Source organism: Scyliorhinus canicula, chromosome 19 (assembly GCF_902713615.1).
Source record: "Scyliorhinus canicula chromosome 19, sScyCan1.1, whole genome shotgun sequence".
NCBI lineage: Eukaryota > Metazoa > Chordata > Chondrichthyes > Carcharhiniformes > Scyliorhinidae > Scyliorhinus > Scyliorhinus canicula.
In genome coordinates this window covers 65,965,865-66,254,222 of record NC_052164.1, presented here as the reverse complement: position 1 = coordinate 66,254,222, position 288,358 = coordinate 65,965,865, and the positions used below count along the sequence as shown (strand labels likewise).

Below are 288,358 nucleotides of genomic sequence, written 5' to 3'. Positions count from 1 at the left end.
CTGTGCATCACAAGGATGGTTGTGTTGGCCAATCAATGGCTGGAATGTGGGGGAAAGTCATGTAATGACTGTAGCCATCTAAGATGGACACTGGGCTACAAAATGGAGAACTGCTAAGGCTGCAGGGAAAAACAGTCTTAGTGAGGACAAGCAGCTTGCAGAAGACTGTTTTGCATTCTGCACGTACAGAAACCAGTTTCTGGCCAGGTGCAGAGTTTCAGCCAAGGGTGCAAATGGGAAACAGATCTGCATAGTAATGAGGTGATCCAGATCCAGACCCCGGACAATAGAAACATTTAAGTATCAATGGATACTTTTCCTTAGACGCCCAGACAGAATGGCGCCACAGCAACCAAACACAAAGAGCCGTAGGGACCGCCCCACCCATCGAGGACCGACCATCAGATTGGGGAGTTTGAAAGATATCGATTGGGAAAGACCCAATCGATACCTGGCAGGTGAAAGAACCCGCCCCAAGGGGGCACGGACTCCTAGGACCTATAAGAGTAGGTCCCGCACATGGTTCGGTCTGTTTTGCTCCGGCCCAGATCTGCTGTTGCTTCCAGACGCCAGACCAGACTTGTTACATCGCATCCTGACTCCAGTTTCATCACCGGCCGTTGAGCCGTAACGGTAAGTGCCAACACAACGATCGCCACGTGATCCAGACCTTGCTAGATCTTGACAATTTTCGAATCAGAAAGTTGCAGACCAAGAACGGGATGAAGGCCTTGTTCCCTGACCTTGCCTGTTCCTGTCTAGATAAGTATTTAGTTGTTTAGTATTAGAAGTAAGTTAGTCTCTTTAGCGTATGCATGTGTATTTATTATATTTGTTATAATAAACACCAATCGTTTGGACTTACTAATCGGTGTACGGATTTATTACTTTGAACCTGATCTTGATATACTTGTGACGGTGTCTCAATACGGCACCTGGCGACTCCGAGCATAATTACACATACAGAGCCATAGTAGTGTTAAGCACATGGCCTTTAAATGGAGGCGTGTTAATCACACTCCAGTAAAACGAGCAACATGACACCTTTAGGATTACATTCAATCACAGTTGGCAACCCTCTACTGTTGCCATGGGAGCTTGGAGCAGGTACTGTTGTGCAGTGGGCCATGTTCCTGCTTCTGAGGCAGGAGCTCTGGGTTTGAGGCCAACTCCAGGACTTGCTGCCGCTGGTTCAGAATATGTCAAACATGTTGAGTATCAACCTGCAAATCTTTCCGACACAAGCCAGGGGCACAAGTTAAGATGGAGAGAGACTGCTGGTCAGCCACGTTTGATGCAGAGTGTGGTGCCCCTCAAACTATGAGCATCTCGTTTCAGGCTAACGATTTCATAGAATCATAGAATCCCTACAGTGCAGAAGGAGGACATTCGGCCCATCGGGTCTGCGCCAATCCTCTGAAAGAGCACCCACCAAGGCCCACGTCCCCACCCTATCTCCGTAACCTGACCTAACCTTTGGACAATTAAGGCAATTTAGCACGGCCAATCCACCTAACCTCCACATATTTGGACTGTGGGAGGAAACCAGAGCACCCGGAGGAAACCCACACAGACAAGGGGAGAACATGCAAACTCCACACAGTCACCCAAGGTCGGAATTGAACCTGGAACTCTGGCGCTGTGAGGCAGCAGTGCTAACCAATGTACCACCGTGCTGCCCATTTGCTCCAGGAAAAGCGAGCCAAGGAAAACAGATAGTCCTGTCTGCACTTTCTGCCTCTTATCTTGAATCTACGTTCCCCTGGTTCTAGAATTCTCCACCAAAGGAAACAATTTCACCCTGTCCATCCTATCACTTCCCTTCATGGAAGCATCATGTAAGCATGTAAGATGTAAGCATCTTCCTCATGTGTCTCTGGAGGTGGAAAGCCCAAATCTATGGTAGCTGAGGGTAGGATTTGTTACCAGAAACACGAGAGGTTGTGAGTTCAAATACAACCAGAAAGATTGGGATAAATAAATTCAATAAATCTGGAAACGTGTGGGTCGGCATCAGAGACAGTGGCCAAGAAAGTTTGAAGCATGTTGTCCAAACCCAACTGGTTCATTAATGTGTTTTCAGGGAAGGGAAGCTGCCACTTGGCCTGCATGTAACTCTAGTCGTACAATATGTGGTTAACTTCGAGTGCGTTTAACTAGGGGCAAGCAGTGATTGCTGGCTTGTGAGTACAATCCACATGATTAAACTCACTTATTCCCATTTTTCTCACCTCAGAAACCATTTTGGATCGGGATAGGAAAACCTCCGAAATCAAGACCAGGCCTCGAGAAGCTTAATAGCAAGAAATGCTTTTATTTTTAAATTTAGTCAAAGCTGGAATATCTTCATTGCTGCAGCACTGTTACTCAATGTCAATAATAATGAAATCCTAAACAATACTTCTTTCAACCATATTTAAATGGCTTTTCCAAGAAAGCTGTTAATTGAATAATCCTTTCTCACAAGTACAATGTTAATAGAAGTTTAACAGAAAACAAAACAAAGTATTGAATTACTATCAAAATGGACTTGATCATTCAAGGGTGTGTGCTCCACAGGAGTCTTTAATGAGCCAACGGCTGCCGTCGCCAGGTCTGAGCTAATATGAAGTAAAAAATGATAATGTTGTTGAACGGTAACCCAAGATAGGCCCCCTGCCAATCCCCTTTCCCTCCCAGCCTCTGGCACCACCTTGACCCCAGACAGAAATCATAACGCACGCAGAGTCGGCTCGCGTACACACAGCCAACCCGGGTACACACAGAGCCAGCTTGGGTACACGCAGAGCCAGCTCGGGTACACTCAGAGCCAGCTCAGGTACACGCAGAGCCAGCTCGGGTACACTCAGAGCCAACTCGGGTACTCACAGAGCCAGCTCGGGTACACACAGAGCCAACTCGCGTATTCACAGAGCCAGCTCAGGTACACACAGAGACAACTCTGGTACTCACAGATCCAGCTCGGGTACACACAGAGCCAACTCGCGTACACACAGAGCCAGCTCGAGCACACACAGAGCCAGTTCAGGTACACACAGAGCAAACTCGCGTACACACAGAGCCAGCTTGAGTACACACAGAGCCAGTTCAGGTACACACAGAGCCAGTTCAGGTACACACAGAGCAAACTCGCGTACACACAGAGCCAGCTCAGGTACACAGAGCCAGCTCAGGTACACACAGAGCCAGCTCAGGTACACAGAGCCAGCTCAGGTACACACAGAGCCAGCTCAGGTACACACAGAGCCAACTCGGGTACACTCAGAGCCAACTTGAGTACACACAGAGCCAGCTCGGGTACACACAGAGCCAGCTCAGGTACACACAGAGCCAACTCGCGTACACACAGAGCCAACTCGGGTACACTCAGAGCCAGCACGGGTACACACAGAGCCAGCTTGGGTACACACAGAGCCAGCTTGGGTACACACAGAGCCAGCTTGGGTACACACAGAGCCAACTCGGGTACACTCAGAGCCAGCACGGGTACACTCAGAGCCAGCTTGGGTACACACAGAGGTAGCTCGGGTACACACAGAGCCAGCTCAGGTACACTCAGAGCCAGCACGGGTACACTCAGAGCCAGCTTGGGTACACACAGAGCCAGCTCAGGTACACAGAGCCAGCTCGGGTACACACAGAGCCAGCTCAGGTACACAGAGCCAGCTCGGGTACACACAGAGCCAGCTCAGGTACACTCAGAGCCAGCTTGGGTACACACAGAGCCAGCTCAGGTACACACTGCCAGCTCGGGTACACACAGAGCCAGCTTGGGTACACACAGAGCCAGCTCAGGTACACACTGCCAGCTCGGGTACACACAGAGCCAGCTCAGGTACACACAGCCAGCTTGGGTACACACAGAGCCAGCTCAGGTACACACTGCCAGCTCAGGTACACACAGCCAGCTTGGGTACACACAGAGCCAGCTCAGGTACACACTGCCAGCTCGGGTACACACAGAGCCAGCTTGGGTACACACAGAGCCAGCTCAGGTACACACTGCCAGCTCGGGTACACACAGAGCCAGCTCAGGTACACACTGCCAGCTCGGGTACACACAGAGCCAGCTCAGGTACACACTGCCAGCTCAGGTACACACTGCCAGCTCAGGTACACACAGCCAGCTCAGGTACACACTGCCAGCTCGGGTACACACAGAGCCAGCTCAGGTACACACAGAGCCAGCTCAGGTACACAGAGAGCCAACTCGCGTACACACAGTGCCAGCTCGGGTACACACAGAGCCAACTCGGGTACGAACACACATACACGTGCACATGCACACACATGCACCACACATACACATACCACACATACATGTAACATACATACATACACGTACGTACACATATACACATACAGGCACACTCTGTAACACGCACTCCAAATGCAAACTTTCTCAAACTGTCATTCCAAAACACCAAGGTATTTCTAATATATCTTTAATGAAAAATTTGAAGTATTAAATAAATGGCAGCTGTTGGCCTTTATGGGAAACATGTTTTGAAAAAGATTGCAGCCTTCAAAACAATTTTGGAAGCTAATTAGGGCTCTTCTCAAAACACTCCAAGTATCATCCCATGGAGACACCTTCCTGTTTCCCAATAAAGTGACAGGAATTATTGGCACAGTGTTACCTTCCTTCCTGTGCTATTTTTCAGGCAGACATTAACTTTTGCTTTCTAACCTCTCCACCTGTTAACACAGGCCAGTGCTCCCTTCCTGGAACAGGGCGATCACCCGGAATCCATTCAACACTTCACCCTCACCCAACACAGCCAATGACAGATTATCGTGGCTTCCCCGCCGCGTGTTTCTCAGCGGAGGGAGTCGGTCCGCCGTTAGCCGGTGGTGGGATGTCCTGGTCCCGCTGCTTTCGATGGGATTTTCGATTGAATCCTATTGATCGGTGCACCATCGTTGGGACGGGAAGATTCCGCTGGTGTGAACAGCTGGAAGATCAATATAAATACAAGTTGTTCTTTTTTTTTAAGCGCTATTTTCAACATGTGTGAGGGAATCAGTGTGACATGGGCATTCTGTTCCTCAAAAGGTGTTCAGGAAAAGCCAGGTGAGTGGAAACTCCATCTAGTTATGTCCCACAATGCAGGCTGTTGGCCTTTTAGACAATCTATTAGGGGCAGACATCTACATCAATGAGAGTGAGGAACTGGCAAATGTGAAAAAGCAATGGGCCTAGATCTTCCAGTCAGTGTTAGAGAGAGGCTCCGCCCACTGTTAACTCAAACTTCCCACTCACCATTTTACACTGGAGTCTTTGCAGCGTGTGCCCTGGCTCCAGCAGGGATCCAATGACAAACACAGTTGGGAACACAAGTCCTGAGTGTAATTCCAGCCAAGCCCCTTCAGGTCTCTCCTCAGTTCATTAACCTGCACTGTTTTTATTTGCACCTGTCAGCCTCACCATTGCACAAGTGCAGAATTACCCCGTCACTGGCAATACTCACTCTCATTACGACCCGCGACAATATTTATTTCGCCATCCAACCCCATCAATGCCCAGCCCCTCTCACCCCCTCGCTCCTCACTCTCCCCTCCCACCTGGAACCAGGCTGACCCTATGGACATCAGCCAAACGGGAATCAGGGATCTTTTAAGCCTGTGGGAGACGGTGAATGTTGTCTGGGGGGTGAGTATTGTCAGTGGGAGTGAGCATTGTCGGAGGAGGTGAGTGTTAGTGGAGGGGGTGAGTATTGTTTGGGGGGGATGAATATTGTCTGGGGGGGTGAGTATTGTCTGGGGGGTGCGTATTGTCAGCGGGAGTGAGTATTGTCGGAGGAGGTGAGTATTAGTAGAGGGGGTGAGTATTGTTTGTGGGGGATGAATATTGTCTGGGGGGTGAGTATTGTCTAGGAGGGTGAGTATTGTTAGAGGGGGTGAATATTGTGGGAGGTGGTGCGTATTGTCTGGGGGGGTGAGTATTGTCTGGATGGGTGAGTACTTTTTTTGGGGGGGCAGTAGTATTGTCTGGGGATGGGCATTGTGGGAAGAGGTGAGTATTATCGGAGGGAGGGAGTATTATGGGAGAGGGTAAGCATTGTTGGTGGGGGTGAATATTGCCTGGGCGGTGGGGGGGGGGGGGGGGGGGGGGGGGGGGGGGGGGGGGGGGGGGGGGGTTGGGTGGTGTCGGTGAGTATTGTCTGAGGGGATGAGTATTGTGAGAGAAGATGAGCATTGTGGGAGAGGGTGAATATTGTGAGAAGGGGTGAGAATTATCTGGTGTGTTAGTAATATCTGGTGTGAGTATTGTGGAGGGGGTGAGTAATATCTTGGCGGTGAGTATTGTTGGAGTGTGAGTAATGCCTGGGGGGGGGGTGAGTATTGTTGGAGGAGGTGAGTATTGTGGTAGGCGGTGAGTATTATCTGGGTGGGTGAGTGGTGTCTGAGGCAGGTGTGTATTGTCTGAGGGGATGAGTATTGTGAGAGAAGATGAGCATCGTGGGAGAGGGTGAGTATTGTCAGAGCGGATGAGCATTGTTGGAGGGTGAGTATTGTGGAAGGGGGTGATTATTGTGAGAAGGGTGAGAATTGTCTGGGGGGTGAGTAATGTCTGGGAGGGGGTGAGTAGTGTTGGAGGGGTTGAGTAATATCTTGGGGTGAGTATTGTCGGAGGGAGTGAGTAATGTCTGGGGGGTGAATATTGTTGGAGGGGGTGAGTATTGTCTGAGGGGATGAGTATTGTCTGGCAGGTAAGTATTGTTGGAGGGGCTGAGTATTGTCGGAGGCACTGAGTATTGTCTGGGAGAATGACTATTGTTGGAAGGGGTGAGTATTGTCTGAGGGGATGAGTATCGTTTGGGTGCGGTGAATATTTTCTGGGTGGGTGAATATAGTTTGGGGGCAGTGAGAATTGTCCAGGAGGAGAGTATTGTCTGGGGGGGGGGGGGGGGGGAGCATTGTCTGTGGGGGGGAGGGGGGGGCATTGTCTGGGGGTGGATGAGTGTTGTCTGGGTGGGTGAGTATTGTCTGGGGGTGGGTGAGTATTGTCTAGGGGGTGGGTGAGTATTGTCTGGGGTGTGGGTGAGTATTGTCTGGGGGTGAGGGTGTTGTTTTGGGGGGCTGTGTGTCGTCTGGGTGTGGTCAAGTATTGTCTGGGTTAGTGAGTGTTGTCTGGCGGGGGGTGCGTATTGTCTGGGGGGATGAGTGTCGTCTGGTTGGGGGGTGAGTATTGTCTGGGTTGGTCAGTGTTGTTCTGGCAGGGGTGCGAATATTGTCTGGTTGGGGGGGTGAGTATTGTCTGGGGGGTGAGTGTTGCGTAGGGTGGATGAGCTGTGGGAAGTGGCGGGGTGGTTGGAGTGATTTAACACTCCAGATCGTTTACTCAGAATTACATCCTGAGCAGACATCATACCCATAGGAAAAACCTAAAATAAATTGCTGTAAAAACCAGCATCTGTGTGGATGTGTCCATCTGACCCCGCTCTCATACAGAATCGGGCAACAATCTGAGCAGCGCAAAAGCAGCAAGCAGAAGTTTAAACTTCCCATATACGTATTGCACATGTGTGCTCATTGGGATTTCCTCAAGGTCCTGGGTCACATCAGCAGCTTAAAATTCCACCACTCGCCAGGTCAGAAGATTCAGGCCAATGACAAATTATGAGCTTGAAGGGTCTCCGAATTCGATGTCCACTGATAATGAATCCAGTTCAAAGCTCTGGCAAACATCACTCTGCTCCTGGCTCCTGTCTGAATTGTGGTAACAATAGATCAGGTTTATTCCTTGGACTCTCAAGCACACAATTGCACGTTGCCAGTCCTGTTCAATCACAGTTCACATTTGCTGCTGGAGGTCAGACTCAGCCTGAGGGGCACTAATTTCATTTGAGTATGCTTCTTCTTCCTTCCTTTTTCTTTAACCCTCTTTCCTGCGTTGCCCAGCCCTGCTCCCCCTGGCCTGTTATATTCTGCTGCACTACCAATTAGAAAAATCATCTCCTTTCCCTCCAGGAATTGCTAAAGCCATCGAGGTTGAACCTCTGCTGGAATCAAAGTCCACAGAAACTTACCACCCCCCCCCCCCCCCCCCCCCCCCCCCCCCCCCCCCCCCCCCCCCCCGCCCACCTTGTGAAAGAAAGGGACTAACAACACTAGGAAAGAGGGTGTGCATCGAGGGGGAGGAATCAAGTCTCACTCAGGCTCTTTTTAGGTGTGTAACATGGGACTCAATGGCAGCCCAACAAATGCTTGAAGGGTGCCAGACGCCATATTGTTTGAGGGGATTTCTTTCCTTTTTTAAAAATAAATTTAGAGTACCCAATTATTTTTTTTTTCCAATTAAGGGGCAATTTAGCGTGACCAATCCAGCTAACCTGCACATCTTTTGGGTTGTGGGGGTGAAACCCACGCAGACATGGGGAGAATGTGCAAACTCCACACGGGCAGTGACCCAGCACTGGGATTCGAACCCGGGTCCTCAGCGCCATAGTTCCAGTGCTAACCATTACGCTTGCGGGGATTTCTTAAGCGTCCCTTCCAGTTGCCCAGAATTGACATTAGGTCCTTCAGTATATTATATATAATCTAATTAACAAGACCTCCTCGCTGGTATTATACAAGATGCACTGCAGGAACTCACCAAGGCTCCTTCGCAGAACCTCCCAAACACTTGACCATCTAGATGGACAAGGTCAGCAGACACACGGGAACACCACCACCTGCAAGTTCCCCTCAAAGTCACACCCCACCCTGATTTGGAAATACATCTTCGTTCGTTCATTGTCGCTGGGTCAAAATCTGGAACTCCTTCCCTAACTGCACTGTGGGTTGACCTACACCACATGGACCGTGGTGGTTTAAGCGGGCAACTCACCACCACCTTCCCAAGGACAATTATGGATGAGCAACAAGTGATAGCCTAGCCAGTGCCGCCTACAACATAAAGGGATTAAAAAAGACTCAAGGACATACTCAAAGCTGAGCTGCAGCATGTTAAAAATCAACCTTGTACATGTCTGTTAACAATCACATTTTGACTCAACTAAATACATTTTGTAACTTCTTGTTTTCAATGACCATCTGTTTGTGCTTACTGGAGGGGCAGAAGTGGGAGCGGAGTGGGGAAGAGTAACTTAAACATCCAAACAATGCTCTGTTTGAATAGATGAGCAACACAACAGGGGGAAGAAAGTGTGTAGTATCATAGTTGAGGTCCTTTTAAATGGGAAGAATCAACTTAAGAGTTGGTCCATGAACCCTGGGGATACAGGCCTTGTATAGTGGAGGTAGTATAAATGCAATTGTATCATTCAGTTTAATATTATATTGGCCTGGCCGTAATGTAATCATTTTGTGTGTGAGTGTGGTGTTCAAGAGCAGTGGAGAGCCCAGTATTCTTGAACTCTATCAGTAACCACTCTTCGAAGGGCAGGAAACCAGCTGGAAGACATACGAGGAACCTCAGAGGCCATGTGAAAGTACCTCTGGCCCTTCTCACTCTGTATTTGGATGTGTTCTGCCCCAGCATTATTAATACCGTCAGAATCGAGAATCCCATTCCTATCACAAACCCAGTCACCACTCCCTCCTCCCCCTCTCCCCTTGTTAATGAGCCATGAAGGAACAAATACAGTTTAAAAGCTTCCTCTTAAGATAGGCATTGACCTAAGGGTCAGCAGAGACGGACTGTGTCCAATTCCATTCACGGTCTGTCCCACAACCTAATGCTCAAGACAGCGCAGAAAAAAACCTCAACACTCCCTCCCTGCGAAACATTGCTTATTTTGAGAGCCGAATATGTAACTCAAACTAAATCTTAATTCCCTGATAAAACATTTTTGCTTTCCTGCTAACCTCAATAGGTGAAATACAGTCTCCCTTTTAAGGAGTGCTCAATGGTGGGTGGACTCTGGGCCACTTGTACCCTCTCAGGAGTGTCTGTACAGAAAGTTTTACCTCAGTTCTTTAAATAAAGCCACCGTTCATCTTCATACTTCACCACCTCCTTATGTTTAACAAGGTGAAATCAGTAGGAATTCATTTGGGCCTTCAGCGCTCTGCTCAACCCGGAGCCTGTCGCTCTTTGAGTGTTAACTACCCAGAGGATGCCACCTCCTTAGGGGAGCTGGAAGCTGCCTCATTAAGTTTGAGTTTGAGGCATCACTCCTCCGACAGGAAGAATTCACTGCAGGAAACTCACTCCCTAGACATGGATTGTGAGTGAGGCAGACAAATTCTTATAAAACCCCATTGGGAGGAAGAGTCTCACTCACTGAGTGTATGGATTCTTTCAAGATGCAACTGCAAAGGTCAACATTGCCCACTCACTGCACTCCCCATTTTTATATTTCGGGGAAGCTGATTTTCCTTGATTTTTTAAAAAGGATTTTTGTTTTAAATGATTGTTGATGATATTATTGAACACAGTAAGAAGTCTTACAACATCAGGTTAAAGCCCAACAGGTTTGTTTCAAACACTAGCTTTTGGAGCGCAGCTCCTTCCTCAGGTTCCTCAGGGGCAGTGCTCCGAAAGCTAGTGTTTGAAACAAACCTGTTGGACTTTAACCTGGTGTTGTAAGACTTCTTACTGTGCTCACCCCAGTCCAACGCCGGCATCTCCATATCATGGATATTATTGAAGGAGTTGACTCATCATAGAATTTACAGTGCAGAAGGAGGCTATTCGGCCCATCGAGTCTGCACCGGCTCTTGGAAAGAGCACCCTACCCAAGGTCAACATCTCCACCCTATCCCCATAACCCAGTAACCCCACCCAACACTAAGGGCAATTTATCATGGCCAATCCACCTAACCTGCACATCTTTGGACTGTGGGAGGAAACCGGAGCACCCGGAGGAAACCCATGCACACACGGGGAGGGTGTGCAGACTCCGCACAGACAGTGACCCAAGCCGGAATCGAACCTGGGACCCTGGAGCTGTGAAGCAATTATGCTATCCACAATGCTACCGTGGAGGAGTTATTCAGATAATGTGACTTGTTGGATTGAAATTACAGTAATAAATGTGTTACAGACTATGGGGCGGGATTCTCTGACCTCCCCCCCCCCCCCCCCCCCCGGTGTGTCTCTCAGTGGAAGGAGGCAGCCTGCCATTGGTTGGCGGCAGCATTTGCTGGTCCCGCCCCTGTCAGTGGGATTCCCCATTGAATCCACCCCATGGTCCTGGGAAACACATAGCGGGGCTGAGCCATTGACGGGACAATGAGATCCCACCAGCGTGCACTGCCAGACGATCTCGCCCCATATATCTATTTTTCTTTTAAAATATTTTTATTCTCCTTCTTCACATTTTCTCCCAAATTTGAACTCACCAACAACAAACAATAATCAGTAACAAATTATAATGTCAATCCCCATATCAACAACAACAATCCCATCTTCCCACCAAACCCCAAACAGTAGCCCGCATGTTAACATAAACAAATAACAAAAAGGAATCAGGAATCACCCATAATCACCATTAACACAGACAGTCCCCCTCCCCCAACCCTCCCAACTCCCCCCCCCCCCCACTAATGTTCGATGTTATCCAATTCTTGAAATTGCACTATGAATAACACCCACGAATTGTAGAACCCCTCCATCCTTCATCTCAGTTCAAACTTAACCTTTTCAAGAGTCAAGAATTCCAACAGGACCCCCGCCACGCCAGGGCACAGGGTGGAGAGGGTGATCTCCATCCCAACAGGGTCCGCCTTCGGGTGATCAATGAGGCGAAGGCTACAACATCTGCCTCCGCACCCGTTTCCAACCCCGGCTGGTCCGACACCCCGAATATGGCCTCCCGAGGGCCCGGGTCCAGTTTCATGTGCACCACTTTGAGATTACACTAAAAACCTCCTTCCAGTTATCCTCCAGCTTTGGACAGAACCAAAACATATGAATGTGGTTTGCAGGGCCGCCCCCACAACGTTCACACACATGTTCTACTCCTTCAAAGAGCCGGCTCATCCTCGCCCTTGTGAGGTGTGCTCTGTATACCACCTTCAGCTGTATCAGCCCCAACCTCGCGCACAAGGCATTCAGTCTCCAGTGCAGCTCACTCCAGACCCCCTCCTCCATACCCTCTCCCAACTCTTCCTCCCACTTTGCTTTGATCCCTTCCAGTGGTGCCTTCTCCTCTTACAAAATAGCCCCGTAAACTGCCGACACGACCCCCTTCTCCAGTCCCGCTGTCGTCAGCACATCCTCCAGCAATGTGGAGGCCGGCTCAACCGAGAAGCTCTGTATCTCCTTCCTGGCAAAATCTATATATTGATGTTAATTCAGCTCCTTCACACAGTGGATCAGTTGATTGGCAGGGTGCCCAACAAATGTCAGTGTAAAAGTTGGTGATAAGCCCATTGGTGCTTCACCGGCTCCCCCCCACAGAAATTTAACGGCCTTTAGGCTTCTAATTGGCTTTACGTGGGCCTCCCACCCCCACCTCAGACAGCTGCTAGCCATTTGAAGTAATGACCACCACTGGGACTGCAGAAAATTCCTGGAGAAGAGGAGCCATGGATCCCAGAAGAGGAGACGTCTGGGATCTCGCCTGGGCTAAATTGTCAAGCCCAAGCAAGCGGAGTAGGTGGGATGCTGGGATTGACAGGGCAGTGGGGGTGGGGGTGAGGCCGGTGGTGGTGGAAGTGAAACTAAAGGGCAGGTGAAATACCTTTGGTGGAGGGTCACCTCCTTGGGCACGGGGAGTCCATCCAGCAGACCCCAACCCCGAACACCCGCTCAACCAAACTGCCCACAAGGCCCATCAAGTTTCATTGGGTGGCCTGGACGCTTGGCGGGTGATTCTCCCAAAACGTGACTAAGTTCAGAATTTTACTAAGCCCAGAATGCTCCGGCCATTTGCAGGTGGTGGGATTCTCTGCAGGCAGTGAGTTTGCTGGCATCATGGGTGGCTACAATGGGAATTCCCTTTGACAGTGACGGTAGCAGAGAATCCTGCCACAAGCGGATGGCATGCTGCCCACGCCACCGGGAAACAAGCTTCTGGGAGGCCGGAGAATCCCATCTTACATTTTTCTGTTGGAGTAGAATTGCTCCTGGTCTGTGCTGGTGCTAGGAGCAGCATCCAGGAGCGATTCCCTCCCCGCCATGTAAATTTATGCATGGCAGGGAGCTCGGCAGATTCTGTCGGATTTTACCAACCCTCGCAATGGAAGTCCTGCCCCCCCCCCCTGCACCCCGCTGTCAAGTAAGGCCATCCCACTCGCACCACCACGGGAATTATAGCGTTACCCCCAACAGTACGTACGCATGAGGATGACCCGACCTCCCCCACTCCGAACCACCATCAGACACCCCCCCATCAGAGACCCCCATCAGAACAACCCTCAGGGTCCCAACTAAGACTCTCATCAGAGACCCCCATCAGAAACCCCCATGTCGGAGACCTCCATCAGAGACTTCCATCAGAGATCCCCATCAGAGACCCCATATCGGAGACCCCCATCAGAGACCCCCATCAGAAACACCCATGTCGGAGACCTCCATCAGAGACTTCCATCAGAGACCCCCATCAGAGACCCCATATCGGAGACCCCCATCAGAGACCCCCTTCAGAGACCCCCATCAGAGACCCCCATCAGAGACCCCATATCACAGGCCCCCATATCGGAGAACCCCATATCAGAGACCCCCACCAGAGACTTCCATCAGAGACTTCCATCAGAGACCCCCCATATTAGAGACCTCCCATATTAGAGACCTCCCATATCAGAGACACCCCATATCAGAGACACCCCATATCAGAGACCCCCATATCAGAGACCCCCCATATCAGAGACCCCTCATATCAGATTCCCCCCATATCAGATACCCATTGGACACTCCCATCGGATCCCCAATCAGAGATCCCAGATCAGAGACCCCCATCTGAGACTTCCTTATCAGAGACTCCCATATCAGAAACCTCTCTTATCAGATACACCCATCAGGCACTCCCATCAGATCCCATCAGATACCCTATATCATAGATGCCTTGCCATCAGAGACGCCCCACCAGAGATCCTTCCAACAAAGATCGCCCATCAGAGATTCCCCCCATCAGTGAACCTGGCCTGGAAGCTAAAGAACAGTCTGAGCTGAAACAGTGAAACATCAATGTTTTTCACTGACCAGACCCTTACAGCTGCTGCCCCAGATAGAAGTGTTGAAACCAGCAGCTGTTACAGGTGTCTTAGTCTTCGTAGAAAGACAATGCACATCACAAGGCTTTAACCCTCCTCAGATCGGCTGTAATTGGCAGGATAATAGCTTCCAGATAGCCGAGTATCTGGATTGTTTTTTAAAATCTCCCTTCACGCTTGAATGCATCTCAAGTACCCTGCTTTGAAGCTACTACAATAGACGCGATCTTCCAGCAACGCTGACCCAGAAAAGCATCTCGTTGCAGTGCAATGTGGCCAATGAAAGCTGGGAGACACTGCTCCCGGGATCCACCTGGCTCGCAACACCTCGCGAGATTCAACGCAATCTCGCAAGACGCTGCAAGGAGAATCCCACCCACAATGGGCGGGATCACTTTTTGGCAACTCTGCATGTTAGAGCGAGGTCACTAGCCTTAATCTAATGTGCAGATTTTCAAGGTCCCTGAGGCGTTGGGATTCAATCCCTTCACCTTGGGGACCTCAGGTGAGCGTCGTTTTATGCTGGTCTCCACAAACAGGAACCAGACGGAACAGCACTTGTGGGGGATCGGAGGCCCTCAGCTGCAAGCCCAAGGGCAGGGTGGTGCCCTAGAGTGCTGGTGCCATCTGGGTACCCTGGCAGTGCCAGACTGGCATCCTGGCAGTGCCACCTGGGTGCCATTCTAGCACTGCCAAGATGCCACGGTGGTGCTGGCAGGGGCACTGCCAAGGTGCCATGCTGATATTTTTGGCACGGGTGCGAACGGGCCAGGGTTGCCCACCATGGGTGTTTTTGGGGGGGGGGGGCTGCCAGGGCACCCTCCCATGTTGCGTTTGGGCTGGAGGGAGGTCAGGTTTTTTTTTGTGGGCCTCGGAGATCGGGATGCCATTTAAAAATTCCCATTGCAATCCATCTACACTTGGTGGGAATTCTCCACTGCTCACCGCCAGTAGCGGAGTCAATATATGGCAGAGAATCCTGCGTTTGGGGAAAAAAACCCAGGATGAATGGCATTTGCGATGTGTCCCTCACCAGTTGCGATGAGACCCTGGTCGGAGTCTCTGATATGGCAATCTCAGGCGGGGTTCTCTGGTGGGGAGGGTCTGGTTGGTATCTCTGGTGGGGAGGGTCTGGTTGGTATCTCTGGTAGAGGGATCTCATGGGGAGGATGCAAATGGGTCAATATGACCCAGTTGCAACAGGATGAACAGCAGATCCTCCACACCTCCATGATGCTCTGGCCCTCTGGGACAGGTTTCGCGCAGGCATTGGTTGGTGCTAGTATTTGCCAGTGTAGGCCTGACACAGTTGACCTCGTGGTAGGCCACAGGGGTCAAGTCTATTGGAGGGGCCCTTCCCCCCAACAATGCCAATCCTGACCATCCCATCCCCCACATCCGCCCATCAGACCCCCCCTACGAGACCCCCACCAGTGGTGCCAACCAGACCCTCCCCACCAGAGGCCCCCACCAGAGACACCCATATCAGAGACCCTCACCAGAACTGTACCCCGACATGATCCTTTTTCCAAGCAACTGTACCCCAACATGATCCGGTGCCTACGCAACTGTACCCCAACATGATCCGGTGCCTATGGAACTGTACCCCAACATGATCCGGTGCCTATGGAACTGTACCCCAACATGATCCGGTGCCTATGGAACTGTACCCCAACATGATCCGGTGCCTATGGAACTGTACCCCAACATGATCTAGTGCTCATGGAACTGTACCCCAACATAATCCAGTGCCTATGGTATTGAACCCCAACATGATCCAGTCTTCTTGGAACTCTACCCAACATGATCCATTTCCCATGGAACTGTACCCCAACATGATCCGGTGCCTATGGAACTGTACCCCAACATGACCCCATGCTCATGGAACTGTACCCCAACATGATTCAGTGCTCATGGACCTGTACCCAAACATGATTCAGTGCTCATGGAACTGTACCCCAACATGATACAGTGCTCATGGAACTGTACCCCAACATGATTCAGTGCCTATGGAACTGTACCCCAACATGACCCCATGCTCATGGAACTGTACCCCAACATGACCCCATGCTCATGGAACTGTACCCCAACATGATTCAGTGCTCATGGACCTGTACCCAAACATGATTCAGTGCTCATGGAACTGTACCCCAACATGATACAGTGCTCATGGAACTGTACCCCAACATGATCCAGTTCCTATGGAACTGTACCCCAACATGATCCAGTTCCTATGGAACTGTACCCCAACATGATACAGTGCTCATGGAACTGTACCCCAACATGACCCCATGCTCATGGAACTGTACCCCAACATGACCCCATGCTCATGGAACTGTAGCCCAACATGATTCAGTGCTCATGGAACTGTACCCCAACATGATCTGGTGCCTATGGAACTGTACCCCAACATGATTCAGTCCTCATGGAACTGTACCCCAACATGATTTAGTCCTCATGGAACTGTACCCCAACATGATTCAGTGCTCATGGAACTGTACCCCAACATGATCTGGTGCCTATGGAACTGTACCCCAATATGATTCAGTCCTCATGGAACTGTACCCCAACATGATCCAGGCCCCATGGAACTGTACCCCAACATGATTCAGTGCTCGTGGAACTGTTCCCCAACATGATCCGGTGCCTATGGAACTGTACCCCAACATGACCCCATGCTTATGGAACTGTACCCCAACATGATTCAGTGCCCAAGAAAGTACCCCAACATGAACCAGTGCTCATGGAACTGTACCCCAACATGATCTGGTGCCTATGGAACTGCACCCATACATGATTCAGTGCTCATGGAACTGTACCCCAACATGATCTGGTGCCTATGGAACTGTACCCCAACATGATTCAGTCCTCATGGAACTGTACCCCAACATGATCTGGTGCCTATGGAACTGTACCCCAACATGATTCAGTCCTCATGGAACTGTACCCCAACATGATCCAGACCCCATGGAACTGTACCCCAACAAGATCCAGACCCCATGGAACAGTACCCCAACTTGATTCAGTGCTCATGGAACTGTTCCCCAACATGATCTGGTGCCTATGGAACTGTACCCCAACATGATTCAGTCCTCATGGAACTGTACCCCAACATGATTCAGTCCTCATGGAACTGTACCCCAACATGATTCAGTCCTCATGGAACTGTACCCCCAACATGGTCCAGTCCCCATGGAACTATACCCCAACATGATCCGGTGCCTATGGAACTGTACCCCAACATGATCCGGTGCATATGGAACTGTACCCCAACATGACCCCATGCTCATGGAACTGTACCCCAACATGATACAGTGCCCAAGAAAGTACCCCAACATGAACCAGTGCTCATGGAACTGTACCCCAACATGATTCAGTGCTCATGGAACTGTACCCCAACATTATTCAGTCCTCATGGAACTGTACCCCAACATGATTCAGTCCTCATGGAACTGTACCCCAACATGATTCAGTGCTCATGGAACTGTACCCCAACATGATTCAGTGATCATGGAACTGTACCCCAACATGATTCAGTGCTCATGGAACTGTACCCCAACATGATCCAGGCCCCATGGAACTGTACCCCAACATGATTCAGTCCTCATGGAACTGTACCGCAACATGATCCGGTGCTCATGGAACTGTACCCCAACATGATCCAGGCCCCATGGAACTGTACCCCAACATGATTCAGTCCTCATGGAACTGTACCCCAATATGATTCAGTCCTCATGGAACTGTACCCCAACATGATCCAGGCCCCATGGAACTGTACCCCAACATGATTCAGTGCTCATGGAACTGTTCCCCAACATGATCCGGTGCCTATGGAACTGTACCCCAACATGATCCGGTGCCTATGGAACTGTACCCCAACATGACCCCATGCTCATGGAACTGTACCCCAACATGATACAGTGCCCAAGAAAGTACCCCAACATGAACCAGTGCTCATGGATCTGTACCCCAACATGATTCAGTACTCATGGAACTGTACCCCAACATGATCCAGGCCCCATGGAACTGTACCCCAACATGATTCAGTCTTCATGGAACTGTACCCCAACATGATCCGGTGCTCATGGAACTGTACCCCAACATGATTCAGTGCTCATGGAACTGTACCCCAACATGATCTGGTGCTTATGGAACTGTACCCCAACATGATTCAGTCCTCATGGAACTGTACCCCAACATGATTCAGTCCTCATGGAACTGTACCCCAACATGATCCAGTCCCCATGGAACTGTACCCCAACATGATCCGGTGCCTATGGAACTGTACCCCAACATGATCCGGTGCCTATGGAACTGTACCCCAACATGACCCCATGCTCATGGAACTGGACCCCAACATGATACAGTGCCCAAGAAAGTACCCCAACATGAACCAGTGCTCATGGAACTGTACCCCAACATGATTCAGTGCTCATGGAACTGTACCCCAACATGATTCAGTGCTCATGGAACTGTACCCCAACATGATTCAGTGCTCATGGAACTGTACCCCAACATGATCTAGGCCCCATGGAACTGTACCCCAACATGATTCAGTCTTCATGGAACTGTACCCCAACATGATTCAGTGCTCATGGAACTGTACCCCAACATGATCTAGGCCCCATGGAACTGTACCCCAACATGATTCAGTGATCATGGAACTGTACCCCAACATGATTCAGTGCTCATGGAACTGTACCCCAACATGATCTAGGCCCCATGGAACTGTACCCCAACATGATTCAGTCCTCATGGAACTGTACCCCAACATGATTCAGTGCTCATGGAACTGTACCCCAACATGATCCGGTGCTCATGGAACTGTACCCCAACATGATCCAGGCCCCATGGAACTGTACCCCAACATGATTCAGTGCTCATGGAACTGTACCCCAACAGACAAGAAACATCTTGTCTATTAAAGCCTTCAGTTCAGACTACAACTTCGCTTCTGTGGTCAATTGATAGTCCATCAATTTAATAGACAAGTTTTAAAGGATGGAGCTCCGCATCGAGCCGGAGTGTCTACAACTCTGCCCCCACGCGGCAAACGCAGCAGCAACCTTTAAGCACTGGTTATCATGTTTCAACAGCTACCTCATCACGGCAGACAGCACACCCACAAGGGAGCAGAAACTACAGATCTTGCCCTCGAGAGTGGGCCCGGACATCTACATGCTCATCGAGGACGCTACAGATTACGATTCCGCAGTGGAACTACTCAAAGGACATTATATCTGCCCAGTAAACCAAGTCTACGCCCAGGCACCTACTGGCAAAGAGACGGCAGAGCCCTGGTGAGTCACCAGACGAATTCTATTGTGCATTCCTCGTGCTAGGGAGAAACTGCAGCTGCCTACAAGTTTCGGCTAACGAACATACCGAACTATTGATCTGGGACGCTTTTGTTGCGGGTATGGAGTCCCAGCAAATCCGCCAGAGACTGCTCGAAAAAGACAGTCTGGGCTTCAAGGAGGCACGAGCCCTCACCGAGTCACTGGATGTGGCCTCCCGGAATGCCCGCGACCGTGCGGTGGCCCCCTGGGCAGCATGGAATCCCCCCCCCCAGCGGACTCGGAATCGCCCCCGGCAAATCTGCCCGGCCCGTTCGGCAATGTGTAAGGGCTGCAGCAAGAAGGGCCATTTCATGGTGGTCTGCCAGGCCTGGGCGGTCGTTGCGGTTCCGGGCGGCGAGTGCGGATCGCCGCTCCAACCCTCTCCGCGGGCCCAGAGCGGCCCACAAACATCACCACCTTCCTCCCCCAGCGGCACGTGAGGCCCCCGGGCGCCGCCATCTTGCTCTGCTGACGCCACGTGCGGGGGATGGGCACTGCCATTTTGTCCACCCCCAGCCATGTGCGACTAGTGGGCGCCGCCATCTTGGATCGGCCCCAAGGACCCGAGCACGGGTGACTACACACCACCCGAAGACAATTCCGAACTTCTGCCACGTTTGGTATCGGTGACCTTGGACCAGTCGCGACCCTGCACCCTCTCCACAGCAACGACAATAGTATTCATCAACGGGCACAAGACGTCCTGTCTACTCAACTCTGGGAGCACGGAGAGCTTTATACACCCTGACACGGTAAGGCGCTGTTCCCTTTGTGTCCACCCGGTCAATCAAAAAATCGCCCTAGCTTCTGGCTCCCATTCAGTTGCAATCAAAGGGTATTGTGTAGCGAACCTCACGGTCCAAGGGAGGGAGTTCAAGAACTACAGGCTCTACGTCCTCCCCTACCTCTGCGCAGACACTCTCCTCGGGTTAGATTTCCAGTGCAATCTCCAAAGTCTAACTTTCAAATTCGGCTGCCCTATACCTCCCCTCACTGTCTGCAGCCTTGCAACCCTCAAGGTCGATCCCCCCTCCCTGTCTGAAAACCTCACCCCGGATTGTAAACCCGTCGCCACTAGGAGCAGATGGTACAGTGCCCAGGACCGGACATTCATCAGGTCCGAGGTCCAGCGGCTCCTGAAGGAAGGGGTCATCGAGGCTAGCAACAGCGCCTGGAGAGCCCAAGTAGTGGTGGTAAAGACCGGGGTGAAGAATAGGATGGTCATAGACTACAGTCAGACCATCAACAGGTTTACGCAGCTGGATGCGTACCCGCTCCCCAGCATATCCGACCTGGTAAACAGGATCGAGCAATACAAGGTCTTCTCCACGGTGGACCTCAAGTCCGCCTACCACCAGCTCCCCATCCGCACAAGTGATCGCAAGTACACTGCCTTTGAGGCGGATGGGCGGCTCTACCACTTTTTAAGGGTTCCTTTCGTTATCACTAATGGGGTCTCGGCCTTCCAGCGAGAGATGGACCGAATGGTTGACCGATACGGTTTACGGGCAATATTCCCGTATCTCGATAATGTCACCATCTGCGGCCACGGCCAGCAGGACCACGACACCAACCTCCGAAAATTCCTCCAGACCGCGAAAATTCTTAACCTAACGTTTAACAAGGATAAATGCGTGTTTAGCACCGACCGCCTAGCCATCCTCGGCTACGTAGTGCGAAATGGAGTGATAGGCCCCAACCCTGAATGCATGCGCCCCCTTGTGGAGTTCCCCCTCTCCCACTGTTCCAAGGCCCTGAAGCGCTGTTTCGGGTCCTTCTCTTACTACGCTCAGTGGGTCCCCAAATACGCCAACATAGGCCATCCTCTCATCCAAACTACTACTTTCCCCATGTCGACGGAGGCCCGCCAGGCCTTCAGCCGCATCAAAGCAGGCATTACAAAGGCCACGATGCGCGCCATCGACAAATCCCTCCCCTTCCAAGTCGAGAGTGACGCGTCTGACGTAGCTCTGGCAGCCACCCTCAACCAAGCGGGCAGACCCGTGGCCTTCTTCTCACAAACCCTCCACGCTTCTGAAATCCGCCACTCCTCGGTCGAGAAGGAAGCTCAGGCCATAGTAGAAGCTGTGCGACATTGGAGGCACTATCTGACCGGCAGGAGGTTTACCCTCCTCACAGACCAACGGTCGGTAGCTTTCATGTTCGACAATGCACAGCGGGGCAAGATAAAGAACGATAATATCTTGCGGTGGAGAATCGAATTATCCACCTATAACTACGAGATCCTGTATCGTCCCGGGAAGCTAAATGAGCCTCCCGATGCCCTGTCCCGCGGCACATGTTCCAACACACAAGTGGACTGCCTCTGAGCCCTTCACGAGGACCTTTGCCACCCAGGGGTCACATGTTTCTTCTATTTCATAAAGACCCGCAACCTGCCCTATTCCATCGAGGAGGTCAGGACGGTCACTAGGGACTGCTACATCTGCGCGGAGTGCAAGCCGCACTTCTACCGTCCGGAGAAAGCGCATCTGATAAAGGCTTCACACCCTTTGAACGCCTCAGCATGGACTTCAAAGGTCCCCCCCCCTCTACCAACCACAACACGTACTTCCTCAATGTGATTGCCGAGTACTCCCGCTTCCCGTTCGCCAACCCCTGCCCCGACATGACCACAACCACCATCATCAAAGCCCTCCACAGTATTTCTTCCCTGTTCGGATTCCTCGCTTACATACACAGTGATAGGGGGTCCTCCTTTATGAGTGACGAACTGCGTCAATTCCTGCTTAGCAAAGGCATTGCCTCGAGCAGGACGACCAGTTACAACCCCCGGGGTAACGGACAGGTCGAGAGGGAGAACGGTACGGTCTGGAAGACCGTCCTGCTGGCCCTACGGTCCAGGAATCTCCCAGTCCCCCGCTGGCAGGAGGTCCTCCCAGACGCCCTCCACTCCATCCGGTCTCTGCTCTGCACTGCAACTAACCAAACGCCTCATGAACGTCTCCTTGTATTCCCTAGGAAGTCCTCCTCAGGGACCTCGCTCCCGGCCTGGCTGGCAGTCCCCGGAAACACGTGCGGGCTCACAAGTCGGACCCGTTGGTCGAGAGGGTCCAGTTACTCCACGCTAACACCCAGTACGCATACGTGGAGTACCCCGACGGCCGACAAGACACGGTCTCCCTACGGGACCTGGTGCCCGCCGGATCCTCACCCTCGCCACCAGCCCCACCCTCCCCCCCCCCACCGGCGCACCTCACTGTTGCCCCCTGCCCTGGACAACCGTTTTTTCAGCAGGCCCTGCCTGGACCCCCTCGCCTACCGCAGCACTCTACAGACACCTGCTTCACTGGCCAGTCAATCCCCCCACCAGCGCTAGCGAGAAGTCTGGATGCCCCCTCCCTGGGTCAGCCACCCTCACCAGTGCTATCTAGGGGTGTTGAAGCCGCTGCGGGGAATGGATCCACACTCCCGGAGTCACAGACGCCTGCACCTCCACCGACATCTCCGCCGAAGCTCCGTCGATCACAAAAGACGACCAAGGCCCCCGACCGTCTGATTGTTTCACTATGAACTGTATATAGACTTTTTTAATGTGCCATGTACATGGCAAATTGTGTAATTGTGAAACTGTGTTATGTTTTGTAAATAGTTATGGGCCAGTGGGCAGACGCAGTATGAAAGTCCCGCAGTACCTCAACAGTCATACTACCAGTATGCTATTCAACTTGGACAGACCACCAGTTATGGTCGGGCGACCAAGTCGTCACCCCGGTTCTGTACCAGTTCTCATGGGACTGTACCCCAACATGGACCAGTGACCAGGAAACTACCCCAAAGCGTATCAGTGCACAGGGAACTGTACCTCAACATGAACCCCAGGCAGGGGAATATAAGGGCGAAGGCTAGTGAGTGTAACTTGCCAGAAAAGTGTAAATTTACAGAGCCGGGTGCTGCTGGAGAGGATCAGGTACAGCCGGATTTCTAAAGCAAGTTACTTGATCAGGGCCATACACAGAGGAGAGCATCAAACCTGCTCCTCGATTCCTTTCAGAATAAGTTGACAGCAATGTTTTCCCTATCCGCCTCCGGAGCTCGAGGATCGATGACATGTCTCAGTGTTATCTTATCATGAATTGACACCGTCAAAATCCTCCTCGGGTGGGAGGGGGTGGGGACGGTGATTAAGAGGAGGATGCACATCTTTTGTTCTCACCATGTGGGAGCCCATCAATCATTCACCTGACAAGTGTCTCAGTGCCCAGCAAGGGAATCATCCATTTCTCCCTGTGTCTCCCACGTCTCCACTGTAACTTGAAGACTCTAAACTAACAGTTTAATTCCCATCAGTATCAACAGCAATCAGGTGAATCCCGAGCCCTGTAACTACAGCAGCATTACCAAGGACAAGCATGGCCTCGGGGGCTGTTTCCCATTGAAGAATTCCCTCCACGCAAATTCCTGACGACAAACTTTTCTCAGGTGTCGGCACAGCTGCTGGCAAATTCCTTCAGGGATGGTGTGTCGGGGGATGGGGGAAAGAATCCATCAAGTCCCAAATTAGCCTTACCATTGTTCCACTGCCGCACAAGACGGTTCTCGTGTGAGGCTCAATGTCTGCACTCAGGAAGCTATGTCACAGGAAGCCGCCATTCCATTAACCCCTTCAGCAGAATCTCTAAGGCAGGCCGGCCTTCCAGATTGAAGAAGGAGCAAAGCCGAGCAGCATTCCAATCCCCTGTTGACGGATCACAGGGCCGCCAGCTGCTGAACCTCTTCACCAGTGAAGAGATGTCTGGATTTATTCAAATGTTTTGGTTAAGACGTAGTGCGAGGTGACCATCCCCTTTAAATCATGCGGGGGTTTTCCAAAAGAGAGGCTTGAATTTATATGGCGTTATTCCCGACCTCCAGATGTCTTGAGCGCTGTGCAGCAAATGAAGTGTTGTCACTCTTGTAGTGCCAGAAACCCAGCAGCCAATTTGTGCACAGCCAGCTCCCTGTGGCCATTGTCCCTTTAATGGCCACACAGCAGAGTAAGGGTCACCTGGCTTGGGTGACCAACTGCAACTCCAGAGTGGATAATCACCCCAGGAGGTAGGGTTCTTTCAGTCTGGAGACATATAGGGAGTTAGGTGCAGCTGTGAGGCTGTTGTTTTCTTATTAATAAACACATTTTGTATTCACAAATGAAGTCTGTGCAAGTGCATCATTACATTCCCACAAACTGCAATGTGTGTTATGTTTCTTAAAAGAATGCTAGAAGTCGTTCAGCAGTTGAAGGATGGTTTATTGTGCTCCACAATAAATTACTTCGTTAGCTTTTACTTACAGAATGGCACTTGTAAAGATACTGCTTTTCTATGCTCTGCAACTAGGCCTAACCACTTGCAGTCCTGAGCTCAACTTCCGTCCTGTCCTGCTCCCCTGCCTCTCCAGCCAAAGTGAGCGAGGGCGGGCCTTCGGCGTCACTCTTATATGTCCCCGTGCTGCCCTCTGGTGGTACTTCCATTTCCCATCAGCCCCTTCTGTACACACTCAGGCGAGGATCACTACAATGTGGTAATGACTTGATAATATCTGTTTTTTCCATAGAATCCCTACAGTACAGATGGAGGTCATTTGGCCCTTGGAAAGCGCACACCTTAAGACCACACCTCCACCGTATCACCATAATCCAGTAACCCCACCTAACCTTTTGGGATACTAATTTTTCATGGCCAGTTCACCTAATCTGCACATCTTTGGACTGTGGAGGAAACTGGAGCACCCAGAGGAAACACACGCAGACACGGGGAGAAAGTGCAAACTCGGGCAGCACGGTGGCGCAGTGGTTAGCATTGCTGCCTCACGGCGCCGAGGTCCCAGGTTCGATCCTGGCCCTGGGTCACTGTCCGTGTGGAGTTTGCACATTCTCCCCGTGTTTGCGTGGGTTTCGCCCCCACAACCCAAAAGATGTGCAGGGTAGATGGATTGGCCACGCTAAATTGCCCTTAATTGGAAAAAATGAATTGGGTACTCCAAATTTATATAAAAAAAAGAAAGCGCAAACTCCACACAGACAGTCATCCAGGGCCGGAATTGAACCTGGTCCCTGGAGCTAGATGCGGCCTCAGTTTGACATCACATTTGAAAGACTGCACCTCCAACAGTGTAGCCCTCCCTCAGTATTCAACTGTCAGTTTTGATTTGTGTACTAAAGCCCTTGATTGAGACTCGAATCCAGAACCTTGTGACTCAGAGGCAACAGTGCTACCACCTAGGCCACAAGTGACACCACATAGTGGCGGATAGCCATCCTGCTCCTGAACACTTTCTATCCCCCAGTCACACTCCCCAGGGGTTGAAGTCCAGCTGCAGAGATTTAGGCATCAGGCAGATCCCCCCCCCCCCCGCCCCCCCCCCCCCCCCCCCCCCGCCCCAGTCCTGTACGAAGGGAGTGCTCCTCTTAATGGTTTCTTGCCCGTTAGTTGTGTCGCTCTCTGGCTGGATGAGATTTCTCTTACTCTATGAGTGAATTGGAGATAGTCAAGCATTACATTTTTCTTTAAATTATTTATTTGCACGCTATAACCGGAATTCTCCGGCCTTGCCCGTGGCTGGGATACTCCGGAATTCTCCAGCCTCACTCATGGCTGGGAAACAGGGACTAGGCACCATGCTGCCGAGGGTGAGAGAGCAGGTAAGCCAAGTTTTTTAAAAATGTTTTAAATTGAACCGCTTGCTAGGGCGTAGCTGCCCATGGTCGGGGGCGTAGCGGGGAGCAACTTGGTGACAGGTTTGTGGATGAGGGGTGTCCACCTTGGGCTCGGAGTGGCCGGCCATGGACTGCCATTGCTGCAGTGTGTGTTTTAAATGCACCCATTTTGTACAAGGCAGCTCACCCAGGCCACCCCTGGGGAAACCTTCAGACCTCAGCTGACCGGGATGGTGTAGCCACTGTAGCCACCTAAGATGGACACTGAACTAAACAAAATGGAGAATCGCTAAGACTGCAGGGAAAAACAGTTTAGCCAAGGCAGCAGCCTGCAAACACTCATTAGCATTTTGCAAGCAGCAAAACTAGTTTCTGGCCAGGTGGAAGATCTCAAACCAAAGGTGATAATGGCAGAACGTTTTACATACTAATGAGGCAGTCCAGATCTAGGCACACACAATGGCAACATTTGGGTTTGAATAAGATACTTTAAATGGACGTCCAGACAGAGCGGCACCAGAAGTATCCACTATAGAAACCGCCCCCGCCATCAAGAGAGACCCTCACATTGGAGGAATTCATAAGATATCGATTGGGAGCGATCCAATCGATACCTGAAGGTAAAGCCCGCCCAGGAAAAGGCAAGGACATTGGGGACCCCTATAAAAGTAGACCCCCACACATGGTCCTGTCTGTTGTTTCGTGCTCCGGCTTTGACCAAGAACTCCGAATTGTATCCTGACTCCAGCCGTTGAGCACCAGCCGCCGAACCGTAAGTGCCAATACGACGCTCGCTACGCGAACCAAGCCCGCTAGACCCCCAGTGACCAGCACGCTTTCTGAAGGTTGCAGACCAAGACCGGGACGAAGGCCTCGCTCCCTGACCTTGCCTGTTCCTGTTTAGTTAAGTATTCTGATTGCTTAGTTTAGTCATAGCTTAGTCCCTTAGTGTGTGCATGCGTATTTATTATAATTGTATAATAAATATTGATTGTTTGGAACTTACTAATCGGTGTATCGTTTTATTACTTTGAACCTGACCTTGGAATATTTGTGAGGTGTCTATACGGCATCTGGCGACTCCTGAGCTGAAAAATACATACACAGAGCCTAGTAGTGTTAAGCACACGGCCTTTAACGGAGGCAAGTTAATACACTCCAATAAACGCGTTTTACACCCATAGCAAAACGTGCAACAATGGGCATGGTCAAGCTCAATCAGTGACCCACCAGGTGCTGCCACTCCTCTGTGCTCTCATCAGAAGTGCAGCCCCATTGCAGGGGAGCAGGGGAATCGTAAATCTCACCCCAAACAAAGGACACTTGCACCATGGCCCTTGTCACCCTCCCTGACACTCTACCCACCTTAAGGCAGAGGCCTCACCAGTGACACTATCAGCTAGCCCATCCCTCAGGAACATGAGCTGCCCACTGCGCCCCTGCTCCCATCCATCTTGCCCCTCATCAGGTTGTCACAACCTGTGTGTCACACCCAGGACACACAGTACACTGCAGCCAGCATCCCAGCAGACACGTCTTTCACTGCCTGACCCCCATCTGTAGGAGCTGCCCACACACAAGCCTCTAAGCATGGAGGGGATTGGTGGTACACCGTGACCCTCTCCACCGCACAATCAGGTGCCACTCTGCTGACGAGATAATATTAGGTTCACCCAGTGAAGACACCCACAGTAGACCCCAATAGGGAGACAGCACAGGGGCCGCAGAGCCAAAAGCAGCCACCAGTTCCCCTGTTGACAGGGATGGGTGGTGAGGATAGAGGCTCCCCATATCACCGGCCCGGTGCCACTCACTGATGGATCCAGGGGTACAGTGCGGATTGGACCATATCGGGGGGAACATCTGAGGGGCGGGGGTGGGTTTGTGGGGGACATGTACAGGGTCGAGCTGAAGTGCAATCCAGGGTCACCATGTAGCCTGTTGGATCTAGAAGGGCAAAGGAATACTCATCTTGCTAATAGGTCTTCACTTTTCCCTCCCCTGCAGAGGATTAATCTTGGGAGTATAGCCAAGAATACTCACCATCTATCTGGCACAGCTTCCATTACAGATGCATGGAGGCTGGAGTCCAAGGGCCGGCTTAGGGAGGACCCTGCACAAGAGGAGCCTCCCCCAGAAGAGCAGGGGCCAGCAGATGATGCTGGAGAGCCGGCTGTCCAAAAGGCTAAGGAGGAGGTGCGAAGGAGGCGCCGCATCAGGCCACCTGTATACCGGCAGCACATGTCCTTCGAGGACCTACCGGACCAGATGTGCCGTCAAAGACTCCGGCTAACCACAGAGACCATCTGTGCCAGATGATGCGCACCTGGCACCGGGTGGGTTTTTTGTCTTTGGGTCTTTCCAAGGGCCGAGCAGGGACCTGTCTGCGATCTTGCACACATCCGCACACAGGTCCATCGGTGCTGTGACAGATGCCCTATACACCCGGGCAGCGGACTATATCAACTACAATCTGGACCAAGCCCACCAGGATGCCTGGGCAGCAGGATTTGCTGCCATCATTGGCATGTCCCTGGCCCAAGGGGTGATCGATGGTTTGCATGTCTGCCTACAAGCACAGGCTTATCAATGGGTGCCCTTCATCAATCGGGAGGGCTTCTACTCCCTGAATGTGCAATTGGTGTGTGACCACCAGCTGCACATCATGCACGTCTGCGCCCGACGCCTGGGCAGCGCGCACAAAGCAACTCATTTCTGCTCAGCAAGCTTCCAGAAGCAGTTATGTCATAATCAGCAGATAAATAGTTTACCAATGCTGGTCTTCAAGGTCCACAACTAAGGGATGGCTACTAGGCTCAAGTGTGAGTCGCAATGAAGCAAATTTCCCTAAACATAATCTCAACCAATACCAGCTAATCTGGACCAGATTTGAAGGTAAAACCTGACATCTTGTTCCACCGTATGGCTCAGTATCACACAGGGTAGTGCCCATGACTACTGAGCTATTCATTGTTTTTCCTCTTCACACTGTATCGGAAAGAATTGGATCAATGGTAACTGGCAAACGGTCCGAGAGTAAATGCAAATGGAACAAGCTTGGAGTTGTTTACAGTTAAAAAGTAATGTATGTGTACCTTACACGGTCAGGGGTGGCGGTGTGAAAATATTAAACAATGAATGATCCATCTTTAAGCTTATAATGGAGTCGGAAGGTTTATGACTTCTTGAATAAAATACGTAAATTGTTCTTCGATAAATATAATGTAGTTCCTGGATAAATATAAGTTGAAAGCCAATTGTAAACAAGAACAAGGTCAGCAATTCCAGGAGTGGTGTGAGTGTGTGGGGTGGTGAGGGGCAGGGGGTGGTGTCATCAAGCTCCATTAGAAATATAAATTATTGGAGAATCATAGTGTTGTGTTGGAGGAAAAATTAATTAATTTGCAGTTCCATTTGAACCATCCCAAAGCATGCCACTTTGTCAAAGAGGTGGGCTGTGGGGGTTAGAAGGCTTTGTTATTCAAATTATCTAGGTGGTCCCTCCCAGATGGCCATTGCAGTTTTGGTTAACGTGCAGGCTGCTGATCATTAAGTTAGGAGAGACTCCCACCATTTTTAAATGTTGGCCAGGCTTGCGCCAAAAGCAGAAAAAGTACTAACCTCATTGTTCACTATGCAGAATTGTCGGTGAGGCTCAAGCTCAGTTTGAAATTCATGAGGGGGAGAAGGAGGTTGGAAGATTTACCTAGCTTGGAGCAAGAGGAAGAAATCTACTATAACCCTTATTGTGAAAAGCAGCAGTTAGCTTGGGGAATGCAGTGACATAAAGGTTTGAGCTGAAAAGTCCACAGTCATGAGGTTTTGAAGAGAATTTGGAGGGCTGCAAATCAAAATCTATGGAGGATTCACATGATATACCTCAGATAATAGTTTGGGTAATTAACTAAGGATAATTAAAGTTAATTCCGGAGAACTGTGGCATACCTTTGGGTTGGTCCAAGGTAAAGTGAATGAACCTTCAAAATTATTTGACTCGTGGTGGTGGTGGTTGGGGTTTGGGGCAGGGGGAGGGAGGTGGTGGGAGTATGGCTTTGTATCAGGTCTTGCCTGATCATGCTTGCGGAGTTAGGAGTTATATTGCTGCAAGTTGTTGTTGTGGTTTGACTGGATCTGAAGCCGGTAGAATTCCTCACTTATCACAGGCTCTGGGAGCTGAATTTTGATGCTTGTTTCCAAACATTCTCTTCAAATTAGTTTTCAAAGGTCAAACTAGAGTATGAAAAATACTCCATAGTCATGCCAGGACCACATGTGGTTTGAGTGTCCACAGGGTACTAAATGGGGACATGTGATGAAGAATTGGAATATCTTGAGAATGTTTTTTTGGTAAATAAAAAAATGCTCTTGTCCTTATTTTGTTACGATGATGGAGAAATAATCATGGAATTATACGCAGAAAGACCTGAGTTTCATATTTTAAAATGGACGCAAATCCCAAAGATGGGTGGGAACGTACAGTTAGCCACTGACAGGAATGGCTGCAGGAGACAAGGTAGATGTAAAACCTTGCAAAGGTTGATTACCATCTCCGGTAAAGATAAAAGAATATAACAACTATCTCATCTCAAAGACCCTGGACTGAATTCTCCATTTCTGCGGCTAAGTGCCGATGCCGGCGTGGGACCCATGGTGTTTCACGACCAGCAAATCGGTAGGAACCCCTCACCGATTCAGGTACTGGTGAGGGGCAAGCACTGGCGCCGTGTGAAACGCCCGCGAACCGCGCAAAAAATCACCGGAGGATGGCCGGGTCTGGCCTGCAGACGTGCACGACTGACGACCTGCATCGGTTGGGCTGTACAACATAGCGCTGGCCATGTGCGTAACTGTGAGCGTAACCTAACCCACAAACCACGACCCTGCAGCCCAACCCCTGGCCACCCCCCGCAGTGTGTTGTTAAACATGAAGGCAACCGACCTTTGGTCAGTGAGGAGAGTGAATTTCCTGCCAGCCAGGTAATGCCTCCAATGCTGCACAGCTTCAACGATGGCTTGGGCCTCTTTTTCGACGGAGGAGTGCCGAATTTTGGAGTCATGGAGGGTGCGGGAAAAGAATGCCACGGGCCTGCCTGCCTGGTTGAGGGTGGCGGCCAGAGCGACGTCTGATGCATCGCTCTCGACTTGGAAGGGGAGCGTCTCGTCGACCACGTGGCCTTGGCGATATCGGCCTTGATACGGTTGAAGGCCGTCAGTAGGAAACCGGTGGAGTGGATGAGTGGGCGGACCTTGTCCGCATAGTTAGGGACCCACTGGGCGCAGTACCCCAGGCATCGTTTGAGGGCCTTGGGGCAGTGAGGAAGGGGGAGTTCCATGAGGGGGCGCATGCGATCGAGTCGGGCCCTAGAACTCCGTTCTGAACCACATAGCCGAGGATGGCTAATCGGTTCGTGCTGAACACACACTTCTCCTTGTTGTAAGTTAGGTTGAGGAGTTTGGCAGTGTGGAGAAATTTGGAAAGGTTGGCATCGTGGTCCTGCTGGTCATGGCCGCAGATGGTGACGTTGTCCAGGTACGGGAAAGTGGCCCGCAGTCCGTACCGGTCAACCATTCGGTCGATCTCCCATTGGAAGACCTAGACCCCATTGGTGACCCCAAAGGGAACCCTAAGGAAATGGTAAAGGCGGCCGTCTGGTTCAAACGCAGTGTATGGGCGGTCCGCCTTACGGATGGGGAACTGGTGGTCGGCAAATTTCAGGTCCACTGTTGAAAAGACCCGGTACTGTGCAATCTGATTGACCATATCAGATATGCGTGGGAGGAGGTCCGCGTCGAGCTGCGTGTACCGATTGATGGTCTGACTGTAGTCAACAACCATCCTGCTTTTCTCCCCAGTTTTCACCACTACCACTTGGGCTCTCCAGGGGGTGTTGCTGGCCTCGATGATACCTTCCCACAGCAGCCGCTGGACCTCAGACCTGATGAAGGTCCTGTCCTGGGCGCTGCACCGTCTGCTCCTGGTGGCGACGGGTTTGTAATCCTGGGTGAGGTTTGCAAACAGGGAAGGTGGGTCGACCTTAAGGGTCGTGAGTTTTCCAAACAGTAAGGGGTGGTAGGGACCCGCCAAATTTCAGGGTTAGGCTCTGGAGGTTGTACTGGAAGTCCAGGCCGAGTATTTTGGCAGCGCAGAGGTTGGGGAGGACGTAGAGCTGGAAGCCGCTGAACTCTACTCCCTGGGTGGTGATGCAGTACCCCCGGATCGCCACGGAGTTGGATCCGGAGGCCAGGGAGATTCTTTGGTTAACGGGGTGTACCGCGAGGGAGCAGCGCCTTATCGTATCGGTGTGAATGAAGCTCTCAGTGCTCCCGGAGTCCAGAAGGCAGGATATCTCGTGCCCGTCGACCTTCACCTTTCTCGACGCAGACGCGAGATTGTGTGGTCGAGACTGGTCGATCGTGACGGAGGCGATACGCGGCTGGTGATCGGCGGTTGCAGGCGATGAGCGGCCCGATGAGGTATCTGACGGGCAGGGATCCTGAGGTGGGGAAGATGGCGGCACCACGGGCCGCACGTGCCCTGGGGCAGGCAAGGTGGCGGCGCCCATTGGTTGTGAGGCAAGCAAGATGGCGGCGCCACGGGCCGCACGTGGTCTGAGGAGAGGAAGATGGCGGCACCCACTGGCCGCACATGGAGGGTTCAGGGACAATAGCGGCAATTGAGCGGGCCTGGCACACTGCAGCGAAATGTCCTTTCGTGCCACAGGCCTTGCAGAGCGCGCTCCGCATGCCGGGCAGCGCTGCCGGGGGTGTTTTGTCTGTCTGCAGAAGTAGCACTTGGGTTCCCCGGGGTTGGTTGGCTGCCGCCCAGCGCAGGCATAGGGTTGACTGGGGCGGTCACTGATGGGGTCCACGATGGGGTGGCCGCTGGCGGGATCCGCGATGCACAGTGGGGGTGGGCCGTGCGGTCGGGGGGCATAAGCCTGTACGTTGCGTGAGGTGACTGTGAGCGACAGCGCTAGTTTCTTGGTCGCCGCGAGGTCAAGCGTGGCCCCTTCTAAAAGGCGCTGGCAGATGTAGTTCAACCCTATGCCCGTAACGAGTGCGTCTCATTAGCAGGTTCGAATGTTCAGCGGCCGAAATGGCCTAGTAATCACAGTCTCTCACCAGGGCAAGCAGCGCACGCCAGAAATCTTCCACAGACTCACCGGGAAGTTGGTGCTGCATGGACAGGAGGTGCCTGGCGTAGATCTTGTTGGTCTGCTGAGGGTAGTTCTCCTTCCGTAGCGCCATGGCCTCTACGTAGGTAGGTGCGTCCCGGACGAGGGAAAGACATCGGAACTCAGCCGCGAATCTGGAGCTTCTGTGCTTCTGAGATTGGGTCTGTCGCAGACCCGATGTACGCTTCAAAGCAAGTTGGCCAATGTGCAAAGTCCTTTTTGGCGTTGCCTGCTTGAGGATGCAGCTGCAGGCAATCCGGCTTGATGCGGAGTTCCATCTTTGAAAAATCTCTGTGTAATAAATTGATGCACTATCAATTACGACGAGACGAGAGTAGAGAGTAATTGAGGCTTTATTACAGAGATGTGTAGCCTCCTACAGCTGCTGGCGAAATGGCTGCTGTACGGAGAGCACACACATTTATACTCCGCCTACTGGGCGGAGCCAGCAGGCAGGGATCTACCCCCATACCTGTAGTACAGGGACCTTACCGTAATACCAGTATATACAATATAATACAACAGTGGTGACTACCACAGTCTGTATGTATGTGCTGTGAGAAACAGCAGCTGGAGGTTTTGCCATCCTGAAGGTGATACAGTAACTGAGGCAGGGCCCTTGCTAAATGGTCAGCTTTTGCAGGAACAGTTAAAACTCTCTGGCAGTGAAATTGCATGCAGAAAGATTGCAGTTGGAAAAAAATAACTGATGTCTCTCTCCCAAACCACAGAACGTCTGAACCAAAGAATCAACTATTCACCAGCAGGAGTCACCGAGACTGGAATGAACCTGGATCAGTCGGAATGCTCAGCACCTACTGCTAACCACGTTACAACTTATCATATTTACTTACCATTGGACTCGATTCTTACTTTTAATCCGTATGAGTGTAGATGCATGTATTTTACCATTTCTTCTGGCCTTTTTAATAGTTAATAAACTTATTGAATCTTAACTTAAGAAAGACTGGTTAACTTGGATCCTTTTTAAACATAACTGTTGTTTCTGAAAAAGGCAGCCAAGGGAATGGGAACCTTGTCAGATTAAACCCTTCGTTGCTGTCTGGAGATGGTGGGTTGAATGAAGACCCAGAGCCAACCATCCTTCCCCACCCGGGTTTGGGACAATTAGGGGGTACACCAGCCAGGCGATGATATATCGGGGGGTCTCACCCGGATCAACAACTTTTGGGGAAACTCACTTGGTGGTGGTCATAACAACTTAGAGCCTTTCACAAACTCACGACATCCCATATCACTTCCCAACCAATGAAATGAACTCACTGCTGGAGGAAAGGACTTCAGTGAATTTGCACACAGCAGGGCCTCATGTACAGCAAAGGAATAAATGATCAGATAATCCCTTTTATTGGGGAAAAAAAAACACAAAATGTTGGAAACTTGCAGCAGGTCTGACAGCGTCCGTGGAGAGAGAAACGATGGAGGTAACGTTTCGAGTCCATATGAATCTTCTTCAGAGCTGAAGAGAGGTAGACATGTGAGAATCAAAGAATCATAGAATTTACAGTGCCATTCGGCCCATCGAGTCTGCACTAGCCCTTGGAAAGAAAACCCAACTGAGCCCACCCAACCTTTTTTTGGACACTAAGGACAGTTTAGTGTGGCCAATCCACCTAACCTGCACATCTTTGGATTGTGGGAGGAATCCGGAGCACCCGGAGGAAACCCACGCAGTCACGGGGAGAACGTGCAGACTCCGTACAGATAGTGACCCAGCGGGGAATTGAACCTCGGACTCTGGAGCTGTGAAGCAACTGTGCTAACCACATTGCTACCGGCTTTATGCTGTTGAGGAAGGCGGGGGCGGGGGGGGGGGGGGGGGGGGGGGGGGGTGGTTGTGGTTGTGGTCAGTTGGAACAAAAGTAACGATCAGGGATAGGTTGGAGGGCAGGAGAGATGAAATAACAAAGATGCCAGGGAACAAAAAGCAAAGGGGATGTTAACGGTTGTAGTAAAGATACAAAGCATCAGTCCTGAGTAGGTATTAAAGCAGAAAAAAGTCCGGTCAGTCTGAAGAGAAAAACAAGATACAGTCTGACAATAGCCAGAAGAAAATTTCAAAATGGAAGATACAGTTCATGGTTTTAAATTGGTGAACTTAATATGGAGTTGAGAAGATTGTAAGGGCGCAATTAGAATCTGATGTTGTTAATCTTAATTCACCACTTTACTTTCATATTTCTTCCTTGGTCTACTACTATATTCCAGTAAAACCCAACACATCTTCCAATTAAGCATTTTACATCTTTCTGGACTCAACAATGAGTTTAACAACTTTGTTCTCTATTTAGATTTTTTTTTGCCAAGTGCTGGCCTGCATCTTGTTTTTCCTTTCAGACTGAACTGACCGATATTCTGCTATTAACACCTACTCTTTACTATTTACTATTTACTTCAACCATTTCCTTTTCTTTTATTTCCGTGACATCTTTGTTAACTAATCTCCCCTGTCCTCTAACCTATCTCTGATATTCTCTTTTATTCCAACTGACCCTCCTCCCTTTCTCAACAGCACAAAACCCATCGCATGTCCACATTCCTTTGGTTCCAAAGAATAGTCATAATGGACTCAAAACATTGGGCTGGATTGTCCGGTCCGCCAGCCACATTTTCCTGGGCGGCATGTCCTCACCGGCAGCGAGGCTCTCTGTTCCCGCCACCTTCCAATGGGATTTCCCATTGTGGCCATCCCACGCCGCCGGGAAACCCATGGCCGTGAGTGTGCTGCCGACACAATGAAGAACCCTGTGCTGCCGGTGGGGAATCCAGCCCATTGATTATGTTTTCTCTCCAAGGTGCGGCCAAACCTGTTAGGCAGGACAGTCCAGCTCTTCCCATTGGTGAGATCTTTTGGTCCCGCTGAAGATTACCCCCTCCCTTGCCGGATCCCTGGCGGCGTGGCAGTTGAATCATGCGATAGCCGACGGGACTGGAGATCCTCTGGCGGCCAATGGCTTGCTGTATCTGACACGACAACATCTGCCGTGCGGGGGTGGGGGTGGGTGATGCCAAAGCTGTTGGGTTTTCCGGCACTTTCTGTTTATATTTCAGATCCAGCATTTTGTTTTTATCTGTTTTGCTGATTTCGCTCGAGGCATAAATATGGGCCAGAACCGCACTGCCCCCCTCTGAAATTATGCAATGAGACAGCAACCTGAGAGGGCAGATGGTGCCTTAGTTTAACACTGAGGCATCTGGCAGTGCAGCATTCCCTCAGTAAATGCCGGAATGTCATCCTGAACGATGTACTCAGAGTGTCTGGAGTGGAGTTTGAACTTTCAGGCATAGAGGCAAATGTGCTACCACTGACAGCATTTATTCATTTTCTTTTACATTTTTAATTACATTTATTCAATGCTGAAAACATCAGGAATATTGTGCGCATTCTGATGTACCACACAATCACCCTTCACCAATATCCAACAACAGGAAACAGTCAGGACTAACTCATAAACAACCTCACCACCATCCCGTAAGTTTGCCTCATCATTCCTCCACCACTTGTTACATCTAAATCAAAAATGTTGTTTTCCTCCCATGGTAAACATTAAATACTTTTTAAAAAACTGATCAAAAAATACTATTCTTAAATTCCTTTCTAAATAAGTAATCCACGGAGCCTTATAAAACTCCTTTAACTCATTATTCAAATAGCTTTAAACACTGCCAAGAGCCAGATGGGTTCCTGAGAGAGACGTGCATCTGAGTCACTGGGTTAAGTGCCCTGGCCACCACAATCTCCTGTAGTAGAGTTGATGTTTTTCGAATGTTGGAGAGGAACTAAATCGTCTAAAGGATTTATTTCTGTGTTTTTGCTTCCCGCAGGAGATTACATGGTTGTTTAGGTTTGTGTTGAGTGGAGTGGAGAGGTTTTGCAATCGGGGAGCTTGGCATAGAACATAAAAGGCAACCATGCTAACCACTTGCACCACCGTGCTGACCTTCAGATAGGCACTTCTGGGGTCGTGAAAAAGACTCCAGGATGGTGTGTTGCCTTCCTGGTGTCAGGGTCCGGGATATCACATGAATGGCTGCAGGCCTGAAGGGGAAGTGTAATAAGGCAGAGGTCATGGTACATGTTGGTACCAAAGACATAGGCAGAAAGAATTGCATCAAGAATTCAGGATGAGTACAGGAGTAGGAGAATAGCACAGATTAATGCGTGACTTGAGATGTGGTGCAGAAAATGAAATGAAAATCGCTGATTGTCACAAGTAGGCTTCAAATTAAGTTACTATGTAAAGCCCCTAGTCGCCACATTCCGGCGCCTGTTCGTGGAGGCTGGTACGGGAATTGAACCCGCGCTGCTGACCTGCCTTGGTCCGCTTTAAAAGCCAGCTCTTCAGCCCCGGCTGCTGTGGGAGGCGAGGGAGGAGACTGCCGGGTCTCTGACCCAAATTTCTATTTCCTCTCTGGCCGCAGGGGAGGTGCTAGAGGACTGGAGAACAGCTAATCTGGTCCCACTACTTAATAAAGGTTGTAGAGACAAGCCAGGGAATTACAGACCAGTGAGTCAGTGGTTTGGAAACTACTGGAGAAGATTCTGAAGGAGAGAATCTATCTCCACTTGGAAAGACAAGGTTTGATCAGAGATAGTCAGCATGGCTTTGTCAGAGGGAGGTCATGCCTAACAAATTTGATTGAATTTTTTGAGCACATGACCAGGTGTGTAGATGAGGACCATGGACTATTCTCCAAATTCAGTTGCATTCTTGGACACACTCTTCTCCATCAAGGATGGTCAACTCAGCACTTTGCTTTACCGCAAGCCCATAGATGACCTCACGATGCTCCACTTCTCCAGCTTTCACCCGAAACACATTAAAGAAGCCATCCCCTATGGACAAGCCCTCCGTATACAGAGGATCTGCTCAGACGAGGAGGAGCGTAACAGACACCTACAGATGCTGAAAGATGCCCTCGTACAAACGGGATATGGCGCTCGACTCATCGATCGACAGTTCCAATGCGCCACAGCAAAAAACCGCACCGACCTCCTCAGAAGACAAACACGGGACACAACTGACAGAGTACCCTTCGTCGTCCAGTACTTTCCTGGGGCGGAGAAACTACGACATCTTCTTCGCAGCCTTCAACACATCATCAATGAAGATGAACATCTTGCCAAGGTCATCCCCACACCCCCACTACTGGCCTTCAAACAACCGCGCAACCTCAAACAAACCATTGTTTGCAGCAAATTACCCAGCCTGCAGAACAGCGACCACGACACCACACAACCCTGCCAGGGCAATCTCTGCAAGACATGCCAGATCATCGACTTGGATGATTACCACCATTACACGTGGAAACACCACCCACCATGTTCGCGGCTCATACTCGTGCGACTCGACCCATGTAGTCTACCTCATACGCTGCAGGAAAGGATGTCCCGAAGCGTGGTACATTGGCGAGACCATGCAGACACTGCGACAACGAATGAACGGGCATCGTGCGACAATCACCAGGCATGAATGTTCCCTTCCAGTCGGGGAACACTTCAGCAGTCAAGGGCATTCAGCCTCTGATCTCCGGGTAAGCGTTCTCCAAGGCGGTCTTCAGGACACGCGACAACGCAGAATTGCCGAGCAAAAACTTATAGCTAAGTTCCGCACGCATGAGTGCGGCCTCAACCGGGATCTTGGATTCATGTTGCATTGTATTCAACCCCCACCATCTGGCCTGGACTTACAAAATCCTACCAACTGTCCTGGCTTGAGACAATTCACACCTCTTTAACCTGGGATTATCCCTCTCTCTGGATCTGCAATTATTTGATTACCCGCAAATGCTCGCATTCCAAGCATTGTCCGGCATCTCTGACTTTGTCTATATAAATGTTTCTGGAACATACCTCTCCATTCACCTGAGGAAGGAGCTGTGCTCCGAAAGCTTGTGTTTGAAACAAACCTGTTGGACCTTAACCTGGGGGGGGAATTCTCCCCTACCCGGCGGGGCGGGGGGTCCCGGCGTAGTGGAGTGGCGCCAACCACTCTGGCGTCGGGCCCTCACATTGAGGGCTAGGCCCGTGCCGGAGCAGTTGGCACCACACCGACTGGCGCCCAAACCGGCTCCAGGGGCCTTTGATGCCCGCCGGCCGGTGTTGGGGCTGGCCGAAAGGCATTCGCCGGTTCGCGCATGCACCGGTGCGTCAGCTGCCGCTGACGTCACCACTGGCGCATGTGCACTGGGGGATTCTCTTCCGCCTCCGTCATGGTGGAGGCCGTGGCGGCGGCGGAAGAAAAAGAGTGCCCCCACGGCACTGGCCCGCCCGCCGATCGGTGGGCCCCGATCGCGGGCCTGGCCACCGTGGGGGCACCCCCCGAGGTCCGATCGCCCAGCGCCCCCCCAGGGCCCGGGGGCCCGCTCGCGCCGCCGATCCCGCCACCACCAGATGTGGTTCAAACCACGGCGGCGGGAGAAGCCTCCTAGCGGCGGGACTTCGGCCCATTGCGGGCCGGAGAATCACTGCGGGGGGCTCGCCGATCGGCGGGTGGTGTTTCCCGCCCCCGCCAATTCCTGCGGGGGGTCGGAGAATTTCGCCCGTGGTGTTGTAAGACTTCTTAATGTATATAAATAACATAGATGACTATGTGGGGGGTAAGATCAGTAAATTTGCGGATGACACAAAGATTGGCCAAGTGGTTAACAGTGAGGTTGAGTGTCTTGGGTTATAGACAAGATGGTCAAATGGGCGGATAAGTGGCAGATGGAATTTAACCCTGAAAAGTGTGAGGTGATATACTTTGGAAGGAGTAATTTAACAAGGAAGTATACTATGAAAGGTCTGACACTGGGAAGGTCCGAAGAACCAGAGATCTCTGAAGGCAGAAGGGCAGGTTAATAGGGTGGTGAAAATGGCATTATGGGGCATATGCTTTTATCAATCGGAGCATTGATTACAAAAGCAGGGAGGTCATGATGGAGTTGTATAGAACTTTGGTGAGGCCACAGCTGGAGTACTGTGTGCAATTCTGGTTGCCACATTATAGGAAGGATGTGATTGCACTGGAGCGGGTGCAGAGAAGATTCACCAGAATGTCACCTGAGATGGAACATTTAAGTTATAAAGAGCGGTTAGATAGGCTTGGAGCACAGAAGACTGAGGGGTGACCTGATTGAGGTGTACAAGATTATGAGGGGCATAGACAGGCTGGATAGGGAGCAGCTGTTCCCCTTAGTTGAAGGGTCAGTTATGAAGGAACACAAGTTCAAAGTGAGGGGTGGGAGTGTGGTAGTCACCACTAGCAGTATTATATGTATTACGGTAAGACACATATAGTAGAGGTACATGGGTAAATCCCTGCTTACCGGCTCCGCCCAGTAGGTGGTGTATAAATGTGTGTGCTCGCCAGTGCTGCAGCCATTCTGGTTCCAGCTACAGGAGGCACAACATCTTTGCTCAATAAAGCCGGGATTATTCACTACTCTTGTCTTTGTGGTAATTGATAGTGCATCAGGGAAGTTTAGGGGGAATTTAAGGAAAACCTTTTTTTTACCCAGAGAGTGGTGACAATCTGGAATGCACTGCCTGGGAGGGTGGTAGAGGCGGGATGCCTCACATCCTTTAAAAAGTACCTGGATGAGTACTTGGCACGTCATAACATTCAAGGCTATGGGCCAAGTGCTGGCAAGTGGGATTAGGTGGACAACTCAGGGCATTTAATGCCTCGGTGCAGACTTGATGGGCCAAAGGGCCTCTTCCGCACTGTGGTATTCTGTGATTCTGTGATTCTCATTTTAGCCCTAAACGATCAGCCCCTAAACCTGATACTGTGGCCTTGTGTTCCAGATTCCTCGACCAAGGGATGCAATCTCTCAGTGTCTATCCTACTGAGCCCTTTCAGAACCATGTGTGCTCCAGTGAAATGTTGAATCAACTGATTTTTTAAATGTATCTTCGTATTGGCAGGGCCATTCTGATTGGCATAAATCAAATGTTGCTGGCTAATTGCAGATCGCGATTCCTAATTCCAAACCCAGACCCACCAATGGGAGGAAGTTCAGGGTAAACTTTACCCAAAGTGACCCTCCCGAACCCTGAAGAAAGAACCAGTTATCCACACAGGGTAAGCAGACCGGGCATATTGAGGACGAGAGCCGCCATACAAGGAAGCCATGAGCAAGCACGGCTTTGGGGCCATTCCAGTAATGTTGGAGTCCAAACAATAACTCTGTTTCTCTATCCGCAGATGCTGCCAGACTTGCGGAATATTTCCAGCATTTTGTGTTTTTAATGCTGCCTGTCTGGAGCGCAGCTTTGAAATATTTCCCTCTCTGCAACATTTCAGTCAGTGCTTCCAGGACCAGGAAAAACGTGGCCAGCACACATTCCCAAGTAACACATACCACCTACTGGTACCTCCTATTATAACAGTGCAAAGCGACCTGCAAATCTTCAAAACTGAAGGCATGTATCAAGAGTATCAAAGAATCTTTACAGAGCAGAAGGAGGCCATTCGGACCATCGAATCTGCACTGGTTCTCTGCAAGTGCGTTCTACCTAATCCCACTCCCCTGCCTTATCCCCGTCACATTGCACATTCTCTCTTCTCAGATAGAAACCTATTTCCCTTTTGAATACCTCGATCGAACCTGCCTCCACCTCCCTCTCAGGAAGTTGGGTCCAGACTCCAACATCCTCTGGGTGAAAGCATTTTCCTCATCATTTTCCCTCCTTTTGCCCATTATTTTGAATCTGCGCCCTCGCGTGGAACCCTCCTCCTCAAATGAATGATTCACATCTCATCCACAAGGGTTCTCAAAGCTTCTCTCCACCTCTTCACTTCCCCCTTATTCAGACGTTGTTCCCTCGGCTCCGAATCAGAGGGTGGCGAGTTCAAGTCTTACTCTGTAGACTTGAGTATGTAACCTAGGCTGACGCTTTAGTGCAGTACCGTGGGAGTGCTGCAATATTGAATGTGCTATTTTCTAGATGAAATATTAAATCGACACCCTGTCTGTCTGGTGGATATAAACAGTCCCACAATTTGAAGATGGGCAGCAGAGTTTCCCTGACATTCACAGTTAATCCCTGAACTAACATCATTCAAGAAATCGTCTGGTTTTCTCACTGGGTTTGTGGGAGCTTGCTCAATAAATAGACTGCTGCATTTCCGACAATACAGCAATGATCACAAAAACAACAATTTGTATTTATATCGGGCCCTTAATGTAATAACAGCACTTTACAAGGAATGTTAAGAACTAAAGCTTAACACTGAGTTATACAAGGGAATATTTGACCAGACAACCAAACACTTGGTTAGAAGAGTGCAAATGTTGGTTGTAAAGTGCTCTGAGACATCCAGTGATTGTGGAAGGTGCTATACAAATGCAACATCTGTCGTTCTTTTGGTGCTGGGCTATGTTTTCTAGCTGTGGGCACCATTTGTAATGCTGAAAGTATTACAAACAGCCTAATCCACCACAGGGGCATCACACTCAGCCCAAAGCTGTTGCCATGTGACATATAACAGGAGGAGCCAAGCCTGATTTCTTCCCCTGCTCTAAACAGAGTTTGATTCTGTAGGTCCTCCTGTCCTGTATGCACCCACCAACAATCCCCCTCCCCCTCGAAACCCTACAGTACAGAAGGAGCCCATTTGGCCCATCATATCTGCACCTACACTCTGAAAGGGGCTGTTTAGCACAGGGCTAAATCGCTGGCTTTGAAAGCAGACCAAGCAGGCCAGCAGCACGGTTCAATTCCCGTAACAGCCTCCCCGAACAGGCTCCGGAATGTGGCGACTAGGGGCTTTTCACAGTAACTTCATTGAAGCCTACTTGTGACAATAAGCGATTTTCATTTTTTCATTTTATTTACCATGGCCCAATCACCCACCCTATCCTCTTGACTCCACTTAACCTTTTGGACACTAAGGGGCAATTTATCATGGCCAATCCACCTAACCTACACATGTTTGCACTGTGGGAAGAAAATGGAGCACCCGGAGGAAACCCAGGAAGACATGGGGGGAATGTGTAAACTCCACACAGTCACCCGAGGTCAGAATCTAATCTGCGTCCCTGGTGCTGTGAGGCAGCTGTGCTAACCACTGTGCCAACGTGCCGCCCTTGGATGAAGCTTCTGATGAACTGCAGGAGTTAAAGGCAACCTAGCCTTTTGATTTAGAATGTGGTGAGTTCAAGTTAAACTCCGAAGACTTAAGCACAAAATCCAGGCTGACACTCCAGTGCGGCACTGAGAGAGCGCGGCATAATCAGAGACATCGCCATTCTGATGTGCCATTAAAACTGAGGCCTCATCTGCCCCCTCAAGTAGAGATCACACTGTAGTGATGAAGAGCAGAGGGGTCTTCCCAGTAACCTGTCCAAAATTGATCCCTCAAACAACATCATAAATCCTGGTCAGTATACCATCATTATTCTCTCAGATGCAGCCTGACCTGCTGAGTATTTCCAACATCTTTTGTTTTTATTACTATTTATTTGTTGTGCACTAATTGGCTGCCACATCTTCTTATTCTTACAAAAAATACTTCAATGCTTTTTGGGAACTCAAGAGATGAGAAGGAAAGAAAAGACTTGCTATTATATAGCATTTTTCACCGCCACTGCACATCTCAGACTGCTTTGCAGCCAAAGAAGTACTTTTTCAAGAGTAGTTGCTGTAGGAAATAGAGCAGCCAATGTACAAACAGCAAACTGCATTGGAGTCAGGAAAACAAAGCAGTTAGCACTGCTGCCTCACAGCGCTAGGAACCTGGGCTCAATTTAGGCTTGGGTGACTGTACGGAGTCTGCATGTTCTCCCCGTGTCTGCATGGGTTTCCTCCCGGTGCTCCCATTTCCTCTCATTGTCCAAAGATGTGCAGTTTAGGTGGGGTTGTGGGGGTAGGAAGGGGGAGAGAGAGTGGGCCTGGATATGCAATTCTATCACAGGGTCCATGTTGGGATTCTATGGATTCCAAGCACTCCCGCAATGTGATAATGACCAGGTAATCTGTTTGTTGTGATGCTGATTGAGACCAGGCCTGGGCACCAGGGATAACTCCCCTGTTCCTCTTCAAAATAGAGCCATGGGATCTTTTACATCCACCCGGGCAGTCAGCTGGGGTCTTCGCTTTAGCATCTCCTCTGAAAAACAGCACCACTGAGTGCAGCTCTCGTTCAGTACCGCACTGGAGATTCAGTCTCGATTTTAGTGTTCGTGTCAGAAGTGGGCCTTGAACCTAGAACCTTGTGATTCAGAAGTAAGTGTGCTACCAACTGAGCCACCAAGGTTTATTGAAGCCGACACCAGTAATACTATTGCCACATTGTTGTGTGCGCAAGACAATGAACACGATTCTCCTGTACACACTCGAGAAGAGGCGGCAATCACCAACTTTAAAAGATGTGACTGTAAGGCTTGCTGGCTCATAGCATGGACGCTGAAGGGTCCCAGCTCCCTTCCCCAAGGAATACCATAAGCTTTGATGCCCAGTGTCACGGAGCTCAGAATCCCAACTGCCACGGGACTGTTGCAAAGGCAGATTTCACCTGCTTCTTACCCCTCCCCCGACTGGTGAAAGAGATTACACGGCGTACGGCGAAGAGAACTGATTATCAGACCCGGCTCTCAGGTGTACATTCATCAGACGTCTGGGAATGTGCAGAGGGATTTCTGGACATGATGCTCTGAGGAGCCATCTTTCTGCCCAGCCACAAAAAAACAGCATTGGAGTCAGGGAAATAAATTCCTGACCACAGGGGATATATTAAGAGTGTGACTGGCAAACATATGTTAGCACTCTGCAGTGACCTTCCCCTGGTTAAACCTTCTCTTCTGAAGATATTACAATAATGTTTCTGTGAGAGGAGACAGTGCTTCAGTCACACAAAGGCCTGTCTCAAAGGCAAACGCTTTGATCAGTGCTACCGACTCCGGCTTCACCTCCATTAGAGATAAGGAGACACATTGTCTAAGCGCGCATTCCTTTGCTTCTTGTCCAAACGCTGTATTCCTTCAGAGATAAATTACCAGTAAGGGCGCGGAATCTCAGATCAATGAATTTCACTTTATTACCCAGATGGAAATTCACATAGAAAACCATTTCGGGTAACATGGCTCGTTTTGTTCAAAGCAAAGCGACACACAAGTGAATAACAGCATTCCCCTATCTTGGAGATTGAATTTTGATTGAAGGTACATTAAAGCAACTGTTTCAATGCGTTAAAATAATCAGTCACTGAGTCCCACCCTGAGGACATATCCACGTATCAAGCTCTGATTCAATGTTCTTATAGAAAAGGACTGAGCAAGTGTAAGAATCAGTTTGTCCTGAGAGACTGGAGCCTTCCCATCCCCTTAGCCACAGAATCCCGACAGTGCGGAAGGAGGCCATTCGGCCCATCGAGTTTGCACCGACCCTCTGAAAGAGCACCCTACATAGGCCCACTCCCCCATCCAATCCCCGCAACCCCACCCAACCTGCACATCTGAAATTAAGTTACTGTGAAAAGCCCCTAGTTGCCACATTCGGGCGCCTGTTCGGGGAGGCTGGTACGGGAACAGCTTTGGACATCCAGGGGTAATTTAGCATGGCCAGTCCACCTAACCTGCACATTTTTGGACACTAAAGGGCAATTTTAGCATGGTCAATCCACCAAATCTGTACAGCTTTGGACTGTGGAAGGAAATCAGAGCACCGGAGGAAACCTGCGTAGGCGCAGGGAGAACATGCAAACTCCACACAGACAGCCACCCAAGGTCAGAATTGAGCCTGGGTCCTGGCGCTGTGAGGCAGCAGTGCTAACTATTGTGCCACCTCTGCACATCACTACAATTACACAGCAAGCTGCACATTCATTTTAAGTTGGGAAGAAAAATAAACTATTCTAATGAGGCAGGTGATCAAATCCGAGTCACTCAAGTTCATCGAATCAAAGAATTGCACAGCACACAAGGAAGCCCCCCAGCCCCTCTATCTTGTTCCTGTTCGTTGAAAGAGCTGTTGAATTAGTCCCATGTCCCCCCCCCCTTTCACTTTAGCCCCTAAATTACCTCGAGATTTTATTGGTTGGATGCAGAGAAACCATTTCCTCCGCTTAGGAAATCCACAACTAGGAGCCACACTCTTAAAATTAGAGCTCGGTTGTTTGGGAGCGATATCAGGACGCGCATCTTCACACGAATGGTGGCGCAAATCTGGAACTCTTGCCAAAAGGTGTTTCGAAAGGCCATGGTTAAAGTTGGGGACTGAAAGAGTGATACAATTTTATTAGGTAGAGATATCAGGGGACATCGATCAAAGGCATTTAAATGGAGTCGATGTCCAATCAAAATCTAAATGAATGGTGGCTCAAGCTTGAGAGATTGAATGCTGGATGATGAACTCTCACGGAGAAAATTAATGGGCACTTTGGCACAATTAGGGTGGGGGGCAGGTAAGGGAGCTGACGGTTTGAACACAAACTGGAGCAGAGCGGGTACTGCGCGGGCACAGAATTTACAGATTTGAATGACAGCAAAAACAGCATCCTGGATGTCTGCCACCGGGCCATGGGACAATGAACTCCATTACGAGACAGCCGTGTAAAACAGAGATGGTTGTTTATCCTGACCAATTGGTCTCCTCTTGTTCCCAAAAGATGCACAGCAAAGTATGTTTTTGTGTCGCTTGCATCTATGATGAAATGGGGAAATTCTCCCTGTAACTGCCAGAAATGATGGAGTAACGTCATAGAGTCATGGAGGTCGACAGCACAGAAAAGGCCCTTTGGCCATCGCCTCTGCGTTGATCAAAAACAACCACCTAAGTATTTTCTTCTTCTTTCCAATTAAGGGGCAATTTAGCATGGCCAATCCACCTACCCTGCAGACACGGGGAGAATGTGCAAACTCCACATGGACAGTAACCCAGAGCCGGGATCAAACCGTGGGGCAGCAGTGCTAACTACTGCGCCACCGTGCTGCCCTACCACCAAAGTATTCTAATCCCATTTTCCAGCACTTGGACCTGTGAAAAAGTGTGCGGAGATCCATAAATCCTATCACGTTGGCCAAACCGGATTGGAAATTGCAGGCTCTAAGTATGCAATTTGACTTTTAAAATTTAGAACATAGAACATAGAACAGTACAGCACAGAACAGGCCCTTCGGCCCTCAATGTTGTGCCGAGCCATGATCACCCTACTCAAACCCACGTATCCACCCTATACCCGTAACCCAACAACCCCCCCCTTAACCTTACTTTTTTAGGACACTATGGGCAATTTAGCATGGCCAATCCACCTAACCCGCACATCTTTGTGACTGTGGGAGGAAACCGGAGCACCCGGAGGAAACCCACGCACACAGGGGGAGGACGTGCAGACTCCACACAGACAGTGACCCAGCCGGGAATCGAACCTGGGACCCTGGAGCTGTGAAGCATTTATGCTAACCACCATGCTACCCTGCTGCCCCACTGGTCAGTCCTCTCCGAACCAGTTAGGGTGGTGACCGGAATGTGTCAGTCCAGGACCCAGTAATAGAAAGCTCCCGCTTGCACAGGGAGCTCAGGCGGATTGGTTTTTCACTTATGGGATGTGGGCATCTCGGGCTAGGACAACATTTATTGCTTTAGTGAACCACTGCAGTCCATGTGCTGTTGGTACATCCATAGTGCTGTTACAAAGAAAGTTCCCCAAATTTGGCCCAGTGACAGTAAAGGAATGGCGACATTTTTCCAAGTCAGGATGGTGGCTTGGTGGGGAACCTGAAGGCGATGGTGTTCCCTCGTGTCTGCTGCCCTTGTCCTTCTAGGTGGTAAATTCGAGGAGTTGGAAGGTGCTGTCGAAGGAGCCTTGGTGAGTTGCTGCAGTGCATCTTGTAGATGGTACGCACGGCTGTCACTGTTTGTTGGTGGTGGAGGCAGTGAATATTTGTGGAAAGGCTGCCAATGAAATGGACTGATTGTCCTGGATGGTATCAAATTAGTTGAGTGTTGTTGAAGCTGCACTCATCCAGGCAAGTAGAGAGCATTCCATCATGGCAACTTGGGCTGAGGAATGGAGAGGAGAGCGTGGAGCACACCAGCAGTATTTTGTTATCAATCACCTCTGGACTTAGAACATTACACAAGAGCGCACGGTGGCACAGTGTTTGGTGTGGTAATCTTTGTGTTGCTAAATTCAGGATGGTTGGCGTAGTGTTCACAAAGACTACAAAATAGCTTTAACTTGAACAAAACTATAAATTTATTAACACTACTAATTTGGATTCGACACGTACTGCTAAATTATACAGTTGATAATTAACTCACCTACAATTAATCTCTACACTATTATAAACTATGAGCTGCTCTCACTCACACTATCTTTCCTTCAGTCTGTACTCCAGCTAATTCCTTTACTTCTCTCCCTCCAAGGCTTAGCATCAATGTTTTATATACTTGTAATTCTGCCCCCCTCTGGTGGCTGATCGAGACATTTCATTAACCCTTGCAGTTCTTACATTTATGATAATACCACAGTTTTCACTGCTGACACACAGCACCTGGGACCTGGGTTCAATTCCGGACTTGGGTCACTGCCTGTGTGGAGTTTGCACTTTCTCCCCATGTTTTGCCGGGTGCTCCGGTTTCCTTCCACAGTCCAAAGATGTGCAGGTTTGATGGATTGGCCGTGCTAAATTGACCCTTAGTGTCCAAAGGTTAGGTGAGGTTACGGGGGAGTGGACCTAGGTAGGGTGCTCTTTTGGAGAGTCGGTGCAGACTTGATGGGCCAAATGGCCTCCTTCTGCACTGTAGGGATTCTATGATTCTATTCTATGAAGAGAATCCTGAGGACTTTACACCAATGGTCGAGCACCAGTTTAAAGCTTTAAATCATTTTTGCAGAAAGTGTTAGCTTTCCCAATGATTTTCACATCTGTTTCTTCACCGTTTGGTGTGGGCTTGAGCACATAAACATATGAATTAGGAGCCTGCACCACCATCCATTAAGATCATGGCTGATCTGATTATGGCTTCCACTTCACGATCTGCCTAAGCCCTCCGCGCTGTCGATAATTTTGAACTTCCTCATTAGTCAAGAATCTACCTACTGCTTTTTAAAATATTCATTGCCCCTTACCCCCAGCGAAAGGTTTTGTTACACCCTTTCCCCACAATCATTTCTCACAAAGCATCGGTCTTTCCAATGGGAATTCACCTACCCTATTTTTATTGGGAGACTGGGAACCAGAGGAAGTGTGCCAACCTGGTCAGCATCCACATGCCACTATCACTTCTATCACTGTGGTAGATGCCAACCTATGTACATTTGTCAGAGTGCCAATGCCTCTGGGAAGTTTCGCCTTTCCGAGGAAGCCAGCCATAGGTCTAATTTTCAGATTGTGTTTCCTTGTTCTAGATTCCTCAGCACAGGAATATATAGTTCCTGAGGGTCAACTCTATCGGATCCCATTATCATTTCAATTAGATTGCCCCTCACACAGCCCATCTCAAGGGAATAGGAACTATGGGCGGGATTTTCCGGTCCTGCAGCCCCACCCAAAGTCAATGAACATTTAGCTGGTCCATCAGATTTTCCATCCTGCGGACAACAATTCCCATGGCAGTTGGGACCAGAACATTTAGGCCTAGGTTTATGCACCTGAACTTGCATCGTTCTGGTTCAAACCTGCCACGAAAGGATTTGAGCACATAACCTTGGCTGACACATTAGTGCAATACCGGGGGAGTGTTCACTCTCTAAGGTGCTATCGTTAACAGGAAATATTTAATTTTTTAAAAAATATTTTATTCTCCATTTTCACATTTTCCTTCAAAATTTACATCCTCCCCCAACAAGCAGTAAACAGTAACAAATACAAAGTCAACCCTTAACATCAACAACGATCCCATCCTCCCACCACCCCAACCAACGGCCCACCTGTCCATATTGGCATCAAATAAAACAAACCCTCCCAGGGTGGAAAAAAAGCAAAGGCGAAAACGAAAAAGGAGCCCGGAATCGCCCTTGGTCACCATTAACCTATAGAGTCCCCCCCCCACCCCCACCCCCCGACACTCAATGCCATCCGAAAGAGTACCGTAAATTACACCCAAGAGTTGTAAACCCCCCCCCCCCCAACTCCTCCCCTCCACTTCCACTTGTAAAACTCCTCCCCCCAACCTCGGTTCCTTTCCCACAATTTTCCAAGCCGGCTAGACTCATCGGACCCTGTTCTGCCAGGCTCAGATGGCTGCAGCCCCTCCCCCACCTCACCCTCGTTCACTGGCCAGCTTAAACCGGCCAGCGTGGAGGCCCCCGCCCGGGTCTCCTTCCCCCTTGCCCGGCCCCAGGAAAACCCAGAAGTCCCCTTTAGCACACAAACCCCGCATACACACCCACACCCCAAAGAACCCTCATTATGACTGAAAGTCCCATTTCTTTCCTTGTCCAAATATACACAACGTTGGCTCCTGTAGCCCATACACCAGCACACAGAGAAACAAAAAAGAAAAAATACAGTCATGAGGCTACATCGGTACATGATTAATTCTGCCACAGTCCTTCTGCCTTTGCAAAGTCCTCCACTGCTTCCGCCATCCCAAAATAAAAGTTCTTGAACTTGTAGGTCACCCTCAGCTTCGCTGGATATACAATGCCCCACTGCACCTTGCTAATGTACAGTGCCCTCTTCACCCGGCTGAAGGCAGCCCACCTTCTCGTTAGCTCCACCGTAAAGTCCTGGTATACACGTAAACCAGCTCCAGCCCACTGCACCACCCCCTTCTGCTTGGCTCAGCACAGGACCTTCCCCTTCACACTGTAACTACGGAAGCACAGAGTCACTACCCTTGGCGGCTCACCCGCCTTTGGTACAGGCCTCCACGACCGATGAGCCCGATCCAGTTCATATCGGGAGGGATCCTCCCCCTCTCCCAATAGCTTCGCCAACATCATGGCAAAATACTCCGTCGGCCTCGGTCCTTCCACTCCTTCGGGAAGCCCTACAATCCTCAAATTCTGTCGTCTGGATCTGTTTTCAGGTCTTCCATCTTGCTTCACAGATCCTTTTTGATCTCCATCACCTTCCGCATCTCCTTCCCCATCGAGGTAATTTGATCACTGTGCTGCAATAATGTCTCTTCTACTTCCTTCAGCGCCTCACCTTGCTCCCGCACCTCCGCCACTGCGTTCGCCTCCGCCGTCCTCACCGGGGTAATCGCCTCCTCCACCAGTGCTTTCAAAACCTCCCTCATCTCCTTCCTCATTGCCTCCATGTGTTTTGTGAACTGCCTTTCGAATTCCACGGCCATCACCTTAGTTATTTCTTCAGCCGTAAGCAATGCGGCCTCCCCTGGTGCTCCAGCCTCCATTTTCTTTACCGACCCCGCAGTGACCTTTCCTCTCCCCGACGGACTTTCAGCTGTTTTCACGGCCGTTTTTTTTACTGATCCTCGACATTTCCCTTCCCTGTGTTTTCTCCTGACTTTTACTGCCTTCACTGCCCCTAGGACTGGGCGTTAACCCCCGACAATGCCGTTCCCGAACGGGAGCCCTCTAACGTGGGGCTGCCACCCGCCCGCCGTCACGGATGTCGGAAATATTTAATTAAAACACCATTTGTGTTTTAAACAAATGGTGTTTTAATTAAGGTCACGGGTGGAGGTCACGTGGCCCTTTAAGGGACGGGCTTTGAGGTCCACGTGACCAGCTCAGGACCAATTAAGCAGGAGCACGTGAATCCTGGCCAATAGGGAGAGAGCACAGGGCCCTGGGAGAAGGGGCTTGGGCAGTGTGGACCCTGGAGCTGGAGAGTCAAGACCTATCCAGCATTGTTCTATGCCTGTATATAGCTGCATTTTCCTATTGTTAAGCCCCCTTTATTGTTACTGGGAGTTTCCAATGTGTTGTGTCGAGCCACCACCGGAGTTATCTCTGGTGTCCTGGCCAATATTTATCCCTTAGCCGACGGCATTCATATAGATTATCTGATCATTATCGCATTCCTGTTTATGGGAGTTTGTTCAGTGCGTGTTGGCTGCCATGTTTCTTGCATTATAACAGTGGTTACACTTCACAAATACAATCGGTTGGGAGACGTTTTGGGAGACTGAGGTTGTGAAAGGTGGTGCGTGAATTCAAAGCCTTTCTTGCTCCTTTGACAATCAATGGCGACATACCAGGACACTGAAATTTAACCCAGTGACAGACTTCCAATGGTTCAAAAAGTTAGAGACACTGACCATTTTCCCCTCTGCTCAATCTGACAATGGACATCAACAGGAAGGGATTTGACTCTCGGTGTGAAGTTTATCTACTATGTTATGCAAGTAAGCACTCGTTTTTTAAAATAATTAAATTTAGAGTACCCAATTCATTTTTGTTCCAATTAAGGGCAATTTAGTGTGGCCATTCCACCTAACCTGCACATCTTTGGGTTGTGGGGATGAGACCCACGCAGACACGGAGAGAATGTGCAGACTCCACACGGACAGTGACCTGGGGCTGGGATCGAATACAGGTCCTCAGCGCTGTGAGGCAGCAGTGCTAACCACTGTGCAACCGTGTTGCACAATGAATGCTCATTTTTAAGGAGCTGCAATGACAGCTTCAATTTAAGGCAACCCCCCCTGGGCCTGCACTGATTGCCCCAGGAAGGCAAATCACAGGGTGGCTCCATGGAGACCTCCTACAGTCATGGTTCAGGATACCTGTGTGCGATCGCAGTACAGCACCTGGGCAAAGGCAGACGAAGTCCATTCAATCATTCACATGTTCAAGGCACGTTTCAAGCAATCAAGAGAAGAGAAATTGTACAAACACTGTTGGGTTTTTGCTGGCATGTTGAGCAATTCAAAATGACAGGAGCGTAAAATCGACAGTGGATTTAAAAAAAATTATTTCATGGGATGTGGCATCGCAGTCTGTGCCAGCATTTATTGCCAATCCCCGATTGACCTTGAGGGAGCATTTAAGACTCAACCACATTGCTGTGGGTCTGGAGTTAGGCAGCAGATTTCCTTCCCTAAAGGACATTAGTGAACCAGATGGGTTCTTACAACAATCAACAATGGTTTCATGGTCATCATTGGACTTTTAAATCCAGATTTTTATTCTGCTATGGTGGGATTCGAACCCGGGTTCCCAAAATGTTACACTTGGTCTCTGGAATATTAAACCAGTGACAATGCCAATTGCCACTGCCTCTCCTTATTAAAGTGACCCTTCAGTTACAAGATGTCTTTGTTACATCTCATTGCTTATTCACTGAGTTAGGAAGAAAGCTGGAGCCAGTCTTTCCTCAGTTTATTTACAAAATCCAGAGAACACAGCCACCTACTCCCCTTTCCTCTGCCCCCCGCCCCAGCACACGTAGGCACCTGTTCTTATATATAGTTAAGAATAACGCCCTATCCTTTCCACAATTAGTAACAGCTGCTCTCACAACTGGAGCAGACCCTTCATTGTGACAGGACTGCAACACTAACAGTCTCCACTCATGTTCACAGCTCAGGAACCTGGGTCTCTGACAACTTCCATTTACTTTTGCTCTCTGAAGATCCATCCAGGCTAAAGCAATCAATCATGTGGAACATAGAAAGTTACCAGACCAGCAGAATCAAATACAGATCAATTAAAACATTGGACACCGCACATACAGCAATGACAGGCAGCAAATGATTACTCGGCTCATCAAGTGTACTTTATATTGAGGATACTTGGAACACCATGGGGCAATCTACCGGCACCCTCGTGCCCAAACGAGGGCGTGACGCCGGCGGTAAATGTCAGGAGAGGCCTCTTCCTGGATTTAGCCGGCTCGCCACGCCTTGTGAGATCTAACGGGATCTCATGAGACGACGCGATCTGGATCCCATTGTGGGCGGGATCAGCTTTTGGCAAACCTGCATATTAACAGGAGTAGCAAGTCTCATTCTAATATGCAGCTTGACGGGTATATCCGAGGTGTTGGGATCTAGCCGCTTTGCCACAGAGACCTTAGGCAAGCGCTGTTCAGTACTGGTCCTCACAAAAGGGGAACCAGGGGGAACAACACTGGGGAGAGTGTCTGCCAGGAGATTGGAGGCCACTGGGTAGTTGGACTCCAGATAAGGTGGCACGCTGGCACTGCTGGTGCCACGTGAACACCTTGGCACTGCCAGACTGGCAGGGTGCAAGGTGGGCAATGCCAAGGTGCCAGGCTGGCAGTGTGCCTGCGCCGGGGATCAGGCCTGAGGGTACCTTGCCTGCGTGAGCTGGAGTGTGCGGTGGCCCCAAGGAGCCACTTATAGGTGAGTTGGAGGTCGCGTTGGGAAAATCATTTGAGAGATCAGAGCGGTGTTTAAAAATGTCAGCCTGATTTCTCCCTCACTGAGGAGTTCTGCTAACTGGAGTTCCTCAGTGCAAGAATTGGGACAGAGGTGCAGCACTCGACATGGGATTCTATAGCAATTCAGTTAGATTACATCCCATGTTTAGACGCTTCATACTCAAGCTTCCCCCACCCAGCTACACCATCGCAGACATATAGGGGTGAATTCCCCACCACCCGTAGCGGGGTTCCTGATCCGGCGGAGAATCCAGCATAGGGCTAAAAGCTGCGCCGATCCCATTCTGATGCTCCAGTCCCCCACCGGTGGTGGCAGCAAACTGCACACCCCGCACCAGCAGGAGGGTGTAAATGGGTCATTTGAACCCATTTGCATCCAATTAACAGACTGGAAGCTCGATTTTCCTCACCCCCATGATGCTCCAGACCTCTCGGCTAGAATTCGCATAGGTGTGGATTGGTGAAAGTATTTTCAAGCATGGACTTGACCCAGTGGACCCCATGATAGGTCAAGTGGGTAAGTATATGCATTGGTGCCCCCCCCCCAAGTCCATCAAAGGGTCTCCCTCCCCCACTTTGCAAATCCTGTCCATCCCACCCCCCAGCACCCCATCATACCCACATCAGACCCCCAACAGAGACCCCTCATCAGACCCCAGCAGAGACTCCCCCATCAGGATAAACATATAGCAATGATTGATAGGCCCTCAACAGATACCAAGCACTTACCTTGTAGGTGATTATAAACATTGTGTGTTGCTTTCCAGCAGGATACTTGGGATGCATTCAAGTGTGAAGAGAAATAAAATAAACGACCCAGACACCTGGCCGTCTAGAGCCTACTAAAAGCTAATTCTCTTTGAAAGTAAATAAAAGCCTCACAGATCAAAGGGTCTGAGGGGGTTTAAAGCTTTGTGATGTGTTTCAGCTTCTATGAAATAACAGCTGCTGCTTTCAACACTTCTGTCTGAGGCAGCAGGTGTCAGGGTCTGGTAAGTGAAAAAACAGCGATTTTTCACTGTTTCTGCCTGGACTGCTCTTTAGCTTCCAGGCAGGCATGACTGATGGAAGTGGGGTGGGATCTGATGTGGGGGCCGCTGATGGGGGGGTCTCTGAAATAAGGATATTTGATATGGGGGGTCTCTGAAATGGAGCTCTCTGATATGAGTGTCTCAAAAGGCGGGGGTCTGATGGGGTAGATCTGATGGGGAGTCTGATTGAGGGTCTTTGTTGGTGGTCTGAAGGGGGATCAATGGGGAGGGTCGGGTCACCTCCATGCATGTGTACCTAGGAGGGTGTAATGTTTTCTGTATGTACGGATGGTGAGGTCTTTGTAGTTAAAGTGATCAGCGAACTTATAGCTTTGTAAATGAACAAAACTGTTTATTAATTAACTAAATCACCGAAGGGTTTCTATGATGTGAGATTGCAGTTGGATATTACGGCTAAGTTCAAACAACAGTGGTTAACTCTTATTAACAACTGTTGCCTCAGGAGCTGCTCGATATGCGACTGTACTCTGTGCTTGCTGTCCAGATTCTGTCTCTGTGTCCTGTCCAGGCGATTACCTCCTATCTCCATGTGGCCTGTCTTCCAGTGACCTACTCCTGGTACCACGCCACCTGTGGTCGGATGCTAGAATCGCAGTCTATGTATACGGCACCTATCTTTGCTTACAGTTCGGTTATTAAATTATACATATCATTAGAGACGGGCTGACCCGTAATTCCCTTGGTGTTGGAAAGGAGGATACCCCTACTTGTCAGATGGTGGGAGGCAGGATTTGCATTGTGGGAGGGAGGGGGGCCAGCCGCTAAACCTCAGGATCGGACTGCTCACTCAAAATGGGAGCTCAATTCCGGATTCTGACAGAATCCCGCGAGCTCCCCATCATGTATGAATTGGCATGGGAAATGAGAGGGAATCGCTCCTGGGTGCCGCTCCTACCCCCAGCACAGACCAGGAGCAGTTCTACTCCAGTGAGATAACTTAACTCCCAAACGGAGAATCCAGCCCCAAATGACTTGAGAGAGGCAAAGGAAACAGAAAAAAAAATTCAGTGAGAGAAAGGGAAACAAAGAAACTGGGAAACCTTCCTCACCACCTGCTAATCCAACACACATAAACCTGTGCATTAACTGTTAAATCGCAACACTGACTGAATGAAACAATACCCAAGGCCCAATATATGGTGGAGGGATCTCATGCACTATTGTTCAGGCACAGGATTGTTACCCTTCACTCCAGCTTGTGTTTCTGCTTCCATTTTCCTTGGCAGTGTTTGGGGAGGACTGTGCTCCATTTCCTTGTAATGGTGCAGATGAAGAAGGGATGGAACCGATCAGCAAGTGTTCCTCATTACAAATAACAATCACTCTTTCATTTTTATAAACTTGATGCCTTTCATTGTTGATCTCTTGAAAAAAAAAGACAGCTTTATTTCTTCTTTAGTGTTGTTGGAGCAAAACTCTTCACTTACCTGGATGAGTGCAATCCGACAGCACTCAAGAAGCTCGACACCATCCAAGTCAAAACAGCCCGCTTGACTGGCATCCCATCCACCATCCTACTGCGCACAGAAACAGCAGTGTGTACCATTAATACAACAGTGTGTACCATTAATACAACAGTGTGTACCATTAATACAAGAGTGTGTACGTTAATACAACAGTGTGTACCATTAATACAACAGTGTGTACCATTAATACAACAGTGTGTACCATTAATGCAACAGTGTGTACCATTTATGAGATGTGCTGTAGCCAAGTGAGCAGGAACCGCAGAGATAAATGTAAAATAGAGGGTGGGATTTTCCAGCAGATCCCACCAAAGGGAGCTGGTGGTAGGCGGATTTGAGGTCGACAGTGGAGAATACACGATATTGAGCTATTCGATTGACCATCTCTGCTATGCAGGGAAGGGGGTACGCATCGAGCAGCGTGAAGCAGTTTATGGTCTGGCTGTAGTTCATGGCCATCCGTTTCTTTTCCCCGGACCGTACTACCACCACTTGTGCTCTCCAGGGGCTGTTGCTAGCCTCGATGACCCCCTCTTCCAGTAAACGCTGGACCTCTGACTGGATAAAAGTCGTATCTTGGGCACGGTACCGCCGGCTCCTGGTGGCGACGGGCTTACAGTCGGGGGTGAGGTTCGCGAATAGTGAGGGGGGTGCAACTTTCAGTGTTGCAAGGCTGCATAGTGTGAGAGGGAGGCAAGGGTCCGCCGAACTTCAGGGTCAGGCTTCGGCGGCTGCATTGGAAATCCAGACCGAGCAGCAGGGGGGGCGCAGAGGTGAGGGAGGATATAGAGCTTGAAACGAGCGTAATCGGCGCCCTGGATCGCGAGATCTGCAATACAAAAGCCCTTGATTTGGACTGAGTGGGACCCGGAAGCGAGGGCTATGGTTTGGGAAGCGGGATAGGTGCGCAAGGAGCAGTGCCTTACTGTTTCTGAGTGGATAAGGCTCTCCGTGCTCCCGGAGTCAAAGCGGCAGGGAGTGTCGCGCCCGTTGATCTGGACCTGCATCATGGAATACTGCAGGTACTTTGGTCGCGATTGGTCGAGGGTGATCGCTCCCAGTTGTGGGTAGTCCGAGTCCTCAGCTGAGTCGGATTCACAAAATGGCCGTCGCCGTCGGTCGCACGTGTCGGGTCCAGAAGATGGCTGCCGCCAAGTTGGCCGCCCCCATGACTCGCACGAGGCCAATGACGCGTCAGAAAGGGGCATGTCCGGCCAGTGCGCAGCCGCGTTGCGGGGCCTGTGGGCCAGTGAGCTTGATTTTCGGGCCTGGTGATCTTTTTGTTTCTGGGTCTTGGGTCTGGCCAGGCAGACCCTCGCGAAATGCCCCTTCTTTCTGCAGTCGCTGCAGATGGCAGAGCGGGCTGGGCAGCGTTGACGTGGATGCTGGCCCTGCCCACAGAAATAGCACGGTGTGCCCCCCGGTCTGGGGGGGGTCGCCACGCGGTGCAGGCCCGTAACGTGGCCGAGTCTGGGGAAGTCCGAGGGGAGCTCGCAGGGTCCGCGGGGTAAATGCCTAGGTTGTGGCGGGCCACTTCCAGTGAGGTGTCCTGAAGGTCTTTAGCTCCATTTTCGAGGAGTCGCTGCCTGATATAGGTCGAACAGATGCCGGACACGAACGTGTCTCAGATGTGCAGGTTCATGTGGACTTCCCCCGTCACATCCTGATGGTTGCTGTTCCTGGCGAGTGTGGTAAGCTTTTCCACGTCCTCGTCTAGCGTTTCCCCTGAGCGCTGCCGGCAGGTAGCGAGCAGGTGCCGTGCATGTACCTCATTTATGGGTTTGGCAAAACGCTTTCGCAGGATCTCGATCGCCTCGTCGTAAGTGGTCGCCTTCTCCATCATGGTGGAGATTCTATGGCTCACCCGGGCGTGGAGTAGGCGCAGAGTGCGAGGCCCTAGGACAGGAGTTTCCGAGGATTCCACATAGGCCTCGAAGCAGCGGAGCCAGTACTTAAACATTTCTTTGGCCTCTGGTGTCCGCACTTCCAGGTTGAACTTTTCTGGCTTGAGACCGGCGTCTATCCTAACGTAATCTGCTTATTAAATTGTTGTACCCTCAATAGCGACACGAGAGTGTGGAATGGTAAATGAAGGCTTTAATAATCAGAGAACTAGCCAGTTACCGAGATGTGTGCTTACTGAGTGCCGCCTACAGGGCATCACCTTATATACGGCTCCCTGGTGGGCGGTGCCGGAGGCGGAGTCCCCCAGGGTTCCAAACCCGGTCTTAAAGGGGCATCACCTACATGGTGTTAAGGGTACAGTAACCATTCATCACACCAAGTGAGCAGGAAACGCAGAGATAAATGTAAAATAGAGGTTGGGATTTTCCAGCACATCCCACCGAAGGTGACCCCCCCCACAGCGGGTTCCCCGGCAGTGGGATGAACGAGCCGTGCAAAATGCCCTAGACATCAGCGGGACCGGAAGATCTCGTCAGCGGCCGAAGGCCTGCCAGCTCTGCCGCCGGAAAACACACCGGCTCAGATATGAGATTTTGGACTGGCCACCCAAACCTCTGCCATTCTCCAGGTAGTGTGAATGGATGGCCAGAGCCGGCCCTGTCTGTGGTGTAGGTGTCAGGCCTATTGACGGTCTCCCCTCCCTGACTCTGCAGTTTGCAGCAATGGCAGGGATCTTTGAGCAAATATTTCTGTGGCTACCCGGCATTCACCGGCGACGCTGCTTAATGCCAAAACACTCCAATGAGAATTTAGACTTTGGATTGTTATAGTGTCCAGACTCTTCTGTTGCAAAAAACAGGACAAGAGATTTCCAGTCAGAATTCTTTCTCCAGACCTGTGACAGTCCACGGAAAATAAAGATCGAGACTTCTTGCACTGATGGCTAGAGACACTACCTTGCTGACAGAGAGATAGGCCCATTCTCTTTCATCTAAAGAAGTGCTGACTGACTCAAACAGTAACGTATTAAATAAGTCATTTATTCCTCTTTATTCACAAATCTGTCAACAATGTGCTATCGATATGAAACATGCGACAAGGCGAGGCTGTGCCATGGACATTAAAGAACTTCTACAGCCTCATACACGTCTCATATACCTTTATACTCAACACGTTCAGAGTTATTGTTGTATTCGCCAATTGAAGTTTTGACATTGCTTAACCCTTGCGGCACTGAAACTGAAATATTTTTGCACCATGTGAGGCTGGAGTTCTGATTGTTAGCCCCACCTTGAGGTAACCGCATGCAGTGCTGCACAACAGCCTCAGATTCCACAGCCGGATTGTCCCAGCCCTTCTCGCAGGCGGGATCTTCCGGTCCTGCTGATGTGAACTCCACAATTTCTATTCATACAACAGGGCAGCACGGTAGCATGGCGGTTAGCATAAATGCTTCACAGCTCCAGGGTCCCAGGTTCGATTCCCGGCTGGGTCACTGTCTGTGCGGAGTCTGCACGTCCTCCCCGTGTGTGCGTGGGTTTCCTCCGGGTGCTCCGGTTTCCTCCCACAGTCCAAAGATGTGCGGGTTAGGTGGATTGGCCATGCTAAATTGCCCGTAGTGTCCTAAAAAGTAAGGTTAAGGGGGGGGGGGTTGTTGGTTTACGGGTATAGGGTGGATACGTGCGTTTGAGTAGGGTGATCATGGCTCGGCACAACATTGAGAGCCGGAGGGCCTGTTCTGTGCTGTACTGTCCTATTCTAACACCCTGGTCTGGTGCGCAGTCAATTCAAGCCCCAATCGTCCCGGAGTCACAACACAAGTGAATTCACCAATAATTCTTATAGAAATTCCCAAAGTCTTTGAACCTTAACTGCCAAATTAATACAGTCACAAGGTTTGTAAGCAGAAACACAATTACTGTTTATTTATAATAAGACTGACATCGAAATATGCAGTAAACACAACTGGATAATGGCAAATTAACCTACTACCCCCATCTACCCACGCACACAAGGCAGACAGAGAGGGAGGGGTAGAAATAATAAGGATGAAGGTCAAAAGATAAGTCTTTGCTTCAAACGGTGTTTCCTTTGTACACTTTCCTCACAGCACGCTGGGTGATCTAAGCCTCTCGTTTACAGTTATTAATGGTCTTCTTTACAGGGCCATTCATTCAGTACTCACAAGCAGCAGGTTTTCATCTGGAAAGATTCTTTAGTTTTTATTAAACTGGGCCTTCGGCTCGAAGTTCACACTCAGGCCTATTTATTTCTTGAGACCCTATATCTCACGTCAAATTCTGCTTCCAGCTTGTGGTTCGACTTCAGGCCTCTGCGGTCTCTAGAGAACGGCGCTGTGACTTGCTGGAAAGAGTGTCAGCCCTCACATTGGCCTTATGGAGAGGATGGGTGAAATCTTTCCGGAGAGAATTAATTAGAACCCTCTATCCAAGCTGCAGAATCAAAAGTGAAACCAGGCTGGAACTTTGTGACTCTGAGAACATTCCAGTGGGATTAGATCCAATCACCACCTGTTACCCGGCAGAGCACAGCCTTTTGGCCCAAGTCATTGGCCACCGGCCAAATCAATCACATCGAGTCATCGCTGACAGTGGCTTATCGGTAATCACCAGTCTTAAGACAGCACAGGCTTCTGGATCCTGCTGTTTTAATTAAAGGCACAAGCTGTTTACAGGCTGCTTTGTTTTAAAGTCACGGGTCCATTAAACATCCATAGATCAAAAATGTAACGGCAAAAATAAAAGAAAGGGAAAATAATAGAATAGACAGAAACAAACAGGGAGGACTCTTACAATAGTAATAGTTTCAGGCAGAATAAAATCTTTGCCCCCCACATCAACATGTCCTTTCTGCATTGCTTAATGGCCCTGAATCCCATTTGTTGACAAGAACCTGCCTAGTTCTTCCTGCATTTCAACATCTTTACCATCGCTTCAGTGAAGATGTTCCTCCTGTGTTGCCTATTTTATTTTGCTGTCCTCTGTCATTCTGATTGCTTTACAGAATATTTTAAGTTTCTGCTCTCTGGTTACTGACTCACCTCTCACTGGAATCGATCTCTCCTCATCTGTTACCTTCTGAACCTGCTTTGCTCCAAGCTGCTCTGGCCTCTCCTGATAACTGATGTCCCTCTTACCAGGTATCATTTAAGTAAATCTCCTCCGCACTCTCTCTCTCTCTGAGCTTCTTGACATCCTACCTATGGTGGGCTACTGGACACAATAGTCCAGCTCAGTATTGCTCAAACTGGTGGCCTTTTTTCATTCATTCATGGGAAGTGGGTGATGCTGGCCAGGACCATTATTTATTTCCCATCCCTAATTGCACTTACGAAGATGGGAGTGAGTTGCCTTCCTGAACTGCCACAGTCCTTGTTGTGGTAGGTGTGCCCACATTGCTGTTGGGGAGGGAGTTCCAGGATTTTGACACAGCGACAGTGAAGGAACGGTGATATATTTCCAAGTTTGAATAGTGTGTGGCTTGGAGGGAAATGTGCAGCTGGTGGTGTTCCCATGAACCGTCTGCCTTTGTCCCTCTAGGTGATAGAGGTTGAGTTTTGAAAGCTGCTGTCAAAGGAAGCTTTATACACTGCTGCAGTGCTCCTTGTAAATGGTACACACTGCTGCCAGTGTGCACCAGCGATGGAGTGTTGAGGGCGGTAGATGGAGCGGCAATCAAGTATTCTGCTTTGCCCAGGATGGTACAGGGTGTTGTTGGGGCTGCACTCATCCAGGCAAGTGGAGAGAATTCCATCACATTCCCACCTTGTACCTTGTAGATGGTAGAAAGGTAGATTTATGATAAATAAGGGGATCAGGGGTTATGGGAAGAGAATGGGATGAGAAAATTATCAGCCATGATTGAATGGGGGAGCGGACTCGATGGGCCGAGTGGCCTAATTCTGCTCCTATGTCTTATGGTCTTAGCATACCAGCTACTCATCACAGAATTATCAGACTCTGACTTACATTTCTAACTATTTGGGCAGGATTCTGAGGACTGAAGTTAGGGTTCGCTGACCCAGGATCCTCAAACCCTCCAAGCCACCCCCACCCTTACCATGACTGTCCCACCTTCTATCAGAGTGCCATCCAGCAAGCCACCTGTGCTGCCAAACCTCGCTTGGCACACTCACTTCTGGCCAGATCAGAAACCCCTAGACCCCAGCCTCTGCCAGAAACATTAGAGAGCTTGTGTTCGGCTGTCCTCTGCTGATCCACACACTTTACCATTCAGCCGCGAGAGGGTCCTCAGTGGTGAAACCCTGCTCGTTAATGTTTGGTTCTAGCAAGCTCCCTCTTAAGTGCTGATGTTCCAAAAGTACCGACATCTTGTTCAGGCATCAAAGGTTCACGACATCCAGTCCACCAATAATCCTCTCAGACAGGTTCCTTTGAGGACGCACTTGAGAGTTCAGGAGCGTGAAGTGCACTCCCATCCAACACAGTTAAGACCTCCTTTGAAATAGCCTTCACCTGTGAAGCTGGAGGCTGCTCACAGTCAAAGAAGGTGAAGTTTACTTTAGAGTCATAGAGTAATGACTCATGCAGCACATAAAGGACCCTTCGGTGCACCGCGTCTGTGTCGGTCAAAAAATAAGCACCTTACTCCCATTTTCCAGCACTTGGTCCATAGCCTTGTCTGCCCTGGGGTCACAAGTGCACATCTGAATACTTCTTAAATGTTATGAGGGTCTCTGCCTCCACCACCCTTTCAGGCAGTGAATTCCAAACTCCAACCATCCTCTGGGTAATATATTTTTCCTCACATCTCCTCTAAACCTCCTGCCCCTTATCTTAAATCCATGCCCCCTGGTAAATCTCCTCTGCACCCTTTCCAGTGAAATCACATCCCTCCTGTCATGTGGATTCCAGAACTGCACAATACTCTAGCTGTGGCCTAACCAATGTTTTATACAGTCCCAGCATAACCTCCCTACTCTTAAACTCTATGGCCCGGCAAATAAAGGCAAGTATACAATATGCTTTCTTAAGCACTGTATCCTCCTGCTCTGCTACCTTAAAGGACTAGTGTACATGCACACCAAGATCCCTCTGATCCTCAGTACTTCCCAGGGTCCTGCCGCTTAGCATGTGTTCCCTTGCCTTGTTTGTCCTGCCCAAATGCATCACCATGAGAGAAGCAACAATAGGGCTTCGTCCTGGAAGTATTTGGTGGGACAGAGAGGCTGTAGTTGTGGTTGCCCCTGTTTCCACAATATACGATGGCTTGAATGCCTCAGAGATGCAAAGCCTCTCACCTCCCCAACCCATCCAGCCCCCGAACAACCCCTGGCCCATTTAGCCCCCCGCCCCCCACTCCGAGCACGGGGATAGCAGCTCCAGGGCGCTTACGTTGCATGCCAGTAAAATGAAAGGGCTACTCACCTCCTAACTTCACCTCAGTGCCAGGTTCCTGTTTTGAAACAGGAGTACTAAACGATGCCCGTGTGATTTCTCATTGGGGAGTCAGGTCATTTCCTGGAGGCCACTACATTCGACTTCAATCTTGCTAACGAGATTGAAAAGAATGTAAATTATGCTCAATGACCTTCACGCCATTTTGGGGCGAGATCTGGAACTCTCCATTGGGGCTGGGCCGGGTCAATTGCCTGGCACGAATCTCGATTTGGTCCTCTCCCACAATTCACCCATTGCGCCCAGATTGGCACCGGGCACGACGCAGAACAAAGGTTGCCCCTCAGATCTCGCTGCACACAGACTTGCTTCAGCACACAATGAGTTTTAAATGGAACTGAACATTGTGCAATTATCAGAGAGCATCCCCACTTGTGATCATGATGGAGGGAAGGTCATTGATGAAGCAGCTGAAGATGGTTGAGGATAGGATACTACCCCGAGGAACTCTTGCAGTGATGTCCAGGAGCTCAGATGATTAACCTCCAACAAACACAACCATCCTCCTTTCTGCCAGGAATGGCTCCAACAAGTGGAGAGATTTCCCCCTGATTCCCATTGACTCCAGTTTTGTTACGGCTCCTTGATGCCAGACTCGGACAAATGCTGCCTTGATGTCAAGGGCAGTTACTCTCACCTCACCTTTTGAATTCCTTTTTTAAATTTAGAGTACCTAATTATTTTTTTCCAATTAAGGGGCAATTTAGCATGGCCAACCCACTTAACCTGTACATCGTTGGGTTATGGGGGTGAGACCCACACAGACACAGGGAAAATGTTCAAACTCCACACAGACAGTGACCCGGGCAGGGATCGAACCAGGGTCCTCAACGCCGTAGCCAGTAGTGCTAACCACTGCACCACAAAGCTGCCCCTCACATCTTGAATTCAGCTCTTTTGTTCATGTTTGAACTGAGGCTACAATGAGGTCATGAGCCGAGTGACCCTGGCAGAACCCAATCTGAGCGTCAGTGAGCAGGTTATTGCTGAGTAAGTGCCCCTTAATAGTGCTGTAGACAATTTTCAGCACTTTCTGATGACTGAGAGTAGACTGATAGGGCCGTAATTGACGGAGTTGGATTTGTTCTATTTCTTGTGTATCTGACATTCCTGGGCAATTTTCCAAATTGCTCAGTAGATACCAGTGTTATAGCTGTATTGAAACATCTTGTCTTGGGACGCGGCAAGTTCGGGAGCATAAGTCTTCAGTACCATGGCCTTTGGTGTATCCAGTGTATTTCTTGATAACATGTCGAGTGAATTGAATAAGCTGAAAACTGACCTTTGGAGTATATGTCCTTCAGGACATGGACAACTTGGTCAGTAGTGCTGCTACTGAGACACCTTTTGTGCTCGACATTGGAATTCCTCATCCTGTACCCTCACCATCCTCAGTGATTCTTCCATCAGGCTTTCATAGTGGAGGAGCACTGACTCATCAGCTGAGGGAGGCAGTAGGTGATAACGTGTCAGAGGTTTCCATGCCTGTATTTGACCCAATGCTGTGAGGTGTCATTGAGGACTCCCAAGGTCACTTCCTCCCAACTTTATATCACTCTGCTTTCAGCACTTCTGGGTCTGTCCTTCTGGTGTACATGACATATCCAGAGATGATGATGGAGGAGTCTGGAATATTGGTTGTGTGGTATGATTACATGAGTATAACAATGGCAGGTTGTTATTTCACAGACCTTCTAATTTTGACACAAGTCCCCAGATGTTAGTGAGGAGGATTTTTCGGGGGTGGCTGAGTACCTTTGTCAATATACGGTGCCGAGGCCAATACTGGTTTTATTCTTACTAGACTTTCCATTAGTGGGTTGGTACAGCTGACTGGCTGGCGAGGCAATTTCAGAGGACAGTAAAGAGTCAGCTGCATCGCTGCGGGCCTGGAGTCACGTGTAGGCCAGACTTGGTAAAGGTGGGAGATTTAATTCTGTGGGGCTTGCCCCCTTTATGGGGCGATCTACCGAAAGGGGTCACGTTGCCCGGGTAACCAATCAGGGACCGGGGGTGGAGTGGGGTGGGGAATCACCCTAGCAAGTGCAGTTTTCTGAATCAGTTCGATTCTGGAAGCTGATCCACAGCCTCGAGGCTGCAAGCCTGTGCATTGTAATTATATATTTAAAAAAAAATTTTTTTTTTTTTTAATTTTAGATTACCCAATTATTTTTTCCAATTAAGGGGCAATTTAGCGTGGCCAATCCACCTACTCTGCACATTTTTGGGTTGTGGGGGCAAAACCCACGCAAACACGGGGAGAATGTGCAAACTCCACACGGACAGTGACCCAGAGCCGGGATCGAACCTGGGACCTCAGCACCGTGAGGCGGTTGTGCTAACCACTAGGCCACCGTGCTGCCCTTTAATTATATATAAATAAATGTTGCAGTTATTATTAACCCAACTGGTGAAAAAGAAATAATGCACCTTCCCTGAAGGATGTCAGCGAACAAGGTGTTTTTTTTACAACAATCCGGTAGTTTTGTGGATACCATTATTGAGGCTAGTTTTGTATTCTGGAATTAGTCAATTAGGTGAATTCACGCTAGCTGCTGCACTGGAATTTGAACCCATGTCTCTTGAACATTAGTCCAGGCTTCTAGGTTCCCAGTCCAGCCACATCAGCACTACGCGACTATTCCATCAAATCTTTGAGGGGACCATGAGTAAGTGAATGAGGGGTAACTGGAGGCAGGGTTGGTGTGAGCCAAGAGGAGGGAGTGGAGTGGGGCCACCACGTGTGCAGCAGAGAGGGGCTGATGTCTTATGTGGGAGGGGAGTGCATCTGGAAGAACATTAACAGCAGCATGGAGATCCACCAGGTTGACCCACAGCTGCCAATAGAGTCCAGCCTTGCTCAAGGGAAGGTAACTTTTAAATAATAGAGTTGGAGCATCCATCTCATTGATGGCTGTCAGTCAGGACCTGTTTTTGGCATTTATTTAAAAAATTTGTCATTCATGGGATGTGGGCTTCACTGGCTGTGCCAGCATTCATTGCCCATTCCTAATTGCCCTTGAACTGAATGACTTGCTAGCCCATTTGAGAGTCAACCGCACTGTAGTCACATGTAAGCTAGACCTGGTGAGGATAGCAGATTTTGTTCCCTATAGAACATTAGTAAACCAGATGGGTTTTTTATGACAATCGTCAGTGGTTTCATGGTCATCACTAGACTTCTAATTCTAGATTTCTTATTGGATTCAAATTTCACCATCTACCATAGAGGGATTCGAACCCAGTTCCCCATCACATTACCCTGAGTTACTAGTCCAGTGACAATACCACTGTGCCATCACCTCCCCTTTGCAGACAGCACTTTCATATTATGGGGTGTATCACAATTCACTCAGGGAGCCCGGGTTGCTGTGGCAACATGTACATTTATAAGCATGTTAGAGTCAGGAGGTATGGATAGTGATGGTAAAGTCTCCAGCTTCCCTTTCATAGAACATAGAAAATACCCCATCACCTTTACTAGGGCAATTAGGGATGGGTAATAAATGCTGACCTAGGAAGTGTTGCCCACACTCTGTGAAAGAATAAAGCTTGGCTAACCACGAATCTCTCCCACTCTTACTGCCCACCATTGGCATGGCATGGGTTAAAGGGATTTGCAGGTTGATACACAACCTGTTTGGCCACATAATGGCCATCGAGTCCTGGGGTGGGGCTCAAACCCTGAGCTCCTGGCTCTGAAGCAGGGATGTTACCCATTGTGCCACAAGACCGACCCCACACTCCCCACCCATGAGTATTATCTAACATTGTAATTTAGATGGGAATTTTGTGATTAGAAATCTATTTGTAAAGGTCTTTGAATCATTAAAGTTTGACAACCTTTGGTTTAGCTGAAGCCTAACCAGTCAATTTTAAAGATTTAGCATAACCTCTTTCCATCGGAATGAGCAATAACACAGGTTTTGCCCATTTCATTGATGCAGTGATGGCACCGATGGGACGATGATCTCTGGGGATTTTTCTCCTTGTTCTCTCGCCCCAGAATTAGAAACTTAAAGCTGGGAATTATCAGTCAATTACATTGACATGTATAACTGGAAAAGTGCTGGCTCTGAACATGAAAGAGCTCATTCAAAACATTTAATCAGCGTAAAATCCAAAGTGACAGGTTTTTGAAAGGTAGGTCATGCAAGGATTTTTCTAAATTCATTTGAGGTCATGACACACTTGGGACATTTTCTGGAACTTGACTTTCATCAAATCTTCCTGAAGGTCCCTGGGCAGAGTGGCATGTCTGACGGGAACCTCTCCTGGGATCAGAAATGGAATGGTAAATTGGATTAATTGGTGAAATGGGAAGCAGGGGATAAATAATAGGTCTAATTGGGAAATGAGGGACAGTGATAACTCAGAATCACGGTGTGGTTAATGGAAAAATGTGTTGGATGTATTTATGTTTGAATGTCTCGATGACCTGCTCGTGAAGAGAATTAATGGAGAAAACTGGGATGGAGACGAGTAAATATGGAATGCATTGCCAGAAAGAATTGTGCAAGCAGATTATAGAATCTCTACAGTGCAGAAGGAGGCCATTCAGCCCATCACGCCTGCACCAACCCTCTGAAAAGCACCCTACCTAAACCCACTACCCCGCCCCATCCCCGTAACTCCATGATCCCACCTAACCTTTGGGCATTAAGGGACAATTGATCATAGGCAAACAACCTGCACATCTTTGGACTGTGGGAGGAAACCGGAGCACCCGGAGGAAACCCACGTACACACGGGGAGGATGTGCAAACTCCACACAGGCAGCCACCCGAGGCCGGAATTGAACCTGGTGTCCGAGCACTGTAAGGCAGCAATGCTAGCCACTATGCCACCCCTTCAACAGTAAATTTTAAGAGGGGATTAGTTATCTACTTGAAAAGGGAAAAAAATAAATTGCAGGGTTCAGGAGAATGAGCAGGGGAGTAGAAATAATTGGATAGCTCTTTCAAAGAGCCAGCACAGCTGTGGTGGGCCGAATGATCTCTTTCTGTTCTGGGTGACTCTATGAATGCTGGCAAAGGCCATGACAGAGAAGGATACACCTGCCGGTTGAAATTGCTGCAACAATTAGATTGTGCTTGATCAGCAGAATAGACTGGTAAGGGTCAGGGGGAAGGGGGCCTGATTGTGGGGGGGGGGGGGGGGGTCAGGGAATGGAATGGGGGATGGGTCAGGGGGAATTAGGTGGGGGGAGGGTTAGGGGGAAGGTGGGATGGGGGAAGGGTCAAGGAAAGGGGGTTGGCGGGAAGGATTGGCAGAAGGAAGTGGAAACAATGATATAGAGGAGATTGTCCCTCAACACAGTCGCTGACATGCGCGGAGGATTGGCTCCAAGAAGACGGTCAGCTTGGTTGCACACCTAAAGGCCCAATTAAGAGCACCCTTGGGCAGGCTGCTGGCTCAAAAGAGGCGGCCTCCCTGCAGAAGCCCAGGGGAGGCAGAGATGCCATTTCCTGAAAAAGGGGCCACGGACAGGGAAGGACCCCTCTACCCCCTTGCCCCCAACCATCCTTCGCCGTGTCGTCAATGATCTCCCCAGAAGAAATTCCCTTCCACCCACAACCCCCCTGATTTTTGCGGGTTTTATTTACTTATCTGTCTATGTTCCTGAGATCTCCTGCCTGCCTCAGCAGCAACTATCTCTCACGGTGGGGTTGCTGAGGCTTCAGAGCTGCCCACCTTCCGGTGGAGCCAATTAGGAGGCCGTATGTGATAAAATGGTCGAACCTGTACTGCTGCGGGTGCCATTTTCGGCACCGATGTTGGGGCCCCAAACCCCACAGTAAAATTCAGTCTGTATACAAGTGAAAGGCTCAGTGTTAACTAGCAAGAGAGAGATGAGATTGGGTTTTGTCTAAATACTGAGCGAAAGCTCAAACAAGGAGTTGGAACTGTCGAGCAAGTAGAAAAATGCGGGGGATGATGAGGGTGCCCAATATCTGACAATAAACAGATGTTACTTCTCATCTCTAATAACAGTCACCGGCACAGACACAATGAGCCAAATGTTCTCCATCTGTGGTGTAATTGCTGTGATCCCATGATTTGTACATCTTAACTGTGATCAAGTTTCTATCTCTTGCCAGTTTCAAGTGAGGGCGTGTTTAGTGCAATAAGTGAGATTGTTCGAATTGTGCCTTCCATCGCAAGCTTCTCACAAGTGGTCATACCAAAACACAACATGTGGCAACATTTGTAAAACATGTATTATTCAATTTTTCAACTTGGCAGCACAGCCTAAAAATTGGTCATGTTTTTCAGGCACTGCTGGGACCAATAAGGGCCTCATTTAGTGGACCACAAACCAGTGCACCTTTCAGGCTTCAAGTGTACTGGCCACCATATTGTGTAAGGACAACCTTGAAGTGCCTTTTGCCACACTCAAAGCAGCCATTAGGCCAGTACCTTTCTCAAATAAGAGGACTCCAGCTTATTTGAGGTTCCCCAGTCGATTGTCGGTCCCTTGACAGCTGATGTCATCCCAACTGCGCACAAGGAAAACCCGGCCTTGCGATGGCCTGCCAACCAAGAAGATAAATAGGAATCCTAGAAGAGAAGGCTTGCGGAGAGTATCTGGGCAGCCTTCCATTCAGTGCAGGAAAAACGCCCTGTGGCCCCACACACATACAAAATGGGCACGTCAGAGTTTCTGGGCCCATATGTTTTCTTTTCATTATTGTCTGTATTTCCAAGTATTTTGAAGAGAAGAAAATTTAGTTATGAGGATTAATGATGCAGCTGAGAACTGATTTTCATTGCTGGGCATTCCACCTACACTCTATCAATGTACTTAGGAACAATAGAGTTGGGGAGACATGGTGGCGCAGTGGTTGGCACTGCTGACTTCAGCACTGAGGACCCGGGTTCAATTCTGGCCCCAGATCACCTCTCCCCATGTCTGAGTGCATTTCACCCCCAAAAGCCAAAGATGTGCAGGTTAGTGAATTGACCACGCTAAACTGCCTCTTAATTGGGAAAAAAGCTAATTGGGTACTCTAAATTTTTTTAAAAAGGAATAATAAAGTACCTCTCAAATAGTTTAGTTAACCAACTGAAAACAGTGCATCAAGAATAAATGGTGGCATAGTAGTATTTTCACTGGATTCATACTCCAGAGACCCAGGGTAATGCTCTGGGGACCTGGGTTCAAATCCCACCACGGCAGGTAGTGGCATTTCAATTCATAAAAATCTGAAATTAAAATTGAAAACCCCCCCTGCCCTTTAGGGAAGGAAACCTGGTCCAGCAAACCATTCAGCTCGAGGACCTTTGGGGATGGCCACCAAATAACCTTGGCAAAAGATGCCCACATCCCAAGAATGAAAGCAAATCTGCTGCCCTCGGACTTTGAGGCCATGGGGTGGAAGGTCCCATTCACAAACGTTCAGGATATTTATCAGGATTGTTTTCTCAAATGGTAGAGCAGACTCAAGGGGTCAAATGGCCTAATCCTGCTCCATTAACACTGATTCTGCAGTCTCAAAATATATCAAAATACATTTTAAGAGCATGGGGTTCATCTGAACATGCTTGCTTCCTCCCATGGCCCTCAGCTCCAGTGTTGCTGATGTTGGACTCATTCTGCTGCAGCTCCTGACTCCTGATTTTCATTGAAACGTAGGCGACAAATTAACCCTCATTCGACGTAAAATCACAATGGAATCTACATGTGGGAGTCAGCTGAACAACAACTTCTCACTGACGTTGAGCAGGGCATCAGTCAATAAGGTCGGAGTGGGAAAGACCAGTCAGCACCATTATGTGCTGCAGATGGCTTCCTCACTGCTCCAACCACCAAATTTCCTCATGAGGATCCTACCCTGAACGCGCCTCATTTACATACCCAAGAACGGCGGCATGGCCAGCCAGCAATGGGGGAACACCAAAGAGAAGAGTCGGGCGACAGTGATGAGGATGAAGGATTAGCTTGAATTTTCCAGTCCCACCATGGTTGGACCCGCTGCGGGAGATTCGGTGGCCCAGCCCAAAGTCCATCCACATTTGACGGGACCGTACGTTCCCAACAGCGGGCAGGGCCTGAAAGTCCCACCATTTCTATGCTGACTCTGTGCTGAGTACCACTTGGTAAAAGGTACCTCTATGGACCAGTGGGGTTCTGCTTTGGGTGGCCGAAGATCGTAAATTGTGTTTGAAAGGTGAGGCTTGAGTGAACAAGGTGATCCAGGGGAATGGAATCTCGGAAGGCGCGACTGAAACCCTGTGAGGTGGGTCATTATTGAAGCCATCCGAGTGGGAGCGACCTTTGAAGAGAATTCTTTGGTGAGATCTTTGGATGTTGAGATTGGAAACTCTTGTGAGAAAGACAAATTTTCTGTGAAATTGTTTGGCTCACAATGTGACAAACGTCTGGGTGGGTTGTTGAGAAACCCATGGAATCTGCTTTGGTCACATCTGTCACATTTGCCAACTATTGGTGATTTCGACCACAGTTCACCTGTTAATTCACGTGTACCTCATACTTATACTGAATGTTAGAGGACCAAATAGACCTTGTGGCTTTATTCATATAGTAAGTGTCTTGAATCTCAAACTTCATCTACTTTAAACAAAACATTATTGATCCCAAACCAGACATCCCCCCACATGATTGAATCATAAAACAAGCAGAATCCATCCAGTATCTCAATGGAGGCTTCGGGCCGATATTTGTGATTTTATTTCAGTGTTGTCTCGGGTAGGAAAGGCAGAGGGCAGCCCTACAGCTACCTCACCAGCTTTTCCCACTAGACTTTCAAGCACTTTGGGAAAAGAATGGAAGGGCTGTCTCATGATGCCATGTTGGTGGGGCGGGCTTTAAGTGAGCCCACACCCCACCAGCAATCTTGGCCCCTGACAAGTGGCACCCCGACTAAAAAAAATAAAATAAAGAAAAAGGATCCCCCCGCCAACCCCCCCCCCCCCCCCCCCCCCCCCCCCATCCCCATTGAAACGGAAAGCCCTCCATCGACATGGTACCGCCTCCTGCCCCCTGGGAAACCCCACCCACCCCAAACTCCCCAACGGAAGTTTTGTTTTAAAATTTAGTGTACCCAATTCATTTTTTTCCAATTAAGGGGCAATTTAGCATGTTCAATCCACCTACCTTGCACATCTTTGGGTTGTGGGGGCGAAACCCAGGCAAACACGGGGAGAATGTGCAAACGCTACATGGACAGTGACCCAGAGCCCGGATCGAATCTGGGACCTTGGTGCCGTGAGGCAGCATGGCTAACCCACTGCGCCACCGTGCTTCCCTCCCCCAACGGATGTTGACCCTGGCACTGCCTGGGCACTGCTCCCTGGCACTGCCCCCAGGGCATGGCCCACTTCCCTCCGGGGACTGTACTTACCTGTGCACCCCCAGTGCAGACCGCTTGCCAGGTCCCTGTGGTTCCGGACCTGTTGCAAACCCCATAGGCGTGACATCACGCTGATGGGGAGAATTCCTTATGTGGGGGGATAATGCAGCAGGGATGCCCGCTAATGATATCTAAATGTATAGGAATGGTTCCTGACCTTTCATGGGAGGATGCACATTATGTCATTGATAGGGTCTGTGGACAATGTCGGTGGAAAGCCTACCGGCATAAAAGACGTTTGGAGACTCCCATTCGATTCTCCACGTTCCCCCCCCCCCCCCCCCCACCCCCCGCCCCTTCCCTCTTTCACCCCCTGCTGAAAACGGGGGCAGAAACTCCCCTCCTTTAGACTTTTTCCAAGCAAGCTCAGCTTGCGGTCACATAGGCTCCAGCTGATACCGGATAAGCTGCAGATCCCTCTGCTGATAGGGGCTTGCAGAGTGTCACAGCAGACGAGCAATCTGTCCTTGAATACATTGCCAGGACTGTGACCACCCTGGGGGAGTGGCAATGCCTCTGATGAGCACAAATCTGTTCTCCAAGGTTTCTGCCACGTCTTTCTCCCAGATGTGGTCATGTTGGCTTCTAATCCCCTTGGCCGACAGCATGACAGGGAGAATGAGCAGACGTGATGCACAAGCTGCTCAAAGAGAGAGAGAGACAGGGGAAAAGATGTGTTACGGTTCACTTAGGGGTCTGATTTGTATTTAATTCTTTGATAGGGATTGGACGTCTTTGGCTGGGTCAGCATTTCTTTTGCCCATCCCTTAATTGGTGGTGAGCAACCTTGAGCCACTGCAGTCTATGAAGGTACACACAGGGTGCTCTTGGAAGGGGAGTTCTTGGATTTTGACCCAGCGACAGTGCAGGAACAGCGATATTTATCTAAGTTAGGATGGTGAATGGCTTGGAGGGGAACTTGCAGATGGTGGTGTTCCCATGTGTCTGCTGCCTTTGTCCTTCCAGATGGTAGAGGTGGTAGGTTTGGAGGGCACATCAAAAGAATGTTGACTGTTGCTGTGGCAACACACACTTTTCCATTCACGTTGTAGTCTCGAGTTATGGTCGAGGATCCAACTTTCGTTCTGTCATATGGTTGACCAGGAATCTCTCTAGTTCTTACTTCCTGCCATCGTAGGCAGGATTTGTAGATTGATAATCAACCTGTTTGGCCACGTTATGAACGCATCTTTCTTGACCATCAAGTGCTGGACAGGGACTTGAACCCGGAGCTTCTGGCACAGAGGCAGGGGTGCTGCTCATTGTACCACAGGACCTCCCAGAAGGGCTGGTAGCAGGAGACAAATAATGCACTGACAAGTTGGACTGAAGTCTTACCCAATTTATTTTAGTGGTAATTAGTCGGCAAAAGCGTTGACAAAAGCAACATTACTGAGATGAGTTGTCAGCGTGGCAATAATAAAAATATTGTGTTATTCTGATCTGAGAGTGAAGAGTCAGGGAAAATCTGATGTGTAATTAATATCTGATGCTCATGTCTGAAGACCACACTGAGAGTCAAATGGCTGCAATAAATAAATGGAGAAGATTTTCCAAGTGAGAGTTCCTGCCGTAGGGCTTTGTCCATGGAATCATTTAACAGAAATACACAGCTCAACAAGTTCAACTACAAGTTAAATTTATTCTTCCCAATGGAGAATCATGTTGGTGTTTGCTCGCTGTGTTTAAATTTCCATTACACTCTCCCATTGCAACAAACCCGGTTGTAGAACCTCCAACCGTGAATACCGATTCCTTGATTTCACTGTATCTGACCCCTAGGTTCTTATTCGGTGGTACCACATGTCCATATTCTTTCATTCCTGTGCTGGCGTTTCTGTGATCCATTGATGACCAGAGTGGAACAGAGCCTTTGTATACATTATAAATAAAGATTTGCATTTATATAGTACCTTTCATAACCTCAGGGCACCCCAAAGTACTTTGGAGCCAATGACGGCACGGTAGTACAGTGCTTAGCACTGCTGCTTCACAGCGCCAGGGCCCCAGGTTCGATTCCCGGCTTGGGTCACTGTCTGTGCGGAGTCTGCACTTTCTCCCTGTGTCTGCGTGGGTTTCCTCCAGATGGTCCGGTTTCCTCCCACACGTCCCGAAAGACATGCAGGTAATTTGGGCATTGTGAATTCTCCCTCTGTGTACCCGAACAGGCGCCAGAATGTGGCGACTCGGGGCTTTTCACAGTAACCTCATTGCAGTGTTAATGTAAGCCTGCTTGTGACGATAAAAGATCATTTTTTTTTAAAAAGTACTCCTGAAATGTAATCACTACTCTATTGTAGGAAAACATGGGCGGCATGGTGGCACAGTGGTTAGCACTGCTGCCTCACAGTGCCGAGGACCTGGGGTCGGTCCTGGCCTTGGGTCACTGTCCTTGTTGAGTTTGCACTTTCTCCTCATGTCTGCATGGGTCTCACCCCCACAGCCCAAAGATTTGTAGGCGAGGTGGATTGGCCATGCTTGATTGGAAAAAGTAATAATTCAGTACTCTGAATTTATTTTTTAAAATAATGTTGGAAAACATTGCAGCCAATTAATGGACAGCAAGGTCCCACAAACGGCAATGAGGTCATGACCAGGAAATTTGTTTTTGTTGGTTGTGGGATAAATATTGGCCAGGACATGGGACATAACTCCCCTGCCCTTCATCAAAATACTGCCATGACATCTTTCACATTCACCCAAGTAGCTTGACCAAGTTGGCAGTCGGGATCTCGGTTGAACAATTTATCCAAGAGATGGTAACTCTGACAGTGCAGCACTCCCCTAGCACGGCACTGGAACATCAGCCTAGATTAAGTCCCTGGAGTAGGACTTGAACCCACAGCCTTCAGTGTCAGAGTCATGAGTGTGATTACTAAGCCATGGCTGGCACATCTAACGGTGAGGAATGTGTGGCAGGCATGGATAGTGACTAACGATTTATCCTGAGATGCAGTAATTCAGAAGTCGCTTCACCAACAGCAAGTACCTTGGCTTGTGGAGCTTCCAAGGAAGTTTCTAATAATACGGTTAATAATAATCGCTTATTGTCACAAGTAGGCTTCAATGAAGTTACTGTGAAAAGCCCCTAGTCGCCACATTCCGGCGCCTGTTCGGGGAGGCCGGTACGGGAATTGAACCGTGCTGCTGGCCTTGCTCTGCATTACAAGCCAGCTGTTTAGCCCACTGTGCAAAACCAGCAAATGAGGAATTCGGAAATCTTATTGGTGTCATCGGGACTGATATTCTTTGGAAATTGGAGTGTAAGTGTCCAGTATCACTCATGGACAGATTTTTAATCAGTAAGGGAATGAAGGGTTATGGCGATAAGGTGCAACAGTGGAGTTGAGGATGATCGCATCAGATCGGTCATGATCCCATTGAATGGCAGAGCAGACTTGATGGGCCAAAGGGTTTACTTCTGCTCTTACATCTGGTCTTGTGGTTTTATGGTTTGCCAAAGCACAGAAAGTGCACTGTTGTTGGCAGATGTGTGAATGGCACGGCTCCAACACCATCCTTCATACTGCCAGGCCTACCTGCTGCTCTCGCTCTGTTTGGATAACCGGCTCATTTCTCCGAATTACCGAGATTGGGGAATTCCCACTGGAAAACCCAGTAAAATGGTTTATTCTCAGCATATGAACATCAGCAGAGCCAGAACTTCTAACCCATTCCCACAGGAGGCGATAGTGGGGCATTGCCATGTGATAGTTTAGTGCAACTGAATGGATTGCTCGGTCACTTTAGCAGAAATTAGGGTCAACCACATGGGACTGGAGTCACATATAGGCCAGATGAGGCAAGGAGACACATCCCTTCCACAAACAACATTAGTAAACTGGTTTGGTTTTGTACAATTCAACATCAACCTGGTCACTTCAAGCTGATTTTGAAATCTTGAGGACTGAGGATTGTCAGAGGATACAGCAGGGCATAGAAAGGTTGGAGACTTGGGCAGAGAAATGGCAAATGGAGTTTAATCTAGACAAGTGTGAGGTAATGCATTTTGGTAGGTCTAACATAGAGGGAAATATACAGTTAATTGCAAAACTCTTAGGAATATAGAACGCCAGTGAGATCTGGCTGTGCAGGTCCACAGATCTTTGAAAGTGGCAACACAAATGGACAAGGTAGTCAAGAAAGTATACGGAACGCTTGCCTTCCGTGGGGCATCGAGTATAAAAACTGGCAAGTCATGCTACAGTTGTATAGAACCTTGGTAAGGCCGCACTTGAGTACTGTGCACAATTCTGGTCGCCACACTACCAGAAGGATGTGGAGGCTTTGGAGAGGGTGCAAAGGACTTTTACCAGGATGTTGCCTGGTCTGGAAGGTGTTAGCTATGCGGAGAGGTTGAATAGGCTCAGACTGTTTTCATTAGAACGATGGGGGTTGAGGAGCAACCTGATAGAGTCCTACTAGATTGAGAGGCATGGGTAAAGTGGATGGGCAGGCACTCTTTCCCAGGGTGGAGAGGTCAGCCACCAGGGAGCATAGGTTTAAGGTCCATGGGGCAAAGTTTGGAGGAGATGTGCGAGGCAGGTTTTTTACACAGAGGGTAGTGAGTGCCTGGAACGCATTGCCAGGGAAGATTGTGGAAGAGAGACATTAACGGCTTTCAAAAGGCATCTTCACAGATATATGGATTGGATAGGTATAGAGGGATGTGACTCAAGAATGTGCTGAGGTTTTTGGCCAACGTTAGTATCATGACCAGTACAGGCTTGGAGGGCCGAAGGGCCTGTTCCCCTGCTGTATTGTTCTTTGTTCTTTGATGAGAAGACAAGAAATAGGTGGAGAGGTCGGCCATTGAGCCCCTCCGGCCTATTCCACCATTCAATAAGATTATGACTGACCTTACTGTGGCCTTAACTCCACTTTTCTGTCTGCCCCCGTCACTCTTGACTTGTCAATCAAAACCCCTTCTCGCTCAGCCTTGAACATATTCAATGACCCAGCCCCCACCAACTTCACCGGGAGGTAAAGAATTCAAAAGATTAACAACCCTTTGACAAGGAATACCTCCTCATCTCTGTCTCAATTGGGAGACTCCTTATTTTAAAATTGTGCCCCTCCAAGTTTTTGATTCCTCCAGGGGGGGAACAACCCTAATTTTCCTGTGAAGTGCAGAAGCTGCCAATAAAGGTACGGGGATGGGGGGTGGGGGGGGGGGGGGGGGGGGGGGGGGGGCTGTGTGTGATAAAAATGACAACGATTGATACAAAGGCTCATGGAGGCCTTCATTTCAGCAGACAAGGAAATCATTGTGGGTGCAGCAGCCTAGCAGCCTGTTGGAAAACTCACAGAAGGAAAGAGCGAGATGGAGGTAGGTGTAAGGATGGCAGGCGACAGAGAGGATGCAGATGCTAGTGCACATCTGGCAACAAATTTACACCCAGTGAGATTCATATAACTTCCCCTCGCCCAGTCCATTGAAGTACACATTAATGCAATGGTTTCCTGATGTCAGTCAGCGTGTGAACAAAAACTATTGAGCTTGACGGGTGTTCTTTTAATCTTTTCAAAACAAACGAGGGGAATACCGATCGTCATTACTTTATCGAACTTCCAGTGCTGCCTGCCTGAAGTACTCCTGTCGGCTCCTCAGGCTCCATCTCCGATTCTCAGGTGCTGGTTAACTCGCTGGCTGCACCATCACCTTGGTCAGCACCGGCGGATGGTGATTCGATGGTGGCTGTGGTGGTAAAGGCCTCCTCGGCAGAAGTGCCTGGACTGGTCTCTGCAAGATTGAACGCAGCCATTGAGAACACGCCCTGCCATCTTCATGAAAGTTACACTGATCTTCCCCCCCAACACATGAGGCACCAACTGAGTTCCTCGGCCAAGTTTAATTCAAACTATCAGCGTAGAGTGGCACAGGGGGCGGGATTCTCCAATCCCGCGGCAGAGTGTCCATGCTGTCGGAAACGCCGTCGCGTGAATGGGCTGCTCATAGTACTAATTCTGGCCCCTCGATGTGCCACCGAGAAACACACGGCTGGGACACAGGAGAATCCTGCCCTGTTTTTGTTTTCCATTTTCTCTGAATATTTCTCTTTACCAGATAGAAAAATATCGAAAGTGGGGGGGGAAAATGTGGTTTAGCTGAGAGGCAACCATCATCCAATCGGGTAACGAGTCTGGGGTCATGAGACCTGAAGAGAACAAAGGCGGTAACAGAAAGATCTATCCAATACCTTCTGCCTGTTCCCTGCCATCCCCAATGTCTTCAGCCTCAGCAGGGGCAGTAACATCAGCATCCTCCGGATAGTTAATCTGCTCCTGGGATTCACTGGGTGGTCTATGGAGAAGAAAATGATACGTTATGAGGATTAAGACCACCTCAGTTCAATTTTTACCACGTCTCAACTCAGTGACAAATCCATAAGAAGCTGTGGAACAATAAAGGCCATTCAGCCCAACTAGTCAACTCCTTTAATGGGGACCATCTATACTGTTGTTTCTCCCCCACACCTAATGGTGCACAAGGCAGACTTTAATCTGTTCCCATAGCAAATATTGTTTTCCTGGAACAGGTCATTAGTCCGTCACCAGAGGCTTATAGCACGAGGAGCATTATAAACTATCAATTACCACAAAGACGAGAGTAGTGAATAATCGAGGCTTTATTGAGCAAAGATGTTGTGCCTCCTGTAGCTGGAACCAGAACGGGAGCAGCACCGGCGAGCACACACATTTATACGCCACCTACTGGGCGGAGCCAGCAGGCAGGGATTTACCCATGTACCTCTGGTATATGAGTCTTACCGTAATACATCTAATTCAGTTAGTGGCGACGACCACATTCACCCCCTGAGTCCGGCGGGGGTGGTGGAAATATTTTACAAGTTCAGTCTGTCGGGGGCCTTGATCCTCCGCTGTGATCACCTCAGTCCTGGTAGTGATGTGGGCGCGACTTGGTCACCTGTGACTCTGGGAGTGTGTTGTCCTCATCTTCGTCACACCTGAGTGGAACCAATGGGAGGATGGATCCTCCTGGGGCGGGGGCTGCGGTGAGATGCGCTGGGGGGAGTGTGAGTGGTGCTGGGTTGAATGGGGCAACCGGGCGGGGGGGGGGGGGTGTCAAGGGCCTTGGGTGGGGACCCAGCAGGTGCCAGGTCCCAGAGGGAGACTGTGTCCTGGCGCCCGTCGGGGTGTGCCATGTAGGCGTATTGCGGGTTCGCGTGCAGGAGGTGGACTCTTTCGACCAAAGAGTCCGATATATGGGTCCGCACATGCTTGTAAAGGAGGACGGGTCCAGGAACTGTCAGCCATGTTGGGAGCGAGACCCCGGAGGTGGACTTCCTGGGGAAGGCAAAGAGACGTTCATGGGGGGTTTCATTAGTCGCGGTGCAGAGGAGCGATCGGATGGAGTGGTGCGCGTCGGGGAAGACATCCTGCCAGCTGGAGACTGGGAGATTTTTAGACCGCAGGGCCAGCAGGACGGCCTTCCAGCCCATCCCTTTCTCCTTCTCCACCTGCCCATTTCTCAGGGGTTGTAGCTGGTTGCCCTGCTCGAGGCGATACCCCTGCTGAGCAGGAACTGACGCAGCTCATCGCTCATAAAGGAGGATCCCCGATCGCTTAACACGTAAGTGGGGAAACCGAACAGGGCGAAGATACTGTGGAGTGCTTTAATGACCGTGGCAGAAGTCATATCGGGGCATAGGATGGCGAAGGGGAATCTGGAGTATTCATCGAGCACGTTCAGAAAGTACGTGTTGTGGTCGGTGGAGGGGAGGGGCCCTTTGAAGTCCATGCTGAGGCGTTCAAAGGGGTGGGAGGCCTTCACCAGGTGCGCTCGATCTGACCGGTAGAAGTGCGGTTTGTACTCCGCGCAGACCTGGCAGTCTCTGGTGATGGCCCTGACCTCCACAATGGAGTAGGGCAGGTTGCGGGCCTTGATGAAGTGGAAGAACCGGGTGACCACCGGGTGACAGAGGCCATCGTGCAGAGCCCGGAGTCGGTCCACTTGTGCGCTGGCACATGTACCACGGGATAGGGCATCGGGGGGTCGCTGAGTTTCCCGGGGCAATACAAAATCTCGTAATTATAGGTGGAGAGCTCGCTCCTCCACCTCAAGATCTTATCGTTTTTGATCTTGCCCCGCTGTGTATCATTGAACATGAAGGCAACTGACTGTTGGTCAGTGAGGAGAGTGAATCTCCTGACGACCAGGTAATCCCTCCAATGCTGCACAGCTTCCACAATGGCTTGGGCCTCCTTTTCGACAAAGGAGTGCCGAATTTCAGAGGCATGTAGGGTGCGGGAAAAGGCCACGGGCCTGCCTGCCTGGCTGAGGGTGACGGCCAAAGTTACGTCCGATGCATCGCTCTCGACCTGAAAGGGGGGGGACTCATTGACCGCGTGCATCGTGGCCTTGGCAATGTCCGCCTTGATGCGGTTGAAGGCCTGGCAGGCCTCAGCCGTAAGGGGAAAAACAGTGGACTGAATGAGTGGGCGGGCCTTGTCTGCATAGTTAGGGACCCACTGGGTGTAATAGGAGAAGAACCCCAGGCATCGTTTCAGGACCTTGGGGCAGTTGGGGAGGGGGAGTTACGTGTGGAGGTGCATGCGGTTAGGGTCGGGCCCTAGAACTCCATTTTCCACAACATAGCCAAGGATGGCTAAGCCGTTGGTGCAGAACATGCATTTCTCCTTATTGTACGTGAGATTAAGGAGTTTGGTGGTGTGGAGAAATTTTACGAGGATAGCGTCGTGGTCCTGTTGGTCATGGCCGCATATGGTGATGTTGTCTATGTACGGGAAGATGGCCCGCAGTCCGTACCGGCCAACCATTCGGTCCATCGTTCTTTGGAAGATCGAGACCCCATTAGTGACGCCGAAGGGAACCCTAAGGAAGTGATAGAGGTGGCCATCTGCTTCGAACACAGTGTATTAGCGGTCCTCCAGGCGGATGGGGAGCTGGTGGTCGGCGGACTTCGGCTCCACTGTGGAAAAGACCCGGTACTGTGCAATCTGATTGACCATGTCAGATATGCGTGGGAGGCGGTACGCATCGAGCTGCGTGTACTGGTTGATGGTCTGACTGTAGTCAATGACCATCCTGTGCTTCTCCCCAGTCTTTACTACTACCACTTGGGCTCTCCAGGGGCTATTGCTGGCCTCAATGATGCCTTCCCGCAGAAGCTGCTGGACCTCCGACCTGATGAAGGTCCTGTCCTGGGCACTGTACCGTCTGCTCCTGGTGGTGACGGGTTTGCAATCCTGGGTGAGGTTTGCAAACAAGGAATGTGGATCGACCTTAAGGGTCGTGAGGCTGCATGCGGTGAGGTGGGGTAGGGGTCCACCGAATTTTAAAGTTAAGCTTTGAGGTGGCACTGGAAGTCCAGGCCGAGTAACAGGGCAGAGCAGAGGTGGGGGAGGATGTAGAGCCGGAAGTTCCTGAATTCTACGCCTTGGACGGTGAGGGTCGCGATGCAGTACCCCCAGATTTCCACAGAATGGGATCCGGAGGCCAGGGAGATTCTCTGGGTAACGGGGTGTACCGCGAGGCAGCAGCGCCTTACCGTCGTGGGGTGGATGAAGCTTTCCATGTTCCCGGACTCGAAAAGGCAGGACGTCTTGTGCCAATCGATTTTCACTGTTGTCGTTGCAGTTGCAAGGCTGTGGGGCCGGGACTGGTCCAGGGTGATCGAGGTGAGCTGCGGCCGATGCTGGGAGCCCCGGGCTGGTCAGCGGTGGTGGCAGGCGACGAGCAGCCAAATGAGCTTCCTGACGAGCAGGGGTCCTGAGGCACCGTCCCAAATGGCGCCAAAGATGACGGCGCCCACAGGTCGGACATGGCAGGCAGCATTAAAGATGACGGCACCCATGGGCCGCACGTGGCCTGCGGAGAAGGAGATGGTGGCGCCCACGGGCCGCACATGGCTTGGGATGAGGAAAATGGCGGCCCCCTGGGTCGCACGTGGGATGTGTAGGAATTCTGGGCCTAGAAGCAGCGGCGACTGACCGGGCCTGGCACACAGCAGCAAAGTGTCCCTCCTTTCCGCATCCATTGCAGGTTGTGCTCCGTGCTGGGCAGCGCTGCCGGGACTGTTTGTTCTGCCCACAGAAGTAGCATTTGGGCTCCCCGGGGTTGGCTGGCTGCCGTGCAGCGCCAGCTTTCGGTGGGCTGGGTTCGGTAGCTGGTGGGGACCACAATGCCCATGAGGGTGCTGTGCGGTCAGGGGTGTACGACTGGACGTTACGGGAGGCCACTGTTAACGAATTGGCGAGCTGCCTGGTTCCCGCAAGATCAAGCGTACCCCCTTCCAAAAGACGATGACGGACGTAAGCCGACCCCATGCCCGTAACAAAGGCGTCTCTGATTAAAACTTCTGTGTGCTGGACTGCCGAAACTGCCTGGCAGTCATAGTTCCTCCCCAGGATGTGTAGGGCATTCCAGAAATCATCTAGGGACTCACCTGGGAGTTGCTGTCTTGTGGACACGAGGTGCCTGGCGTATAGTTTGTTGACTGGCTGAATGTAATGTCCTTTCAGGAGCTCCATTGCTTCAGAGTGAGTGGGCGCATCCCGGAATGAGAGGAAAAATGTCAGGGCTCACCCGTGAATAAAGGACCTGGAGCTTCTGTGCGTCCAATGGTTCCTCAGCGGATGTTTGGAGGTATCTTTCGAAGCAGGCTAGCCAGTGGTCAAAAGTGGACGTAGCATTGGCTGCTTGAGGGCTCAGCCATAGGCGATCAGGCTTGATGCGAAGTTCCATCGTTTTGAAAATCTTTGCTCAATAAATTGATGCACTCTCAATTACTACAAAGACGAGAGTAGTGAATAATCGAGGCTTAATTGAGCAAAGATGTTGTGCCTCCTGTAGCTGGAATCAGAATGGCTGCAGCACCGGCGAGCACCCACATTTATACGCCGCCTACTGGGCGGAGCCAGCAGGCAGGGATTTACCCATGTACCTGTAGTATATGAGTCTTACCGTACTACATCTAATACAGTTAGTGGTGACTACCACAGAGCGCCACTCTGGATCAAGCATGGCTGACCAGGAATATTTCCTACTCTTACGAACTGCCATTGGTAACTGTTGGAAGGATTTTGCAGGTTGACACTCAAGCTGTTTAGCCGCGTTACAAACACATCTTCCTTGGCCATCAAGTTCTGGGGATGGGACTCGAATTCAGAGCTTCTGGCTCAGAGGCGGGGATGTTACATTAAAGTAGATAAGACCCCAGGGGCTGATGGGATCTACCCCAGAATTCACTGGGGGAGGCAAGGGAGGAAATTGCTGCGGCCGTGACAGTAATCATTGTATTCTCATTGGCTGCAGGTGAAGTTCCAGAGGACTAGAGAGCAGCCAATGTTGTTCCATTGTTTAAGAAGGGATAATCCAGGAAATTATAGGTCGGTGTGCCTAACGTCAGTGGTTGGGAAATTATTGGAAAAGGTTCTTAGAGATACGTTTTACTCATATTTGAAAACAAATGGACTTATTAGTGATGGACAGCATGGTTTTGTGAAGGGGAGGTCATGCCTCACTAATTTGATTGAGTTTTTTGAGGAAGTGACAAAGATTTTTTTTTAAATTTAGAGTACCCAATTTGTTTTTTCCAATTAAGGGGCAATTTAGATTGGCCAATCCACCTACCCTGCACATCTTTGGGTTGTGGGGGTGAAACCGACACGAACACGGGGAGAATGTGCAAACTCCACACGGACAGAGCCGGGATCGAACCTGGGACCTCAGCGCCGTGAGGCAGCAGTGCCGCCCACTGTGCCACCATGCTGCCTGAAGTGACAAAGATAATAGATGAAGGAAAAGCAGTAGATGTTGTACACATGGACTTCAGTAAAGTCTTTGACAAGGTATCTCATGGTAGAATGTTACAAAAGGTGAAGTCACATGGGATCAGAGGAGAGCTGGCAAGTCGGATACAGAACTGACTTGTGCACAGAAGACAGGGGGTGGCAGTAGAAGGGTGCTTTTCTGAATAGAAGGCTGTGACTAGCCGCATTCCACAGGGATCAGTTCTGGGGCCTTTGTGGTCCGTGGTGTATATAAATGATTTGGAAGAAAATGTAGCTGGTCTGATTAGTAAATTCGCAGATGACACAAAGATTGGTGGAGTTGCGGATAGTGAAGAGGATTGTCAGAGGGTACAGCAGGCTATAAACTGGTTGGAGTCTTGGCCGGAGAAATGGCAGATGGAGTGTAATCCGGACAAGTGTGAGGTAATGCACTTTGGAAGGTCCAATGCATGTCGGAATTACACAATAAATGGTAGAACTCTTGGGAGTACTGACAGGCAGAGAGATCTGGGCGTGCGTGTCCACCAATCACTGAAAGTGGCAACGCATGTGGATAAGGTGGTCAAAAAGGCATACGGCATGCTGGCCTTCATTGGTCGGGGCATTGAATATAAAAATTGGCAAGTCATGTTGCAGCTGTACAGGACCTTAGTTAGGACTCTTTTGGAATATTTTGTACAAATCTGGTTGCCGCACTACCAGAAGGATGTGGATGCTTTGGAGAGGGTACAGGAGCGGTTTACTAAGCTGTCGCCTGATATGGAGGCATTAGCTATGAGGAGAAGTTAGATAAAGTGGGTCTGTTCTCATGGAATTACAGAGATCGAGAGGCGACCTGATAGAGATCTCCGAGATTGAGTGGCATGGACAGAGTGGATAGTCAGATGCTCTTTCCTCGGGTAGGAGAGTCAAGTACTAGGGGACCTAGGTTTAAAGTGCGTGGGGAAAAGCTTAGAACAGATGAGCAAGGCAAGTGTTTTGCACAGAGGGTGGTAAATATATGGAACGCGCTGCCTGGAGAGGTGGTGGGAGTAGGTACGATAGCGGCATTTAAGGGACATCCAGACAAATATATGAATAGGGTGGGAATGGAAGGATACGGACTCTGTAAGTGCAGACAGTTTTAGTTTAGGCAGGTACCATGGTCGGCGCAGGCTTGGAGGGCCGAAGGGCCTGTTCCTGTGCTGTATTGTTCTTTGTTCTTTACCCGTTGTGCCACAAACCCTCCTGAACATCCATATCACGTATTAAAACTCTTACATCTGTGTAACCTTTTCCTCTATAACTTTCAATGTCCATAGTTATGATGGCAATTGCCTTGTGTTAGGCACATCCTGTAAGTATTATACTCAAATTGCTTTACTGGTAAGATGCCTATTGTTATGGACTATTAAGCAATATATGGGCAAATTTGTTGTATTAATTGTATTATTATTTTATTGGTTAGAACCATCTGTTGGCACTGAGCACCAATTTCGCACCCACAAAGTGCTTCGAAAACGTAAGTATTTCACCAGAATATTGTCAAACTGTTAAATTAGGTTCTCGTGTTGTATAAAATTGGTTTGTAGTCTCTTGAGTTCAGAAGGGTTGAGATGTTTACAATGACATTGGGACTTGATGGGAGAGATCATGAGAAACTAGTTTAGCGGCTGGGGAATCGAGAACAAGGAGGCAAAATCTTACAATACGACTCAGGAGTGCAATGTGGAGACATCTTGGGCTGGATTCTCCAGTTCCCCCCCTGGCCACTTGTTTATCGGTGGCCCACCATTCGCTGGCGGCAGGATTTCCACTCCTGCCCCTTACCAATGGGATTTCCCTCCCCGCCGAAAAACCTGCGGGCGGGGGCGCTCTTCCAGAAGGAACAGAGAATCCCAACGGCCGGATACTTCCCACCCTTTTCACACAAAGGTCGGTGGAATTCTGGAACTGTCTCCCCAGAGGCTCTCGGTGCTGGGGAAACAATTGAAATTCTCAAGACATCAGGAGTGAAACCGTTAGGAAATCAACTCTCAGGGACAACTGAAAGGGATGAACAATTTATTCTCCAAACCTCTGGAAACTATCCATGTTCACATTAGACGTTAAGCAGTACTTACCGCTGAAGCAGCAGGTCATGCAGCCCTAGGGAAGAAGGATAGTTGGTCATTATAACACATCCATCTCTCAACATTAGCCATAATCTGTTTAAATGCAACACTATAGTTTCACAGCAATATTTCAGCAAACATTTTTCCTTTGAAACCCAGTGTGATTTATGTCATCACATTTCAAGTTATCATTCCTTGCTTATTCAGGAATTCACGAGAGCGAATGTGACTCTTTCCCTTTTGATTGATTCTCACTCTATGCTCCAGGTAACACAGGAGGGTTGCCACCCGCCAGGATTGGCCTGGAGTCTCCAGGAACTGAATATCAATCTCCAGGACATTGCTGTGTGCGACCCTGGAGAAAAAGCATCAGGCCATTAAAAATGATTGTTTTTTAAAAAGTGTTCCTTCATCGGATAAAAAAAAGTATTGAATGTAGCAGGTTGGGAGGGGGGGGGGGAGGCTGTTTGGCTGCCAGAGAAGCATCGTCCAATTGGATAATGAGTCTTTTTAATTTCCGATTTGTACAGGTAGGCCGTATGTCACAAGGATGGATATGAGTTACCTGTGGGAGGTGTTGCGGAGGTTTGGGTTTGGTGAGGGGTTCATTAGCTGGGTGAGGTTGCTGTACAGCTCCCCGGTGGCGAGTATGGTGACGAATGGGAGGAGGTCAGAGGACTTTCGGCTTTCCAGAGGGACGACGCAGGGGTGCCCCTTGTCTCCCCTGCTCTTCGCGTTAGCCATTGAGCCCCTGGCCATGGCGCTGAGGGACTCAAAGGGTTGGAGGGGGGTTGTGCGGGGGGGGGGGGGGGGGGGGGGGGGGGGGGGGGAGGAGCACCGGTTGTCGCTGTATGCAGATGATCTGCTGCTGTATGTCGCGGACCCGGCTGAGGGGATGCCAGAGGTGCTGAGGATACTTGAGGAGTTTGGGGATTTTTCGGGATATAAGCTAAATGTGGGGAAAAGCGAGCTGTTTGTCCTGCACCCGGGGGGTCAGGAGAGGGAGATAGGGGAGTTGAGGAGTGACGCATGGAAGAGGCTGGAGGTGGCATCCTGTGCGGGTACGAGTCTGGAGGCCTTGGTGACGGCCCCACTTCCACTCCCCCCAGCAAAGTACTCCACGAGTCCGGTGGTGGTTCAGTCCCTCAAAGTTTGGGGACAGTGGAGGCGGCATAGGGGGGAAGTGAAGGCCTCAGTTTGGGCCCCGATACAGGGGCAATCACCATTTTGCGCCAGCGAGAACGGGTGGGGGATTTGGGAGTTGGCACAGGGCAGGCATCAGACAGTTTGGGGGCCTCTTCTTGGATGGGAAGTTCGCGACTCTGGAGGAGCTGGTGGGGAAGTGGAACCTCCCCCGGGGACGCTTTTAGGTATATGCAGGTCAGGGACTTTGTTAAGAGGCAGGTGGAGGAGTTTCCGCGGCTGCCGCCAAGGGGGGTGCAGGACAGGGTGCTTTCAGGGATGTGGGATGGGGAGGGGAAGATCTCGGCTATTTACCAACTGATGCAGGAGGAGGAGGAGGCCTCAGTAGATGAGCTCAAAGCTAAATGGGAGGAAGAGCTAAGGGAAGAGATTGAGGATGGGACGTGGTCGGACGCCCTGGAAAGGGTGAATTCTTCCTCCTCTTGCGCACGGCTCAGCCTAATTCAGCTGAAGGTGCTGCACAGGGCTCACATGACGGGGGCAAGGATGAGTCAGTTTTTCGGAGGGGAAGACAGGTGTGGGAGGTGTTCGGGTTGCCCGGCAAACCACACCCATATGTTTTGGGCATGTCCGGCTCTGGAGGGGTTTTGGAAGGGGGTGACGGGGATTTTGTCAGAGGTGGTTGGGTCTAGGGTCAGGCCGAGCTGGGGGCTCGCGATCTTTGGGGTAGCTTCGGAGCCGGGAGTGCAGGAGGCGAGAGAGGGCGACATTCTGGCCTTTGCGTCTCTAGTAGCCCGGCGCAGAATTCTGTTACAGTGCAGGGATACGCGGCCCCCGAGTTCGGAGACCTGGGTCAACGACATGGCTGGGTTCATCAGGTTGGAGAGGATGAAATTTACCCTGAGGGGGTCGGTACAGGGGTTCTTTCGGCGGTGGCAGCCATTTCTCGATTTCCTAGCGAAGGGGTAGAGAGTGGTCGGTCTCTGCAGCAACCGGGGTTGGGGGGGGGGGGGGGGGGGGGGCAGGGGGGATGGGTTTGGTGATGGTCGGAGGGTGTGTTTTTGCGGCGGTGGGTTTGTTATGTTATTTTCTTCTTTCTTGAATTACTATTTGTTATTATTTCTTTTGGGGGGGGAGAGTTCTTTTCTTGTTCTGTTTTGGCGTGGAAACACGCCTTGTTTGTTTTAAATTGCGGGGAGCAAATTTGTTATTGTTATTGTTATTAAAAAACTTGAATAAAAATTATTTTAAAAACAAGGATGGATGTGTTGGCCGATCAATGGATGGAGCGCGAGGGGCAAGTCATGTAACAAAACCTCCAGGAGTACATTTAATTATATTTGGCAACCTGTAACAGGCCTCGTAACAGATACTTTCCCTGCAATCTGAACTTCTCAACTTTGCTTGATAACCACGTTTATTGGGCTTTTTGGGGTGCAGTGATTGCCAGTTATGTCTGTAAACTAACTGACCTGACCTGAGTACCTCACGCTGCGAGATGTTTTGGCAGAGGCGGAGCCATAGTGGTATTGTCACTGGACTAGTAAACCAGAGAGCGAGAGTTGTATTCTCTGTCCCGGTTCGCCCAGAATGTGTTCCCCGATGGGATGGAGAATCGGGCATGGGGGCAAAATTGGGATCAGGGCCGGCGCCGACCCAAACGCCATGCTCCAACACCCCGTTGGCGGCGTGAACAGGTTCCACGCCGCATGCCAGCGGGAGCTTGGAAATAAATCATAATGACCCATTTGCTTCTATTTTGCGGACCCACCGCCCTCCCGTGATTCTCCGGTCCCCGTGGCTGGGAAGCACATGGTTCGCTTGTGATCTCTACAACCGTGGCCCTGTCATGGTGGGCCTCGCCCCCTTGGCCCACCACGAGATCCAGCACGCCAGGGCCACAATGGTAGACCCCATTCAAGTCCATCCTTCCCCCCACACCGCAAATCAGGCCCAAACCCACCACCCACATCGCACAGCAGACCCCAACCCCCAGATTGCCTGGGTGCACCCATCACCCCCAAGTATGGGGGTGGCCTGACCCACCCCCCCCTTGGGACCCCTGTAATAGGGTTACTCACGCGGGAATCCTGGTGATAGGGAGACCCCCCCCCCCCCCCCACAGGGACCCCTGTGATAAGGAAACTCTCCACAGGAGCCCTTGTAATAGGGAGACTCACATGGTGGCGCCGGAGTTGAGAGCCACCAGGCTAGCTGCTTTGAGCTAGTCAACGGGAGCGAGGTGGGGAGGGGGGCGGGTTGTATACAGCCAGTATATGGCAGGGGTCAGATTACAAGGGGTTGTTGCTGGGGGGGGGGGGGGGGGATGATCTGCTGACAAGGGAGGGAACTGAACCAGGTTACAGGGAAGGGGTTGGGGGGGGGGGAAGCTGCCAAGAGGCGGACATGGGGAGGCCCCGCACATGGGCAGGGGGTGGGCCCAAGAAGGGGGATGGCTGATCAGCGTGGGGGGGGGGGGGCAGAGTGCCCTCCAACCAGGCTGATAACCTGGAATGTTAGAGGATTAAACGGGCCGGTCAAGAGTACACGTGTGTTCGCGCACTTATGGGCTCTGAAGGTGGATGTAATGTTGCTGCAGGAGATGCATTTGAAAGTGGCGGACCAGATTAGATTACGAAAGGGCCGGGTTAGCCAGGTCTTCCATTCGGGGCTTGACGCTAAGGCCAGAGGGGTCGCGATCATGATTAACAAACGGGTTAAATTTGAGGCGGACAGCACAGTTGCGGATGGGGGTGGTAGATTTCTCATGGTCCGGGGGAAGCTTGAGGGGGTGAAGGTGGTCCTAGTGAATGTTTACGCTCCAAATTGGGATGATGTAGATTTCATCAAAAGGCTGCTGGGGAAAATTCCCGACTTGGATTCGCACAAGTTGATTACGGGTGGGGACTTTAATACAGTCCTCGACCCCAACCTGGACCGGTCGTGCTCCAGAACGGGCAGGGTCACGGCAATGACAAGAGAATTGGAAGGGTTCAGGGAACAAATGGGGGGGGGGGTAGACCCCTGGAGAATCAACCGGCTGACGGGCAAGGAGTTCTCGTTCTATTCACATGTTCACAAGGTTTATTCTCGTATTGACTTCTTTATTATGAGTAGGGACTTTTTAGAGGGGGTGAGGGATACAGTATACTCGGCGATCACTATTTCGGACCATGCTCCACATTGGGTCGACCTGCAGGTCTGCAAAGAAAGTTACCAGCGCCCACAATGGAGGTTAGAGGGGGAATTGTTGGCAGACGAGAGGGTGTGTGAGAGAGTGGGGAAATGCATGCAGGACTACCTGCAGGTCAACGATACAGGGGAAGTCTCAGGTGCTCTGGGAGGCGCTGAAGGCGGTGGTGAAAAAAATGAAAATCGCTTATTGTCACGAGTAGGCTTCAATGAAGTTACTGTGAAAAGCCCCTAGTCACCACATTCCGGCGCCTGTCCTGGGAGGCTGATACGGGAATCGAACCGTGCTGCTGTCCTGCTTGGTCTGCTTTAAAAGCCAGCGATTTAGCTGAGAGGGGAACTGATCTCAATCCGAGCCCATAGGGACAGAACGAATAGGGCGGAGATGGATATACTGATGCGGGAGATGACACGGACGGTTAGGGAATCTGCCCCGAGGGCAGAGCTACTTAGGGAACGACAGATACTACAGGCGGAGCTGGGAGCGCTATCCACTGGGAAGGCCATAGAGCAACTCAGAAAGGCCAGGAGCGCAGTGTATGAGTATGGGGAGAAAGCCAGCAGAATGCTTGCACAGCAACTTAGGAAGAGGGAGGCAGCCAGGGAAATAGGGACGGTAGTGGACGGGGCAGGGAACCGGGTGGGAGACCCGGCAGGATTGAACAGGGTATTCAGGGACTTTTACAGTAAGCTGTATACCTCGGAAACCCCCCGCTGGGCCGGAGGGGATGAGGCGCTTCTTAGATGGGCTGACTTTCCCAAAGGTGGGCAGGGAGATGGTAGAGGGGCCGGGGGCCCTGATTAGAGCTGAAGAAGTAATGGGGGGCCTGAAGGTCATGCAGTCGGGTAAAGCCCCGGGGCCGGATGGGTATCCAGTGGAGTTCTACAAAAAGTTTGTGGGTATACTGGGGCCGGTGCTGGTTAGGGTGTTTAACAAGGCGAGGGACAATGGGGTGCTACCCTCGACGATGTCACAAGCCACCATCCCGCTGATATTAAAACGGGATAAGGATCCGGAGGTTTGTGGGTCCTATAGGCCAATCTCCCTGATTAATGTAGACGCTAAACTGCTGGCCAAGATCCTGGCGTCCAGAATCGAGGACTGCGTACCGGACATGATTGTGGAGGACCAAACGGGGTTTGTTAAGGACAGGCAGCTGGTAGCCAATCTAAGAAGGCTACTCAATGTGATTATGATGTCCCCGGAGGGCAGAGAGGTGGAGGTAGTGGTGGCAATGGATGCCGAAAAGGCTTTCGACCAGGGTGGAGTGGGACAAAGTCAGAGATGCCAGACAATGCATCGCATTCTAAGAATTTTCTGGCATCTCTGACTTTGTCTATATAAATGTTTCTGGAACAAATCTCTCCATTCACCTGAGGAAGGAGCAGTGGTCCGAAAGCTCGTGTTTGAAACAAGCCTGTTGGACTTTAACCTGGTGTTGTAAGACTTCTTACTGTGCTCACCCCAGTCCAATGCCGGCATCTCCACATCATAAGAACATAAGAACTAGGAGCAGGAGTAGGCCATCTGGCCCCTCGAGCCTGCTCCGCCATTCAATGAGATCATGGCTGATCTTTTGTGGACTCAGCTCCACTTTCCGGCCCGAACACCATAACCCTTAATCCCTTTATTCTTCAAAAAACTAACTATCTTTATCTTAGGATCATTTAATGAAGGCGCCTCAGCTGCTTCACTGGGCAAGGAATTCCATAGATTCACAACGCTTTGGGTGAAGAAGTTCCTCCTAAACTGTCCTAAATCTACTTCCCCTTATTTTGAGGCTATGCCCCTAGTTCTGCTTTCACCCGCCAGTGGAAACAACCTGCCCGCATTTATCCTATCTATTCTCTTCATAATTTTATACATTCTATAAGATTCCCCCGCATCCTTCTAAATTCCAACGAGTACAGTCCCAGTCTACTCAACCTCTCCTCATAATCCAACCTCTTCAGCTCTGGGATTAACCTAGTGAATCTCCTCTGCACACCCTGCAGCGCCAGTACGTCCTTTCTCAGGTAAGGAGACCAAAATTGAACACAATACTCCAGGTGTGGCCTCACTTACACCGTATACAATTGCAGCATAACCTCCCTAGTCTTAAACTCCATCCCTCTAGCAATGAAGGAGAACACTCCATTTGCCTTCTTAATCACCTGTTGCACCGAGAAACCAACTTTTTTGCGACTCGTGCACTAGCACACCCAGGTCTCGCTGCACAGCAGCATGTTTTAATATTTTATCATTTAAATAATAATCTCTTTTGCTGTTATTCCTACCAAAATGGATAACCTCACATTTGTCAACATTGTATTCCATCTGCCAGACCCTAGCCGATTCACTTAACCTATCCAAATCCCTTTGCAGACTTCCGGTATCCTCTGCACTTTTTGCTTTACCCCTCACCTTAATGTCATCTGCAAACTCGGACGCATTGCCCTTGGTCTCCAACTCCAAATCATCTATGTAAATTGTGAACAATTGTGGGCCCAACAAGGATCCCTGAGGGACACCACTAGCTACTGATTGCCAACCCATTAATCCCCACTCTTTGCTTTCTATTCATTAACCAATCCTCTATCCATGCTGCAACTTTACCCTTAATGCCATGCATCTTTATCTCATGCAGCAACCTTTTGTGTGGCACCTTGTCAAAGGCTTTCTGGAAATCCAGATATACCACATCCATCGGCTCCCCGTTATCTACCGCACTGGTAATGTCCTCAAAAAATTCCACTAAATTAGTTCGGCACGACCTGCCCTTTAGGAACCCATGCTGCGTCTGCCCAATGGGACAATTTCCATCCAGATGCCTTGTTATTTCTTCCTTGATGATAGATTCCAACATCTTCCCTACTACCGAAGTTAAGCTCACTGGCCTATAATTACTCGCTTTCTGCCTACCACCTTTTTTAAACAGTGGCGTCACGTTTGCTGATTTCGAATCCACTGGGACCACCCCAGAGTCTAGTGAATTTCGGTAAATTATCACTAGTGCATTTGCAATTTCCCTAGCCATCTCTTTTAGCACTCTGGAATGCATTCCATCAGGGCCAGGAGACTTGTCTACCTTTAGCCCCATTAGCTTGCCCATCACTACCTCCTTAGTGATAACAATCATCTCAAGGTCCTCACCTGTTATAGCTTCATTTCTATCAGTCACTGGCATGTTATTTGTGTCTTCCACTGTGAAGATCGACCCAAAAAACCTGTTCAGTTCCTCAGCCATTTCATCATCTCCCATTATTAAATCTCCCTTCTCGTCCTCTAAAGGACCAATATTTACCTTAGCCACTCTTTTTTGTTTTATATATTTGCAGAAACGTTTATTATCTGTTTTTATATTCTGAGCAAGTTTACTCTCATAATCTATCTTACTCTTCTTTATAGCTTTTTTAGTAGCTTTCTGTTGCCCCCTAAAGATTTCCCAGTCCTATAGTCTCCCACTAATCATTGCCACTTTATAAGCTTTTTCCTTCAATTTGATACTCTCCCTTGTTTACTTAGATATCCACGGTCGATTTTCCCTCTCCTTACCGTCCTTCCTTTTTGTTGGTATAAACCTTTGCTGAGCACTGTGAAAAATCGCTTGGAATTTTCTCCACTGTTCCTCAACTGTTTCACCATACTACCTTAGCTAGCTCTTACTTTCCCAGACTACCTTAGCTAGCTCTTCTCTCATCCCAATGTAATCCCCTTTGTTTAAGCACAAAACACTAGTGTTTGATTTTACCTTCTCACCCTCCATCTGTATTTTAAATTCCACCATATTGTGATTGCTCCTTCCGAGAGGATCCCTAACTATGAGATCATTAATCATTCCTGTCTCATTACACAGGACCAGATCTAGGACCGCTTGTTCCCTCGTAGGTTCCATTAATACTGTTCGAGGAAACTATCACGGATACATTCTATAAACTCCTCCTCAAGGCTGCCTTGACCGACCTGGTTAAACCAATTGACATGTAGATTAAAATTCCCCATGATAACTGCTGTACCATTTCTACATGCATCAGTTATTTCTTTGTTTATTGCCGTGCCCCACCATAATGTTACTATTTGGTGGCCTATAGACTACTCCTATCAGTGACTTTTTCGCCTTACTATTCCTGATTTTCACCCAAATGGATTCAACCTTATCCTCCATAGCACCGATGTCATCCCTTACTATTGCCCGGATGTCATCCTTAAATAACAGAGCTACACCACCTCCCTTACCATCCACTCTGTCCTTCTGAATTGTTTGACACCCTTGGATATTTAACTCCCAGTCGTGATCATCCTTTAACCATATTTCAGTAACGGCCACTAAATCATAGTCATTCACGATGATTTCAAAAAAAGTAGTTATCTTAGTCCTAAATGGGAGACCCCTAACTTTTAATCTGCGACTCCTGGCTCTCGACTCCCTAACAAGGGGAAACCGCTCTCAGCATCCACCCTTAAATATTTGATCTACCTTGCAATAAACGCTAACGTTTCACCATTTGCTTACTATATGTTACTATTTACAAATTTCACTGTAGGGGTGAATCACTAATTGATTGTCTAGGGTAATTTCACATCTTGTGACATTCGATTTAGAAGAGTCAGTGTAGAGGGAGCTTTATTCTGCATCTACTCCATGTCCTGAGGACTTAATGATGGAACCATATCATATTGGCTCAGTTGAATGGTTGTAGCACTTTTCCAGGATTTAAGTATCTCCCTCCCTAACTGTGGCAGAGATTACATTGTTTAAGAAACCAGTGTCCTTATAGATAATACTCAATCAATGAAATTGTCTGGAATTTTCCAGAGTATTTTTTCATCATTTGCCCTGGATCTTTTCCCTTGCTCACTTGCGCCCTGGAAATTACATGACTGTGAGTCTGGGGAAATGGGCATTGGATGGAGGTAGGGGTGATGGTGAGGAGTGGAAGAAAGTCTACAGTCATGATATCCCAGAGGGTGAGGAGAACCTGAGGGACTAACGAGTCTTTACCTGCCCATCTATTTCATTTGTGAAGAATAAAAGTTTTAGATAACTCTGCAGAATCAGGTTCAATTCTCACAAAAATCTTCACAATGACATTGATGATTTAAACGCCAGCGAGGGGCGACATTTGATGTCCTATTGAAGTGGATGGGCTGGGGATTACTTACATGGAATGTTTTCACGATTCCTCATCGCGTACATAAACACCAACGCGGTTCCTACGACGGCAACTAGCATTCCGACCACGGCAGCGCCAATCACTGCTGGCAAGGCACTAAAAGGTGGATCAGCTGAAAAATACATGAGGGACAACTCAATGCTGGCCTTTTAAAGTGGTTTTATGCAACCGAGCTTGCTTACTTTCTTGAAAAAATAAAATAAATGATGTTACGCAGGAATTTAAAAGAAACAAAATTAAGTCTGCCATATAGGAACAGTTAACACATTCATGTGAAGTCATCTGAAATTTTAACAAGGGGTTTTCCCAATAAAAAAACATGGATACATTGACCTTAAGAAAGGAGAGATGTAGCATTGGGGTGAGGACACTCGAGAGGGAAGTGCAGAGCATGACATCCAATAATCTTCAAAACTAAGGAGCTGGTCATTGATTTCAGGAAGCAAAGTATCGTACACACCCCTGTCTGCATCAATGGTGCCGAGGTGGAGTTGGTTGATAGCTGCAAATTTCTAGGTGTGCACATCACTAACAATCTGTCCACATCGACGCTACGAACCAAGAAAGCAAAACAGCGCCTATACATCCTCAGGAAACTAAGGAAATTCGGCATGTCCACATTGACCAATTTTTATAGCTGCATCATAGAAAGCATCCCACCTGGCTGCATCACAGCCTGGTATGGCAACTGCTCGGCCCAAGACCATAGGAAACTACAGTCATGAACACAGCCCAGACCATCACCTGAACCCGCCTCGCATCCATTGACTCTGTCTACACCTCCCGCTGCCTTGGGAAAGTGGGCAGCATAATCCAAAACCCTTCCCACCTGGGTTATTCTCTCTTCCAACCTCTTCCATTGGGCAGGAGATACAAAAGTGGGAGAACATGCACTATCACGCTCAAAAACAGCTTTCTTCCCCGCTGTTACCAGACTCCTAATGACCCTCTCATGGACTGAACTGACCTCTCGACTGAGTAGTATTACACTCCATATGCTTTGGTGTCTATGTATTTACATTGTGTGTTCATCGTATGACCTATGTTTTTTCACGTGTGGAACGATCTGTCTGGACTGTACGCAGAACAATACTTTTCACTGTACCTCGGTACATATGAAAATAAATCAAATCTAATCCAAGATAATGAATGGCTTTGATAGGGTTAGGTGAATTGGGTGGATTGGCCAGGCTAAATTGCCCTTAGTGTCCTAAAAAATAAGGTTAATGGGTTTGTTGGGTTACTGGTATAGGGTGGATATGTGGGCTTGAGTGGGGTGATCATTGCTCAGCACAACATCGAGGGCCGAAGGGCCTGTTCTGTGCTGTACTGTTCTATGTTTCTATGTTTCATTATAGAGAAGGGTTTCTCAATATCTCGGGAGATCTGAAATGGAGGCCAGAAATAGTTACGAATAAATTCAATAGAGAATTCTGGAGAGGCAACTTTACCCAGAGAGGGGTGAGAATGTGAAATTTCCTTCCACAAGGATCGATTGAGGTTAATATCTTAGATATATTTCAGGGGAAGGTTCAAAGCTTTGTTGTTGATGGCATAGTGGAGAGATCAGGAATGTAGAATTCTAAATGACGGTACCCGTGTATCAGAAATGGGCACTGATATATCCATCATCCCACAAAGCGTAAATCAACAAACACAACAGGAGACGATCATGATTGAAATAAAAACAAAAAAATGATGGAAAAACTCAGCAGGTCTGGCAGCATCTGTGGAGAGAAAAACAGAGTCTATATGGCTCTTCTTCCGAGTTCAAGAGAGGGAGAAAGTAATGGATTTTATACTCTTTGAGGGTGTGGAGCAGCTGGAGCAAAGGAGAAGGTCATTGATTGACGAGAACGAGGAGAGACTGCAACAAAGATGTCTAGGGCAGAAGATAAAGGGATTGTTATTAGAAGTGTGAAGAGATAAAGAAGGTGGCATAAATAATAATAATCTTTATTATTGTCACAAGTACGTTTACATTAATACTGCAATGAAGTTGCTGTGACAATGCCCCAGTCACCAAATTCCGGCGCCTGTTCTGGTACACGGAGGGAAAATTCATAATGTCCAATTCATGTTAGAAGCACGTCTTTCGGGACTTGTGGGAGGAAACCGGAGCACCCGGAGGAAATCCACGCAGACACGAGGAGAACGTGCAGACTCCGCACAGTGACCCAAGCCGGGAATCGAATCCAGGTCCGTGGGGTTATGAAGCAACAGTGCTAACCACTGTGCTACCATGTTGGCCTTTGCGACAGGGAGGGTTATAGTAGGCTGGAGGAGGTTACAGAGATAGGGACGGTTGTAGGATGGTACAGAAATAGAGAGGGTTGTAGGGGCTGGAGGATGTTTCAGATAGGGGCGGTAGTAAGGGCTGGAGGTTTCATCAGGAGGGTTTTAGAGGTAGGAGGAGTTTAGGGAGATAGGGAGGGTTTTAGTTGTCTGGCGGAGGTTACAGAGAAAGAAGTCGGAGTGGTTGACAGATGGCGCTGGAAGCGATGGTCAAACCCAAGGGGAGTGAAGGGACGAAGGGTAGGAAGGAAGGAGGAAAGGTCACAGATTAAGAGGTGTGGGGGGAGGGGGGGGTGAATGATCCGAATGCCAGTAAGAGCCACGTCCTGGGAGAAGGGTCACCTTCCTTTGGCCCGTCCTCGATCTCGCTCCGAGAACATCGCTCAGGTGGTCTTAAAGGTAAGACAGCAGAATGTGTTAATGGGAGAACAAAGGTCAGAGATCAGCAAAAGCAAAACTAAAGAATAAGTGACAGATTGCCCAGTGGGGGAGGCGGAGGGCGGGTTTTGCATTGGGACAAAAAGTGTTTGGGATTTTAAAAAGGTCAAAATGGAGGAGAAAGGTCACAGTCTAAAATTGTTGAACTCAATGATGAGTCCCAAAGGTTGTAACGTGCCTAATCGGAGGATGAGATACTGATCCTCCAGTTTGCGTTGGGCTTCACTGGAGCATTTCAGCAAACCTAGGATTGATGTGAGGGCAGCAGAGCAAGATGCTGAGTTGAAATGGCAGGCGACAGGAAGGTTGCAGACTGACCAAAGGTGTCCCACAAAGTGGTCACCCAGTCTGCGTTTAGTCTCCTCAGTGTAGAGGGGACCATATTGGGAGTAGTGAATATAATAGACCAGATTGGAGCAAGTGCAATGTTGCATCACCTGAAAGGAGTATTTGGGGTCTTGAATGGTGAGGAGAAAGGACCTAAAGGGAGTCGTGTTGCACCTTCTGTGATCGCAAGGGATGGTGCTGTGGGGAAGTGAATGAAGAGTTGGGGTGATGAAGGAGTGTAGCAGGGTATCACGGAGGGAGCGGCCACTGCAGAATACTGACAGGCGGGTTGAGGGGACGATCCGATTTGTGGTGGCATCGTGCTGAAGTTGGGCGAAGTGGTGGAGGATTGATTTGGCGCTTTGAAAAAAGCAACGCTGATCCATTGGTAGCGTCATTTGATCAGTGACCCAGGCTAATACTTAGGGGACGTGGATTCAAATCCCACCGTGGCAACTAGTGAAATTTTAATTCAAGCTAGAATATAACACTAGTCCCAGTAATGGGGGCCATGAAACAATCAACAATTGTTGGAAAACTCTAATTCGCTGACGTCTTTTAGGGAAGGAAATCTGCCATCCTTACCTGGTCTGGCCTACATGTGTCTCCAGATCCACAGCAATGAGGTTGACTCTTAACTGCCTTCTGAAATGGTCTAGCAAGCCACTCAGTTTCAGAGCAATTAAGGATGGGCAATAAATGCTGGCTTTGCCATTGATCCCGCATCCCATAAAAGAATAAAAAAGCAATAGCCCCATTGCACAACCCTTGTTCTCATAGCCCTCCACATTTTTCTGTATCAAGCATATATTGTTGCATTTGTGTTATGATGGTGGTAATCATGTACACAGAACATCTAGTGTTTAACTAGAAAGATGATGTATTCACAAACACATGGAAAGATAACTAATGAACTATAAAGCAGACGATGGCTACTAAATGAATTCAGCGAATTCTCCTGGAGCTACTCTAAGTGAGACTATCTTCTTGTGTTGCTTACTATCAATTGGCGGGTGTCTCGAGTCACGTGATAGATCTCTATCGCCACCAGCTGGCCAGAGGCTGATAACTATGTGCATTGATAGACAACTATTATACAATGATGTGCACATGCATATCACCACATATATCTAATTTCCTTTTGAAAGTTTCTACTCCTCTTCCCCCGGTCCACAAGGGCATCTTTATAAGATAACCTTGGCTAACTGTCTCAGCCCCCTTCTGTGCCCACTGCTACCTGTTACTTGGTGTTTGTGGCAAGGGCAGCAATATGTGTATGAAAATGGCATTCGGAGTCTGAATTCTGCTATCTGACCTTAATTTCCAGCAACGTTCTATTGGTGAGCACTTAAACATGCCAAGCACTTGCTGTGAACACACTTTGGAGCGAGCTGTTCCCTGATCCATGAAGGATTAGCACCAATTAAATCAGGTGAACAGCTGCTGCTCACAATTAATGTGGTTTCTAAGGTTACAGCAAATAAATGTTCACAATTGATGTCATTTTAGGTCAGATCCTTCACTTGATTACTTTTGGATACCAAATGATCACTTAATAATCGCTTTTGAACTCGAGTTTCACAGCCGAGTGGAAGTTAACACTATTGTTGTGCAGAATTATATCAACGTTTTCAGATAGGGCGGATCTCTGAATTTTAGTTCGAGCCTCACCAGCCAGTGGTGTGAGTTTCACAAACCTCCAGAAATGTGGAGGTTGACATATCTGCCAGCATGTTTGAGGCACCAAGTCAGAGAGCAAGGCACTGCAGCAATTGAAATCTCTGCCCCCACTTGTCCCATTCTCATTGGCCACACAGTGTTAAAGTCAACCCCGTATTATGGAAATGGCCAGCAGACAGCCAATAGGAATGATGCTGGGTGTATGCTGTATAGGCTATTAAAAAGTGGGAAAGAGGGACCTCCTCTTGTGCAAGGAAGAGCCTGATACAGTTCAAGGTGGTGCACAGGGTGCATATGACTAGGGTGAGAATGAGTGGGTTCTTTCAGTGGGTAGCAGATGAGTGTGAGAGGTGTGGGCAGGGGCCAGCGAAACTTGCACATATGTTTTGGGGTTGTGAAAAATTGGGAGGATTTTGGGCGGGAGTGTTTGCCGTTTTAGCCAGGATAGTGGAGGAGGAGGTGGACCCGGACCCTTTGGTGGCGATATTTGGGGTTTCAGAGAAGCCGGAGCTCATGGAGAGGAGGAAGGCCGATGTCATGGCCTTCGTCTCTCTGATTGCACGGCACCGAATTTTGCTGGAGTGGCAGTCGGCATTGCCACCGGGGGTAGCAGCATGGTTGGGATCCTTGTAGACTTCCTGCGATTAGAGAAGATAAAGTATGAGTTAAGGGGCTCAGCAGGGGAGTTCGAGAAAAGGTGGGGGATGTTTGTGACCGTGTTTGAGGAGCTGTTTGTCGTGGGGAGGGGGCGGGGATGATGGGGAGGGGGGGGGAGCGAGAAAGGAGAAAAATCTGTACAAACTGTATAGTTGATTGTTGGGAAGAATGTTTCCCGGGGTGTTTATTTGCTGTAACCTACTTTGATACAAGTTTGAATAAAATGCGTTTTTAAAAAAAAGTAGGAAGGAGAAAGTGGAACAAATTTACAAACAAGTTACAGAAAGATGTAAGAGATATATTGGCAATGAGGGATTTTAATTAACCTAATGTAGACTTGGATAGTATAAGTACATAGAAGGTCGAGAGGCATTAATCAAAATGAATCATTTAAACAAAGCACTAACTGGATTGTTAAAGTGAGAATAGATTAATATTTTTTAGATTATGGGTGGGATTTTCAGCTCCCCCACCACCACCTCCTCCACAGCATGTTTTGTGACAGTGGAGACAGCCTGCTATTGGCCGGTGGCAGGATCCTCAAGTCTTGCCGCTGTCAACGGGTATTCCCATTGTTCACACCTTCCGGCCCCAGGGAACCCACGGAAAGGGGTTGTCGTCAACAGGACTGGAAGATCCCACCGGCAGGAACGGCCAGAGAATTTCAGCCTATTGATGGGCATCTGGGACCTGTTGCTTGCAATTCCTGCACCATGTGGGAGCTTCAAGAACACTTCATGCGTCTTGGGGGTCACGTGCGTCGGAAGTGTCTCCAGCTGCTTCAACTCGAGCTCAGGAATTCTGAACTCGAGAGACAGCTGGAGTCACTGTAGAATGTCAGGGAGGATGAGGGTTACCTGGATTGTATATTCCAGGTGGTGGCCACCCCACTGGCAGTAGTGTTGCCATCAGGAAGAAAGCAGGGAGTACACGGTGTGTGTTATTCTCAGGATTTGATGGGTGCTGAGAGTGACAGTACCCTGAAGGAGCGCAGTCTAGACCATTGCACCAACGCAGAAGGGACTGCACAGGAGGGATGAGCAAACAGTAGCAATACAGTTGTTCGAGATGATTCTATAGTCAGGGAGACAAACACGCATTTCTGCAACTGTCTTTGTTAGGCCCACATGGCCTGAGTAAAGCAGATAATAATAATAATAGCGGAAAGAGTGCAGAATATTCGTTGGTACCAACAACATAGAGGAAGCAGATATTGAGTACCTATAGTCAGATTTTCAGGAGCCAAGGAGGAAATTAAAATGGTGCATAATGTGAGTATTGGACAGTACTAGAGGGGGCAATAATACAATATTAGATAGGAGCGACTATGAAGGACTACAAGGTCAGAAGACCCCGCCGCTGGCCAATGGCGGGCCGCTGAGAAACTCACTATGGGGGGTATGGAAAACCCCAAATATTTGAAGAGACTGAAAAAAATGGGAATGTTCTCTTCAAAGAAGTGACGGCTAAGGGGAAGTTTAATAAAGGTGTTCAAAACTATGAAGCATTCTGATTGAGTAAATAATGTTTCTCGGTGGCAGAAAGGACAATGAGCAGGAGGCACAGAGTTAAAATAATTAGCAACAAATCAACCCAACAAGGAAGAGATACAATTGACAGCGAGGATCTGAGTTCAACATGGAGGAGATGATCCCAGCAGTGCAAAGAGATGACCAAGAAAGTGAGAGGGTGAATTCTTGGCTCAAATGATGCTGTGACGTCCACCTCAGTTAATGACAGTAGTACTTTTGCAAATCTTAGTTTGACTCTTTCCATTGTCATGTTCCTCCAACCCAGTTTACTCAGTGACCAGGTCATCCATTATATAAATAAATGACATCAGTTATAAGACAGACAGAGAGAGACTAGTGGCTAATGGCTGAATTGTTAATCACCAAAATGAAAAATCTGATTCAAAGTTAATCTCAAAGGGTTATCAGAAAATGTCCTACTCACGGATAAATATTCAGAATTAATCATAGGATGAGGCAGGCAGGATATAACACTGAACTGTTCTAAATGCAGGTCTGAGAATTAACTTTGAACAAGATAAGGTTACAAGAGGGTAGGGTATCTGAAGATCAGAGTATTGTCCAGGTGAGTACCTGAAATTTAGTATTAACTGGTTAGAATACTATATGATTAGAGTACCTGAGGTTTGAAGATATCGAATAGTTAGGCTATGAAAATACCAGGGTACTAGTCAGTTAGTATATCCTAGATTAGGGCACCTGTCAGTTGGGATACTACAGAATGTGCATATTAGTTAGTTTGCAGATTGGAGATCAGAGTACCAGAGTATAAGTGTACCAAACAATAAGGGATTACCCAATGTATTAGCCAGTTAGGGTACCAGATCATTGGGATATTTGAAAGGCAATTTTCCATCAACCACATAGCGATTTCCTGTTCTAGGATTCTCTTTGTTAATAATAGCCAAAGACAAAAGATTCTCATTAGCTTGAGCTGAACTAGATTTGAACCCGTCAGGCATTATCGAATGTCCTCATCGCACCTGACATGGTGACGCAATGGGCCGTTAAATCTCGCAAGAGGCTTTCGCGAGATTTGTGATGCCCGGAAAGCTTTGTGAGATTTAACTGGATATCACAAGACGTCATGATCTGGATTGGATCGGATTTGTTTATTGTCACTTGTACCAAGGTACAGTGAAAAGTATTTTTCTGAGAGCAGAATATTTAGTACATGAAAAGAAAAGAAAAGCAAAAGAAAATACATAAAAGGGCAACAAAAGGTCCACAATGTAAATACATAGACATCGGCATCGGGTGAAGCATACAGGAGTGTAGTGTTAATCAGGTCAGTCTATAAGAGAGTCATTTAGGAGTCTGGTGACAGTGGGGAAGAAGCTGTTTCTGAGTCTGTTCGTGCGTGTTCTTAGACTTTTGTATCTCCCGCCCGATGGAGGAAGTTGGAAGAGCGAGTAAGCCGGGTGGGAGGGGTCTTTGATTATGCTGCCCGCTTTCCCAGGGTTCTTTCCCAGGCCATTGGAGGCCACAGGTCATCGAGCTCTCTTTAGATCTCGTAATGCAAAATCTTGTGAGATTTAACAGCCTTGTCGGGTCACTGAGTGGGGGGCGAAAAGGCCATTCGATCGCGCCCTATGGTTTTCAATCAAATACAACTAAAGCTAATGAGCATATTAACAAAGAGAATCTCGAACAGGAAATTGCTATGTGGCTGACGGAAACTTACCTTTCAAATATCCCAATCCTCGAGTACCCTGGCACTCTTGCTGCCACACAGGCACCTTGACGTTCCCACCTGGGCACCCTGACAGTGCCAAGGTGCATGGGTGCCAGATTGCCCGTGCCAGGTATCGGGCTTGAAGTGCCCACCCTTAAGAGGTGGGGTGAGGAGGGCGCAAGGACCCCCCCCTAAGAAGTAAGTTGGGACAGCGGGGCGTGCAGAAGCTGTGGCGGAGTGTCCGAGGATGTTCGAGAGATCGGGCCGGCATTTAAAGATGGCGCTCCAATCTCTTTTTCTGCACTGATGAGCTGGGGGATGGGGGTGAGGGAAGTACGGCCTCAGTGGGGACTTCCTGTCTGAGGCCAGAAAATATGATGGTGTCTTGTTTGATAGCAGGGTCATTCTCAGCGCTGCAGGCGTCAAGAAATAACCCGCTATACTCTGTTTGTTGTGCGTTAAATCGCGGCCATCATATTATCACTTCATATTCATTCATTAAACATTGTGCACCTGGTCTTGCATCAGAGAAATAGACTTAAATCGGTCTCAGCTGAAAAATCTAGACCCTTTAAACAAAGCCTTTGAGGTGACCACCCGACGGAGAGCACAGGTTACCCTCTTATCTCTAAGAACTCAACACTAATTCAACAGAGTGCTATTTCACACACAGCAACCTATATATTAACAGGGGTGGATTACACAGGGAGGAGGACTGAATTACAGACCAATGCTACAGTTCAGTAACACCGTAGCCTGCAGATCTTGTCATTGACAACTCACTACCTACAGACTGGCCGGACTCACAGACTTGGCTTCCAGTCAGCTGGGGAGCATCTGGATCAGGCTATAGGAGCAGAAAGGTTGGTTGCACAGCCCTAGGTTATAGTGGTGGGGGTGGCAGCGAATGGGGGGGGGGGGGGGGGGGTGATGTGGGGAAATCCTGGGGGAGGTGGGGCTCAATCCCTGCCCCTCGGGTGGAGTGGTTAGAGAATCCAATCCCAGAAAGGGATCTGATTCCAACACCAGCAGGGATGCTGATCTCAGAGGATCCAATCCCTGACCTGGGTGATGCAGTAGCCCTAATTCTGGGGTACTGATTATTGTAGCCATCTAAGATGGCCACTGGTAACACAAAATGGAAGACTACAAAGAATGCGGGGAAAAACGGACATAGTAAAGAGCAAACAGCTTGCAGAAGCTTTCAGCATCGAGACACTTGCAAAAACCGGTTTCCCGACAGCTGCAGAGTTCAGGCAGCGCTGTAAATGGGAAAACACTTTACATATTAATGAGGTGATACCGGGACAGTCCCAGATACAATGGATACACTTAGGTATCAATCGATACTTTTAATAGAGAACCAGACACGATGGAGCGAAACCAAGAAAATGAGTCCTAAGAACCGCCCCAGCCATCACCGAACGGCCCTAGGATAGGGGGGTTCAAATCATATCGATTGGGAAAAGGCCCAATCGATCCCCAGCAGGTGAGGAAGCCCGCCCCAAGGGGCACGGACCCCCACGGACCTATAAAAGAGAGGTTCCGCACATGGTTCAGTCTCCTGTCTCCGGCCTCCGACTCCAGCCTCCAGACTCCTGTCTTTTACACCAGCCGTTGAGCAGCAGCCATCGATAAGTAAGTGCCAAACGACGATCGCTACTTGACCCAGGCATTACTTATACCCGTGCCGACCAGTAGTAACAAGAAGTTGCAGACCAGAACGGAACGAAGGCCTTGTTCCCTGACCTTGCCTGTTCCTTCTTAGATAAGTATTAGTCGTTTAATGGTAGAAATAAGTTAGTCTTTAGCGTGTGCATGAGTGTTATTATAATTGTTTTATAATAAACTCTAACTGTTTTGGACTTACTAATTGGTGTATAGCTTTATTGCTTTGAACTTGACCTTGATACTTGTGACGGTGTCTTTTACGGCACATGGCGACTCCAGAGCATAGAAAGAGAAACAGAGCCAAGTGAGTGTTAAGCACAGTTACTCAGAACGAGCAACATTATAGAGCTATTTGCATGGCTGCGGTGGGGGGCGGGGAGTGGTCTAATGTGTACAAGCTTGGAAGGCTGAGGAAAATACTTCTTGTTTCTCCTGGACCATAAGCGATAAAGTCTTTCTCCTCAAAGCTGCCTTCACCTCCCTTTAGCTGTTGGCTTCCCCCAGCCCTGTAAAACCTACAAATTCACCTTGTCACGATGATGGGGGAAAGAAACCATGGAGTTATGCACAAAATATTGAACCTCAAAAAAGACCTGAGTTTTATTTTTTTAAATGGACACAAACACAAAGATGGCTGAGAATGCTCATTCTGCCACTGACAGGATTGCTGTAGGGTGGTTCTATAAGGAAACAATGTAACCTCTACCTGTTTCCAGACAAGGGGCAAGATTCTCCGACCCTCCACGCGGGGGGTGGAGAATAGCCGTTCATGCTGGAAATCCGGCGCATCGGCGCTACCGCGATTCTCCGCGGTCCTGCCAGTCCCCCACATGCGGTCGCCACGGCGCCGGTCGGGGGCCATTGGAACAAACCCCCGCGGAGATTCTCCGCAGACCGCCCAAACTCCCGCCGGCATGGTTTACATGTAGTACCAGCTGGCGGGAACTGGGGCCTGCGGCTGCGGTGAGGGTCCTGTTGGGGGACAGGGGTTATTTGGCTCCGGTGGGGGGGGCCTCAGCAGTGGCCAGGCCCGCGATCGGGGGCCACTGATTGGCAGGCCATCGCGATCTGGAAGGGACCTACCTTCCTTTGCGTGGGCCCGCTGTGTATCTCCGCCATGTCTGCGGCACCCGCGCCGAGGTGGTCCGCCATGTGCACGCGCGGCCGCACGGCCTGGCGAGCAGAGCCCGGCCGGCAGCCAGAGCTCTGCTAGCCCCCTAGAAAACGGAGAATCACCCCGGACCTTCGAGGAAAAAGTCCAGAGTGATTCTCACCCGTTTACCGGCGGGCGTGGGGACTTCCGGAAGGGAGAATTCCGTCCCCGGTATTTCTAAAAGTATCCAGAGAATGGTTACCATCTCCAGGAAAGACGTAACGGACATTTCATCTCAAAGGATCCTGTGAATAAATCCTGGATAGACTTGTAAATTAACTCTCCATCACTGTCCGTGTGGAGTTTGCACATTCTCCCCGTGTCTGCATGGGTTTCACCCCCCACAACCGAAAACATGTGCTGGATAGGTGGATTGGCCACACTAAATTGCCCCTTAATTGGGAAAAAAAATAATTAGGTACTTTAAAAAAATGTTTAAATTAACTCTCCAGTTGGAATATACAAACAATGGGTTAAAAGCCAGCAAATAAAGTTGCCCAAGTGTCTGTCTGTTTGTGCTCTGTGAGGATAATAAGCTGGAGGTTTATCGACATGGAATGTGTCTAATACAGTAGCAGAAGCAGTGCCCCTTCAAAAATACCTGTCTATTGCAGGTGTGACTCCAGCCTCCCTCCCTCCCTCCCTCTCAGATTGAGGAAGTCAGCCCAGCCAGCAAAAGGACTGCAGCTGGAAAGAGGACTGAAAATTCTCTGCCAAGCCACAGAACACTGGAATTGAAGAACAAACTATTCGACTGCCGAAGTCAACTCTGTTGGAATCAAATCATAATGCCGGCACACTTCACCATCTGCGTCTAGCGAGTCAAAGACTTTTCTCAATACCTTTTTATTTATATTTTACGTACGATTGGATTCAATTTTCACATCTAATCTGTATGAATGTAGAAGCGTGTGTTTTATCATTTTTTTCCTGGCCTATTTTGCAGTTAATCACCTCACTCTATCTAAATTCAAAAAATTCAAATGGGTAAAGTGCACCTTTTTGAATATAACTATTGGTTCTGAAAAAAAGTCTATTGAGTCTGAGAAAAGGTACCCCTGGGAAATAGAGCCTTGATACTACCAGCAGAGGGAGTTGAACAAAGACGGAGCCAGTCACAACTCCTAACTCGGGTTTGTGACAATTTGGGGGGTATATCCCAGCTGGATCATGGGCGGCACGGTAGCACAGTGGTTAGCACTGTTGCTTCACAACACCAGGCTCTCACGTTCAATTCCCGGCTTGGGTCACTGTCTGTGCGGAGTCTGCATGTTCTCCCTGTGTCTGGGTAGGTTTCCTCCGGGTGCTCCGGTTTTCTCCCACAAATCCAGAATGACGTGCTTGTTAGGTGAATTGGACATTCTGAATTCTCCCCCAGTGTACCCGAAAAGGCGCCGGAGTGTGGCAATTCAGGGATTCATTGCAGTGTTAATGTAAGCATACTTGTGACAATAAGATTATTATTATTATAAATCTCGCCCAGATCGACAACTTTTGGGGAACTGCACCTGGTCATAACACCCACTATCAAACCACCTGGGAACAGGTTCATTGGAGGAGGATCGGGATCAGGTTTCAGACTTTTTGCCTGTTAAAGCTCGGCCTTGCATTTCACAAGCAGCTAATCAGCAGCAACATCTGAAGAAAACGTACAACCCACAGCAAGGCCGAGACCAGAATCGCTCATTTCTAGCTTTTCAAACAAACCTTCAAACAACACTACCCCTAGAAAGCTTACAGAGTAAGATCTAAATCATCATTGATGTATGGTCAGTTCTCATTACTATAAACACCGAATGCATGAAGCAAAGTGAGTCTATCACCTTAATCAAATTGTGTGTCTTCTCTCCATCAATTTGGGGCTTTTAGCCTGTCCAGGGTAATGTTTGTCTTTTGAAGAGATTTGTATTGAGACAGTATATAACAATGAGATTTCAATGGAAGATAATCAAAATTCAGCAACATGTTTAAATTCCAGCTCATTAAAAAATTATTTTCTGATTCTTGTAAGAAACCATTCATCCCATTGGCAATTGCTAGTTCTTCAATGACAAGTATCTACCCAAATGGTCCACCCTTTGCCTGCATCCACTTTATAATCGTCCTTTTCCCATTTGGTCTATGAACACTCACTGCAATGTGCTTTTTAACGTGCTGGGTTGTGGGAAACAGGCTGTAAAATGGCTACAACAGTTATCATTCAGGAAACCAACTGTACATGGGAAGAGGCACGACACTGGAATCCATCTCTTCCGCTGGGCGCAGGCAGTCCAATGGGTCAACTGTAAACTGGAATGAAAAGGTGTTAGATCAGGTCACCAGGTTACACACGGTACAGCGACAGATCCATCAAACGCTTAGATTCAATTATCCTTTTTTCCAAGGGCTGAAGTGCAACAACTGGTTCTTTCTTAAACAAAAAGACAAGTGCACACAGAAACTCTGCCGCACATAACAAAATAAATAAACAGAATGGGCGGCATTATGGAGAATGAGGAGGCTTCCAGCCAGGTAGCAAATGGATTACTTAAGGATCAACTTGCCTTAACACAAGAATCACAGCAATGACTACAGTTCCTTTGGGATCCATTATTTCATAGGCCCAGAAATTGCAACACAATTTCTGGGTTCCCTCAGAAATTCTCGATCGCTTTGGATCAATGTTGATCAATGATCAATGATCAATGATCAATGTTTGGATCAAAGCTGTCCTGTTGGCCAGTGCAGAGTGCAGATTCTGACGGAAGATGCTGGGTTGGACAGAACCATGAAGCAGCGCAGAAGGAGGCCTTTCGGCCCATTTGGGTTTGCACCATTTCCCTCGAAGAGCAATCTCGTTAGTTAATGCACAAAGGATGGTAGAAGTTTGGAACATTTTTCTGCAAATAATAAATGATGATGAGTCAATTGTTAATTTGAAATCTGTGATTGTTAACAGTTGATAAGGCCCCTTGGGGATGAGCGACCATAACATGATAGAATTCTTCATCAAGGTGGAGAGTGATGCAGTTGAGAATAGAGTCCTGAATCTAAACAAAATAAACTATAGTGGCATGAGGCACCAGATGGCTATGATGGATTGGAGAGCGTTACCTACAGGGATAATGGTGGATAGACAATGGCAAACATTCAAAGAGCGCATGGGTGAACTGCAACAATTGTTTGCTCTTGTCTGGAGCAAAAATAAAATGGGAAAGTTGGCCCAACCATGGCTTACAAAGGAAATTAGAGATAATATTAGATACAAGGAAGAGGCATACAAATTGACTAGAACAAACAACAAACCTGAGAACCTGAGGATTGGGTGCAGTTTAGCAAAGGAGGACCAAGCGATTGATTAAGAAGGGGAAAATCGAGTACAAAAGTAAGCTTGCGAGGAACATAAAAACTGACTGTAAAAGATTCTATAGGTGTGTGAAAAGAAAAAAATGCTGAAGAAAAATGTAGGTCCCTTACAGTCAGAATGTATAATAGGGGACAAAGAAATGGCTGACCAACTAAATATATACTTTGGTTCTATCTGCACAAATGAGGACACAAATTAGATGCCAGAAATGTTGGGGAATGCAGGGTTTAGTGAGAGGGAGGAACTGAAGGTGATCAATATTAGCAGAAAAATGCTGTTGGGGAAATTGATGGGATTGAAGGCCAATAAACTCCCAGGGCCTGATTTTCTATATCCCAGAATACTTAAGGACATGGCCCTACAAATTGTGAATGCATTGGTGGTCATCTACCAAGATTCTATAAACTCTTGAACAGTTCCTACAGATTGGATGGTAGCTAATTTAACCCCACTATTTAAAAAGGGAGGTAGAGAGAATCCAGTGGAGGTGGTTTAAATGGACTTTCAGAAGGTTTTGTATAAAGAGTCCCACATAATCATAGAATCATAGAGTGGCCACAGTGCAGAAGGAAGCCATTTGGTCCATCGAGTCTGCACCAACACTCTGAAACAGCACCCAAACCCCGCCCTATTCCTGCAACCCCATAACCCCACTAACCCGCACAACTCTGGACACTAAGGGACAATTTAGCATGGCCAGTCTACCTACCTAAACATCTTTGGACTGTGGGAGGAAACCGAAGAATCCGGAGGAACCCACGCACACATGGGTAGACATTCAAACTCCACACAGGCAGTCACCCAGCGCCAGAACTGAATGGCTATAGATTGAGAAGGGAATGTGCAAGAGACCTGGGTTCTTATACACCAGTCATTGGTGCAGCAGCCAGTAAAGAAGGCAAATTGTATATTGGCCTTCATTGCAAAAGGATTCGAATACAGGTGCAGGGATGTCTTGCTGCAATTATATACAGGGCCTTGGTGTGACCACACCTGGCATTTTGGTGTAGTTTTGATCTCCTTATGTGACGAAGGATGTTCTTGCTCTGGAGAGAGTGCAGAGACTGTTTACCAAACTGATTCCTGGGATGGCAGGGCTGATGTATGAGGAGAGATTGAGTGGGTTAGGATTGTATTCACTGGAGTTTAGAAGAATCAGAGGGGAATTTTATAGAAATCTGTAAAATTTGAACAGGATTAGACAGGATGCTCCTAGTGGTGGGTGAGTCCTGAACTAGGGGTCACAGTCTGTGGATACAGCGTAGACTGAGATGAGGAGAGATTTCTTCACCCAGAGAGGAGTTAGCCTGTGGAATTCACTCCCACAGGAAACAGTTGAGGCCAGAACATTGCTTTCAAGGAGGGGTTAGATATAGCACTTGAGGCTAAAGGGATCAAAGGATATTGGGGTGGGAAAGCAGGAATAGACTACCGAGTTGGATGATCACCCATGTTCATAATGAATGGTGGAGCAGGTTCAAACGGCTAAATGGCCTTTTCCTGCTCTTATTTTCCATGTTTCGGTGTTTCTATTTTACTGAATGGTGAAAGAGGTACAAAGGGCTAAATGGTCTCCCCTATAACATCAGGCATCCCCCCTGCTATATATCCACTTAGTACACATCCTAATATACACCGCTCCCATTACCCACACCGCCTGTAACACCCCATGTGTGACACACCCCGCCTCTGACACACCCCGTCTGTGACACACCCCTCAGTTACACACCATACCTGTGACACGCCTTCAGTTCCACACCCCTCCTGTTACACACCCCACTTGTGAATTACCTCTCCCGTTACACACCCGGCCTGTGAAACACCCCACCAGTTATACACCCCTCCTGTTACACGGCCAACCTGTGACACATCGCTCACTCACAGACCCTGCCTGTTACACATCCTGTCTGTGAAAAACCCCACCTGTTATACGGCCCACTTATTGCACAACCCATCTGTTCCACACCCAATCAGTTACACACACCTCAGTAACACACCCTGGGCTGGATTCTCCAAAAATGGGGCTATGTCCCCACACTCTGGAGTGTCCATAAGAAAGTCCACAGTGATTCTCCTACCTGCGGGGGCTGGTAGGGCCCCAGAGTGCTCCTCGCAGCTGTGGCTGTGGATACGGGGCCCTGCACTTCCGGTCGGGAGTCCGTGCACGCATATGGCGGCGGACTCGGACCACGGACCGTGATCCAAAATGTCTGTCTGTCGTTCTTCCTTTTCTTCATCATCTGTCTGACCCACAAGGCTTAGCCCCATCCCTCATATACTTACGGGACTCGCTCCTCTAGTGGTGGTCTGTATACATTTCATTAACTCTTGCATTGCCTTCATTTATGATAATACCACACCTGTGACATACCCAACCTGTGATATACCCCTGCAGTTACATGCCCCACCTGTGACATCACTCACTTACTGATGCACTATCAATTACGGGAAGACGAGAGCAGAATGTAATTGAGGCTTTATTACACAGAGATGTGTGGCCTCCTACAGCGGCTGATGAAATGGCTGCTGTACGGGGAGCACACATATTGATACTCCGCCTACTGGGCGGAGACAGCGGGCAGAGATCTACCCCCATACCACTAGTACAGGGGCCTTACCGTAAAACAGATATATATACAGTATATACATCAGTGGTGACTACCACATTCACCCCCTGTTAAAAAATGAGTCCAGCAAAGGGTGGTGGAGAACTATATACAGAAAGTTGTATCTAAAATTACAGATAATATTACGAATTCAGGTGGTCCGATGCCTTGATCTGCTGTCGAGAGCGCCGCAGTGCTGGTGGCGACTCAGGCTGCAGCTTGGTCTTCGGTGACTCCAGGGGCGTGTCGAAATCCTCTTCATCCCCGGGTGGGAGCAAGGGGAGGACGGATTTTCCCGGAGCGGGGGCTGCGGGAGGTGCACCGGGGGAAGGGAGGGTGGTGCCGGGGCAGAGGGGGGGGTTTGTGTGAACTAGCTGGTGCCAGGTCGCTGAGGGAGACTGTGTCTTGGCGGCCGTCAGGCTACGCCACGTAAGTGTACTGCGGGTTGGCGTGGAGTAGCTGTACCCTCTCAACCAACGGGTCCGCCTTGTGGAGTCGAACGTGTCTACGGAGGAGAACGGGTCCTGGAGCTGCCAGCCATGTTGGGAGCGAAACCCCAGAGGTGGACTTCCTAGGGAAGGCAAAGAGACGTTCATGGGGGGTTTCATTAGTCGCGGTGCACAGGAGTGAACAAATGGAGTAAATTGCGTCGGGGAGGACTTCCTGCCAGCGGGAGGTAGGGATATTTCTGGACCGTAGGGCCAGCTGGACGGCCCTCCAGACCGTCCCATTCTCCCGCTCCACTAGCGCGTTGCCCCTGGGGTTGTAGCTGGTCGTCCTGCTAGAGGCAATGCCCATGTTGAGCAGGTACTGGCGCAGCTCATCGTTCATGAATGAGGATCCCCATTCACTGTGGACATAGGCGGGGAAGCCAAACAGAGTGAAGATGGTGTTGAGGGCTTTGATGACGGACGGTGGCAGACGTCATGTCGGGGCACGGGATGACAAAGGGAGATCGGGAATATTCATCGAGCACACTGAGAAATTACGTGTTGCGGTCGGTGGAGGGGAGGGGCCCTTTGAAGTCCACGCTGAGGCGTTCAAAGGGGCAGGAGGCCTTCACCAGGCGCGCACGGTCTGGTCGGTAGAAGTGCGGTTTACACTCCGCGCAGAGCTGGCCGTCTCTGGTGATAGCCCTGACTTCCTCGATGGAGTAGGGCAGATTGCAGGCCTTGATGAAATGGTAAAAATGGGTGACCCCTGGGTGACAGAGATCGTCGTGCAAGATCCGGAGTCGGTCCACTTGTGCGCTGCACACATGTACCTCGGGATAGGGCATTGGGGGGCTTGTTGAGCTTACCGGGGCGATACAAAATCTCATAGTTTTAGGCAGAGAGCTTGATCCTCCCCCTCAAGATTTTATCGTTTTTGATCTTGCCCCGCTGTGTGTTGTTAAACATGAAGGCAACCGACCCTTGGTCAGTGAAGAGAGTGAATCTCCTGCCAGCCAGGTAATGCCGCCAATGCCGCACAGCTTCAATGATGGCTTGGGCCTCCTTATCGATGGAGGAGTGCCGAATTTCGGAGGCATGGAGGGTGCAGGAAAAGAATACCATGGGCCTGCCTGCCTGGTTGAGGGTGGCAGCCAGAGCAACGTCTGATGAATTTCTGTTGACTTGGAAAGGCAGCTTCTCATTGACCGCATGCATCGCGGCCTTGGCGATGTCGGCCTTGATACGGTTGAAGGCCTGGTGAGCCTTGGCCGTCAGGGGAAAAACGGTGGATTGAATGAGTGGGCCGGCCTTGTCCGCATAGTTTGGGACCCACTTGGAGTAATACGAAAAGAACCCCAGGCATCGTTTGAGGGCCTTGGGGCAGTGAGGGAGGGGGAGTTCCATGAGGGGCGCATGCTATCGGGGTCGGGTCCCAGAACTCCATTCTGGACCACATAGCCGAGGACGGCTAAGTGGTTCATGCTGAACACGCACTTTTCCTTGTTATACGTGAGGTTGAGGAGAGTGGCGGTGTGGAGGAATTTGGAAAGATTGGCATCATGGTCCTGCTGATCGTGGCCACAGATGGTGACATTGTCCAGGTACGGGAAGGTGGCCCACAGTCCGTACCAGTCAACCATTCGGTCCATCTCCCATTGGAAGACCGAGACCTTGTTGGCGACGCCAAAGGGAACCCTAAGAAAGTGGTAAAGGCGGCCGTCTGCCTCGAACGCAGTGTATGGGCAGTCCGCCTTACGGATGGGGAGCTGGTGCTCGGCAGATTTGAGGTCCACTGTCGAGAAGACCCAGTACTGTGCAATCTGATTGACCATATTGGATATGCGTGGGAGGAGGTGCGCGTCAAGCTGCGTGTACCGATTGATGTTCTGACTGTAGTCAACGACCATCCTGTTTTTCTCCCCAGTTTTGACCACTACCACTTAAGCTCTCCAGGGGCTGTTGCTGGCCTCGATGATGCCTTCCCTAAGCAGCTGCTGGACTTCAGACCTGATGAAGGTCCTGTCCTGGGCGCTGTACCGTCTGCTCCTGGTGGCTTCGGGTTTGCAAATCGGGATTAGGTTTGCAAAAAGGAAGGCGGGTCGACCTTAAGGGTCGCGAGGCCGCACGCGATAACGGGTGGTAGGGGCCCACCAAATTTCAGGGTTAATGAAATGAAACGAAAATCGCTTATTGTCATGAGTAGGCTTCAATGAAGTTACTGTGAAAAGCCCATAGTCGCCACATTCCAACGCCTGGGGGAGTCGCTGGTCGGGGGCCCATGACGGGATCGCGCAGTCGGCAGGAAACGAGGTGAGGCTATGAAATGAGACCTCCATAGTTGTAGCGAGTTCAGCAGTATCTTCTAAATTTAGGGCCCCCTTCTTCAGCAGTCGCTGGCGCATGTAATTCGATCTAAGGCCTGCAACAAAGACATCACGGACAGCAAGTTCTCTATGTTCTGCAGCAGTTACAGCCTGATAATTACAGTCCCGGTCTAAGGCTTTTAAGTCTCTGAGGAATTCTTCCAGCAATTCTGTAGGGCGCTGGCGGCGAGTAGTAAAAAAGTGGCGCGCGTAGACCTCATTGATAGGCCTCACATACATTCTATCGAGTAGGGCCAGGGCCTCTGTATATGAGCCGGTACAGTTTAGCTGAGTAGATATACAATGGCTCACCCTCACGTGCAGTAGGCTGAGTTTCTGCTCCTCAGTCATTTCTGTGGTGCTTGCTTCAGCCAGGTAGGCCTTAAAACATCGGAGCCAATGCGAAAATATTTCTTTCGCCTCTGCATCCTGCGGGTCGAGTTCCAGTCGATTAGGCTTGAGGGCTGATTCCATGGTCATTCCTTACTGTTTCTTAAGACGATTAAATTGATGAGACTATCAATTCACGCGACACGTGGTTAGAAGTGAACAGTGGTTTTAATCGTCTTACAACAGAGCCTGCCTGTGTCAAGATGAACTCCAGATGAACTGGCAGGCAGGCTCTCAGCATCAACCTTTATACTTCCGGTTAGGGGGAGGAGCCGTGGGTGGAGCCAAGGGTGGAGCCCAGTACAAACTCCCGTACACTCCCAGTGCATCTCCCCCTAGTGGCAGAGCAGCACAACTGCTCGTGTGCCGAGCTTACAGAGACATAGTACAACATGTGTAATACAGTGTGAATTACGCTACTGTGATTCACCACAGGGGTGTTTTGACTGCCCACAGTAGTATTTGGGTCCCCCGGAATTGGTTGGGCTGCTGCGCGGCACAGGCATGGCGTTGGCTGAGGGAAGTCGCTGATGGGGTCCACGATGGGGCGGCCGTCTGCGAAGTCCATGATGCACAGGGTGGGTGGGCCGCGCGGTTGGCGGATTAGGCCTGAATGTCGCGTGATGCGACCGTAAGTGAGAGCGCTAGTTTTTTGGTCGCTGCGAGGTAGAGCGTGGCCCCTTCTAAGAGGCGCTGGTGGATGTAGTCAGACCCAATGCCCGTAACAAATGCGTCTCTCATCAGCAAATTCGAGTGTTCCGTGGCCGAAACGGCCTAGCAGTCACAGTTTCTCACTAGGGCTAGCAGGGAATAAGAACATAAGAACTAGGAGCAGGAGTAGGCCATCTGGCCCCTCGAGCCTGCTCCGCCATTCAATGAGATCATGGCTGATCTTTTGTGGACACAGCTCCACTTTCCGGCCACAACGCCATAACCCTTAATCCCATTTTTCTTCAAAAAACTATCTATCTTTACCTTAAAAACATTTAATGAAGGAACCTCAACTGCTTCACTGGGCAAGGAATTCCATAGATTCACAACCCTTTGGGTGAAGAAGTTCCTCCTAAACTCAGTCCTAAATTGACTTCCCCTTATTTTGAGGCTATGCCCCCTAGTTCTGCTTTCACCCGCCAGTGGAAACAACCTGCCCGTTCACTTAACCTATCCAAATCCCTCTGCAGACTTCCAGTATCCTCTGCACTTTTCTCTTTACCACTCATTTTAGTGTCATCTGCAAACTTGGACACATTGCCCTTGGTCCCCAACTCCAAATCATCAATGTAGATTGTGAACAGTTGTGGGCCCAACACGGATCCCTGAGGGACACCACTATCTACTGATCGCCAACCAGAGAAGCACCCATTAATCCCTACTCTTTGCTTTCTATTAATTAACTAATCCTCTATCCATGCTACTACTTTACCCTTAATGCCATGCATCTTTATCTTATGCAGCCTCCTTTTGTGTGGCACCTTGTCAAAAGCTTTCTGGAAATCCAGATATACCACATCCATTGGCTCCCCATCATCCACTGCACTGGTTCTGTCCTCAAAAAATTCCACTAAATTAGTTAGGCACGACCTGCCCTTTATGAACCCATGCTGCGTCTGCCCAATGGGACAATTTCTATCCAGATGCCTCGCTATTTCTTCCTTGATGATAGATTCCAACATCTTCCCTACTACCGAAGTTAAGCTCACTGGCCTATAATTTCCTGCTCTCTGTCTACCTCCTTTTTTAAACAGTGGTGTCACGTTTGCTAATTTCCAATCCACCGGGACCACCCCAGAGTCTAGTGAATTTTGGTAAATCATCACTAGTGCATCTGCAATTTCCCTAGCCATCTCTTTTAGCACTCTGGGATGCATTCCATCAGGGCCAGGAGACTTGTCTACCTTTAGCCCCATTAGCTTGCCCATCACTATCTCCTTAGTGATAACAATCCTCTCAAGGTCATCACCTGTCATAACCTAATTTCTATCAGTCACTGGCATGTTATTTGTGTCTTCCACTGTGAAGACCGACCCAAAAAACCTGTTCAGTTCCTCAGCCATTTCCTCATTTCCCATTATTAAAACTCCCTTCTCAACCTTTAAGGGACCAATATTTACCTTAGCCACTCTTTTTTGCTTTATGTATTTGTAAAAACTTTTGCTGTCTGCTTTTATATTCTGAGCAAGTTTACTGTCGTACTCTATCTTACTCTTCTTTATAGCTTTTTTAGTAGCTTTCTGTTGCCCCTTAAATATTTCCCAGTTCTCTAGTCTCCCACCAATCTTTGCCACTTTGTATGCTCTTTCCTTCAATTTCATACTCTCCCTTATTTCCTTAGATATCCACGGTCAATTTTCCCTCTTTCTACCGTCCTTCCTTTTTGTGGGTATAAACCTTTGCTGAGCACTGTGAAAAATCGCTTGGAAGGTTCTCCACTGTTCCTCAACGGTTCCACCATAAAGTCTTTGCTCCCAGTCTACCTTAGCTAGTTCTTCTCTCATCCCATTGTAATCTCCTTTGTTTAAACACAAAACACTAGTATTTGATTTTACCTTCTCACCCTCCATCTGTATTTTAAATTCCACCATATTGTGATCGCTCCTTCCGAGAGGATCCCTAACTATGAAATTATGAATCAATCCTGTCTCGTTACACAGGACAAGATCTAGGACCGCTTGTTCCCTCGTAGGTTCCATTACATACTGTTCTAGGAAACTATCGCGGATACATTCTATGGACTCCTCCTCAAGGTTGCCTTGACCGACCTGGTTAAACCAATCGACATGTAGATTAAAATCCCCCATGATAACTGCTGTACCATTTCTACATGCATCAGTTATCTCTTTGTTTATTGCCTGCCCCACCATAACGTTACTATTTGGTGGCCGATAGACTACTCCTATCAGTGACTTTTTCGCCTTACTATTCCTGATTTCCAACCACTCACCGGGAAGTTGGCACTGCGTGGAGAGGAGATGCCTGGCGTAGATTGTGTTAGTCCGCTGAGCGTAGTTTTCCTTCAGTAGCGCCATGGCCTCTACATAGGTCGGCGCGTCCTGGACGAGGGGAAAGACGTTGGAGCTCAGCCGCATGTACAGGATCTGGAGCTTCTGTGCTTCTGGGATTGTGTCTGGCGCAGACCCAATGTTCAAAGTCCTTTTTGGCATTGTCTGCTTGAGGATGCAGCTGCAGGCGATCCGGCTTGATGCGGAGGTCCATCTCTGAAATATCTCAGTGTAATAAATTGATGCACTATCAATTACGAGAAGACGAGAGTAGAATGTAATTGAGGCTTTATTATACTGAGATGTTTGCCTCCAACAGCAGCTGACAAAATGGCTGCTGTACGGGGAGCACACATATATATACTCTGCCTACTGGGCGGAGCCAGCAGGCAGGGCTCTACCCCCGTACCTGTAGTACAGGGGCCTTACCGTATATATACACATATATATACAGTATATACATCAGTGGTGACTACCACACTTATACACCCTGCCTGTTACGCATCCTGTCTGTAAAACACCCCTCTCATTACACACCCCACCTGTGGCATATCCCACCTGTGGAACACCCCCCCCCCCCCGTTACACACACCTCCCATTCACACCCCTCCTGTTACACATACCACCTGTGACACACCCCGCCTGTGACAAACCCCACCTGTGACATCCCATCTGCTACACACCCAGTCTGTGACACACCCCAACTGTTACACAGCCCTCTCATTACAAACCCTAGGCGAAATTCTCCGACACCCAGCAGGGGGGGAGAATCGCCTGGGGCCGCCTAAAATCCCGCCCCCGCCGTGGCAGAGATTCTCCGCCACCCGGGAAGTGGTGGCAGCGGGAATAACACCACTCCGATCGGAGAGGCCCCTGCGGTGATTCTCCGGCCCGAATGGGCTGAAGTCCCGCCCCAGGGAGGCCTCTCCCGCCGCCGAGGTTTGAACCACCTCTGGAACGGCAGGATCAGCGGCGCGAGTGGGCCCCCGGGTCCTGGGGGGGGGGTGCGGGGGGCGATCGAACCCCCGGGGGTGCCCCCACGGTGGCCTGGTCCGCGATCGGGGCCCCCCCGCTCAGACTCCGGGCCAGTGCCCTGGGTGCACTATTTTCTTCCGCGGCCGCCACGGCCTTCGCCATAGCGGAAGAGAACCCCACATCGCGCATGCGCCGGCAATGACGTCAGCGGCCAGCTGCCACTAACGTCACTGCTGGTCAATGCGCTGACCGGCGAAAGCCTTTCGGCCAGCCCCGCTGCCGGGTGCGCCGGTTTTTTGCGCCAGTCTTCTGGTGCCAACCGCTCCGGCGCGGGGCTGGCCCCCAAAGGTGGGGAGAATTCCCCACCTTTGGGGAGGCCCGACCCCTGAGTGATTGGCGCCACTCCCCTACGCTGGCACCCACCGTCACGCCGGGTAGGGGAGAATGCCGCCCCCTGTCTGTAACAAACCCTGTCTGTGACACACCCTACCTGTGACACACCCTACCTGTGACACACCCTACCTGTGACACACCCTGCCTGTGACACACCCTGCCTGTAACACACCCTGTCTGTGACACACCCTGCCTGTGACACACCCTGCCTGTGACACACACAATCTGTAACACACCCTGCCTGTGACACACCCTGCCTGTGACACACCCTGCCTGTGACACACACAGCCTTTGACACACGCCACCTGTGACACACCCTGCCTGTGACACACCCTGCCTGTGACACACCCTGCCTGTGACACACACAGCCTTTGACACACCCTACCTGTGACACACCCTGCCTTTGACACACGCCACCTGTGACACACGCCACCTGTGACACACCCTGCCTGTAACACACCCTGCCTGTGACACACCCTGCCTGTGACACACCCTGCCTGTGACACACACAACCTGTAACACACCCTGCCTGTGACACACCCTGCCTGTGACACACACAACCTGTAACACACCCTACCTGTGACACACCCTGCCTGTGACACACCTTGCCTGTGACACACACAACCTGTAACACACCCTGCCTGTGACACACACAACCTGTGACACATCCTGCCTGTGACACACCCTGCCTGTGACACACATTGCCTGTGACACACCCTGCCTGTGACACACACTGCCTGTGACACATCCAGCCTGTGACACACCCTGCCTGTGACACACCCTGCCTGTGACACATCCAGCCTGTGACACACCCTGCCTGTGACACACCCTGCCTGTGACACACCTTGCCTGTGACACACACAACCTGTGACACATCCTGCCTGTAACACACCCTGCCTGTAACACACCCTGTCTGTGACACACCCTGCCTGTGACACACCCTGCCTGTGACACACACAATCTGTAACACACCCTGCCTGTGACACACCCTGCCTGTGACACACCCTGCCTGTGACACACACAACCTGTAACACACCCTACCTGTGACACACCCCGCCTGTGACACACCCTGCCTTTGACACACGCCACCTGTGACACACCCTGCCTGTGACACACCCTGCCTGTGACACACCCTGCCTGTGACACACACAGCCTTTGACACATGCCACCTGTAACACACCCTGCCTGTGACACACCCTGCCTGTGACACACCCTGCCTGTGACACACCCTTCCTGTGACACACACCACCTGTAACACACCCTGCCTGTGACACACCTTGCCTGTGACACACACAACCTGTAACACACCCTGCCTGTGACACACACAACCTGTGACACATCCTGCCTGTGACACACCCTGCCTGTGACACACATTGCCTGTGACACACACAACCTGTGACACACCCTGCCTGTGACACACCCTGCCTGTGACACACACAACCTGTGACACACCCTGCCTGTGACACACCCCAACTGTACACCCCAACTGTTACACAGCCCTCTCATTACAAACCCTGTCTGTGACACACCACCTGTGACACACGCCGCCGGTGACACACTCTGTCTGTGACACACTCCGTCTGTGACACACCATACCTGGTACACCCCAACTGTTACACAGCCCTCTCATTACAAACCCTGTCTGTGGCATAACCCACCTGTTACACACCATACCTGTGACATATTCAGCTCTGCCATATCCTGCCTGTTACAAACCACCCGCATATGAGGCCCCTGCCTGTCACACATACAGCCTGTGACACACCCCTCCCATTACATACCATTGCTACAACACACACGGTCTGTGACACCTCACCCATTACACATACTGCCGATGACATACCCCTCCTGTTACACACCATGGCTGCAACACACTCGGTCAGTGACACCCCACCCATTACATACCCCACCCGTTACACACCCCACCTGTCACACACCCCACCTGTAACACACTCGGTCAGTGACACCCCACCCGTTACATACCCCACCCGTTACACACTATCTGTTACACACATCCAATGTATTACATATCCCACGTGTTACACACACTCCTGTTACACATGCCTCCAATTACATACCTCTTCAGTTACATACTCCACCTATTACAAACTAACCTGTTATATAAGCCTGCCCATTATACATCCTTCCAGCTACACATCCTGCCCAGTTATACACGGTGCGCATTACACATTCGGCCCATTACACACCCTGCCCAGTACACACCCTACTTGTTACACACCTCACCCGTTACACTCCCCGCCATTTATACACCCAGACCATTACACACTTCCCAATATAAACTGCTTATTTACCTATTTCTTCAAGGTGGAGGTGAGGAGCTATTTCTTCACTTAGCAAGTGGGTAATCTTTGGAATTCTCTTCCTGAGGTATCAGTGGGGCTGGTTTAGCTCACTGGGCTAAATCGCTGGCTTTTAAAGCAGACCAAGCAGGCCAGCAGCACGGTTTGATTCCCGTACCAGCCTCCCCGGACAGGCGCTGGAATGTGGTGACTAGGGGCTTTTCACAGTAACTTCATTGAAGCCTACTCGTGACAATAAGCGATTTTCATTTCATTTTTCATTTCAGTGGAGGCTGTGTCTTTGACTATATTCAAGGCTGAGTTAGACAGATCCACAAGAGAGTCAAGGGCTATGGGGGACAGACAGGAAAGTGGAGTAAAGGCCTCAATCCAATCAGTGATGCTCAAATTGAAGCGGTTTTAGGGGCTGGTACGTACCCCAACTATTCCTGCTCCTATTTCTTACAATTTTGTTTCCTTACGTGTTGCCTTTTATACCATCACTGGAATGGTTGAGTGGCTGTTGCAGATACAGTGTGTTGCTAGCTCTGCTGTCTGACCTGATTGATCAGACATTTTTGCTCCACCAGCTGGGTGAAGCATATATTGAGGAGCTCTGTGGCTATTTCCTTCTCCTCCCAAAGGTCCTGACACTTCCTGGGATTTGGTTTCCCAAAAATATTGGGCGCACTCCAGTACTTTCCAAGGGTGACCCTTTACTCGTGCGTGACGATTGATGTTTATTGCCACTGAGCTATGCCATGATCGGATACGTCACTGAAAGCTCAAATTTATTCATATCAATATCCACATCCCACAGGAGTTACTGGAATGTGACCCGGTGCAGGAACCCTGGCTCAATTTTCTCGGTCTCTAGCCACAGGCTGCTGAAAGCGATAGTAGCTCTACTCCCACTTGTTATGACTGAGATGGCTAACACTAGATAGAGCAGAGATCTTACTGTTCAGATTGTTCAGTCCCGTAGAATAATATATCCTTTACCAAGTGACTTGAGAGGTTTGAGAAGATTTTGGCCAATGTTTTTAAATTGGTTTTAAAGGAGAAGAATATCAATGGTACGATATCAGCTCTGTTGCCCACGGCCATCATTTAACTGTCTGCTTCCCTACAAGAGCTTCTCTCAGAGCCAAGATTCTACCCTGTACTGTAACACAACTCCCTCGATAGAACCTGGGAGCCCAACGCTTTCAACTTCTGTCCCTGGACCTGTGGAGTGTATATTCAAAAAAAAAACATTTCCCTCCCCACACCCCAGCACAACACCATTCCCATCTGCGCTGCCTTGTATCATCTTGAAATGAACTTGTCAGGCTTTTTATTTACCGATTGTTACTGCAGTTACGTCACTGGACCAGGAACCCAGCATCTAGGTGCTTCGATGACATCTTGTGAGCTGAACTGAAGTCATCTGCTGATTTGGGGCATGGGAAGAGATCCATATAGGCTGCAAGATTGTGGGAAAACTGGTGTCATGCAGGGAAGCGAGCCTCCCAACCCCCTGCCTGGCTTGATCGGCCTGGTTGGCTATTAATTCCCTTTGCAGTGACACACCCAACCATCACGGAAACAAGCTCCGCAAAAGATCAAGATCCGCATGTAATGCTCTGGAGGCCCTGCAAGAAAAGATGACGGTGGATCATGTCGGATGGTTCCCTGAGCAGACCGCCAAAGTCATTTCTCAGAATACCCCATCACCAGAACTTTCCAAGAAGCACCAGGACTGAGCTTGACCAGTGGTAAGAAAGGTCCTCCCTATCAGATCTTCGTTCATGCCCTGAGTCTCACACCTATATGCACGTTGCCCTCGAGGTGGCTGGGGGGAGGGGAGGAGAGACCGTTGTGCACCTCCTTCTGGAGTGTGCCTTTACAAAGAAGGTCTGGTTTCTGTCAAGGTTCATCCTGAGCAGCTCTGTGAGTCAGACTGTGTGCTTTATGGACTGTTCCCAGGGGGACACCAAGATAAACATCAACTGTGGACGGAGGACCCTCAGCTCGGTGATCTGACCAAAACTTGCTGGTCTTCCAGTGCAACATATTGTCCTCGACCTTGCATTGCACTACTGGCACATTCCAAGGTTCAGGACTATGTGCTGAGACACCCACTAAAGCTTTGGGTAGTCGCCACTTGGTACAGCCACAGTACTGATGATATCAAAGGGTACTATGGGGATAGTGGAGGAAAATGGCTTCGAGGCAGATGATTAGCCATGATATGTTTGAATGGCAGAGCATTCGATGGGCTGAATGGCCTACTCTTAATACTATTGTATGAGGCACCTCAAAGTGGAACATGCTAAATGGAGACAAGTTGAATTTCATTGCACTTTCTCTAATTTTCAAGTCAAAATGGTTTGTAATGTACTTCAATATTTTTTTGAGTAAGGTATATCTGGGGGGGAATAAGGAGATCCACTATCTTTTTAGAGTTGGGCAGGAAATGTGTCATCCACATCTCAAAAAATATAAACCGGAAATTAATGGGAAAAAAGATGGTTGCAGCTCCTGGGAAATCACTTTAAATTGCTCCAAAAGATTTCATACTCTACCTGGAGTTTTCACTTCTGAAGGATACCCTGTTGTCTTGTGATTGACAGCCAAAATACGGAATGCATATAAGACCCTGGGGTCCATGCCCCCCAGCTTGTGACCTCTGATGGCGGGGTCGATGGAACTAGCGACAATCTGCCAGGGGATGTATGGGTCGGTGATGGTCTCCTCCAGTTTGGCTCTACCACGAAGCCTCAGCAATCGTCTTGCGGGTCTCCTCTCTATCATAAAGCCCGTTAGATCGCCGGCGCCTCGAGTCACCCATTCCAGAACCACCTCTGTTCTCTGGCGGCCATACAGCAGCTTGCTGATGGTCACGTTCGGGGGCGTTGGGTATTCTGTGAGGGATAGGGAGGAAGACACATTATTAGGGAGACAACAGAATGAGAAACAATCAAGCAGCTCCATTCTTGAAACCACTCAGTTGAAACTGGTAGGTACGAAATACAGAAAGAGAGCGAGTAACACAATAGGATATGGTAGCGGAGTGGTTCCGAATTGGACAAGTAATCCAGAGGGCCGGATTAATTCATAATTCATGAAATATGAGTTCAAACAGCACTATCACAGCTGAGGTAATTAAATTACGTTAAATAAAAACAAAATAAGGAATTAAAGAGCTAACAGCAATAATGGGTGACCATTGGATTGTCATAAATAATGCCCTTTAGCGAAGGAAATCTGCTGTTTTAACAGGGTCTGGCCTATATATGATGTCAGACTCACAACATTGCTATTGTCTCTCAACTGCCTGCACAAACCACCCAGTATGTTCAAGAAGTCAGCTCAACACCACCTTCTGGAGGGTAGTTAGGAATGGGAAACAAATGCTGGCTTAGCCAGCAACACCCACATGAATGAGTTAAAGTAAAATAGAGAGCGAGAGTGGAATATATAAAGGGTACGACACAGCCATGAACATTATTTTTGTAAGGGCAATCAAGGTTCCACGCTAAGTCGGTGGAAACAAAACTTATTTTATTTACACTTTACTATTATATACAGCTCCAGTACTTCCCGACTGGATCTTCTTTAGGCGTTGCCTTACTGACCGACTATCTTTATACAAAGCTAAGCATTGTTAACTGTCCCCTTATCGGAGGAGCTCATATCCTGCAAGATCCAGGGGGTAGTTAATCATCCCTACCCCACAAGAGCCATGCAGGTTATAACAATGATAATTAATGAATTAATCAGGGCCTCACGGTAGCATGGTGGTTAGCATCAATGCTTCACAGCTCCAGGGTCCCAGGTTCGATTCCCGGCTGGGTCACTGTCTGTGTGGAGTCTGCACGTCCTCCCTGTGTGTGCGTGGGTTTCCTCCGGGTGCTCCGGTTTCCTCCCACAGTCCAAAGATGTGCGGGTTAGGTGGATTGGCCATGCTAAATTGCCCGTAGTGTAAGATTAATGTTGGGATACGGGTTACGTGGGTTTAAGTAGGGTTTTCATGCTCGGCACAACATCGAGGGCCGAAGGGCCTGTTCTGTGCTGTACTGTTCTATGTATGGGACGTGATTTAATGGCCGTGTTGCACTTAAGCAAGAGCACGTGAGGCCTTTGAATCGCGGGAGAGGCTAAAATCGAGAACTGCGCCGGGTGCTGATCTGTTTCCGATCTAGCAGGCCTGCTCCCGTTGAAAAAATCAGGATCCCACCTGATATGATCCCACCATGGCCTTATACCAATAATCACCACTTAAGCCCAATCTCCACAGAATTAACAGGAACGACCTCCTATCTAACGGGCCCCTGTGATCTAACCCCCTCCCCAGCAAATGGTCATGGCGGACGGCGATCAGTACTCCTTTTCAAAAATGTGAAGCTGGTGGAAGGGCTGCTGTGCAACCTGAGAAGGTGAGTAGCCATCTTCACTCACAGGCAAAGAGTCCGGGGAACCGAGGTTGCTGCCCTGATGCTCGGGGTGGGGGATAGCCACCGGGGGCCAGTCTCAGTTGGGGTGGGCTGCCATCGGGGAAGGGTGGTGTTGCGGAGCAGGTGGGTGGCTGCCCAGGGATGGAGATGGGTGTCTCTTCTCCCACGCGTCCACCGTACCAACCCCTGGACAGTGTGGCCCCATTCCGGCGGGAATCCAAGCCCCAGCCTGCCTGCCTCACTAACCACCCATAACTCCCACTGATCGCAGAGGCCTCTAACTGTGCAGCTGAAGGCTATTGCTAATTGGAAATTGGCAATCGTGGTTAAGTGAGCACTTCACACATCCCAAGTGGATCCCCATGTGTAGGAGTGCCAAATAGCAGTGGGAGTCTAGCATCCCAATCAGGCCGTGATGCCTGACACTGTGCCTGAACACTGCGGGAGGCAACACCTAGGATGCAGCGACCAACACTCAGGGGCTGGGTCTCAGCACCAGGGACATATCAGCGACCAGAGGGTGGGTGTGTGCACTGGGGAGGGGACCAGAGTCCAATCCACATATTGTTACATGCAGGTGGCTGAGGTACAGGATGTGGGGGTCCGGTGAACAGGGGCCCCCGTTGCGACCAGGGGTGCGTGGGCCAGTCGTGTCGGATGGGAGGGGGGGTGGTGGGGGAGTAATGGGGGTACTGGAGGCCTCCGGTTGGAAGATACCGCTGGTTGTCAGTCTCAAACCCTCACCAACTCCTTACAGATATTTCACAGGATGGATGATATCTTGGACACCGCCAGACTCTGGAGGAGGCAGCGGCAGGAGTGTCGACAGAGTCTTGAGGCAGTGGCCCATGAGCGGGGACTTGTGCTGCATCTCACAAGCTACAGCCAATATGTGCATCTCTGAAGTCATGGATGCCCTGTTTGCCCGGTCAGAAAACTACATAAACTTTGACATGGACCAGGCCCAACAAGATGCTCGGGCGACAGGATCCTCTGTCACAGATGGAATGACACAGGTCCAGGGGATACTAGATAGCATGCATGTCACCTTGCGCACACTGGGCCATCTGGGAGTTCCCTCCATCAACAGGAAGAGGTTCCACTCCCTGAACATCCAGCTCATGTGCGACCACCACTTGAAGATCATGTACATGTGTGCACGCTTTCCAGGGAGCTACATCCTGGGGCGGTCAAACACCCCGGCATATTTGAGGACCATCCCGTGGTGACCAGTTTGCTCTTGGGGGATAAGTACTGCTGAGGACCTGGCTAATGAAATGGCCGGCGACCGATGCAGAGACCTGATACAACGAGGCCCATATGGCCACCCGGTCTGTCATTGAGCGGTGCACTTGACTGAAAATACGGTTCGATGCCTCGACCGCTCTGGTAGTGCACTGGAAGTACACTTTGTGATGGTCTGCTGTGGTGGAGGGAGAGGAATATGTGGCCACCAAGGAGGGCGAGGCGCCGTACCAGAAGGGGCTGGGGGACAAGCCCGACGAGCGCCCGCAGGACCAGCCGGAGCATGGGGAACAGATGGGAGCGGCAAGGTTCTGGCAAGCCCGGAGGGCCAGGGAAACCCTCATCCTCACCCGCTTCACATAGGATACCCCTCCCCAGATGCTCTTCCCACCCTTTCCCCCGCAATACCCTCCCCTTTACCCCCTACACCCCTTACCCCCTACCACCTCCTCACACACCGCCCCCCCCCCCCCCCCCCCCGCCCCTCAAGTACACTCTCAGTGATCCTCAACATTCTTGGCCTTCCATCCTCTTCCGCTGCGGCCAGGTGTGTCCCCAGGATGCACATCAGAGGTAGAGTCTTCATTGCCCCTGGCACGCATCCTCTGGGGGCTCTGGGGCTGGTGGGCCCCGGCGCACTTGCAGGTGTCACATGTCCTGCCGTGCAGCACAGTTCCAGGTGCTGACTGCAAGACGCGCTGTTGTCAGGGGGATGGAATTCGGTGGAGATGGTGGCCACCATCGCCACTACATAGGATAGCTCCGGGTTGACAACCAGCGCTCCCTCCTCCAGCGAGGAAATTTAAAGGAAGATCTAAGAGTTTCTTAGCTAAATACAAATGTCAAAGAGCATCAATCTCAGATAAACTAGGTGATGGATAGGTGCTAAATGTCACAGTGTGTGGTACATGTCATGCTGTGTTAGCATGTGTCACAGTGTGTGTGGTATGTGCTATAGTGTGCGCAATGGTATGTGTGCTATACCTGCACAAGTGTACAGAAAATTATATGTAAACGTCACCACAGTCTCAGGGGGAGCTGACTGGTGGTGATTTAACCTGAGGGTCACCAATTTTCAGGTGAGGGGCAAGGTTGAGAAGGCGGAGTCTTCATGATTAACTGCAGCAGGTATGGGAATTTAACACGGGGGTTGCTCTGCATCACGAACCCACCGTCCAACCCACTGTGCTAGAAATATATAAATATAGGCACACACACTTACACACATATACACACAAACACACCTAAAGTCTCACACTGACACATCCGGACAAACACACAAGGAAGGGATGACCAAAGAGCTGTATATGCAAACACAAGTTCCCATTGGTTCAATCACTATTGAGAGGTTCCCTCACTATTCACGTGGAGCTGGATGCTGAGGGTGGAACTCCCCACTACATTGCTTGCTGTGCACCAATAATTTCCGCTGTCGCGGTCTCCATCTGTTTCCCGAATGGTGAGGTTTGACCAGAAGGCTTCCTGGTGCAGTAGGTACTTTCTGGGCATGAGCCAGACGCTTTCATTTCTATTATTGTGCCAGACAATCTCCGAGGAAGGATAAGCAGCCTTCAAGATGCAGGTCAGGTGGATATCACTCCCTTCAAACACTGTCAAGGCCTTTCTCGGTGTGAGCAGATCAGGCGCCTCTGAAACCCAAATAAAAACAGCGGTTTGTAACTTTCACATAACACTTTTACATAACTTCATAGAATCTAACAATATCTCGTTTCTAGGCCGTTCATCGCGCTGAATAGTGTGAATTCTGTCATTCTTTTTATAATATTGACAACCTCAAATAGGCAGCCTCAAAATCTCTTTTGTTTTGAACAGCAAGAAAGGTCAATCAATGTCAGCTTTCCAGAGATCAAGGGCACCCTGATCTCCAGTACCCCCCCCCCCCCCCCACAAGGACACTGAGACCCCTCCCCCCCACCCACACGGGCAACTCCCTTAACCCCCACATGAGAACCCCCCATATAAATACGGGAACTCCTGCCAAACAACACGGGAACCGCCCCCCTCCATGCACTCGAGACCCCCCTGCCCCCATAGTGCTCTCCCAGAGGGGGCTACCCGTCACTGTCCCTTGGTACTGCCCCTGGCACTGTCGTACAGCAGTGCCAGAGGCAGTGCCAAGGGGCGGTGCCAAAGGGGTGTCAGGGCATGCTCCTCTCCCCCGTGTGGGCTGACATTACCTGTGCGCCCCCGGCATGGTCTCTTCACCAGGCCTATTGCGTAACTTGCAGGTGTGACATTGGCAAAGGGGGAGTTTCCAATCTGGGGGTATATTACAGTGGGAAGCCCTATAATGACATGTTAATACATTGAAATGAGGTTCCCAACCTTGGGCAAGAACCACATTACATCAATGGCAGGTGACGGGGACAATCACGCTGCAAGATCTCGCCAGCAAAAATTGGCCTGTCACGGAATTTCACATCCGTAGGAAACATAGGCACAAAGGTCCAGCTGGTAACCCTCTCCACAGATGCTGTCTGGCCTGTTGTGTATTTCCAGCATGTTCAGTCTTTATTTCAGATTTCTGACCGCTGGAGTATTTTGCTTTTGTGCCAACCTCCTTAATCTTTCCTCATATTTTAGATCCCTGACACCCGACACCCAGAACCGTTTTGGCTGCGTGTCTCAGTGCCAGTGCAAAGATATAGATATCTTTAACTAAACTTAAGAATTAAACAAGATGATAGTCAAAGCACAACTACTCTCCAATATGATTATAGAAGTGTTGAGGTCAAGATGGAAGGCTCAAGATTAAAATTTTAAAATAAAAATTCTTCTCAGAGACTCAGTACCTAGTTTTATGCTGCATGCCTTGCTCCTGGTCAAAGGATGCGTGGCTTGACAGATAAATTCTTTGCCACTGTGTGTTGGACTAGACTTTAGCACCTGATTGTTGATGGACCGTTCGGCTTTACCCAGGAAAAAGCCTCTCCAGTTCTTCCACTGCACTGAAGCCTGAGGTAGGCCTCCTTCCCAACTACATGACAGCATGGTGTATTCCAAAGTTTTCACAGCAGCAGCTGAGCATTTGGGTTTCCCTCCAGGCAGCACTGAAAGCATAAAAGAACTTTAAGACAAAATTGGCAACAGAAAAATCACTAGGATGAATGAGAGACTGAGAAAGTAAGATCGAGTGGATCCAAAAATGATCATAAACCCCAAGTCCAGTTTGTCATGATCCAAATCCCAAAATAGGATTTCCTTTATAATCCCTTCCCCATTTTATTGGGGTGGGGATAGTTTATGTCTGAATTGTAGATGGGATTTTCCGGCCCTTCCCATTGGCAGGATGGTCCGCAGGGGGAGCGGAAACTCCCGGTAGTGAGTACAAGAGACATTCTAAATTCCTAATGATGATCTTGCCTTGTTGTTCACACGAGCAAAGGGGAGCCGGTTAGTTGGATTGATGGCTGGCTTGTGATGAGGGGAGGCACCAACAGCGCAGGTTCAATTCCTGTGTCGGCTGAGGTTATTCATGAAGGCCTTGCCTTCGCAACCTTGCCCTCACATGAGATGTGGTGACTCTCCGGTTAAGTCACCATCAGTCAGCTCTGAAAAAAAGGGGAGATCAGCCTATGGTCCTCGGGGACTGAGGCAACATTTACGCTTTACCCCAGTAAAAGATGTCGACAACAACTACACATCATCTCCATTGATCATTTTGTCCGTTACATAGAACATAGAACATAGAACAGTACAGCACAGAACAGGCCCGTCGGCCCTCGATGTTGTGCCGAGCAATGATCACCCTACTCAAACCCACGTATCCACCCTATACCCGTAACCCAACAACCCTCCCCCCTTAACCTTACTTTTTTTAGGACACTACGGGCAATTTAGCATGGCCAATCCACCTAACCCGCACATCTTTGGACTGTGGGAGGAAACCGGAGCACCCGGAGGAAACCCACGCACACACGGGGAGGACGTGCAGACTCCACACAGACAGTGACCCAGCCGGGAATCGAACCTGGGACCCTGGAGCTGTGAAGCATTTATGCTAACCACCATGCTACCGTGCTCCCCGTTACAAGTTGGGATTTTCTGATAAAATGGTTGCTTCAGAATTGATACCAAAACATCGTAAGAAAGAAAAAGCCTAAACTTCTTTTTATTTTCATTCATTCCATCATTGAGCCAGGCTTTCCTGAAAAATGTCAGCGTGTTCTTAATGTGTAAATTATCCAGGTAGCTCAGGGTATTAATCCATCACCAAACTATCTGATTGATTTACACTGTTCCACCATTTGATTCACATAAACAGCATCCCATCCTACAACATGCCATGTTCATCTCCATGTTGGAGATTTCAGAGTATGAGTGGTTGCTTTTGGGGGCTAATGATATCGTTGATAATATTGGTGTAGGCCAGGCAATCTCAGTACCATTAGTGAGAACGGGCAATATGCCTGCTAAGAACAACAAGATGCTGAGTAAGTGAAAATCAGTTTGGGCTCCCAGTTTTCAACAATGAGCAGTGGCTTCAACTGACAAGCACATCGACTGAGGTCAGGGTCAACCTCAACCGGCCACTTTCAACAGCAAATAGTCACCACATTCCAGAGAAGGGGAAGAGAACTGAAGATGGACCAGGGGGAAAAGGGCAAGTAACTTATTCTACCTGGGCCAACATCTGTTCATTAGTTATACTCACATGCAGTGGTTCTGCAGGACCAGTCTGCCCTCAGAGCTGGGTGGGAGGCTCGGCAGGAATAGGTACTGTTATTTGAGGTCTCCCGTCCCATCTTTATTCTTGAAATGCTGGATTGTCCCTCGGCGTCAATGCCACCTCTTGCTGTATTAACCCACTGGAGAGTCGCTGGCGGGTCCCCACCTTCCCAAGAGCACCACAGAGCTATGTCTCGATTATCATTAACAGATAGCACAGTGCAGATGGGCCTTCCAGCAGGCAGATCTATACATGGCATGAAGGACTACACGGGTTAGTCACTCAGTACATGAGGAAACATGATGAATAAAACCAAACGTGGGTCCTACCTTCACACTTTCAGCCGCCTCTTCCCATTTACAATTAGCCAGTGGACAACCTGTTTCCAACAAAGTGGATATGAAGCAATATCTGGTGAACGTGAACAGGGCGAAGCGAGGGCCGTAGGGATTGGAGCACGAGGTAATTGCTGTTACTGAGAGATTTTTGCAGGCTAACCCAGAGGTGATGATTTACAAGCACCCGCTAATCTGCAAACTTTCCTTACATGCAGCAATTAAACTCTGATTGACCTCAGGCATCTGTTTAGTTAGATCCAGTGATGCATAAAGGGGTGGGTTTGAAAACAGATTTAAAACATTAATTGTGATTTACATTCTACAATGCCTCCTCCATTGTGAAACTGCTGAGCTTATGACTTGCCAAGTGCAATGCCAAAGAAGATGAACGGGTAGATTTTGACACTTAACAGTGAGTGAGGCGAGTCGGTATTTTAGAGGTGAATCTATGACTTTCAAGGAAAATGTTGATTTCAGTTTCAAGGCATGGTTGAAGAGGTTTTCTGCAGTAATGAATTGGGGGAAATGGGGAGAAGCAATGCTTTTGAATAATATAGCAAAGAAAAGCCCCGGACAAGAAATGCTATTGAAACTCATCCCTAGTCTCCTTCTAATAACGTCCAGATCATTCCTAAGGACACACGATTGTGCCTCCAATACCACGCTAGGCTGCTTATCCAGAACATTTAATACTCAATAAGGTAATTCTTCCTAATATCCTCTCAATGTTCAAGGTTAGGAAGAATGAGGATGCATACTCTGCTATTCCTTTATCTCACTGGGACCAGTGACCTGTTCCTGCAACATCTGAAGCTGAGTCATTTCTTGGGGGGAAAAAAATTACCCAGGAGTCCAGCTGTCCAAACCATCGAGGGAGGTCAATAAGGGGTCAAAGGTAAGTCTGCAAAGCTTTAATTCCACAAAAGCAACATGAGGGAGTGATTCTAGATACCACCAGGTGTTGCAGTTGTTATGGAATTTAGAATTCAAAGATTTATTCATTTGAATGAACTAAGACAGTCTTCAAATGTCTCAAATGTATAGTTTCTGGAAATGTGGATAGAAAGACCCAAATCAGACTCTTCGACCAGGATTTTCTAATCTTACCAGGGGGCGCGCGTCGTCACAGGGAGCGCAATGCCGACCAATGCCAGAACTGGAAATTCACATCCATTGACATGGAGCTGTACATTTTCGGGAGAAAGTTAAGACAACCATATAGACCTCTCTTGTTACCTTACATCCGACTTCCTGGTCGTCGCCAACTCTCCAGGATTGGCCTGGAGCCTCCAGGAATTGAAAATCAATCCCCAGGACACTCCTGCGTGTGACCCTGGAGAAAAATCATCGGGGCATTGAAAATAAGATTGGTCTGTTTTCTCTTTATCTTTACCAGATATAAAAATATTGAAAATGGGCAGGCGGGTGGGGGGATGGTGTGGGGGGGGGGGGGGGGGGGGGGGAGGCTGTTTGACTGAGAGCCAACCAAAATCCAATTAGGAAATTAGTCTTTTTGCTCTCCGAATGGCGTAGGTAGACCGCGTGTCACAAGGACAGATGTGTTGGCTGATTAATAGCTGAAGCATGAGGTAAAATTATGCAATGACAGCGCGAGGAATACATTTAATCACAGTTGGCAACCCTGCATCCTGGGCAATCCCTCTTCCGTGCAATTCTTAATGTGGCTGACTTTAGCCAGGGTAATGGCAGACGGTGGCAATGGTTAGAGTCACCCATTCACCCTGTGCATTTTAGTTCAGCTCCTATCAACCATACATTTCAAGAACAGTATTGTATCACTTCATGCTGGGGAATGGTCTTATATTTGAGTTTGGCTGACAGACTGTAATACAAAAAAAGTCACAATTTATCGGTAAAACACTGCAAAAGTTACTTCCAGTCGAAAGCTGACATTGCCCTGGATTGTTCTTAGAATGCAGATTGTTCTTGTTATAGAAGACGATCGCAATTGTGCTAACTGCTTCCATCATTTTCTAGTTGCATTATGAATTAGTGTAAGACTTTACAACAACATTACCGAGAGCACCTTAAAAAAAAATGTTTATTAATCTCACTTTACATACGTTTGAAAAATGTGCAGGTCGTCTACAATCTGTGACTTTGTCAAGAAATCTGGAGTTTATGACAAAAAAAAAATCCAAAGCAGAAAAGCAGTTGAGGATAACAAAAAAAAGATTTCTCGAAGCCAAACGATTTGAGAATTAAATCTACTCACAGTAGACAGTGAGTACGATGGTGGCCTTAGTCCTGGCGTTGAGAATTGTGTTGTGAGCGAGGCACATGTAGGTTCCCGTCTGACTTCGGGAAATTCGCTCAATGACAAACTGCTGCCCCGCGTAGATCTGAGAGTTATTGTGGAACCAGATGTACTGGCTGGGGGGGTTGGAAGAAGCTGAACAGATCATGAAGACAGTGTCCTGCTCAATGGCGGAGTAGCCGACCGAGTTGAGAGCGTAAGGAGTGACATTGATGTTTGGCTGATCAGGACCATCTGGGGAAAAAAAAATGTGAGCCAATTTCACTTTGGAGACCGTCTCTTGCTAAATGCCACAATTGCACAATTGTCCGATACTTTCCATTGAGGGAACGGAACAGTGGTTCAGCAGGCTAATTCCTGGGATGGAGGGACTATGAGAAATGTTTAAATAGACTGGGCCTTTACCATCAGAAGTTAGCGGAATGAGGATGGGCCAGAATTCTCCAGTCGGTGGGATTCTCCTTTCCTGCCGACAGCTCACCCCACTCTAGCGGGTTTCACGCCGGCGTGGGGTGGTTTCAATGGAAAATCCCATTGGCAAGCGGCGGCGGAAGGATAGGATCCCACCCCCAGCGAATGGCGAGCCGCCGGGAATCTCGCAGCTGGTGGCACGCAGGGCATTGGTTTGAATGGCATCTCCGACCGGACTGCACTCCCTCAGTACTGCACTGGAGTGTCAGATTAAATTTTGTGCACAAGTTTCTTTGAGTGGGATCTCTTGGCACAGAGGTAAGAGAGTTACTCATTATGCCACAGCTGACACCTACAGGTACATAGAAATTATAGAATCCCTACAGTGCAGAGGGAGACCATTCTGTCCATCGGATGTGCACTGACCCTCCGAAATAGCACTCCACCTAGGCCCACTCCCCCGCACTCCATAATCTTTGGAAACTAAGGGGCAATTTACCATGACCAATCCACCTAGTCTGCACATTTTTGGACTGTGGGAGGAAACCGGAGCACCCAGGGGTAATCCACGCAAAAACTGCAAGAAAGTGGTAACTCCACACAGACAGTCACCCAAGTTGGAATTGAACCCAGGTCCTGGGTGCTGTGAGGCAGCAGTGCTAACGACTGTGCCACCGTGCTGTCCTTCTTGACCAATTGTCATGTGAGAGTACCTTCAAGAAATGGATATTTATAAATGGGTGCGTATATAAATATCTGTAGTGAGAGTACCTTTAAGAAATGGGTGTTCATTACTGCAGTGATGTCAGAGTGGGTGGATCTGGGCTGTCTGTCAGCTTTTTACTTTTGTTTTAGGCTGTTTGCTGCAGGGTGCGTTTTAGTTTTGTTTTCAGAGTAGGATAGCTGCAGTCACAGCCAGAAGGTGTATTAGAGTCTCTGTCTGTAATTTAAAGACTGCAAATCGATCCTGGTGATTTAGAATTAATAACAGTAGGGACTTTAACCTGATGTGCTTCTGGTAAAAGGTGTTTTAAGTCTTATGGGTGTTAAAAGGAAAGCTTAAAGGATTACTTAGTGTTGTATTCTTTGGGGATTGTATTTGAATTAATGGTTGCTAAGATGTTCACTGTATGTTTTAAAAAGGTTAACTTGAGTTCATAGAATAAACATTGTTTTGCTTTAAAAAATACTTTTCCATTTCTGCTGCACCGCACCTGTAGAGTGGGCCGTGTGCTCCCCATACCACAATCTATTAAAAGTTGTGGGTCAGGTGAACTCCATGATACGCTTTGGGGTTTTCTAAACCTTGGCCCATAACTAATTGGGGGCTCATCCGGGATAAAAGTCTATCTATTGGATTGGCTTAGTGAACTTAAAGACAGTGAGGGGTGGAGCATATTGTCGGTGCTTTTCAGATGTGGTATTTTGGTTTAAGTAGGGAATGTGTTGTGGACAATGGCTCTTTCAGAGGCTCTGAAGTTTTTGTGGGTGGAGACGGTCACACGCAGTACCTTACGGACAGAGACTAAAAGCGGACGTTAGATTTGGCAAAAACATTGCAGTTAACCTTACCTGACAAAATACAAAAATATGAGGTCATTATGGTGGTGGCTAAACACTTAAAATTGCCCGAGATACAGTTTGACTGATTGGAAATGGCAAAAATTCAGTTACAAATTAAACAAATGGAGCATGAGAAAGAAATAAAGCAGCTTGAATATGAAAGAGAGAGAGAGAGGAAAAAGAGAGAGAAGAAAGAATAGCCCTAGCAGAACAAAAAGAAAGAGAAAGGGAGATACAGATCATGGAAAAAGATAAAGAGAGAGAGTTTGAACTTCAGAAAATGGCCATGAAACATGACAGTCAGATAAAATTGGCAGACATAAAGGGAAAGGTACAGTTGGATGATAGCGATGAGGATAGTGAGAAAGAGCGTCAAAGCCGAAGGCTTGGTGGGGATCTATATAACTATGTCCAAGCATTGCCAAGGTTTGACGAGAAGGAGGTAGAAGCCTTTTTCATTTCATTTGAGAAGGTAGCGAAACAAATGAAATGGCCACAGGACATGTGGGTATTACTGATTCAAACAAAGCCGATAGGTAGGGCAAGTGCAGTGTTTGCATCACGACCGGAGGAGGTATCTGGGTTCTATGAGGAGGTGAAAAAATCTATCTTAGGTGCATATGAACTAGTGCCTGAAGCTTACAGACAAAGGTTTAGAAATTTAAGAAAATAATTTGGTCAAACGTACATGGAGTTTGAAAGGCTCAAACAGAGTAAATTTGATAGGTGGATGAGGGTTTTGAAAATAGACCAAATGTATGAAGCTCTCAGAGAAATTATGGTTTTGGAGGAGTTTAAAAATTCAATTCCTGATGTAGTGAGAACTCATGTGGAAGAGCAGAGGGTTAAAACTGTGAGGTTAGCAGCAGAAATGGCAGATGATTATGAATGAGTTCATAAATCAAAGCTTGGGGTCCGACTTCAGTTTCAGCCTGAGGGATAGAAACTGAGGACATGAGAAATACTCAAGTGGTAAAGGTAAAGGGGATCTGATGGGAGATAATAAGGGAAGCGTACTCAGATTAAAAAAGAAATCCAGGCGGGTGGAAAAGAAATGAAAAGTTTCAAATGTTTTCACTGTAATAAACTAGGCCATGTAAAGTCACAGTGTTGGTGCTTGAAGAAAAGCACTGGGAAGGCTGGTGTGGTAAAACAGGATAAGACAGTGGGGTTTGTTGAAGTGGTAAAGGAAAGACCAAGTACTGTCTGTGCGGAGTCTGCACGTCCTCCCCGTGTGTGCGTGGGTTTCCTCCGGGTACTCCGGTTTCCTCCCACAGTCCAAAGATGTGTGGGTTAGGTGGATTGGCCATGCTAAATTGCCCGTAGTGTCCTAATAAGTAAGGTTAAGGCGGGGGGGGTTGTTGGGTTACGGGTATAGGGTGGATACGTAGGTTTGAGTAGGGTGATAGTTGCTCGGCACAACATCGAGGGCCGAAGGGCCTGTTCTGTGCTGTACTGTTCTATGTTCTATGTTCTATAAGCGAAGGAGGTGCAAAAGATTGTACAGCCTGATAAAGAGGTGATTGATAGGGAGGTGCCAGATCTCTTTCAAGAATCTACTTGGGTGGGTAAAGTTTACTCATGTGTATCAAGAGGAGTAGGTGATGTACGTCCACTCAGCATCTCACCGCCACCGGGAGTCCATTTGAGGCCTTCTACTAGGGACTGTACACCTCTGAACCCCGCAAAGGGGACTCAGAGATGAAACAGTTCCTTGGTGGACTGGACATGCCAATCATGCCGGAAGATGGGAGGAGGGGGCTGGAAGCACCACTCGAACTTGGAGAAGTCATGGACAGCATTAACTACATGCAGGCGGGGAAGGTGCCGGGGCCGGACGGATTCCCGGTGGATTTCTACAAAACATTAGCGGCAGCACACTAGCGGGAGATGTTTGCAGATTCCCTAGCAAGGGGTACCCTGCCTCCAACGCTTGCACAAGCCACAATTATGCTGATACCCAAGAAAGGCAAAGACCTGACCGAATGTGCATCCGGCAGACCCATCTCGCTGCTCAATGTAGACGCGAAGATACTGGCAAAAGTTCTGGCCAGGCAACTGGAGAAATGCGTACCTCATAGAGGCACTGGAGCAGTTTGGCTGGAAATAGGGTTCACCTCCTGGGTGAAACTCCTGTACAACGCCCCCATGGCGAGCTTACGGACCAAACCCACCAGCTCTAAATACTTCCAGCTGCACACGGGCACAAGGCAGGGAGGCCTGCTGTGCCCACTTCTATTCGCCCTGCAATTGAGCTGCTGCCGATTGCCCTCAGAACAGTGAAAAATTGGAAGGGGATCCATAGAGGGGACAGAGTTTCACTCCATGCAGATGACCTGTTCCTCTACGTCTCGGTCCCGCAAAGCAGCATGGAAGGGACCATGAAGTTCCTGAAAGAGTTTGGGGCTTTCTTGGGCTACAACCTCAACCTGAGCAAGAGTGAAATCTTCCCAGTGAACATGAAAGGGAGAGGGACAGATCTGGAGGGACTGTCATGCATGCCCAAAGCAAATCCTACCACCTGGGAATACAAATTGCCCACAACTGGATGCGGATCCACAAATGGAACTTGATTCGTCTGACGGAGGAAGTCAAAAAGGACTTGCAGACGTGGGGTGCACTCCCATTCTCCCTGGCGTCAAGGGTGCAGGCGATCAAGACGTACTACCCAGGTTCCTCTTCCTGTTCAAATCCATACCGATCTACTTCCCAAGGCCTTCTACATAGTTGAAAAATTGATCATGGCGTTTGTGTGAGGGGTTGGTGGGGGGGAGAGAATCCAAGGATCCCCAAAGTAAAAAAAAGAATGGGAGGCGTGGCCCTCCCAAACCTACAATATTATCACTGGGCGGCCACAGCAGAGAGAGAGTGAGGGGATGGATGAAGAAACCTGAAGCAGAATGGGTTCCTGCATGGGGATGGCCTTCTAAACCTTTGCCACAACAGCATTCCCATCCCCGCCAGGCAAACACTCATCAAGCCCAGTGGTAGTAGCCATCTCTGCTCCTGGAGCCAACTGAGAAGCACTTTAGTCTGACCAAAATGTCCCCCATGGCCCCCATCTGCAGCAACCACAGTTTTTCACCAGCCACGATGGATGCCACCTTTAAGAGGTGGAGGCATGACGGAGGGACACTGACAGTTCGGGACTTATACACAGGTGACAGAGTAGTAACGTTCGAGGAACTGATCGAAAGGTTGCAACTGCCCAAAGGGAATGAACTGCGACATTTACAAATCAAAACTTCCTCCACAAGGAGACAACATCATTCCCATTGACACACGAGACACTCAATGATTGAGAAACTGTTGATGCGGGCGGCTTAGGTGGGGGGGATCTGCGGGGACCTGTATGGACGGCTGTTCAAGGAGCTCCCCGCTGGATGATACATGGCAAAAATGGGAGGAAGAATTGAGACAGAAATAGAGTGGGGACTCTGGAGCGAAGCACTGAACAGGGCCAACTCCACCTCCACATGGGCAAGGCCTAATGCAACTGAAAGTGATGCACAGAGCACACTTCACTGGAACCCAAATAAGCAGGTTCTTCTCGGAGGTGGAGGACAAATGTGAACAGTGTCAGGGAGGCGCGGCCACCACACACACATGCTCTGGTCATGCCCCAAGCTTGATGGGTTCTGGACAGCCTTCCTTGAAGCAATGTCCAAAGTTGTGGGGATGAGGGTGGAGCCAAGCCTGAAACTGACAGTCTTCGGGATATCAGACCAGCCAGAACTATTCATGGAGAGAAGACCTACGCTGTTGCCTTGGCCTCCCTATTCACCCGCTGAAGAATCCTGCTAGAATGACGATCAGCAGCACCACCCAAAACTGCAGTCTGCCTGTTCAACCTGTTGGAATGTCTTCGGCTGGAGAAAATCAAATCCACAGACCGTGGAAGCCATTCACCAACTTGTTCAAAGATCTTTTTGAAGCCAACAGGCAGTAGGGCGTGGGGGGGGAGGGGATGAGTTGTCTCCGCAGGGGGGGTTACAAAAACGCCAAAGAAAAAGGGAGCGAGAAGAAGACTTGGGGGGAGGGGGAAAGGGAGGGGGGATGGGAGGACAGAAACGGTCGAGGCAAACATTAGGGCCCGAGAGCAAGGCCACAAAGGGAGGACCTGAGAGCAGGGTCTAAAGGTCCCATGGATGAACAGGGGCAAACACACACCTAACAAACCCTGTATGGATGAGGGGACACATGGAGACGTGTAAATAAAACCGGCGGACGGTCCGAGCCGGTGTACATACACAAGAGGGCCTGGAATAAGGGCAACGTTATCTGGGTACTTTGCATGTACTGTTTCCTTCTTCTTTTTGTTGGATTGTACTGCCGCATGTAAAAAAACTAAGACCCTTAAAATATTTCATATCAATTGTAAAACCAATGAAGTATTTAAACAGTTGGGGGACTGAGATAGGATGGGGGGTTAGTTTATCCTGTTCTGGGTGGAGGGGCATGGAGGGGATATTCCTGTTGTTATGTGTTACTGTTTTTCTTTGGAAACTTTGCATAAAAATCGTTAAAATTTCAATTAAAATATTTTTAAAACTCGATCAAGTTAGTGAGACATTACCTCCACCTCACAAAACCATGCTGCCTCTCGCTAATAAGTCCAATCCTGTCCTGAAGAATCTTCTCGACTGGATTGGATTTGTTTATTGTCACGTGTACCGAGGTACAGTGAGCAGCTCAACAGATCATTAAGTACATGGGAAGAAAAGGGAATAAAAGAAAATACATAGTAGGGCAACACAAGGTAGACAATGTAACTACATAAGCATTGGATAAAACATACAGGTGTAGTGTAAATGAGGTCCGTCCATAAGAGGGTCATTTAGGGGTCTGTTAACAGTTGGGAAGAAGTTGTTTTTGAATCTGTTTGTGCGTGTTCTCAGACTTCTGTATTTCCTGCCCAATGGAAGCAGTTGGAAGAGTGAGTAAGCCGGGTGGGAGGGGTCTTTGATTATGCAGCCTGCTTTCCCCAGGCAGCAAGAGGTGTAAATGGAGTCAATGGATGGGAGGCAGGTTCGTGTGATGGACTGGGCGGTGTTCACAACTCTCTGAATGCCAAATTTCCTTAGTTTCCTGAGGAATATAGGCGCTGTTGTGCTTTCTTGGTGATAGTGTCAACGTGGGTGGACCAGGACAGATTTTTGGGCATCTTGGGCTTCTCCAATATTTTCCCTACCATTGATATAAGGCTCATCAACCTGTAGTTTCCTGGATTATCCTTGCTACCCTTGTTGAACGGAGCAACAGCATTGCCTATTCACCGGTCCTCTGAGGCCTCACCTGCGGCCAATGAGGATACAAAGAGTTCTGTCAGGGTCCCGGCGGTTTCCTTCCTTGCCTCCCTCAGTGTTCTGGGGTAGATCTTATCGGGCCCTGGGGACTTGTCTACCTTAATGTTTTTCAAGATGCCCAACACTGTGATGATATGCATAAGCTATTTTTAAAAATTTGACTTAGATTTCTGCAGAATGTTTGAGGTGAGGGACGCCGTCAGTGTCTCTGCTAATTTCACCTGTGGGAAGTGCACCCATCTCCAGCTCCTCAGAAACCGCGTTAGGGAACTGGAGCTGGAGCTGGATGAACTTCGGATCATTCGGGAGGCAGAGGTGGTCATAGATAGAAGCTTCAGGGACGTATTTATTCCGAAGAATGAATATAGATGGGTGACGGTGAGAGGGGCTAGGAGGAAGCAGTCAGTGCAGGGATCCTCTGTGGTCGTTCCCCTCAGTAACAAGTATACCGCTTTGGATACTGTTGAGGGGACAACCTACCAGGGGTAAGCCACGGTGAATGGATCTCCAGAACTGAGTCCGTCCCTGTGGCTCAGAAGGGAAGGAGGGAGCGCAGGAGAGCAATAGTTATTGGGGACACGATAGAGGGACAGATAGACAGTTCTGTGGCAACGGAAGAGACTCACAGATGGTATGTTGCCTCTCGGATGCCAGGGTCTGTGCCGTCTCGGACCGTGTTTTCAGAATCTTTAAGGGGGAACAGTCACTAGTCGTGGTACACATCGGTATCAACGACACAGGTAAGAGAAGAGACGGGGATATAAAACAGGAATTTAGGGAGCTAGGGTGGAAGCTGAGAGCCAGGACAAACCATGTTGTCATCTCTAGTTTGTTGCCAGTGCCACGTGCTAGCGAGGTGAGGAACAGGGAGAGAGTGCAGATAAACACGTGGTTGCAGGGATGGTGTAGGAGGGAGGGTTTCAGTTACGTGCATAATTGGAGCACATTCTGGGGAAGGTGGGACCTGTACAGACAGGACGGTTTGCACCTGAACCAGAGAGGCACCAATATCCTGGGAGGGAAATTTGCTACGGCTCTTTGGTGGAGTTTAAACTAATTTGTCTGGGGGATGGGAAAGCGAGCTGTCGTCCAGAAGCCAGTGTTGAGAGTAGTGAGGTACTGAGGAGGGTATCAAGGTCGCAGGAGTGTACCGGCAGACAGAAAGGTGGGTTGAAGTGTGTCTACTTCAATGCAAGGAGCATCCGGAATAAGGTAGGTGTACTTGGAGCGTGGATTGGTACTTGGGACTACAATGTTGTGGCCATTACGGAGACATGGTTAGAACAGGGACTGGAATGGTTGTTGGAAGTTCCAGGGTATAGATGTTTCAGTAAGAGTAGGGAAGGTGGTAAAAGAGGTGGAGGAGTAGCATTGTTAATCAAGGATAGTTTAACGGCTGCAGAAAGGCAGTTTGAAGGGGATCTGCATACTGAGGTAATATGAAATGAAAATGAAATGAAAATTGCTTATTGTCACGAGTAGGCTTCAATGAAGTTACTGTGAAAAGCCCCTAGTCGCCACATTCCGGCACCTGTCCGGGAAGGTTGGTACGGGAATTGAACCGTGCTGCTGGCCTGCTTGGTCTGCTTTAAAAGCCAGCGATTTAGCCTTGTGAGCTAAACCAGCCCCTGTGAGCTAAACCAGCCCATCAGGTTGCTGTCTGGTTTGCAGGATAGGTCTTATAAGAAAAGGTTGAGGGAGCTAGGGCTTTTCTCTTTGGAGCGGAGGAGGATGAGAGGTGACTTAATAGAGGTTTATAAGAAAATGAGGGGGATAGATAGAAGGACGTTCAGAGACTATTTCCTCAGGTGGCTGTAGCTGTTACAAGGGGGCATAACTATAAGGTTCGGGGTGGGAGATATAGGAGGAATGTCCGAGGTAGGTTCCTTACTCAGAGAGTGGTTAGAGTGTGGAGTAGACTGCCTGCTGTGATAGTGGAGTCGGACACTTTAGGAACTTTCAAGCGGTTATTGGATAGGCACATGGAGCACACCAGAATGACAGGGAGTGGGATAGCTTGATCTTGGTTTCGGACAATGCTTGGCACAGCATCGAGGGCCTGTTCTGTGCTGTACTGTTCTATGTTCTATAAGTCACAATTTTAAGAGATACGGGAGCTAGTCAATCTTTAATGGTAAGTGATGAGGAATTATGTAGTCTGGGAAGAATATTGCAAGAAAAGGTGGTAATCAGTGAAATTCAGGGTGAGAGGAGTAGTGTTCCATTATATAAGGTGAGGTTGTAAAGTCCAGTGAAGAGTGGTGAATTGGTAGTAGGAGTTATAGAGAAACTGTCTTGTCCAGGAATACAGTTTATCAATGTGCGGGAGGACCAGCGAACCATTTCCACATGTTCTGGGTATGTCCAAAGCTTCGGGGATTTTGGCAGGGGTTTGCGGACGTCATGTCCAAGGTTTGAAAAACAAGGATGGCGCTGGGTCCAGAGGTGGCGATTTTTGGGGTGTCGGAAGATCCGGGAATCCAGGAGGAGAAAGAGGCAGACGTTCTGGCCTTTGCTTCCCTGGTAGCCCAGAGATGGATACTATTGGAATGGAGGGACCCAAAGCCCCCGAAGTCGGAGACCTGGCTATCGGACATGGCTAGCTTTCTCTGTATGGAGAAAATTAAGTTTGCCTTGAGAGGTTCACTGTTAGGGTTCACCTGGAGGTGGCAACCGTTCGTCGACTTCCTTGCAGAAAATTAATCGTCAGCAGATGGGGGGGAGGGGAGTAGATTAGGTTAGAATAGGGCGGTAATAAGGGTGGGACCTGTACGAAAGGTCAACGGTTTTTGCACTATGTTTATGGTTTCATGTATTTTGACTATTTTGTTCTTGTTTCTATACCAAAAATACCTCAATAAAATGGTTATTAAAAAAAGGAATACAGTTTATCTTGGGTAATGATATAGCTGGATCGTAGGTGGGAGTGATGTCTACTGTGGTGGATAAGCCAGTGGAAAATCAGACAACTGAAGTGTAGCAAGATGAATATCCTGGGATTTTTCCGGATTGTGTGGTAACAAGGCCGCAATGTCACAGGTTAAGACAAGAGGAGAAATCAAAGAGTGAAGATGAAGTTGAAGTGCAATTATGAGAAACGATTTTTGATCACATAGTTGTAAAAGAACAAGAACAAGGAGGATGTGGCAGATATTTTTAGTTCAGGAAAATTGGCGGAGTTACAACAAAAAGATATAGAAATAAAACGGATGTATCAGAAAGCATACACGGAAGAGGAATCTGAGTGTATATCAGAGTGTTATTACCGTAAAAGTAATGTCTTGATGAGAAAATGGAGACCTTTACATATGCAGGCGGATATAAAGTTGGCAGAAGTTCTTCAAGTAGTATTGCTGGTAGGGTATAGAAATGAGGTGTTGCAAGTTGTACATGAGGTACCAGTGGGAGGTCATTTGGGAATAAGGAAACCTCAAGCAGTGATAAAATTAGCGCCCTTAATACCCATTCCAGCATTTGAGGAACCTTTTACACGGGTCCTAATTGATCGCTTAGGACCGCTTCCTAAAACGAAAAGCGGGAATCAATATCTATTGACGATAATGGATGTGTCTACTAGGTTTCCACAGGCCATTCCAGTACGTAATATTATAGCTAAAAAGATTGTGGAGGAGTTACTTAAATTCTTCACTAGATATGGACTACCCACAGAAATACAATTGGATCAAGGATCGACCTTTACCTCAAGGTTATTCAAAGAAGTTATGGATAACTTAGGAATAAAACAATTTAAATCAACTGCATACCATCCAGAATCGCAGGGAACGTTAGAAAAGTGGCATCAGACATTAAAGACAATGTTGAGACCTTATTGTCAAGATTATCCAGAAGATTGGGATAAAGGAATTCCATTTGTACTGTTTGCAATTAGGGATGCACCTAATGAATCAACCAAATTCAGTCCTTTTGAACTAATTTTTGGTCATGAGGTAAGAGGACCACTGAAATTGATTAAGGAAAAATTAGTGAGTGAGAAATCGGAAATTTCATTATTGAATTATGTGTCAAATTTTAGGGAACAATTAAATAGAGCAGGTGAATTGGCTAGACAACATTTAAAAGTTACATGAAATGTGATGAAATGGGTAGCGGACACGAGATCCAAAGTTCGTAGTTTTGCCAGTGGAGATAAATTTTAAGTGTTGTTACCAGTGGTAGGTGAACTTTTAAAAGCAAGGTTTTGTGGACCTTATCAGATTGAAAGGAAATTAAGTGAGGTCAATTATGTGGCAAAAACACCAGATAGAAGGAAGACTCACTGAGTGTGTCATATGAATATGCTTAAAAGGTACTTTGAAAGGGAAGGAGAGGAAAAGAGAAGGTTTTAATGATTCTAACTCAAAGTGACAAACCAAATACAGATGACTGTGAATTTGACATACCTCAAATTAAATTGGAAAATGAGGATGCTCTTAAAAATTGGGATAAATTGTTGAGTTATCTTCCAGAGGGAAAATGGACTGACCTGAAAGAGTTATTGATATCACGTGGGCAAGTTTGTAGAGATAAATTGGGAAGTACTAAAATGGCTATACATGATGTAGATGTGGGAAATGCTGTTCTAATCAAACAACATCCATACATTAACCCTTTAAAATTGGCACAGGTTAACAAAGAGATTGAGAGTATAATTAAAAATGGCATAATTGAAGTGGGTTGCAGCCAATGGAGCTCATCCATAGTGATGGTACCTAAACCAGACGGTACCCAACGGTTATGTGTGGACAATAGAAAGGTTAATGCAGTTACAAGAAGAGACTCTTATCTTATCGCACGTTTGGAGGATTGTATTGAGAAAGTGGGACAACCAGCTTTTATTTCCAAACTGGATTTACTTCAAGGTGACTGGCAGGTGCCTTTATCCAAAAGGGCAAAAGGAGATTTCAGCTTTTGCGACTCCAGATGGTATACACCATTTCAAAGTTATGCCATTTGGCATGAAAAATGCCCCAGCCACATTTCAACGGTTAACTAACAAAGTCATTGCAGGATTACCCAATTGTGCGGTATACATCGACAATCTGGTAATTTTCAGCCAGACATGGAAAGAACATTTGAAACATCTGATGGAGTTATTCGATCGACTTCAGGAGGCGGGTTTGGTGATAAACCTAGCCAAAAGTGAATTTGGAAAAGCCCAAGACACTTTCCTTGGCCATACAATCGGACAGGGTCAAATGGTCACATGGGATGTGAAACTAAAAGTTGTTGAGGAGTTTCCAATACCCTCAAGACGAAGGGAAATAATGCGATTTCTTGGTATGAGTGGATTTGATCGAACATTTGTGAAAACATTTTTTAGCGTAGCTGCTCCGCTGATGGACTTGCTGAAGACACCTCAAAAATTTCAGTGGACAGCGGACTTTCAACAGGCATTTGACTGCCCAAAAGCTGTGATAACCAATGCTCCTGTGTTGGAGTATTACAAGGGACTCTGTGATCAGATTGAACTAAAGTATCTGATTTTAAAAAGAAATGCCGAGGTGTAGAGAAATGGATGGATCGTGCAGAGACCTTCTTGTTCAAAGCGACTGTCAATCAAGAGGGATTCCAGTTGGAGGAAGAAGAAAAAAAAAAGAAATGGACTATATTATTATACCTGTTGGCGTGTGTTTTTTTTTAAACGATGAAGTATACTTACTGTGTGAATTTCTTAAAGGATGGTGAAAAGGTGAAAAATGAAACCATCTTGAAGTTGGTGGTTCTTGATGGTTTTTTTTTTCTTGGGGAGAGGTGTCATGTGAGAGTACCTTTAAGAAGTGGGTGTTTATAAATGGGTGTGTATATAAATATCTGCAGTGAGAGTACCTTTAAGGAATGGGTGTTTATTACTGCAGTGATATCAGAGAGTGGGTGGAGCTGGGCTGTCTGTCAGCTTTTTACTTTTGTTTTAGGCTGTTTGCTGCAGGGTGTGTTTTAGTTTTGTTTTCAGAGCTGGATAGCTGCAGTCACAGCCAGAAGGTGTACTAGAGTCTCTGTCTGTAATCTAAAGACTGTAAATCGATCCTGGTGATTTAAAACTAATAACGATAGTGACTTTAACCTGATGTGCTTCTGGCAAAAGGTATTTTAAATCTTATGGATGTTAAAAGGAAAGCTCAACGGTTTACTTAGTGTTGTATTCTTTGGGGGTTGTATTTGAATTGATGGTTGCTAAGATGTTCACTGTATGTTTTAAAAAGGTTACCTTGAGTTCATGGAATAAATATTGTTTTGCTTTAAAAAATACTTTTCTATTTCGCTGTACCACTCCTGTAGAGTGGGCCGTGTGCTCCCCATACCACAATCTAGTAAAAGTTGTGGGTCAGGTGAACTCCATGATACACTTTGGGGTTCTCTAATCCCTGGCCGATAACACAATATCAATAAAAACTAGCAGCAAAGCAACAAGAGCTAACTGATCAACACCAGACATTAAAGGACCTCAATTGGAACCAATTGCACTGTGTGTCAGGGGAGGAGGCTTTTCCCAGGGTTGGAGTTATTTCTGTTTCCACAGTTGAGAGCAGCCAGGTAACTAAGTGGGCACAAAACCAGATTTAATTCGATGAGTTATTCACTGTAACCTTTGTAAAGTCTTCATTATGAGTTGCTAAAGGAACTCACAGATGACGTCGAGCCAAACTCGGTCACTGGTCTCTTCATTCACCTCGTTCTTGGCTGTGCAGATATACCAGCCCGTGTGGTTCCTGCTTACTGAGGTCAGGTTCAGCAGACTGTCCGTGCTCTCAGAGATGTTGACGGGACTTCTGGACAGAGTCGCCTGCCTGGTCCAGGTGTACTCCAGGGGTCCGGTTCCATTCTCCACGGAACACAAGATCGAAATTGCGGACCCTTCAACTGGAGCCGAGAGACTCATCTGAATGGACGGTTTGGAAATTGGAACTGTTGAAGTAAAAGGAACCTGGTTATTTCCACAGAGTCAGCGAACGTTCACCTCTGCGAGTTCAGTTCAAAATCCTCCTGACTCTAAGCATCTTACATTGTTTCTATTGCAGGTTCAATGTAATTTCAAAGAACAGTACCCCATCTGTCAGTCAGGCATTTTGTAGGGCTCAACATTGAGTTCAATAATTTAGAACCATAACCGCTACTCCCAATGTTTTAAAATAGTACACTTTTCTTTTTGTAGTGTGTTGTGACAAGGACGAAAAGCAGCGTTGAAGCCGTCAGGACCAATGGGAGCTTTGTCCATCGTATTGCTCGGAACATAGTGCAGTGCGAAGGGACGAGTCTCATGATGTCATGCTGGTGGAGCGGGCTCTGAGTGAACCCACCCCATCAACAAATTCGTTTTGTTAAGCTCGGGATTTGGTTTTTAAAGCCACCCGACACAGAAAAGTTAAAATGGAAATCACCCCGCAACACACCCATTTATGCAACCGCCCTGGCGCTGCCCGGGCATTGCCACATGACACTTCCCCCTGGCATTTCCCCTGGCACTGCTCATTGGCACTGCTCCTAGTACTGTCCCCTGACACTACCCAGGCACTGTCCCCTGATACTGCCCCCCTGGCACTGTCCCCTGGCACTGTCCCCTGACCCTGTCCAGGCACTGCCCCCTGACACTGTCCCCTGGCACTGCCCCCTGACACTGCCCCCTCTTATTGCCCAGACACTACCCCTGACCCTGCCCAGGCACTGTCCCCTGACACTGCCCCCTGGCACTATCCCCTGACACTGCCCCCTGGCATTTCCCCTGGCACTGCTCATTGGCACTGCTCCTAGTACTGTCCCCTGACACTACCCAGGCACTGTCCCCTGATACTGCCCCCCTGGCACTGTCCCCTGGCACTGTCCCCTGACCCTGTCCAGGCACTGTCCCCTGACACTACCCAGGCACTGTCCCCTGATACTGCCCCCCTGACACTGCCCCCTGGCATTGCCCCATCACAGCCCAGGCACTGCCCCCTCTTATTGCCCAGGCACTGCCCTCTGACACTGCCCAGGCACTGCCCCTGACACTACCCAGGCACTGTCCCCTGACCCTGTCCAGGCACTGCCCCCTAACCCTGCCCATGCACTGCCCCCGACACTGCCCATGCACTGCCCCTGACACTGCCCAGGCACTGCCCCCTGACCCTGCCCATGCACTGCCCCCTGACACTGCCCATGCACTGCCCCTGACACTGTCCCCTGGCACTGCCCCCTGACACTGCCCAGGGACTGCCCCCTGACACTGCCCCCTGGCATTGCCCCATCACAGCCCAGGCACTGCCCCCTCTTATTGCCCAGGCACTGCCCCCTCTTACTGCCAAGGCACTGCCCCCTGACACTGCCCACGCGCACCCACTCACACACCCATCACACTTCCACAAGGAGCTCACTCACAAACACCTCCCAGGGCCCCAAAACATGCCCTCCAGTACCCATCCCTTATCCCGCAGTGGCTACTTCCCTCTTCACATCCCCGCTCCCACTCACCTACCACACAGGCATCTTTGCCATCTGACCTGGCATGGGTCCTTCCTACACTCTCCCTATCTGTCTCATTGCAGGACACGTTCAAGCACAATCAGCATGAGTGGGAACAGTCAGCTCGAGTGATGCTCGAGTTGAGTACCCTCACTCCGTTTGAGGAAAGAGCCCTTGAGCTGGCCGGCGAGCAGCAGGAACACATCTGTGCTAAGGATGAGGCAGGGGCAAGATGCAAAAGTGAGGACCCTTAGCAAATCCAGCCATGGCACCAGCCTCACGCGAGTTATGATTTTGCAATCCTTAATCCCCTGTCATGCTTTCCTGCAAGTCAATTAGTTGACCAGCCCTGCCCATCATCTCAATGGACCCGAGCAGCTCCAAGGAAAATATATCGGAGGCGAGCATTGAAGAGTCATCACATCTGTCACCCACACCCACCACCAGCGGAGATACTCACGCCTCGGTGGGATTAAATAATAGGCAGGCTTCTGAGTCACTCACTAGCGAGCACCTCACAGCTGATGATCCACAGCAGGCAGAGGCAGGGACGTCCCAAGGACCCGGCACTCGAAGGGATGCCCGAGCCCAGGACACTGCTGAGCCCAGGTCAGGTGACATACCCCTGGATTCGGTTGCCCCAGAACTGCTGGAACCGCAAAGGCAGAGTTTGTGAGCATCGAAAAGGGATGTCAGCAACCCTCCTCGGACTGCAAGGCCGACTGGAGGAGTTCCATCACAGTCTGTCTGAGGAGATGGTGCTGCCATCCGAGGCAACAAGGGCAACCCTGAGGAGGTGGCATCCACAGTGAAGACCAGGACGTGCACTCCATGGCTCTGCTCATGATCTTCATGGCTGGCGGCATGAGTTCCATGGTGCAGGGCTTCAGCTGCATGGTTCAGGCATTTATGGACACCCACGAGTGTCTGTGCCAGAGGACAACGCAGCTACTGGATCTCACTCCAGCTGCCCCTCTATCCCATGAAGGAGCCCTGAGGTCCCCGAGCATCTATAGGGAAGGGGATAGGCAGGAACGCATCACGGGACCTTCCACCCAGAAGATCCTGGCGGTGTCCAGTCCATCTGATACCCCCCTCCCTGTGACTGACCCACCTCCAGCCCTGCACACCGAGGAGGGTAGCACAGTAACACCCGTGCTGCCCGATAGCAGGCCCAGACCCTCAGGGCCCTGGACCATCAGGAGAAGCCCACTAAGATCATCCCAGGCAACCGGGCGCAGCAGTCAGCAGGCTGTCTCATCCTCAGCTGTGGATCCAGACGAGACACAGAGACGTAGCGGGAGAATAAGGAAGGCAAAGGTTTTATAGTCATAGCGTGGGCTAGGGTAAGTTTAGGCACAATTAAATGTTGACCACTGATGTTAGCACTATTTCATGTATTAAAAGTCACATTACGCACCCTTAAAGTGCTTCTCCAATCTCATTTCACCATTCACAGCTAACCCCCACATTTAGGCTGGGGGCACAACGCCAGCTCATCCTCAATCTCCTCAGAGAGGATGGATGATCAACAGTTGTCCACCCCACCAACTCTAATGACACAGTCATGCTGATGTAATCCTGGAAATGCTCCCCTCCCCCATCCCACACCAACACACGGGCCTTTCATCGCTGAAGCATCCTTTCAGCATGGGAAAACCATTGGCTGAAGGCTTGTGAGAGTCTGTCCAATTGCACCCACACCAGTACCCCTAACCTCAAAGGAGGCCCTATCAGCAGAGGTGGGTCACTCAGCTTCTCATCACCTGCAGCTGTAGCCTCCAGGGCCGCACGCAATGGGTGACCTCCCAGTCCATGTGGCACCGACCCCTACATCACCTGGCACAGGCGGTTCACTGACCTGCGGGGCAGATGCAGTCATCGCTGGCACTGGGGATATGATGTCCTCTTTCAGTAAACCCATGTTCAGTAGTATTGCCTCCGAGCCACCTTCATGCATGGCCCTGCGCCCAGTAACTGAGCAGGCCCTCCCATCCCTTCCTCTTGACATTGTCTCCCCCAGTCCACGGCAAAACTTCCCCAGACGAGTATAGAATGTGCAAAAAGGAAATCCTAAATTGTTTAACAAGTATATTAAGCATAAAATGATAACTAGGGAAAGAGCAGGGCCTATTAAGGACCACAGTGGTAATTAGTATGTGGAGCCGGAGGATGAAGGTAGGGTTGCAAATGAAAACTTTGTGTCGGTGTTCACTCTTGAGAGGGAGGGTGTGGATATAGAAATCAGGAAGAATGACTGTGATAAAAAAATTGAAATTAACATAGGCGAAGAGGAGACTCTGAGTGGTCTGATAGACTTAAAAGTAGATAAATCTCCAAGGCCAGATGAAATGTATCCCAGGCTGTTGAGTGAGGCAAGGGATGAAATCGGAGGGGTGCTGGCAATAATTTTCAATTCATCTCTGGCCACAGGAGAAGTGCAGGGGAACTGGAGGATAGCCAATGCGCCACCATTATTCAGGGAGGGAGGAAGGGATAAACCAGGAAACTACAAGCCAGTCAGTCTAACCTCAGTGGTGGGGAAACTATCGGGAGCAATTGTGAGAGACAGAATTAATCTGCATTTGGAGTGGCAGGGATTAATCAAGAACAGTCAGCATGTCTGACTAACTTGGTTGAATTTGTTGAAGAGGTGACCAGGTGTATAAATGAGGGCAATGCATTTGACGTAGTCTACTTGGACCTCAGCAAGGCCTACCCACATGGGAAACCGATGGTGAAAGTCAGAGACCATGAGCACTGTTTAGCCTCAGAATGTGCCCATTTACAACAAGCCAGTTTACGTACAATAGTGTGCTGTACTACAGGTCTTCTAACCTATCGCGAGCAACACTAGAGATATCTGTCGGCTTACACGTACAGATATTGTCATGTGTGAGGCTTCGCAGTTGAATGGGGGGGCAGGCTGGACGGAGCAATGGGACGTTTACAGTCTGTCAATATTGTACACAATGTTTGGTGGGGAAAAGAAAATCACGGCAAGGCTGCTCATTCTGTTTCAGTTCCGTAATATTCTTTTAAGGGCGACTATAGGAAATTGTGGAGGCCTTGTGACACAGTGCGTAGCATCCCTGCCTCTGAGCCAGAAGCTCTGGGTTTGCATCCCACCCCAGGACTTGATGACCAAGGAGAGTGAGTTTGTAACATGGCCAAACATACTGAACGTCAATCTGCAAACCCTTCCACACTAATGGCTGCCGGAGAGAGCAGGAGAGACTCCTGATCAGTCACACTTGATGTGGGACGGCACCCATCAGGCTATTAGGTTATGTGGCAGACTAGCGACCTGTTCCAGGGAAAATGTCGCTGCGGGAACAGGTAGCCTTGTGCAATTCACCTTTGCCAGAAGTGCAAAGACAGCAGGGTGGGGGAGGGGAAACAATTTGGGGCAGCACGGTAGCATGGTGGTTAGCATAAATGCTTCACAGCTCCAGGGTCCCAGGTTCGATTCCCGGCTGGGTCACTGTCTGTGTGGAGTCTGCACGTCCTCCCCGTGTGTGTGTGGGTTTCCTCCGGGTGCTCCGGTTTCCTCCCACAGTCCAAAGATGTGCGGGTTAGGTGGATTGGCCATGCTAAATCGCCCGTAGTGTCCTAAAAAGTAAGGTTGGGGGGGGGTTGTTGGGTTACGGGTACAGGGTGGATATGTGGGTGATAGTAGGGTGATCATTGCTCGGCACAACATCGAGGGCCGAAGGGCCTGTTCTGTGCTGTACTGTTCTATGTTCTATAATTGGCTGCATTTTCCTTGCTGAAGAATTAAAATCTGAAACTCACCCAGGACGTGTAAATTGACGAAGACGTAGACAAGTTTCGCCCCGTCATTGGTGTCATACAAACTTTGACACGTGAATCTTCCCTCAGCTACAAGTTGCAGGTTATCTATGACCAGGGACGCGCTGTCGGAGAGGACCTTCACATCACCAAACATGGAGGCCATTTTCTGCAGTTTGGGGCCCATTCCATAATTGTACAGGACCGCTCGAATATCACTGAAGCCGGGTCTAGTAAAACCCCAAATGTAAATGGTGGGCAAAGACTGGCCGCATTCCAACACCACAGAGCGACCTATGACCCCTTTCACCTGGCTCTCGATGTAGGTGACCTCCTCGGGATCCAGGATATCCAACCCTGAGTAGGAAAGAGACCATGTTAAGTTTGTAAGTTAAATAAGAGAATGTTTGGAAAACTCAGCAAGTGTACAACATCAGTGGAGAGAGAAAACCAATATTAACTTTTCAGCTCTGTGACTCTTCCGCAGGACTGGGAGATGTTAGGTAACAGGATTTAGGCAACAAGGGGAAAAAGGGCAGGAAAAAAATAAAAGGGAAGATCTGTTATAGGGTGGAAGGCAGGAGAGATGAAACAACAAACAGAATGGTGTGAAAGACAAAAAAGGCAGCGGAAGGGGAAGAATAACAATGAAATATGGGTGCAGAGGAGATGCAAACAGTTGCCGAGGAGGGAAGTATGGAGCTTTTAATTTTTTTATCCCTGACATTGCTGATGAGGTCAACGTATTTTGCCCATCCCTGACAGCCCTCGTGAAGAATGTGGTGAGCTGCTTTCCTGAACTGAGTTACACGTTGGGCCATTTCAGAGGGCAGCTAATAGTCAACCACATTGTTGTCAGGCTGGAGCCACATGGCAAAAAGCCACATATGGCAAAAACCTATATTTATATAGCACCTGTAACATAAGTCAATGCTCCAAAGGCGCTTCACAGGAGCATTATAAAACAAAGTATGACATTAAGACAGTGTGATGAATATAAGAATTTTTAATCTATTATATTGTATATCTGTTGCAGCAATGCTATTAAAAGCCTAAGTTTAGGTATATACTTGTTTCAGTAATATTGTTAAAGAACCTAGGTTAAAGTATCCAGACCATGTGTCTGCTAAAGCTGTAATTAAGAAGTTGTAAAAAGTGAGGTAGCCATGGTTTTGAACCATTTATTTGTTTACATATGGATGGCTAATGGAATATTGTTTTGATTGCTGGGGATTCCCTGGGGTATAGATCATTTATGAGGGAGTGGTGTTTAGTCCTAGCTAAGCAGGTCATGGGACACCTTAGTGGGATACAGATGGTGTAACCAATGGGAGCAGCCAGGTCTGTCTGTAGTTTTCAGTTTTGCCAAATGCTATTAAGTTGAGAATAAGAGTCTGACAAGACAGTGCACTGGATATGCTCTTGAAAAAGTCTCTCCAAAAGTGTCTACACAGAGGACCGCAAGTAAACCTATTTTGTTAACTTTATTTATAAGTGGTAATTGAACTGTATTTGGGTTGCTTAGTTTGAAAATTTATAGTGAAGGTGTAAGTTAAAGTTTTTCCTTTTAGTTTCAAGAACTGTTTAACTGTGAATTGTAGAGCTATTTCTGTGATGTTAATGTGGTTAACACTGTTATTTGTTACAAATAAAGTCTGATTTAACCTAAAAGATCCCTATTTGCCAGACGAATTGCTTCTGGGAAGTATCCTTTCCTCAAAGTTTTACAAATTGCAAATTGTTGGGGTTTCTCGTCCGATATCCTGACAACAGTTAGGGTGACATTAGATCAACTGACTACAAGATTGGTCAAAGATGGCAATTTTAAGAAGTGTCTTCAAGATGGAAAGCAAGGTAGAAAGGCAGAGTGGTGTAGAGAGGGAATTCCAGAGTTTACAGCCCGGGTAACTGAAGGCATGGTCAGCAAAGGTCAAGCAATTAAAGTTAAGGATGTTACGATCCTTGACCAGTTCCAGAAATCTTTTGTAAGATCTGGTTAGGAGCCAATAACCTTTTGTTTAAAGTTTAAGATTCAAGCCACAAGATTCCACAGGTTTTGAACAAACAAAAGTAAACTTCACTCTACAAGGTCAGAAAGATAAAACAATTTACAATATCTATTTGATCCTCTAACCCATCAGGGTTGATATGAGTTACATGTGAATGTACAGAATTAACTTTCTTTGACCACATCACACTGCGCACTAAATAGCAAATGCAACCAAGACAGTGTCCATGGATTTCTCAACAACCCACCTCAATGTCAGGAGGCACTACGGGGTCAACCAATCCCGTAAAACTCTGTCTTGCTCCCAAGGGATTCCCACCTTCAACTTTGAAGATCTAACCAGGGAATTCTCTCCACAAGCCGCTCCAACTTGAACGGCATCAACCTCCGCTCACCTCACAGGCTTTCAATTTCCTCTTCCAAGATTGCAATTCCCCTGGATTCATGAATGGCTTTCAAGCACTGACTCCAGCTCTTCAGATGTGCCGATCAGAAAACAACAACTGCAAAGGGGTATCTCAGCCCCATTGGCGCACAGCCCCAACGTTCTGCTACCTTCTTGAATCTTCAGGGCTTCTCCAAAGCCCTCTTCCCTTAAAGACTGTTCCCCACAGCCCTCTTCCTGTTCAAAACTTGTTTATCTGCTCCATTGTTACCATACATGAGAAGGAGAAGTCTTCCATGGCTCAGGAATGTGGTAGAGCAACATGTGTCCACCTAGCTCCCAAATTTCTTTCATCTCTAGTCCCTCGGCCATCTATCTAACCAATTCTTAAATGCTGACATAGTCATTCCTTCAATCACTATCTCTGGTATTGCACTACACAGCCTCACAACCCTCGGTGTAAAATACATTTCTCCTATTGCCTATCCTAAATCTCTTAGATTTCATTAGCAATCCATATCTATAACCCTTCTCAATGGTAATTAGGGATGGGCAACAAATCCTGTCTTTGTTAGTGACACTGACATCCAAGAAACAATTAACACCACACCATTCCATTAATTAAAAAGTGCCTGTTTCTATACATTCTGTCCCAATACTTGATAATTTTGAACATATCTATCAAAACACACCATAATCTTGGATTTGGACTTGGATTTGATTTATTGTCATGTGTACTGAGGTACAGTGAAAAGAATTGTTCTGTGTACAGTCCATATAGATCATTCCATACGTGAAAAAACATAGGATAAGAGATGTAGGAAGAGGATCTGCGGGAGAGGGCTCACAGAGAGTCGCCACGCTCCGGCGCCATCTTAGTTCCATCTTCTCTGTTTTAATGATCCTTCTCCTTCAGGTACCATTCAGTAAGAAGGCATGAGTAACCATGGGCGTCCACTGGATTGGTCCATGTTTACATTTGGCGAAGTGGTTTACCATTCCTTTCCACAGTGTGGCCAATAAGTAAGCTGTCCCTCTCTTACCACCTGCCATCTGGTGTACTGGAAGGTTTAATCAGCCTGTTTGGCCACGTTATGAATGCACTTTCCATGGCAATCAGGTCTTGGGGGTAGATTTTCCTCTCTCACGCAACACGGGAATTGTCATGGGCAGGATGGACAATTTGACGGAAGTTTTAAAGGTCCGTTGACCTCGGGTGGGAATTGACTGGGCAGGCCGTACACCCCGTAAAATCCCACCTCTGGAGTGGGACATGAAACCTGACCTTCAGACCCAGAGATAGGAATGCTCCCCCGGCGCCATGAGAACTCCTGTTCTAATGATACCAGTCCCAATTGTTCAAGTTCTTCTTAAACAATGAAGATGGATGGGTCCGGATTCCGGAGTAATGCTTGATCACATTTGAGGGGGAGATTTCTGTCTGTATTTGCATTTCTCCAGACCAGGCAGCATCCAAGTGAATCTACTTTGGTTGTATCTATCTTCTTTATTGGTGAATAACAATTGGAATTTGATGTGAGTGGGAATTCAGTGCAGAGCGGGAAGGTAATAAGTAATTTAAATCAAGCGCAACAGAAAATAAGCAAACATATAAATAAGTAATTCAAGAATCTACTTAAATCTAAGCAGATAAAACTAAAATTAATTAAGTGGCAGGTACCAACATTAAAAGTATCTGAATGTATTAAACAATTAATAAATTATAACACCAATAATATTAAACAACCAAAAACAATAAATAATGAATAAGTAGTAAATAAAAGGACTTACGGCGATACTAAACTACCAATATAGATATAACACTAAGTAGATATTTTAAGTAAAATGATGGATAGCTGAGACCCATTACCTGCAATTCTGGTTCAATGAGAACCCCACATGTGTGTGTCCTGGATAAACACACGTGCCAGAAATGTCTCCAGATACTCAAACCCGTGCTCAGGGTTCAAAGCTTTAAAACCTGCTGGAGTCACTGCAGGATGTTGAGAACTTCCTGGAGTGCAGGCCTGAGGAAGTGGCCACCCCGCAGAGTTCAACAGGGTAGGGAAGAGGCAGGCAGCGCAGGAATGTTCCGGAACTATGACGCCCTCGAACCTGTTTTCAGGGCTGAATGAGAGGGATAACACCTCAGGGGAGTGGACTCCAGAATCTGTCAACAAGATCATGGGGAGAAGAACAGCAAAGTCTAGATCTGCAGTTGTCATAGGGGATTCAATAGCCAGGTAGTCATTTGGCAGTGCAGAACTTGGGCAATGCTGAAAAAGGACATTGTGTAGAAGCTTTTCATCTTGCACTCATCAGGACAATTCGCAAGAATACCAATGTCAGGGAAAACAACAAATTTATACTGTATGACAAGAGATTGGTTGGGAAGCTGATTGGTAGAGGTGTTGCCATGTATAAGTTTGATGTTTTCCCTTACATTGGTATTCATTTGAGGACAACACCTCAGGGGAGTGCACTCCAGGATCATGGAGAGAAGAACAGCAGGGTGTAGACAATTCTTTTGGATTGTCCTGATGGGTGCAAGACGAAAAGCTTCAACAAGGTATCTCTTTTTTCAGCAGTAGTCAGGTACACCCCCAACTATTGACATGCATCCTGCATGATGTGCTGCCCACTTGCACCAGGGTAAAGGACATTGTTGAGAGAGTGCAGAACATTTAGAGGGATGAGGGAAACAACCAGAGTAGTGGCCCATTGGAGTCCAATGTCATAGACATGGTCCCGTGCTTTGAATTTCAGAAGAAGGATGGAAGCTATGGAGCAGGACCTCAAAGGTAGTAATCCCTGTATTACTCCCAACATTATGTGCTGAGTGTACATTAAACATCGGCAAACATTGGGAACAATATCAAGGAGAACACTTTCAGACTATTCCAGAAAGATGCAAAAAATAGAGGTTGGTGAAAATGGGGGACATAACCTTAAGGCCATAAGACATAGGAGCAGAAGTAGACCATTCAGCCCATCGAGTCTGCTCTTCACTGAGATCATGACTGATCTGATGTGATAATCCTCAACCCCACATTCCCACCTTATCTCCATAACCCTCGATTCCCTTATTGATTAAAAATCTGTCTATCCCAGCCTTGAACATACCTGATGACCCAATCTCCCCAGCGCTCTATGATAAAGAATTCCACAGATTCACCACCCTCTAAGAGAAGAAATCCTTCCTCATCTCTGCCTTAAATAGGCAATCCCTTACTCTGAGATTATGCCCTCTGCTTCTAGACTCTCCCATAAGGGGAAACAACATCCGGGATTCTTGCCGGGGTGATTCTCCATTATGCCGGTGCTCGGGGCTTTCCTGATGGCGTGGGGCTGCCCTACAATGGGAAACCCCATTGACCGGCCAGCGTAACAGAGAATCCTGCCGGCCGGTCGGGGCAGAAATGTGGCGCGGCGGGGTGGAGAATCCCGCCCAACCTCTCAGCATCTCACCTGTCAAAGCCCCTGAGAATCCTATATTTCTCAATGAGGTTGACTCTCAATCTTCTAAATCCCAATGAGCACAGGCCCAATCTACTCAACCTCTCCTATATAAACTAGGAAAATAACAGGTAAAATAGGGGGGGATTGCTTAATTCTTGAATATCGCCCAAGAGAACCCCCTTGATCTATGTGAGAAAGGAAGCAGTACTGACTCCTGTTCCAGGGAAGGAAATGGGACATTGCAGCATGTTTCAGTGGGGAGCATTTAGGAAACAGTAATCTAAATTTCATCAAGTTTAGAATGCTATGGAAAACAACAAAGAAGAATCAGATGTAATTGAACCAATGGAAAGGGAGCTAATTTTGGTAAGTTGGAAAGAGATCTGGCCCAGGTGGATTGGAATCAAAGATAAACTGGTGAAATGGCCAAGAGATGTACAAAAATTATTCCCTTGTGGAGGCAGAGAGTATCACTGGGAAAGGAGAAGATGACCTGGCCTTCACCTCTCTGATCGCCCGAAGGAGACTTCTGCAGGGATGGAAATCGGCAGCGCCACCCAGGGCCTCGGAGTGGCTCTCAAACCTGGCTGAATTCCTGAAGCTAGAGAAAATAAAATTCTCAATCAAAGGAACTGAGGAGAGATTCGATGACTTGTGGAAAAAATTTACCAGCCTCTTCGAAGACCTGTTCGTAACCAGCAAATTGGAGGGAGCGGGGGAGGGGAGAGCGGATACGGAGGGAGGGAAGCACGGGGAGGGGGGGGGGGAGGGAAAACAGCCAGAGGGGAAGGGGAAATCACATGCGACACAGAGGAAAAATGGGGAGGCATAGGCCTCGCCCACTCATAAAAAACCGAGGAGATAGAGCACCCATCTCATTCTCTGTAACCAATGGACTAATATGACTACTTCTGTCACTGTAAATAATATATTCTCTTTACTATGCACACCATTGTAAATAAGGAAATGCTATAACTGGGACCACAGCCACAGATGCTGTGACAACCTGTGATACGTATTTTGTTGTTGTTTTTATTCTGGTTTGTAAATTTTGATATAAAGTGTTAAAACTCCAATTAAAATATTTTTCAGAAAAAGATACAAAATTAATATTTGATAGAAACTCCACAAGGCAGCAGGAGGCCATTCAGGCCATTGAGTTTGCACCAACCTTGCTAAAGAGCACCCCCACTATCACCCAACCCTAACATCCTCAGACACCAAAGGGTAATTTAGCACGGCCAATCCACCTAACCTGCACATTTTTTAGGGAGGAAACCGGAGCACCCAAATGAAACCCACAGAGACATGGGGAGAATGTGCAAACTCCACACCGTCACCCAAGGTTGTAATTAAACCAGGGTCCCTGGCGCTGTGAGGCAGCCGTGCAAACTATTGTGCCTTCACTGTGTCTTCACTAAAGAACAGGATTCTGACAGTGTCACAGGAAGGGAAGAGGTAATAGAGAAATTGGATAGGATAAAAACAGATAAGGAGGACGTACTTAAAATGCTCAAAGTAGCAAAGTCACCCACTCCAGACTGGGTTTCGTTTACTTTTCTGGTGGATGGAGATGGGAGGTGGGGATAAAGGGAAGAGAGATTGGGGGTAGTTGTTGGGGGGAGGGGGGGGAGAATTCATTTAACATCTAATCCCACTTGAAGCTTAGAGTCCAATCCCCAGTAAAAGTTGTCATAAGTATAAGTTTTGCCCCAATGTGCCATTCTGTTTCCCTGTTGTTTAAAACTATTATGGTATCGCTGGACATTTGCAAACACCAAAACACTGCAGAACATCCCGCACAACAGCACTGAATCTATTTCCGTACTTCATTATTTGTGTTGAAAGGAAACAGTCCAATTAGAAAGCATTAGCCTTAAAATTATATTTCATCCTACATCCTCTATAACTGCAAAATCACTTTCCCATGAGTTTGGGAGACAGACAAGACATGATCCCAGATCTTACCCAGAGCCAATGGGGCGAGAATCCAGAGAAACCTAAACTGGGTTTGAAATTTCCAAATCAATCCATCACCCATTTCCGGACCATGCTGCTGCCGTGTTCACAGGATGTGAACACCCCCTTCGACTAACATGCTTTCGGGATCAGCGACCGTGAGGAACCGGGTTCAATCCTTTCCGATGTATTTCCTGGCTCTGTGCATTTTGCCCAGAGGTCTGGTCTGAGAAGTCACGCTGAAATATCTGGACTGACTCAGGCAAACATGACCCAAGGAGCGTGAGGCACTTGCAACGTTCTCAGATTGACTCTGAATTATTTATCACCTCTTCTTTGATAAAGCAGTTTCTGTTTACCAATGTCCTCTGCAGTCTATCTATTACGAATTTATGCAGAGGTAAATGATTCACCTCAGTCCCAATCATTTGTCTGATTCAATTCAATTCAAATATAAATCAAATCAGTATCCAACGCGAGACATTTAGCCAATTTAATAAGAAGTCGCCCTTCACCCTATATAAATAGGAAGATTTTAGTACTCTTCTGTTAGAATCATAGAATCTCTACAGTACAGAAAGAGGCCATTCGGCCCATTGATTCTACGCTGACCCTCTGAAAAAGCACCCCACATAGACCCACTCGCCCACCCAAACCCCATTACCCCACCTAACGTACACATCCCCGGACACCAAGGAGCAAATGATCATGGTCAATCCACCTAACCTGCACATCTTTGTGACTGTGAGAGGAAACCGGAGCACCCGGAGGATACCCACGCAGGCACAGGGAGAACGTGCAGACCCCTAACAGACAATCACCCAAGACCAGAATTGAAGCTGGGTCCCTGGCGCTGTGAGTCAGCAGTGCTAACCACTGTGCCACCATGACAGCTTGTTCTCTGGCCTCTTAGAGAAACACGCCTCCCTCAGCTCTGTCCTTCCTCATCTGTGCCATATGCTTCCATGAAAACAGAGAACAATCCATAACTGAAGGGAGAACCATGGCCTATTAACTGTGCAGAAGGCCTCATGCAGCTTAACATAATGCTTACTACAAGGTTAAATTGAGAATGAGATACAGTCTGGTATCTAATCAGATATTGAGAGATTTATATATGCAATACTGAATATTCAGGAGGGTTTACTAGAGTAATACCAGGAATGGGCAGGTTAATGTATGAGGAAAAATTGGAGAGATTGGGTTTGTATGCTCCAGAACAATGTTTTTCAAACATATTTTCCTCGGACACACTTTTGCCAACCGGCCGATCTTCGGGACTTTGAAAAGATCCGGTTGTCCATATTGTGGGATGTATCTGAAATACAGGATTACTGATGATAAATTACAGGCTGGAATCTAATGGAGGGGTTTAGTTAATCTCATAATTTATGAGATTGAGGCTTGAGCCAATGTATCACCATCACCTAAAGCCAAGATTAGATCACTGTCTTGAGTCATTCCCAGATATCCAAGCTGTAATATAATGGGAGCTGGCTGCAAAGTGCTTCAGCATGTTAGTATTGCTTTAAAAATGTCCTGAGATCATCCCATACCACATGGACTGCAGCGGTTTAAGAGGGCAGCCCACTGCCACCTTCTCAAGGGCAATTAGGGATGAACAATAAATGCTGGCCCAGCCAACGTCACCCACATCCCATAAAATAATAAATGAAACAGAAAATACTGACCTGCATGCTTTGTGTCGGAGGAAACCAATCGTACAGTGAATAGACAAACACAGAGAATGTCGACTTTCACCCATTCTTTATTTATTTAGGCTGCCCTAATAGAGGTCTTTAAAATTCTGCAAGTGTTTGATAGTGTATACATAAAGAAGATGTTTCACTTGTGGGGAGTCAAGAACTAAAGGCACGATAGTTACTAATAAATCCGATAATCGATTCAGGAGAAACGTTCTTACCAGGAGTTTTGTGGCAATGTGGGGCTGGATTCTCCGCCCACCAATGCCGAAATCATGTTCGGCGACGGGGTGGAGAATCCGGTTTAGCGCACAAAATCGGGGGCGGCGCCAGTTCTTCAATTCTCCGCCCCTCGGAAATCGGCGTACTTGTGGAGTACGCCGCGCAGAGTATCCCCCGCCTCAGGCCATTGCCCAGTGATGCTCCATACCCGACCGGACAAATTCCCGACGGCGTGAGACTTGTGTGGTCCCACCGTCCGTGATCCTCGCGTGGCAGCTGTGGACTCAGTCCGGGGCTGTTGCTCGTTATGCTTATCCTTAATTTGCTCTGTTTTAATTACCTTTGCTCAAGAGTCGCCAGGTATCTTTTTGGTACCACCACAAGGTTCAAAATCAAATACTGATCAAAGACTCGATACACCAGTTAGTAAGTTTGAAATCAATGCACATTTATTTACACACAGTCAATTATTACTCATGCACAAACTCTACTCACTAAACTACAACTACTACTAAAAGCCTATACTTAGCTTCGGCCACCCACACAGTCAGGGGAACAATGGCCTTTGTCCGGTTCTGATACTGCTGGCTTCGAACTGGTATAGAATAGTAGCTAGGAGCCCCTATCTCGTAGCGTGCGTTGACCTTAGACTTACTTGGCTGGTGCTTGGCGGTCTCTCGTCGCTGAGAGCCAAAGGCCAAGGTGAAGGTGAAGAAGAAGAGAGCGATCTGTCTTTGGGGACTCCTCTTTATACCCAAAAGGGGTTTTGTGCCTCTCTAGGCGGTTCCTGAACTTGGTCCCAATTAATTGGACCATGTCCCAATCATTTGTACCGATTCTCTCCAATAAAGAGGTGGTTTCTCGATCGCTGGGCGGGCCCTAGGTAACTGTTGGCCTGCCTTTGTTTTAGTCTCCACTGGCGCCGGGGAGTCTGGCCTGGTACCGATTGCTTAAATGTTTCTCTTTTGTCCCCGGAGATAGCTCATCACTATGCTAATGGCTTGTAGTATCTGTCTGTCTGGGACCTGCAAGTTCCAATCCACAGGCAAACCTTGCACCTGCTTGTTTTCCGAGTACTGTCCATTTTTCCCTGTACTCTTTGTGAATGTCCATTTTGGAATCGGGACATGTCCACCCCAGGTGGCTACAGGGCCACCACAGTAGGGGGAGGGCCAGGCAGGGGGGGCTTCATTCGCAGCTGGGGGTAATGTGAGTGGGCGGTCGGGGGCCACAAACAGACGATGCGGGGCACTATTTTGCCAGTCCAGGTCCGCAGGCTGATTCCGCCATGGAGCACGGCGTGGCTGCTGGAGGCTGCCGCCGGGTGCATACACAGCCTCTGACCTGGAAGTGCGGGGGTCCGTATCGGCAGCTGGAGCTGCGAGCTCTACAATGGCTGCCTGCTAGCCCCAGCAAAACGGGGAATCTGTGGCCTTTTGATGCCAGTTTTCCTGGCATAAAAGACCACAATTTTCCCGATGGCTTGGGGACTTAGTCCCAAAAACAGAGAATCCAGCACATGGAATTTGTGGGCACAGCGAGTAGTTGAGCCCAAATATCATAGCTGCATTTAGTGGGGAGTTAGATATGTACATGAGACTGAAAGGAAGAGAAGGATCTCTTGATTGGGTGAGGTGAGGTAGAGTGGGAGATGGCTCGGGTTGTCAACTGTCCAGTATTGGCCGGGAGCATCTGGGAATTGAAAATCATCCTCCAGGATATCGCTGTGGAGAAAACTGATTGGGACATTTAAAAAGATCGATTTTTGTCACTTTCTTTGATCATTTCTCTTTAGCAGATATACCAATAGTGAAAAAGGGGTTTAAAAAAAAAAACGATTATATGGCTGACAGCCAAGCATCATCCGATTGGACAATGAGTCTTTTTGCTTTTCAATAGGCGTAGGAAGGCAGTGCATCACAAGGGTGGGTGTGTTGGTCGGCTAATGGCTGGTGCGCGGGGGCAAGTCATGTGGTGAAACTTCCAGGAATACATTTAGCCACAGTTGGCAACCCTACTCGTCTGAATGAAAATTCCAGAATAGACCCATTGGGCTGAATGACTGTAAACACTGTAACACTGTGTTACATGTAACTTCCATGCAACACTGGTGATGAGCTTGTTCTGTTTTTGCTAATGGCAAGTCCCAGAGCACGTCTCCCAGACTCACGTCCTGGAGCCACCTGATCGATGAACTTGTCTGTGCCACAGGACAACAGGTAATCACTGAAAGCTTTGGCAGCGTTGGCAGAGAGTTGAATTCTGGGAAATAATAACTAGCATATATAATATGAATGTGATAATTATCTGTGACATCCTCAAGGCCTAGTCTCCATCTGCCAAGTAACCCAAACTCTTCCGTGGCTTTACTCACCCACAGATCGCCTTGACAACAGGCCCCTTGGAGACAGATAGGTTTACACAGCAATGCGCAGGCCACACAAGCCGATCGCCAGGAAAGGGCTGGAATCATGGTAGGCTCCAATTAAATGACCACCTTTTTCTGAATTGGACTTCACTCTAAATTCTTGTACAGCAAGCGTCACTACTGTGAGAAAATACAGCTTTACCACTGCTCTTTCCTTTGTAGAAACTCGAGCTCCAGTTTCACACAGCTGGCACACATCCAACAAAGCCTCAGATCTATCAGAAAACTGAAGCAAACAATAATAAATCATTCAACTTGATTCTCGAGTATCATGGCTGGTATTAACCGTCCCTGTTGTTAATGCTGAGGGATATCGTACAGTTGTATCTCAGACAGCTACAGCACTACCATTTGATTATAATTGTCAAATACCAAGTTCCACAGGTGGCATCATGTTTAAGTTCTAAGAATGAACAGAATGCTAAATTAAATCCTGCAAATGTTCAACAAAGCAGATCTAAAGAAAGTATAATGACAAATAGTAATATTAATCATTTGGGCTCGACGTAGTCCATTAGGACTTGGGTTCAAAAGTACTTCAAGATCAGACAACCAGGTTCAGATCACAATTAAAGAATTTGCAACGCTGCAAGTTCTTCTATGTCGTTGGGAAGAAAGGTGATGGGGAAAAGGTATACAGCACTGGGTTATGGAATATCTGTCACCAGCCCTTAATCTCCAAATACTTCAGGCAGGATTCTAACAGCCCACGCCGGGTCGGAGAATCACCGGGGCGGGCGCGAATCGCACCACGACGCCCCGACGCAGGTCCGCCGATTCTCCAGTGAGCGGGGGAGGCCTCCGTTGTGGCCTAACCCGCGACCGCGGCCTACTGATCAGCAGGCCGGCCTCTCGGGCTGGGGGCCTCTTTTGCTCTGCACCGGCCCCTGTAGTCCTGCACCATGTTGCGTCGGGGACAAGGAAGTCACTGTGCATGCACGCAGCCGCGCCGGTCGCAGCGTGCATGCGCAGATCCGCGGCGCCCATTTGAGGCCGGTATCGGTTGCTGGAGCAGCGTGGGTCACTCCAGTGCCGTGCTGGTCTCCTGTAGGGCTCGGAATAGATGCTGTTGCTCGTTTTACTGGAGTGTGATTAACACGCCTCCGTTTAAAGGCCGTGTGCTTAACACTACTATGGCTCTGTGTGTGTAATTATGCTCGGAGTCGCCAGGTGCCGTATTGAGACACCGTCACAAGTATATCAAGGTCAGGTTCAAAGTAATAAATCTGTACACCGATTAGTAAGTCCAAACGATTGATATTTATTATCACAAATATAATAAATACACATGCATACGCTAAAGAGACTAACTTACTTCTAATACTAAACAACTAAAATACTTAGCAAGGTCAGGGGACAAGGCCTTCATCCCGTTCTTGGTCTGCAACTCTCAGATCCTTAAAGTTGTCAGGATCTAGCAAGGTCTGGATCACGTAGAGATCGTTGTATTGGCACTTACAGTTCGATGGCTGATGGCTCAACGGCTGGTGATGGAACTGGAGTCAGGATGCGATGTAGCAGGAAAGCAGAGCAGAGCCGGAGCAACAAAACAGACCCCATGTGCGGGGTCTATTCTTATAGGTCCTAGAAGTCCGTGCCCCCTTGGGGCGGTTCCTTTACCTGCCATGTATCGATTGGGCCTTTCCCAATCGATATCTTCCAAACCCCCCAATCTGAGGGTCGTTCCTCGATGGGTGGGGCGGTCCCTATGGTTCTTTGTGTTGGTTACTGTGGCGCCATTCTGTCTGGGCGTCTACGCAAAAGTATCCATTGATACTTAAATGTTTCTATTGTGCGGGGTCTGGATCTGGATCACCTCATTACTATGCAGATCTGTTTCCCATTTGCACCTTTGGCTGAAACTCTGCACCTGGCCAAAAACTGGTTTCTGTACGTGCAGAATGCAAATTAGTCTTCTGCAAACTGCTTGTCCTCACTAAGACTGTTTTTCCCTGCAGCCTTAGCAGTTCTCCATTTTGTAGCCCAGTGTCCATCTTAGATGGCTACAGATGCTCCTGGGGGCCTGTTGACGCCGCCGTAAAACGCAACGGCATTTACGATGGCATCAACACTTAGCCTCAGGATCAGAGAGCCCTGCCCTCCATCTCTAAGGCTTGGTGTACTTCCAGAAAATATCAACATCAACCCTATGTTACAGATAGGGATAGAAAGTACTGAAACTCCTGCTTCCTTCCCTTTACTGTCCTTAATCAGTGTGTTTTTGAAAAGGAAGAGATGCGTTGTAGCCACCTGGGGTGGCCACGTCCCGATTTCAAAATGGACACTTGCAAAGAGTAAAGGGAAAATGGACATTGCTAGGAAAACAAGCAGGTGCAAGGTTTGCCTGTGGATTGGAACTTGCAGCTCCCAGACAAAACCAATACTACAAGCCAGTAGCATAGTAATGAGCTATCTCCGGGGACAAAAGCGAAACATTTAAGCAATCGGTACCAGGCCAGACTCCCCGGCGCCAGTGGAGACTAAAACAAAGGCAGGCCAACGGTCACCTAGGGCCCGCCCAGGATCAAGCAACAACCCCTTTATTGGAGAGAATCAATACAAATGATTGGGACATGGTCCAATTAATTGGGGCCAAGTTCAGGGCCCGCCCAAAAGGGCGCAAAACCCTTTGGGGTATAAAGAGGAGTCCCCAAAGACAGATCGCTCTCTTCTTCTTCACCTTCGTCTTGGCCTTGGCTCTCAGTGATGACAGACCCGCCAAGCACCAGCCAAGTAAGTCGAAGACTTACGCTACGAGATAGGTGCTCCTAGCTACTATTCTATACCAGTTCGAAGCCAGCAGTCTCAGAATCGGATAACGGCCAATGTTCCTCTGACTGAGTGGGCACCCGAAGCTAAATATAGGCTTTTAGTAGTAGTTGTAGTTTAGTGAGTAGAGTTTGTGCATGAGTAATAATTGACTGTGTGTGTAAATAAATGTGCATTGATTTCAAACTTACTAACTGGTGTATCGAGTCTTTGATCAGTATTCGGTTTTGAACCTTGTGGTGGTATCAGAAAGATACCTGGCGACTCTTGAGCAAAGGTAATTGGATTGGATTGGGTTGGATTGGATTTGTTTATTGTCACGTGTACCGAGGTACAGTGGAAAGTATTTTTCTGCGAGCAGCTCAACAGATCATTCAGTACATGGGAAGAAAAGGGAATTGAACAAAATTCAGAAAATACAAGAAAATACATAATAGAGCAACACAATATATACAATGTAACCACCTGAGCATTGGCATCGGGTGAAGCATACAGGGTGTAGTGTTAATGAGGTCAGTCAATAAGAGGGTCATTTAGGAGTCTGGTGACAGTTGGGAAGAAACTGTTTTTGAGTTTGTTCGTGCGTGTTCTCAGGCTTCTGTATCTCCTACCCGATGGAAGAAGTTGGAAAAGTGAGTAAGCCGGGTGGGAGGGATCCTTGATTATGCTGCCCGCTTTCCCCCGGCAGCGGGAGGTGTAGATGGAGTCCATGGACAGAGCAAAGTAAGGAAAGCATAACGAGCAACAGCGTGTTACTTAACCTGAGTGTGTCGTCAATTTAAATAACCAGCAGCAAGCCTTTTATGGATTTAATATAAAGAAGATTATTTATTTATGTGTTAATCCTGAAGATCTAACACTACATCATTCACTCAGCAACATACACAGATATAAACACACACAAACATGGGCAGCACAGTGATGCAGTGGCTAGCACTGCTGCCTCACGGCGTGGAGGTCCTGAGTTCGATCCCGGCCCCGGTTCACTCTTTGTATGGAGTTTGCACATTCTCTCTGTGTCTGTGTGGGTCTCACCCCCACAACCCAAAGATGTGCAGGGTAGATGGATTGGCCACGCTAAATTACCCCTTAATTGGAAAAAATGAATTGGGTACTCTAAATTTTCCTTTTTAAAAACACACACAAACACATGTAAAGTACAGTTTCAGAGAATAGTGCACTTTTACAAGTTATAAACAAAAGAATAGTTCATAATTCACATATTTGGCTCACTGTGAAAGAAAGTATGTGTTGCGGGCCCGATGAAGAAGCATTTCACTCCTGAAGTATAGTCTAGGTGGGTTCAACAGCTGGAGTCATATGTTTAGAATTGTTGCAGAATTTCCTCAAATAGATGGACTTTCGGCAGGTCACAAAGTTAGTTACTTCTAATCCTGACATCATGAAGTTAGTTGTCTGTAGTGGTGGACTTGAAAAGAAACAGGTTTGGAGTTCTTACAATGTTGTTATCATAAATGTCTTTGCCTTTTCTGTTGCTGCTGTTGTTCAGAGTAATCCTGCTGGCAGAATATAAAGCCTTTTTGAAAAAGGGGTGACCAACATGGCTACCTGTGGTTCTTCACAGCTCTTTTCCAAATATGATTTTGGGTAAAATGAATTAACCACAACCTGGGTCTTTGTGTTTGCAGACTCCAGCCGGGGGCGGGGAGGGGGGTGGGGGGGGGGGGGGGGGGGGGGGGGGGGTGGGGGGTGGGGGGGGGGGGTGAGTAGATGGAAGCATTGTCCTGGTTTCAGAATGACCCATTCAAGTCAGGAATGCCATTTGGATGCTCTCAGGATATCTTAAGCCTGGAATCTCCATGTGTCCTTTAGTGGCCATCTTTTCCAGCTGATCAGTGTCAATTTTTAAAAGGAAAATTAGTTCCAGAATAACCCAAACCAATCACAGTTTGTATTTTTCTTTTATAAATTTAGAGCATCCAATTCATTTTTTCCAATTAAGGGGCAAGTTAGCGTGGCCAATCCACCTACCCTGCACATCGTTTGGGTTGTGGGGACGAAACCCACGCAAACACGGGGAGAATGTGCAAACTCCACACGGACAGTGACCCAGAGCCGGGATCGAACCTGGGACCTTAGTGTCATGAGGCAACCGTGCTAGCCACTGAGTCACCGTGCTGCCCTTCACAGTTTGTATTTTAAAAGTTAAGAGGTAGCCGGTCCTCTGCTGGGCCTGACACCTGTGAGATATCTGTCCAGGTTCCAATTGCCTCCAGCTGCAAACTCTTGAGCATCAGAAAGCCTGAAATGTGAGAAGCTGTTTTTACCATCAAGGTCTTGCTTTCTCAGCTAGAGATTCACGTTCCTCCACCAATTCTGTCACAGTGGCGGGCAACCTGCAGCCCAGGGACCACCTGCGGCCCACCTGGGCTCTGAGTGCGGCCCAAGAGACATTTTGTTGACCGTTGTCCATGCACGGTTTGCCAGATTCCATTGATTTCCGTCCGCGTAATTTTTTTTCGACCGATCTGACTGAAGTGATTCGCACAAGTTTATGGGCAAGTGAACTGTCAGCGTGCTGGTCGCTCACAACATTGACTGTGAGAATAATGCACTCCCTCTGCGTCCAAAAGCGTAAATATTTATTTTGTTTTAACTATTTGAAGTTGATGATAATATATAAATGATTAAGCATTCCTGTAACTCAATATGAAATGTTCAGCATGTATTAAATATACTTTTTCCAATTGAGGGGCAGTTTAGTGTGGGTAATCCACCTACTCTGCACATCGTTTTGGGTTGTGGGGATGAAACCCACGCAGACACGGGGAGAATGTGCAAACTCCACATGGAAAGTGACCCGGGGCCGGGATCGAACCCGGGTCCTCGGCGCCGTGAGGCAGCAGTGCTAAACACTGCACTAGCGTGTCTCCTGGTATTAAATGTATTTAATCTTATTCATAGAGTCATGGTTAGTGATTTAAGCCCGATTTCAATCTTGTGGCTCATTGAGATGAAGGAGGGCCACTCAAGCGGCCCACTCACGAGCCGAGGTTGTCCATCATTGCTCTATAATTGCTTCCTAACCTCACCGTTACGATATTAACCTCAATGTTATGATATTAATAATAAGTAATGCTGACGATAGTCCATGAGGCTTATGTTGCCCACAAGCCTTGGCACTCAGGCCCATGAAGTTCCATTGTTCACACCTAAAGCATCCACAAAGATAAAGAGCACAGACACTATGGGCGGGATTCTGTGATCCTGAGGCTAAGTGTTGACGCCGTCAAAAATGCCGTCAACACGGCCTCAGGATCATTAATTCTGGCCCCTACAGGGGGCCAGCATGGCACTGGAGCAGTTCACGCCATCTCGGCTGCTGATCCCAGCATCAACCGGGCGCCGCGGGATCCGCGCATGCGCAGTGGCACCAGCGCCAATGCGCGCGTGCGCAGTGGCTCCCTTCAATGCGCCGGCCCCGACACAACATGGTGCAGGGCTATAGGAGCCGCCGCTGAAGAAAGGAGGCCCCCAGCCAGAGAGACTGGCCCGCTGATGGGTGGGCCCCAATCTCGGGCCAGGCCATATCGGAGGCCCTCCCCGGGGTTGGACACCCCTCTCCCCTCCTCCTAACACCACCCCCCCCTCCCCCCGGCCACCCCCACAGGCCACCCCCCCCCCGACCCTTCCACGCCGAGTTCCCACCGGCTCAGAGCAGGTGTGCACGGCTCCGGCGGGACTCGGCTTTTTTATGACCGCCGCGCGGCCCATCGCGGGCGCCAATGGTGCCGATTCTCTGCTCGCCAGAGAATCACGTGCCGGCGTTGGGCAGAGTGGCTCAATTCGCGCCGGTAGAGGGGATTCACCTGCCCGGCCGTGGGCTGAGAGGATCCCACCCGAAAATCATTGATACCCTTTCTCAGAAGGTATTACCGCAGCTGCACAGGAACAGAAGCTACTTATGGTAGGTCATGGGTGAACTGTATCTTAACTTAATTTTCCTGTCTTGGCTCCATATCCTTTAATAACCTTACCTAACAAAAATATACCCTTCCCTCATTGAAGCTGTCATTGACCCAGACTTAATCCTTAATCCTTTCTTTCCACAAGTTGGATCATCGAATGTTAAAGAGAGGCACACTATATTTGTAATTCATGATGCCTAGTCTCGACTCAGCACCATGGCTGCATGAGGTATTGAACAGTTAAATGTCTCACAGCAAGTCAGGGCCCAAGTCTGTGGGGAAGTGCAATTCAGCATTTATCATCTAATCCAGTTGAATTGCACACATTACTATTGAGGAGTAAATCTAAGTGTGGTAGTATGACTAGGAAGATTACGGTACCTTAGAACCAAGCTGCCATTGGTGCAGAAGACTCGCTGTCCATTGGCCCAGGCAAGTCACATGCCTCTCTGCCAATTGGCTGAGGCTCGTCATGTGACACCCCGCCAATTGGCTGAGAGGTAGGTAGCTTGTAGGTAGCCTACGAGGCGGGGTATAAGAACCCGTACCGGCTGGCAGTCGGCCTTTCTCTGTACGTCTACTGCCGGGCACATATCTAGTGTATTAAAGCCTGTTGTTTGGAACTACCTCTCGCCTCATGTCCAATTGACGGTGCATCAATTTAATACACTAGAATTTTGAAATGGAGCTACGGATCAAGTCAGAATGCCTCCGAATCAGCCCGCAAGCCGCAAATGCGTCAGCAATGTTTAAACATTGGCTGGCATGTTTTAACAGCTACCTCACCACAGCAGAAAACCGCCCAACAAGGGAACAGAAACTCCACATCCTCCACTCATGCGTGGGCACCGCCGTCTACTCTCTGATAGAGGATGAACTTGACTATGACGCCGCCATGGACCTTCTGTCGGGACATTTCATCAGGCCGGTGAGTCAGGTCTACACGCGGCACCTCCTGGTTACGAGGCAGCAATTCCCCGGTGAGTCCCTCGACGAATTCTACCGAGCCCTCATTGTCCTGGGGAGAAATTGCGCCTGCCCGCAAGTCTCTGCGGCTGAACATACCGAACTTTTGATCAGAGACGCTTTCGTTGTGGGTATGCAATCATCCCAGATACGCCAGAGACTCCTGGAAAAGGACACTTTAAACCTCGCTGAGGCACGGACCCTCGCATCCCCCTTAGAGGTCGCTGACCGCAACGCCCGTGCGTATGCCCCCAGCCGCGCGGCGGCCCCTTGGGCAGCATGGAACGCAACCCCCCTCACCCCCGCCGGCTCGGACCCCCCCCCCAGACCTGCGCCGCGGGGCGCCCCGATAAACCCACGGGGCCCCGCTGCTACTTTTGCGGCCAGGCCAAGCACCCCCGCCCGCGCTGCCCGGCCCGCACCACAACCTGTAAAAGCTGCGGCAAGAAGGGCCACTTTGCGGCCGTCTGCCCCCCCCCCATGCTCCTCTAGGGCCCATGCGGCCCGCAGACCTCGCTGCCCCCACCCCCCCACCGCCACGAGTGATCCCCGGACGCCGCCATTTTGGGACCCCGACGCCACATGCGACCCCCGGGCACCGCCACCTTGTTCACCCCGCACCACGTGCGGCCGACGGGCGGCGCCATCTTGGATCGGCACGGAGGACCCTGCAAGTGACTACTCGCTGTTGGATGACGACTCTGAGTTCCTGCCAGGACTCGATTTGGTGACGTTGGATCAGTCACGGCCCTGCACGCTGTCCACGGCGACCACGAAGATCCTTCTCAATGGCCATGAGACGAGCTGCCTACTGGACTCCGGGAGCACAGAGTTTCATCCACCCCGACACGGTAAGACACTGCACGCTCCCCATTCACTCAGTAAAACACAAAATCGCTCTGGCCTCCGGTTCGCACTCAGTCCAAATCACCGGGTGCTGCGTAGTGGACCTCACGGTCCAGGGGAGGGTTTTAAAAAACTATAAGCTCCTCGTCCTTCCCCGCCTCTGCGCACCAGCACTCCTGGGACTGGACTTTCAGTGCAACCTACAGAGCTTAACTTTCAAATTCGGCGGCCCTATTCCCCCCCTTACTGTCTGCGGCCTCGAGTCCCTCAAGGTTGACCCCCTTCCTTGTTTGTAAACCTCACCCCGGATTGCAAACCTGTCGCCACCAGGAGCAGACGGTACAGTGCCCAGGACCAGACCTTCATCAGGTCCGAGGTCCAAAGGCTTCTGAAGGAAGGGGTCATAGCGGCTAGCAACAGTCCCTGGCGAGCACAAGTGCTGGTGGTTAGGACTGGGGAGAAAAACCGGATGGTCATAGACTACAGTCAGATCATCAACTGGTTTACGCAGCTGGATGCGTATCCTCTCTCCCGTATCTCCGACCTGGTTAACAGGATCGCGCAGTACAAAGTCTTTTCCACGGTGGACCTTAAGTCCGCCTACCACCAGCTCCCCATCCACGCGAGTGACCGAAAGTACACTGCGTTCGAAGCGGATGGGCGACTCTACCACTTTTTAAGGGTTCCATTCGGTGTCACAAATGGGGTCTCGGTCTTCCAAAGGGAGATGGACCGAATGGTTGACCAATACGGTTTACGGGCAACCTTCCCGTATCTCGACAACATCACCATCTGCGGCCATGACCAGCAGGACCACGACGCCAACCTCTGCAAATTCCTCCGTACCGCAAAACTCCTTAACCTCAGCACTGATCATCTAGCCATCCTCGGCTACGTAGTGCGTAACGGAGTGATAGGCCCCGACACCGAACACCTGCGCCCCCTAATGGAACTTCCTCTCCCCAACTCTCTCAAAGCCCTCAAACACTGTCTGGGCTTCTTTTCCTATTATGCCCAGTGAGTCCCTAACTACACTGACAAAGCCCGCCCTCTCATCCAGTCCAACACGTTTCCCCTGTCGATGGAGGCCCGCCAGGCCTTTAGCTGCATCAAAGCAGACATTCCAGGACGAGAGCGACGCGTCTGATGTAGCTCTGGCAGCCACCCTCAACCAAGCGGGCAGACCCGTGGCCTTCTTCTCCCGGACTCTCCACGCTTCCGAACTCCGCCATTCTTCGGTGGAAAAGGAGGCACAGGCCATAGTCGAAGCTGTGCGACATTGGAGGCACTATTTGGCCGGCAGGAAGTTTACCCTCCTCACAGACCAACGGTCAGTGGCCTTCATGTTTGATAATGCACAGAGGGGCAAGATCAAGAACGACAAGATCTTGCGGTGGCTGATCGAGTTGTCCACGTACAACTACGATATCTTGTATTGTCCTGGGAAGCTTAACGAGCCTCCCGATGCCCTGTCCCGTGGCATCTGCGCCAACGCACAGGTGGACCGCCTCCGCACCCTCCACGCGGACCTCTGCCACCCGGGGGTCACCCGTTTCTACCATTTTATTAAGACCCGCAACCTGCCCTACTCCATCGAGGAGGTCAGGACTGTGACCAGGGACTGCCACATCTGCGCGGAGTGCAAGCCGCACTTTTACCGCCCCGAACAAGCGCATCTGATAAAGGCTTCCCGGCCCTTTGAACGTCTCAGCATGGACTTCAAAGGACCCCTCCCCTCCAACAACCGCAACACGTATTTCCTAAACGTGATTGACGAGTACTCCCGTTTCCCGTTCGCCATCCCCTGCCACGACAACCATCATCAAAGCCCTCCACACCATTTTCTCCCTGTTCGGTTACCCCGTTTACATCCATGGTGACCGGGGTCCTCCTTTATGAGCGACGAGCTGCGTCCATTCCTGCTCAGCAGGGGCATCACCTCCAGCAGGACAACCAGTTACAACCCCCGGGGTAACGGACAGGTCGAGAGGGAAAATGGTACGGTTTGGAAGACCGTCCTACTGGCCCTGCGGTCCAGGTATCTCCCAGTCTCCCACTGGCAAGAGATTCTCCCAGACACCCTCCACTCTATTCGGTCTCTCCTCTGTACTGCCATGAATCAAACACCTCACGAATGTCTTCTTGTTTTTCCCAGGAAGTCTTCCTCAGGGACCCCGCTCCCGACGTGGCTGGCCGCCCCGGGCCCATCCTGCTCCGGAAGCATGTGCGGGTGCACAAGTCCGACCCGTTGGTTGAAAGAGTCCAGCTACTCCACGCGAACCCGCAGTATGGGTACGTGGAGTATCCCGACGGACGACAGGACACGGTCTCCCTTCGGGACCTGGCAGCCGCCGGAGTGCGGCCGCACCCCCCAGCACCAACATCCCCCTCCAATCCCAACCGCCCCGGGCGCCCCAGCGACCCGGCGCACAGGAACCCCCTCATCCGGCCTGGCCACCACCAGCTCCGACCAGGGGTACGGGCACAGGACCACGACCGCCGCTCCCGGAGTCACGGATGACCACCGCTCCAACGTCACCGGCACCGCTGCGCAGTTCCAGCAGGACATCGAAGGCACCTATCCGGCTGATCGAGTCAATTTGATGTACTGATGGACTTTATGGACTCTTGTGTTCTTGATAATGTTCCTTGCCTGTTATTCGTTTTTTTTTGTTGTTGTTCCCTTGTGCACTATAAATAGTAATATCACTTTCTTGCACATTAGTCGCGGGACAGTGGGCAGCCGTAGATACCTCGGTACAGCTTACAACATCTCCAGTCATACTACCAGTCTTATGGGGCAACACAGTGACATCATTACCAAGGCACTGGAGCTAAGACTGAGTCAATACGCAATCTATGATTAGATTAACAACATCACTGGTAGAGCACTCAAGCTATACTTAGACTAATAAAATTAATATTAGAATATTCAATCCACGATGGGGTACTAGTGTCTTTCTTAGACCACTCAATCTATGATTGGAATACAAAAATAAATAAGGAAGAATAGCATTTATACAGCTCCTTTTGCATCCAGATGACATTCCATCTCATTAGAATCAATGAAGTACATGTGACCTGTGATCCCAGTGGGAAATGCAGCAGCGAATTTCCTAAGAGCAAGCTCCCACATTCATTTTTTCCAATTAAGGGGCAATTTAGCGTGGCCAATCCACCTAAGTTGCACACCTTTGGGTTGTGGGGGCGAAACTCACGCCAACAAGGGGAGAATGTGCAAGCTCCACACGGACAGTGACCCAGAGCCGGGATTGAACCTGGGACCTCGGCGCCTTGAGACTGCAGTGCTACCACTGCGCCACCATGCTGCCCACTTAATCTCATTCTGTCCTGATTGAAGGACAAATATTGGCCAGGACACTGGAAGTAACTGTCCTGCTCTTCTTCCTTGGGATCCTTTGCAACCACCTGAGAGGACCAGCAGTATAATAGCAGTATAATATCTCATCTGAATTCCAACAGTGTAGCATTTCACTTTCAGCCTCAATTTCTCTGTTCAAGTTCCAAAGAAAGATTTGAATGCATAAACCTCTGACATAGAGGCAAAGATGCTATACTGAGCCACAGTTGACACTGTTAGAGCCACAACTGAGGTATTAGAGTCTTTACTAGTTATGGGATCTATGATTAGAGTATTAGGTACCGTGCCTCATAGGGTATTGAAAAGCATAGCCTCCCATGTGTTGGCCCACAGTTATGCTTGGCAAGGTATTGTAGTGTGTTGCCGTTGCCTTCTGCAGTTCTGGCTGACCAGGAGATTCTTACCACTCTTATCACCTGTAATCATATTGGATGGATTTGTAGGTGGATAATTAACCAGTTCAGCCATGTTTTGAGTGCACCTTCTACAGCAAATTTCTGGGACTCAAATCCAGACCTACTGACTCTGCGTTAAGGACACTACCCACTGTGCCACATGACTTTAATAAAGTACTCAGTTTGACAGGGCACTAGTCATTATTAGATCATTCGACCTATGATTTGAGAGATTAGTGTCATTATCAGAGCACTAATGCTGTCATGGCTGAGGTAGCAGCTTACCTTTGTGTCTTTTTGAAAATTCTTGAGCATATTTGGGGGCGGCACAGTGGCACAGTGGTTAGCACTGCTGCCTCACAGCACCAGCGACCTGGGTTTGATTCCGACTTCGGGTGGCTGTGTGGAGTTTGCACTTTCTCCCCGTGTCGGCCTTGATTTTCTCCAGGTGCTTTGGTTTCCACCCACTGACCAAAGATGTGCCGTTTTGGTGGATTGGCCATGATAAATTGCCCCTTAATGTCCATAGGTTGGGTGAGGATACAAGGTTAGAGCGGGGATTGGGTCTCGGTACGGTGCTCTTTCGAAGGGTCAACGCAGACTCGATGGGGCGAATGGCCTCCTTCTGCACTGTATTGATTCTATGATGTTGATTTCTCCCAGCTGTACGTCCATCTCTCCCGTACTCCATATTTGAATCCCTCCGACCTGATTTCCAACCCTTTCATAGCACCAAGATAGACCTCACCAAAATTAAAAATGGAATTTGTGATGCATTATTCTTCCTGGACTTACTTGGTCTCTTGGCAGTCCATCAAGCCATTGACCATGCTATAGCATTATGATAGGATCAGTCGCTTTGTTCAAATGTTACCTATTTTATCAGTGCCAGAGAATCTATAGCAATGGTTTCTCTTTCTGCCTCTGTATTCTCACCTCCAGGGTCCCCTGAGAGCCCACTTTTGACTCCTTGTCTTTCTTATGAAACATGCTACTCCTCAGGGGCATCAGGCTGCATTGGGTTAGCTCTGGATATGTGCTGAAGACAGTGGTCCACCTCCAGAGAATCCCTACAGGACAGAAGGAGACCATTTGGCTGATCAAGTTTGCATTGACCTTCCGAAACAACACTCTACCTAGTCCCACTCCCGCGCACATTAATCACGGACAATCGACCTAACCTGCAAATCTTTGGACATGAAGGGGCAATTTAACATGGCTAATCCACCTAAGCTGCAAATCTTTGGCAGTGGGAGGAATCCAGAGCGCCCAATTCCAGTCAATGTCTTTCTGAAGTTCAGGTTTTGTTTTGGTACGTGTTTCTTCTAGGTTTGAGATGGTTTTCTCTGGCAAGGCTGTCTACTTTCTCTGCAGACTTTGCATTATTTCAGGTTCACAGCAAAGGGTATACCAGGCACTCACGGCTATCCGAGCAATAGAGCAGTTATTTCACTTCAGCGAGCAGGTTTCTCTCAGAAACAAGCACTGACTGTTGCCAGGCAAAACACCGTCACTGGCCAGCCCACCAGTTGCCAATTAACCAATCAAACCGAGTCCCACCAAAGCTGTTTCCTAAGATCCACTCAGTGCTGAAGAGTCTGGTTTCACGTTTCCAAAATACAAAACCTGGGAACAGACTGTTCTGGCAAGCAGGCTGTTTCAACTCTGAATCTTCTGTTTAAAGGCCCATCCCAAGTATGGGTCCACGGATCAAAAAATAAAATAAATGGGAACAAAGGAAATAAACAGGGAGGACTCTTACACTGGCTTGCATTTCACAGTCTACCTGTTTTGAATTTTTGTCCCTTCTTACCTCGGCGACCTATTGCAGCCTCAGGTACATCTCGAAAATTCTTCCTTTCTCTGATATCTATGTTGTAGGAAAGCGTTAATGTTCTCCAGTGCTTAGGTTAGAATTAGAGTTAATTGTTTACTAGACCACACTTATTGTTTGACAGACTGCACACATATATAAAGGGGGTACAGGTGGAACTGTGGAGCTGGATGAGAAGTGGTTGTAGAACGCAATAAAGTTGGAATTGAAGAAGTCAAGACTTCTTCGGTGCTGGGCCTATTTGCACCTATTTAGCGAGCCCAGTGCCCTATGCTCCAGCCAGGAATCACATGGGTGCAGATCACTTGTGGTCTCAGCAATCATTAACCTAACATGGTGAACTTTGTGGTGGGCCAAGGGGGCAACCGTAAGGTCAACCCCCCAGTGTTATGCTAATAGAATCCATCCAAGCTCATCAGAGGACCACCCCCTCTCCTCCAACAATGCACTGCCTGTCCACTCCTCCGCTAGCAGACCTCCCCACCCTCCCGCCACCCTCCACAGGGACCACCTTGCCTAAAGGAAAACACATGGGGCTGGATTTTCCTGTCACTGATGCCGAAATCGTGTTCAGCGATTGGCCGGAGAATCAAAGTTCCCTACCAAATCGGGAGTGGTGCCGCTTCCGCGATGTGTGATGTATCGACAGCCTCAGGACATTGCCTGAGGCCCACCCTCCTGATGCTCCGCCCCCGACCAGCCGAGTTCCCGACGGCGTCAGTCGCTTGTGTTCTCATCCATCGGGAATTCGGCCAGGCGGCTGCGCTCAGTCCAGCGCTGCCACAGTCGGGGGAGGGCTGTTCCGGGGCAGGGGGGACTTTATCAGACGCTGGGGGCAGAGTGGGGTTGGTGCACGAGCCGGCCAAAGGGGAGGGCACAATTTCGCTGGCCGGGTCCGCGAGTGGCCTCCGCCATGTTGCACGGCGCGGTCGCTACAGGCCGCTGCCGTGCGCATGCACGGCACAGACCCGGCAATTCTCCGGGCCATATCGGCAGCAAGAGTCGGGTGTCCACGCTGACAGCGTGCTAGACCCCAGCCAAACGGAGGATCGGTGGCCGTTTTATGCCATTTTCCGTTCCCACGCCAGAGTGGGGACATAGCCTCAGAATCGGAGAATCCATGGAACTTGACTAGGAAAACAATAAGGCCATTGTATTTTTAAAAAACTGTGGTCTTATAATTTACAGTCTGAACGCTATTGTTAAAATGAAAATCGCTTATTGTCACAAGTAGGCTTCAATGAAGTTACTGTGAAAAGCCCCTAGTCGCCACATTCTGGTACCTGTTCGGGGAGGCTGGTACGGGAATTGAACTGTGCTGTTGGCCTGCCTTGGTCTGCTTTCAAAGCCAGCGATTTAGCCCTGTGCTAAACCAGCCTCTGCATTCCGTTAATGAATCCTAATTTTCCTCATTAAGGAAGTACTGTTAGCATCAGAGAACAAAAGTCTAACAAAGAATTTACTACAGATGGTTGGGGGCTACAGTCAATATCTGTTAGATTTTGGTAAAAATCCCAAATTCAGTCAGTCATGAATGATTATCATCCGGTTTGGGAGGGGTCTACGATCAGCTCTGCCTTTTCTGAGCATTTAAATGCACTGCAGACCAGGTCGGCGAGCATTCCTGAAAGCAGTGTTCTTCAAACTTTCTTTCCGGGGACCCATTTTTACCAACCGGCCAACCTTCGGGACCCAAACTGGCCGACCTTCGCGACCCACGCCGGCCAACCTTCGCGACCCATGCCGGCTGACCTGCGCGACCCACCATTTTCTCTTACCTTGTTTGCTGCTGACAAAAATGGAGGAAATGGTTTTGGGTCCCTTTGGCCCTCGTACACGCTCCTCCAATGGAACCAGTTGGGTGAAGGTGAAGCCTTCCGGTGTCGGAAAGTATGGAGTCTCCATCTGTCCAAAGTTCTGCATATTTTTCTGTAAGTTTTTATCAAATAAACCCCTCTCCCCCTGAACTTGCAAAAAAAATTAAAATTAATAAAATAAATTAAAAAATAAAATTAAATGAATAAAATAAATGAATAAATACCACTACAGAACTTGTAAACCAAAAAGTTGTAACCGTTTTAAAAAATAGCGGCCGCACTGCGCATGTGTGCCCGATTATCGGCGCGCATGCGCATTCTGCGAACATGTTTTTAAAAAGTCGTCCGCATTGCACATGCGCGCACGATGATCGGCACGCATGCGCAATGCGGCCAAATTTAACATGTTCATGGCCATTTTAAACGCCGCTTGCAGCCGGCGTTATGAAAAACCGGCTGCTGCGTGGGGATTTGCGCGATCGGGAGCGCCCGTTACAATGGCTCCGCGACCCTCCCGAAAGCCGCCCGCGACTCACCCGCGCTCGCTACTTTGAAATACACTGGCTTAAAGCAGAGATCTCAGAAAGAATTCGGACAGCTTTGAGGCACAATGTACAGCCATTGGAAACTATTTTCAAGCAGGGAGACATGGGCCCGGATTCTCCAATCCCGCGCCGAGTCGGAGAATCCCGGGTTGGGCGCGAGAATCGCGCCACCCCACTCCGATGCCAAGCCGCCGATTCTCTGGCGCCCATTTTCCAGCATCTGCGGAGTCGCTGCCGCGCCGGTCGGGGGCCATTGAAAGTGACTCCCCCAGCGATTTTCCGCGCCTCGTGTTCGGCCGAGTCCTGCCGGCGTGGGTTGCGTATGGTCCCACCCGGAGGGACCTCGGAGATCTGGCTGCGGGGTCTGTCCTGGTGGGGGGGGGGGGGGGATCCGACTCCGGGGCGGGCCTCCACGGTGGCCTGGCCCGCGATCGGGGCCTACCGATTGGTGGGTGGACTAATTCCATGGGGGGCCTATGATCCTCCATGCCGGGCCCCTGTAGAGCTCTGCCATATTGTCTGAGGGTAGGCAAGGAAACGGGAACCCACACACATGCGAAGACTCGCACCGGCCGTGGCGCGACGGCTTTCAAGCGCCGGAGCTGCAGACACCACTCCAGCGCCATACTAGCCCCCTGGGAAAGGGTGAATACCTGGGCCTGGAGGCCCGTTGACGCAGGAGTGTCTCGCGCCGCTTTTGACGTCGGCGTCAGAACTTGGCCGTGGGATTGGAGAATCCCGGCCACGTTATTCTATAAAAGAGATGGATGTCATAATATCCACTCATGGATATAATGAGATGCAGACAGGCAGTGATTGACACACAGGATAACCAATGAACACATACGACACAGAACAACCAATCACCTGACAGGACACTACCACTATAAAACACACGAGGCATTAAGACTCTGCCGCTTCTCACTGGATACAGCTACAGAGATAGTTAGAGTGCACAAGGCCATGAGCACCTTCTCCATGTGACAGAGAGCTGGTCTGGTCAAGCCAGTAGGAGGTTATCAGTTTAGGTTAATAGAGTGTCAACCCACAGCAGATTATGTACAGCAACAAGCAAGTTCAGTAAAACAGTGTTGAACCATCTCCTGTGTCAGAAGCCTGATTCGAGTCTCACTGCATCCAGTTGCAGTCGATGTTAGACCAACTCAGATAACACATCAATGGATTTAACGAGTGGAAAGGTCCAGAAAAGGTTATAGGTACAGATAGTAAAACAATCGTTTTGCAACATGGATTCAAAAGGGTTATTGAAAGTGACGAAGAACCATACACATATGTAATAGAATTACGGGGACCAGATCGCAAAAATTGACAGGGTGCCTGAAGTGGGACATAGTCATTCTGAGGAACTGGATGAGGCGGTTAGGCCCTTGGATTGGGAAAATTAAGTACAAAAATGTAGGGCACAGAGACATAGCGTCATTTCAGACGGAAGGTCTGGCAGTGAACATTCCCATAGGAAGAGATCAAGAACTGTTGAAAGAATATCTCATAATAGGAGGGGCAGTTCAAGCAGTCGAGTAAGAGGCCTTAGGCAGGATAGAGGGTGCAGCTTAACAAGGTTAAGACTAGGAATGCTACAAGAAGCAGAAACCCATATGATCAAGAGGTCTTAGTGGCTTCCAACAACTTAGATGATAAATTAATAAAATGTGCAAAACAACAAGAACATGCAAAGTTGGAAAGTATTTGTTGTGTACACGGAGGCCCCAAATAGGGGACAATGAGTTCTATCTCCTGGATGGATATGCATAGAAAAGCCCTGATGGATGCTTCACCCGATGCTTGTGTCTATGTATTTACGTTGTGTATGTTATATTTGCCTTCTCATGTATTTTCTTTTCATGTACAGAATGATCTGTCTGAGTTGCACGCGGAACAATACTTTTCACTGTACCTCAGTACATGTGACAGTAAACAAATCCAATCCAATCTATTCACCGCACTCTGGGGTAGTGAACTCCACAATTTCACGACCCTTTGAGAGAAGTAATTTCTCCTCATTAGACTCATCTCTGGCCTCCTGACCTCCCCTTGTAATCTTTCTCTCTTCATCTCACTGTCCAGTTCTCACCATCCCGTTACAAAGTGCTTTTCCTATGTTAGAACATAGAACATAGAACAGTACAGCACAGAACAGGCCCTTCGGCCCTCAATGTTGTGCCGAGCCATGATCACCCTACTCAAACCCACGTATCCACCCTATACCCATAACCCAACAACCCCCCCCTTAACCTTACATTTATTAGGACACTACGGGCAATTTAGCATGGCCAATCCACCTAACCCGCACATCTTTGGACTGTGGGAGGAAACCGGAGCACCCGGAGGAAACCCACGCACACAGGGGGAGGACGTGCAGACTCCAGACAGACAGTGACCCAGCCGGGAATCAAACCTGGGACCCTGGAGCTTTGAAGCATTTATGCTAACCACCATGCTACCCTGCTGCCCATCAACTTACGGGTAAGTTATGGGTAAGTTTTTGCTGTTGAAGACTTTGGCCTTTCCCGGGATTGCAACGCAAGGCACATGAACCTTGGCAAGACCAGCTTTCTTAGGCAAATGCTCTCCCGGGTGCTTTGAATCTTCCGTGTAGCAGAATTCCACGTCATGCTGCCAGATGGGACCAGATGGGCTGGCACATTGATCATCTCTTTCATCTGTAATAGCGGCCAATGCATCCGGTCTTGGCAAACAGTTCTGATCCTCACAGCAGTGCCCCAAATGTGGAATGCATTATTCCTACGAGTTTTGTCTAAATGACTAAGAAAAACAATTTTGCCACCAAATAATTTCTCAACCATTCTCTTGCAGATGCAAGGTTCTTATGTTATGTTACATTCCATTGCTTATGAGTAAAGTTGTTTTATCTGGGGAAATCCTTTCGATGCCAACATTTCAATCATGTGCAAATGCTGGCTCGGTTAATGGCACGGAGAGAAAATGGCCAATTGCAAACATCTAAATACAAAGCTGACATATTATGCAGCTTAAGATGGATATTTTATTTTCCGTTATGCTGAAATATTTGCATTGATGAAGAATGCCTGTTGAAGCTTCAGTGTCTCTCAATTTTCCAGCTGTGGCTATCAGGAAACGTTGAAATGTTGATGTAGCGGCAGTTTAACCAGGAGCAGGTTTTTGTACTGGGCCAACCCAGGCAGCCATGTGGAGTTAAACATCCAATTCAATCCACAGTTAGCGACACAGAAGAATTATAGAATGGTTCGAGCGCAGCACGTGACCATTCGGCCCATCGTGTTTGTGTCGGCTTCCTGCAACAGCAATCAGTCCCGTGCTCTCTGCACATCCTCACCCTTCCCCATGGCCGACAATTTTTTTCCCCTCACATAATTATCCTATTCCCTTTTGGATGCCGTGATTGAATCTGCCTCAACCATAATGTCAGGCAGCACATTCTAGATACCAACTAGTTTTTGCGTGAGTAAGATTTTCCTCATGTCGTCATTTGCCAAGCACTTTAAATCTGTGTCCCCTGGTCCTCAACTTATTCGCCATTGAAAAATGAAAAAATGAAAATCGCTTATTGTCACAAGTAGGCTTCAATTAAGTTACTGTGAAAAGCCCCTAGTCGCTGGTTTAGCCCCTGGGGGCTGGTTTAGCTCATTGGGCTAAATCGCTGGCTTTTAAAGCAGACCAAGCAGGCCAGCAGCACGGTTCGATTCCCGTACCAGCCCCCCCCGGACAGGCACCGGAATGTGGCGACTAGGGGCTTTTCACAGTAACTTCATTGAAGCCTACTCGTGACAATAAGCGATTTTCATTTCATTTCATTTCGCCACATTCCGGCGCCTGTCCGGGGAGGCTGGTACGGGAATCGAACCATGCTGCTGGCCTGCTTGGTCTGCTTTAAAAGTCAGCGATTTAGCCCAGTGAGCTAAACCAGCCCCTGCTGTCTTCTCCCTACCTACTCTCTCCGGTCATCCCTTGACTCTGGACACTTCAAATAACCTCCTCTCAACCTACTCGAGGGCAGCACGGTAGCATGGTGGTTAGCATAAATGCTTCACAGCTCCAGGGTCCCAGGTTTGATTCCCGGCTGGGTCACTGTCTGTGCGGAGTCTGCACGTCCTCCCCGTGTGTGCGTGGGTTTCCTCCGGGTGCTCCGGTTTCCTCCCACAGTCCAAAGATGTGCGGGTTAGGTGGATTGGCTATGCTAAATTGCCCTTAGTGTCCTAAAAAATAAGGTTAATGGGGAGGGTTGTTGGGTTACTGGTATAGGATGGATACGTTGACTTGAGTAGGGTGATCATTGCTCGGCACAACATCGAGGGCCGAAGGGCCTGTTCTGTGCTGTACTATTCTATGTTCTATGTTCTATGTTCTACTCTTCCCTAAGGAGAATCCACAGCTTTCCAGTCTATCCACATAGTTATGTAGTTTAAGGTGTAGGTAACGCCATCATGATGTTTATCGGAGCAGGACTCGGGCCTCAGACAATTAAATCATGGCTGATGTGACGAATAAAGGAATATTTTATATATATTGTATTATGTATCCGTTGCAGTCACGTAATTAAAATAACTTTGGTTAAGGTATCTCGATTTTATGTCTGCTAAAACTGTGATTAAGGGATTAACAGCTAGGCAGGCTGTGATGTCACTCATGGAGAGAGGCTTGGTCTGGTTTGGAGTTTTGTTTTCAGCCCTGCCCTGTGCCTGTTGTTTTTAGTTTCATTTTGAGAGTTCTGCTCCGGTTTCTAAGGAAAGAACCTGTGTTTCTGCGACTGACTTCTGAAAGCTTCTCTCCCAAGGACTTTATGAATAAATCTGGAAGCCACTGAGTGTTAACTGTAATTTTAAGTGGCATGTGACCTGTGTGTGTAGATTTTACTTGACTGAAATTTCAAGTAGATGGGAAAGTAAGCTCAAAGACCTTTCTGGATTTTTTTTAAAGAACTGTTTAACTGTTAATTGAAGATATATTTTTCCTTGGATGTTAATGGGGTGAATCCTGTATAATAATAAAGTTTGTTTTAATATAAAAGATCCCTAATTTGTCAGTGGAGGAGGCGGGCACTTGCTCCGCTGTCCATGGAGGTCAGGACAGCCCTGAAATTCTTCGCTACTGGGTCAAAACAAAGAACAAAGTACAAAGAACAAAGAAAATTACAGCACAGGAACAGGCCCCTCGGCCCTCCCAGCCGGGGCCAATCCAGATCCTTTATCTAAACCTGTCGCCTATTTTCCAAGGATCTACTTCCCTCTGTTCCCCGCCCGTTCATATATCTGTCTAGATGCATCTTAAATTATACTATGAGGCTTTAGTTGCTGCCTCTTTACTGACCTCTAACTTCCTAATCTAGTTCCCATGCCCCTGCCATGGGTCATTTCAGGGCTCAAGCAGGAACTTGTGTGGCATGTCTCAAACCTCAGCCCACCAGTGCATCCCACAGGTCACTGGTATTCCTGGGCCTCCGACTGCATCCAATTTGACCTGGACCTGGATTTGCCACCATTAGCCGAATGTCTCAGGTTACAGGGAGCAATCCATGTCAAACATGTTGCCTTGAGAGCACCGTTGCACCAGGGAATGGCTTCATCAACTGAAATGGGACCCACTCACATTATGGAGGAGGAGGAGGAATTTGTGGCTACCTCTTGATGTGTTGGGTAAGCTGGGTCTGCGAGGACTGCGTTTACTGCAGTAGTGAGAGAGACGGGCTTCCAACACTTGAAGAAATGCAACTCGATTTTATTGAAATCTTAACTATCATACATACTTTAACTGTGGGTTGACACTATGCTGACTTTACTGGAGACCTGAGGCTAACCTGACCAGACTATCCTTACTACCACATGGTGTATGTTCTAGTTGCTGCTCACGAGCTCGGACTGTCTCAGAGGCTGGATCCCGAGAGACCGGGAAAACTAGTGCCCTCTGGCTTTATAGTGGTCGTGTCCTGTCTGGTGATTGGCTGCTGTGTTCTGTGTGTTCACTGGTCGTCCTGTCTGTCAATCACTGCCTGTCTGCACACCACCATATACCTGTGTGTATATGATGACATCTCCCCCCCCTTTTTTTTAAACTATTTTTTAAAAATGTGTGTAGGTCAATAAATAGTGAGTGTGTGTGTATAGGAGCCTGACTATATACAAAGTATGTTAACGTATTTACATGGGAAGGTGTCTAGTGCAGATAGAGGGCAGATAACAAATCAGGAAAAAAATAATATGTACAGATGTGTAAACGGATCACAAGGTAATGCAACATTCAGACTATAAATTCAGTCTCTGTGGTGGGCGACGAATTCTGGTTGACCACCTCAAGGGTGGGTCAGGGGGCGCCTGCACTTGAACGGGCGGAACTGCCTCCAATGTAGAGGTCGGTAAAATAACTGGCAGATCGGAGGAAGAATGCTTGATTTGACGTGAATGGTGTCAAGGTCAGACTTTGAAATGAGGTTAGCTGAAGTGCCGGTGTCCAGCCTGAAGCGTATGCAAGCCTTGTTGACCGTAAGGGTGGCACACCACTCGTCGTCCGGATCAATGCCCATCGCTGGGAGTTGTTTCACCATCTTTGCTGAAGGCAGCGTGTGCTTGGTGATGATGCCCACCCGGAATGGGGATGTGAGGCCCTCGGTGTCTGGAAGCATGTCGGAGTCTACAACGGGTTGCTGTACTGACCGGATGTTCCTGCGCTGCAGCTGAGGTCCCTGTGTATTGGGCAGTTGAGCAGATCTGCACAGGGCTGCATAGTGGCCAAGCTTGCCACACTGGAGACAGCGTCGAGATTTCACAGGACATTGCCGCTTTAAATGGGCGGAGCCACAGTTGTTGCACGTCATGGCGCTGATGTCAGGATGCTCCGTGCGCCACCGCGCATGCGCAGTGCGGTCGAACGACGTGCACACCTGCGCAGTTCGGTCGTCAGCCTCGCCGTCCCCTTGGTCGTGGCGCGCATACACAGGAGCCCAGGAAAAGTGCGCGAAATGGCCGCCCTCATCCAGACACAGGCCCTGGGGCTGTTTGACAGCCTGCACCCGCTCCGCATCGTGGGGGCCTTGCCGCGCCGTCTCTGCCGCCTTGATATGGGAGTACCGGTTATTAGCGTGCTCATGTAGGACTCAGGCCTCGATGGCGATGGTAAGGGTGAGCTGCTTAACTTTAAGGAGCTGCTGGCCAGGGCAGCATGGTGGCCTAGTGGCTAGCACAGCTGTCTCATGGCGCTGAGGTCCCAGGTTCGATCCCGGCTCTGGGTCACTGTCCGTGTGGAGTTTGCACATTCTCCCCGTGTTTGCGTGGATTTCGCCACCACTACACAAAGATGTGCAGGGTAGGTGGATTGGCCACGCTAAATTGCCCCTTAATTGGAAAAAATAATTGGGTAATCTAAATTTTTTTTTTAAAAAGGAGCTGCTGGCGAAGAGGATTGGAGTGGACCCCGAAAACAATCTGGTCCCGGATCATGGAATCGGAAGTGGAGCATTAGTTGCAGGACTGCACGAGGATGCGGAGATGGGTTAAAAAGGACTGAAAAGGTTCATCCTCACCCTGAAGCCTCTGCTGGAACACATAGCGTTCAAAGCTCTCATTGACTTTGATGTCACAGTGGCTGTCGAACTTCAGCAGGACTGTTTTAAACTTTGTCTTGTCCTCACCTTCAGCAAAGGTGAGTGAGTTAAAGATGTGGATAGCGTGGTCCCCGGCTGTAGAGAGGTAGAGAGCAATCTTCTTGGCATCCGATGCGGCTTCGAGGTCGGTGGCTTCAAGATACAGCTGAAACTTCTGCTTGAAAATCTTCCAGTTTGCACCGAGGTTGCCAGCGATGCGGAGTGGCGGGGGAGGGCGGACACTGTCCATGTTACTGGATGGCTGATCGCTGGTCAAAGGCAGACTATCTCAAGGTAGATCCGTCAAACTCGAACATGACTCACTGGTACCATGATGTGTTGGGTAAGCTGGGTCTGTGAGGACTGCGTTTACTGCAGTAGTGAGAGAGACAGGCTTCCAACACTTGAAGAAAAGCAACTCGATTTTATTGAACTCTTAACTATCATACATACTTTAACTGTGTGTTGACACTATGTTGACTTGACTGGAGACCTGAGGCTAACCTGACCAGACTACCTTACTACCACATGGTGTATGTTCCAGTAGCTGCTCACGAGCTCTGACTGTCTCAGAAGCTGGATCCCGAGAAAGCGGTAAAACTAGTGCCCTCTGGCTTTATAGTGGCCGTGTCCTGTCTGGTGATTGGCTGCTGTATTGTGTGTGTTCACTGGTCATCCTGTGTGTCAATCACTGCCTGTCTGTGCACCATCATATATCTGTGTGTATATTATGACATCTCTGAGGAGGAGGTGGACCAGGAGGGAGTGGAGGACAAGCTCAAGGAGGACCCGAAGGATGGAGTAGAGGTGAGAGCCAGGGTGTGGAAGGCCAGGAGGACAAGGGAGGCCCTCATAATCTTCAGATTCACTAACTAGGAGGCTTGGTGTTCTCAGCTCCACAACCTCCCCCCCCCCCCCCCAACCTACCGCCCTGCCCCACCACTACCACTACCACAACATTCAAACCCCCCCGCCAAGAGTTTCATTGACATCGCATCAGGGGCTGGGCCTGGGTGTGAGTGAGTCGCTTGTTGAATTCACACGACACGTAGTTGGAAATGAACAGTGGTTTTAATGATCTTACAACGGAGCCTGCCTGCGACGCAATGAACTGGCAGGCAGGCTCAGACTGCCAGGCTTTATACTTCCGGTTAGTGGGAGGAGCCATGGGCGGAGCCATGGGCGGAGCCAAGGGTGGAGCCCAGTACAAACTCCTCATCTCCCCCTAGGGGCAGAGCCACGCAACTGCTCGTACACCGAGCTTACACAGACTCAGTACATCATATATAATAACAGTGTGAATAACACGGACTGTGATTCACCACACTTGTTAAGTCAGGAGGATGATGACTATTCGCTGTGATGCTGCTCTGGTTCTGTGGCTCCTGTTTGTCTGCTGACTGCACACTTACTCCTGCGCTCATGCCTGGGTGAGGGTTGGTGGCAATATCTTTGCCCACTGCTCAAGGGGAGAAAAGGGGCACGGCTGAGGGCCCAGTCAGTGAAGGAGCAGTGAGCCCAGGATGCCTGTCGCTGTGGGTGTCTTGGGATCTACCTGTTGAGTTTGTTTGGAGGGCCTGCAGGAGGACCTGAGTTCAGATGGGAGATAAACCCTCCCTGTGGGATAGGGGTCAAAGCAATGTTGGAGCTTTGAGGTGCTAGATTCTTTCCTGTGGTGATTCTTAACAGCGCAACATTAACTACTCCCTTACTAACAGTGTCTGACTTCACCCGTGTCCACTTTGTGCTCCTAAAACCTCTTAATCCTGCGTGGCCTGCCACTACGTCAATGTGTAAGGCCAGGAAGCGCATCAGAGGTGGGGATGGCCTGCTGTTTTCTGCATCCTGTAGCATGTGATGCCCTTGGCGGGCATCCTCTAGATGGCCTGGACCTTCAGGGGTCCCGATCGACATTCTGGTGTCACTGGAGTTGGCCAGTCATCCTGTTCTACCCACTGTCCCTTCGATGAGCCAGTTTCAGGAAGGGGGGAGATTCAGATGGATTTCAGACTGCCAGAGTCTCCTTGATGGAAAGCCCCAGAAGGCCTCCAGTGCTTCCCCTACCTCAGGGTCCTGGTGAGCCCCTGGGTTACTCCATGGGCTGGAGGGGCAGCTGGAGCAACCTCCAGAAGACTCTGAGTCATCTGGCACTGCCAGTCCTGGAGGCCCCGCATTATCTGCACTATGGTGTCAAAGCCCTCGGCGATGGTCCTCTGTGACTGGACCGAGCTCTGGAGTGCCTCTGCAATGTCCACCTGTGTCTGGAACATGTCCCTCAGCGACTGGAGCATGATGTCAAAGCCCTCAGCCATGGTCCTCCGAGATTGAGCCATGCCTTGGACTCTGCCACTCATAGCTCAGGCGTCATGCCCCAGGCTTTCCATTATGATTGCCACTCATGCAAAGTTGGTCTGGGTGTCACGCAACGCTGGCAACATCTCCTGCAACGGAAGACCATGGAACTCCTGCACTTGGCCTTGCAGTTGCGAGAATGTTGCTGACAACTCCTACTGGAATTCCCAGCTCTGCCTTTGCACCTCCAGTAGCTCAGGGAGAACCTTTTCCAGGGGCTTGGCATTTCACTGGGGACCAGCTATTTCCTGGGTTCTAGCAGACTTCTGACTGCCTGATCCCTGGGACATTCCTACCACCACAAGATGCCCATCAGTGGATGTGTTGTTCTCACCAGATAGTGAACCTGAAGCCTGCCTGCTGAGATCACCTACCAAGCTGTGTGTCTCTGTGCTGGTGAACGGTGCGGTTAATGGATGTTGATGTGTTAGGCAGGTTGGTTTGACGTTGACTGCAACTGGATGCAGTGGAGCTAGAAACAGATGTCTGACACAGGAGATGATCCAACACTGTTTTATTTAACTGGTGGACTGCTGTACATGTTCAGCTGTGGGTTGACACTCCATAAATCCAACTGATGACCTCTTATTGGCTTGACCAGACTTACTAGCTACCGCATGGTGATAGTGCTCACTAGCTTATGCACTCTGACTGTCCCAGTAGCTGGGTCCTGAAAGAGGGAGAGTCTTGATGCCCTGTGGACTTTATAGTGGTGGTGTCCTGTCTGGTGATTGGTTGTTCTGTGTTGTGTGTTCATTGGTCATACTGTGTGTCACTGCCTGTCTGCATCTCATTATATACATGAGTGGATATTATGACAGATGTGACACCTCTTTTCTGTATTCCTCAGGTTTCTCCTCCGAGGTGCTGTCGAGGGTTTCAGAGGGGGCTGTGACTCCAGATGGTGACCCTCATCAGAAGGTAACCTTGCAAGACAAGAGACGTGAGTTCAGTGAATGGCAAGAACACGGGACTGGGCAACTGAGAGCTCGCTTGAGTCAGGCCAAATGGATGAAGATACAGTGGATTCTCACTTTGCAAGTGCAGGGCAAGCTTGCAGTCAGTCACGGCTCTCTCCTATGCGTATCCTGTGATCTCCATTGCCCTTTACACATAGGGGATGAAGAATCATAACTTAGGCATACCCCACCCATTCTCTCCCTCTCCCTTTCATTATGGGCTATCTACTCCTGCGGGGACACAAAGAGGACATTATGAGCCGGAAACCTGGCGGGTCGGGGTTCTGCAGCAAATGGCTTAAGCGGGCACCGCGCCTAAACAGAAAAGCGTTGTGATGAGGAATGCCGAGGGGTTCTGAGGAAGATGCTAGGAGGTCAGGTGTTGGGAGGCTGTGAGGTGGAAGGGAGTGAATTAATGGTGACATTCCAGGGGTGATAGATGGGACTGATGCCAGGAGGAGACTTGGGAACTCACCCTCGCAGCTCCTTGGAGATAATTTATTTTCTTGTGGCATTGGATGCCGGTGCTCCTGGTCAGGCTGCTGGCACTGACCGCATCCCAGGTCACATTATTCATGTTACTTTGGGGTCCCCTACCCACACAGAGGTACAGGGCCCCCCGCCTCATCTCCATGGAGCACAGTGTCTGTTTAGGTCTCCCTGCAGGAAGCGAGGAGCAGGTCTCCACACAGCCATCCTCCTGGTTGGACTGGGAGTGAGTGCTGAGGGACTGTTTAAATGCAGCTCACCCTTGTTAGCATTAAACGGCTGAGCCACAGCTCGGGCGAATCAGACGTCTGGGGACTCCAGCTCTACATGTTTCCCGTAATGGGCTCATTTATGGGTGTCACGGCAGCACAGTGGTTAGCACAGTTGCTTCACAGCTCCAGGGTTCCAGGTTTGATCCCCAGCTTGGGTGACTGTCTGTGCGGAGTCTGCACATTCTCCCCGTGTCTGCATGGGCTTCCTCCGGGTGCTCCGGTTTCCTCCCACAGTCCAAAGATGTGCAGGTTAGGTGGAAGGGCCATGCTAAATTGCCCTCGTGTCCAAAAAGGTTAGGTGGGGTTACGGGGTTATGTGGATCGGGTGGAGGTTGGGTGCTCTTTCCAAGGGCCAGTGCAGATTCGAATGGCCTCCTTCTGCACTATAGATTCTATGATTGATTCTATGATTTATTGCACTAAGTGTGGCAAGATCGTGATCCGTTTACTGACGGAAATCGCACCGGCTTCGCGTCCAAAATGACACTTTGTCATTTTTTGGTAAAGTTCCAGAACTGAAGGAAGATAGAAACATGATAGGCTTTGAGCAAGTGAAAAGGGGGAGAGCGGGGAAGCCAAAAGTGAAGGCCGTTAATAGGTTGGAGGGCTGGTGAGGCAAAGGTAGGGTTGCCACCTCGCCAGGATTGGCCTGGAGCCTCAAGGAATTGAAGTTCAATCCCTAGGATATGGCTCTGTTTGCAACCCTGGAGAAAAATCACCAGGACATTAAAAAATGATTGTGTTTTTGTTATTTTCTTTAACATTTCTCTTTGCCAAATATAAGAATCTTGAAAATGGGAAAAACAGGCTGTTTGGCTGACGGTCAATCATCATCCAATTGGATAATGAGTCTATTTGCTTCCCAGGGGCTGATAAACGGCTGGAGAATGAGGGACAAGACATGTGTAAAACGCCAGGAATACATTTAATCACAGTTGGCAACCCTAAGCAAAGGGAGTGTCAATAGTTACAGTATAGAAACAACAGATTTGTCCAGAGTGAGTGTGCATCAAAAGCCTGTTTTACATCGCACGTATTGCTGTTTCCTTGACTTCAATGAAAATGAGAAGTGAAAAATGTCTAAAACGACAAGGCTTCCGATTCCCAGAATCCCGGGGGGGGGGGGGGGGGGGGGGGGCTACCCGGTCTTTCCTCATGGCTTGAAACACTCAGCTCTGGTATAATACTTGCGCTCGCTTTTGTACTTTCCTCTATAGCCTTTTTATAATGAAACCAGAACAGTTTTAAAAACCTTCCGCGATAAAAGCTAAATACTGCGGATGCTGGTGATCCACAATAAAACCAGAGGATGCTGGGAAATCCCAGCAGGCTTGGCAGCATCTGTGGAGAGAGAAAGTGAGGTTTTTTTTTGTAAATTTAGAGTATGCAAATTATTTTTTTTCCCAATTAAGGGGCAATTTAGTGTGGCCAATCCACCTACCCTGTACATCTTTGGGTTGTGGGGGTGACACCCACGCAAAAAATGTGCAAACCCCCACAGACAGTGACCAGGGATTGAACCCGGGTCCTCAGCGGCGTGAGGCAGAGTGCTAACCACTGCGCCACCCTGCCGCCCTTAGAGTGAGTGAGTTAACGTTTCGAGCCCAATACGGCTCGTCGTTGGAACCCAGACTCAAAATGTTAACCCTGTTTCTCTATCTGCCGATACTGAGGTCTTAGTAATAATAATCCTCATTATTGTCACAAGTAGGCTTACATTACCACTGCAATGAAGAAGGGCGGCACATGGCACTGTGGTTAGCATTGCTGCCTACGGCGCTGAGGACCCGGGTTCGAATCCCGGCCCTGGGTCACTGTCCGTGTGGGGTTTGCACATTCTCCCCGTGTTTGCATGGGTTTCACGCCCACAACCCAAAGATGTGCAGATTAGGTAAATTGGCCACGCTAAATGGACCCTTAATTGGAAAAACAATAATTGCGTACTCTAAATTTTAAAAAAATCACTGCAATGAAGTTACTGTGAAAAGCCCCCAGTCGTCACACTCAGGCACCTGTTCGGGTACACTGAAGGAGAATTTAGAATGTCCAATTCACCTAACAAGCACGTCTTTCGGGACTTGTGGGAGAAAACCGGAGCATCCGGAGGAAATCCACGCAGACACAGGGAGAACGTGCAGACCTCCGCACAGACAGTGACCCAAGCTGGAAATCAAACCTAGGACCCTGGTTCTGTGAAGCAACAGTGCTAACCACTGTGCTACAACGCCACCCAGCACTTTCGTTTTGTATTACGAACCTCCCCAAATGTGATCTGGGCAGAATTCTAAACAGGTTTAATTTATCATCCTGCTTTTCAATTATTTACCTGGGAAAATGGTTTGCCTCCATTTTAATGGCTCTGTTAACCTACTATGAATTTGAATGCTGCAGGCCACTGACATTTTATGTACTTGTGTCTAGCTGTGGAAGAAGGTTTCAGCTGGATGCTAAGGTGAAGCTCCATGGAATTTCTTCAGGGATTTGAATCTCTTGGAGACCCGGATGCCCACAACCTGTTTTCATGTTGAACTGAATTTTAAACACTTGCCACCATGTGCTACTTAATTATAACAGTTATCTAGGGCCTCGCCAAACACAGCTCTGCCTCTGTGCAATAATAGAAAATGATAGAGAAGATGGAGACTTGATATGCTTCATGCAAGGGCCTGTCCTATTGAATAATTCACCCTGTTAACTAGGAATGTGTGACAGATTGAATTTCTAATTCTATTCATCCACTGCTGAGCGATTGCGAACAGCTAATGTCAATAATTCAGCTGCTTGTTTTACAATATTTATCACAGGAACACGCACACTGTGAAGCACAATAGTTCTGTAATGCAATAATGTGCGTGTTTAAGAATGTTCCTGGCCGGCGATGAATAGATGGGTTAGCACAGCTGCAGGAGTGGCACAGAGTAGGCAGGCCGTGGTTCTAACCCCAGGTTAAATCTGTGTCCGCTGAGTTGATCATGGCTGAGGAAGACAGAGAGGACATTGCAACGTGGTCAGTGTACGATCCTCTATTGCCATTCGATAGAGGATCACCTCCTCTTAGCACAGGGTGAAGATTGTAACTGAGTTCAGGACTGACGTATAAGGAGAGTTTGAGTTGGTTAGGATTGTATTCGCTGGGGCAGCACTGCGGCGCAGTGGTTAGCACTGCTGCCTCATACCGCCGGGGTCACAGGTTCGATCCCGGCCCTGGATCACCGTCCGTGTGGAGTTGCACATTCTCCCCCTATTTGCGTGGGTTTCGCCCCCACAACCCAAACATATGCAGGGTAGTTGGATCGGACAATCTAAATTGCCCCTTAATTGGAAAAAATGAATTGGGTAATCTAAAAAAAGTTTTTAAAGGATTGGATTCGCTGGAGTTCAGAAGAATGAGGGGGGATCTCATAGGGACCTACAAAATTCTAATGGAATTAGACGGGGTAGATGCAAGAAGGATGTTCCCGATGGTGAGAACCAGAGGTCTCAGTCTGAGGATACAGGATAGACCGTTTAGGACAGAGATGGGGGGATATTACTTCGCCCAGAGAGTGGTCGGCCTGTGGAAGCCGTTTAAAACAGAAAGTAGTTGAGGCCAAAATGTTTTCAAGAAGCAGTTAGATATATCTCCTGGGGCTAAAGGGACCATAGGATATGGGTGGAAGACAGGATTCGGTTATTGATTTGCATGATCGGCCATGATCATAATGAATGGTGGAACAGGCTCGAAGGGCCAAATGGTCTCCTCCTGCTCCAATTTCCCATGTTTCTATGTTACAAAGAGTTAGAGAGTAAGGGCCCTCACTACTGATCATTGCTCAGTGACTTGCTAATCAATGGCCACATATAGAAACTGATAATGATTATGACAGGGGAGAAGGCCAGTGGAGTGCTGGCAAGATCACATGCATGGAAATCGGTCGAAGACAGGACTGGTCAAGGCCATCCCATGCTTTCTTGGTTGAATAATTCACTCGTATTCGTTGCCAATGCACATGTGAAGAATGGACTCAATTGTGTCTCCTCTACCTTAGTCATGAGGTTCAACTTCCCATCCAGAGTACTGAACACGTAAGGAGGAATTTAGCCCAGCATATCACAGCAGTAAACATGGCATCCGGCCCTGCTAAATGGTGCAGCAGGCAACGGGTCAGTTTGCTGGCAGTATGAAAACCTCCCGTGATTGAGTCAGAGGCAGGATAGGGCCACTGAATGCGATCTGCCCACTTGTGCCCTGTTGACAATTAGGCTCATTAATGAGCCACTGGACACCAATTCTCCCTCAGCCCCACCAGGACTCGGGGATTAAATGGCTCTCCCCTGCTTCCTGAAGGGGAGGTTTCCCTGCAGTCTCAGAGTGGTGCCCCATGTTCACAGGCACTCGGTGTTTGACCAATGGACCTGTCATAAGGTAGTGTTTTGGGGGGAGAGAAATGGGCGGGGGGGGGGGGGGGGGGGAGCACGGAAAGCCAGCCCTCTGTCCTTGCCCCTGACCACCCCTGCTCCCACTCTCTGTTGATCCCCTCTCCTGAACCCCCACCCCACCCCACTCACCTGCGTCCAGGAATCCAGCCATGATCCCCGTGAAGTCCTCAGCACATCACCGGCAACAGCCACTGCTCCTGGTAGTGCTGCCTACAATGGAGACGGTCGGTCTCTGATTGATTGGCAGGGTTTGCCCCCAGGATTTAGGCCTGAGGCTGGTGAGATAAGTGCCTGACGAGGACTTCCCCCCAATTCCCCAACTGAGACCCTCATCGCCCACATTAAACCTAGGCCATAATCTGAATTGGCACTCGAGCGAGTGCGGTACCTTTGAAGCTGCAGTCTTCATAGTGAAACATTAACCAACGCCCCCATCAGGTGGGGGTCAAAGATCCAATGGCACTGATCAAAGTAGAGCAAGGGAGGTCTGCCTGGTGTCCAGGTTAATATTTTTCCTGAACCAACATGACGGAGACAGATTACCTGGTCGTTATCACATTGCAGTTTGGGTGGAATTGTGCTGTGCTCAAATTTGGCTTCATATCTTCTACGTGACATACGCTTCAAACGGTACGTCATCAGCTGTGAATTTACACTTTTGGGGCATCCCGGGCTTGTGAAAAGCGCTATCTCAATGCAGGCGATTCCTCTCTTCTCTCAGGCCGATTTACTGGTGCACAAAATGCTTGAGAGGTTAACAGAATGAAAAGGTCGTGGACAATGAATTTGCTGCTGGGACTGACGTGCGTGCATTTGGCAGACTCCAGCTAGTGGAAGAAATGTTCAATTGTCTCCATTTCCTGTGATGAGCCAGCTCAGATTTGAGAACAGTAAGAAACTTGGCCAATAACCAAATCGGACATAAGCCCAGCAGTTATAATCAGTGGTTCATGAGAAACAGGCTTGAGCTGCCTTCAGCACAGTAGATCAGGAGTTATTATTGAAATATGCCTCACATTATCCAAAGTCTTTGATCACGTTAGACCCTTCATGCCTGGAGCTTTGCCAACCAATCTTAGGAGCACTGATGGGAATATCAGCACAGAGAACATGTTTTCACCATGTTTGAATTAAGGGCTGCGAAGGCCAAAGATGTGAGACAAAGCCTCTTTGATGTGTTTTGCACAAACAGGGTTCAGCGTTGTGGCTGACCTGTCGTAGCAGCAGAAACGTGGATTGCTTCCAGTCTTTTATTCACCAGGACTACTTTCTTCCCAGGGGCCGGTGGATGAGGCCGAGCTCTGCTGTGTTTTGTATTGGGCCCCACCTGGTTGCCCTGTGAGCCGCTAGCCTATTTTAAATACTCTAATAGGGGTGGCGGCCCAAATGTCACCAACAGAAAGGCAGAAGTGCTTCTGCAAACAGGTTGAAATTTTTCATTCTTTGCTTCAAGCTTTGGCTGAAGACCAATTCAACCCTGTAGACAACACCGAGAGTGAGGTCAACTGACCAAAGGATGATCTTTTAAGCACACACATCATGGACAGGATTTTATGCTCCCAAACCCAGTGGGTTTTGATGCAAGGAGAGGGTGTGGGTTGGGGGGGGTTGGTATGTGTGGTAAACCACTGTTGCTCCTATATTAGGTGATGTATGGTAGGACCTGTACTACAGGTACGACGGTAGTCCCTGCCTGCTGGCTCTACCATGGCTCTACCATACCATACATCATTCGCCCAGTAGGCGAAGTATAAATATGTGTGTCCTCTGTGCAGCAACCATTTCGCCAGCTGCTGTGGGAGGCCACACATCTTAGAGCAATAAAGTCTCAGTTGTATTCAACTCTCGTCTTTGTGCAATGGATCGTGCATCAATTTATTGCTCTAAGATGTGTGGGCCATGCCCCGACATGACGTCTGCCACCGTCATCAAAGCCCTGAACACAATCTTCGCTCTGTTCAGTTTCCCCGCCTACATCCACAGTGACAGGGATCCTCATTCATGAGTGATGAGCTGCGTCAGTTCCTGCTCAGCAGGGGTATCGCCTCCAGCCGGACGACAAGCTATAACCCCCGGGGAAACGGACAGGTAGAGAGGGAGAACGGGACGGTATGGAGGGCCATCCAACTGGCCCTACGGTCCAGGAACCTCCCGGTCTCCCGCTGGCAGGAGGTCCTCCCTGATGCACTCACTACACTCCATTCGGTCACTACTGTGCACCGCCACTAACACACCCCATGAACGTCTCTTTGCCTTCCCCAGGAAGTCCACATCCGGGGTGTCGCTCCCGACTTGGCTCGCAGCTCCAGGACCCATCCTTCTCCATAGGCACGCCCGTCTCCACAAGGCGGACCCATTGGTAGAGAGGGTGCAGTTGCTCCATGCGAACCCCCAGTATGCCTACGTGGCATACCCCGATGGCCGCCAGGATATTGTCACCCTCAGGGACCCCACACACACCACACACCCTTCCGGCCCGGCGCCACCCTCCCCTCCCCCGGCACTCCCAGCAGCAACCCCCTCAGGACCATCTGTCCTCCTCCTGCCCACGCCCGAGGATGAAGAGGATTTCGGCACGCTCCCGGAGTCACCGAAGACCAGACCAGCATCAGCATCGCCGCCGTCACTGCGTCGCTCCCAGCGGCACATCAAGGCCCCATTCCGGTTAAATCTCTAACTGGTCCACTGGACTTCAAAAGACATATTTTTTCTCACAAAAATTGTATATGTAAAATTCAGTTGTTGTATATAATTCTCCACCACCCCCGCCGGACTCAATTTTAACAGGAGGTGAATGCGGTAAACCACTGTTGCATCTATATTAGATGATGTATGGTAGGACCTGTACTACAGGCACAACGGTAGTCCCTGCCTGCTGGCTCCGCCCAGTAGGCGGAGTATAAATATGTGTGTCCTCCGTGCAGCAGCCATTTCGCCAGCTGCTGTGGGAGGCTACACATCTTAGAGCAATAAAGCCCCAGTTGTATTCAACTCTCGTCTTTGTGCAATTGATTGTACATCAATATGGGGGGGGATCAGTCGGAGGGGGGTGTAGAAGTGTGAAATTGCATGGACAGGATTCGCTACAGGTTCCCGCCCACTCTGGCTGAGCTGTTTCACGCTGGAGCGGGCAGCGCCTTAGACCGAAAAACCGTCCTTTCCCAGTTTAGGCCCTTGTGTCTGTGTCTGTGCGTTTGTGTATGTGTGTCTCTGTGTCTGTATCCATGTGTCTGTGTCTGTGTATGTGTGCATTTGACTGTGTGTATTGTCTGTGTGTGTGTGCATATGTCTGTGTGTGTTGTCTTTGTGTGTCTGTGTGTGTTTTGTGTGTCTGTGTGTTGTCTGTGTGTGAGTCTGTGTGTTGTCTATGTGTGTTATTAGCTATGGCTATTAGAATAGATGGCATTGAGGTGCGTAGGGAAGAAGTGTTGGCAATTCTGGACAAGGTGAAAATAGATAAGTCCCCGGGGCCGGATGGGATTTATCCTAGGATTCTCTGGGAAGCCAGGGAAGAGATTGCTGAGCCTTTGGCTTTGATTTTTAGGTCATCATTGGCTACAGGAATAGTGCCAGAGGACTGGAGGATAGCAAATGTGGTCCCTTTGTTCAAGAAGGGGAGTAGAGATAACCCCGGTAACTATAGGCCGGTGAGCCTAACGTCTGTGGTGGGTAAAGTCTTGGAGAGGATTATAAAAGATACGATTTATAATCATCTAGATAGGAATAATATGATTAGGGACAGTCAGCATGGTTTTGTGAAGGGTAGGTCATGCCTCACAAACCTTATCGAGTTCTTTGAGAAGGTGACTGAACAGGTAGACGAGGGTAGAGCAGTTGATGTGGTGTATATGGATTTCAGTAAAGCGTTTGATAGGTTCCCCACGGTCGTCTATTGCAGAAAATACGGAGGCTGGGGATTGAGGGTAATTTAGAGATGTGGATCAGAAATTGGCTAGTTGAAAGAAGACAGAGAGTGGTAGTTTTTTTTTTTTATAAATGTTTTTATTCAGTTTTCGTATTTTATATTGAACAAATTACAAATTGTTAGGAGAGAGAAACAAAAAAAAAAACAAACAAAAACAAACACGCAAAAATTAACATACATATTTAAAGGTAAGCATCTTCGTAGTAGTAACTGCGCCCCCCCCCCCCCCCCCCCTCAACATGTTTATTTAGCTTGGTTTTGGGCCTTAGCTAGCCATCGAACCCCCGTAACGAACCTGTAGCCCCCCCCGCCCCCCTCCCGCTACCTTCCCCCGACTATTCTTCCTCTTGTACATTGGCCACAAATAGGTCCCGGAACAGTTGCATGAATGGCTCCCACGTTCTGTGGAAGCCGTCGTCCGACCCTCGGATGGCGAATTTGATTTTCTCCATTTGGAGAGATTCCGAGAGGTCGGACAGCCAGTCCGCAGTTCTGGGCGGTGCTGCTGACCGCCAGCCAAACAGGATTCTACGGCGGGCGATCAGGGAGGCAAAGGCAAGGGCGTCCGCCCTCCTCCCCAGGAATAGATCTGGCTGGTCTGAAACCCCGAAGACCGCCACTATCGGGCATGGCTCCACCCTCACCCCCACCACTTTGGACATAGCCTCGAAGAAGGCTGTCCAGTACTCCACAAGTCTGGGGCAAGACCAGAACATGTGGGCGTGGTTGGCCGGGCCTCTTTGGCACCGCTCACATCTGTCTTCCACCTCCGGGAAGAACCTACTCATACGGGTTCTTGTTAGGTGGGCTCTATGTACCACTTTTAGTTGCGTCAGGCTGAGCCTTGCGCACGTGGAGGTGGAGTTGACCCTATGCAGTGCTTCGCTCCAGAGTCCCCACCCTATCTCCATCCCCAGGTCGTCCTCCCATTTCCTCCTTGTTGCGTCCAGTACGGTGTCGTCCCTATCTACCAGTCGGTCATACATGTCACTACAGTTCCCTTTCTCTAGGATACTTGCGTCCAGTAGGTCTTCCAGTAGTGTCTGTCGTGGCGGTTGTGGGTACGTCCTTGTCTCCTTTCGTAGGAAGTTTTTGAGCTGCAGGTACCGTAGCTCGTTCCCCCCAGCTAGCTGAAATTTCTCTGTCAGTTCGTCCAGTGTTGCGATCCTGTCGTCCGTGTATAGGTCCCTGACTGTCAATGTTCCCCCGTCCTGCCTCCACCTTTTGAAGGTGGCGTCGGTCAGTGCTGGTTTGAACCTATGGTTGTTGCAGATGGGAGCCCTGTTCGACATTTTGGTCAGGCCAAGTTGCTGCCGCAGTTGGTTCCAGGATTGGAGGGTGGCTGTCACCACTGGGCTGCTGGAGTGTTTTTTGGGTGGGGATGGGAGTGCTGCCGTGGCGAGGGCCCGGAGGGAGGTTCCCATGCAGGAGGCCTCCTCCGCACGCACCCACTCAGCTTCTGGCTCCTGGATCCATCCCCTTACTCGCTCGGCTGTTGCTGCCCAGTGGTAGAATTGTAGATTCGGGAGGGCTAACCCTCCCCTGGTTTTTGTTTTTTGTAAGACCTTCTTTGGGATCCTAGCATTTTTGCCCCCCATACGAACGCCATGATGAGTTTGTCCAGCGCTTTGAAAAAGGCCTTGGGGATGTAGATCGGAATGGATCTAAACAGGAAGAGGAACCTGGGCAGTACGTTCATTTTGATCGTCTGAACTCTCCCCGCGAGGGAGAGCGGGAGTGTGTTCCATCTTTGCAGGTCCTTTTTAACTTCCTCCGTCAGGCTGGTGAGGTTCCATTTGTGGATCCCTTTCCAGTCATGGGCTATTTGGATCCCCAGGTAGCGGAATTTATGTCGGGCTTGTTTGAACGGCAGCCCCTTTAGTGCTGCCCCCCCCCCCCCCCCCCCCCCCCCCCCCCCCCCCCCCCCCCCCCCCCCCCCCCACCCCTTGCGGGTGTAATGGGAAGATCTCACTTTTGCTCATGTTGAGTTTGTAGCCCGAGAAGGCTCCAAACTCTTTCAGGAGCGCGATGATTCCGTCCATGCTGCTTTGTGGGTCCGAGATATAGAGGAGCAGATCATCCGCATAGAGTGAGACTCTGTGCTCTCTACCTCCCCTTCGGATCCCCCTCCAATTTTTTGCTGCCCTGAGCGCGATTGCTAGCGGTTCAATTGCTAGTGCGAACAGCAGCGGGGACAGTGGGCATCCTTGTCTGGTGCCCCTGTGCAGCTGGAAGTATTGGGAGTTGGTATTGTTGGTCTGTACACTCGCCATGGGAGCGTTGTACAGGAGCTTTACCCAAGCGGTGAACCCTGTTCCAAGCCCGAACCGCTCCAGTACCTCTATGAGGTATTTCCACTCGACTCTGTCGAAGGCCTTTTCTGCGTCCAGGGAGACGATCACCTCTTGTGTTCTCTCCCCGGAGGGGGTCATTATCACGTTCAGCAGGCGCCTGATGTTCGCGGTCAGCTGTCTACCTTTGACAAAGCCCGTCTGGTCCTCTGTGACCACCTCAGGTACACAGTCTTCTAGCCTTTTGGCTAGGATTTTGGCCAGTATTTTGGCGTCTGCGTTCAGCAGAGATATGGGTCTGTATGACCCACATTCCGTTGGGTCTTTGTCTTTCTTAGGTATCAGCGAGATTGAGGCCTGTGCTAACGTGGGTGGCAACGTGCCCCTAGCTAGCGAGTCTGTGAACATCTCCCGCAGGTGCGGGGCCAGCGCTGTCGCAAATTTTTTGTAGAAGTCCGCCGGGAATCCGTCCGGTCCCGGCGCCTTCCCCGTCTGCATGGAGCTAATGCTCTCCATGATCTCTCCCAGTGCTAGTGGTCAGAGAGTGGTAGTTGATGGGAAATGTTCAGAATGGAGTTCAATTACGAGTGGCGTACCACAAGGATCTGTTCTGGGGCCGTTGCTGTTTGTCATTTTTATAAATGACCTAGAGGAGGGCGCAGAAGGATGGGTGAGTAAATTTGCAGACGACACTAAAGTCGGTGGAGTTGTAGACAGTGCGGAAGGATGTTGCAGGTTACAGAGGGACATAGATAAACTGCAGAGCTGGGCTGAGAGGTGGCAAATGGAGTTTAATGTGGAGAAGTGTGAGGTGATTCACTTTGGAAAGAATAACAGAAATGCGGAATATTTGGCTAATGGTAAAATTCTTGGTAGTGTGGATGAGCAGAGGGATCTCGGTGTCCATGTACATAGATCCCTGAAAGTTGCCACCCAGGTTGATAGGGTTGTGAAGAAGGCCTATGGTGTGTTGGCCTTTATTGGTAGAGGGATTGAGTTCCGGAGCCATGAGGTCATGTTGCAGTTGTACAAAACTCTAGTACGGCCGCATTTGGAGTATTGCGTACAGTTCTGGTCGCCTCATTATAGGAAGGACGTGGAAGCTTTGGAACGGGTGCAGAGGAGATTTACCAGGATGTTGCCTGGTATGGAGGGAAAATCTTATGAGGAAAGGCTGATGGACTTGAGGTTGTTTTCGTTAGAGAGAAGAAGGTTAAGAGGTGACTTAATAGAGGCATACAAAATGATCAGAGGGTTAGATAGGGTGGACAGCGAGAGCCTTCTCCCTCGGATGGAGGTGGCTAGCACGAGGGGACATAGCCTTAAATTGAGGGGTAATAGATATAGGACAGAGGTCAGAGGTGGGTTTTTTTACGCAAAGAGTGGTGAGGCCGTGGAATGCCCTACCTGCAACAGTAGTGAACACGCCAACATTGAGGGCATTTAAAAGTTTATTGGATAAGCATATGGATGATAATGGCATAGTGTAGGTTAGATGGCCTTTAGATTTTTTCCATGTCGGTGCAACATCGAGGGCCGAAGGGCCTGTACTGCGCTGTATCGTTCTATGTTCTATGTGTATGTGTCAATGCATGTATGTGTGTGTGCATGTTGGCTGTGTGTGCGTGTGAGTCTGTGTGTGTTGTCTAGGAGTGCATAAAAAGGCTGGTTTAGCTCAGTGGGTGAGACAGCTGGTTTGTGATGCAGAACAAGGCCAGTAGTACGGGTTCAATTACCATAAAAGCTTACCCAAACAGGCACCGGAATGTACTGACTAGGGGCTTTTTACAGTAACTTCATACTTGTGACAATAAAAGGTTATTATTATGTGTGTGTGTGTATGTATATGTGTGTCTGTGTGTCTCTCTGCATGTTGTCTGTCTGTGTGTTATCTATGTGTGTGTCTGTGTGTTGTCTGTTTTTCTGTACGTGTGTCTGTTTGTGTGTGTGTTGGCTGTGTTTATTGGCAGCACGGTAGCACAGTGGGTAACACTGTTGCTTTACAGCTCCAGAGTCCCAGGTTTGATTCCCGGCTTGGGTCACTGTCTGTGTGGGAGTCTGCATGTTCTCCCTGTGTCTGCATAGATTTTCTCCGGGTGCTCCAGTTTCCTCCCACAAGTCCCGAAAGACGTACTGTTAGGTGAATTGGACATTCTGAATTCTCCCTCTGTGTATCCGAACAGGCGCTGGAATGTGGCGACCAGGGGCTTTTCACAGTAATTTAATTGCAGTGTTAATGTAAGCCTACTTGTGACAATAAAAAATATTATTATCTTTGTATTCTGTGTGTGTGTGTGTGTGTGTCTGTGTGTGTGTTGTGTCCATGTGTTGTCTCTCAAGAGCTTTTTGGCAATTACCACCCACCAGATCACAACAGCATTGAAATAGGAGGCAGCCATTCAGCCCCTCTAGCCTGTTCTGCCATTGAATTAGACCATGGCTGATATGTACCCCAGCTCTATGTGTTATCTTTGACCCACAGTTCTCCATATCCCAAAAAATTATCTTTCTGAGTTTTCGAAGCTTCAGTCGACCCCTGGCAATCTGACCGTTTGGAGGGGGAAGGGTGGGGGGGAAGAATTCCATATTTCTGCTTCACTTTCTGTAGAAAAGGTGCTTCTCACTCTGCCTGCCTCTTTTTACGAATATGACTCCCAGGAAAGAAAAGGCTTCTCATTAAAATCCCGTTATTATTTTAAAAACCTCAGACACCCATCAATCTCCTAGACCTGGAGGAATACACAACCTCTCTTCAGAATTCAACCTTCTCAGCCCCGGAATCATTCTAGTGATTCTGCATTGTACAACTGACCACGGTACTCCAGGTTGGGGTCTTACTAAGGTCGCATGCAACTGAAGCATTACTACACCACACAAGATACGTTACAAGGAGGAACAGGAACAAGTGGTCAGTGGGTAACCCTAACCCTACGCTGTGAGGAGTGGTTAGCGGAGCTTAAGTAAGGGATCCATGTGCAGGAGGAGCCTGACAGGTCTGAAATCATTAAGACATGGTCAACCGAGGTCAACCGAAAGTGCAGGACCTCCAGAGGTCACCTATCAGCCCGAGCTACCTCAGGGTTCAGGGAAAGTCTCACACCCTAATGTCAGTTTTTCACCATGTAGTTATCAAACTACGTGAAATGAAATGAAATGCAAATCGCTTATTGTCACAAGTAGGCTTCAAATGAAGTTACTGTGAAACGCCCCTAGTCGCCACATTCCGGCGCATGTTCAGGGAGGCTGGTACAGGAAATTAATCGTGCTGCGGGCCTGCCTTGCTCTGCTTTAAAAGCCAGCTCTTTAGCCCTGTGCTAAACCAACCCCATGCTGATCATACTGATGATGTACAAGAAAGAAACCTGCACTCAACCGACTAAGTCATTTATTATGAATGCTGCACCCAGGCAGAGACAGAGGGGATTGGAAAAATATACTCAATCAATGAACTAACGTCACCGTCCACAACTGGAATTGGTCCCATTCCTGTTCCAATACCATGTCCAACATTCTGTAGCCCAGTTCGAAGAGAGTGTATGATATGAGTGTGTGATATGAGTGTGTGATATGAGTGTATGGTACGAGTTTCTGTTTTTTGAATCTTAAATTTTGTTAAAATTACAAATGTACTCCATGCAGTCAACGTTTGTTACTACCGTCATATGGGGTGAGTTCAGAGTTCAACTAACACAACCGCTCTAATTGAAAATTTAACATGCTGTACAGCATCACCCGTGGAGTATTCCACCAATAGGATCTACTTTTAACAACTTTATAAACGGTGCTCATTCAAAGATTTAACTTTATGCTAAATGCATGTAGCCAATCCGCATTGATATTCAGGGTTGCCAATTATGATTGGATGTTTTTAAGACCTCCCAATAACCCCCATGTTCCCGCCATTGGCCATCCAGCCTGTTCATCATGACAAAACTCCGCCTCTCCATGTAAAATGGAAAGAAAGAATGGGCGGGATTTGCCGTCCACCCCGCCGTGTGTTTTCCGGCGGCGGAGGAGACCCACTAGTGGGACCTACCGACCCCGCCGTTGTCAATGGGATTTCCCGGTGAAAGCACCCTAGTCACCAGGAAACCCGTGCGCCAGCGTGGGACCGGAATTTCACACCGGCGTGAACAGCCGGTAAATCCTGCTCGACATCATTATTCACCGGACGATGCTTGACTGAGGGTCAAACTATTTCTTCTTCCTCTCCCCCGACGTTTATAACTAATAAAAAGTGTCAAAATACCAGAGAGAAAAACACCCACAATTTTTTAGTGCCTCTATATTTCTCTCGGAGGTGCTTGCGACAATGTCCTGAGATTAATCTTTAATTCATGGAGACTCCAGGATTATCTTGGCCATCCTGATTATACAACCAGCTTCATTCCAATCAGAGCTCCGTCTCCGTGTTCGCTACAGAATTATCTGTCATTAGTAAGATTTAGGTGATGGGTCCCAGAGGTTAGTCTCCACAGTTATCTCACAGTTCGTTCATGTCTGTCATCCATTGCCCGTCCCTCGTTACCCTGAGAAGGTTGTGCAGGCCCTTCCCTTACTCTGACCGTTGCTCATGTAGCAGGCCGAGGCCACCGAGTACCTGGCTAGGCCAATTCAGAGGGCAGCTGTGACTGGACAGCAGTGAAATGAGCCACCCTTTAACCTGCTTCAGGGATGTTGGTCAAGAGATTATTATTGGGTGGGACACAGAGTAGAATGGCCCTGTTCTTCTACACAGTAGTGCCATGGGGCATCCGATCACAATGGGAATTAGCAAAGCAGGCTCCCATGACAGGGCAACATGCCTTCAGTGCTGCCCTTGGGTGGCAGCCTGGATTATGTGCACAAGCACAGAAGGTGTTTTGGACCCCGCTGTGTTCTGACCCGGAGGTGGCAGTCATAACAACTGAGCCAAATGTCAGTGGATTCTTCTATGTTTCACAGCTCTCCAACAACTGCAACATTCAGAAGGGTGAAGGAGTGATTGGTGGATTGACCACTCCCGATTGAACACACCAGTAAACTGGTTCACTTCCTCTAACCCACCAGCTGTGGTGATGCAGTTAATTGTGGGTTTGGGTTCTGCAGCGAGATAGTAACCAGGTTGACTGTCCCGGTGATGTTGGAAGAGTTTCCCAGCTCCTCTTCTGAAACGCCTCATCTGAAAGGCCGCGGACTGGATTCTCCGATTTTGGGGCTTTGTCCGGAGGATCCGTGGCGTATTTTGTGGGATAAATCGGCGCCGCCTCAGCACCAATCTTCGGACCGTTGAGGGGCTAGCAGCCACACCACGTAAAACATCCGGCTTCCACAAAATAAACAGCTGGAGAATTGCCGGGTCTGTGGCCACGCATGCGCATGGCGGCGACCTGCAGCGGTCGCACCGTACAACATGGCGCCAGCTGTGTGCGGACCCGACCTGCTAGATAGTGCCCCACTGGACACCCCCTCACCACCTCCTGGCCACCCACCCCCCCACCAGTCCTCGCCAAACCCCCCCCCACCCAGCAAATCCCACCCAACTGTGGTGGTGCTGACACAGTCCGCAGCTACCACGCCAATGGGCCGAGTTGCTGACCGACAGCAGGGTTGATGTGCGGTCTCAGTGGTCGGTCGGGAACTCGGCCCATGGGAGGCGGAGCATCGGGGGAGGGTCCTCTGGTGATGTCCCAATGGCGTGCAGTGCTCGCCACGGTGACGCTGTTTTGGAGGGGGCGGAATGTGTGAAAACAGGCGCCGCCCCTGATTCCATCGTAAAAAGGAATTCTCCGCCCGATCGTCAATTATGAAATCGGCGCCAGGGATCAGAGAATCCCGCCCCGCATCTCCAAAATTGCAGCACTCCCTCATTACTGCATCCCGGGGTCGGTGGGATGGGGTCATTTTTACATATAAATTTAGAGTACCCAATTAATTTTTTCCAATTAAGGGACAATTTAGTGTGGCCAATCCACCTAGTCTGCGCATCTTTGGGTTGTGGGGCGAAACCCACACAAACATGCTGAGAATGTGCAAACTCCACACGAACAGTGACCCAGAGCCGGGATCAAACCTGGGACCTCGGCGCTGTGAGACAGCAGCACTAACCACTGCGCCACCGGGCTGCCCTGCTTGGGGGTCTTTGAAATGGGGCTTGAACGGATGACCTTCAGACACCTAGGGGAGGACGCAGGGCTGCTGAGGAGAAAGGCAGACTAATCAGGAAACATGCTGCTATTGGAATAAGCCAGGTTTATCCAACACAACCACAAAAAATCTGCGGGCAGCACGGCAGCACAGTGGTTAGCACAGTTGCTTCACAGCTCCAGGGTCCCAGGTTCGATTCCCGGCTTGGGTCACTGTCTGTGTGGAGTCTGCACGTTCTCCCCGTGTGTGTGTGGGTTTCCTCCCACAGTCCAAAGATGTGTGGGTTAGGTGGATTGGCCAAGCTAAATTGCCCTTAGTGTCCAAAAAGGTTAAGTGGGGGGTTACTGGGTTATGGGGATAGGGTAGATACGTGGGCTTGAGTAGGATGCTCTTTGTAAGGGCCGGTGCAGACTCGATGGGCCGGATAGCCTCCCTCTGCACTGTAAATTCCGTGATTCTATGAAACCACACAGTCAGTGAAAGATTCACCCTGGGCAATGCTGCCACCTACTGGCTAAGGATGTTTATTCACTGATGTTTTATTCATACTCAGATGAATAAAGCCAGTTTTTTATCATTTGGTAAATATAAGGATTTTGGGGGGGGCTGGTTTTCTTTAATATTTAGTTTTAGCCTCACAAATGAGGAGAAACATATAAACCCCCTGCTCCAAAAAAACCTGGGCAAATTCAGGGAAAATATAGGATTTTTAAAAAATCAATATCACGATGATTTCAAGTGGACAAGCAAGGGTCATGGAACCATTGAGGCACAGAGGGAGGCCATTCAATGCCTTTCGTCCATGCTGGCTTGCTGGAGGGCAATTCCATTCCCCAGTTTAGTAGCCCTGCAAGTTTTTTTCCTTCAATACACATCCAATTTCCTTTTGAAAGCATAATTCATCTCTCCTTCCACCAGTCCCATGGATTTCAGTGCCTTACCACTCACCGTGTAAGAAGAGTACTTCCTCACATTCCTCCCACGTCTCTTGCGCAAAACCTTACATCTGTGTCACCTGCTCCTTGTGTCCTCTGGTAATGGGAGCCTTATCCAAACCTGTCATAATAATAATAATAACCTTTTATTGTCACAAGTATGAAGTTACTGAGAAAAGCCGCTAGTCGCCACATTCCGGCGCCTGCTCAGGTAAGCTGGTACGGGAATTGAACCCGCACTGCTGGCCTTGTTCTGCATCACAATAATGCACACCTCAGATAAATCCCCCTGAATCTCCTCTGCTCCAACAGATTCATTCAGGTGTTTGTGAACACAGACATCAGACCAGGTTAAGGGTGAACGGATTGATAGGCGCATGAGAATGGGAAGCGCACTGCAAAATGTTGCCTGCAAAAAATCATTTTAAAATAGCACAGTACCATCAATACAACTTGATGTCCAAACATTTGTATAGTCTGAAAGAAATATTAAATGCATAATGGAATGTTTGGATTATGAACAGGATATTATGATCATTATTGACAAGGACCGTCATTATATCAAATCTCATCATCCAGCATAGTGTAAATCTTGCTGATTTCCGTAGTTTCTATTTATTTTATTTTGTCTTTATCGTTTTTGTTTCATTAGCTTTAAGTCAAGCAGAGGAAGTAAGGAACTCAAAGTATCTAATAATAATCTTTATTAGTGTCACAAGTAGGCTTACATCAACACTGCAATGAAGTTACTGTGAAAAGCCCCTAGTCACCACATTCCTGCACCTGTTCGGGTACACAGAGGGAGAATTCAGAATGTCCAATCACCACGTGGTGATGTTCCCATGTGTCAGCTGCCCTTGTCCTTCTAGGTGGTACAGCTCGCTGGTTTGGAAGGTGCTGTTAATGGAGCCTCGGTGAATTGCTGCACACTGTGCCAGTGGCGGAGGGAGCGAATGTTGAAGGTGGTGGATGGAGTGACAGTGGAACGAAATGCAGGAGGAAATGGTTTTTTACTAACCAAACACATGATTTTAAATGGTGATGGGTGGGATTTTCCACTCTGACTGCAGTTGGCCTCTGCTGCAGGATCTGCAGTGGCAGGATGGGTGCACCACACAAATCAGCAGAGACATCGGCGGGGCCAGAAGATCCTGCCGACGACCAACGGTGAGCTGCATCCACAACGGGAAAACTTGCTCGGGATGGTTGGAAAATTCCAGCTGGTGAGCGCATCTAACAGAGTCTGGGTACTGTGTTTGCAATTGGGCAAAGGTATAGACGTATTTGGTGGCATGACCAATGGGGTGGGCTTTACCTAATGTAACATCTATTTTACCTACAGCAAGGTCTCCAAGAGGAACAGCTCCAAATGCTCTAGGTTCAGAGGAAGGAATGTTGGCCTAGGGAAGATTGGTACCTGTGTAGTTGAGGAGTTTTTTCCATGGGGGAATGTTGACCCGGAGACTTCTCTGCTCTTCCCCAATCTCCCCCAGGAAGTTTTGTTGTTGGGCATTTGAGTATTTTTCCCCCAAAATGTTTATACATGACCATGCAGGTGTGGCATTTAACAGGGAGCAGGGTTCTATGTAGTACCTTCCAGCCTGCTGCACAGCCGTGCACTTGCACAACCTACTGGAAACACTGCTCTTCTTCAGACACTGTTGCAGGATCCTTAACACCCTGAATCACCAGGACAGGCCTTGGCTTAATTCATCTAAAACACCTCTGACAGTACAATATGCCCTCAGTACTGCACTGGAGTGTGAGCCTGAATCCATAGAATCCCTACAGTGCAGACTGCCATTCAGCCCATTGAATCTACACTGACCCTCTGAAAGAGCACGCTACCGTGGCCCACTCCCCTGCCCTACCCTGTAACCCCACCCAACCTGCACATATTTGGACATTAAGGGGCAATTTTAGCATGGCCAATCCACCTACCCTGCATCCTTGGACAATTTACACAGCTCCCTAGGTTCCTATATGTGGGGGAGACAATAGCTCAGTGGCATTGTAGCTGGACCAGAGATCCAGAGGCATGCTCTGGGCACTTGGGCTCAAATCCTGCCATGACAGATGGTGAAATTTGAAGGCAATAAAAATTTGGAATTAAAATCTGAAGGTGACCATGAATCGATTGTCGTAAAAAAAAAACAATCTGGTTTGTTAATGTTCTTTGGGGAAGGAAATCGGCCCTAGCTGGTCTGGCCTACATGTGACTCCAGATCCACAGCAATGTGGTTGACTCTTAAATACCCTCAGGGATGGGCAATAAATGCTGGCCCAGCTAACAACACCGAGATCCCATGAAAAATGTTTTTAAAATTAGATACATGTTTTTGCAAGTGCCACGGGATACTCTCAATCCCTCGCTCCTTACAGTCTGAAGTATGGCCCCTGCTGTCCAAATTTCAGGTGAGTGTAGCGAAATGGAGACTGTTTGTCCCTGCTGTATTCTGGTGCAACGGATATACTAAGCACCTCAGTGACTTTAGCAGACGGAGGAATAAATCATCTTAGCAGGCGCTGGCTGAGGTTGTAAACTATTGGTGTACCACAAGTAACCTGGGGGAGAGGGATTGTCTGCAGGTTGGTTTCCCATGTTCCTCCAGCCTGATTCTTACTCAATGGGCTCTTTGTTACTTTTGGTGAAGGTGCAGAGTAGGCGAAGTTGGATTGGCAATACGCGATATACTCTGCTCAATTATCCCAGCAGAATGCTGCCCCTAAATTCGTACTAACTTTATTTCCCCTTGAATAATAGACAAAATTTTAACAAACCTTATTGGAGATAAAAACGTTTTCGAAAACTGATAAGGTTTCACAATTTGGTTCACCGGAAACCGAGCATGCTACAGCCAGTGGCATGAACGATGCACCGCAAATTGTGCTATTTTGTGCACAATGCATTGCAGAGCGCGGCATGCATTCGTTACCAACAGGTAAACATACTGCACCCTGCCCATACCCTGTAACAATCTCCAGCTGATATACTGCTGGCCCTGGGTATCTGCGTTCCTCCACAGAATCAGAACCACAGAACCTCTTGTGGACATCTTAAAACAGCAGTTTGGGCAGCAAGGGAAACTCTAACTGCAGAGCTGCTGCTGTGAAGAGACGGGCTTCAATAAACAGCCGAGGCAAAGCGGGAGGAACTGTCTGCGGACCTGCTGAGGGAAGCCATAGGGCTGATGATTGAAATTTTCCGAAACAACAGCACAATGTTGTTCTTTTGTGAATCAGTATTACCGATTCACCTCACGTTATCAAGAACTAAGCATTCAAATGGCACTTCCTGCATCATGTAGGCAACCTCCCCCACTTCAGAGCTAACAAAATAATGAATCTGCAGTAAAGTCACAGTAGCCAATTTGACATAGTAAGATCCCACAAGTAGGAGAAAAATGTTGGAACTGGCTAATCTAAAATAACAGAAAACGCTGAGGACACTGAACAGGTCAAGCAGCCTCAGTGGAGAGAAGCAGAGTTAACGTGCCAGATCTGTGACCTTTCATCAGAACTGAGAATGGTTAGAAATGCAATAGGTTTTAAGCAGATAGGGAGAGGGTGAGCTGGGAAAAAGAGCAACAGGGGAGGTTTGTGATCGGATGGAATACAGGAGATTAAATGCTAGAGTCTTGCTTTTCAGCGCCAGAGGATGTGGCAACGGGACAAGGAAAGAAATAAAAGATGTACCTAGAGGAGGTGTGAATGGCAGTACAATGAGCAACTGGCTTCCAAAAGCAAAAAGAGAATAACTGAAATACACAAAGCAAGTGGTTAGAACATAGAACATAGAACAGTACAGCACAGAACAGGCCCTTCGGCCCTCAATGTTGCGCCGAGCCATGATCACCCTACTCAAACCCACTTATCCACCCTATACCCGTAACCCAACAACCCCCCCCCCCTCCCCTCCCCTTACCCTTACTTTTTTATTAGGACACTACGGGCAATTTAGCCTGGCCAATCCACCTAACCCGCACATCTTTGGACTGTGGGAGGAAACCGGAGCACCCGGAGGAAACCCACGCACGCAGGGGGAGGACGTGCAGACTCCACACAGACAGTGACCCAGGCGGGAATCGAACCTGGGACCCTGGAGCTGTGAAGCATTTATGCTAACCACCATGCTACCCTGCTGCCCTTGTTTCGGATAAATCAGATATCAAAGTATCGTCTTGCATCTTTGACTTTGTCTCTATATATGTTTCTGGAACCCACCTCTTCATTCACCTGAGGAAGGAGCTGTGCTCCGAAATAAACCTGTTGGATTTTAACCTGGTGTTGTAAGACTTCTTACTATTTCTGCCAGAAGAGTCCATATGTGTGGCGATTGACTACAATGGCCATCACTATGAGTATGTAACGATGAAGTCTACAGTAACTGATAAAATGGTGTCTGCATTGACCGAAATATTTGCCACTTTATATCCAGACAATGGGCCACAAATCATTTTGCAGTCTTTTGCAGATTACGTGCAAGCCACAGGCATTCACCATCACAGAGTAACCCCAAAATGGCCCAAGGCAAAGATGGATAAAACCAACCCTTAGAGAAACGGATGCGGATTGCTCAGGTTGAGGGCAAACATGAGAAACATGCATTGCTGTTGTGGGTGGCCATTTTGAGAATAACTCCACACTCTGCGATGTGAAAGGCCCAGCAGTTCCGCTATTTACACAGCAAAATACAAAGCAAGATGCCTTTGCTTTGATATGTATGTCCCTGTCAGGCAGGGAAGAGATGGTCAAGTGGTCATGGTTGACAAGAGGGGTTGATTGTCTTGATAGAACATAGAACGATACAGCGCAGTACAGGCCCTTCGGCACTCGATGTTGCACCAACATGGAAAAAAAACTAAACGCCATCTAACCTACACTATGCCCTTATCATCCATATGCTTATCCAATAAATTTTTTAATGCCCTCAATGTTGGCGAGTTCACTACTGTTGCAGGTAGGGCATTCCACGGCCTCACCACTCTTTGCGTAAAAAACCCACCTCTGACCTCTGTCCTATATCTATTACCCCTCAATTTAAGGCTATGTCCCCTCGTGCTAGCCACCTCCATCCGCGGGAGAAGGCTCTCGCTGTCCACCCTATCTAACCCTCTGATCATTTTGTATGCCTCTATTAAGTCACCTCTTAACCTTCTTCTCTCTAACGAAAACAACCTCAAGTCCATCAGCCTTTCCTCATAAGATTGTTCCTCCATACCAGGCAACATCCTGGTAAATCTCCTCTGCACCCGTTCCAAAGCTTCCACGTCCTTCCTATAATGAGGCGACCAGAACTGTACGCAATACTCCAAATGCGGCCGTACTAGAGTTTTGTACAACTGCAACATGACCTCATGGCTCCGGAACTCAATCCCTCTACCAATAAAGGCCAACACACCATAGGCCTTCTTCACAACCCTATCAACCTGGGTGGCAACTTTCAGGGATCTATGTACATGGACACCGAGATCCCTCTGCTCATCCACACTACCAAGAATTTTACCATTAGCCAAATATTCCTTATTCCTGTTATTCTTTCCAAAGTGAATCACCTCACACTTCTCCACATTAAACTCCATTTGCCACCTCTCAGCCCAGGTCTGCAGCTTATCTATGTCCCTCTGTAACCTGCAACATCCTTCCGCACTGTCTACAACTCCACCGACTTTAGTGTCGTCTGCAAATTTACTCACCCATCCTTCTGCGCCCTCCTCTAGGTCATTTATAAAAATGACAAACAGCAAAGGCCCCAGAACAGATCCTTGTGGTACGCCACTCGTAACTGAACTCCATTCTGAACATTTCCCATCAACTACCACTCTCTGTCTTCTTTCAACTAGCCAATTCTGATCCACATCTCTAAATCACCCTCAATCCCCAGCCTCCGTATTTTCTGCAATAGCCGACCGTGGGGAACCTTATCAAACGCTGTACTGAAATCCATATACACCACATCAACTGCTCTACCCTCGTCTACCTGTTCAGTCACCTTCTCAAAGAACTCGATAAGGTTTGTGAGGCATGACCTACCCTTCACAAAACCATGCTGACTATCCCTAATCATATTATTCCTATCTAGATGATTATAAATCGTATCTTTTATAATCCTCTCCAAGACCTTACCCACCACAGACGTTAGGCTCACCGGACTATAGTTACCGGGGTTATCTCTACTCCCCTTCTTGAACAAAGGGACCACATTTGCTATCCTCCAGTCCTCTGGCACTATTCCTGTAGCCAATGATGACCTAAAAATCATAGCCAAAGGCTCAGCAATCTCTTCCCTGGCTTCCCAGAGAATCCTAGGATAAATCCCATCCGGCCCCGGGGACTTATCTATTTTCACCTTGTCCAGAATTGCCAACACTTCTTCCCTACGCACCTCAATGCCATCTATTCTAATAGCCTGGGTCTCAGCATTCTCCTCCACAATATTATCTTTTTCTTGAGTGAATACTGACAAAAAGTATTCATTTAGTATCTCGCTTATCTCCTCAGCCTCCACACACAACTTCCCACCACGGCTGTCTCACAGCAACAGGGACCCGGGTTCAATTCCAGCCTCGAGTGACTCTGTGTGGAGTTTGCATTCTCCCGTGTCTGCGTGGGTTTCCACCGGATGCTTGTTTCCCCCCCCCCCCCCCAGTCCGAAGAAGTGCAGGTTAGGTGGATTGACCATGATCAATTGCCCCATCGTGTCTAAAGATGTGCAGGTTAGGTAGGGTTACAGAGATAGGCCTAGGTAGGGTGCTCTTTCATAGGGTCAGTGCAGACTTGATGGGCCAAATAGCCGCCTTCTGCACTGTAGGGGTTCTATAGTTCTAAATAAAATGAGGCAAGGAACTGTTAATGGAGAGTTCAGAAGGCTGTAATGTCCCTAATCAAAAGATAAAGTGCTGTTATAGGTGTGTGAAGGTGAATGAGGAATGGATCAGGGTGTTGCGGACGGTTTAGTCCCTTCAGACTGCCGAAAGGAGAAGGGAGAGGAGGGTGTGTTTTGTGGTGGCATCACGCTGAAGGAAATATGGAGAATGACTTGTTGAATATGGAGGCTGGTGGGGTGGAAGGGATGGAAAAATAAGTTATTTTGGTTCTGGGATGGAGGGGAACATATGAGACCAGAGGTGTTGGAAATGGAACAAAGGCAGTTGAGGGCACTGAAATGGAATCCTTACATAGGTGCAGTCGAGGAAGCAGTGGAATTATTGTGAATATTTATTGATAACCTATCCCCAGAAAATGAGACAGAGAAGGGAAGGGACTGATGAATCTGTGTTGGTGTCTAATGGTTGATATCGCCGAAATGTTCAGGAGTCTGGGAGAATTCCCTGCTCCTCCTCAAGTAGCGACATTGGATCTTTTATGTATGTCTGAACAGGTCGATTGCACCTCCACTAACTTCCTATCTAAAAGGTGACACATCAGCAATACAGCAATCCTCTCAGCAGTGCACTGCGAACATTCACATCGCAGGTCAATATATTTCACCTGCATATTTACTGCCATTCAGCAACCAAAGAATTAATTCCTTCCACCCCACCCCACCTGTGTAGAGAGGGAGACTGAGGGGGAGAGAGAGCGCGTGGGAGAGAGAGAGAGCGTGAGCAAGAGAGAGAGCGTGAGCGAGTGAGAGAGAGTGAGCGAGAGCGAGTCAAGAGAGCGTCAAGAGAGAGAGAGAGAGAGAGAGAGAGAGAGAGCGAGTCAAGAGAGAGAGCGCGAGTCAAGAGAGAGCGAGTCGAGAGAGAGCGAGTCAAGAGACAGAGAATCAGAGTGAGAGTCAGAGAGCCCAGGTTCAAGTCTGTGTCACACAGACTCTAAACGTTAACTGTTTCTCACCACAGATGCTGCCGGACCTGCTGAGTCTTTCCAGCATTCCCTGTTTTTATTTCAGATTTTCAGGATTGCAGTATTTTGCTTTTATATGAGCAAATAAATCACATGGCCAATAACGAACATCTATATTTATAAATTAGCCATATCTGGATTCCCAATGAGTTATATCTGGTCATTGGTCAACATAATGGACTCAAGTCCTGGAGTGGGGCTATCACACGTTATCACCGAGCAATGGCAAAGGCTTCACATAACCAAATGTCTCCCCCTAACAAACCAAACAGCTCTTACTTATAGGTAAACTGGAAAATGGGGAGAGACACGCTGTAGTTATGTCCAGTGTGCAGTATGGTAATATTCCATATTGGAGGCAGGAGTTAAAAAATGAATTACACGGTGAGATTCAGATTGAAATAAAGCATTTTAATATTTCAATACATAGTAAAAGTACAGTATAACACAGCATTTACCATTAAATGGAGGTAGAACTTAACCCAGGCCACAAGTTACCATTATTGAATTTAAACTTAGTCACTTTTATTGAAGACTTTTTTTAAAATCTTAGTGAAAATAGTCAACTGATTAGAATTTAAAAAGCCATCAAATCTCTGGTGTTTCTTGGTTCCTTCTGTCTTCACCGGGAAGGAACACAAGGTCCAAGTCAGTGGTTTCTCCAAAGCTCTCCAAATGTTGGGCAAAACCCATAGTTCAATTGGGGAGATGCCCTGCTTTGTTTCAGACTGATGGGAGTGGACGGCATAGCCAAGACTTGGCAAAAAAGAGTTACCTGAGCTACATGAAGCCTCAATGGCAGAAAGCAAGGAGCACCAACACCCTCACCCTTGCCTCGCTTCGCCCCCCGCGCACCCAAACCGCCTCACCAACACCCACCCCCCCGAGACTCAACAAATGGATGCAGGGAATCAGAGTAACAGTCCTGGAAACCCGGTCACCGTATTCCAGTTACACCAGCCACACGCACAAGCTTCACCCAACTGCAGAGTTTCAATACCACTCGAGGGACTGTAAATAAATAACCCATATTATCCCAGAAACAATAACTATCATTTCCAGTGAGGAGTCCCGAGGAAATTCCACTAATACCCTAAAGGATTAATTTCACACATCCCCAATCTTTGCCTAGTCAGTCATACGAAAAGGAATTTCATGGATAATCTCAAACCCATAATTGCAATTGATGTTGACTATTTAAAATTTTAATTCAATTAAAATATGGACAATGGTGATGTTGCTTTCACCTTTGAGTTCTAACATTCAGCCACCGAGTCAACTGTTCAGTATATGACCATTCCTGCAACTTCAGAATTAAATCCAGCCACCCAAACAGCCAGACAGGTTACTGCAGTACAGCTGAGCAACCATCAGATACAACTAATGTACTTCCTAAAGCTACTGCTGATATTTAAGGGCAAAGTGTCATTACCACACCTGTCTCATCGCCATTTAACTACCTCGGCCTTAAGATTACTATATTTGAATGTGAGTCAAACACTTAAGACATTAGAATTAAATTCCTTTACTTTTTTAGGTGAACTATGAACCAGCATCAGAACAAAGGAACAAAGGAATTTCATATGTTTAAGTAGTTGCAGACGACCTAGGCAGCCTGGTTTCAAGGCTTTTGATATTAATGTCATTTCCTGAATACAGCCTAATTTCAGAATCAGAGAGGAATGCAGAGGTTTCCAGGTAAAACACGACTCACTTACTTCAAATCCATTTACTGCTGAAAGAAACGTCATTCACAAGAATACGTCAGGGAAATCAACAAATTTATACAGTATGAGAGGAGTCCACTTGCCAAACAATCAGAATTCTCCTCTCATACTGTACAAATGAGTTGATTTCCCTTACATTGTATTCTTGTGCATGTTCTGATGAGTGCAAAATGAAAAGCTTCGGCCAAAACGTCCCTTTTTTCAGCAGTACTCAAGCTTTGTATTACAAAACGATCAAGCCAATTTGTTCAAATTCTATTTCCTTCAACCAAGGGGAAAGAACCAACAAACTATATGTAGATTAATATCAAAAACTTCATGTCAATATAACAGCTTGACATGGCTGATTCAACATAATGTCTCTCGAGTATTATCAGTCTTGTTATTACCACTTACATCGAATTCTGCGGCACATGAGAAAGTGTGGCATATACTTATCCAATTAACTACGTTGCAAATGCCAGAGTGCACATAAGATGGCTGCTAAGACTTGAAGATTAGAGACATCAAGAATGATAGAGAATAAATACTGCGCATTAAAGCAACTAAGAGTGCAAACTTCAGAAAAGTCTGCAAAATTGGTTTTGTGATATGACCGATAGAAATTCGCCTTACTTATCAAGATAACGTAGGAAACAGAAACGTACGTACCACAGCTACAGAAAAGAGAAACTGCAAAGTACAAAGATGGTGGTCTGTATCGCTTTGAGATCAGAATATTGAGGGGTGTTTCTGTTTTATCAAATCATTAACATTTTACCGAAATGGAGAAACTATTTCCTCCACTGGGAAAATCAACAAGGGTCCCATTCTTGTAAATTAGAGCCAGCCCGCAGAGCAAAATCAGGAATCAAATTTTTAAACAAAAGGTAGTCGAAATTTGGAATTCTCTCACCCAAACTACTGTGGGTGACAGGGACCAATTAAGCGCTTTTAGGGCTGAGATCAACAGATTATCACGCAAGACTATCAAGTGAAATTTAGTTAAAGCAGATAAATGGAGTTGAGGGTTAGATCAGCTACAATCTAATTGAATGGTGGAACGGGACCAAGAGACTAAATAACCTCGATGGGCTGAAGGGCCTCTTTTGCACTGTACTTTCTGTAATTCTGTGACCTCCTCCTATTCCTAATTTTCCCCAAGGCCAATTAGCAGGTGGGGGGAAAAAATTGCATCTCCAGCTACAGGTAGATATGTTACTTCAGGACGAGTTATGCTGTTTGTAAGATCATTTGCAACAGTGCAGGAGTTGTGGAAGGCTCCAAGAGCTGCTGTGCTATAATGTGGAGGAGGAAAAGGCCTTGTTCAGGACAAGACCTACAGCCTGTCCTGGTAGTAAACAGATTCTTATCACTGCCAACATGACTAGGAACAAGGTACAGCTTGTTGCATTTGGGTAGAGTAAAACAAAAACCTATTCACAAAACGTTTACAGAAGATTAACCATCTTCCAGTCAATTGAGAATGAGATTGGATAGTTGTACAAGATGGGCAGCACAGTTGCACAGTTGCTTCACAGCTGCAGGGTCCCAGGTTCGATTCCCGGCTTGGGTCACGGTCTGTGTGGAGTCTACATGTTATCCCTGAGTCTGCGTGTATTTCTTCCGGGTGCTCCGGTTTCCTCCCACAGTCCAAAGATGTGCACATCAGGTGGATTGGCCAAGCTAAATTGCCCTTAGTGTCCAAAAATGGGTGGAAATGTGGGTTTGGGTAGGGTGCTCTTTCCAAGGGCCAGTGCAGACTCGATGGGCCGAATGCCCTCCTTCTGCACTGTAAATTCTATGATTCTATGGATGAAAATATGACTATGCTCAGCTGGAAAGTAGCATAATCAGTGGCATCTGCTCTGCACACCTTCATTTCATGATCTTCAACCTAATAAATTGTATTTTCTTCTTCCAAACACTACGTTTTTAATCCAGCCAATAAATGGAGGAATTATTCCAAATATTAAGTGCTCAAAAAAACATTTAGCTCAAAGCTTTGGCAGCTGTCAACACCAAGATAGAGCTGAAGATAAAAACTTATTGGGGCAACATACAATTTAAAGAAAGGCTAGGGATTGGAAAAACAAAATTGTTCAAAAAGATTGTGTGGTTTCCACGGTGAGCCACAAGAGGGAGACCTCAATGCCTTCACAGCCAAATAGTGACGACAACGCCAACAATAAGGTTTGACATGAAGATCATGGCTTACAAAAAGTGTTCAGAAATCCTGCTGCATAGTGAATGCACTGGATCGGCCTAATGCAGCACTGGCAAATGAAAATACCATGGCCACAGTAAAGAGTCAAGATGACAATGATGGAATCCAACCAAGGTTTAGTTAGGTTAGCATGGAAAGAAGCATTTAGCATACATGAAGGATTGCAGATATCACTCTCTCTCATATAGCCATTAAAATAAATTGAAGCCGCTAACTATCTGGATAAATATCAACATTAATCTGAAGTATTCATTTTACAGAGTTAAGAAAAATTAATCAAAAAATGTACAGAAATTTAAAAATAAATTCAGTGACGATTCAATTTAATTTATATATTACTTCCTCGTTGTTGACAAGATTAGAATGGTCCCCAGCACACTGATACAAGTGGTAGAACTGTACTAAATTAGGGGATCAAACTATGAGGCAGAATAAAAAGATATGGGCAGGTTTAGCAGATTCAGGATCAATATAAAGAACAGCCTATTCATTATTTTTGCAGGGGAAGGAAGTTAAGAACTGAGAGAACTAAAATTAGATACAAAGATCTTAAGTGCACACCATAAAAAAACAAATAGGATTCCAGGCTTCGAACAGGAGAAAGGGAACCTGAAAGTCAGAAGGCAATGCTGAATTATTACACAACTCTGCTTTGGCTACAGTTGGGATTACCGCGTGCAGTTCTGAATGCCCCATTATAAACAGGATATCAATTCTATGGAAAGGTGCATTGAAGATTCACGACAATGACACCAGGAATAAGTGACGATAGTTCAAAGACTGAGCTCTTTTCACTTGGTGACAGGAATGCCAAATGTTCAGCCTTTTCGGGATTGGGACATCACCGAGTATAACTTGCTTCACCTTGCTGATAGCTTTGGTTGAGTTTGGAGAACCATGCAGGGGTCATAGGGTTATATCAGAAGCCAAGATGGAGACCAGGATCAATTTAATTGGCTGGGATCAGCTGGGGAGCAGGTGCTTTCTCCATGTGGACAGCCGCCGCCTTTTCTCAGAATACTGGGCACAGGTAAAGGCAGGGCGTACGTGACAGGCAACTGGGCATCATAAGAATCACCAATAGTCTGGTTCCTTGCCCTCTCATACATCTCTTGGAATAGAAGCAGCAGTAAGCAGACAGCAGCACTCGTGCCTGCAAACTTGGATTTGCCCATTATTGAGGATTTCTGGAATTTATTTCAAGATGTCACCTCGTGTTCAGGAACACATTCTGGGGTAGCAGCCAAAAAGCATCAAAATCTCAGTTGAGGCCACAATCAGATCAGCCATGATCTCATTAAACGGCAGAGCAGGTTAGAGAGGCTGAGTGCTGCTCCTAATTTGTACATGTCCATATGTTGGAAGTCAATCAGATAATGGAATGGCTTTACCACAAGTGGCTCAGGAAGCAAAACTTCATTTGAAAATGGGAATTGGATGAAGATTTGAAAAAAAAAAGATTGAGGGAAAGTGTAGAGACACCCAAGTTGGTAGGGTTGTTAAGAAGGCGAACAGTGTTTTAGCTTTTATTGGTAGAGGGATTGGGTTTTTGAGCCATGAAGTCATGTTGCAGCTGTACAAAACTGGTGCGGCCGCATTTGGAGAACTGCATGCAGTTCTGGTCGCCACATTACAGGAAGGACGTGGAAGCATTGGAAAGGGTGCAGAGGAGATTTACCAGGATGTTGTCTGATATGGAGGGAAGATCTTGTGAGGAAAGGCTGAGGGACTTGAGGTGTTTACGTTAGAGAGAAGAAGGTTAAGAAGTGACTTAAAAGAGGCATACAAGATGATCAGAGGATTAGATAGGATGGACAGTGAGAGCCTTTTTCCTTGGATGGTGATGGCTAGCACGAGGGGACATAGCTTTAAACTGAGGAGAGATAGATATAGGACAGATGTCAGAGGTAGGGCAGCACGGTAGCATGGTGGTTAGCATAAATGCTTCACAGCTCCAGGGTCCCAGGTTCGATTCCCAGCTGGGTCACTGTCTGTGCGGAGTCTGCACGTCCTCCCCGTGTATGCGTGGGTTTCCTCCGGGTGCTCCGGTTTCCTCCCACAGTCCAAAGATGTGCGGGTTAGGTGGATTGGCCATGCTAAATTGCCCGTAGTGTCCTAAAAAAGGTAAGGTTAAAGGGGGGTTGGGTTACGGGTGTAGGGTGGATATGTGGGTTTGAGTAGGGTGATCATTGCTCGGCACAACATCGAGGGCCGAAGGGCCTGTTCTGCGCTGTACTGTTCTATGTTCTATGTACTCAGAGAGTAGTAAGGGCATGGAATGCCCTGCCTGCAACAGAAATGTACTTGCCAACATTAAGGGCATTTAAATGGTCATTGGATAAACATATGGATGATAATGGAATAGTGTAGATAGGCTTTAGATTGGTTTCACAGGTTGGTTTCACAGGTCGGCACAACATCGAGGACCGAAGGGCCTGTACAGCGCTGTAATGTTCTATGGACAATTCCCATTCACCACCACTCTATGGACACTGAATTCAAGCAGACAGCATCAGTTGAAAGGTTTAAGGACCTAGAGGCTCCTGATAAGTATATAAGTGGGATGAGGAGGATGGTAGGTGGTGATGTGCCTGCGATCAGACAGCCAGGCCATGGGTTCAATTACATCCTGTGGGCGTTGGAGGCCGGTCACCTACCAAACAAAGGAGAAATGAAGAAAAATTAAGAAAGGCCCTTGGCTTTATTTAAGCCAGACCCACGTGTAGGAATCAACCTCACTTTCACAGTCCATACGCCACAGCCTGGCAGCCCACTCAGGCACGCCGAGCAGCAAGTCTTCCAGGCTCCTCGGATTGTTCAAGCAGCCTCCGGGTTGGGCAACGAATACCACAATATTAACCAGTGACATACAACTATCGAGGATTCAACAAACGTAACACACGGATCAATCTAAAAATTCATAGAATTTACACTGATTTTTTTTTTTAAACAGAAAACCAATCAAAATGCTTGTGGTCATTAGTGTAAATTAGTCTTTGATTTTGTAACCTTGTGCAGCAAATATCATCGCATGATTATATACAATCTTTTACCATTCTGTTTTCTGCCTGTTTATGCTGCTAGGACAAGGATATAATGAGGCAAGGCACACATGAAACATCAAATCCATGATCTGTACAGAAGCAGTTATTACACAGAGATGGAACCTTCCCTGAAATTTGATTTTCCTATGAGGACATTGATGAGCGTTGGATTCCCATTCCTGCATTCCTCCTGAGCAGCCCTTATTACATCGTCCATTTGATCTTCATTCTCTCTGTTCAATAAAAAACCTTTACCGCCATATCCCTCAGCAACTGTATGGTAATCTGTGGAAAAAAGACATAAATTATATAATAGTCATTGTTCTTCCATGTCCTCATGATGCCTGCAGTAGTTCCTGTTATGGGCCAGGGTCTAGAGAACCCCAAAGTGTATCATGGAGTTCACCAGACCGACAACTTTTAATAGATTGTGGTTATGGGAAGCACACGGGCCTACTTTACAGGTGTGAAGCAACAGAGATCTAATGTACTTTTAAAACAAAACCATGTTTATTTATGAATCCAGTTAACACTTTATAAACCCACAGTAAATATCTTGACAACTATCAACACCAATAATCCCCACAGATACAATATTCTATACGTAAACCTTCATAACTTTCCTAACATCCATAAGTCCAAAAGACCCTTTTTACAGAAAGACAGCAGGTTTAAATTCTCTACAGAAACAGGTATTGCTTTGAAATCACCCAAATGAACATTCTTTAGCTTGTAGAGATATCCATGCACATCTGTTTGCTTTCACTGCAGCTCTTCACTCTGAAAACAAAACTAAAACACCAAGACACACACCAGCTTCTATTTTTAATAAACATTTTTAGTATTATAACAACAAAATAAACAATGTACATGATGTAGTGATATGCATCACTAAATACACAAGGGGTTAATGTAAATACACTACAACTAAGTAAACACTAGAGGGAGCACCAGAGATGTCATGACATGCAGACATACAGCAAATGAACACATAGAACAGGACACAACCAATGAGCAGTCAAGACACTCAGAGGTGACATTACCCATATAAAATGACAGGGCACACATGCTCTGTCTCTTTCCACAGGCGACACAGACTAGGACAGGGGCAGATCAGAAGCATCACACCCACCACTTGGCTTAGAACAGACTGGTTAGTTAGACTGAGTTACTATAGCAAGATTAGCAGGAGAGTCGAACTCCGAGAACAGTGCTAATGGTTCAATAAATCACATTGAACTTACTTCAAAGTCTTTTGGTCAAAGCTGCATCGAGTTGCAGCCTGTGTTATCCCAGAGTACATAATACAACATGGTACCAGTAGTGTCTATATAGTGACTACCAGCAACAGCACCCAGGCAAGATGATCGAGATTCCGGTTCCTCAGCAGCTCAGGTACCACGGCAATCTTAGTGCCAACTGGAGTGCATTCAAGCAGAGATTTGAGATTTACATGGTAGCATCCGACCTAGATGGTGTGGCCGATGCTGAGAAGATAGATCTTCGACTCACCATTGCAGGTCAAAGTGCAACAGAAATCTTCAACTCCTTTAAGTACTCCAAAGGGGAGGACAAGAGAGACTTCCAGACAGTCCTGGACAAGTTTCAAAACTACTGCAAGGTAAACACAAAGGAAATCGGTAAAACTGGCACTTATACTCACCACGAGGCAAAGGTAGGCTTGCAGCAGAGGCAAACGGCAGTTTTGATTGGCAGCCATCTAGCGCAAGGTGCCGCACATGCACAGTTCCCCAGAAGATGCGAACCGGCAAAACAGTGTTTTGTGCGTTTCGCAGTTGCAAAAGGAGCGCACAGTACAGGAAAAGCAATCTGCGCATGCGCAATCCATTCCTATGCTCTATGTCACAAGAGTCATTACATCAGAGGCCCCGGACCACACCCACTTAAAGGGGAAATGTCTGAAAATAGTGAAAAAAAAATTTACAGCCAGAAAACACAATTCTTTCATCTGGAATGACAGCACAATGTCTGAACTTCGACCAGTAGCTGAAAGTAACCTCCGCAGAAGCCTGCAACAAGCAGTTAGCACTGCCCCAAGAGATGATTTAGTCCTTGAAGACTACGACTCAGATGATGATTTCATCACTGGACGTGGCGACCTCAGTACCAAATCCGAACCGCAACAAGATGTGTTGTACATTGCAGCATCCGACACAGTCGTGGACGAGTTCTTCGGATTTGAGGATCCTCAGCCTAGCATAGACAACATCACAGCGAGGCCGCTGCACGACTCCACACAGGGAACGATGCCAGACTTCACAGAGAGCGGTACAAGCCTCCACAGCAAGCTCGTTGACAGACTCCACGATGGAAGCAACGCAAGACTCCAGAGCGCAGTCCTTGAATGAACAAGACCGTGAAGGTCAAGCAACCTTATCTGAGCAACCAGCAGCAGACGATGCAAGTCTGCCACGCTCAAGTGCACAGCAAGACGACGATGACAGTCTACCACGCTCACGTGAACAACAAAAAGACTACGACAGTTTCCCCAAATTATTTGAGCCACCAGAAGACTCCGACAGTCTATCCAGCTTATCTAACTGACAAGAAGACACTGAAGGTCTATCCACTGTATATGCGACAAGTGACAAAGCCTTCACAATTCCCATACAAGATGTACGACGTCTCAGCGAGACTGACAGATCTCAGCTAGTATGTACAGAGGCACTCGACAATCAAAGTGAGGCTACTAGTGATTCCAGTGACACCACGTTAATTCAAACCTCATCTACTCGAGCCTCTCCACAAGAACCTGAAATGACTCCAGACGGGGGAGCATCAAGGAACCAACAGTGATTCCAGTAAACCAGAAAGGGCTCCGGACGGGGAGCGTCGATAAGCCAAAGATGATTCAAGTGAACCGGAAATGACTCAAGACGGGGAGCGGAATCAGAGACGGCACGCTCAATGAAACAGCAGATGCCACAAAAGACACGGACACAAGTAACTTTGTGAAGGTCTCGAATTTGCCACTCGGTGTGGTCATTGAGAGCGACAACAACAACACTAAAACAACGACTGGTACAATATGGTACAACTCTGCCAATGCAGGACACTGTGACAGCACAGCTCAAGATAATGGCAAGTGTGCAGACATACCATGGCATGTTAACGCATCTTACAAATTCACATTTGTTACACTACAAAGAAGCAGACCAGCTTCCAAGGCAGCTGACATACGGCATCAATACCGTTAACACAGACACCAGTCCAGATCAGACAGGAAAGATGACATCAAAAATCGCTACTACAAGCATCGAAAAAAAAGAGTCCAAATCAGACAACGAAATGATTTGACCATTTGAACACCTCCTGATGACTTCTTGGTTCCTTAAGCACAGGGACACTGACGGCGTTCACAAGGAAATGACAACATCAACATTGACAGTTCAATAACAAAACAAGAAAGCTACTCGACCAAGTAAATTCATGAACTTTGGACTCATATTATTTGGTATTGTATAATCATCACTGTTATCATGACTTGGACATGTCATCACTTATCCAACTATTTTGTTCAATTTTCTTTAACACTGTACAGAAAATATGTAACACAAAAAAAGGGGGGTGTGGTGATATGCATCACTGTAAATACACAAGGGGTTAATGTAAATACACTACGACTATGTAAACACTAGAGGAGCACCAGAGACGTCATGACATGCAGACATACAGCTAATGAACACTTAGAATAGGACACGACCAATGAGCAGTCAAGACACCCAGAGGTGACATTACCACAAGGGGGCATTGCACAACCCATATAAAATGACAGGGCACACATGCTCTGTCTCTTTCCACAGGCGACACAGAGAGTAGGACAGGGGCAGATCAGAAGCATCACACCCACCACGTGGCTTAGAACAGACTGGTTAGTTAGACTGAGTTACTATAGCAAGATTAGCAGGAGAGTTGAACTCCGAGAACTGTGCTAATGGTTCAATAAATCACATTAAACTTACTTCAAAGTCTGGAGTATCTTTTGGTCAAAGCTACATCGAGTTGCAGCCTGTGTTATCCCAGAGTACATAACACATCACATGAAACTATAAACATACTGCAAAAGCCGTCTCCCTCCTTTACAGGTCCCACCTTTACACACACCAGCTTTTTGTTCAAAGCGAAGGTAAAATCAGCGTCATGGCTCAGCTCCGCCCACACACTGACATCACTGCAACCAATTGATAAACACCCATTTCTTAAAGATACATCCACTACAGTTATTTCATAAACATCCATTTCTACATGACACTCCTTGGAAATGCATGAGAAGAGGCTTGGGCATTACACTTTCCAATATTCACTCACTCTATGAGTGGGGACCTTGAAATCACTTGGAGGTTCAGTCTCCAGAGTAGAACAGTCTGCCGACACTGCCTAAACTCACTCATGAAGAATGGACACTTGGGTTAGCGGCCACCATCTGCCGCAGTGGATTAAAAGGCATAAGCAGGTTTTCACTTTACATTCTCAGCCAGATACACCTGCATATTGGTCTTACTATCTGCTCAGCAACACTGGCTCAGAGTAAGCAATTAGACAGCTGGATATGAATCAACATTCATCGCTCTTTCATTCCCCTGTCCACTATTGATACAACAAGCGGAGTGCGGAGAAGCTTGCCAAGACAGGAAATGTATTAGCACAGTGGAAGACCTAACCACGTACCGGTGTATGCCAGGCCACAGGCCACGTTGCTGCCCAGCAATGGAACCTGCTCTCGGGAAATCTGGCTCCAGCCGGCATCATTGCCGACCAAGGCGATCACAGGAGTCTGAAAAGGCACATTAATTTGTGAGATACATAATTGTAAACACACAGGCGCAACAATCCCCCCACCACCACCCCTCATGCATACATCCCCCGTACACACACCCCCACCCCCCTCACACACGCATTCCCCCCCCCTCACACACGATTGATGTTATGCACATTTGTCAAAGCAAAATGCTCTTTCAGACTCTATCTAAAAACGTTAGCTAATTGTTTGGGGAAGGCGGAGCAAGAACTGGATTAATAACAGTGTATCCATATCAAATAAAATCTGAATTAAAAAGCTTGCGTCAGTGGTGACCATGAAATGACAAGACGTTGTAAAAATTCATCTAGCTCACTAACGTTCAATAGTGAAGGAAACATCCGCTGTTCTTATTCAGTCTGGAGTCTGTGCAAGTCCAGACTTGGAGCAATGTCACTGAAGAAATTACTTCTCTCAAAGATTGCATATCTGCAGAACTCACTAACCACAGGGTGCAGTGGATGCCAGGACTGTAAATATGAGGAGATAAATAATGGGTTGAAGGTTATGGAGAACGAGCAGAGAAGTGGAGTTGAGGCCAAGAGATCAGCCATGATCATGTTGAATGGCCGAGTGGTTGAATTGCCTATTCCTGCTCCTAGTTCTGATGAAAAATGCTTCCCACGAAGCCTAAGGACATCAGGCCTAATCCACACAAGGACTGGTTTCAGTGAGTCACAAGGTACAGGTTGGGACCATTACTCACTAGACTAACGACAAGGTTTAGCACAGAAAGCCTGAGCACAGACTACTCCCACTAGAAAAGCAATTGTGCAAAGGACTAAAGTGGCAGCATTGTGTGTACCTGCACCATATGGACTGCAGTGGTCCAAGGTGACAGCTCACAAGGGCAATTAGGGATGGGCAACAAATGCTGCCGAGCCAGCAGCATCCACATCCCATGAATGAGTTTTTAAAAAGAGAATTGACTTTGAATGTGTTGCACTTGCTACAACAGTAAGAAATAACTGAAATTTACAAATACTCAATTGAGAATCAGCCACGTGACACTTACCTTGTGGCGTTTGAACGTGTCAAATTCAGCGATGCTGTAGCCAAGGGAACCATCTCCATAAACTATCCAAACCTAGACAAAAATAAAACACATGGATTCTGATCTCTCTAAATCGGCACAATGATCAATGCTTGTGACTCAAGTCTGTGCCGAGGACAGAACCATATTCCTCTTGTACTCAGTACTGTTATTCAGTAGTCCAAGCCAGGAACAGATCAGATGTAGAGCAAGGGTTCCTGTACCCCACCAATGGTCCAGAATTGTTCCTGCAGCCATCTCTCAATCAGCACCATGTGTTAAATTCTTTATCCCCTTGGCCTTCGGCTCCAAATAATTTTGTCCCACAAATTGCTGGAATTGAGAGCTGCTAAAGGCAAGGACAACAGTGAATCTATATTTTTGCTGAGCAGCACGGCCAACAGACTAGTCATAGACTTTTAAAGTTCAGAAAGAGGCCCTTCGGGCCATCAAGCACCTATTTATTCTAATCGCATTGTCTAGCACTTGGTCCATGGCCGTGCATGCTATGGCATTTCAAGTGCTCATCTAAAAGCTCCTTAAACGTTGAGGGCTCCCACCTTCACCACCCTGTCAGACAGTGAGGTCCAGATTCCCATCACTCTCTGGGTGAAAAAGAATTTCCTCAAATCCCCTCTAAATCTACTGCCCTTACCGTAAATCTATGCCCCCTGGTATTTGGCCCTACAACTAAGGGTAAACATTTCTTCCTATTTACCCCATCTATGTCCCTCAGAGTTTTGTACACCTCAATCTGGTCCCCCTCAACCTTCCCTGCACTGAGGAGAACAAGCCCAGCCTAACCAGCCTCTTTTCACAGTAAAAACACTTCAAGCCAAGGCAACATCCTGGTCAATCTCCTCTGCACCCTCTCTTGTGCAATCACTTCCTCCCTAAAGTGTGGTGACCAGAACTGCACACAGTACTCTAGCTGTGGCCTAATCAGCGTTTTATATAGTTCCATCGTAACCTCCCTGCTCTTGCATTCTATGCCTCGGCTAATCAAGGCAAGTAGCTCATATGTCTTCTTAACCACCTTAACTACCTGTCCTCCTGAGTTCAGGCACCTGTGGGCATGCACCCAGAGGTCTCTCTGTACTTCCTCCCGCTGTTCTCTCTTGCCTTGTTAGTCATCCTAAAATGGTTCAGTTCACACCATCGAGGGTTAAATTCAGTTTGCCACTATTCTATCCATCTGACCAGCCCATCTATATTGTCCTGCAATCTAAGGCTTTCCTCCTCGCTATTTATCACACCACATATTTGTGCGTCATCTGCAAACTTTTTTTTGTGAAAAACATTTTAAGGCATTTATAATTTTATAATAGCAAGAGTAAACAGTACAAATACAAATATAAACATAGTGCAAAGACCGCCTCCCTCCCTCACAAGTCCCACCTCTAAACAATAATCTAACACCCCCCCCCCCCCCCCTCCTAGCTCATCTTCCCATTTGCGCTTCAGCTCCTCTGTCTGCGTTTCCTCCGACTCCATGAGTTCTTTATAAATATCCAAAACCTCCACCTCTCCCACCTTCATTCTGGACTACAGACTACATTGTGGGCTACAGGACTACCCTGTCCTGTAGCCCACCGTGGCGGTAGGAGCTGAAAGGTCGAAACTTGCCTTAGCAGAAAATCCCGTATCTGCAGATATCTGAATCCATTTCCTGCTGACAGTTCAGATTTCTCCGCTAAATCCTTCAAACAGGGGAAGCTCCCATCTATAAATAGATTCCCCATCCTCTCAATCCCTGCTCTCTGCCATCTCAGAAACACCCCCATCCAGCCTTCCCGGTACAAATCAATGGTTATTGCCGACTGCAGTCCAGATCGATGCTCCCTCCACTCTCATGTGCTTCCTCCGCTGTCCCCAGACTCTCGGGTCCGTCACTACCACCGGGCTTGTGGAGTATCGGGCCGGTGAGAACAGCAGAGGTGCCGTTACCAATGCCACCAAACCTGTGTCCTTGCATGATGCCACCTCTACTCGCTCCCATACACCCCCCCCCCCCACCCCCACTGCCCACTTCCTAATCATGGCTACATTTGCCCCCCAGTAACAGTTGCTAAAGTTGGGCAGTGCCAACCTACCCTCCCCTCGACTACGCTCCAGCAACACTTTCTTTACTCGTGGGGTTTTACCCACCCACACAAAACCCAAAATCACCTTGTTTACTCATTTAAAAATGGCCCTTGGGATAAAGATGGGGAGGCACTGAAAAACAAACAGAAAACTCGGGAGGACCGTCATTTTCACGGACTATAATCTCCCTGCCAGTGACAGAGGGATCATGTCCCACCCTCGAAAGTCCTCCTTTATCTGTTCTACTAGCCGGGTCAAATTTAGTTTATGTAACAGCCCTCAGTCCCATGCCACCTGGATTCCCAAATAACGAAAGCTCCCTCCCACCACTCTTCCGATCATCTCTCCTTCCCCCTTGCCTGGATCGCAAACATCTCGCCTTTCCCCTTATTCAATTTACACCCCGAAAACCAGCCAAATTCCCCCAAAATCCTCATTATCCATTTGTGTTTCAGATTCCAGCATCTACAGTATTTTGCTTTTATTAAAATAAATTTAGAGTACCCAATTATTTCTTTCCAATTAAGGGGCAATTTAGCATGGCCAATCCACCTACCCTGCACATCTTTGGGTTGTGGGGGTGAGACCCACGCAGACACGGGGAGAATGTGTAAACTCCGCACGGACAGTGACCCGGGGCCGGGATTGAACACAGGTCCTCAGCATCGTGAGGCAGCAGTGCTAACCACTGTGCCACCATGCCACCCCATTTTGCTTTAATTATAGCAGAGAATTAGGGCTTTGCAACAGATAATTTCCTGGGACACATACATCATCCCTCTGCTGAAATGTCCATACTGAGCAAAGCCTCACCTCAACAGTCTGTATTTGAACCCAGATCCCAGAGATGAAGGGCTAGAAGCAGATAGGCAGTATTAACATGGCACCAATTAATCAAGACTTTGGCAGCCTAGATTTCTCTCACACAGGTTCTCAAGTCAACCAAAACTTTTAACAAGGCATTTAAATACTGTGATGATTTTTTTAGTAAGTATTACAACTCCCTCACTTGCTTTCTGAAAATGATAAGCCATAAGCCAGAGCAGCCAACTTTTGCATATAGCTCCTGTGAGGTAGAAAAGAAGGAAAATAAACTGACCTGTGACTCTGGCCTGCAGAGCTTGGCTCCAAGTGCAAACCCACCACCAACTCCAAGTGTCCCAAAAGCTCCTGGGAACAAAAAGACCAGAGAGATGAAAAATTAGTTAGAAATGTAGACACTGCTTAGAAACAGATTAGAGTTTATGAGTTCAAGCTTCACACCAGAAGTTGCATTACCAACATGGAACAACACCCCAGTGCAACACTGAAAAGGAGTGCTGCACTGTTAGGGGTCAGGGTCACTTAGGCCTTGCCTGCCTGTTCCAGTGAATGATGGAGGGAATGCTGCATTGTCCCAGTGTGCTGAATGATAAGTTGTAATGGGAATAAGATAAGTTTAGTGTTATGAAGGGTTAGATCAAATGAGCAAATTGCCTTTGCCGCTGCGTTTCTACATAGCAATTTAAATGTGACAGCATTTCCAACTCTCTACCATCTGTTCTCATTCAAAATCATCAATGGCCAGAGTTCATTTCATGGGCAATTTACTAGCATTTATAAAGCTGCACATAAGACAAGGGTCCCTATCCACTCCTGCTGGTATAATCTTACATTTCAGATCCTCATAGTTCAAAACAAAAGTTGTTTTTAATGAAATAACCTCAAGCAGAATTATTTTTTGCTATTCGCCATCTTGAACACAACAGGGGCGTGTACACGATAGCTGAGCCTTCCTGCCCGCCTGATGTACAACTTGAGACACAGCAGCAAACAGGTCCAGTCTAACACCTTTCATTCAACATAATATTATGTTACTGACTGTACCTCCACTGACGTTGATCCTGTCCTCTTCTCAGCCTGACCAGATACCTTAGGGCTCATTATTTAATGTAAACATCAAAAAACTGATGCTAAAATTAAAGAACAATGATTTAAGCTTTCTCCCCAGTCAACAGGTAGCAGCTTCCACTAGAGTCTGAGGCACTCAATATATACAGAGACTTTGGTGCACTATCGAGGGAATGCTGCATTGTCCCAATGTGCTGAATTTCAGCCAAGGTATTAAGTGACTCTTATCGACCTGCTCATTTCAGATCCTTGGCACTATTCAAACAGCAGAGTGAGTGTAGTGGTATTGTCACTGTGCTAGTAATTCATAAACCCAGGCTAACCCTCTGGTGACCCCCGGTTCGAAGCCCACCATCGCAGATGACAAAATTTGAATTCAATAAAAATGTGCAATTAAAGGTTTAATAGTGACTACGATTATCGATTATCGTAAAAACCCATCTGGTTCACTAATGTCCTTTCGGGAAATAAATCTGCCATCCTTACCTGGTCCGGCCCAAATGTGACTCCAGATCCACAAGCAACATGGTTGACTCTTAACTGTCCCCTCAACTGCAATTAGGGATGGGCAATAAATGCTGGCCCAGCCAGCGACGCCCACGTCACAAATAAGATATTTTTAATATAAATATAAAAATAAAAAATATATATTTTTTAAACTTGATACCCTGGCCAATAATTTTCTTTTAACCAACACTGCTAAAAGCAGATTATCTGATCATTCAGTTCTCCTGTGTGAAGCCTTGCTGTATCCTAAGTGCATTCGCTCAATAACAGTGACTGCAAAAGTAATTCATTGATTACGAGGCATTTTGAGATGTTCGGAGAATCTGATAAAATGCTAAATTCTATAATTCATTGCAAATTTGACATCTGCTAAAGTTGGAACTTATGTAAATATTCTTCCCCTAACCCCCCCTCTCCCAGTGGTGCTAACACATTGGCACCCCATCCATGTAAAATGTCTCGTAGAGGGCGACTGTTAACCGGTTACTTAACCAGAGAAAGGAAATCACAGCTGGACTCTAGCCAGGTCTTATCAATGTCCATTTTGCTATAAGGACCTCTGGTTGATCATCCCACTCCCCTTTTAACACCTTCAACAATTTTGTCTGTACTAACCAGGATCAAGCCATCGGAGCGGCCCGCGGGGTTTCAGGATATAAGCAGCACTACCCACAAAGTCACCCCCATCCGTCACTATTATGCTGTCCTCCTCCATCAGATGCTCAACGCGATGCAGAACCTTCAGTGGATTCAGGTGTTTTGCCACTTCTTCCACTGCCTTTTCACTGAAAGATAATAAATGAATATTCAATTTCAGAAACTATGTCCTCTCAGCAGCTCACACACCTGCTCATATCCACCTCAACTGACCCATCCCAACGTTAAAACCCTCAAATTATGACTTAAAATTGGTAGCACTCTCATCTCAGCTAGCATTTTTTAAATGTGTTTACAGAATGCGGGTGGTTACTGGCAAGGCCAGCATTTGTTTCCCATCCTATTTGCACTGTCCACACATGGTGTATGTATACAGTGTAGTCTTGTTAGGAAGAGAATTCCAGGATTTCTGAACCAGTGAATCCATTAAGGATTCAAATCCAAGGGCGGCACGGTGGCGCAGTGGTTAGCACTGCTGCCTAACTGTGCTAAAGACCTGGGTTCGATCCCGCCCCCGGGTCACTGTCTGTGTGGAGTTTGCACATTCTCCCCGTGTCTGTGTGGGTTTCACTCCCACAACCCAAAGATATGCAGGTCATGTGGATTGGCTAAATTGTCCCTTAATTGGAAAAAAATAATTGGCTATTCTAAATTTTTTTATTTTTTTTTTATAAAGTATTAAAGTCCAACCCAAGAACACAAGCTAGGCTGATGCTATTGAGTAGTACTGAGTAATGCCTACTTTTGGATGGATCATTTTAAATGGTACCCCACCTGTATGGACACGAGGTGCCCTAACCATTATCAAGGAGCAGGACCTATTCCAAGCGTCCTGGCCAATAATCCTCTCTCAACCAACACTGCCAGAAACAAAGTGCCTGGTAAGTCACCTCATTTGCCATCTGAGGAATCTTGGGGCAGTTCTCTACAACACTGACTATAGTTGAAAAATAAATTTTACATTAATAACACTGAAAAGCTCGAGGATACAAGGTGATTCATAAACACAAGAACCTATGAAAACACCATCATTTTTAGGATAGGGAAAGGCTATTGGACCCCGCAACCCCCCACACCCATTTTTGATTGATCTCAGCCTTACCTACACTTAATCACACATCATCCTTGCACTTTCAATAAAAGGAAATAGTTTGTGGAATTATTTTACCGCCTGCTTCATGACAATCTCTGGTAACTTGGTCAAGTATTTATCCCTCAATTTGGCATGAAAACAGTTCCCAACTTCCCTTCTCACTGCCAGCTTCCGAATATCTAATTCTCACCTCCTGTTGTTTTAAACTTTCCACCATAATTGGTACTGTACTTCATTATTGTAAAGTTCAGCTACACCTCCAAAATGTATTGCCAGCATTCAAGTCTCCCAACAATGCAACTCAACTACAATTTAAATCAGCAATAGTTCCAGTCCTCATCTCATTAGCCTGGTCCACTCCCTCTTAAAGGCATCGACCCTTTGATGACCACTGTTTCTTCAGAGTCTGCTGACTTGATCTAAAAGTACTACTTGTGTGTAAGCCTTGACAGCAATTGATGAGTCTATTTGACCTTTGGGGCATCCTCATAAAGTAAAGTCACCAGAGGCCCAGATGACCATAGGCTGCTTTCCCCTTTGAGGGGGAAAGAGCTGACTGGTGGTGATTTAACCGGAGGATCACCACACCTCAGGCAAGATAGTTGAGAAGGCGGGGCCTTCATGAATGTACATGCAAATCGCTGCAGGGTTCCATCGCCAGCAGTTGGGATTGGAATCCTCAGCTGATTCATCTCCCAAACTCCAAGTGACCAGACTAATTACAACAGTCTTACTATCAAACATGGAGATCGGCTAACCTCGCGCAGAAATAGGCTGGAATTTTCCAGCCCTGCCCACGGGTGGGATCTTCCAGTCCCACCAAAGTCAATGGACCTTTGGTTGGCTTGCCATAGACAGAGGTCCATTCCCCCCATCCCTCAACCAGACATGCCACAAGGCTCCCCCGCTACTCAATTAGACCACAACTCAATATTTTTGGGTACCCTCGGATAAGAAAAAAAATCTGACTTTATCAGTTTGAAAATTCCTATTGTCTCAGCATCGACATCAACAACCATTTAAAAGGGAGAACAGAGTTACAAATTTCTAGCACCCTTTCTATGAAAAATAATTTTCTAATTGCACTCGGGAGTGGTCTCGGCTGGTTTAGTTCAGTTGGCTGGACAGCGGGTCGTGACGCAGAGCTAGGCCAGCAGCGCTAGGTTATTCATGAACCTGCTCAACCTTGCCCCTCGCCAAAGGTGTGGTGACCCTCCGGTTAAATCACCACCAGTCAGCTCTCCCCCTCAAACGGGAAAGCAACCTAGGGTCATCTGGGACTGTGGCGACTTCACATTACTTCTTTTGAATGGCCTAGCTCGAATTTTACAATGTGCCTCCTTGTTCTCGATTGGCCCCCAGGCTGGTTCTCGATTGGCCCCCAGGCTGGTTCTCGATTGGCCCCCAGGCTGGTTCTCGATTGGCCCCCAGGCTGGTTCTCGATTGGCCCCCAGGCTGGTTCTCGATTGGCCCCCAGGCTGGTTCTCGATTGGCCCCCAGGCTGGTTCTCGATTGGCCCCCAGGCTGGTTCTCGATTGGCCCCCAGGCTGGTTCTCGATTGGCCCCCAGGCTGGTTCTCGATTGGCCCCCAGGCTGGTTCTCGATTGGCCCCCAGGCTGGTTCTCGATTGGCCCCCAGGCTGGTTCTCGATTGGCCCCCAGGCTGGTTCTCGATTGGCCCCCAGGCTGGTTCTCGATTGCCCCCAGGCTTGTTCTTGATTGCCCCCAGGCTTGCCACCAGACAACATATTTACTTTGCGTTTACCCTATGAACATCTTTTAATGTTTTAAACACCTCAATCAGTTCACCTCCAAATTTCCAATCCTCGGAATACAAGCCAAATTCAGTCGAAGAGATCAAAGCAGGGTTATTTGATTTAGGTATTCACTGGTTAAATAGCAGTCGTCAGAGGACCTTTCATTAAAATCTTAGTAGAGGGCCATGTGGCAGATGGGAGCAAAATACCAACAACACTTTTAAGGACGAGTGTCTCTCTCCCCCCCCCCTCCCCCCCAGTGGTTTGATTGGAAAATACACACAAGTTACAAAATGGAAACAAGCCATTTCTCCCATCAGAACCAGAGCACACAGTCCTAATTACTTTTTCTGCAATGGCAACAGAATCAACAGCGACATGAAGAAAAACATTTTCAAGCTGCAAGTGCTTGGGATCTGTAAGGCATTTCCCCGAGAGTGTCATGGAGGCAGCTCCAATCGTGACTCTCAAAGGGAACTAAATAAGCACCGTAAAATAAAAATACATTTTGAATGGCCATGTGGAAAGGGCTGTGGAATGGGACTAGCTGATTCTTTTCTTGAAAGAAAACTAACATGGGCTGAATGGCCTTTTTCTGACCCGACTCCCACATCCCTTCATCTACCTATTCCAGTTCATCTTAAATAGTCACAGTTTCTTCTTCACCACTTGCCCTGAATTTTTTCACAACTTCAAGGTTTATCTTGTTCCATGTCAATCTCTTATATTTAATTTTACCCATAACTCAAAACACCTCAAATTGCTGGAAATCATTAGCCCTCCCTCTCCTATCCCATCCGGTAATAACTTAAAACACGTCCATCATGTTGTCTGGTAATCTGCGTTGTGCGAATAAAAAGCATAATTTTATTTTAGGTATATGTAGTGTTCAAGTCCCTTTTTACATTCCTACCTATTAGCCTTCTCCTTTTTAACATCTCCCTCTTTCAGGCGCCGTGTCCAATCGCTGGGAGCCTGGTAACCCTTTAGGCCCTCTGCCAACTGAACTAGAAAGGAGCCAGGGTCATCTGAGGGAGACAAAGACACAGTAATCAGATAAATTGCAATCAGAGTCACGACTAAACAAATCAGAACATAGAACATTACAGCAGAGTATAGGCCCTTCAATGTTGCGCCAACCTGTGAAACCCCTCTAAAGCCCATCCACACTATTCCCTTATCGTCCATATGCCTATCCAATGACCATTTGAATGCGATCATTCTAATGTTTCAGTGATGGGATTGGGTTGATTCAGTGGCTGATGGACCCCAATCGCAAAATGCTGTCCGGTAGCAATCAATCATCCCATCATCAATGACAGCCAAGAAGTTCCCATCCCAAAAGTTGGCCTTGGCAAGTGAATTCTCTTTTTTTAAATAAAGGATTTCTGACAGACCCATAAACCCCAGGTATAATCAGGCGACAATCATCACTGAATGAATATTAATATTGGTTGTAAAGTAACAAGACACTTAATAATTATTATTTCTCCATTCACACTCTGCTACAGGGCTCGTGCACAAACCTCCTTGCAGCTAGTTTGAGGATTGGGGCTGAAGGAGAAGGATTTGACCGAGTGGTCTATCTCCCCTGGGAATGGCCACTGGTTTATTTTTGGAGGAGGTGGGGCTACAAGACCATATCTTAAGTTAGCCTAACCAGACTAATGTTCACACATTCCTCACTGTTCATTCTCTTCCCCAAACCATCACCCCTCCTGAAGGTGCTGAGAAACCCATCTGTATCTTGGCCAAATGGGAACTCTTCACATGTGAATGTTGGGAGGGACTTCAATAATGGGTGTAGATTTTTCATGGAATTTACAGTGCAGGAGGAGGCTATTTTGGCCCATTCTGGCCGGGCAGGCCCTTGGAAAGAGCAACCCACCCAAGCCCACGCCTCCAACCTATCACCGTAACCCAGTACCCCACAGGGCAGCATGGTGGCGCAGGGAATTAGCCCTGCTGCCTCACGGCGCCGAGGTCCAAGGTTCGATCCCGGCTCTGTGTCGCTGTCCGTGTGGAATTTGCACATTCTCCCCGTGTTTGAGTGGGTTTCTCCCCCACAACCCAAAGATGTGCAGGCTAGGTGGATTGGCCATGCTAAATTGCCCCTTAATTTGAAAAAATTAATTGGGTACTCTAATTTTTTTTTTAACCCAGTAACCCCACCTAATCTTTTCTGGACACCAAGAGCAATTTAACCCCCGCAGACACGGGGAGAACGTGCAGACTCCGCACAGACAGTGATCCAAGCCGGGAATCGAACCTGAAGCTGCGAAGCAACTGTGCTACTGTGTTGGGTGTGATTAATTCAAGTTTTGTCCTCACAAACACACTCATTTTCCAGCGGCTACAGGAAACCAAGCAGGTAAATTCAATAATACTATTCAATTATATTACAAGCAGAGGCCAGAGACTCTGAAAAAGAGTCATAAGACTCAAAACATTAACTCTGGGTTTCTCTTCACGGATGCTGCCATGGCATTTCATGTTTTCATTTCAGGTCAATTCAATGTTGGAAAATCATTCCCAATCACATTTACTTTCTTTTTCCTCCTCTAATCAGCAGGGGCAGCAGGGTAGCATGGTGGTTAGCATAAATGCTTCACAGCTCCAGGGTCCCAGGTTCGATTCCCAGCTGGGTCACTGTCTGTGTGGAGTCTGCACGTCCTCCCCCTGTGTGCGTGGGTTTCCTCCGGGTGCTCCGGTTTCCTCCCACAGTCCAAAGATGTGCGGGTTAGGTGGATTGGCCATGCTAAATTGCCCGTAGTGTCCTAATAAAAAAGTAAGGTTAAGGGGGGGGTTGTTGGGTTACGGGTATAGGGTGGATATGTGGGTTTGAGTAGGGTGATCATGGCTCGGCACAACATTGAGGGCCGAAGGGCCTGTTCTGTGCTGTACTGTTCTATAATCAGAGAGAGCACGCGAGAGGCCTGACAGGACTATTCCTCGTGTAGTCTGGGGAGACAGTGGTGTAGTGGTATTGTCACTGGACTAGCAAAACAGAGACCCAGGTTTGATTCCCGCCACTGCAGATGGTGAAATTTGAAATCAGTAAAAAAAAATCTGGGATTTAAAGTCCAATGATGACCATGAAACCATTGTCGATTGTTCACTAATATCCGAAGGTAATCTGCCATGGTCTAGCCTAGATGTGACCCCAGACCCACAGCAATGTGGTTGACTCTGAACTTCCCTTCCAGGGCAATTAGGGATGGGCAATAAATGCTGGCACAGCCTGTGACGCTCATGTCCCATGAGCGAATTTTTTAAAAGTCTCAAAGAGATCAAAGCTGAGAGAGTAAAAGGGGACATACCAGGTTTATGCGGTTCAGTGCAACCGTGGGCTGTGCCCATTGCGGGGAGCTAACACCTAGTTCTTAAATGGAGTCATCACAACTTACCCCTCACGGAAAGCGTTGGCTTCCAGAACATGTCTGAGTTTTTCAGCAGCTGCGAACTGTCACGGTTTACGGCAACTATCTTGCTCCGTCTGCTGAGAACACGGCCATATGACAGGCGGAAATCGCACACTGTACCTGATTGCCAAAAAAGGAAAAACCATCAGCCTGGGGGTTGGGGGGGGGGGGGGGGGGGGTGGTGCGGCTGTAATCAACAACCCCTCAGAGCAGGACAAGGACACACAAAAGCTCAACCGACAATAGATCTGATTAAGGGCACAATTTTACTGCAGTTATAAAGTTTCTGGCCTCATTTCATTAAATACAGTTTTCTCCCCGCTCGGTCTATCAAAATTAGCAAAGCAGGGCACAGGCCAGCAATCAGCCCGGTGGATCGTTAGTACACCCGAGGGGAAATGCAATCCATTTGTTCGGGTATTTTTTTATTTATTTTTTTAAAAGTACAATTAGCACACAATTGGTATTGATTTTGTAGAACGTAACCTGTGCTAATTTGAAGCCTTCAAATAGATCAAGAGTTCATTGAAAATTTCTAAAATTTGTTAATCTGATTTAGACAACGGGTATTAATGATAATGGAATCAAGAAAGACAGATAGAGCCAAGATGCAGATCAGCCGTAATGGTGAGTGGGCAGTGAACAGAGGAGAATCGCAGCACAGCCAGATTCCTAGCACTTCAGCACGGCACAGAAACAGCTGCCGCCATTATGATTAATTACTTCATTTTGAGGTGAATTCAGAGAAGTGAGAAAGCCCCAAATAAATTAAAAGGCTTTTTTATTCAGCTTTAAAGATTATTGCGGGTATTCGAGACAATTCTGTTAAAGGCCTTTCATTATTGCTTGATCGGGATCTCACCAACCTGCCAGGATCACCAGGTCTGCCTCTTTCAAAGCATCCCTTCGGTTCTGTCGGATGTGAATGGGGCTGTCCCTTCCCAGCATTCCTCGAGCCATGCCTCCCAGGAAGCAAGGAATAGCCAGAGATTCCAGAGCTGCCCTAGGTGTAAAATGTTCACAATGTCAGGTACATTATCGTGCCACTGTATTACTATAGACCGTGAATGGTACTTCCCCAACTAAAGAACCAAATGGAATTAATGCAAAAGCTAGAATACTGTTTTTTCCATTCCCATCCCCAACTTTGGCAAGTATTTCTAAAACCGATTTGCTATAGATGTGGGAATACTACCCAATCTCATGACTTTACGCGTGCACGGTGATCTGTAAACAGTCAGTGCTTAAAGTAGAGTGCTCGATTGGGCCAAACTGGAAGCAATTTCGTGTTGCGCATTTAGAATGCGGATTAAAAATGTCCCCAAAGAGATTTCTCGTAGGATTGGTGTAGCTCACACCCAACCTCGTGTAATTGAAGTCCATCGAAGCCCACATCTTCCAACCTTTCCTGCTTATTTAATCATTACATACCCACCCTTCTGAATTAACTTAATCCAACACACTTCACTATCCCCACTCCACTCTCAAGTCTCTCAAAACCCCTCTCTGACCGTTCTTCACGCTCCCCTCCCCACACTTACTGTCCCAATAGGGGGAGACAGTAGCTTGCCGGTAATGTTGTTGGATAGGTAATCCAGAGACCCAGTCTAATGTTCTGGGGACTTGGATTCAAATCCCACCACAGTAGCTGGTGGAATTTGAATTCAATAGAAATCTGGAATACAAAGCTAGTTTCAGTATTGGTGACCATGACAACTGTCATCAATTGTCATAAAAGCCCATCTGTTTAACTAATATCCTTTTCGGGAAGGAAATCTGCCATCCTTACCTGGTCTGGCCTACATGTGACTCCAGACCCACAGCAATGTGGCTGACTCTTAACTGCCCTCTGAAATGGCAGAGTAAGCCACTCTGTACAACAATAGTTAAGGATTGGGAACAAATGCTGACCTTGCCATGAAAGAAAACATTTTAAAAAGGATTAAGTACTATTCCAGGCCACCTTTCCTGTAAAGTGTTGGGATACCTTTCCCTACTTAAGGAATATAATCTCTCAAAATGCAAATTTTGACTTTTACAACTGACCAGGAAACTTGCAGGCATATTCAACGCCCCAGAAGTTAAGGGCGGTATTCTCCGCCGGCTCCACAAATCGCAGGGGCCGTCGTGAACTCGGCCGAGGTTCATGACAGCCTATGGGGCCCGCTCCCCGCACCTAATTCACCCCCACCCGGGGGGGTAGGAGCGGGCCCCCGTCATTCCTGGCCGCGACCTCGGCCGCCGGAAATGACGCCCGAACGACGCTTCGCGGATGTCATCCGCGGATGCGCAGGAACCCGCGCATGCGCAGATGACATCAGCGCACTGACGACGCGAACCCGCGCATGCGCGTTGCAGTCTTTCTCCACTGCCGCCCGGCAAGACGTGGCGGCTTGATCTTGCCGGGCAGCGGAGGGGAAGAGTGCGTCCGTTTTGGACGCAGGCCCGACGATCGGTGGGCACCGATCGCGGGCCTGTCCCCTCCGGAGCACAGTCGCGGTGCTCCCATCCCAATCGGGCCCCTGGATGCCCCAAACGGGCATCCGGCGCCCGTTTCACGAATGCAGCGACCAGGTGTGGTTGCTGCCATGGTGAAACGGGCGTGAAGGGCCGGCCACTCGGCCCATTGGGCTCGGAGAATCGCCGTTCGCCGTAAAAAACGGCGAGTGCCGATCTTTCCGTTGGGGGGGAATCGCGGGGGCGCCAGGGGGGCGGGAAAAATGTCGGGAGGCCCTCCCACGATTCTCCCACGCCACGTGGGGAGCGGAGAATTCCGCCCTAAGAGTTTAAAGCAATACACTAGTTCCATGTGCACTCAATCCTCAAACAGCAGAGCATCGCAAAATGGTTCCATACTTATACAATCAAAAAACTTGTCCACAACTTAAAACACCACCCTCACCAAAGTAACGCACACTTAGTTGCAAACTGAGACGCAAACTTTGATTAAGCAGGGAACAGAGAGCTGGGCCAGCCCCACAGACATCAGATGACCATCGACTTACCGGATATTGTCCACAGGTGTGGGTGGGAGCGTTGCCTGGCTGCCCAGAAGGATGACTGGGTTTTTAGCCCTGCTCACCATCTCTACACAGCACTGCACCTAAAGAAACAAAAATTAAACCTTAGAAATTGTTCCACAAACATTGCATGCAAAACACTAATATTGTGATACTAAATGGAAAGTGCATGCTTGATGCCCACCCAAGTTGGTTAATGCAGTAAATAGCTGAATGGTAAAGACAAGCAAAAGCTTAATCATGTCTGTACTGAGTTAGTTGGTTACAATAGTGCTCAGAAGAATGCTTCAATTGGTCTCAGCACTCAAGTGTGGGAGAGCAGGGAAGAACAATCCTGTTCTTCGTCATTACCCTGCAAACACCGCTAAGTTTATAGGTGTCAGATATGGGCACCATTAGGACAAGTTGTGTTGCCCGCCACAGGCGAATAACCCAGCACCAGGTCGAGGGTTAAAGACGACGAAAGGCTTGGCAGCTCTGTAACACAAAACCCAGGCAGCTTATAGCAGGTTGAATGGCGGAGTTGAATGGTAGGTTTGCAATGGAAATCAGCGAAGATTTTTGTTGGAGAAAGGTTTTAAAAACGTTTAGTTTCTGTAAAAAGAAAACACTGAACATGTCTTTTTAAAATAGCAGCCCCAGCAATGTTTGCTCAGGCTTTTGTCAACAGGCTGGAAAATTGGATGAAAGGATCAGAGCTCGTGAACTGCAGTATTCAACGCAGAAAAGTAGAGAAACTGTTTAACTGACTGTGGGAACCTTCCAGTTAGTGTGATGCATTGGCTGTTGATTCCTTTGTTAGAGTGAGGCCCATTCACTGTTTATTGTGCGTTTTTGTTTGAGTCAGCAGTGAGAGGTGCAGTGGTTTCTGCAGCTGTCATTGTGAGGCATGCCCTCAGCTTCAGCTGGATGTGACAATGTTGTGCAAATTCAGGTGTGCGTGTCAAAGATGACACTTGGGAATGAAGACACTTTCCCCTCATGTCGATGGCGTGCACATTTAAATGCTACAGACAGCAGGGTAATGCACCCCCCCCCCCCCCCCCCCCCACTTCCCTCCCTCCCTCCCCACCACCGTCTGATAAATCCAACAGTCGCAATTAAATTACCTTGAAGGCAGGATTCCGTTGGTTTCTGTTGGCCAACAGACAACCGATGAACAACTGGTATCTGATAATCTCACCCAGCCAAGCGAATGAAAAAAGGAGTTAATGAGTGTAAGGGAAAGGTGCTGCAGCAGGTGGTGAAGCCATGCACTGTGCACACTGAACATTTGAGGTTAACAATAGGCATCAAAAGTGGATTATATTCATTCTTCAATACCCTGCGAACAATCATCTCATTTTAAAGAGATTTAAAAGCAGGTATTACTACAGGTTAGTATCGGATGGTCAACAGAGACATGGTGGATTGCAGCCTCACGGCGCCGAGGTCCCAGGTTCGAGCCCGGCTCTGGGTCACTGTCCGTGCGGAGTTTGCACATTCTCCCCGTGTTTGCATGGGTTTTGCCCCCACAACCCAAAAGATGTGCAGGATAGGTGGATTGACCATGCTAAATTGCCCCTTAATTGGAAAACAATTTTTTTTTTTTTAAAACAGACATGGTGGGCTATAGGGCCTGTTTCTGTGCTGTATGACTCCATGAGATGGTTATTCCAGGCTTAAACTGGTCTCGAGCTGCCTCCCATGACATTTGCGAATGCTAATCTGCACTTGGAGGATCACAAATCTCAGGAATCTACCTGATCAGCTGTGGCCATGGGAAGATCCACTGGCAAAGGTGAGATGTCCCTTTTGTCCCAGGCTCCAGCAAACAGGTTATTTAGATGGTTATGAAGATACCTGAGAAGTAAAGGTGAGATAAGAGATTGTAAGTTACTACAAAGCTTGTCCGCATCTTAAAACACCACCCTCACCGCCGAGGTCCAAATTTCCAAGTGAAACAGCATCAGACCACCCTTCTGATGTTGCAGAAGAAAACGGTGGTGATTGGTTGGCAGGTTGACTCCAATTGGTCGAAGCATTGCCATGGAGAATGCACCAGGGAACTATTCTCTCCTGGCTTGGAATTCAAAAAATGTGCAGTGTCGGGACACGTTCTTTTGGCCAAAGAGGACAGTCCCCAAGTAAGAATGGCAATGCTATGACCAGAGTTGACCTGCCTCCAATTAGCACTCTTTTCTCTCAGTCTTAACTGTTGCTGCCTTTGAAATTTGCCATTCATGCATCTGTCCTGATGAGTGCGAAACAAAAAACTTCAACAGCATGTCGCTTTTCTTTCAGCAAGTTTTACACCCACAAAGCAACTATCCATAAAATTAGTTAATGCCATGTTGGTTTGAGCTTTTAAGTTGAAATGGTTGTCTGACTGGCATAGGGGATTATTCTCAGCCTCAGCATTCCTACCTCGGTATAGGAAAGGGAAATAGAAAAAGAGTCAGAATTCCAGTTTCCAATCCCTAGCCAGCTTACCTCTGCTGGAAATTGTGGACGCGGCACGAAGACAGGCTCGAACTCTGCAGTGATGCCTCCACAGCTGAATTGCCCATTCACACTCACTTTCTAGGCTCACATGGGTAATGGCCACGTGTGTGAGGTGCTGAAAGGTGCGGAACTGTCCTGCAGCACAAGTCACCATACTAGGGAGAGAAAACGGGAAAGCAATACTGTGGCCACGTTCAGTTAGTGCCAGTGGAGGTGATGGCTATGTTTAGCAGAAAACTGGGTAAAAGAAATATCAGCTTCTGCTGGACATTAGATTCATTAATCCCAACTTCCCCCCCCCCCCCCCACCTCAGAAAAATTATATTAATTTGCATGAAAGGCTGAGAACAAAGTGTTGTGGCAACTATCCCCAACATGGTGTCTGAAATATGACTTTACAAAGCTTTAATTAAATAAAAACTGTACATAATATACAAATTGTTGCTTTAAAACATAGAATTAAAAGCAATTTACCCTTAAGCACTGCGATGTTAGTAAACCTACCAATTTATGGCTCTTCCCACAACTCCTTTAGGTGCACCTTTCGGTATGACCTCTTTCTGAACTACGTGATATGGATAGAGGACATCAATTGGAAACTCAACAAATACAGGTCCTGGACACAAAAAATACAAGCACAGGAATAAAAAAATGTTTTACAACAGAAATCATTATATACAAACTAACTGGATTTGGGTCAGCGGGACTGCAAGATCTCGCCTGCAGGAGGGACCACAACATTCCGGCCAGTCATAATTGGCCAATTAGGAAAGTAGGGCCATCTTTTTAATTCATTCACAGGGTGTGGGAATCATCAGCGAGACTTCCATTAATTGCCTATTTCTATTGCCCTCAACTTTTTATTAATAAATGCATTCATGGGATGTGGGGTTGCTGGCTGGGCCAGCTTTTATCCTCGTTGAGGTGATGGGGCTGAGCTACCTTCTTGAACCACTGCAGTCCATATGGTGTAGAGGTATACGCTCAGTGCCTGAGGGAGGGAGTTACAAGATTTTGACCCAGCGACAGTGTTCACAAACTTTTAATGACAGACTGGTACTGACATGGTTACCATCGCTGATACTAGATTATTTTAAAATTAGATTTTTCTTCATTAACAGAATTTAAAATTCCCCACCCGCTGAGGTGAGGTTTGAACTTCTGCTTCCAGGACTCTTGATAACAAAATGACTGTGCTACAGTTGCCTGCTTGGGAAGGTTAGTAGTAAACTGTCTGTCACACTCCTTAGAAGCTGGCTGAAGCCTCTCTCGTTCTGCCCAAACACACTTTAACCCCAGCTCAGGGCAAAAATTTCTGGTAAATGTGATGACTTTTCCACTCCATTAATTAGTACCCCTCTTAGCAAAAACACTAATTATAGTGCATAAGAACAGATGCCAACCAGCAAACAAGATGAGGTACTGACTTGACTTCTGTTTTCCATTCCAATTTCTGTAACACACAAGCAAGTCACACAAGGTGTCGGATGTTGTGAACCAATTTTTTCCATAGATTCAGCCTCAGCCCATTCCAAATGGGAAGAGCCATAAATTATTCAGTGTTCCCATGTCTCAGGAGGTGCCAGGGAAAGTGATCAACCAAATGCAGCCCATGCGGATAATGAATTTTCTCTGCTATTTGCAACGATGTTCCCTGCAAGTACTTTTTTATTTTCCCTTTCGTCCTTTCCAAGGCCATTTTTTTCCTCTTCAGTTATTTGACATTATTTTTCTCCCCCTTACTTTTCCAATATGTAGGCTGTGTTTAAATTGTTACTGGTGCAGTTCCACCAAAGTTATTTATTTCTCCTACCCCACTTGACTTTGGCTTAAAACTTAAAACAAACTCCAGCATCCTCACTGAAGCCAATTTCTCCAGCATCACAGCCACACAAATTCAGCACACGTGCAAATTCAGCCCACATAATCACAGCTTCCAAAGCAGATCCACTTTCCAGAACTCGACACAGAAAAAGTTGAGGATATCCTGAAAGCCTCATTGTGCTCACGGACACACACTGACTCTTATTCCAGCACTGGCATGATTTTAGAATTCTCATCGCATTCAAATCTCGATATGGCCTTGTCCCTCCCCACCTCTGTAACGTCCTCCAACCCTCATGAGATCTCAGCACCAATGTGCCTCTTGCACATCCCAGATTTTGCCCCACTATTAGGAGCCATACCTTCAGTTGCCTAGGCCCCAGGCTCTGGAATTTCCTCCCTAAACCTCTCTACAATTCTGTAAGCTGGTCCTTTAAACCTATTTCTTTGACCCAGCTTTTGGTCACTCTTCCAATATCTCACGTGGCTCAGTGTCAAGTTTTGTTTGATAACATTCCTGTGAAATGTTGTAGGCATCTTGCTGCATTAATAGACACAATATAAATTCAAGTTGTTATTGTTGGAAAGTTTCACATTGATGGATCCTTGATTAGAGCAAAACCTTCCATTATATTAACCAATAGATTAAATTTCTCATCCCTATATTATGCAAATCCTAATGCTGTTTCCTTGAATATAGCTACTCAACCTCCTCTCCTCTATTACCGTCATGCTTAGATTGCAAATCCTACTTTCTCTACTCTGACTTGATGCTTAGCTGCACGTTACCAACCTTACACGTTGGACATCCTGCACCCTATTTCAATGCCACATAGTACTTCACTATGAGAATATGCACTCAACACTAAAGCAGACCAAGTCAAGAAGCAACTAGACTCTGGCTGATGCACAGAAAACCAAGTGTTTTTTAATCAATTACAGACATAGAGCTCCACTGGCTTGGATTTGGAGATAGTTCTCCAGATCAACAAAGATGAAATCAGGACTCTAAAAAGATTTGGTATTTCATCTAGATTTGGAACCATTTTCATTGCAAATGTTGATAACATTGATATGAATGATGCCTTGGAAGAAACAAGCCAGATCATGTAAAGGAGCTAGAGTAACCCTCATACCTGATGAGGGATCAATCTCAGGTTTGTGCCTGTATTTCTACGGATGACAATTCAGCTTAACACTAGCCGGCTCAGAAAACTGTCTAAAATGTTCACCAACTGGATCTCAATTTTTAATTTACAAAGACCATGATAATGAGGCCTTCACTTTTGTGATTTTAACTTGGAGGTCCTTCTCGCATTGATTTCCAAACCGTGCAACGTGTCCAATTAAACTTCCTACAGGTATTAAAACATTAAAACAGTGGAAAGACGAAACAATCATTCAATACACTGGAGATTTTCATGCATGACTTGGCCTCTTTAATTGCGATTTCAAACCCCTCCCCCCAGGAATACTGGCAACATGCAAAATTAATGAATAAATCACACTGACTGACCCCGTTCTTGCCTGCTCCCAATCCCAGACAGAAACTGCTCGGACTGCTCAGGAACCTATAGTGCAGACTATATGGAGTCTACACTTTTTGAGACTGCAACAAAGGCTTGATTGTGAAGCAGGGGAAACTTTACTCTGTATCTAGCCAATGTTGTACCTGTCAAGGACTGCTTGATGGGGCAGTGCACAGGGAGCTGAACTCTGCATCTAACCCACATTGGACCTGATTTGCTAGTACATGATGCAGATAAAATTGTCCGAAAATAGCAGCATGTTCTATCCCCAATTCACACCGAGAAGCACACTAACTCCCCCCATTAAAAATGAGTACGGCTTTCCAGGAATAAAATACTCAATAAATCCAACCTAAGGCTTCTTTGGGTTTGTGGCCCTTAGATGTTTTATCCATCTCGGTTTCTGAAGATTACACATTTCCTGAAAATGACCTTGTATCTGAAATTCTGACATTATCACTCTTAAGCAACCCCTATAATGAGGAGTGAATGGAAGAGCATGTGTGTCACTAGGTTTGGCCCATGGCTGAGTAGTTTAGAACTAGGGGTCATAATCTCAGGAAAAATCAAGAGTTAAACATTCCGGACTTCCGAGAGTTAAAAATTGTTGGAATTCACTACCTAGAGAGCTGTAGATGCTCAGTCATTTAGTATATTCAAGAGTGGGATCAATACATTTATTGGGCATTAAGAGAACCCAGGGATGTGTGGGTAGGACAGGAAAGATTGACAAAGAAATTAACAATCTTTTGAATGGAAGAGCGTGTTTGAGGGGCTGTATGGTCTATTTCAGTTTCTTATTCTGTCACCTTTCAACTGTGAGACAACAGGACCAGTCCTACACGAAGACCATGACATCTTGAATTTAGAGGCAACAATGCCTGTGCAACAAAAATAAAAACAAAAAAACTCAGATGTGAAGTTCTTTAAACAAATGGTGACCTGTCCTTTTGCCTCCGATCCTGACAGATCTTCATTCGTAAATATGCATTTTTAATTGAAATTTTGCTTTGGGGTCAGGATTGGAGAAATGGCACGTTGTAGTTTAATTTCCTACCTGGAGTACCAGACTGAGCCATCGCAATAGCTTTCCGGAGCACAGGAACGATGTCTCGGACTGTCCGAACGGTGCCACAGAACTTACAGAGGGTTTTGAAAAGTGATAGCTGATCAATATCCTGCAGTGCACCTCTGCCCTGGAAAGAAGTAGAAATACCAAAATGCACTTAACCAAAATCATGAATGAAATTTGCTGATCGTGACCATCATGTGTTAACCCTCTAGACTACAGACTATGTATAGCCTCTGGCATAGTCAATTAGATCAATCATCTCAAACCACATTCCCTGCAGTGTAGTAGGATTTTCTTCTCTACATTCTACTCTTACCTATCGGGAGAACATCTCCAAAATGGTTTCTCCTCTTGTTCCTGCAGTTATCTTGAACTCCAAATGTTGGCTCTTTGCTCTTCCCTATGGAAGCCTCGCAGCTACACTGATGATGTGCAGTATTAACCTACCTACACCTCTCAATTTTTCCGGTATTCTGTACACTCAGGTCTGATGGTCAGACCGCAACACACAGCTCCGCCTTCAACACCATTTCCCTCCCCAGCCACGTTTGCAGGTTGAACTAAACTGTTTGCAGCCTCCGCAGCCTATTAAATCGTAACACAAGTTCAAGGTCGCATGTTCCATTACAAAAGCGACTACAGCTACCTGCCCGGAGGGGGATTACATGAAGTGAGCTACATTTTCGCGAGCTCTGCCGTGCTCATCTTGTAATCCTTCATTTTACCCTGGTGCACATTTTCTTGGGATATATGTCTTGCACCTGTGTGCCTGGAAGATCCTGATTGGTGGTTTGCAAAGAGGAGCAGAGATAAATTGTAGAAACTCCTCGTTTGACCATGGCGGTCAGAGTGGGCTTGGGGTGGGGGCCAGCTTGCAATGGTGTTGTTGCTGCTGACCGGCCTATCACCTCGGTGGTGCTGTGTTCATCCAGATGATGGCCGCCATTGAGAATGTTGTTCTGAATGAAGATCTCGGCTCTTGTGGTGCAGGTCGTCAGAGCTCACTTTGAAGATTTACGAGGTATTCTTGAGAGAATGGTGGATGCACGTGAGAGTTCTTGCATTCAGAAAAGAGCACTTTCCCTGCTAAGGGCCCGCCTTCGAGACACTGAGATCCTGCTGCATGGTGTGCTGTTCATCCTGACAGGTTCAGTTCAGGAAGTGGGGCCAGAGCAAGTCGTGTCCGCGAGCCCGGTCCCTAGTGAGAAGCGAGACGAGCTTCCTATTGAGTTTGAAGATTAGTTGCCATGCTTCTGTAATCTTGATTTGGAGGCTGGGTGCATCAGGTTCGATGTTTGAGGCCAGAGGTCAACTGGGGCCCCAACCACTGGCCCTATATTATCCTATTCGCAATGCTCGTTGTGAGGGGTTGGAGATGGCCAAGTGGGTCAAGTCAACCCCCCCTCCCTGCCAGGACCTAGGCTGTGGGTTCCCTGGGCACCGGAGCAGCGACATGATAGAAGTGAAGGTACTTTGTTTGTTGGAATCCTGCAGAGATCAGAAGGAGATTTGTTGATCCTGTCCTGGGGTCGACCTTCTCAAACAACATAGATGGTGTCATTATCCAGCAGTTATTCTATAATCCTGGACATTACTCCCTTGTGATTATGTTGTTGATTATTTGTTGTTTTTTTCTCAACAAGGGCGTGCGAGATGTGAGCACGAGGGTAAGTGTTGTCTGTTATCCTGTTCTAGCAAAAATTATATTGAGTCGATATGTGAAACATGTTCTGTGTACAGTTTTACTCCTTTTTACCAGTGTGCTATAATCCTTGTGGTTATGAGAGGGGGGGGGGTTGCTTTTTGAGACCCCTTATGTCATTTATAATGATGAGGAGTGGACTCAGGGTGGGGTGATGGGTAGATGGTGGGTGCGGAGCTGGTAGGGTTAGTTAAGTACTCAATGAGATGGAGGTAGCCCTCCAGTTAGAGCTAACCATATTGGTTTCTACTTTGGTTTGTCGTTATTTCGAATTAAAGAATCCATGCCTTTCTTATTCGATGGCCTGAAAACATTAAGTATCCCAAGGAGGACTAGATTCGTTCTGACTCTTCCTTGAAGTTGACGATTTTCCTCTGTTTTTTTATTATTCAACAAAGAGCTATGAGTTGTGGCATACACTGAGGTGGGTTTGTTTGATGATTGGCTGCTCTGTTGAAGGGAGAGACTATTCTTAGTATTCCTCCTATGATGGCAGATAGTGCTGGGTGATATCTTTAGATCAGTTCCAGTGGGTTTTCTCCCACCATTCTTTATCCGGGTGAGCAGGGTGCTATTATTAACCCTGGTCTGGTCGTTTAGGAGAGGTTCCCCTAGTTGTACCGAGGAGAGGGGAAATTGCACACACACCCTCTCTCTCTCTCTCTCTCTCTCTCTTCCCCCCCCCCCCCTTCCCCCCCCCCCCCCCCCCCCCCTCCCACCAGGATGCCCAATTGTTAGGTGTCTTGACAATTCTTTTTCTCTTCAGTGATGGGGTCTCCTTAGCTGGTGTAATCATCCTCCAACCACCCAAGGTGCACTGCTTTGGATGTGGTTAGAGAGGTGCAAGTCCAGCTGGGGTCTGGGTGTTGGTGTACTAGAGGTCCTGGAGGTATTGATTCCTGTGTGTCGAGAGGTGCTGGGCTAGGCCATACCCAGTGCTGTGGCTGGTATCCTGTTGCCCCTTGGAGCTAGGTGTTTCCCTTCTTGAAGACGACGCCTCTTAGGGACATCCCTCCCCCCCTCCCCGACCGCATCCCGGGTGGGGTGCATTGTTTGTTGAATGAGAAGCCTGTTCTCTTCTTCATTAGTGTTTGTTTGGCGCGCGCAAGGGAAACATGGAACCAAGGTTGGCTCCTGATCCTGTTTTATCCTGTAGTTCCAGCTCTTTTTCTTGGCAGATCCTGAAGACGTGATCATAATTCGAACATGCTGTTGCCGGTCCTCTCTGTACAAATGTATGGCACGATATTGGTTTGCACTGGGCCTGAGATTGAGGTTAAGTTGCATCGTGTAGTGTATATGCAGCTAGAACTGAGGCTTTTGTGTATTTTCTTTGTTTTCTTTTCTAAAGATGGGTATAAAGAACCTGTAATTGATTCCTGCACGGTTGCAGACGGGTTTGGTGGCCGAGGAGAGGAGGCTGTGGTGTGTCACTGGTACTGTGAGAGTTGAGGGAGATACATATTAGTATACGCCCCATGTTGCCGCAGAAAATTTATCCTGAACTCTCGTGGTAATTATAAGCAAATACGTCATGGGAGGCTGTGCACCATTTTGCCATGTTTTCATGGCTTCATCCTGTTTTCCCACAGTCTCTGATGGGGCGATAGAGTCATCTAGCTATGTCTAATGATTACATCGAGCCAGTAATGTTGCTCGCCTATTCCCCTCTGTATTCATGATCTTGAGCCTATTTTCCTTGCTTGTTACGATTTTGTAACTTTGTTATATTCTTTGAAAAAATGTAAAATCTTACTAAATATACTTCAATAAAAAAAAATTTTTACCCTCCTCTATTCTACCTCAGGCTCTTTGCTGGTGAAATCCTCATCCATGCTTTTGATACATCTAGGCCTCTGTACTCCAATGCTAGCTTGGCACCTTCTATCACTCAACTTCTGTATTTAATGTCTTCAGGAATAGTATTGCCCAAATCCTAATGAACTCGACCAACACTTTGGTCCTCACTTATCTATCTACATTGTTTCCAAATCCTCCAACGCCTGAAGTTTAAAATTTCCATTTACATGGTTAAATCTTTCATGGCCTCTCCTCAACCCCTCCAGTCCGACAAAATCAATCCTGTCCACTCCCAAATTCTTCGTTGTGGACTCTAGCTTCATGAAATCTCTCTTCCCACCACTGTTAAGATGTGCCTCCAGTCCCATGCTTTGGAATTCTCCCATGCTCACTTTTCCAAGACCTTGCTCAAATCTCACCAGTTGGGTGGCACAGTGGTTAGCACAGCTGCCTACAGCACGGAGGACCCGGGTTCGATCCCGGCCCCGGGTCACTGTCTGTGTGGAGTTTGCACATTCTCCTCGTGTCTGCGTGGGTTTCACCCCCACAACCTAAAGAAGTGCAGGGGAGGTGGATTGGCCACGCTAAATTGGAGAAAAATAATTGGGTATTCCAAATTTTTAAAAAAAATTAAAAGTGAATCTCACCAGTTTTATCATCTAATTGAATGTTTATCTCTACCTTGAGCACAGTATACGATTTTCATCCTATATTTTATACAACATATAACCAGTCCAATCGGCCCAACCAGTCCATAGAAGATCATAGATCATAGAATTTACAGTGCAGGAGGCCATTCGGCCCATCAAGTCTGCACCGGCTCTTGGAAAGAGCACCCTACCCAAGGTCAACACCTCCACCCTATCCCCATAACCCAGTAACCCCACCCAAAACTAAGGGCACTTTTGGACACGAAGGGCAATTTATCATGGCCAATCCACCTAACCTGCACATCTTTGGACTGTGGGAGGAAACCGGAGCACCCGGAGAAAACCCATGCACACACGGGAAGGATGTGCAGACACCGCACAGACAGTGACCAAGCCGGAATCGAACCTGGGACCCTGGAGCTGTGAAGCCATGGTGCTATCCACAATGCTACCGTGTATGTAACTATTAATGCACATCGGGGCCTGTACGAATATACACGGTTGCCCTTTGGGGTATCCTCTGCTTGCACTATCTTTCAACGCGTCATGGAGGACATCTTGAGAGGTTTACCGCGTGTCGCTGTCTACTTAGACATGCTGGTGTTTATGCCCAACTCCAGCCTCCTCCCATCTTTCATCATCTAAATCTATCATTGTAACCCTCGATTCCCTTTTCCCTCAAATGCTCGTCAAGCCTCACCTTCAATGAGTCAGCACCATTCACTCCAACCTAACCCCGGTAGCAAGTTCCACACCCTCACCACTCTTTGGGTAGAGAAGTTTCTTCTAAATTCAAAAGCCCTCGACAACATCTCACACCTCCCTATCCCTGTAATCTTTTCCAGCCTCACAACACCCCCCGCCCCCACCGAGAGGTATCGGTGTTGTGCTAATCTTGACCAGGAGCAACCTTGGTTTTAATCACTCCACATTCAGCTGCCTGGGCCCCAAGCTACGGAACTTCCTCCCTCAAATTCTTTGCCTCTTTCTTTCCTCCACTACCTCTTTAGCCATGTTTTTGATCACCTGCCCTGATAGCCCCTATGTGGTTTGGTGTCATATTTTATTTGATAACACCCCAGTGAAGTACCTTGGGATCTGTTACAATGAGGTGAAAGCAGTACGTGAAAACAAGCTGTAGTTATTGTTCCCGAATGCAAACATTCCCTCATGGGAAGTTTCTGTTTACCTGTAAAAGGGTTGCAGCTGCTCCCCCAATTAGCAGCACCGGAGTCTCTGCCATTTGTGCATTTTTAACCGCAGTCACAGTGTTGGTTAAACCAGGACCAGCAGTAACTGCAGCAACACCAATGGAGCCTGAAACACAGAGCCAATCAGTTTTCAGTACACGTGTTCCATAGCCATGGTTCTTGCAATGTTAAACAGGCAGACTCCCCAATATATTGAGATGAGCTTCATCCACCCCCTCACCCACCCCCACCCCCACCCTCAACCCCCCCCCCCCCCCCCCCCCCCCCCCCCCCCCCCCCGCCCCTCTCCCCCAATGTCAATGGCTATAGGATATTTCAGCTGGTCTCTTCACCATTCTGGTTAAGGGGGAAACACAAGTATGATTGGCCTTCCCACTGCACTCCCCTTACTTTTCAGTCAGAAACTGAACGGTGCTGGGTTCTGCTTATAATGCGAAGACTCGGCTGTGAGGTGAAGAGTTTCACAGTTTGGGGAGCATACGTACAGCAAACATAAGGGGCAAGACAGCAGACCCACAATATTAGAGCTACACTGACGTCAGTTCAAGATAGAACAGGCTGCCTACGCCAAGAGGTGCAGAGCAGCTGCAATTGGTTCCAATAATGCAAGATAAACAGATCTTATATTAGTATAGCAAAACTAAGGAAGATTAAAAAGTTGTCTTATGAATCCATTTTCACTGTTATTTGCAGCTTGAGTCCCCTTTTCTTTCTCTTTCCCATTAACAGCCATTAAATACGATTATCCCGAATAGCTTCGGATTGTAGCATTAAGCAGTGACATTTGGATTAGCAAGGTGCAGGCTATGGATTGAAATAGTAAGTCTGCATAGGGTACAGTACTCTAAGTGATCTTCTTGATCAAGTTTTCTTCCGTAAAATGTAAAAGTGAGTGCCAATAAACCAGTCTGAGGTTGTAATGAAAGGCACCCTGTATCTTAATGGTTGGCTGCACCTTACAGAGATAATAACGTAAAGGGCCTATGGTGGCAAGGTTTAAAAAGAGAGAAGCAGTAAATTGGTTCGCAAGCTATGGCTCGGTGCATCAAGATTGGATTCAAAGTCCTCTACGTTGCAGCAGGAAAAGCAGAACTAGATAAGGATTGTTGAAATCATGGGGAAGATTGAGTCACAGGAGAAAACGATGTGCAAAGTTTGATTGATTGATTTATTGTCACATGTACTGAAGTACAGTGAAAAATATTTTTCTGCGGCCGAGGGAACGTACACAGTATGTACATAGTAGACAAAAAGAAAAAAAATCAACAGAGAACATTTACGAATGGTACATCGACAAATAGTGATTGGTTACAGTGCGGAACAAGGGGCCAAACAAAGCAAATACAAAGCAAGAGCAACATAGGGCGTCGTAAATAGTGTCCATACAGGGAACAGATCAGTCCGAGGGGGAATCGTTGAGGAGTATTGGAGCTGTGGGGAAGAAGTTCTTCCTATGTCTGGATGTGCAGGTCTTCAGACTTTTGTACCTTCTGATGGAAGAGTCTGGAAGAGGGCAAAGCCTGGGTTGGAGGGGTCAATGATAATGCTGTCTGTCTTCCTGAGGCAGCGGGAGGTGTATACAGAATCAATGTGGGGATGGCAAGCTTGTGTGATGTGTTGAGTTCACCACATTCTGCAGTTTCTTGTGATTTCGGGCCGAGCAGTTGCCATACCAGGCTATGATGCAGCCGGATAAGATGCTCTCTATCGCACATCTGTAGATGTTTGCGAGAGCCGATGCAGACATGCATATTTAAAAATATGAGAGAGCGGGGTGTAGTTCAGAGAACCATAATATCCCTACAGTGCAGAAGGAGGCCATTCGGCCCATCGTCTGCACCAACCTTCCGAAAGAGCACCCCACCACCCCACGCAACCTGCACATCCCTGGACACTAACGGACAATTCAACATAGCCAATCCACCTAACCTGCAGTTCTTCAGACTGTGGGAGGAAACCAGAGCATCCGGAGGAACCCCATGCAGACACAGGGAGAATGTGCAAACGCCACAAAGACAATCACCCGAGGCCGGAATTGAAACTGGGTCCCTGGCTCTGTGAGGTAGCAGTGCTAGCACTTGTGCCACCGTGCCGCCCGTATCAAAGGATAAATGTTTGAAATAATCTATTAGATGAGATAATGAGACAAAGGGTTCCAAGTGGATGAGAAAAGCAAAAGCATGGGACAGTACAAGGACAATGGGCTTTGGTGGGAAGATCAGGTAACGAGGAAACAAAGGAGGACAGGGAAAAAAAATAATTTATAAAGTTCCTTACAGATGTTCCAAAGGGCTTCACAGCCAATTATGTACTTTCATAGTCACTGTTCAAATCTGGGTAAGCTAGAGCTTCAATGAGAGGTACTTAGAGATGTTTTTATTCCTAATCTTGTGAGGCATTTTTTTTTTTTAATTGAAGAGAAAACAACATTGCATTAAAGGGAAAACCGAGTATTTGCAGTCAGTACGAATAGTGGAGGTGCTGGAATTCCATTTGAATCAGTGCAAACAGTGATGCCAAGAATATTAAAAACAAAATGCTACTGTTAGAGCAAACAGGAAGTGATAACTGATGGAATGATGTTAAAGCTGAAATAAACCGTTTCTGTTGGCCAAAAGCTACAGCACAGATCAAACATTTCACTGAAAAGGGTGTGAGCATTGAAGTCTGTGATCTGAAGGAAATTAAGGATTGTACAATGTAGAACATAGAGGAACAGGCGAGAACTCATTAAGTCTTCCATCTTGTGGGCATATGCAGTCGGGGAAGGCGCCAGGGCCAGACGGGTTCCCGGTGGAATTTTACAAAAAATATGCGGATCTGGTGGGCCCTGTGCTGGTGCGAGCCTTCAACGAGGCATGGGAGGGGGGGGGCTCTGCCCCCGACAATGTCGCAGGCACTGATCTCTCTGATCTTGAAGCGGGATAAGGACCCCGTGCAGCGTGGGTCATATAGGCCTATCTCGCTCCTGAATGTGGACGCCAAGCTGCTGGCAAAGATCCTGGCTACCAGGATAGAGGATTGTGTGCCAGGGGTGATACACGAGGACCAGACGGGTTTTGTGAAAGGGCGGCAGCTTAATACGAACGTGCGGAGACTGCTAAACGTCATCATGATGCCGGCAGTGGAGGGGGAGGCGGAGATAGTGGTGGCATTGGACGCGGAGAAAGCATTCGATAGGGTGGAGTGGAAGTACCTGTGGGAGACGCTGGAGCGGTTTGGATTTGGGGAGGGATTTATTAAATGGGTGAAGCTGTTATATTCGGCCCCGACGGCAAGTGTAGTGACGAATGGTAGGAGATCGGAGTATTTTGGGCTCCACCGGGGGACCAGACAGGGGTGCCCCTTGTCCCCCCTGCTCTTCGCACTGGCAATTGAACCGTTGGCGATGGCACTGAGGGGCTCAGGGGGGTGGAGAGGGCTGACAAGGGGTGGGGAGGAGCTCCGGGTATCGCTATACGCGGACGACCTGCTGCTATACGTGGCAGACCCAGAAGGGGGAATGCCGGAGGTGATGGAACTGCTAGCAGAATTCGGGGACTTTTCGGGGTACAAGCTAAACCTGGGTAAGAGTGAGGTATTTGTGATACACCCAGGGGACCAGGAAGAGGGAATCGGGAGACTCCCGTTGAAGAGAGCAGGAAAGAGTTTTAGATATTTAGGGGTGCAGGTGGCAAGGAACTGGGGGACTCTCCACAAGTTGAACTTCTCTAGGCTAGTGGAACAGATGGAGGAGGAATTTAAAAGGTGGGACATGGTGCCGCTGTCGCTGGCGGGCAGAGTGCAGTCCGTTAAAATGACGGTCCTCCCAAGGTTTTTGTTTTTATTTCAGTGCTTGCCCATCTTCCTCCCTAGGGCCTTCTTCAAAAAGGTGACGAGCAGCATCATGAGCTACGTGTGGGCGCACGGCACCCCAAGGGTGAGGAGGGTCTTCTTGGAGCGGAGTAGGGAGAGTGGAGGGCTGGCATTACCCAACCTTTCGGGGTATTACTGGGCGGCTAATGTGTCGATGGTGCGCAAGTGGATGATGGAAGGGGAGGGGGCAGCTTGGAAACGAATGGAGAGGGCGTCCTGTGGCAACATAAGCCTGGGGGCCCTAGTAACGGCGCCATGGCCGCTCCCTCCCACGAGGTACACCACGAGCCCGGTGGTGGCGGCCACCCTCAAGATCTGGGGGCAGTGGAGGCGACACAGGGGGGAAGTGGGAGGTCTGATGGAGGCACCGTTAAGAGGAAACCATAGATTCATCCCGGGGAACATGGACGGGGGATTTCAGAGCTGGCACAGGGTGGGCATCAGGCAGCTGAAGGATCTGTTTGTAGATGGGAGGTTTGCGAGCCTGAGAGAGCTGGAGGAGAAATTCGGGCTCCCCCCGGGAAACGTGTTTCGACATTTGCAGGTGAAGGCATTTGCTAGCCGCCAGGTGGAAGGGTTCCCCTTGCTCCCCAGCAGGGGGGCGAGCGATAGGGTGCTCTCGGGGGTCTGGGTCGGAGGGGGGAGGATATCGGACATATACAAAGTAATGCAGGAGGCTGAGGAGGCATCAGTAGAGGAGTTGAAAGCCAAGTGGGAGGGGGAGCTGGGAGAGCAGATAGAGGATGGGACATGGGCTGATGCCCTGGAGAGGGTTAATTCTTCCTCCTCGTGTGCGAGGCTTAGCCTCATTCAATTTAAGGTGCTACATAGAGCCCATATGACGGGGACAAGGATGAGTCGGTTCTTTGGGGGTGAGGACAGATGTGTCAGGTGTTCGGGAAGTCCAGCGAACCATGTCCATATGTTTTGGGCATGTCCGGCACTGGAGGAGTTCTGGAAGGGGGTGGCAAGGACGGTGTCGAGGGTGGTGGGATCCAGGGTCAAACCAGGATGGGGACTAGCGATCTTTGGGGTTGGGGTGGAGCCGGGGGTACAGGAGGCGAGAGAGGCCGGAATACTGGCCTTTGCGTCCCTAGTTGCATGAAGAAGGATACTGATACAGTGGAAGGACGCGAGGCCTCCAAGCGTGGAAACTTGGATTAATGACATGGCAAACTTTATCCAGTTGGAAAGGGTCAAATTCGCCCTGAGAGGGTCGGTACAAGGGTTCTTCAGGCGGTGGCAGTCTTTCCTCGACTTTTTGGCTCAAAGATAGGGTGCAGAGGTCGCATGGTTAGGGGGGGGTAAGTATTTTCATGTAAAAAATCTCTTCAATAAAAATTATTTTTAAAAAAAAGTCTTCCATCTTGGATTAGGATAAATGGTCGGCACAACATCGTGGGCTGAAGGGCCTGTACTGTGCTGTACTGTTCTATGTTCTAAATTGCCCTTAATTGGAAAAAAAAATTGGGTTTTCTAAATTTATTTTTTTTAAATAATGGAGTGAAGTATGGGAGGCTGCAGAAGAGTTAGATGAACAGAAAGTTTAGAGGGAGCAGGGAAGGAAACAGAGCGATGTAGAGTTGGACTCGAATCAAGCTCTGCCTGATGGAAGTAGTGTCATCCAGCAATGGAACAAGATGGGGTAGTCTGATGCACTGTTAGCTTGTGACTGCACCAAACATATAAAACAAAATTTAGGGGGATTGCGAGGGAAATGCACAAGCATAGGAAGTATCAGATTGGTACAACTGGGTTATTCTTCAGAGCCTGTGCCAAGTGTATGGTACCCCTTTGCATAATGAGCAGTTACCCTCATTACCTGAAAGCCTGGCCACAGCATCAGCAGCAAATACAGCCGTGACTTCATGTCGTGTGTCTACCACACGTATCCCAATCTTCTCACAAGCCACAAGAATGGGCGAGATGTGTCCTCCCACCAAAGTAAAAACGTACTTCACACCATGAGCCTTCAGCACCTCTGCCACGCTCTCACCACCATGTCTGGGACTCGATGCTTCCACCTGTCCAATGAATCAAAGGAAAAACATCACTGACCCAATGAAATAACATCAGTTTTGATGTACAGATCCCATGCTTTCCATTTGCACTCCGAACCACAGTTGTGGAATGCCAGTCTCTCCTACACATGAGCTGTTGTACCTTACTGCCTGCCCTATAACCAGTGTCAGAGCTTTTCAATTCTCAGGGTTGGAGTTGCTCTTCACCCTTTGCTCCCCACCCACAGGACTGACTGCCCCCTCAGTGAAGGGGGCATAGCTCGCATACCGTTGCAACCGGTCCACATCAGACGGCACTTTCCTGGCCCTACACTCATCCCTAGAGCATCTCGAAAACAAGAACTCCTACATCAGACTCTTATTTATTGACGACAACTCTGCCTTCAGCACCATAATCCCAGCCAAGCTCATATCAAAGCTCCAAAACCTAGGACTTGGTTCTCCACTCTGCAACTAGATCCTCGATTTTCTGACCAACAGACCACAATCAGTAAGAATGAACAATAACACCTCCTCCACAATAGTCCTCAATACTGGGGCCCCGCAAGGCTCCGTACTTAGCCCCCTACTTTACTCTCTGTACACACACGACTGCGTGGCAAAACTTGGTTCCAATCCATCTACAAGGCTGCTGCTTCATCGGAAGGGGTATTGAGTACAAGAGTTGGCAGGTCATGTTACAGTTGTATAGGACTTTGGTTCGGCCACATTTGGAATACTGCGTGCCGTTCTGGTCGCCACATTACCAGAAGGATGTGGATGCTTTGGAGAGGGTGCAGAGGAGGTTCACCAGGATGTCACCTGGTATGGAGGGTGCTACCTATGAAGAAAGGTTGAGTAGATTAGGATTGTTTTCGTTGGAAAGATTGAAGTTGAGGGGGGACCTTATTGAGGTCTACAAAATTATGAGAGGTATGGACAGGGTGGAAAGCAACAAGCTTTTCCCAAGAGTGGGGGTGTCAGTTACAAGGGGTCACGATTTCAAGGTGGGAGGGGGAAAGTTTAAGGGAGATGTGCGTGGAAAGTTTTTTACGCAGAGGGTGGTGGGTGCCTGGAACACTTTACCAGCAGAGGTGGTAGAGGCGGGCATGATAGCATAATTTAAGATGCATCTGGACAGGTATATGAATGGGCAGGAACAGAGGGAAGTAGGCCTTGGAAAATAGGAGACAGGTTTAGATAAAGGATCTGGATCGGTGCAGGCTGGGAGGGCCGAAGGGCCTGTTCCTGTGCTGTAATTTTCTTTGTTCTTTGATACGACCATAGTGGGCCGGATCTTGAATAACGACGAGTCAGAATACAGGAGGGAGATTGAGAACCTAGTGGAGTGGTGTAGCGACAACAATCTCTCCCTCAATGCCAGCAAAACTAAAGAGCCGGTCATTGGCTTCAGGAAGCAAAGAACTGTACACACCCCTGTCAGCATCAACGGGGCTGAGGTGGAGATGGTTAGCAGTTTCAAATTTCTCGGGGTGCACATCTCCGAAAATCTGTCCTGGTCCACCCACGTCGATGCTACCACCAAGAAAGCACAACAGCGCCGATACGTCCTCAGGAAACTAAGGAAATTTGGCATGTCCACATTAACCCGTACCAACTTTTACAGATGCACCAAAGAAAGCATCCTATCGGGCTGCATCACTGCCTGGTATGGCAACTGCTCGGCCCAGGACCGCAAGAAACTTCAGAGTCGTGAACATCGCCCAGTCCATCACACGAACCTGCCTCCCATCCATTGACTCCATCTACACCTCCCGCTGCCTGGGGAAAGCGGGCAGCATAATCAAAGATCCCTCCCACCCAGCTTACTCACTCTTCCAACTTCTTCCATCGGGCAGGAGATACAGAAGTCTGAGAACACGCACGAACAGACTCAAAAACAGCTTCTTCCCCACTGTCACCAGATTCCTAAATGACCCTCTTATGGACTGACCTCATTAACACTACACCCCTGTATGCTTCACCCGATGCCAGTGCTTATGTAGTTACATTGTATATCTTGTGCTGCCCTATTATGTATTTTCTATTATTTCCTTTTCTTCCCATGTACTTAATGATCTGTTGAGCTGCTCGCAGAAAATTACTTTTCACTGTACCTCGGTACACGTGACAATAAACAAATCCAATTCAATCCAATGTGGTCCCAAGCGGACAGGGTCATTGCCACACCATCCCTACTGGACAGGGTCACTGCTGCCCAGTCCCGACCGGCCAGGGTAACTGTCACCCATTCCCCAAGGACAGGGTCACTGCCGACCCGTCCGGACATACTAATAATAATCTTTATTATTGTCACAAGTAGGCTTACATTCAGACTGCAATGAAGTTACTGTGAGTCGCCACATTCCAGCACCTATTCGGGTACACAGAGGGAGAATTCAGAATGTCCAAATTCCCAAACAGCACGTCTTTCGGGACTTGTGGGAGGAAATCAGGGCACCGGACGAAACCCACGCAGACACAGGGAGAACATGCAGACTCCTCACAGACAATGACACAAGCCAGGAATCGAACCTGGGACCCTGGCGATGTGAAGCAACAGTGCTAACCACTATGAGGGTCACTGACACCCGTCCCGACCGGACAGGGACGCCGTCGCCCCGTCCCGACCGGACAGGGACGCCGTCGCCCCGTCCCGACCGGACAGGGACGCCGTCGCCCCGTCCCGACCGGACAGGGACGCCGTCGCCCCGTCCCGACCGGACAGGGACGCCGTCGCCCCGTCCCGACCGGACAGGGACGCCGTCGCCCCGTCCCGACCGGACAGGGACGCCGTCGCCCCGTCCCGACCGGACAGCGACGCCGTCGCCCCGTCCCGACCGGACAGGGACGCCGTCGCCCCGTCCCGACCGGACAGGGACGCCGTCGCCCCGTCCCGACCGGACAGGGACGGCGTCGCCCCGTCCCGACCGGACAGGGACGCCGTCGCCCCGTCCCGACCGGACAGGGACGCCGTCGCCCCGTCCCGACCGGACAGGGACGCCGTCGCCCCGTCCGGACAGGGACGCCGTCGCCCCGTCCCGACCGGACAGGGACGCCGTCGCCCCGTCCGGACAGGGACGCCGTCGCCCCGTCCCGACCGGACAGGGACGCCGTCGCCCCGTCCCGACCGGACAGGGACGCCGTCGCCCCGTCCCGACCGGACAGGGACGCCGTCGCCCCGTCCGGACAGGGACGCCGTCGCCCCGTCCCGACCGGACAGGGACGCCGTTGCCCCGTCCCGACCGGACAGGGACGCCGTTGCCCCGTCCCGACCGGACAGCGACGCCGTCGCCCCGTCCCGACCGGACAGCGACGCCGTCGCCCCGTCCCGACCGGACAGGGACGCCGTCGCCCCGTCCCGACCGGACAGGGACGCCGTCGCCCCGTCCCGACCGGACAGGGACGCCGTCGCCCCGTCCCGACCGGACAGCGACGCCGTCGCCCCGTCCGGACAGGGACGCCGTCGCCCCGTCCGGACAGGGACGCCGTCGCCCCGTCCCGACCGGACAGGGACGCCGTCGCCCCGTCCCGACCGGACAGGGACAATGTCGTATCGTCCTGTCCAGACAGCGTCACGGGCACCCCGTTCTGACCGGACAGGGACATTGCCGCCCCGTCCCGGCCTGGACAGGCTCACTGCCAACCCGTCCAGACTAGACAGGTCGCTGCCGCTTCTCTGGATCCCGTTACCTGACTACTACTATTGTCCCAACCCAAGCAAATGTCACTGGCCTGATCCCTAATCAACGCATAACTCTCGTTCCCCCGAAACATCCTTACCCATCCTATCCCAGACAAGGGTCAACCTGCCCAAAGGCCACCTTACCTCAGGGACAGCGGTCACTCTGCCCCCAGGCACAGCGGTCACTCTGCCCCCAGGCACAGCGGTCACTCTGCCCCCAGGCACAGCGGTCACTCTGCCCCCAGGCACAGCGGTCACTCTGCCCCCGCCTCTCGCCCCCAGGCACAGCGGTCACTCTGCCCCCGGGCACAGCGGTCACTCTGCCCCCGGGCACAGCGGTCACTCTGCCCCCGGGCACAGCGGTCACTCTGCCCCCGGGCACAGCGGTCACTCTGCCCCCGGGCACAGCGGTCACTCTGCCCCCGGGCACAGCGGTCACTCTGCCCCCGGGCACAGCGGTCATTCTGCTCCCAGATCTCACCCCAAGGACAGGGGTCACTCTGCCCTGCCCCACCCCAGGGGTCACTCTGCCCCCCGCGCCTCCTCACTCTCACCCGGTACAGAAGCCGCTGAATCAGTCCTAGTTTCCAGGCCGTAAACAGCGTGGAGCCGAAAGCGATGGCCATGAGGCCCCAGGAGATCACGCAGCCCACGGCCACTTCAGGCTCCATGACCGGGCGAGGGGCAGTTCCGAGTGCCGCTCCTCTTCAGTCCCTCAGCCCCTTGTCCACACGACGCCGCGGGCGGGGTTGAGTGACAGCATCACTAACCTATCACAATCCTGAGGGAACCGCATCATCATCCCTGCCAGCCAGTCAATGCTCGGAAAAGGCGGGCCTAATCTGCTACGTAAGATTGACGTGAGGTCACTGTGGTACCGGAGCTCCTTATTGGACCGTTTCTGTCACGTGATGGATACACCAAGCTGCAGTTTCCTCCTCCTTCCAAACAGTGGCGCTAAGGCTGACTCCCACCCGCAAGGACGGGAAAGTCCCCAGAGGCGTCAGCGGGTTAAATGGGGCTCTGAAGAGTGGGCGGAATTTAGTTTCTCTCTCCACAGACGCTGCAAGAGCTGCTGAATTTTTTTCTACAGTGCAGTATCAGGCTATTTGTCCCATCAAAACAACCCTCGGAAAGAGTATCCCACCCAAGCCCACACACCTGCCCCATAACCGAATATAAACACTAAGGACAACTTAGCACAGCCAATCCACCAAACCTGCACATATTTGGACTGTCAGCGGAAACCGGAGCATCCAGGGAAACCCACACCGACATGGGGAGAAAGTACAAACTCCACATGGACAGTCACCCAAGGTCGGAATTGAACCCGGACCTTTGGTGCTGTGAGGCAGTAGTGCTAACCATTGTACCACCATGCTGTCCTTTTTCCAAAAACTTTGTTTTTATTTCAGTTCTCCAACTTCCAGAATATTTTGCTTTTGTTATGTGTATAGCTATTTGCTAATGCCTCCTGTAGGTGGATCAGAGCAGGTATTTGGTACAAAGTGGTAATTAAGTAGGGAGCCAGATTTTCAAAAGTCAAAACTGGGTCATCTTTGCAAGGCCTTGAGATTCCCTTATGAAGCACATGTTGCTTGGGTGATCAGTGGCGGGAATCTGTGGAATGTCAGTTGGAGGTAGGTAGACATGCGATGATATCTGCTCGAACATGTCCAGCCAGATGTGGCAACCCTGGAACCCAATTATTGAAGACAGTCGTCAAACCACATAGAACATTACAGCGCAGTACGGGCCCTTCGGGCCTCGATGTTGCGCCGACCTGTGAAACCATCTGAAGCCTATCTGACCTACACTATTCCATTTTCATCCATATGTCTATCCAGTGACCACTTAAATGCCCTTAAAGTTGGCGAGTCTACTATTGTTGCAGGCAGGGCGTTCCACACCCCTACTACTCTCTGAGTAAAGTAACTGCCTCTGACATTTGTCCTATATCTACTACCCCTCAATTTAAAGCTATGTCCCCTCGTGTTGGTCATCACCATCCGAGGAAAGAGACTCTCACTGTCCACCCTATCTAACCCTCTGACTATCTTATATGTCTCTATTAAGTCACCTCTCAGCCTTCTCCTCTCTAACGAAAACAACCTCAAGTCCCTGAGCCTTTCCTCGTAAGACCTTCCCTCCATACCAGGCAACATCCTAGTAAATCTCCTCTGAACCCTTTCCAAAGCTTCCACATCCTTCCTATAATGTGGTGACCAGAACTGCACGCAGTACTCCAGGAGCGGCCGCACCAGAGTTATGACAGCTGCAGCATGACCTTGTGGCTCCGAAACTCAATCCCCCTACTGATAAAGGCTAGCACACCATATGCCTTCTTAACAACCCTATTAACCTGGGTGGCAACTTTCAGGGATTTATGTACCTGGATGCCGAGGTCTCTCTGTTCATCTACACTACCAAGAATCTTGCCATTAGCCCAGTACTCTGCATTCCTGTTACTCCTTCCAAAGTGAACCACCTCACACTTTTCCGCATTAAACTCCATCTGCCACCTCTCAGCCAAGCTCTGCAGCTTATCTATGTCCCTCTGTATCCTATAACATCCTTCAGCACTATCCACAACTCCACCGACCTTCGTGTCATCTGCAAATTTACTAACCCATCCTTCTGCACCCTCTTCCAGGTCATTTATAAAAATGACAAACAGCAGTGGCCTCAAAACAGATCCTTGCGGTACACCACTAGTAACTGAACTCCAGGATGAACATTTGCCATCAACCACCACCCTCTGTCTTCTTTCAGCTAGCCAATTACTGATCCAAACCGCTAAATCACCTTCAATCCCATACTTCCTTATTTTCTGCAATAGCCTACCGTGTGGAACCTTATCAAACGCCTTACTGAAATCCATACACACCACATCAACCCTCATCCACCTGTTTGGTCACCTTCTCAAAAAACTCAATAAGGTTTGTGAGGCATGACCTACCCTTCACAAAACCGTGTTGACTATCGCTAATTAACTTGTTCTTTTCAAGATGATTATAAACCCTATCTCTTATAACCTTTTCCAACATTTTACCCACAACCAAAGTAAGGCTCACAGGCCTATAATTACCAGGGTTGTCTCTACTCCCCTTCTTGAACAAGGGGACAACATTTGCTATCCTCCAGTCTTCCGGCGCTATTCCTGTCGACAAAGACGACATAAAGATCAAGGACAAAGGCTCTGCAATCTCCTCCCTGGCTTCCCAGAGAATCCTAGGATAAATCCCATCAGGCCATGGGGACTTATCTATTTTTACACTTTCCAAAATTGCTAACACCTCCTTCTTATGAACCTCAATTCCATCTAGCCTGGTCGACTGAACCTGAGTATTCTCCTCGACAACATTGTCTTTCTCCAGTGTAAACACTGACGAAAAATATCCATTTAATGCTTCCCCTATCTCCTCTGATTCCACACACAACTTTCCACTACTATCCTTGATTGGCCCTAATCTTAATCTAGTCATTCTTTTGTTCCTGATATACCTATAGAAAGACTTAGGGTTTACCTTGATCCTATCCACCAACGACTTTTCGTGTCCTCTCCTCGCTCTTCTTAACTCTCCCTTTAGGTCCTTCCTGGCTAACTTGTAACTCTCAAGTGCCCTAACTGAGCCTTCATGTCTCATCCTAACATAAGCCTTCTTCTTCCTCTTGACAAGTGCTTCAACTTCCTTAGTAAACCACGGTTCCCTTGCTCGACAACTTCCTCCCTGCCTGACAGGTACATACTTATCAAGGACACGCAGTAGCTGTTCCTTGAAAAAGCTCCACATTTCGATTGTACCCATCCCCTGCAGTTTCCTTCCCCATCCTATACATCCAAAATCTTGCCAAATAGCATCATAATTGCCTTTCCCCCAGCTATAATTCTTGCCTTGCGGTATATACCTATCCCTGCCCATTGCTAAAGTAAACATAACCGAATTGTGATCACTATCACCAAAGTGCTCACCTACATCTAAATCTAACACCTGGCCGGGTTCATTACCCAGTACCAAATCCAATGTGGCCTCACCCCTTGTTGGCCTGTCTATATACTGTGTCAGAAAACCCTCCTGCACACACTGTACAAAAACTGACCCATCTATAGTACTCGAACTATAGTATTTCCAATCAATATTTGGAAAGTTAAAGTCCCCCATAACAACTACCCTGTTACTCTCGCTCCTGTCGAGAATCATCTTTGCAATCCTTTCCTCTACATCTCTGGAACTATTCGGAGGTCTATAGACAACTCCCAACAGGATGACCTCTCCTCTCCTGTTCCTAACCTCGGCCCATACTACCTCAGTAGACGAGTCCTCAAACGTCCTTTCTACTGCCGTAATACTTTCCTTGATTAACAATGCCACACACACCCCTCTTTTACCATCTTCTCTGTTCTTACAGAAACATCTAAATCCTGGAACCTGTAACAATCATTCCTGTCCCTGCTCTACCCATGTCTCCAAAATCGCCACAACATCGAGATCCCAGGTACCAATCCATGCTGCAAGCTCACCCACCTTATTCCGGATGCTCCTGGCGTTGAAGTAGACACACTTCAAACCAGCGTCTTGGTGGCCGGTGCCCTCTTTCGAACTTTTAACCCTATCCCTGACTTCACTACTCTCAACATCCTGTACACTGGGACTACAATTTAGGTTCCCATCCCCCTGCTGAATTAGTTTAAACCCCCCCGAAGAGCACTAGCAAATCTCCCCCCCAGGATATTGGTACCCCTCTGGTTCAGGTGAAGACCATCCTGTTTGTAGAGGTCCCACCTACCCCAGAATGAGCCCCAATTATCCAGGAAACCAAAACCCTCCCTCCTGCACCATCCCTGTAGCCACGTGTTCAACTCCTCTCTCTCCTTATTTCTCACTTCGCTAGCATGTGGCACGGGTCACAACCCAGAGATAACAACTCTGTTTGTTCTAGCTCTCAGCTTCCACCCTAGCTCCCTAAATTTCTGTCTCAAATCCCCATATCTCTTCCTACCTATGTCGTTGGTACCTATGTGGACCACGACTTGGGGCTGCTCCCCCTCCCCCTTAAGGATCCCAAAAACACGATCAGAGACATCACAAACCCTGGCACCTGGGAGGCAACACACCAACCATGAGTCTCTTTCGTTCCCACAGAACCTCCTGTCTGTACCTCTAACTATGGAGTCCCCAATGACAAGTGCTCTGTTCCTCTTTTCCCTTCCCTTCTGAGCAACAGGGACAGACTCTGTGCCAGAGACCTGTGCCCCATTGCTTACCCCTGGTAAGTCGTCCCCCGCAACAGTATCCAAAACGGTATACTTGTTATAGAGGGGAACGACCACAGGGGATCCCTGCACTGCCTGCCGGTTCCCTCTCCCTCCCCTGACGGTAACCCATCTACCTTCTTCTTTTACCTGAGGTGTGACTACCTCCCTATAACTCCTCTCAATAACCCCCTCCGCCTCCCGAATGATCCGAAGTTCATCCAGCTCCAGGTCCCTAATGCGGTTCTCGAGGAGCTGGAGTTGGGTGACATACTTTTGTTTCAATATAATTTCTGCCTCATTTCCTTCAGAAAACTGAACTTGTGCTTTGTCATAAAATCCCAGAATCCACTGCTCTAACTTTACTGTGCAATGCACAATGGTAGGATCAAATTCCATTTTAAAGCCTTGCTTATTGTTGTTTGGTTCTAGCAAGAGATATTTTCACCCCAAAACTAGAGTTTAAGATCGCAAATATGCCTCTAATTTGGGAGATTTTGGTTGCACCCAAAACCACAAGCAGGAAAGCACTCGACTTTTCAATGAGATATTTGGGTGAACAAGGCACGACTCAACTGAATTACCTGCTATCTTCCTCAGCACTGATTGTTGGTTTCTGGATGGGCAAATTCTATGGATGGCGGACCCTGCTGTCAATCTTCGGTCAGCACTCAGAGGCTGATTCCCTCCAGGATCCCAGATGGCCATTGGATTAATTTATAGAAGGGCATGGGGATAATCTACCCCATGACTTCCTGTCATGGACACAATATGACAGGTGTGACTTATTCATGTCTGTTAAGTGTTTGCTTTGATCATCAGCATCAGGAAGACAAATGGCATGGTCCAGGATTTTGCCACCCAACTATCGATCAGCACTGACAAAGTGATGCCGGAGGTTGTCGTTAGCTTCACATATCTAGGCACCACAATCATTAACAATCTGTCACCTGATGGTGAAATCAACACACGTGTCACAGAAGCTGCAGCTATTTTGACAAGCTGAGGAAGAGAATGGAAGAACAGCAATCTTACCAAGAACACCAAACTGCAAGCAGACAAAGCCTGTGTCCTCAGTGCATTCCTCCAAAGTGGTGAGACTGGACAACATAAGCTAGGTTGGAGGAAAGGCTGAACAATTTCCAACTTCCTGGTCTTGGATGAATCCTTGGTATCTCTTCGCCTCAGTCGGAGTAGTAAGGGCGTGGAATGCCCTGCCTGCAACAGTAGTGGACTCGCCAACACTAAACGCATTCAAATGGTCATTGGATAGGCATATGGACGGTAAGGGAATAGTGTAGAGGGACTTTAGAGGGGTTTCACAAGACGGCGCAACATCGAGGGCCGAAGGGCCTGTACTACGCTGTAATGTTCTATGTTCTATGTTCAGTCATGGCTATAAAATTGTAGTAAGACCTTTCTACTCTTTTACTCCAACCCCTTTGTAGGAAAAGGCAATATATAATTTGCCTTCCTTTTGCAGTACCTGTGCACTTTCTGTGATTTACTATAAAGACATTCAGATCCCTCTGAATGCAAATATTTCCTGGTCTCTCACCATTCATAAAATATTCATTTTTTTAAAATCCTGCCTGTAAAGCTGCTGGGTTGTATGGAAATGATGACAAAGGACTAACATTTAAAACTGTTTACTTAGTGTTCCTTGGCAGCTCTTACATGCTGAATGCGTGGCCATGCTGAGGGGAACTCCCACGCTACCAAGACATCACTTCCTGTGTACTGGTCACCCCAATATACACATGAACACGCAGTCTACATCTTCCTCATTTTAGTTGAGATGACACGTACTTGCATGCATATGACAATGTTGATTGGTGGTAACAGAACATTAACTATTTAGAATGTACAGATCACAAACCTGGACAACCAGATCTGGCGCAAAGTCCAATGTGTCGCTTCCCCACCCCCCGCCCACTTAAAAAAAAACAACCCATACACTAAGTCAGAACATAGTCCTTGAGCCTGGAGTTTGGTTGTTTGGTTGGAGGGCATGGTTGTTGACCATCTCCAGTTTGACGTGGCTGTGTGTGGTCTACATTCTGACTGTTTGGCCTGGTTCTAGAATGCAAGGTCTGTGGGGACTGCGGGCATTGCGGTCATTGTACCTTTTCCCTCTGTCTTCCTGTTTAATGAGGGTTCCAGCCACATTCCTTTTCACTCTGTGCTGCAGAAGGGCCTTGATGACGGGATCATGGTTCTGGTACACCAGGAGGACATTCTCTGTGTTGATGAGAGCCAGCCCTGGCTTGGTGAATTTTGGAGGTTGATGAGTGTGGCGTAGAAATCCTACGTTTTCACAGAGGCATGTTTCGAGGAGGTTCCTTGCTGAATGTACTGCCGCTCGGCCAAACCATTTGATTGCGAATAAAAGGGACTGCTAGTAATATGTTCAAAGTCCCATGTGCGTGCAAAGTCCTTGCGTTCCCTGGAGACAAACTGCTAGACACTGCCCACCACTGCCCACCGGGCAGCACGGTAGCATTGTGGATAGCACAATCGCTTCACAGCTCCAGGGTCCCTGGTTCGATTCCGGCTTGGGTCACTGTCTGTGCGGAGTCTGCACATCCTCCCCGTGTGTGCGTGGGTTTCCTCCGGGTACTCAGGTTTCCTCCCACAGTCCAAAGATGTGCAGGTTATGTGGATTGGCCATGATAAAATTGCCCTTATTGTCCCTTAGTGTTGGGTAGGGTTACTGGGTTATGGGGATAGGGTGGAGGTGTTGGCCTTGGGTAGGGTGCTCTTTCCAGGAGCCGGTGCAGACTCGATGGGCCGAATGGCCTCCTTCTGCACTGTAAATTCTATGATCTATTATCCTCTGGGGACTTCCATGAGTAGCGAGGTGTCTCTTCAGCTTTCCAGGTACTGTGGTGCTCTTGCATTAACCACATTGACATCAAAGAAAATAGCTTTACAATTAACAGTTAAACATTTCTTAAATTAAAGGGAAAACTTGAACCCACTATCTACACTTGCTGCTATATATATTCCTGCTAGGTCCAAAGATGTGCTGGTTAGGAGGATTGCCATATTGAATTAGCCCTCATAAAGATGTGCAGGTTACAAAAGTTTCCAGGGATAGGGTGGGGAGATTGGGCATGGATGGAGTGCTCTTTCGGAGGGTTGGAGCAGATTCACCTCCTTCTGCACTGTAGGGGAATCTGTGGATTCTTAGCAACACAATACAGTTCAATATCCACTCATAAATAAAGTTAAGAATCAGGGTCACTTGTTGTTTGCTGTGCAGACCTTTTGAGAGAGACCTGTCAGGATCAACCTGAGAATCCTTCTGTTTTGTAAGATATAAATCCTGTGTCAAACACTCCTCAAAACTACAGACAGACCTGGCTCCTCCCATTAATTACATCATCTGAATCCCAATACGATGCCCATGACCGACATAGCTAGGACTAAACACCACTCCATCATAAACAACACTCCAGGAGAGACATAGGGCTGGATTCTTACGCCCCATCCGCCGCAATAACATGCAAGGGCGAGACGCGGACAATGGGGAAGTCCATTGACCTCGGGCAGGATTCTCTGGTTGCCGGGCAGTCGCAGCCGAAGAAACCCACTCTTAATCGGTTCGGACTATATTCATTGGAGTTTAGAAGAGTGAGAAGGGATCTCATAGAAACTTACAAAATGCTAACAGGGTTAGACAAGGTAAGTTCAGAAAGAATGTTCCCGATGGTGGGAGAATACAAAACTAGGGGTCATAATTTAAGGAAATTATAGGCCGGTGAGCCTTATGTCAGTGGCAGGGAAATTGTTGGAAAAGATTCTTAGAGATAGGATTTACTTACATTTGGAAACAAATGGACTTATTAGTGATAGACAGCATGGTTTTGTGAGGTGGAGATCGTGCCTCCCTAATTTGATCGAGTTTTTAGAGGAAGTGACAAAGATGATAGATGAAGGAAAGGCAGTAAATGTTGTTTACATGGACTTCAGTAAAGCCTTTGACAAGGTACCTCAGAGTAGACTGGTACAAAAGGTGAAGTCACATGGGATCAGGTGAGAGCTGGCAAGATGGATAGAGAACTGGCTAGGTCACAGAAGACAGAGGGTAGCAGAAGGAGGGTGCTTTTCTGACTGGAAGGCTGTGAGGAGCGGCGTTCCACAGGGTTCTGAGGCCTTTGTTATTCATAGTGTATAGAAATGACTTGGAAGAAAATGTAGCTGGTCTGATTAGTACGTTCGCAGACGACACAAAGATTGGTGGAGTTGCAGATAGTGAAAAGGATTTTCAGAGGATGCAGCAGGATATAAACTGGTTGGGAGTTTTGGGAGAAATGGCAGATGGAGTTTAATCCGGGAAAGTGTGAGGTAACGCACTTTGGAAGGTCCAATGGATACAGGAATTACACAATAAATCGTAGAACTCTTGCGAATACTGGCAGACAGAGGGATCTGGGCGTGCATGTCCACTGATCACTGAAAGTGGCAACACATGTGGATAAGGTGGTCAAAAAGGCATACGGCATGCTGGCCTTCATCAGTTGGGGCATTGAATATAAAAATTGTCAAGTCATGTTGTAGCTGTACAGGACCTTAGTTAGGCCTCATATGGAATGTTGTGTACAATTCTGGTCGCCACACTACCAAAAGGATGTGGATGCTTTGGAGAGGGTACAGAAGCAGTTTACTAGGATGTTGCCTGGTATGGAGGGCATTAGCAATGAGGAGAGGTTAGATAAATTCGGTCAGTTCTCACTGGAATGACGGAATGAGAAGCGACCTGATAGAGATCTACAAGATTATGAGTGGCATGGACAGAGTGGATAGTCAGATGCTCTTTCCTCGGGTAGGAGAGTCAAGTACTAGGGGACCTAGGTTTAAAGTGCGTGGGGAAAAGTTTAGAACAGATGTGCGAAGCAAATGTTTTGCACAGAGGGTGGTAAATATATGGAACGCGCGCCAATTTTCCCCTCGTAGAACACCACCGATTCAGTCCCGACATCAACACTTAGTCTCTGAAACGGAGAATCCCACCGGGTATGTTTTCAAAAAGCAATTAGGTGTGGCACTTGGGGCTAAAGAGATCAAAGGATAGGGGGAAGATGGGATTAGGCTACTGATTGGATGATCCACCATAGTCATAATGAATGGAAGAACAGGCTTGATGGGTCAAATGGCCTCCTCCTGCTCCTATTTGCTATGTTTCTATGTAAGAGAAGAAGGAACAAATAGGCAAAAAGGACTCATTTTCAGAGGATCAAATATTCAGTTTGCAATAGGTGACACAGTAGCAACAGGGAAAGCTAGCACTGCAGTGGATGTAATGACCGCTTTCGCGTGAGCTCTTTGCCAGATTAAACCCTTCAACGAACTACATATGGATACAACTGTATCCCGTCTCCCGTAAATTGCAAACAGTACTGATCATAGTACAATCATCAGCAAACATCACCACTTCTAACCTTTGGACTTGGAAATTTGCCCTCACCTGGACCCGTCCTCTGCCTTATTCGTTTAAGAGTATGTATATATAGTTTAAACATTCTCTTAAATTAATTAATTCTGCCTGTTTGGCTGGGTGTAAAGGCTCCCATGGCTCCTCTAGTTTGAAGAAGAGCTGGAGAGTTATAAAAGCAAATTACTGCGGATGCTGGAATCTGAAACGAAAAAGAAAATGCTGGAAAATCTCAGCAGGTCTGGCAGCAACTGTAGGGAGAGAAAAGAGCTAACGTCTCGAGTCAGGTGACTCTTTGTCAAAGCTGGAGAGTTATCCCTGATCTCTGGGTCAATATTTATCCCTCAATCAACATTACAAAACAGATTATCTGGTCATTATCATGTTGTCATTTACTGAGTCCAAATTGGCTTCTGTGTTTCCCTCATTGCAACAGTGACTACACTTCACAAAGTACTTCATTGACTGTAAAGCTCTTTGAAATGTATGGCGATCATGGAAAACACAAAATACAAGTTTTTTTCCTCCCTTTCTATGTCTCCACATATTCTGATTTATAATTTCCCTTGATTCTCAAAAGTGATATCAGTAAGGTTATAATAATTTACTGTGTGTAGTCTTCTTCTTCTTCACTCATTGCTAACGAGTATGATTGTCCACCTAAGAAAGTCCGGTCATGGGTTTTGTGGGTTCTAACATTGCTGATGAATCTGATCCAGGAGCCACTTCGCAGGTGTTTCCGGGAGGTGGGTTGATCATTAGACTCTCTAAAGCTCCTTTTCCGGGCCTCCTCTTGTCGTCAAAGAATTGTGTCCCGTCAATCAGGAGGTTCCCCCAAGTAAATCTCTTCTGAGCAAGGGTCATAGAATCATAGAATTTACAGTGCAGAAGGAGGCCGTTCAGCCCATCGAGTCTGCACCAGCTCTTGGAAAGAGCTAAACCACTGCAATTCACATTGCTCAGCCTCTGCTGCCGGCTGCCTGCACAAGCAGCATTTTATCCTCCTGTGGGCCCTGGTCTCTTGGTAGCACAGTGGTTAGCACAGTTGCTTAACAGCTCCAGGGTCCAAGGTTCGATTCCCGGCTTGACACACCGTGTGGAGTCTGCACGTTCTGCCCGTCCCTACGTGGGTTTCCTCCAGGTGCTGCGGTTTCCTCCCACAGCCCAAAGATGTGCAGGTTAGGGGCTGGTTTAGCACAGTGGGCTAAATAACTGGCTTTTAAAGCAGACCAGGGCAGGCCAGCAGCGCGGGTTCAATTCCCGTACCAACCTCCCCGAACAGGCGCCGGAATGTGGCGACTCGGGGCTTTTCACAGTAACTTCATTTGAAGCCTACTTGAATTGGATTGGATTGGATTGGATTTGTTTATTGTCACGTGTACCGAGGTACAGTGAAAAGTATTTTTCTGCAAGCAGCTCAACAGACCATTCAGTACATGGAAGTAAAGGGAATTAAACAAAATTCAAGAAAATACATGAGAATACATAATAGGGCAACACAAGATATACAATGTAACTACATAAGCATTGGCATCGGGTGAAGCATACAGGGTGTAGTGTTAATGAGGTCAGTCAATAAGAGGGTCATTTAGGAATCTGGTGACAGTGCGGAAGAAGCTGTTTTTGAGTCTGTTCCTGCGTGTTCCCAGACTTCTGTATCTCCTGCCCGATGGAAGAAGTTGGAAAAGTGAGTAAGCCGGGTGGGAGGGATCCTTGATTATGCTGCCCCCTTTCCCCCGGCAGCGGGAGGTATAGATGAAGTCCATGGATGGGAGGCAGGTTTGTGTGATGGACTGGGCGGTATTCACGACTCTCTGAAGTTCCTTGCGGTCCTGGGCCGAGCAGTTGCCATACCAGGCTGTGATGCAGCCCGATAGGATGCTTTCTATAGTGCATCTGTAAAAGTTGGTAAGGATTAATGTGGACATGCCGAATTTCCTTAGTTTCCTGAGGAAGTATAGGCGCTGTTGTGCTTTCTTGGTGATAGCATCGATGTGAGTGGACCAGGACAGATTTTTGGTGATGTGCACCCCTAGGAATTTGAAACTGCTAACCATCTCCACCTCGGCCCCGTTGATGCTGACAGGGGTGTGTACAGTACTTTGCTTCCTGAAGTCGAAGACCAGCTCTTTAGTTTTGCTGGTATTGAGGGAGAGATTGTTGTCGTTACACCACACCACTAGGTTCTCTATCTCCCTCCTGTATTCGGACTCGTTGTTATTCGAGATCCGGCCCACTATGGTCGTATCGTCAGCAAACTTGTAGATGGAGTTGGAACCAAGTTTTGTCATGCAGTCGTGTGTGTACAGGGAGTAGAGTAGGGGGCTAAGTACACAGCCTTGCGGGGCACCGGTATTGAGGACTATTGTGGAGGAGGTGTTGGTGTTCATTCTTACTGATTGTGGTCTGTTGGTTAGAAAGTCAAGGATCCAGTTGCAGAGTGGAGAGCCAAGTCCTAGATTTTGGAGCTTTGATATGAGCTTGGCTGGGATTATGGTGTTGAAGGCGGAGCTGTAGTCAATAAATAGGAGTTTGATGTAGGAGTCCTTGTTTTCGAGATGCTCTCGGGATGAGTGTAGGGCCAGGGAAATGGCGTCTGATGTGGACCGGTTGCGACGGTATGCAAATTGAAGTGGGTCAAGGCATTCCGGGAGTATGGAGGTGATGTGCTTCATGATCAATGTGACATTTCATTCATTTCATTTCATTACATTTCATTTTCAGGTTAGGTGGATTGGCTATGCTAAATTGCTCATAGTGTCCAAAAAAAAAGGTTAGGTGGGGTTACGGGGATAAGGTGGAGGTGTGGACTTGGGTAGGATGCTCTTTCCAAGGGCCAGTGTAGACTCGATGGGCTGAATGGCTTCCTTCTGCCCTGTAAATTCTAGGATTCTCCCAGGTATTGATGTTGATGTTGCATTTCTTGAGTTAAGACTTCAGGGTGACTTTGAAGTGCTTCCTTTGCCTCCTTTTGTTCGGAAGCCTTTTTGAGCTGGGTGAAGAAGATTTGTTTTCGAAGTCTGGACTCTGACATCCTAAGCACATGGCCAGTCCTCAGGAAATTGGTTTTGGATGATCAAGGTTTTGACGCTGATTATCTTGGCTCCTTCAAGGATACTGTTGTTATAACGCCTGGCTTACCAGCTAATACGGAGAATCCATCTCAGACAGCGGTGGTGGTACCATTCCAGGGCCTTGAGGTGGCATATGTATGTAATCCAGGTTTCTGAGGCGTATAGAAGAGTTGGGAGGATTGTACATGAGGATCTTGGTATTAGCACGGATGTCACGGTGGTCAAAGACACTCGTCCTTAAATCGCCAAAGGAGACGCTTACGAATTGGATACGATGTTGGATCTCTGCATCAATGTTAGTCTTAGAGGAGAGATGGCTCCCCTGGTATGGGAAATGTCCCCCTGGTATGTAGATGATGTCCACTCCACTGGACAAGGGACGCACGGTAGCACAGTGGTTAGCACAATTGCTTCACAGTTCCAGGGTCCCAGGTTCGATTCCCGGCTTGGGTCACTGTCTGTGCGGAGTCTGCACGTTCTCCTCGTGTGTGCGTGGGTTTCCTCCGGGTGCTCCGGTTTCCACCCACAGTCCAAAGATGGGCAGGGTAGCTGGATTGGCCATGCTAAATTGCCCTTAGTGTCCAAAAATTGCCCTTAGAGTTGAGTGGGGTTACTGGGTTGTGGGGATGGGTGGAGGTGTGGGCTTGGGTAGGGTGCTCTTTCAAAAAAGCCGGTGCAGACTCGATGGGCCGAATGGCCTCCTGTACTGTAAATTCTCCATTGATGGGGAGAGAGACTGGATTTTGCCTGGGAGCGGGTTGATGAAGGTCTTGATACTTCTTGAAATTGAGGCTGAGACTGATTCTGCGAATTACCCAATTCTGCGAATGAGCCAAGGAGATTTTCTTCTGAGAGAATTGAGATGGCAAAGTCATCCACATATGCTCGAGCGATGTCAGTGTCATTTTCTTGGATTTCAATCAGTTGAGTTTGAAAGGTTTTCCGTCATCCCTGTAGATGATGTCCACTCCACTGGACAAGGTGAAGGCTGGTGACAATGTTTTTTTGTTTTTTATCCGTTCATGGGACAAGGGCATCGCAGGCTGTGCCAGCATTTATTGCCCATCCCTAACTGACCTTGAGGGGCTCTTAAGAGTCAAGCACGTTACTCTAGATTCGGAGTCACATGTAGGTCAGACCAAGTAAAGATGGCAGATTTCCTTCCCTAAAGGACATTAGCGAACCAGATGGGTTTTTACAACAATCAACAATGGTTTCATGGTCATCATTAGACTTTTAATTTCAGAATGTTATCAAATTCTAATTTCACCATCTGTAGTGGCGGGATTTGAGCCTGGGTCCCCAGAACATTACTCTGGGTCTCTGGTTTACGATTAATGGAGATGGAGAAAAGGGTTGATGACACATATCCCGCTTAACTCCAGTCTTGACTTTGAGGATGCCTGTCTTGTTTCCGTCGATGAGGACTGTCGTCGAGATGGTGTTGCGAACGAGTCGGAGATTGTTGATTAATTTCTCTGGGCAGCCGGCTTTTGACAGGGTCTTCCATAGCACTTCCCGATTGACTGAGTCAAAAGCCTTGGTCGTATCGATGAAGGCAATGTAGAGTGGTTAATGTTGCTCCTGGCAATTCTCTAGAAGTTGCCGAACAGTAAAAATCATGTCTGCTGTTCCATGTTTTGGTCTTAAGTAGCACTAGGTTTCCAGAAGGATTTCTTCAGAAACTGGGAGAAGGTGGCTAGCAAAGATTCAAGTGATTATTTTCCAGATGAAATGAAATGAAAATGAAAATCGCTTATTGTCACGAGTAGGCTTCAATGAAGTTACTGTGAAAAGCCCCTAGTCGCCACATTCCGGCGCCTGTCTGGGGAGGCTGGTACGGGAATCGAACCGTGCTGCTGGCTTGCTTGGTCTGTTTTAAAAGCCAGCGATTTAGCCCAGTGAGCTAATCCAGCCCCTGATGGAGAGTAGAGAGATTTCTCAGTAGTTCCCGCCATTTGTTTTGTCTCCTTTCTTGACGATAGTGATGATGACAGCATCTTGGAGGATGTCAGGGATTTCTTCTCTCAGATTTTCAGCTACAGCTGATGGAGATGATGGGTGATCCCTTCTCTTCCAACTTTGAATATCTCTGCTGGAACCCCATCCACTCCTGCGGCTTTCCCATTCTTCATATGTTTAATAGCAGATTTGACCTTGTCCATGCTTGGTGGGAATTGAAGGTCATCTTTGATGGGGAGTTGGGGGATGTCCTGAAACATGTCCCCATCCATGACTATATCACAGTTCAGGAGTTCTTTGAAGTGTCCTTTCCATCGAAGGCTGATATTTTCTCAAGAGGGTTCCGTCCTTACTCCGCACCAATTTCAGGTCTAGGGTATTGGGTTGGTTGCCATGGAGGCACCCCGGGTGAAGTGCTTGTCAACGAGGGGCTGCAACCCCTTAGATTTCTCAGTCCACCATTGGTTCTTGATTTTCCTACTTCTTTTTGTACCTCCATGTTGACGAATTGATGAGCCCTCCTCTTTGCCTTTCTAGTTATGCCATTTTGCCAGGCACAGAGAGCTTCCCTCCTCTTGTCAGTGAGGTCTTGGATCGTGTGGTCATTTTCGCGATCCAGCCTTGGTGTTTCTTGGTCTTGTAGCTGATGGTTTCTTCACAGCTTGTGATGATGGCTATCTTCAGCTCTTTCCAGTTTTCCTCCACTCCATTAGAATGGACACTTGGAGATTTTGGAGAAGACATCATTGGAGGTTCACTCTCACACTTGAATCTTGAAGCCTTCAACATTGTTCTTTTTTCTGAGCTGTTTGTTCATCTTACGCT

General features: G+C 48.4%; 2 protein-coding genes across 2 annotated transcripts; both read right to left on the bottom strand.

The window, feature by feature from the left end:
• Positions 1-58,696: 58,696 nt before the first annotated feature.
• LOC119954014 (V-set and immunoglobulin domain-containing protein 10-like 2) lies at positions 58,697-195,431 on the bottom strand. Its single transcript, XM_038778791.1, has 13 exons — positions 195,184-195,431; positions 168,785-168,876; positions 156,882-157,235; positions 151,278-151,556; positions 137,332-137,607; positions 134,743-135,003; positions 132,881-133,138; positions 131,426-131,716; positions 126,951-127,289; positions 97,139-97,261; positions 87,670-87,694; positions 79,990-80,093; positions 58,697-59,106 (listed from the first exon to the last, which is right to left on the bottom strand). The coding sequence occupies exons 1-13, from the start codon at positions 195,429-195,431 to the stop codon at positions 58,697-58,699; spliced, it is 3,060 nt and encodes a 1,019-aa protein (XP_038634719.1).
• A 33,572-nt stretch (positions 195,432-229,003) lies between these two features.
• ilvbl (ilvB (bacterial acetolactate synthase)-like) lies at positions 229,004-272,543 on the bottom strand. The gene is made up of 15 exons (XM_038778754.1): positions 272,361-272,543; positions 267,944-268,145; positions 262,245-262,372; positions 256,889-257,027; positions 252,983-253,094; positions 251,737-251,836; positions 249,980-250,077; positions 247,841-247,977; positions 246,960-247,094; positions 244,466-244,580; positions 240,662-240,831; positions 238,749-238,819; positions 235,547-235,618; positions 234,402-234,507; positions 229,004-229,997 (listed from the first exon to the last, which is right to left on the bottom strand). Exons 1-15 carry the CDS (start codon positions 272,475-272,477, stop codon positions 229,819-229,821), a joined length of 1,881 nt encoding a protein of 626 aa, XP_038634682.1. The 5' UTR covers positions 272,478-272,543; the 3' UTR covers positions 229,004-229,818.
• Between the last annotated feature and the right edge of the window lie 15,815 nt (positions 272,544-288,358).

Coding starts and splice junctions, on each gene's coding strand:
- LOC119954014 (XM_038778791.1), bottom strand. CDS start 195,431: ATGGCTGAGGGCTTTGACATCATGCTCCAGTCGCTGAGGGACATGTTC. Junction 133,139..134,742: donor GTCCTGCAGAACCACTGCAT/GTGAGTATAACT, acceptor TTATGCTTTCAG/TGCTGCCTGGAGGGAAACCC. Junction 87,695..97,138: donor GAATCGTGAAAACATTCCAT/GTAAGTAATCCC, acceptor CTTCTTCCCTAG/GGCTGCATGACCTGCTGCTT.
- ilvbl (XM_038778754.1), bottom strand. CDS start 272,477: ATGGAGCCTGAAGTGGCCGTGGGCTGCGTGATCTCCTGGGGCCTCATG. Junction 257,028..262,244: donor CAGCTGCAACCCTTTTACAG/GTAAACAGAAAC, acceptor ACTTCTTTCCAG/GGCAGAGGTGCACTGCAGGA. Junction 251,837..252,982: donor GTGGGAAGAGCCATAAATTG/GTAGGTTTACTA, acceptor TTTACTTCTCAG/GTATCTTCATAACCATCTAA.